The sequence below is a fragment of the Sciurus vulgaris genome, assembly GCF_902686455.1.
Source record: "Sciurus vulgaris genome assembly, chromosome: 15".
Lineage (NCBI taxonomy): Eukaryota > Metazoa > Chordata > Mammalia > Rodentia > Sciuridae > Sciurus > Sciurus vulgaris.
In genome coordinates this window covers 14,745,592-14,973,353 of record NC_136476.1, presented here as the reverse complement: position 1 = coordinate 14,973,353, position 227,762 = coordinate 14,745,592, and the positions used below count along the sequence as shown (strand labels likewise).

The following is a 227,762-nucleotide window of genomic DNA, read 5'->3' as shown; positions in this document are numbered from 1 at the left end:
CTGCATTAAATCTTGTAGGTTTACCAAGCTTACATACCCATGTAGGAAAAGATGTCAGTCTTTTACCATTATTTATGATGTCACTTCTACAGTTTATATATGTATACATATATGTGTGTATGTATATGTATATATGTATCACTTCCTGTTGTTTTTGTTTTCATTTATGGTTTTCTAAAACTAACATTTAATTTTTTTTTACCAAATTATTTTCTTTTATATTCTGAAATTCATCTGAAGTAGGATATTCAGGCATCGAGACTAAAGTGGGTCAGAATTCAGTCTAGAATTTTCAAACTAAAGAATTTAATACAGGAATTTGGTTACACTTAGGCAATTCTGTATTAAATATCTGCTGGGAACAACAACACCTCTCTAAGTAACGGAGTAGATGGAGGTGAAGGGGTCACTAGAGTTCAGAATTATGGAGAAGGTGACTACCTGAACCAGTTCTCAAACTACAAAGAAAATTCCACCTAAAATAGATGCTAGGATTACTAGAGGGCTACTCAGCTGGTGATGGGGCTCCCTGCTGTGGGTGCTAGAAATGTTGGAAGAAGTTTGGAATGCTAGCTGCCCCTTGCCGCTAGAAAATGTCAGTGGAAATCAGGAACAGGAAACGAGTCCCTTCTCTACCGTCCTACCTTCCAAATTCCCACCAGTACTTACCATTGGTAGAAACTAACGGGAAGCCAGTTTACAAGAAAAAGGAATATACACTGTCCTTGACTCTTTAAAATACATGGCAGAATGTAGCAGGGTAGCAGGTAGCCCTGCTGCCCTTTGATCTTTTGGGGTTGGTTTATTTCTACAGTTTACGTATCTCCACCAGGTGGAGTCAGAGGCCAGTTTATTAAAGGGTTAAACTTAAGATGTGAGTTTGATTAAGGGTTTCAGTTTCAGATTGGAGGATGAAATAAAAGCACTGCTACTGACGGGGACCCCTTTCCTCAGATCTTGCTGAAATGTTACCTTGTTATTATCATATTTGCTTTGCCTTTTATGTCAGTGTGCCCCCATTCTCTGGCTAGGACTTAGGATGCTTTTGTTGCAAGGAGCAGACTCATTCCAGCTGGCTCAAGAAAAAAGAATTTTATTATAAATATACAACAGGAATATCACAGACATTTCTGAAGGAGAAATGAAATACAGCCAGGGCTTACTGGGAGCAAGGGTTCTCTTTGCTTCTCTTCAGGAGCACTTGGTTACTCTTATTTCTGTTTCTGTTTATTCATTATTCATTCATTAAATATACATAGAGTCTCCACCATGGTTCTGGGGCCTGGATATACAGGGGAAGATAAAGCATGAAGAGTCGAATTAAGCAAATAAGCTCATACTCATATGATTATGAATTTCTATAAATGTTATGAATAAAATGTATTGCTTTTAAGAGAGATTGTAATGTGGGAAATTAATTATAAGTAAGAAGTGAGGAAATAAACATTTGTCAAGTTATATTTAAGTATAGACCTAAAAGAGATGAGCAGTGGTTTGCCAAATTGAGAATGGGTCAGAAAGTTTGATCAGTTCTAAAGGGTTTGAAACAAAGAATGGATCCATTTCCTAGGCCTGAATGAGCACTCAGTTTATTATTTAAATAGCTTATTGTTTTAATAATGGATAAACAATTTGTGGTGAATGGTGAAATCCTATCAGAATTACTGAAAAACCTGTGTTGTAGAAATTTGTGAAATATGTATATAGTTCATTACTTTCAGATGGTTTATTTTATATTTGTTTCATGTAGTAATTGCGGGTAGAAATTGTAAATTTTTATGAGTTCAATGTTTCCCAATACTTATTATTAATGTAATTTCCAAGTGAATGAAAATAATTGGCCTTGTGTTTGAAGTTGACCAATCTCCCTGTTTCTTGTGGGAGGTTTCTTATCTTAACTAGCAGATCTGGCTCCCTCTCTACTTAACTGGTACAAAGGTAAGCTTGACCCAGGCTTGTAAAAAGTGTCCAATTGGGGGCTGGGGTTGTGGCTCAGCAGAAGAGCACTCACCTAGCGCTGGGTTCCATCCTCAGCACCACATAAAAACAAATACATAAAAATAAAAGTGTCCACCTACAACTAAAAAGGTGTTTTGTTTTGTTTTTTTTAACTGTCCAATTTACAAATGATTTTTGTTTTAAATCAAGTCATGGAGACCACAACATACCACCTGGTATGCATGATACCGCCGTTTACTGGTGACGAGTTCTGCTCCTTCTAATGTTGAAGATTGAACACTAGAGAAGCACGCCAAGGCAAGCATAGTAAGCAGGTTTTATTTAAAGGTAATAATACAGACTTGTCTCGGCAGGAAGAAGGGGGCTATGGCTGATGTTCTAAAGTCCCAAGAAGTGAGCGCACCCTACATCTTTTATAGGTTAAAGTCTCTTTTGTTCTCCAGTTCTCTCCCTGCTTATCTCTCCTTCCTGCCTATGAGACTAGGCCTGGTTTTGCATTAAGTGAGAAGCCATGGGCAGGGGGAGGGCCAAGGTGGTTCAGGCAGGCAAGGGCCGAGGGGGCATTAATTAGCAGCTCCTGGCTTGCAGTCCTTGATAAAGGCAGGTAAATTTGGTAATCAATGGGCTCCGGAGATCCTTGACATTCCTTTCTTCCAGGAACAATCTCCAGCTTCCAGAGGCAGATGGCTTCATGGCTTCATTTTGTCGATTTGACCCGATCCCCTATTTCTACACTAACTACCTGTCCTTAATTCTGGCTTCATGCATATGGGGTATAACTATGCACACTGCTACATAACTGACTGTCAGGAGGTCTGACATACCCGTCTTATTCTCTCTGACCCACTCATATAAACCAGGCTACTTATGAATTAGTGTGCCAGCGGCCCTGATTCACAGTGTAGCTGGCTGTTTCCTCCCACCCCGGTCCTGATCTCACAGACAACAATCCACAGTGAAATCCATTGATTTAACAGGGTGTCAGTGACAATTCTGGTTCCCATGTTGATATTCATGTACTTACTGGATTTGGGATAATGCACCATATATAAAAGAGATTTAATCACAAGGAGCAGAAACTAAAGGCCTACTGGAGTAAAAAAATAATGATTATTTATCTTAGCTATCTAAGTTCAGGCAGGCAATGCACTACTTAAAAACCCTATCTATAAAGGCAATGTTCCACTTAAAATCTTCTGAATAAATGATAGAGTTAGTAATTTAAATGAAAACTTTCTCCTAATCCTTAAATCCCTTGCAATTTATTAAAGGGGAAAGACATCCCAGATTTTTTTTAAAATCTCTTATTATGACACTAAAATAGAAATAACTGACTGAATTTTGTCTTAGCCAATAGCATTTTATTATCTTTAACTTTTTTTTTTTTATGTGTGCCCACACAGAGAGCAATTGGATTGCCCCTAAATAAATCAAGTTACAAAAATTTTCCACTCCTAGACTAACGTTTCTCTGGATATATGGGTAAGACTCACAACCAAATCATCCAAAATTAACTAGATTAATTAGGTCCAGGATGGACAAGAGAATATTCACAAAAGGAGAACACTACAAATAAAATAACATTTTCGTTCTCTTCTGCTGATGGTTTTAGATTTAGTCTTTGTGCATATAACGAAAACAAGGGAGCCTAGCAACATTTTTAAAAATGCTTTTCATATCTTAGGGCACTGATTAAAATGACAGGCCAGGATTCAAATGCCAGCTCTACCAGTAACTGTTGCATAACTCTCTGTCAACTCTTTGTGCCTCAGTGCCCCAGCCTATGAAATGGGTATCATTCCAGTTTATATAGACCATGAGATTACTATGAGAATGGAATAAGATCAGGTTTCTAAAGTAATCGGTGTGTAAATAATCCCTTATTACAATCTTGTATCATTATTAACACCCTGTGGTTTTGTTTCATTGCTTATCTCAGCGATGGTATGTCTCTGGAGCAGAGATTCTCAGCTGGGGGTGACCTTGCTCCCCACCCCCAGGGGACATTTGGCAATGAATGTCTGAAGACATTTTAGGTTGTCACAAGTGCAGGAAGGGTGTTACCTGCATCTAGTGAGTAGAATTCAGAGATGCTGAAACATCCCACAATGCCCAGGCAGCCTCCACAACAAGACTTAATACAGCCCCAAATGTCAATCGTGCAAGGTTGGGGAGCCCTGCTCTAGGAGTTCCTGGGCCTCTTTGTTACTGAATGCCTGTTGTATAAGTGTGTGGCTTTGTGCTGTGTTGTCTACTCTACTCTCTGCCCCTCCCCACACTGTCCTGGTCTATGAGCTTTTGCGTGGGGAGCAAATTCTGGGTCACCTGACTCGTAGTCATGCCTGCAGAGTTCAGTCCAAGGCCTGTCCTGAGAAGCCCTCAGATATGCTCGTTTGGTGTTTTAAAACTGCCTTTCGGAACTGTACAGTAAAAGGCTAAATTTTCATAGTAGACAACGCACAGGGTCTGTATACACTGGACCAACGCTCAGGACATATATCCTAACAAGGTGCAAGCGTGTTTGTGGTAAAGAAGGCAGAACACATGTTTTGAAGTTAGAGCTCAGTTCGACTTCTGCCCTGAATTTACCACTAAGCCTGTCTCAAAAATTATAACAACACTGATAATAATGCATTTATTCTGGGATGCTGTAAAGGATTCACAAGAGAGCATGAAGTTTGTAGTTTAAAAAACAGTTCCAACAACTAGGACATCCCATGAATGTGTATGGGTTCCTATTCCTCCACTTCCCTCTCCACCCACAGTCCTCTCTGTGAAGTGGAATGCTGAACTTTTACATGAAACTGCGATGTGCTAAATGGAATTTGATAAATGTTGACTATTATTATTACAGTCTCTTCATCTCAGTGCAAAGAACACAGGAAAAGAAATAGTTCTCTCCCTTGAAGTTTTCACTACTCCATCTTCTTCATTCATTGTTCCTGAGAGCAGTAGGAAGAGACAAATAAGAAAGCCAAAGAGAAGCATTTTCAAATATTTTTCTCATAGTCCAAAGCAGTGAGATGAAGGGAAAGCTTTACTTCAAAAGAAGACTTGGACATCCTTGTTTTATCACCCTGTTGGTAGAAAAAGTCATTAATAACCTTTTCTTGTATTTCTGAGCCAAGCTTCAAAATATTGAATTATCCCAAGAAATATTTTTTTTCCTTTTCATGTGACAAGGAAAAATAAATTGTGATGTTACTGTCACTGCCTACTCCTGTCCCTTTTTAAAAATTTATAGATGAAGCTGCTTAAACATTGAAAAGTGATATATGTCAAATATACAGGGAGGAAATGGGAGCTTTGGACTCTAGAGGTGCATATACAGAATATAAGAATATTTCCTGTGTGTGTGTGTGTGTGTGTGTGTATGACACTTACACAGAGAGAGAGAGAGAGAGAGAAAGAGAGAGACAGACAGACAGACAGACAGACACAGATAAATAGAGAGAAGTTAGGGTCAGAGATACGATTTAAAAGGCAACTCAGTTGACCCGCTTGCCTCTACTTTAGCATGGACTTGGGCTAAATTGAATTCTGTGTCCAAATCTGAGGAAAACATTGAGTAAAAAGAATGGGAGATGGTTTTTATTTCTGCAGAAGACTGGAGTTCATCACTGTTTCCAGGGAATCCTTATACACTGTTAATGGGAATGTCAATTAGTATTGCCACTACAAAAATCATTATGGAGATTCCTCAAAAAATTGAAAGTGATCCATCTCTACCACTCCTAGGGAGCTATTTAAAAAAATCAAAGATAGAATACTTTAAAGACACACGCACTGGCATGTTTAATAGCAACACATTCACAATAGATAAATTATGGAACCAGTCTAGATGTCTATCAACAGATAAATTTTTAAAAAAGGAGAATATATGCACATGGAGTTTTATTTAGCTATAAAGAATAATGGATTATGTCATTTGTAGGAAAATGGCTGAAACTGGAGAATATACGTTAAGTGAAATAAGTCATCCTTAGACAGTGTTGTATGTTCTCCCTCAAATATGGAAGAAAGAGAGAGAAAAGAAAAAGGGAAAAAGAAAAGGGGATTTCAAGAAAATAGAAGGGAGCCCACTGGGATAATGAAAGAGGATCAAAGAGAGGGAGTAGGGGAGGGCAAGCGGAGGCACTAGAGAGTGAGACTGACCAAGTCATGTTATGTTCATGCACAAATATGCCGCAGTGAAACACACTCTTCTATTCAATTAATATGCACCAATAACATTTTTAAAAAGAAAACAATTTCTTTCTTTCTGGAGCTTACACAGAATAAATAATAAGCTTTAAAGCAAATAACATTAACAAATTAAATAATTTATAAAGTATCAGTTAGTCAACTTACACCACCATGACAAAATTCCTGAGACAATCAACTTAAAAGGAGGAATGGTTTATTTTGGATCATGATTTCAAAGGTTTTAGCCTATGGTCACTTGGCCCCTTGCTTTGGGTCAGTGGCAGCACAGTACCTCATGGCAGGAACACGTGGTGGAGGAAACTGCTTACCTTATGTTGGCCAGGAAGCAAAGAGGGGAAGAGAAGGAGGCAGGAATTCAAAATTCCCTTTAAGGGCATGCCCCCAAGGGCCTACCTTTCTTCTACTAGGCTCCACCTATTAAAATTTCTACCACCTCCCACTAGAGCCATAGGCTGGGGACTGTCCTTTAATACAAAAGGATCCAAATCATGGTGAGTACAGTAAAAGGTGATAAATCCCATGAAAGCAACTCTGAGTAGGGGAAAGGGTAGCCTAAGAACCTGGGGGTGACTTTACAATTTTATTTGGGTTGTCAGAACAGGAATGATTGAGATTGTGACATTTATACAGTCTTGAAGGAAATGAAGGAGGTCAGCCATCAAAATTTAGGGAAGAGTGATCAAGAAAAAGTGATTCATGCAAAGGCCCTGGGGTGGATTTGTTGCAAAAGAGGAATGAGGCCCTTGTGACTGGAGCAGAGTGGCAGGGAAAGCAGTGTAATAAGGACCTTGGTTTTTACCGAGGTGATAACTTAAGAGGGTTTTGAGGAAAAGAGCAACATGACCAAGTTTTCATTTTAATGAGATCACTTCAGTTGCTGAATTGAGGATTACCTGGGTTGGGGAAAAAGATGGAATAGAAATTCTAGTTAGGAGGCTACTGCAATTATGCAAGTCACAGGTGAAGGTAACTTGGACCAAAATGCACATGCTATTCAATGTGTGATAGGGTTATATCCTGATAAACACATTAGAAGTTGAAAATGCATTTAATATTCTTAACCCACCAAACATCAAGCTTAGCAACACTGCACACTGTAGAGCATGGATTTCTTCCCCTTTGTGGTTGCATGGCTGACTGGGAGCTACAGCTTGCTGCTACTGCCACCAAGCATTGCAAGCAAGCATCCTACCACATGTAGCTAGTCTGGGAAAAGATCAGAATTCAATATTCCAAGCACAGTTTTTATTGGATGCATATTATTTTTGCATCATCATAAAGTAAAAAAAAAATCTAAAGTGAATCATTGTAAGTAGGGGGTCATCTGTAATAATGATAGAGGTTGTAAGAAGTAGTTAGATTCTGAAAGTACTTTGGAAGTATAGCAAATCAGATTTTCTTTTAGAAATCCAAGCCACAAGAGAAAGGGAAGATATGAAAATTATTGTAGGCCAAATGTGTTTAGAGTTGAGGGTAGAAATATAAAATTGAGTTGAGCTATCTGAAGATGTTGGAGATGCTCATTAGGTCTATAGAGAGTCTGAGGGAGCATTCTAAAGTTTAGGGACGTGGCATGGGTGAGATCTATTTTAAGATCTCTATTTGACCAATAGACAGTATCTTGAGTTCTAGGATCATCTTTGCTGTGATGTCTTCCCTGAGTGCTTCTTCCCACTGGTTTAAGTCTGAGGTAAGTAGCACTCCTCTGTGACTTTCAAAGAACTTGCTTTTCTGTGTTATAAAAACAGAATGATAATATTCAGTTTAACCCATCTGTTGTGAGTTGAATTGTGTCCTCTCCCAAAACTCATATGTTGAAGTCCTAATCCCTAGTACTTGAGAATGTGACCTTACTTGGAAATAGGGTCATTACAAATATGTTTGGTTAAATGACGTCATTAGGGTGGGTCCTGATTCAATTTGACTGTGTCCTTAGATGAAAGCAGAGATCAGGGTGATGAATCTACAATTCAAGGAAAACAAAAGATTGTGAATAAGCTACCAGAAACTAGGAGAAGGGTCTGGAACAAGGTCTCCCTTGTAGTTGTTGGAAGGAACCAAACATGCCAACACTTGGATTTTGGATTTCCGGCCTCTAAAATTGTGACATGATAAATTTCTGTTGTTTGAACCATCAGGTTTATGGTACTTTGTTACTGAACCCCTAACAGAGAAATACAGGGTCAGATGATCAAAGACAATGACAGTATCCTGAGCTAGAAAGGAATAGGGACATGGAGCATCTTGGGGGTGATTGTGACTGAAGTTATATATGGGGGTGGTGAGTAGAATAAATGTATGATGAGCAAATATCTTGTTATGTACATAAAAAAGTCTCTTGATAATAAAAATTTTTCTGAGGCAACCCTCACAATAGGCGCTAGTCTGTCTGGGTGTGGTACCAACCTCCAGTTTCCTCTGTATGGCCTGAGTTAATCTTCCCTGGTTGATAAAATTTCAAAGAGAGGATTCATGACAAATGAATTCTTTTTGGAGGATCCATCTGATGTAGGACAGAAGAGGCTGAATACCCCAGCAATTTTCAGGAAGTAGGTTTATTGACTGCAGGGTCCAGAGGAGCTTTCAACAAAAAAATTCTTTGGACCAGAGTCTGGAAATTATTTGAACTTAATACCCAGTGGGAGGAGTGGTATGAAGGTTTACATGTCAAGTGCTTTTTGTCCCATTTTTTAGATTAGTCAGAGGTTTTACAAGTCTTACTACAAGAGCAGAAGTAACATCATCAAGTCTGAGCCCAAACTTGGCTTTTGCAAAACAGAGCAATTTAGTCCTCACAAAAAATAGGAAGTCCTATTCCACATTAAGTTTTCTGCAGAAATTTTTGCTGATACTCTGTCATGAAGCTTTCTGACAAGAGAAGGAAATATGGTGGGAGTTTCTGCTTAATTATGGTAAGGGTCTTCTGAGTGGGGTTAAGGGTCTTCTGGATGGGGATCTCTGGTCTGCTTCACACCCTTAGGCAATAAGGGGAACTCAGAGAACACTTCTGCTTATGCTGTGGTTTGCACAAGTATCCCCCAAAGTTCCCTATGATAAAGGCTTGATCCCAGGATGGCGCTATTGAGAGGTAAGGCCCTGTAGGAGGTTCTTAGGTCATTGGCATGTACCCCTGAAAGGGACTGTGGGACCCCAGTCTTTTCCTACCACTCTCTTCTGCTTCCTCACTCATGGTTTGAGTCAATCCCTCCACCATGTTCTTCTACCATGATGTGCTGCTTCACCAGAGGCCCACAGTGAAGGAGTCATTTAATCTTGAATTGAAACCTCCAGAACCATGAGCCAAAATAACTCGTTAGAAGTTAATTGTCTCAAGTATTTTGTTATAGTGGTGGAAAGTTGATTAACACAGTTTGTATTTGCTGTTACCCAAGTCCTCTAGATAGTTTGGGGTACACAGCATACCAAAGCATCATCTTTTGTTGTGGCTTCCCCTGAACTTTTTCACATTTCTGAGTGCTCTTCCTTATACCTAGAAGGTGCTTTTAAAGAGGCTTTAGAATAAATAATAGTTTGGATAAATATATAATAGTTTAGAATAAATAATAATAATTTAGAATAAAAATAGTTTATTCTAATAGTTTTAGAATACATAATAGTTTGCATTCAATGAAGATAATAATGTTTTATTTGGAAACAAAGGGAAGATTCCACTCCCTAATGGGCTCCATATTTGGATTGGTGCAGAACAGAGAGAAGAAAACAACAAAAGATAGGGTGGGATGAATGAGATCAAGAGTTTGGTAGAAGTAATAATAAGATGAAACAGACCATGGTTTTCTTATCTCTGAAAAAAAAAATTGGTAACTCAAATTGAGATTCAGTGATGATAATAGTGATTATAACAGTACCATTAGTAATATGAAAAACCTCTTTGAAGTCCAGTGAAGAAAACAAGGAATTGTTCTGGCTGTTGATTTCCTTAAAAAAACTTCATGAGGAAAATTTGAATCTATGAAAAACTTAGTCATGAAAGTAAACTTGATTGTGGTCACCACTGAACCCTAAAAGGGTGCCATAATTTGTATCAGAAGGAAATTAAATCTCTTACTATTGCTTTTACTATACCTAGAGAAAAATGAGAAAAAGAGAGACAGACAAACAGAAAAAAGAAAATTTAAAGGGATTATAAATTCTTCACTGCTAGATATAAACTGGAGAGTTATTTTCTAAAAAGAACATACTCATGAGACTCTAAGACAGGACATGTTAAGATGGAAACAGGGAAGGAGTGAAAGATGAATTGCTCTATAAATACTGTTTGTGGGATTGTATTTGGGTTGATAATGAAAGGAGAAAGGAACAAATAAATGAACTTGACCAGGTGAGAATCTTGGAGTGGGCCAGGGTTCAACAATCACCATAGTAAAAAGACGGTATTTATGTAAAGAAGAAATAAGATATTCCTGATGGATGGGTTATCAAGGGACATTTAGTTATTTCCATTCAATTTTCCTCTGATAAGTAAAACATGTAAAAGTTAAGGTCTATATTATTTGTTAGTAGAAAATTAATGTCTTATGAGACCTTGGTCAATTTTTGTAACACCAATAAACCTTGGTTTCATTAGCTTAAAAAAAAAAAAAAAAAAAAGAAAGAAAATGAATGTCTTCTATCATCAGTCTCCCACTCCCAACTTCTAAAAGATAAGCATCACATTGGTGTATATTTTAGGAACAATTATATTCTATATATAAATTTCTGTATGTTGTTAGGTTCATTTTTTTTGTGGGACTTTAAATACAGTAATGGTTGGTATTCAATTTTGAGTCATTAATATTACTCCAAAATTTAGTGAAATCTTTTATACATGCTCCAGTGATTGCTTTCTTTGGAAACAAAGAACCTCCTCCCCATCCTGCTCCATGTAGATTTAAACCATGATTTTCTTATTTCAGAAGACTGACAAAAAAAAATATATCAAAGGAGACAGTCCTTCAGCTGACATCTGTCCTTCACTTAGGGTCATGAAAGATGGACAAGATTGAGATGAAAAGAAAATGTGCAATTTCTGGGAAAGACTGTAATGACATGACAAAATTTCTAGCAGGAACTGAATTAAATCTTTTATAAGACCAGCACATAGCTATCAAAACCATCTTTCCTAACTTCTTCTCTTTAAAGCAAGACTTCTCAATCTTGGCACTATTGAAATTTGGGGCCAGATGATTCTTAAAAGTTGGTGGCTATCCAGTGCATTTGAGGATGTTTTGAAAATTTCCTGGTCTCAATTCACTAAATACCAATAGCATTACTCATTTGGTTGTGGAGACCAAAAATGCTTTCAGACATTATCAATTTCTCAACCAGGACAATTGAGACTCTTGCCTTAGCAATAGGGATTTGAGAGAAGAGGACATTCCACTGGTACACTGAGGACTACTCAACATTAACATTTACCTATGTTGAGAGGATAGGCAGAAATCAGGAGAAGGTCATGTGCTTCTCTGTGCCTTATTAGCTCTGTTAAGCTGCTCCTCTGTGCTCTCTTCCTCTCTCCCTCCCCACCTCTCATTTCCCTCTCTCTCTCTCTCTCTCTCTCTCTCTCTCTCTCTCTCTCTCTCTCTCTCTCTCTCTCTTTCCTTAACCCTTCCATTGGGCCTATTCTTTGAAATGAATGGGGGATTTTAAAATCTCATAATCTGTTGATAGATGTGTGAAATGTCTGCTAACTACATTTACTGAATGTTGTTAGCAAGGTAGAAATTAGTGACACTGAAGGTTTTTCAGAATATAATGTATGGAGCACACCTCACGAACTCAGGGATTCAGAGGCAGACATAAGACTCATAAAGCCTTCTGGGGAATACTTTTTTGGAAGTCTTGGAGGCCCAGATCTGGTCCCTGAAGACCAGAATTAAGACATTCACAGAAAAGGAAAAGAGGGAAGATCTATATTATTCGGCCTTGTTTGGCGAAGGTTCAGAGGTGTCTTCTCATGATTAGATTCATCTGTGCATAATATAATAATCATCTACTGAATGAAGAAAAATGGGTTGAAGACAAATCCATGGTTCTGACTTGAGATGAAGAGTTGGTCTGTGAAGGATCCTGAATAATGCTGAGTCATACCACTGGGTTAGGCATACTTTATGGGGCAACTGGCCTAGTGAGAAGTGTTCAATTTTTTTTATAACCTCTTTTCAACTAAAAACCTGTTGTTAAATCACAATGTGTAAATAAATAAAGAAGGAGTTGTTCTGGTTGGAGCTGGAGGGAGGGAGAGAGGCTCACCTCAGCAGGGCATGCATGGCTTGCCTGGCTTTACAACCAACCCTGCTCTGCTCCATCCAGAGGGGCATGTGAGGCAATTGGAACAAACTAAGACAAGAGCACTAAAAAAAATGTTGTTACTCTATATGTGTAGGCTTCCATCCTGCTAAGTCCAAGAGTGAAAATCTTTTAAAATATCAAAATTGAGTTGAAAGAACCATCACGCTAAAAGGGAAAAGTATACTAATAACTCACCTACTATCTTCTGGGTCATTGTGGCCTGAGCTATCACTTTAGTGTGACCCATATTAAACAGGTTGTTGGTGCTGGTGATCATGCAGTGGAGAAGGAACTGAGCCACCAAGTACCAGAAGTAGGCTCATATGGTTACAGGTTGCCTCATGAAGGCAAAGGAAGAATATGAGCCCAGGCATTTGAGGATGAATTTGATGGCTGAATGCATCTGTCATGGTGCCCCCCATACAAGAAGAAAATGAGGAAAGAGATTATGGGGTGTTTTCTTAGTATACGACAACTTTGTGAGTTGCCACAAATCAGGGTTGGAAGGGCACAAGAAATCCATGGGAACAGGTGCCAAATACTTCTTTTTTACCATGGATATTTTTATTGTAAACAAATGGGATACATGTTGTTTCTCTGTTTGTACATGGAGCCAAGGCATACCATTTGTGTAATCATAAATTTACAGAGGGCAATGTTGTTTGATTCATTCTGTTATTTTTTCCCTTTCCCCCACCCCTCCCACCCCTCTTTTCCCTCCATACAGTCCTTCCTTCCTCCATTCTTACCACCCTCCTTATCCCTAACCCTTAACCTAACACTAACCCTAACGCTAACCCTCCCACCCCCCATTAGATGTCCTCATCCGCTTATCAGCGAGATCATTCGTCCTTTAGTTTTCTGAGATTGTTTTATCTCACTTAGCATGATATTCTCCAATTTCATCCATTTGCCTGCAAATGCCATAATTTTATTATTCTTCATGGCAGAGAAATATTCCATTGTATATATATGCCACAGTTTCTTTATCCATTCATCAACTGAAGGGCATCTAGGTTGCTTCCACAATCTGGCTATGGTGAATTGAGCAGCAATGAACATTGATGTGGCTGTATCTCAGTAGTATGCTGATTTTAAGTCCTTTGGGTATAGGCCGAGGAGTAGGGTAGCTAGGTCAAATGGTGGTTCCATTCCAAGTTTTCTAAGGAATCTCCACACTGCTTTCCAGAGTGGCTGCACTAATTTGTAACCCACCAGCAATGTGAGTGTACCTTTTCCCCCACATCCTCGCCAACACCTATTGTTGCTTGTGTTCTTGATAATCGCCATTCTAATTGGGGTGAGATGGAATCTTAGGGTAGTTTTGATTTGCATTTCTCTTATTACTAGAGATGTTGAACATTTTTTCATATATCTGTTGATTGCTTATACATCTTCTTCTGTGAAGTGTCTGTTCATTTCCTTAGCCCATTTGTTGATTGGATTATTTGTATTCTTGGTGTAGCATTTTTTGAGTTCTTTATAGATTCTGGAGATTAGTGCTCTATCTGAAGTATGAATGGCAAAGATATTCTCCCACTCTGTAGGCTCTCTCTTCACATTACTGATAGTTTCCTTTGCTGAGAGAAAGCTTTTTAGTTTGAATCTATCCCAGTTGTTGATTCTTGCTTTTATTTCTTGTGCTATGGGAGTCCTCTTAAGGAAGTCTGATCCTAAGCCAACAAGTTGAAGGTTTGGACCTACTTTTTCTTCTATAAGATGCAGGGTCTCTGGTCTGATTCTGAGGTCCTTGATCCATTTTGAGTTGAGTTTTGTACAGGGTGAGAGATAGGGGTTTAATTTCATTCTGTTGCATATGGTTTTCCAGTTTTCCCAGCACCATTTGTTGAAGAGGCTATCTTTTCTCCATTGCATATTTTTGGCACCTTTGTCTAGCATGGGAAAATTGTATTTATTTGGGTTTGTGTCCATGTCCTCTATTCTGTACCATTGATCTACCTGTCTATTTTGGTACCAATACCATGCCGTTTTTGTTACTATTGCTTTGTAATAGAGTTGAAGATCTGGTATTGCGATACCCCCTGCTTCGCTCTTTCTACTGAGGATTGCTTTAGCTATTCTGGGTTTTTTATTCTTCCAGATGAATTTCATAATTGCTTGCTCTAGTTCTGTAAGGTATATCATTGGGATTTTAATTGGAATTGCATTGAATCTGTATAGCCCTTTAGGTAGTATGGCCATTTTGACAATATTAATTCTGCCTATCCAAGAACATGGGAGATCTTTCCATCTTCCAAGATTTTCTTTAACTTCTTTCTTTAGTGTTCTGTAGTTCTCATTGTAGAGGTCTTTCACCTCTTTTGTGAGATTGATTCCCAAGTATTTTATTTTTTTCCATGCTATTGTGAATGGGGTAGTTTTCCTGATTTCTCTTCCTGAAGATTCATCACTTATGTATAAAAATGCATTGGATTTATGAGCATTGATCTTGTAACCTGCTACTTCACTGAATTCACTTATGAGTTCTAAAAGTTTTCTGGTGGAATTTCCAGGTTCCTCTAAATATATAATCATGTCATCAGCGAACAGGGATAGTTTGAGTTCTTCTTTTCCAATTCGTATCCCTTTAATTTCTTTGGTTTATCTAATTACTCTGGCCAGAGTTTCAAGGATGATGTTGAATAGCAGTGGTGAAAGAGGGCATCCCTGCCTTGTTCCAGTTTGTAGGAGGAATGCTTTCAGTTTTTCACCATTTAGAATAATATTGGCCTTGGGCTTAGCATAGATGGCCTTTACAAAGTTAAGGAATGTTCCTACTACCCCATTTTTTCCTAGTGTTTTGAGCATGAAGGGATGCTGTATTTTATTGAATGCTTTTTCTGCATCTATTGAAATAATCATGTGATCCTTAACTTTAAGTCTATTGATATGGTGAATGATATTTATTGTTTTCCAGATGTTGAACCAACCTTGCATCCCTGGGATAATACCCACTTGATCATGGTGCACTATCTTTTTAATATATTTTTGTATGTGATTTGCTAAAATTTTGCTGAGAATTTTTGCGTTGATGTTCATTAAGGATATTGGTCTGATATTTTCTTTCCTCGATGTGTCTCTGTCTGGTTTAGGTATCAGGGTGATATTGGCTTCATAGAATGAGTTTGGGAGGGTTCCCTCCTCTTCTATCTCATGGAATACTTTGAGGAGTATTGGACTGAGCTCTTCTTTAAAGGTTTTGTAGAACTCGGCTGAGAACCCATCTGGTCCCAGACTGTTCTTTGTTGGTAGGCTTTTGATGACCTCTTCTATTTCATTGCTTGAAATTGATTTAAGTTGTGTATGTCCTCCTCGTTCAGTTTAGGTAATTCATATGTCTCTAGAAACTTGTTGATGTCTTCGAGGTTTTCTGTTTTGTTGGAGTATAGGTTTTCAAAATAGCTTCTAATTATGTTTTGTATTTCATTCGTGTCTGTTGTGATATTTCCTTGTTCATTCCGAATTTTAGTAATTTGAGTTTTCTCCCTCTTTCTCTTTGTTAGTGTGGCTAAGGGTTTATCAATTTTGTTTATATTTTCGAAGAACCAACTATTTATTTTGTTATTTTTTCCGATTGTTTCTTTTGTTTCAATTTTGTTGATTTCGGCTCTGATTGTAACTATTTCCTGTCTTCTACTACTTTTGGTATTGGTCTACTCTTCTTTTTCTAGGGCTTTGAGCTGTAGTGTTAAGTCATTTATTTGTTGATTTCTACTTCTTTTGTTGAATGTGTGCCATGAAATAAATCTTCCTCTAAGTACTGCTTTCATTGTGTCCCAGAGATTTTGATATGAATGTGTCTTTGTTCTCATTTACTTCTAAGAATTTTTTTATTTCCCTCCTGATGTCTTCTGTTATCCATTCATCATATAATAGTGTATTATTTAATCTCCAGGTATTGGAGAAGTTTCTGTTTTTTATTCTGTCATTTATTTCTAATTTCAATCCTTTATGATCTGATAGAGTACAAGGTAGTATCTCTATCTTCTTGTATTTGCTAACTGTAACTTTGTGGCATAAAATATGGTCTATTTTAGAGAAGAATCCATGTGCTGCTGAGAAGAAAGTGTATTCATTCTTTGTTGCATGGTATATTCTATATATGTCAGTTAAGTCTAAATTGTTGATTGTGTTATTGAGATCTATGGGTTTCTTTATTCAATTTTGGTTTGGAAGATCTATCCAGCGGTGAGAGAGGTGTGTTAAAACTGCCTAGTATTATTGTGTTGTGGTCTATTTGATTTCTGGAATTGAGAAGGATTTGTTTGACGGACATGGATGAGTCAATGTTCAGGGCATAGATATTTATGATTGTTATGTCTTGCTGATTTATGCTTCCCTTAAGCAGTATGTAATGTCCTTCTTTATCCCTTCTGACTAGTTTTGGCTTGAAGTCCACATTATCTGATACGAGGATGGATACTCTAGCTTTTTTGCTGTGTCCGTGTGCATGGTATGTTTTTTCCCATCCTTTCACCTTTAGTCTATGGGTATCTCTTTCTATGAGATGAGTCTCTTGCAGGCAGCGTATTGTTGGATTTTTCTTTTTAATCCAATCTGCCAGTCTATGTCTTCTGATTGATGAGTTCAGGCCATTAACATTCAGGGTTATTATTGTGATATGATTTGTATTCCCAGTCATTGGACTCATTTTTGTTTTTTGACATGATTTGGTTTCCCAAATCATTTCCCAAATCGTGGCAAATGTTGTTCCAGGCCCTTCTAGCTTTTAGGGTCTGGATTGAAAAATCTGCTGATATTCTTATTGGTTTCCCCCGAATGTAATTTGATTCTTTTCTCTCACGGCCTTTAAAATTCTGTCTTTATTTTGTATGTTAGGTATTTCATAATAATGTGCCTTGGTGTAGGTCTGTTGTTGTTTTGTATATTTGGAGTCCTATAAACCTCTTGTACTTGGTTTTCTATTTCATTCTTCAGATTTGGGAAATTTTCTGGTATTATTTCATTAAATAGATTGTTCATTCCTTTGGTTTTTTCTCTAAGCCTTCCTCAATCCCAATAATTCTTAAATTTGGCCTTTTCATGGTATCCCATAATTCTTGTAGATTCTGTTCATGATTTCTTACCATCTTTTCTGTTTGGTCATCTTTGTTTTCAAGATTTAATATTGTGTCTTCAATATGTGAGGTTCTGTCTTCCAGGTGTTCTATCCTATTGGTTATGCTTTCTATGAATTTTTTAACTTGGTTTATTGTTTCCTTCATTTCAATGATTTCTGTTTGTTTGTTTTTTTTTTTTTTCAGTATTTCTAACTCTTTATTGAAATGATATCTTGCTTCCTGTATTTGGTCTTTTAACTGTTGATTGGTGCGTTCATTTAATGCCTGTATTTGCTCTTTCTTCTCCTCCTTCAATGCCTGCGTTTGCTCTTTCATCTCGTTGTTTGCTTCCCTGATTGTTTAAATTATGTACATTCTGAACTCCCTTTCTGACATTTCTTCTGCTGTGCTGTCATTGGGTTTTATTGATATAGTATCTAGGTTTGTTTGGGACATTTTCTTCCCTTGTTTTCTCATATTGGTAAGATGTCAGTGGGATTCTGAGATATTGCAGATTTCCTCTATTGGTTTATATTGTCCCTGTACATTTCCAGTGTATCACCTCCCAGCCTTCAGCAGCCTGAAGTGTTGGAGGAACTTGATAATGCAGTGCTTCTGAAGAAAGCTGCCCCTAGCCCACTACTGGTTCCAGGGCTTGGAGCTGGCTGTGTGCGGAAAGGCTCTCACTGGGCGGTCTGCTCTTAGAAGCTGACCGTGAAAGGAGCCTGCCGCCAGAGGTCTAGGGCTGCTTGGGGAAGTCCCTGGCTGCCCTGTCCTGGTCCCTGAAGCTGCCTGCAGGTCGGAGCTCACCACTGGCTCCGGAACTTCGAGCTGGTTGTGTGCGGAAAGGCTCTCACTGGGGGGCCTGCTCCAAGAAGCTGGAGAAGCTGGCTGTGTGGGAGGAGCCCACCGCTGGAGTGAGCAGGGCTTCTTGGGGAAGACTCTAGCTGCCCTGCCCTGCTCTGATAAGCCGCCCCTATCCGGGCCTGCCTCCCAGTCTGAGCTTCACCCAGTGGGGGAGACTCACCCCATGGCTCTATTTTAGTCCGAGTCTCTCAGTGCCTCCCCTTCTTGAATCCTGGGTTCTGGAGCAACAGGAGATGCAGTAACACTCTAGTCTGCCATCTTGGATCGCCCCGTGGAAAGCTACGACGGACATTGATGTCAGGTGCTTCTGGAATCTTTCCAGCAAGAATAGGTCCCTTTAGGGTGAAACCCAAGTTCACTATCATTATTCAATGATTACAGACCCAGGAGAGTCACTTTCCCAAATGGCGTGAAAGGCTGTATTAGTTCAAGTTTATTATAAGAAGTAGCCTTTAATGTCTACAATGAGAAAAAAGTTCATGGATATGAAGCCTTCAAGACTCTAGCCCCTTCCATGAGGAAAGTGCTTCATGTTCTGCAGGCTGATCAATATGGATAAAAGAGTGAGTATGATCAGAAATGAATAGAACAAAAATACCCAGACAGACAAATTCATGGATGTTAATAAGTCTTCTTTGTATAAGAAGAAAGGAGCAAGCAGGGATTGACACAGACTTTCATTTTATGATTAAGATTTTGAATTTCTTTCCTTTACAACAAGACAGTCAGTTTGGGGCATGCACGATTAGAGTTGAGTTTACAAGTAAGTTAGAAGCAGCATACAGGTAGTGGGTATATTAGCCATTGCCTTGCTCCACTTCTCTGATGAAATCCAGAATACTTTATCCCAAAATTTGACACCCTGGCAGATTAAATACTTTAAGATGAAGAAATCAGAGGAACTGTACATTCAGGAAGGTATCTCTGAGCTTCCCTGCCCTTTTCTCTTGATGCAGGTGATAAGATCCTCACATGGGAGGAACCATTCCTATGTGTGGAAGAAAGAACATCCTTAGTTCCTAGACCAGAAACACTAAGAGGAAGGTGACTAACAGGTTTTTTCCCCCAGTTAATTACCCTTGGCTCCCACTTCTTTCTTTTCTCCCTTTTTCACACTTGTTTATTCTTTATCACACCTACTATTAAGACACCCAGTTTTAACTATTTCTTAGTCTCCATTTACTAATGAAAACCCCTAAGACACATGAAACTTAAATAAAATTAGGTGATTTTTCTCTCGTCAATCTGTCTCTTGCTACTGGGGCCCAAGATAATGAATCTAAGGTGGCAGAAGGAAAAGATCAGTTTCTTTCCCTGCATTTCCTCAAGAGTAACCCAATTGTTCAATAGCTACTCTTAACTATTTATACTACTTTCAGTTTCTTCCTAGGCTTTATTCCCAGTCAAAATATTATATACCTGTCTATTCCCTTATCTCCACCACACTCATTTGAGCATGCTCTGTAAGAGCATGAAGTTTTCCAGTTTTCTTCTTTACTGTGTCTCCTGCACTTAGAACAGTGACAGGCATGTGCCTTGTGATGTGTTCTGTGTGTTTTATATGATCCTGTTGAACTTCCTTAGGCTATGTATTGGGTACCATCTTTATCCCCACATTATATGTGACAAACTTGGACTTAAATAACTTGATCCAGAAGGCACAATGAAAACTGGTAGAACCAGGATTTGTACTGAAGCCTACTTTCCCATCTTTAAAGTTCCAATTGAAATGTTACCAATCTCTTATTAAGGAAAATTTCAAGTGCTGTTTTGCCGGTTGGTTTCATTCAGTTGTTCTGTTATAAAACTGGTAGTGGTTACAGTATCTGGAGATCAGGGTGTGGTAGTGTGGGTCCAGAGCCTCATTACTTAGAGGGCTGGACACAAATTCTATTGAATGTAGTCCCTCTGGGTGTGGAGGTTTGACTAAGGAGGGGATAACCAGAAGAACATTCAGAAATCAGGAAAACAATGAGAAAAGAAAGCAGAGTAAATAAATGAATGAATAAACAAACCCATGAATGAATAAAGGCATGAATTATTTGGTAGAGTGAAGGTACACAAGGGCAGAAATAATACTTTATGTCATCATTAGTAACCTGCTTTCTTGTTCAGGTTTTGAAGAAAACAGAAAAAAGTCCAAAGATCTTTCCCCAATTCTCTTTGTTTATTTTGACCACATATTATCTGGTACAGATAGAACAGAGTCAGACCTACCTATCTATCTATCTATACCTACCTACCTACCTATATGTATCTATGTTATACATATTTGTATAATATGATAAATATATGTGTATTATACATGTGTGCATGATATACGATATATAAATGTTTTAACAGGTGTGGAGGAGGTCTTGTGCAAACTCTGAAATCTGGTGAAGGGAGCTCCCTTTGAAGTTGCTTCTGGTTTGAATGTCAGTTTCCCAATTTACACAGTTAGTGAACTTGAAGGAATGATTTGCCTTTCTTGAACTTCAGTTTCCTCCATTATATAAGAGAGATTCTTCACTCCCTTGTAATGTTACCAAAATAATTAGAAATTTTATAGACTATATACTTATATATGTACACACACACACACACACATACAGCATAGTGCCATGCCTATTTGTTAATAAACATAGTTGTCATTCACTATGAAAAAGGAACAAAGGAAGGATATATATAGATATAGGTATCCCTTTAGAATCATCAGCGTTAATGTAGGTAAATAATTTTCAATTTTCAGGGAAACAGCTTCCTCTTTCACTTATATTCTGATAAGACAGTTTTCCAACATCCTGTATTTTCTTATTAAAGAGGACCATTTATGCCTTCTTCCACTACCCTCTCTCTTCTTGGTTTTTTTATAGTGTCCTTTTGTGATTACTGTCCACACAGGATGTTAATTTCAATACCATTCCTAGATTGCTTTGGAGGATAGACTTATTATTTTGATGTGTAGATGCTGGACATGAAGCTGGTTATTCACGGATATATGTGTCATATTTGGTGTCAAGGTATCAGAAACACATAAATCTCTCTTTTCCTTTCCACAGCTTTTTAAAATCGTTGGATCACAGTTGTACATGATGATGGGATCTGTCATTACATATTCATACATGCACTGTTATCACATCTTCATACATGCACTGTCATCACATATTCATACATGCACTGTTATCACATCTTCATACATGCACTGTTATCACATCTTCATACATGCACTGTTATCACATCTTCATACATGCGCACCATATAACAGTGTGATTTGGTCACTATCACTCCCTAGTACTTCTCCATCCCTCCCATCCTCCCACCCCCTGGTCCCTCTCTTCTACCCATTCCCCTTGATTTTCATGTGGAAATTAGTAGAAGATCCCTTTCGTGAGAGCTCTATTCCCCCACCTTTCTTTTCCCTTTCGTTCTGTAGCTTGCACATATGAGAGATCTCAGTTTGGCTTATTTCACTTAACACAATGGTCTCTAGTTCCATCCATTTTCCCGCAAATGACACGATTTCTTTTTTCTTTATGACTGGATAAAAACTCCTTTATGCATAGAAGCCACATTTTATTTACCCATTCATTTGTTGCTGGACACATAGTTTGTTTCCATGGTTTGGCTATTGTAAACTGTGCTGCTATAAACATGCATATGCATGTATCATTGTAGTATGATGATTTTCATTCTTTAGGATGAATGTCGAGGAGTGTCATAGCCGGATCACATGGGGAAACATATATCTCTCTTGAGTTAACTGTAGATACTATACATCATGAGGAGGCAAGTGCTCACAATAAGAAGTGAACACCAAATGAACCCTAAATTAGAGTCACTGAAAGATTTCTTCTAATTCTTTTGATAATTATATCTGTATTTTGTAAGATGTTGTCACTATGGAATGGGAGGATTGAAAAATAATATACAAAAAAATGGCTGAGTTTATATAATATTTAGCAAACTATACTCCTCTGATCTGGTTTTTAAATATCATGCATTTTCCTGCAATGGTAGCAAAGATTACATACCTGATAGATTTCTTAAGGTTCTATTAGGCAGATTGTATATGTAGTGCATTTCTTCTGGGCTGGTACAAGCTATTGTGTCTCTTTCCTTTCTCTCCCTATCCCCTGGCAGTTCCTACCTTGAAGGCCACAGATTGCATTTGACACAGCTATAAGATGCAGGAAAGCTGCAATATTCACTTGAGATTTTATGTCAAAGAGAAGCAAATTTTCACTGTGCAAACCACCAAAATTTAGAGGTTTGTCTTTGATGCCAGCACAATATGTTCTTTTCTGACTAGTTCAACTAATTCAGGGAGATTAGAGAAATGCTCATGAGACAAAAATCTGCGGAAGAAAAGGGGGTGCCCAAAGAAATGCTGTGTAATGTTATCCTTGAGAGATTGACCTGATTTTGAGTCTGTATATAATGCTACTGAACCTGCTCTCTCATCTGTAATATGGGAATAAAAACAGTATGTACTTCGGAAGTGTGGTAGGAATCAATGAGATAATTAATGTAAATTCATGTAAAATCAAAGTGTTTTGCATAATTCCTGACATATAATAAGCACTTAACAAAAGTTTGATAACATCTTTAGATTTAGAAATATAAAATAATAGAGAAACTCATCTGTCCTTCTCAGGATGTCAGTTAAAGTCAGTTGGTCCAATCTACAAAGTTCTTAGCTTTTATGGTCTATAAGTGGATTTCAGAAGTGAGTAACTCCCTTCAAATTATATGCAAAATTGTACTTCCAAAGCTGAACAGGAATAGTGTTGTGCCAATGTTTTCTTTGGACTTCATGTTAGTTTCTAGGTCTACCATAATAGAGTCAAAAAGGACAGTTCCAGATGCTGGAAGTCAATGTCTGCAGGTTTGTTTTTTTCAGAAGCCCCTCTCCAAGGCTTACAGATGGCTATTTTCTGCTCAGTCCTCCGAAGGTCTTTCCTCTGTGCGCACACTTTATTTTTATTTTTTTTTGTCCTATTTTATTTTTTTTTTGTCCTATTCTCTTCTAATAAGGGAACCAATTGTATTGAATTAGGACTCACCCATAAGACCTCGTTTTATCTCAATACTTTTTTAAAGACCTAATCTCTGTGAATTTGAGGAGGTCGGACATAATCTGGCCCTTAGCAGACTATGAGAGCTGTCAGGGTAGCTATCCTTTCTGTTACTAGAAAGACTTCAATTACAGATGTCTGTGGTAGAGCTACCTTTCCAGGCATACGAAATAAATATTTGTTTGGGTGAGGGCATGGATGGTATAAGAAACCAACACTGAAGGACCCCAAAGAACCCATGGAAACGCCCACAAAAGAAAGTCAAAGTGCAGAAGGCCAGACCACAACACCAATCAAATAAGAGTTATTGTGCCATGACTCTTCTTTCTCCACCCAATCCAACCTGCAGCTCAGATTTGAAAAGTGAAAAATCAGCTTTGCCAGTGGGACAGATGCAAAGGCATGTGCTGGAGGAAAAAAAAATAAGAAGAAAAGGCCTATTATCACTCTTACAGTCTATGTTTTTACCTTATATAGTTCTGGTTCTATGACAAATTGTGTTTTTACACTGAAAAACAGAAGAGAACTTCTCCCACTAGATACAGTCATTTCCCATAGGTAACAAATCTGCCAATGCCTTGGATCCTTATATAAAATAATATTGTACTGGAGTAAAACTTGCAAACATAGCCTTGTATACTTTAAAACATCTCTAGATTACTTATGATCATTGTTGAATTGTACTGTTTAGGTGATAACAACAAGAAAAATGTATGTGTTTAGTACAGATGCATTTTTTATTTCTGAATGTTTTCAGTTTATAGTTGGTCAGATTCATGGACGTAGAACCCATGAACATGAAGAACTGACATAGGAGACAAAAATAAAGTCACATACTATTTAGATAATTTAAGTCTTATTGATTTTTCTACATTAGATTCATTACGTTTCCAGAAACTCTCTTGGGTAGTGTTTCTGATTGGCTTAGCTGGGCCATGTGCCTAACTAACCGTATACCAATTCTCAAGCCCAGAGAGGAAAGAATTCTGAACAGATCTGGATTACATACCCATCCCTGAAGTTAGAGGAGAGTTCTGACTTTCCCAAACCATATGGACTGAGAACAGAAAAGCTGGCTCTTCAAATACAGGTTAATCTGACAAAACAACCAATTACCAAATAATGTGTGCCAGGATTGCTCTGGTCACTTCCAACCTGGAGCAGCAAATATTTTATGTTTAGGAAAGTGACAAGTGTTGTGATACCAGGAAAGTCTCAGTCCACAAATCAGTAATCCTGGATCCTAGCCATGGCAGTAGCCATCCCACTTAACCTCTCAGAGCCTTAATATCTACATAAAGATAGGGCCAAAATGTACACTAAATTCCTTCCCATTGATAACACAATGGCTAGCACAGAAAGCCTTTGTGTGCTTCTAGAGGAAGGAGTTTGACTTCAGAGTCGTTTTGTTCTGACTTCCTCCTTAAATCTATGGCAAACAACCTGTCATAACCAAAAGCCCTGGAAAGTTAATTGAAATGAAGGTGATTTATTGAAATGTAATTTCAGAGCTTTCCTTTTACCTGCTGGGTATAATCATGTCATAGCTGCCTACATGATTTTGCTTCTAAAAATGCTTCTACATGAGGAAAGGATCAGGCGGGACTTTCATAAACCCAGCAAAACCTCTCTTTCTTTAAATTGCACCGGCTGTGGGGAAATCATACCTAGTTTCCCGCCCTCCAGAATGTGACTCAAATGATTGGGGAAAATAACATTGGTAATAATACCACTAGTTAAAGCAACTATGAAGAGAATAATCTACAATCCCTTAATATTCTCTGCATAGCTATTTTCTGCCTATTCTTGCAAAATGAGATCATAGGATTCATGACAACCTAATAGCACTTCATGCCAATAAAGTCAGGACTGTCTTTTTGTTTGATGTTGTTTGGAACATGCAATTATTCCACAGGCAGCTTGTAACTAAACATTTTCGTCTGTCCACAGTCCTTTCTGCCTGGGGGTACAATGTGACAGACTTCTGGTTTTCAGTTGTATTCAAAGGTCCCCAGATCCTCAAGTCTGCTGCTTTTACCATCAGTATGCTCAAAGTCATAAATCTTGTTTTTGGGAGGCTCTGTGGTTCTTTAATGGTGATTATTTTGTTTCCAGTATTTGTTTGGATGATAGATCCAGTATTGTCTGTAGTGGTCCACCTGATTCACTATTCATATTTTTTTTTTTTTTTTTTTTGGCACTGGGGATTGAATTCAGGGGCACTCAACTGAGCCACCTCCCCAGCATTTGCCATCCTCCTGTTTCAGCATCCCGAGCTGCTGCGATTACAGGCATGCACCACTGTGCACAGCTCTTATGTTCTTTTGACATTTTTGTCCATTTGTTAGGTAGAAAAGAATTTGGGATCAGATTCTCAGGCTGCATGCAGGGAGTGCTCTGAGTGATGTACACGCTGTACTCCCCCTTCTACTCCTTCCATTCTTGCATTATCTCCTCACCCTGTTCCCCGCTCTGGTTAGTACTGACATTGTAACAGAGTAAATCAGCATTAGGAAGTCAAACCATAGACTATTTTTTTTTTTCCTAACTATGAGCTTCTGAATGGAAAACAGAATACATGAAAATACAGTACTCTTTGGAAATGATGTTACATGATCGTCATTCCAGAAGCAGTGAGCTTGCAGCCTTCCTTTGAAATGTCACCCTTGCTTTTTCCTGAAGCAGTACCTTCTTTCTTCCTTTACTGCAGCCTCCCATCCTCCTCTTCTTCCACATGAACCACTATTCTTTGCTATAGATGCTTCTCTGGTACACTTTCATTTTAAAATTTAATTGAGAAATGTGAGGGCACTGGCTAGTAGCCTGGAATAATAAATCAGATTTCAGCCTGATCTTTATACTATCATTTCATTCCTGTGTACAAGTCAGTCTCTTAGAAGCGTTCTCATTCATCCAATGGAATAACAAGACTGTCCCAGGTCAACCTGAACTGCTGCAAGTTTCAAATGTAAGAAAGAGTGTCATTCAGAGTGCAACAATAATGTTAGCTATAATGAATGATTGGCAGCTGATGAAGCAGCAAACTTTTATGACTTGTCTACTATGGATGAATTAGCCATATGCTGAGTTAGTTACATTGGCTAAATATGTACATGGAGATAAATTCGTATAACCCTTTGAAGTCTTCACTGTTGTACCATTATCTCACTGATGAGATGAAGAAAGGGAAAGGGAAACAATTGCTATTTTACCTAAGTAGTGCCAGTTGTTCATAGCAGGGTAAGAGCCTGCCTGCAGAAGACATGTTTGGGTAACCCTAAGATGGTGGCTGGCGTTGAGCCAAAAGGTGGCGCATAGTTAGTGTTAACACGGTGTGATCTACTTTTGCCTGATTAGTTAATGTCTTCTCTGCGCTAGTGGTCAACAGATATTCCTCATTCTTTCTTGATTGGTACCGAGGGGCGTGCCTCAATTGTGCTAATCCTAAACTGATTGGCTGCCTTAGGTATATAAGACACCCACCTATAGGAAGCACCTCGGATAAGCATGGATAGGCAGCACCTCAGGTTGCAGATCTCACAAGGAAGGATAAGCCACACCTCTAGATCGCTGGGCGGGGGATAAGCAGCACTTCTGATAGATGGCTGGGCGGAGGACTAAGCAGACACCTCTAGGTTGTGGGTTGATGATGGCAGATTGCAGAATGCAGGTTGCAGCTCACAGAATGAAGATCGCAGGATGCAGGACGCACCTCTAAGAAGAAGAAGCAGAACTCTAAGAAGTAGCATCTCTGAAAGTGTAGCCTCTCGGATAAGCAAAGATTCTCCTTTAAGCAAAGCCTTTTCTTCCTCTCTCTCTCTTTTTCTAAAACTTCCTCTATAAGCTAGGGAACAAGCAAACAAGCAAGAAAGCAGCCCACTAAAAGAAAGATAGTAGAAGTAGTTCGTTTCCAGTCCACCTCCGATAAATACCCACGCAATTGTTGCTGCAGGTGGTAACAATATCTGGCCACTGTTGCCGTGGGCGGCTACACCTGCCTGTGCATCAAGATTGGGTGGTGCCACAGTTAGCTCTCCAATGCAGCGTCCCTAAGGCATTTCTTTGAATGATCAACTTGCCTTCCTATGTTGAGAGGGTGTATGTAAGATCTACATAGAGTATTCTTGTCCACCTGTAGCCTGTGAAATGATGAGAAAAATAAGTCACAAAGCCAATGGATCTGCTTGCTCTTCCTTAGCTGTTATTCCCTGATGACTGGCAGCCATACATTTACCTTATCCCTGGGATTAGAGGTTGGAAGGACTCAATGGCAAAAGTCATTTGTGTTTGACATGTAAAATATCTTTTTCAAGTGTAACCAAGTACTTGGAGAAGAAACCAGGATATAAGATATATAAACTTATTCTATAATTTTTATTTGAATACCTAATAAGTGCTAAGCCTCAAGTCTCATGTTGTCAGTTTTAGTCCAGCATATGAGGCAGGCAGGTAAATGGAGCAATAAAATCTAGGTGAGAAATACACTGAGTGAGCTATGGACATGTAAGAGAGCCAACCATTTGAAAGAAGGTCGAGAAAACAGGATGGTAGGGGAGTCTTTAGGACCAAGGTCACTGCTGAATTGAACCTAAAAGAAGCAACACTAATGTTACCACTACCATTAAATACATTACTTTCTCCCTTTTTATCTGTGCTTGCAATCACCTTAGGACTTCCCCAAACTCTGGACTGATTTTTCTCCCTTAGTAATAATTTAACTATAAGAAAACTCTTAAATCTATGGACTTTCTTTGGTTCCCTTTTCCTCCAGACTTGATCTGCTTAAAAACTTGCATTATACTGGCTGTTGAATAAGCCCCAAATAAAATCCCTTTGAAAATCAGCAGAGAATAGCTTAAAGGCTTTGAAATGTTCAGAAACACCATAAATGTTTCAGTGGTGAGGACTTTCCAAACTGCAAGAGAGATGCACAAGGAGTTGGAAGTGACTGCTCACATTGCAGAGTAATACTTGGGTCTGTTTTTGGCTGGTAGAGCTAATGCATACAACAAATGACAGCTTCCCCTATAACCCCTTTGTGGAAATGGGCACTAAAGAGACAGGAAAAGTCTTCTCCAGTGGTTCTGTTTTTTAAGGATTTACCTTCCTTCAAGGCTGCTGGCTATGAATCTTTTTGCCTGCAGAAGTCAGTAAGAACAGAACAGACTTATCTGGGACAACTGGATTTAAACATAAAGAAGAGGAGAAAAATAAAATATTTGAAATCTGAAAAATCAAAATGACTTTTCATGAAACATTAATGCAAAACAACAAAATTAAGTTTTGCTGAAAATATTCTATGGTTTGATTGCTCCATTAGGCCTGATGGCCAGTATGAAATTTGTCAGAATTTAAAAAAAAATGAAGCTACTTATCCCAAACACTAACAAAATAGATAAATCAATAATCATAAATAATACGTGCTTATGATAAAAACTATCATAAAGACTCTCTGAAGGACATTTGCATATTTAGACCGCTTATCTTCTAAAAATTTTATTAACTTGTTCAAGTTCATTTTATTAACAAGTTCAAGTTCACTGCTTTCAAGGACTTTCCAAACTGCAGCATGCTACATGAGTCACAAGGAGGCTAGCCAGATATGCTGGAACACTGTCTTCATATAGGCATTAACTTTCTATGATAAACCACTAAACTACTGTTTTGTTTCAAAAAGAAAAAATTACCTATGTGTCTCCTTTTGACCTTGAAAAGTTTCCCATTGTGTCAACCTCTCCAGATATGCCTCTGGTCCTCCCTAGCCTCTATACCTGAATTATAAGCCTTCCTTTTATTCCTAAATAAACTCATTTTCTTTGGAGAATCTGTTTTTATGGTTCAATGTTTAAGAATGGGAGAGATTATGTAGTGAGTCTTCCTGGCTTTGAATCTCCAAGATACAACTTATTAGTTGTGTGACTCTGTCAGGTTAGATAAATTTTCTGAGTCACAGTTTTCTTGCCTATCAAATGGAGAATGTACCAGTCTTCCATGGCCATGAGAGAAGAAAATGAAATAATGCACTCAGCATACATAGAATAATGCTTGTCATGTGTTCGTGTGGGTCATGGAAGCTTCTGTTCTGGATTTCCAGAGTGACTGTGACTTCTGCTCTATAGCAAAGGGACCTGGAGTGCTCCGAATGCTGGGGCAGTCTTAGCCGGATTCACCAGCAGGATGAGTGGAGACAGAGCCAGGTTCTTGTGGGAAAACCTACTTTCCTCTGGCTGAAAATGTTGAAGGGGACCAGTCTGTTTGGGAGGGTAAGAATCCCTATGTCAAAAGGCCCCTGGGGAAAAGCCACATGCTTCCTGCCTCAGGCTTTTTTTAGAAACACAGAGGGTGATAATCTCCAGATCCATCTGTGCTGGTAAGAACACAAGGCACACTCTCTGTCTGACATGGGCCCTGCACCATGTCAGCCATTCAAGACTTCATCATTTCATTTCTAACATGGATGCTGGAAGAACTCTCTTCTGTTTTTCCATTTCTAGCTCAAAACTTCAGAAGAGATCCATTACACCTCCAGAAGAAATGGAGCCTTCCATGTTTTGCCAACAGACTCTCCTCCTGCCGGCCTGCCTCTGCATTGTCATTCTGTATTGTACTTGGCTAGGCATGGTAAGGCATTTCAACTCTATCCAGAAGTTATTAAAAAAAAAAAAAAAATGAAACTGCTCTCTAAAGATATCTGTTTTTGAACCCACAAGACAATTTACATTGCAAGTAGTAAAAGACAATCATGTGGCTTTATATTATGGTTTGAAATATATGACAACTTGAATGAATCTCTAGGGAAATATGCTGAGCAGAAAAACAAAACAAAACAAAACCCCACCAATCCTGAAAGGTTATGTACTGTATCACTGATTCTTAAAATGACAAAATTAGAAATTGAGGACGATCATCAAAGGTTAATGGGGTAGTGGCGTGAGAGAGATGAGTGTGGCAATAAAGAGCAACATCAAGGAATCCACATGATGCTAGGAATGTTCTTATCTTGGCTGTAAGGACATTACCATTCTGTTGATATTCTACTAGAGTTTTGCATGAAGCTTCCTTTGGGGGAACTGGGTAAAATGTATATAGGATCATTTTTAAATTATTACTAATCACTACATATGAATCTGTAATCGTCTAAAAGTAAAAATTTAGTAAAAGATCAACCTTAATAAATGTATCACTAATTTCAAGATTCCTCTGTATCTGATTAAGTAAGTTTTTATGGTTTGACATTGAATTCAAGATTTCCATGATCTTACCCCAAACTGCCTGTTTGGTCTTGTATTCCAACCAAATAGAACCTTCATCACCTAAACTTGGGGCTTTCCCACTTTTACTCCTCATCTGCAGGTGGCAACATCCTTCCTGCTTCACCTGCACATGTTCAGGTCCTTCTTGACACTAAAGGCTAGGCCAATGCTGACCTGTGCCTTAAAATCACTCCAGTTCATTTTCCTCCTCCAAACACAAATTTTGTTACTATCAAACTTATTACACTCTGCACATTCTGTCTTTTATTTCTACAAATTTCATATGTACTTCTCGCCTTGTGAGAAGATTTAGGCATTCTGAGAGCAGTACCTTTTATTTCTATGTGAAGTGATTTACCACTGAACAACATCTCCTACAATTATGCTTGTGCAGAATGAGGACTTGATACTCATTATTTCTTTTGTAGTCCTCAGTATTCTGTCCACAGTGTTTTGACTCTTCACTGATTATGAAATAAATATAGTGGATTTTTATTTTTTTAACTAAATTACCAAGACATGGCTTTGTAAATGATCAAAGTTAATTTGCATTATTGAGGGTTTGTATTAGCTATAATTTAAGCTTTTCAGTTTTTAGCAAAATAAATAAATCCAAAGAAATAAAATACCTAAAAATGAAATACAAAAATGGGAATTAGATCGCTTTCCTTTTTTTTTTTTTTTTTTTTTGGACAAAGTGACTAAAATATAGCAAATAAAATATATACTAATAAAATGCAATAATGAATGTTATATATTTAATCAAATATAAATGAAATATCTGCAGTGTCACATGGGACAAAGGCAAACAGCACAGAACTGAGTTGGGAAACAAAGGGTGTTAGCCAGACTCTGCCACTGATAATTTAGTAATCATTCAAGTGTCTCTTGACTTCTCTATGCCTCTGCAAAATGAAGTTATTGGACTAGAAGAATATCAGGTTCTTTTTAAGCTCTGACATTTTGTGGTTACAGGGTGACTGCACAGTGAGCACAAACGCTAAGCCATGTGCCTTTCAGTCCTCTAATCCTCCCCATTGAATTTTTGTGGGCCCGGTCTCTGAATCAATCAGCGGGTGACCAGCACCATTGTGGGCTCCTTTGCTGCATTTGAAACTGGCCTCTTCTGTTTGGTGTTCATTTAGTCCTGCTGTCTCTGACTATTAGCCTAAAGATTAATTGTGATGACTGGTAACTTAGGTGAAAGGCAGTTGGTTTCATTTAATTACAACAAACTCTACTTTGGTATTATAGGTATTTGAATCTCTAATCTCAAGTTTAAGCCAAGTTTTAGGCTCCCATTCTTGTCCACCCTGTTCTTCCTTTGATAGCAAATTTTAACCTTTATCTGAAGAGAATGACTAAACAAAAAATATTTAAAAAATGGCAAAACACTGTAATTATGATGTGGATCTGACATTAGCCTAACAAGTAAAAGGAAAAATGAAAAAAAGAGAATACAGAAAGAAGATACAAAAGCAAGGTCGAGAGGAAGACCTAATGTCTATAAGAAATTATTAGTTTTGTTGAAATAATTATTAGTGCCAAGATAATTATTTAGATCAGTAACATCTATCGGACACTTGTTATATCCTAGGAACATTGCTAAACATTCCACAAAATTTATTTAATCTAATGGGATGACCTAATTAGATAGCTATCATTATCCTTTCCTTTTTACAGATAAATAAATTGGATCTTAGAAAGGTAGAGTCATTTGTCCCAAATCCCAAAGGCCAGTGAGTACAGAACAGGGATTTAAAACCAGATTGCTGAGCTCCAAGGGCCCATGTGATTGTGCTTCCCAAATATCAGCCACCATGATTTGTTGAATGATTTATACTATGAGAAAAGTTTAGGAATCAAGCTAAGATCGTATCACTAGTGAATGGTGGAAATGGGATTTAACAACTGTTTGACTCCAAAAGTCAGGACATTTCCAGCATAATTGTACTTTAAAGGAAAGTACAATTTCTATGTGACTAAAGGATTCGAAATTAATTGATTCCACGGTGCCTCCCCAGATGTCATCAGAATACGGGAAACCTGTTATTAAAGGAAGTATTCAAATAAGTAAACTAGAAAATAAAATGATAAAGGACATAGTTTGATAATAGTCACAAGGAATAGGCACAATATTCTCAAGAGAACAAAACTATTTCCCCCCCACCATAATGTCCAAGGAGAAGGCACATTTTTCACTGTACATGAAATTCTTGTCTGAAGGAAATTCACAAAATTATGTTATGTGAATATATAAATATGTAGCAAATATTCCACTATTATGTATAATTATACTGCACCAATAAAAATCAATATTCTTTTCTGTTTTATCAAGAAGGATAGTAGTTGATAATTCACATTAAAATGAAGCATTTTTTTCTTTGAAACCACCAGCCCCCTTTGGCTGATTATTGTTAGCTCACTACCTTTGAGTTTGGTGTGTTTCCTGTTTCCCTCCCACATTAAGACAGTGTAACCAACCTGGCTAAATACTAAGTGTGCTTACAAGTTGTTATCCCTATTGTCAAGACATAGCAAGACAAAAGGAAACCATGATATTGCAAAGCATGGTTCAGTGTTAATTTTCGGATCAGGGGGGAAAGTGTCATAAAGAAGATTTAGTAGAACAATTAGAGAAAATCATAAATAGATCCTGTGCTAGATACTAGTGTTTTGTCATTATTAAACTTCCCAGATTAGATGATCTAACTGTGGTCTTAAGAAAGTATGACTATTTCTAGGAAACCATGTTGCTAACAGGACAGGAAGTCCAAAAAAATGTGTCTCAGTGGCAAAAAATGTGTCTATATAGAGAATGGAGGAAGGAAAATAATAAAGGAGGAAAATAATAAAGATTAGTAAATAAAAGATATGTGGGAGTTCTTTGTATTCCTGTAACATCTCCTTTGAAAGTTTGAAACTTTTTTTGTTTTTGGTACCGGGATAGACCCCAGCCCCCTGGGGTCTTAACCACTGAGCCACTTTCCCTGGCCTTTTTTGTATTTTATTTAGAGACAGGTCTCATTAAGTTGCTTAGGGCCTAGCTAAGTTGCTGAGGCTGGCTTCAAACTCATAATTCTCCTGCCTCAGCTTCCCAAGCTGTGGGGATTACAGGCATGCCCCACCATGCCCAGTTAAAATTTGAAATAATTTAAAAATAAAGATCTAAATAAATTAACTTCCAGTTTAATTCAGTTTTATGTTTTAATGTTTAGCATCTTTTTTCTAGGATTAATAAACCTGTAAATAAATGATGACAAAAAACAGACAAAAATCCTAAAACCTTTTCAAATCACTATAGAGTAGCACTATGTCAGCCTTCTATGAACATTTCTATAAATCAGAAATGTGCTTTAAATAAACCTAAATTTATGTGAAAGTATTCAACACATGGAAGTAAAGTAAACATTCAAAAATCATTGCTATTCCCTCAGTGTATGTATTTCATGAAGTGATAAAGCTGACTTTCTAAAGATCAGAGAATTATTCTAAATATTTATGGATAAGCCTATTTTTCTCTGGGAAATACTCATCACCCAGAATCTAGAGTCAATTAAGGGTCATGATCTAGAGCTATCTCAAGCCCTGCAGAGAATTCTGTGGTCTTGTCTTCAAAGAGGGCTTTTCAACACTTCCAGAATGTCAGAATGAAAAGTGACCTGTTTTTCCCTTTTTTGTGTCTGAACTCGGCATACTATTTTTCAGAATGTCACAGTCCTGGTATTTTAACAGGAACTTTTAACACCCTCCTAGTAGTCACTGAATTAGATTTTCTGGGGAATTCAGCCATCATCTCTAATTCTCCTTCTTATATATTCTTGCACCTTTAATGGGAAGATAGAAATGTGTCTCCAGAGAAGAAAATTCCAGGGTACATTAGCAAATGAAACTAATGAAGAATTTGTATTTCGCACGAAGAAATAACCTACTAATTCAATATGCCCTGAGAAAGTCCCTAGAATGTGTTTCATTGATGATACTCATATACAATAACATTTCAAAGATCCAGGTGAATTTAGACACTAAAAAATTAAGCACATGGTCCAGGGAAGAAGCCTTTAAGTTTATTATTCTCTCTTGAATTTTGGGAAGAAAAGCCTAAAATTCTCTGCCTTGAGTTTATTCCATTTTAAGTTGAAGATAACTTATTTACTTATATTCTTTCTCTCCTATTTCTCCTTGGCTATTTCAAAATAAATTCAGAAGAAGAAGGGAAGGAAAGAAGGAAGGAAGGAAGGAAGGAAGGAAGGAAGGAAGGAAGGAAGGATGGAAGGAAGGAAGGGAGGGAGGGAGAGAGGAAAGGAGGGAAGGAGGGAAGGAGGGAGGGAAAGGAAAGGAAAGGAAAAAATGAAAAAGAAAAGCCCACTGACATTTAGGAATCTGTGATCTGTCCTTTCTGAACAACGAGTGAATTCCAACTTCTGTCACTTGGTTTAGTATTCCCAGAGATGATAATATTTTCTATCATGTGGACATTGAGAACAATGAGATCATGTTTATTACCACAGAACTGAATTTTTCATAAATATTCCTTATACATGAACTAATAAGATATCCTTTAACTTTTCAACATTTTAAGAATTATTGCTGGTTTGGCTTTTATACAAATAGTGAAATACAAATAATGTCCAGAGGCTCAGGATAAGCCAATATAAAACAGATATTTTCTGTTTAATCCTGTAATGTCTTATTTATACAATGAAGATTTAATTTTCAAATATTTAAACTCGCTTCTGGCTTTTGTTATGCTCTGTGTTCAACCCTCTTTGTTATACATTTTAAAATGTTCTGGTAGGATGCCATTTCAATATTAACTTGTCTGCTTATTAATTTATTTGCACATGGTTTCAAACACATCTTTTAAAAATGCAGGCATTATCTGGTTTTAGAAAAATGTAATCCTGCTCTGAATTTGGATATTTTTCCTTCTTAGTGTTCAAAAACTTTCAGTTCTCCCTAAGACTTTGGTTTCTTCAGTTTTCAAAATGGTAATTATGACTCAAATCATATAAGGTTGTCCAAATTGCAAATCTTACATGCCCACACAAGTCTGAGAAACTCTTGAAATTGAAGTTGAAGCTATTTCAGGTCTAAGAAGCTATTGGTTTTCATTCATTCTTGCATTGTTATACTGACGATGGTAGCTATAACAATGTCACTAGCATATCTGTTAATGTAAAATGATAAAGTAAATTATTTATATGTAACATAAATTTGTAAAACCAAACCATCCTACAGATCATTAAACTTATTTTAAGTTAATGAACTAGAATATTTTAGAATATGTAGAGTAATACATATTCTCTTGATTTTCCATGAACCGTAAGTCGCTTCCCATTGGGAGCACAGCAGAAGAAGGAGAAGGTCCTTGTTATCAGGGTGTAATTGAAGCATGGTGCAGGTAGCTTCACATGGAGGACATTTTCCCAGATGCTCCATGTGATCTTTGGAACCCTAAAACCTACCTCATTGCACAGAACAGCATCTCCCAACAAGGATTTCTTAATGTATCAGTGTTAGATGAAGCTGGGAGGAAGGCAAGCTCTCTGATAAAATAAATTTGGAGAGCATTCATATTAAAACAAAACTAAACAGGTTGCAGGACTTCTCAGAACTTAGAATATGCAGCAAATGTGCAATTTGAAACTCTAAGAGGAAAACATTTTGCATAGACCGTCTCCAAATTTTCTTTAGTGAAATGTATCTGAGAGATTATGTGTAGAATATTTTCCCCTTTCATTTGCTGCCAATCTGCTCAAGATTAATAGACTAATTTCTTCATGAAGCCATTCCCAGTTAACTCAATTAGACTTCATCATTACCCCATACTACACTTTAGGGTTTCAGACTATTCATTTCTATTTTACATTTTCTCCTTTTTGGGGGTGGCAGGGATTGTCTTTGTTCACTAAATTAAAGCACCTTAAGATAATGGAGCACTCACCATTCACCTGTTTTGTACAACACCTTTACCTAGTGTTTGTAGGAACTTAATAAATTCTATGGAAGTCTGATCCCATCTATCTTGAATGTGTACTACTTTTTCCAGGATTCTACTGGGAGGGTAAACTATGTTTCTTACCCTTTGAGAATGTGTAAATTCATCTTTATTCTTAATTTAACACTGTTTTTGATGGTAGGGATAGTAAATCACCATAACCCAAACTTACACCTAAAAGAATCGCAAACTAAACAAGATTCATGCAAGGTTATTTTATTAAGCGTTATATTAGATTACACCTACATATTTCATTTGACAAGCAAACATAGCAATCTAGAAAATACAAGTGACTTCATAACCTACCAGGAACAGAGCAACTTACTCTGCAGTGAACATGTATATTAAGGACTTCAAGGAGTCACTAGGGGAACGAGGGCTATATGAGTACTGCTCCTCTTCTGTAAAATGATTATTCTGGACAAGTAGCTACAAAGAAAACTACATGACTACCACAGTTAGAGAGAAAGGATGGAGAAATCCATCCTTTTCATCTAGGATAGGACTTGGGAGTCACATAACAAAAATCATGTTATTCTTTCAGAATAGCTACATGTCAAGTTTTCTATGTGTAGTATTAATACTAATGTGATTAGCTTATTTAAAAAAAAAATCAGAAAAAGAACAATTTTGTATTTAGATCCCATGTAGTGACTATAGGAGATGCTTAATTGGATGAAGAGCGTTGTCTCCACTCTGTGGTGTCTTTATGAGTTCTTCTGAGAGAGTTTCATGGTGACTGTCTTAACTTCTGTATATTCATGGAGACCATATTCTCCCCTAGAGAGAGAGGAGGGGAAATACTCATAAACACCCATTGAGGATAGCAGCATAAATGTATAAGTAGAGTCCCCGATATGATACAAGTCACTCTTGCTTATCTGAGGAGGAAAAGCAGAAAACTATTTCTGTGCAGAGAATATTCCATATAGTAGCTGTTGACCGTAAGTTGTCTGGCTATTCAAAAAACACCCTTGTGGAGAAAATGTCTTAAAAATGTCTTTCATTTTTTGAAAACATAAAAAATGATGCAAAATGTCTTTCATTTTAAATCATCATTGATATGCATAGAAATCATTCATCTTCGACATTTTTTACTTGACGTTAAAGCTCTAACTGCTCAAAAGATAATTCAACCCTGTAAGAAATTTTCTCATTCTGTTTAGATTCAAATAAATAAGATTATATGTGTATAATAATGTGTGTGTGTGGTGTGTGGAGTACGAGAGGAGACGTAGCGATAGGCACACCGGTGTAACCCAGTAAATTTATGCATTTACCAGGTGCAGTTGGCACAGCAGTGGTGAGGGGTGGAAAATGGCCCTGTTCCATCTGCATTCTAAGGTGTTCTGATCTTAGGCAAATGTAGTTTCAACAATACCTTTGATTGATAGCAAATAAATAACCTGATCCTCATAGTTGGATTTTTTTCCTTTTGATTGTATGTTTTTCTTTTTAGGAGGAAGCAGGTAGAGATTGGCCTAAATTCCAGGCCTTTGGGCTTTTGCAGATGTTGGTTTCTCCCTTGGTACAATTTTCTCTTCCCCGCATGTGCTTTGTTGCTCCCAAGTCTGTCCAAATGACCAGCAATGAACACGAGTCGATCTATTTGTACCCTGGTTTCTTGTTATCAGTTCTCTACTCCACAAGGTTTAGAAACTATGATTTACCCTTTGTGAAGAGAACTAAAGCATTGGCTCAGTTATTCTTTGTATTGTTTGATGAGATTGAATTGCATGTATATGAAACTATTTTTAAACCATTACACCTATGCACATGTAGCTTACTGAGGAATAAGATCTTGATCCTTTCCTAAGCCTCCCCTCTTGTGATCTAGATAGGGTATGCAAAAGACATCTTTTGCTCCTGAAAACCTAATCCTTTTACTTATTATTTTCTGGGCAATTAAGCTTTTAAAAATACCTTCTAAAAGCTTCAATGAGCATGTTTCTTCAAAGTAATTGAAGGTTTAGACTCCGCTGTCTGAAACCCATTAAAAGACAGTATTTTAATAAGCATTTTACCTCACAGAAGTAGATAAATTAACCCACGATTTTCACCCACAGGCTTTTTACTGTATTTGGGTTACGAGGGAACTTGGAACTCTCAGGAGAATAATGAGTGTGATTGTCACACTCAGTTGGAACAGGCATGCTTCCTTGGGAACACATACATTATGATATAACACAAAAACATCTGCTTACATTTCTCTTTATTTTAAGTCTATGAGCTACCAGTTCCGTGCTTCAAAAATTTTCAATATCAAAGCACTGGACCTTATTCAAATGCTGATTATGATTCAATAGGTCTGGAGTGAGATCTGAGACCCATTTCTAATAACTTCCACATTGATATTCTGCTTCTCATCCATGGGTTTCATACCTTAGGGGAAAAGGGTGCTACTAATAAAAATATGTCCATTTTTTCCGTTGTACCCAGAAATGAGCTTTATATTATTAAGAAGGCCGGAGGAAATGTTTGCTAAACTGAACTGGCAATTTAATCAAGGCAAAAAAAAAAAAAAAAAGGTTCATTTGAGTTCGTACTATCAGCCCAGTTATAACACACTCTCCTTTGTTGAAAGAAACAGGAAGAGAAGAAATACCTTTGTGAGGGTACTGAGAACTAATTAAATTTGAAATGTCCTACTAACTGAGTCTCAAGTAACCTATGTTAACCGTGTGAAAATGAGTGTGATTTCACAAAGGGAGGGATTCTGCCATTAACCTATTCCAGTGCCGACACTAGAGCAGAGATTTAAAAACCAAGGGCACTGTGTTACTGTCTAACACACTGAGAAGTACATACCACTATTTTTGGCTCTTTGAAGACTTTGTTTTCAACTGATCAATTCTACTTTTCTACCTTTGAGGGAAAACTTTATAAGTTAACTCTTGCGAGTCACTTGGGGTTAAAGATTCAGTAATTCTTTTTAAACATCTTACAGTATTACTTGTTTATTAAGTCTGCCAAGTTTTTTAGATAGACTTTTACAGTAGCATTCTCAGCTGGAATTTTTTTTGAAGCGAAAAACATCGTCTAACTTTTTTATTTATATTTTAAAGAAGGAAATTATCTAGACTTACATTATGAATTTTAAGGAAATTATGGATTGTCAATTCTGGCTTTCAGTCCTTCTATTTCATTTCCTTATGTTTCAGCTTTAAAGTTTGACCAAATTGTATTCAACAAAGTTGACACATTTTGTCCACTTCAGTTACTTCATCCCTTTTCACTGTTTTGCCAATGTATTAGATAGCTAGGCCAGCAACGAACTATCCTTCAGAGTAATCTAACTTTGTAATATCTTTTTATGCAAAGTAATTAGTTTGGCCAAGAAATTTTCTAGTAGCAGACATTATAAGGAGAGGAAACTAGGAAAGAAAACAAAACAAAACATATTTATGGCTTTTCACTACTCCACTGATAAGATTTAAGCTGAGTTCCTTGGATTCAGGACTTCTTCATCTAGATCAAATTTGTCTTTGAAATCATACTTCTCATCCCCATAAATTCATAGCAACCACCTATACTCACCAACCTCTCAACATGCCCTATGTCCATTCCATTCAGGAAACACTCTTCTCTACTTATTGATGCCCTAAATAGGCTTCATTCCCTAGATGAAGTCCTGTCTTTACAGTTAGATCTTTTAGTGTATTAATATCAATTAAATTTTTATACACTACATTCTCACTGGGTTACAACCCAGAATCTGAAGTGGAAAGTATCTCAAAGACCTACTTCCTTCTCCCACTCCCATTCTCAAGCACAACCCTTGACCATTGTTCAACAGATGAAAATATTGAAATCTGTATTAAATGTTACGCTCTGTTGGTACTCAGATTTTATGTCCTTCAATATTTTTCTCTGGAACTCTCAACTACTTTTCCTGACTTCCTGAGGCCTAAAACTCCCACTTTATTAATAGTCTAGTAATACTGTTTCATACTATATGTAGTTATCTAGCACTATTTGTCTTTTAACATCTTCTTCCTGCCACTGCAAGTTATTTGGAGAATGGAACACAGAGTCATGTCTCTGGGACTGTTAGGACTTTATCAACAGCAAGTACATAATGGACATGTATTGAGAAAGTGCATACATCATTTTAACCGTTCTCATACCTCCCCAAAGATGTTTGCTTCAATGCATTTTGCTGATCAGTTAGACAAATAAAGTTTATATCTATTTCATGCATTCATGACCTTCAGATATGAGACTCATTTTATCTGCTATTAACAAAAATAGGAAGCTTTTTTCTATGTTTGATACCACACAATTCGTATGTGCATTTCTTTCTTAATGAATTTTATTTGTTTATTTTCTTAATGAATTTTTATTTTTCTTAATGAATATTTTATTTTTATTTGTAAAAAACATTTAGAAAATAAAATGGTTTAAAGCTTTTGAGTCAAATTAATCAATATAGCACATATATATATTTATGTATCTGTATATTTAAAAAGTCTATATGTTCTTGGTTTAAAAAGCAATGGAGGCTCATAAGCATTATGTATATATTCTCAGTCTAGTCATATAAAGCATGTTTTCTGTAGTCAAATTTCCCTCTGGGTTTATATTTTAGTACTCAAAATAACTCATTCAGTTTAATTTAAAATTTAGAGTCTGAATCAATAATATTCAAACAAATGAGAAAGTGTTCATCTCAACACCGAAGTTTTTGGGATAAGTGACCTAATTATTTATCTAAGAGGTATTTTCAAATAACTAAATGTTCTTATATTTGTATACTTCTTACAAACACCAATTTAGAATTCCTACCATTCTTTCTGAGAATGGTTTTGCAAGTGGATTACATTCATAACTACAACTAATAATTCTACAAGTCGGCAACAATATAATCACCTGTGTAAAGTGCTTAACAGGGTCTCTTATGAATAGTAGGGCTTAATAAATTATATTTCCCTTCTGCTGTTGCCTTTGTAAGCTCATGAAGTATATAGCATTCAATAAGCTATTTGGTGGTATGGATCTCCAAGAAAGAACAAACAGCAGGTTTTCTGTAAGGTGGTGAACATGGATTAGTTCCCTGGAAGTGACAACCACCTAGATCAATATTTATCTGAATAGAAAGTTATTCTTACAGTTCTCGTCCATTTCCAGACATCTTGAATCCACCAAAGGGGCACTGGGCAGATACCACACTATAACATTTACCCTGAAGGAAAAAAAAAATGACATTATAGGTATTACTTAACCTATGAAATAATTCCTAAACTGGGAATTTTAGAAATTCAAAGAGCTCTTTAATAACTCCATTCATTTCAATTTAATACATTCATTGAGCTTTTTTTAAAAGCAGCACTATAATTAGAATCCAGAAAAGTATATGGGTATAGAGACTACCTAGAAATAAATAGAAAGGTACAACTATGTATGTGAATAGGTCATTTGGGTAGTATATCATCGTCCCTAAGAAGTGGGAGTTTGAAGTACAAAGTAGAATGGCAAATATACTCTAGAAGGAAAAGATATGGCTTACTAGAGACTGAGAATTCATTATATGCATGTTCTTTACTGCTTATATTAAATAAGTTTTGTGATTTTCTTGAGGTCTATATACTTATCAGGTTAGAATCAGTTTTAGTTTGCAATTGCAATGTGTATCACAATACTTCATTATTTTCATCAATTAGTTCAATAAGTTGCTTAAACAAAGGCCTTATCAGGAATTGGATTTAATTACAAATTTGTTTATAAGATCTCACCAAGTGTTTAAAGATGCTTATATGAATCTATGTAATCACAAGAAAGTGAGTAGAATTAAAGAAAAAATTACAGTGGAAGATGGAGCAGGGTGGGGACAATTAGAATGCAATTTTGCAGGTCATGAACAATGCTTATCTTCGAATTTCCTGCATGCTAAAGTTAACAGCAAAATCTCATTACCTATATGATTCTCATTACACCACACATAAAAACAATTAAAGAAGAAAACAATGTTCCAAATCAGTTTTAATGTTTTTCCCTGCTTTCATGCTATTATAAAGGTGGACAACAAGATGAGATGACCTCCAAATAAGAATATTGTACTTAGGAGAGTTTGATTATTATTTGATTTTGAGATAAACATTTAGATGTTTTTTCTAACTAAAACCTTTTATTCCCAATTCCTAGAGTTTTACATTCTCACCGTGCCACAGAGACATTCTAATGTCTCCCTTACCAGAGGGATAGTTTTTTTAGATAAATTTACACTTTTAAAGGAATCTTGTCTTTGCTTAGTTTAATTATTGTTTAACTTGGAAACTTAAACCCTTAGTTTGAAATTAAGGATAGAATACCAGCAACTCTGAATTCAACCACTATCCTCTAAACACCAATCAGCTATGAGATCTGAAACAATGCCAGAACATTATTATGCTCTGTGATAGAAAGCAATAAGAATAAGATCTACTCTGTTTTAATAATAAAGAAATTCCTGATTGGATTCCCAAGGCCTTCAGTGGTATGATGTTAAGTTTCTCCATCATACATCGGTGTAACATTCTGTTTTTTTTTTTTTTTTTTTTTTTTAGCGGTACTGGGGATCGAACCCAGGGTCTTGTGCTTGCAAGGCAAGCACTCTACCAACTGAGCTATCTCCCCAGCCCTGGTGTAACACTCTGTTATTTCAAAATTTAAAAATTCTTAAGCTTATCTTTGTTAAAATGAAAAAGAAAAACAAATTTCGCTCTTTGTACACCAAAATGGAAACTGTTTTAAATTATGTTAAGAGAAAACTGAGGGATGTTTACTTAGAGAAAACTGAATCCAAATGCCTCCCTACACGTTTTTTCATCTGTAAAGTGTAGATGATAATATTTAATAAGGTTGTTTCTTGACCTATATAGATGAATGCATAGACTGTGTTTGCTGGAGTACACAGCAAATTTTTAGAAAATGGAGATAATGTACATATGTTACAATTAGTAATAATGAAATTTATTAGCACTTTTATCATAGGAAAATTTTAGGGTCAATCATCAGCCATTCAGATTGAGAGGTGCTTGATTTCTTTCAGCATTTCTGAAAGAAAACAATTCATTATAAAAATAAAACAAAACAAACTAAAACAAAACAAACAAACAAAAATCCACTTAGGCTTTTGGGCTGTGAGTCTTTGTGCTAGTTGAGCATTAGCATTATTTGGGGGAGTTTTAAAAAAACTACTTTCTAGCAGGCCATGCAATTGAAATGAAAAGTTCAAGAGGTGGCTAATATTGGAAAGGCATATATAACTTAGTTTGACTTACCATACTGTCCCTGCCCTGCGAGCAGAGGAGACAGTTATGGCTTATTAAGATCTTGGTAAGATTCCCTGCTGATAAGCCATAAGAGAGTATTGTTTGCTCTCTTGATCACATCATCTAAAGATTTTAAACTTCATGATTTGTTGCACGAGGTCCCGAATATCTGTAAGCACAGGGAAATTAGTAAAATAATAAAGATAATAGGTTAAAATTAAGTCGTTTAAATGACATTGTAGATTTTCCCCCTCCAAACTATTCTAAATGGATAGATTTTCTCATCTCAGACCTACACAATTTTGTTGGTTGTTTTTGTTTTTTTGTTTCTCTTTGTTTTTGTTTTTGGTATCAGGAATTGAACCCAGGGGTGCTTGCCACTGAGTAACATCCCCAGCCCGTTTTTATATTTTATTTAGAGACAGAGTCTCACTGAGTTGCTGAGGCTGACTTTGAACTCCTGATTCTTCTGCCTTAGCCTCCCAAGCTGCTGAGATTATAGGTGTGAGCCACTGCACCCTGTTCTCAGACATATAAGAATCAAAATGGATAATGTAGAAGTGGAAGGTGAAAACAGGTGATGATCATGTCTTAAATTCTCTTTGGAACACCATAGGCACAAATAAGTAAAGCATTATTAATTTTCTAGATGTTGAAATTAAGCTCCCAAGAATTTAATATTATGCATTAAATCATTAATTTCTTTGAAAATATTTTAAATTCTTTCCATAGTTTTCTTCATCTTCTGAATTACTGCATGTAACAGCAAGCCCAATAAAGCAATGCTTGCTCTACAGGATAAACAAATAGGTAACAATTCATAATAATAATGTTTTTAAATATCAGTGTGCCATTGACTAAAATATCAATTATTCTGTATTTGGATCTTTTTATAATTAGTCAAGTTAGGCAAAACAACATGGGTTTTATTCAATGTCTAACTCTAACATAGCTTAAATATGCCGAACAGAACTCATTATTGTAAGAGTTTAAATTCTGAACTACCCTATACTAACCAAAGATTGAGTTCACTGGCAATTGATTAAAAATAACAGGACTGGAAAAAAAAAAAAATCACAATCTCTTATTCCAGTCTAAACCACTCTTGCTAGACTTTTCTTAGCAAAGGCCACACTCAATTCATTCTAGATCTCAGCTCCAGGTAGGAGAAAAAACAGCTGGATTTTCTCTGAAAAATTAAGCTTGCAATAAAAAAGACTCCTCTGAGTGTTATCATATTTTTCTGGGAAATATGAATGAGGATGGGTAAAAATCAGAATGTCAAATGATTTTCTGGTGTCTACCATTGATTTAAGTGATATAGGGGATATGGGCTACCACTTCGGTAAAGACTGAGTGCAAATCCTAAGGTTGTAAATCAAATCATGACATTGTAACCTAGAAACTAGATAGATGGAGAACAGCTACAAATTTTACACAATTTGAACTGAACACAGGACATGGCTTCAGGCTTCCACTTTGAAATGGTCAGCTAGCTATTCTATCACAACATTATAGGAACACAACAAATACCCCCTCATTGAAGATATTCCCCCAGTCCTCTCCTCTAATAAGATAAAAATTTATCAATAAATGCAAAAATTATAATTCAGTTTGAGGACTGAATTGATGTGGAGAAACTAAATAGATTTGATTATCCACGTTTGCTTTTATTTTTGTTTTTCCTATTTATTTCCTGTTTACAAGTCTAATTATGTCCTTTTCCCCTTGGCTTGATGAAATTTTAGGGGTTAAAGAAAATAACCTTCTCAGATTCTCCATCATATCATGGACATGAAGCACAAATTTACAGAATGAAGGGATTATAATTTAGTACCTTTGAGTTGTCAATGACTTATTATTGTAGTGTATAACATGACACCTTTGTCATCCAAAGCCCGTGAACCTTCTCTGCATTTAATAAAAACCCTCATTGTCCATGAAGTAGGTTATTTACCTTCCTAAATGCAAACTACTTCTTCCTATTTATACATTGCCTTTAGATTACATTTTTCTTGATGCTATTTGGTTTGTACTCACCAAATATTTTAACTGTAATGTGTAATATATTATGCCATATAATGTTATATATATGTTATACACTAAATATATAATAAGCAAATATTATATACCCCCTATATCTCCTCACCTTTCATGTACTCTTGGCTCCAGATTTTTCAGGTATTATTCTTTTTATTTTTATGATTAAATATTCGGCAAGTGTATTATATTATAAACCAATTAATATATTTGCATATATATATTTATATTTGTATATATGCGCACACACACGACACCACACACAAATTTGGGAAGTCTGACCACTAGTAAATACAGGGGGAAGAATACATGGAGGGTAGGGAGTGATGAATGTGGATGGTTGTTCTTAGGTAGGAAAAGGCCATAGGGCAAATATGGCACCAGTTGGTAGGGCATAAGTAATTGCTGTTTAAAGGTAAAAGCACTGAAATTTACTCTCGCAGCAATTTTCAAGTATACAACACGTTATTGATGGAAGTAGTCAGGTTGTACGATGGATCTCTTGAACTTATTCCTCCTGTGTGACTGAGATTGTGTGTCCTTTGACCAGCATCTCCCCAATCCTCTTCTCCACTTCCCCCATAAAGTCTCTGTAACCAGCATCCCATTCTCTGTTTCTGAGTTGGACTTTTTCAACTTCTGCCTATAGTTGGGATCTTTCAGGATTTGTCTTTCTGGGCCTGGCATATTTTACTTAGCAGAATGTCCTCAAGTTTATTCACGTTGTCAGGCAAAAGCTGTCATGGAAGCACCTAAGGATTGTGACAATCCTGGTCAGTTTGGCTGCAAGTTCTTCCCAGGCTCAGTAGATTCCTTACTATTTTTATTCTTGATCTTTAATAATGTCAACCTTTATCAACAGCAGAAACAAAGAGTACCATTTACTGAGAAAAGTGTTCAAAGAACTGAGAAATTTAAAGGCACAGATAGTTCGCACACCTGCAGACAAAGCACAGCAATAAAGGGAACAGGACAGAGTGAAACCATTTACCTCCTCTTTGGCGATGCGCATCTCATCTGTAACATTAGAGAAAACCGTGGGCTGGATAAAGTAGCCTTTATTCCCCCAGGGGCCTCCTCCACATTCCAGTTTGGCTCCTTCTTTCTTCCCACTCTCAATGAGGTCAAGTATTTTATCATACTGCTCTTTGTCAATCTATTTGAAAAATATCACATGGAAAGAAAAAAATATTAGCAACTTATAAAGCTATGGGCCTGTTGATGAGGGCTTCGGAGAGCTAGGATATTTCCATTAAATCTCATGTTGCATTTAAAAAGCTGACAAAAGTTCAGATTCATTCTCTGGGCACATTTATTTCTCATGAAATTTTAGGAAAGAAACCTTGAAGATACCTAGGTTTAGGATCTACAGTTAGGTAAAAATAAATAAATAAATGAAGCAAGCATATTGGCACTGCAAACACATCTGAGCCCTTCCAGAACTGTCATTCTGGATTGAGTGCATTTATCTGGAAACTGTAGTCCTAATTGAAGTAAAAGGAGTGAAGAGAGAAAGAGAGCTTTGGTTTAACTAGGCAGGGCATTTAGGAAGCAGATGCATTTGGATTTTGAGAAGACTCCTATATTTCTGTGGGAATTTTCCATCCTGGACCATCCCTTCTGGTCTAGTCCATGACCTTGGATACCACACTCTGACCACAGCTTGGGCATCCTCTCCAGTTCAGGTCAGTAAGTTTGATTTCGGTTTCTGGCCCAGTCTCAATTGTCACCTTCCTGCTTTATTAAATGAGACACATCTAAATATATGACAAGTATTACAGAAGTTAAAATTTTTGAATAATATATTAGTAAGGGGAGAAAAGAGAAGTTCTGGTTGTGAACACCACATGCATTAAGGATTAAGGGGAAAACAGGAGATTCAGGAGCTAAGAAAGTGGTCGAGGGCTCTTGTTAGTTTAACTTGTCTCTTGTTTCCACTTAAAAAGTGGTATTCTTTTTTTTTTTTTTCCTCTATACAGTCCCTCCTTCCTCCATTCTTGCCCCCTCCCACCCCCCATTATGTGTCATCATCCGCTTATCAGTGAGATCATTCGTCTTTTCGGATTTTTGAGATTGGCTTATCTCACTTAGAATGATATTCTCCAATTTCATCTATTTGCCTGCAAATGCCAAAAAAAAAAAAAAAAAGTGGTATTCTTTATCTCTTTTGACTCTGCAAATATTTCTCATCTTCCAAGACCCAGAAAAAGCTTTCATGAAGTTATTTCTAACTGTACACAACTCAGCTCTCCTATCTAAGTAGATTAAATGCTATCTGCAATCAGAAACTATTTTTACAAAATTTGGCACAATATTTGGTACAGTGTTGCTGCAGGCTCTCCACTGCACAATATTCTATCGTGTATACCCACAAAGAAAATCTCTTCATTCTCATTAGATCAGGATTGGTCTAGAAGAGGTATTTATATTACTGAATACTAACTAATACAACTAAATTAAGGGTGGTGTTAGATATTCTTTCTGTTTAAGATATTCTTGTGTCTCAGTAAATACTCAAGGATCCACACATCTCCATGCAAAGTATCTCTGGCCTATTTCAGTATGTTAATTGGACTATGAACTCAAAATCATAATTTTTCAGTTTTTTTCAAGACGTTGTTATCAAGTCATAGGTTCCCTCTCTGTGACCAGAGTGGTTCCCTGGTAACAATCTAATCCATGCATATGCACAGCTGAAAGGGACTGAAAGGATTTATTTGTTGGAAAATGTGATCTCTGACTTCTAAAAAATACAGGTTGGCATATTCCAGTGACTTTCTACTGCAGTGTGCTGCTGTAGTCAGTAGCTCTGGCATCGCTTGGAAGCAATCTGTGCTTCTCAAGACTTTCCCTAGATCTACTGAATCCTTGGGTGATTCAGATGCACAAGAAAGACTGAGAAGCACCATGCCAGAGCTTGAGACTAGTGACAGAAAATTTCAGCTCTTCTTTGGGACACATTCAGTTTGGCCTGATTAATTTTGACTTACTATAAATACAAACCATCTTCAGAAGGTTTTGGATTGATCAATGATGAACACTGTTCAATAATGTTTAGGCACTGTTCAATAATGCTTGCATATAGCAGAATTCTTTACCATGAGATGAATCAGGAGCCATGGGTTAGTCTATGAAATATAACAGGTTATGGCATTATTGTGATTGTCTTAAAGTATATATTTTAATGTGTTTGAATGCTCAAACTCTTTGATTACATTGGCTTAGTGGGTTGAAAAAGAAGATAAATTGAAAAAACATAGACACATTCCTCAAATTCTTTGGGAACTATAGATCAACAAGAGCAATGAGAGTAGATGTCTAAAATATTGATCTACACAATTATGTCAGGTATAAATAGAGCATGTGATTTTCATTTACTTAACAGCCATCTGAGCACACACAGTGAATCGAGCACTGTGATGGAGACTTTATATAGATTATCTCATATCACTGCAAGACGATCCTTTAAGATTAATATTACTAACCCCATCTTACGGATGATGAAATAGAGTCTGAAGGAGGTTAAAGTTACATTCAGTCTATAATTTAAAGGCTCATCTCTTCATACCATGGTAAGGTGCTGCTCTGATGCTTTTAACACATTTTATATGGATATCATCCCTTTTTTTTTTTTTTCCAAATGAAACTGCTTATTTTCCAAGTTTTAAAGAAGTATACATTTTGTTCTCTGAAACCAAATAGGAAGATCACTTTTATAAAGGAAGAAACAAATTTACACATATGAACACACACATATAATAAAATATAAATAATGCACACTATATTGCAATTGCTGTAACATTCAGATATTTTAAATTCATAATCTTCAAAATAAGAAAAATCAAATTTCTTTTAGAAACTATTTTCCCTAAATAAATATTTTTGATGATTATATTTCTATAACAGTTTTTTTGTGGTATTTAATCAAGAAGATTATATAATTACATTTTTAAAGCCTCAATTCACTCAAGCACCCAGGGATGAGACTTTACGCTAAAGCTTAATGAAGAGAGGATGAAGCCTCTTTTTTGTACACTCTTCTTATAATCACAGATGAGAAATTTTTAGGGTAGAGAAGCCCTGGGGACTTTCCTATGTTTTTTTCTCAAAGTTCCAACATACCTACTTATCCTACTTACTTAGCACAACCTGTGATAAAAATCTATTTATTTATAGAGATTAAAGCCATATAGATCAGTTAGATCATTGTATTACTTAAGGATCCTATTTACAAGAATTTCTAAAACTCTGTTTTAACTTCTTCCTCTTAGAAATAATGAGCTATTTCAGCTCAGTTTTTGAGCCTACATTTGAAATAAACATTTTCCTCCCTAGTTGTATTATCCAACCAATATTCTACATTAAATATCTTAGATATTCTCCTTATCTCTCTTTTCTGTTTCTCCCTCTCTCTCTAATGGGAAAACTGCTTTATATTTATAAAGATAACCAGACATAATCACAAAAGAAAATTAAGAATCCCATTCCTTTTTGAATTAGGAGACTAATTTAAATTAGAATTGATCATATTTCTTGGCCTCCATTTGAGAAGTTACCAAATATGTTACAAATTGTTAACTCTATGATAAAAATTGTCAACTCCTTCTATGTAGTCATCAAACTCAAAAGACAAATGCAAAATATAATGAGATTAAGATAAAACAAATTATTACTTTATTTGCCAGTTTTTTCAGGGCTTTTAGGTGTCAGCACTTGGTACTGCTGAAGTCCTAAGATTTTCCTACCTACCTTCTTGGAATGAAAATCCAAGACAGTCTTTTAAGTTACCCAGATCATTAACTCCACCAGGTCAGGGAGCATGCTCTCCTTGTTCCTCTTGGCATCGCCAGGTACCAATCTCAGGGTTTTGCTGATAGTAAAACCAATAAAATTCACTAAATTTTATTTATTTATTCATAGTAAAAAGTCACTAAATTTAGGTTATTTGAGTTTATTTTTGGCTTAGTGAGCACGTCAAGAATAGAGTTTGATTTCAGATCTACAGTGTAGAACAGTGTATAATACTTAGTGTGGGATTAAAGCCTTCAAGCTTAATGTCTAGTCTCTAGAGAATAACCTCTTGCTATTGGTCTTGTGGACATTTTGGGCTAGTTGATTTCTGTTGTGAGGTTTTCTTGTACATCTTAGATTGTTTAGCAGCTTGCCTGCTCTGTACTCACTAGATGAAAGTAGAACCATATTTCCCCACCTTGGGACAACTAAAATGTCACCAGACATGATCAAGTGTCCCCTAGCAGAAGGGAGCAAAATTCTCCCTAATGGAGAATGATTCCTCTAGAACAGGTCCCCAAGGAAGAGGAGAAAACCCAGAACTGAAGGTTCAGGAATCTGAATCACAAACCATGAGCAAAGAACTGGGTGACCTCTGATTGAGAGAGGCAAAGGCACTCTTACTGATAATGATTAGGAGTAAACAGGAGAAAACTGGGAACCTGGGGCATTGCTTGGACTTTAACAACCAAGTTGAAAAATTTGTGGGAAACCAGCAATCTGGGAGCTTTGAGGATGTGTAATAATCATTAGGTCAGAGTAACCAAGGACTTTGCAGAGGACTTAGGGCTGTGCTAGGTGTCTGTATCTGTGGAATGGCAGCTGCGATGGGTGTTGTGTCTGAGAGAGAGCAATGTATATGAACTTCCAAGTGGACAAAGGACTGTGCATACGAATCAAAAGGTGTGCAGGTTGAGGAAAGCAAGAAATTGACAGTGTTTGTTAATTTTCCTTCCATCTTTAATTCCCAGGATGACTCCTAATGTGTTTTAAGGTATAATAAAACCAGAAACACACAAAAAAGAATAATTTCTGAACCTTTGAGAATTAGATTTTTTTCAAAACCACAGAATTGATAAAGTCTCATTACCTAGGATGAGGCACAGATGAGAAGTAATCAATCAAAAGTAGGCCAAGAAGGACACTCTATTCTTGTCCCTTGAAATGCTACTCTTTATATTTTATGCTCACCTGAGGGCCTTGATTTACTCCTGGGGTCAAAGGATTTCCAAGTACATATTTCTTAGCCCGCTCAACACTCCTTTTAACAAACTCATCATATATTGATTCTTCCACAAAAAGGCGGGATGCAGCTACACAGCACTGGCCCTGGTGGTAGAATAAGCCTTGGTGTGCAAATTCAACAGCATTGGCCACTGCAAAAGAAAGCATTCACATTAAAGAAGAAATATTGTCTAAAGATGACATGTTTTTATGCATATTTGTCAGATTATGTATATTTATGTATCTCAGTGTGGTGATACAGAAAAAAATTATGAGTTGTATGGTCAGACATGAGCTCAACATATTCCACTTCTTAAAAACCAGGTGAAAAATTAATTTTCATGATCCTTTACTATGGAAATAATAGCAAAAAATGGCAGTCTGAAAAAATGATTGTTATTATAACAACTTTCATATGACATGACCAAGAATGTGAGTTTGATTGTAAGATCAAACATCATTGCAAATGATTTTTATAAATACTTAAGTTTATACTTAGATAATTGTGCATATTTCTTTTAGGACTCAGGTTTTAACTAAATAACAAAGAAAATCTGAACTGTCCATTGCCTTAAATAACTTCAAAACAATCTTAAACACTGTGATTGATAGAAAGAGTAATCTTTCTGATAAAACAACTATAACAACAACTAAAGCAACCAAAAAACAGCACCCAAACCCACTACTATTTAGAATTATTCACCTCATGTGAATATTTCTAGGAAAGACATTTTCATAATCTATCTAAAGTATATTATTCATATATGCCTACAAACATTTATTTTAGATGGTAGAATATGCCAATAGGTTCCTTCATTGGTAGATCCTAAACCACAAGAATAAATTCTTCTTTACATTTTATTTTTCTAAAGGCCAAAGATTCAATTCCACATTAAAGCAATTAGGTATGAGTTTGTGAGCTAATCATACCTGCTTAAGTTGTGGTGGAAATAGCTTACAGTCTTGGCAAATTAGTAATCATGTCATGGTTGTAGAATGTTTAATAAGGCAGTGTGTTCTAAAAAACTTTGATTAAGATCGCAAGAGCAACAAAGGCCAATTCCGTAAATCATTAGTTTTTACAAACCTCATAACAATAATGCAACTGTTTAAGAAAGAGCTGAAGGAATATTTGACCATCTATTTCTACTAATTAGTACCTATTTAGTAAGTAATTTTGGGATTCTATATGGCAATGTATTCAGAATGAACCTAGACTATTATATAGTGGGGTCATATCATAATTGTAGATTTAACACAGGTACTCAACTATTCTTGATAATCAGAAAAAAAAAAAAGAGATACTACTTAAATTGGTTTAATTTTCTTCTCCCAACTCATTTCTGATTATATGACCCAGAGTTAAGGGAGATGGTGAACTCCAATTACAGTTTCCCCAGTTGCTCTCAAGTCCAAATAGCTGAGGAATTTCATTTTGCTTAACACAATAATTGAAGATATGGAATTATTAAAAAGAATATGTCATGGCCTCTAAATGCAAAACATTTATGTTATCTAGGGTTCAGCTGAGGAAATAGCAACTTATTCCAAACCAGGAAGAAACTGTGTCTTTGTTAAGCTTATCTATGTGTTCTAACTTCAGGACAATTTACAAGATTTCCAAGAGTAATTCTGGACTCTCATTAATTCCTTACACTTTGAAGCAAACTCATCTGTGAGATTCAAGTTCACTATATGGTGTTATCAGACACCAGAAAGGATGAAGGGCGAAGAGCGAACAATGAGCTTCATACTCACGGTCGGCATCGGCGAACACAATACAAGGGCTCTTTCCCCCCAGTTCCAGGGTGACCCTCTTCAGATTGCTTTTCCCTGCAGCTTCTTTGATCATCTTGCCAACCTGAAATGGAGCGTTGCAAAGAGGAGGCTTAATCTGCTCTCAGGAAGACAGGAGTATTTAATATTTAAAATTTATACGATGTTTGTGCCATTGTTAAGTTTCATTAGGAAGAAACACCAAATGGCATTTTTTCAAGATTTGTCACCTTCAGATACAAAAGACTTTCCGATTCCAACATGCAGATGTGAGATGAATCAGAAAATGTTCATGGTTGAGAGAGCAAATATACAGAACGCGATGGCAGCTCTTGACATGCATGGTTAGTTAGGAGGTTGTTTTTCCTTTATACCAGAGTCATATCTCTGTGTATTAATCAGACATATCATGATCCAACCACAACTTATCTAGTGGACCTTTTATCCTTCTACTGACAGTCAGAGGGCTCTGTCCAGATAAACTGTCTTACTCTCAGTATTTTCTATCATACACTTCATGTTTACAAAGAAGCCTGCACCATGAACTTTTCATCTGTTCTGTCTCTCAATCAAGAATAATCTTTAATTCAGAAAGTATAATGTTGACTGGCTCAAGACAATGTTTTCTGTGTAAGAACTATAAATATTACTTTAATCTGGGTAATTATATAAATTTTTATGTACCTCTAACAATATATAAAATAAGTCAAAAATAATGAAACTAAACTAATTAAAATGAACTAAACTAATTAAAATATATGAAACTAATGAAACTATTATTTTCACTAAGTTAAATCTAATAATAATAATGGATTTTATAATAAATATTTTCTATCATAAATTTAACTAGTCATATAGTACAGTCTCAGGGGCTATATTTCTCATAAGAGGAGGTAATGAGCACACCAACAGCAGTTTCTTTTACCTTGTGAGTTTGTAACAGGCATTTAATTTCATCCAAACTATATCTGCTAATGTTGTATAAATATATTTGAAGGCCAGAATAACGAGCAAATCATTAAGAAGTACTTTTGTTTTAAGGAAGTGTCAGCTTAAAAATAGTTACATAAAACATGCTTCTAATAGGTAGAGATTACAGTCTCTTTGCTGCTGGCCTGAATAAATGGTATTACCTCTGTTGATCCTGTGAAGGCCACTTTGTCGATATCCATGTGAGAAGAGATGGCTGCCCCTGCTGTAGGCCCATAACCAGGGACGATATTCACTACTCCCGGAGGAAACCCTGCCTGAAAGGCAAAAAGCAAAACAGTTACAACACAACTCAGAAATTAATTCAAAGGAGAGGAGAGTACAGGATCGAGGCTTCTTCTTTATGTTAGTGGTGGTGTTGTGATTGCTCTCCCAAGAAAAATTCACCTCAGTGGCTTCATTCTTGATTCCTTGTTATTATTATTTCATTTCTTAGCCCACCTGAAAATAATCAGATGGACTGCATTATTGAAGGATGCTTTCTTCCTGGGGTGACTCCAGAGTTTATGGACCACTGCTCTTATGATGGCTCTCTCAAATTTCATAATAGTAATTCAGAAAGGTAGGGTATATAAGAGTGTTTAGTGAATTACTTACATGGAAGGAAAGCAACATGTTTTATTAACTCCATCAGTACAAATAAGAAGCTAAAGGGATCTCATATTTCTAGTTTGTAGCTGTTGATTGCTCAGGGCATACCAGCTGAGCTGCAAATCCCCAATGACATGAGTTAGTCAGTAAAATGTTAGGTAAGCCGGTCAGACCCCTTAGAATGGAACTTCACAGACCCATGTCAATCCCATCTGAAGAATTCAAGGAAGAAGCACTGTGGCCACTGAGTTGGGCACGTTAAAATTTCATGTTATTTGCATCAAATTGCCCCATTTTCACATCTCTTTTGCCTATTGTTTCATTTTAAATAAAGAATATTTTAAAGATGTGGGTTCAGATTTTCTAAATTTTAAGTGTCTAGTAACTAACACTTGTATACGTTTGGGTGAGATTTGCGGGTCAAAGTACAATGACTTGTTCTCAAGAAAAGAACATGTTCACACAATTCAGGTAGTTGATGAAAATAAGTTCTGTGTGCTCTTTGCCATTCCTGAAGAAGGAAGAAAGTGTTCAGGAAACCCATAAAAGTGAATATAAACATATCCACTCACGGACATGTGTTTGAAAATAATGTGGCCTAATACCATAAACAAGCATGTGGGCACAGTGGTCTCCAACCTCCAGATAGATAAAAACTAAAAACATGTTTAAGTTTAAATAAATTTGCAGGACCATCAGTAAAAGTTACAAACTAGTTTAGCATTTCAACATGTGAAAGGATACTCTATTAATTTCAACATGAATTTATGTCCATTGATTTGGACCAAAGAAAAAAAAATCTGGTCACAAGGTGACTGACTCCAGGCCCTGGAGTCTGGCTTTCTGTCTGCATTTGGGTTGACTCCAGGAATTCCAGCCAGCAGTCATGACAGGAGCCATTTGTAAATCAGGCAGATTACAGTAGCACAGAATGGGACCTTCCTGTTATAAATTAGGATGACTGAATTCTTGTGCATGTTTTGATTTAGGAAACTTACCTCTTTTATTAAAGATGCCACATGAAGAGCAGTAAGGGGAGTTTGTTCTGCTGGTTTGACAATCACCGTGTTTCCACAGCTAAGGGCAGGCCCTATCTTCCAAATGAGCATGACCAACGGGAAATTCCACTAGAAAGCAATATTTAACAATAGAGTCTTTGTATTGCCCAAAGGCACATTTGCTAATGCAACTTCTACATTATAAACCTGTGTTCCCCACAGATGTTAAATAATAACTGAAGTAGTCTTATGTAATCATGTAGTGGATTCTATTTATGTGAACAGCAACTAGTAAATAATAAAAAACTCTAAATAAACCAGATAGAAGAAGGGAGCAGGAGAGATCCCCAAAATTTAATTGAGCACTGTTACTTTGAATTCTTATTTTACCAGGAACAAAAACTTCATTACATGGTTTTGCATACAATTAAATATATTATAAGTTATTTGTGCTTAAAAAGTATGACTCGTCTCCTTTTTCTATAGGTCATTTGTTATATTCACTGAAAATTATTTGGTGGTACTTATCTCTAAGAGAAATAATCGTGTGTGTGTGTGCGTGTATTGCCAGGGATCTAACCCAAAGACTGGCACATGTTAAGCATGTGCTCTACCACGGAGCAATATCCTCAGCCCAGGACAAATAATCTTGTTGAAGACAAAGATGTGTAACATTCAGAGAACAAGTGATTGGGTTTAGATCTCAGCAAAATCAGTGACCAGTCATGTGAACTCAGATAAGTTACTTATTTTCTGTTTATAGTAGCATCATTTGCAAAATTGTCCTGAGGATTAATCAAGAAAGTGGGCCAAATACTTAAAACATATCACTAGTATTTAGAATTATGTAGATTTTACAGATTTTGTTGGGCTTTTGAACTAATGAGCAATTTCATTAGTTGAAATGTCAGTATAATTTTACTTTAACCTTAATGGGGCAAAAGATAAGTCATTGACGATTTCCTCATCTAAGAACTTCAGGACAGTTCGACATCTTTTTATTTGGCCTTTTGAAGTATGTCAGCTCTGTTTAGACAGTTCATCGGGCTTCAAAGGAAATACTCATGATTAAATTTAAAAATTACTATTTTCTTTCAGAGGAATTTGGACCATCAGAGCCTCTTATGTAAGAGTATAATATATTTCCTGCAGCACTTCAAATGCCTTTATTTTCATTTCTTCCATTTTAATTAAAAGGTAGCTCTCTTGATTTGAGCACTCTTGGCTACTATTGTGCATGATTAGAAGTCTAAACAGGAGACCAGGAGTGTTGGAGTATAGTGGGTCAGACTACATTGCATTGGTGTCCTCTCATAGTGGACATACCCACAATGAATACTTGTTATTCACTTGTAAATCACAGCCATGAAGAATAGTATGTAATACAGTGTTCTGAAAACAGCCTGTTGGGTAAAAGACTATATTTATTAATGTGGTAAATACTAAGAAACCCTCAGGAAACATGCTAGGATATGGACAGGCTTCTGAATTACCCAGATCATATCCAAGATTTTAGTCACAGAGAGACCAGATTCAACAAGTCCCATTTGAAATTTTACATCACATCTAACACATAAGCATCCATTTATGTGGGAGTTAGTTCCATCACCAAACTGAATAGAATTAGAGCCCCCCCACCCCCACCCATTGGAGATTCTCTAAGAAAACAACTTACAGGAATGATTTGGCCACATACACCAATAGGTTCGTGTCTTGTGTAAGTGAAAAAGTCTCCATCTAGAAAACAAAGCACAGACCCAATCGAATGGAAGCAAATGTATTTGCCATGGAGTGGTGGGGTTTGAAGATAATATGAGAGAAAGATGTCAGCAGTCATTTAAAAAAAAAAGTGGGGTGGGTAATTCACACCAGCAATCCCAGCTACTCAGGAGGCTGTGGCAGAAGGATTACAGGTTTGAGAACAGACTGTGCAATATAATGAGACCCTATCTCAAAATAAAAATGGCCAGGGGTGTAACTCAATGGTACGTGTTTGCTGACTATGTTTGAGGCTCTGATTTCAAGCCCCAGCACTGGAAAAACAACAACAACAACAACAACAACAATAAAAAGCCTTTTCTCCAACAATTTATTAAATAAAAAAATCAAGACTTTGGAACAATAAACCATAAAATTGAGTTAGTTCAAACCAAAGACACAAAATTGGAAAAGATCTGGGTCATAATTAATTCTTCATCTCATCATCTAAGAGAACTGTTTTCTATATATATCACTCAAAATTTTATAGAAGAAATGAAAGGAGGTTGGTTCATTTTTAGCTAAGAGAAAAACTGTGTTCAAATGTGTTTTCAGCAGCTTAAAGTTCAACCAGTAAGATAATCAGTTTTTTAAAAGGTATACAATTTTAAAGAATAGTAAAATTAGAAAGTACATCTCCCTATTAGTAATAAGCCTTTCTACTGACTTTTTATAATATGTTGTTTTGCCTTTTGCCTACCAAACAAAAATAAATTCTGTTAATCCATGAAGAAAATGTCCATAGTAAAAGACATTTCTTTTCCATGTATATTTGACTAACTCACATGCCTTGGAGTTTGACAAGGTCACCCTGAGAATTTCATGGTTCTCTGGGTTCTGTTCTGGTCTGGTTCCTGCAGGAGCCTCCTGACCATCAGAAAAGAACTCTCCTGAAGAAGTACATGTACATTAAGTGGCTTTTCCATTTTGTCTGAGGATAAAGTAAAACAGTTTCCAGAACAGTCACATTTCTTGGGAGAACTATGGTCTCATTCTCCTGCTTTAATTTCCTGGCTATCACTTCTAACCTACTGAATGCTCCAATTAGGTTGGAAATGCATATCAGGGCCAATCCTGGAGACATGCTGAATTTCTAACGTCAATGTTTATATGAGTTAAATTCTATCCTTAATGTTTTCCAAATTCATGCTTTTTTTCTACTGAAATATTTTTTCATATTTCTATTTTGCTATGTGCATACCCCACTAAAATAATATCTACATAAATATGTATAATACACATATTCTTAAGTCAGACTATAAATGGTCTCATCTTACTTTGAAGCTACTTGAAACAAATCAATAAATTAGTTTGTTTAATTAACCTGGCCTAACTGTACTGAGTTTAAACAGGCACAGATGACCATCACTAATTCATACTGGAACATGCAAAGAGACTTAAATAATTACATTACAGACAGGGTATAAAGGTTACTATGGGAATGAAACCCAAATAAATAATTTGAGGTCAGCTCTAAAAAGTTTGGGCCCTTAAAGGGACAGATGCCTCAAATCAGTAATTGGGTCCAAAAGAATGTTCTTATTTAATATTTTCTAAAATATCCATAGTGTTATCTTCTGTATGACTATGCTGAAGCAACTTTAAAAGTCATTTGTTGAATCTTCACAGAATTTCTAAGTTCAGAACTTTTTTGGCTCAAAGTCAAGGGGAAAATAATTTTGCCTTATTTGGTTGACATCTTTAAAAGCGAGAGTTTGAAATTACTCAGCTCTATAGTAATCACTTCCCCCCTATGCACACCCTTGGTGGTTTCCCAAATTACTCACCAATTGGTATGGTACGGCCCTGGACCTTGTCAGCCCAGCCTGCACAGTAGCGTAATGTTTTTATGCAGCCTCCCAGATCCATGAGATATGCATTAGAAAATAGTTTTCCAGCATTCATTGACTCCATTGTCTGAAAAACAGATCAGTCCCCAAATATAAAATTCCACAAAATTTTAGATTAACAATATATGACCAACATTTTGAGTAGTCATGTGCTAGGGAATTTCGGAAACAGAAGAAATTTTAACTCAACTTCTCTTACCTTCTCTTTTTATTAAAATTTATTTATTTTGATTCATTGCACACAGATGAGATACAACTGTGATTACACAAATGGTGCGACTCTACTTCGTGTACAACCTGAGAAACAACAGTAGTACCATCTCTTTTTAAAAAGAAGACTTTAAAATTTTTAAATAATTTGTTCTTGTTTGTGGGGAAAGAACTGGATAGAATGGGTAGTGAGATTCTGGTTGTTAACCCTAGTGCTGTTTCTATCACATTCTGGATGTCTTCCAACTCACTAACATTTCAGGAGTTGGTCACAATTTGATACTTACCCAGCTGTTGAGAATTGTACCTAGTCTCCTTGGTCAGATCTGAGTTCTGAAAAGATTTCATTTATAATCCAACTAAGTGACAATTTAGTGTTAGTAACTCAATTCTATCTCAGTAACCATTTTTAATTTTTGTGTTCCATCTGGATATAACCAATTTATTCACATAAACCTAACATCTGGATATTTCATTCAAGGATTTTCTTCAGCAGAATTTTCAATTACAACACTCCTGGTTTGGGTATTCTTATTATAATTATCATTTGAATGGTCAGGCTTATGTGAAATGCAACTTCTTCTGGTCTAGTAATAAACCCCTGTCTCTTCCCTCATTTGTTAGGCAGAACTTTCAAGTGCTCTTTGGGGTCTATTGTTCTGCTGAGATGGTTCTCTGGCAGGAATGTACAGATGCCTAACTTCTAAAGCTGTTCTGTCTCTGTACTGTACTTTCCACCATCCCAAATTTAAGCAAACATGAATTTTTCATATCTGCTCTTTTTCCCGCATCGGATCTCATGGTGACAGAAGTGACTGGTCAACACTCAACCCAAAAAGCAGACAGATGACAGGAGCCAAGTTTTAGTAACCTCTGCTTTCTTCCTATAGGACAAGTGATCAATACAGTTTTATTTAATATAGCTTCTCGTTCTATACGTTGCATGTTTTGAAAAACATTTCAAAAGAACCCTACATTTTGTTAAAAAAATAAAGTCAATTATAGTTAATCAAAGGGCTATTTGCAGGACTCTTTGTTATTATCATATTAAGACTTTAAAAGTAATAAAATTGATTCTGAAATCTCATCTGGGTATTAGTTTGTATGAAATTGTCTTTACTAAAAGGCCTGACTGGGAAGACAAGGAAGTGCCCTCTGCTACCTGTAATGTGCTGACTCATCTGCCAGCTAAATTTAAGGAAACTAATGCAGCACACACAAAAACACAACTTTTATGAACATATTAACAATAGATTTTCATTATTCTTTGCCTATTTCATAAGTGAAAATGATGACATTATTTAACTATTAAACACATCATTTAATTATGAGCATTGTTAATAGACACATTTCAGGAAGGGAAAAAGTGGCTGTGTATTAAATATTTGGGTGGGCTAGACTAACAGGAAATAAGCTTTATTTTAGGAAAATAATTTCACACTTTTAACAAAGTCTATGAAATTTTCCACTGTAAGAGTTTAGTGGTCAATTAAATTTAAGAAACCAAGTGTATCACTCCAGCAGATTCTTACTGCATGTGACTTTGTCAAGGGCAATGAGAAGGTCTAGAGTAAAGGAAAGAAATTTAATTTGGCTTAACCCAGGATTTGCCAAAGTTTAGACTGTAGAAACTATTATGGGAGCAGATGTCATCATCTGGAATTGGCATGCAGATTACCACTTGAGAATAATCTCAAATCTTACGCCTCATCTGGAGATGAAGTCTTTTCATTTTTGATTTTAGATTCCATGTAGTGCTCACTAAATCCAAATCAACTTGCCAGTTCACACAGTGAATGCTTTTGAGAGCTCTCACTAGACATCCGGTTTGGTTAATACTCACTGCCAGCAGCAGATGATCTCTTTCAATTAAGTCGGCCAACTTGTATAGCAGGCGCCCCCTCTCTGAAGCATCCATGGTGCGCCATGGAGAGCCAATCTGAAAAGCCTGTCTTGCAGCCTTCACAGCTTTGTCAACGTCCGCCTGTAAGTCACAGGGTATTTAGTACAATAGACTCAACACATTGGACGAATAAATCTAATGGTAATAACCCTATAAAATAGACTGTAGCTTCTCATGAACAAATACTGTGTCTCCATTAGACTGACATCTAGCACATTCTATGCACTCATGCGCAGGGTGACACCTGAAGGGTAATCTTGAGAATGATAAGTTCCATACACCTGGCACATGCTTGAATTCCTGGAATACAAATACTATGATATTCTAATAGTAGCCCTCATTTGAGTGTTGCCCATATTTTAAGTAATGTTCTGGTAACTTTATACATATTAGCTCATATTATTCTCAATAATCTTCGAGACAAATATGTTCCCCATTTTACAGATGAAGAAACTGAAGCAAATAGAGACAAGAGAACCCCAGCCTGCTCCCTCTTGCTCCCTCTAGGTAGTACCAGCTCAGTAGGCACTTGCTGGCCAGGAACTACTGGAAAAGTAGGAGGCCAGAAGAGGAGCAGGTTTGTGGGACCTGGAGTCTTGGCTGTGCCCCTGGTGGCAACAATGAGGAGAAGAAGATGGCAAGGAGTGATCCAGGAGTAATGGAGTCCAAAGAGAAACATGCATTAAAAAATATCAGCATGCCAGGCATGCAGTGGTGCAGGCCTATAATCCCAGTGGTTTGGGAGGCTGAGGCAAGAGGATTGCAAGTTCAAGGGAAGCCTCAGCAATTTAACGAGGCCCTAAGCAACTTAGTGTTACAAAATAAAATAAATAAAAAGGGCTGGAAATGTGGTTCAATGATAATGCACCCCTGGGTTCAAGTCCCAGGTTAAAAAAAAAAAAAATCTCAGCATGAAAAATTCTCAGTATTAAAAAGAAGGAGGGGAGCAGGCTCTGCGAAGAATGAAATAGAATCCTGCCATTTGGGAGGAGGAAGGCCAGAAACCTGGAGGAAATGTCAAGCAGGGGCAAGTAAGGGGGCTTGTCTCTAATTTTTGAGGGACATACCTAATAGGCATATTGATCACAATGAAGTAGGAGACGGTGTAGAAAGTTTTGTGGGGCAGATGATGGACATCAAGAGAAAGACTAGAAAGCAACAGATGAGATGTTACATGTGCTTCCAAACCCCTGAAACTGACACCCAGTGTGACTTTTGATTCATACCTTGACTTCAAAGGTTTTATACGATGGCCACTGCTTTACAATCTTGTATCTTTGTGTTTTACTTTTGGCATTTCCACTTTTCAGTTTCTGACTAAATATTGGTTTGTCTTAGTGTAAAAGTTTCTGTCAGCATGACAATTTTACCAGTTTTTGGAAAAGAAAATCTGTTTTACAATATGAAATTAATAAAGTAGTTTAAAAAGCAAAGCGGGGGCGGGACGAGAAAAAGAGAGAGATGAAGGAGACGTGGCCAAGGTCAATAACTCGAAGTGAAGTGGCTGAACTGAGTTTTAAGGAGAGCCTCTCTGACTGTAAGTCCCCTTACACTTGACACATTCTAATTCTTCAATGATTGTTCTACCAAAGTTTCTGGCAAAGCTTAAATCCCAAATAGTGAATATCTTCTGTGGTCTCTGGGGCCTCTGCAGCCTGTCCACTCTCATGAATAGCCCATCAGAGACTGTTGAAGAGTAGATATTATAAATATGTGCTCATTTCTTTTGTGCAAAAATAGCATAGAGGTAATGGAACTATTTTACAGAGGTGTCTACCTGTGATAAGCCCTCATCTCCCAGTTGGGTACAAAAAATCCTTCAGGTAAGAGTAATTTCTTTTTATTAATAACATACCGCTTGAAACTACATTGATTCAAGCAAACATTGAGTGATAGATTGCATTCACACTCAGTCAGCAGGTCTGGCCTCTTGTCTTTGCTCATACTCTTCTCATTTTGTTTTTCTTGACCAGGTACACTCCTCTAGTTTCCTAATCCACCTCAGTTACAAACTTGGCCTATACAACCCCATGCAGACCTCTTCTCATCTCCTACAGAATAAACCTACTACAAATATCACCATTTCTTTTACTACTTTATGTGAGTGTTCACCCCATCAAATCAGTTGCAAACACCTTAAAAGCATACATCGTTCCAACATTTTTTTTGGTATGCAGGTCAGTAGGTTGCAACATTTTGCAGAAGATATGATTTCCTTTGAGAGTTAGAACAGTAGGAAAGAAACTGCTCTTTCTGTGTTGTTGTTGATGCTCCACAATTAATCTGAATTAATGACGCCTCCCCCTTGGTGAGGTATGGATCTCATATTAATACTCTCCTCTGCAGATTGTACTCAAGAAGCCCCAATCTTGCAATTCTGCAAATTAATATGCAAATAAATAAACTATTTTCACAGTGCAGATGCTCTCAGATTAATCACAGAGTTACATCCTAATAAACCTGCAGTAGGTTGAAAATAGCATAAATTCAAAATGCATTTAATACACCTGACCTACCACATGTCAATGACTATCTTATAATAAAGTGCTGATTATGTCATTTTAATTTTTTGCCTACGGTACACTGTTGCAATGTGCGGTACAGTATTGGTTGTTTACCCTCCTGTTGTGTGGCTGTGTAGGAGCATTATCCAGTATTGCACAGAGACTATCATACTGGATATTGCCAGCCTGGGAAAAGATCAAAACTGATCATTCAAAGTATAGTTTCTATTTAATGTGTATTGCTTTTGCATCTTTGTAAAGTTGAAAAATTATGTTGAAACACTGTAAATCAGGGAACATCTTTATTCATCACCAAATTAAGATGAACTGAGGCAAGAACAGTGTCTTAGAAGTATAATCTTTCCTGATTAAGTGATAACATTTACTGACTACAAGCAAAGACTCTTTTATTATTATATATCATGCACTGGTATATCTCACTGTCAAACTTCTGGAAGAAAAATGAGTACATATATTAAAATCTATGCATTTATTGCCTGCTTGCCTAAGAAGTACATATACAATGCATATTTGGGGGCATTCAGTTAATCACATTGATTGCTTATTTTGTTTTATGCCATAAATTCTGAACTTTTTAAAAATAAATTCAGAGAGCACTGTTTGCAGGTCAAAAAAATAAGGCAAACCACAAGAATCTGAAATTGCTGGCATGATCTGTGGATACCAAGACATATAAACATACACAGTTCTGTGTTTAAAATCTGTGTGACGGCTTTCATTTGGATGCTTCTTCTCACGTTCTGTCATTGGCCTAGCCAAATATGGGCTATCATAGGCATTACTGGCCTCCCAAGGGATGTGGACGACAGACACTGGCTTCAAGACAAGTAGCTCTGCTATCGGAACACATCCCGGAGAATGCTGCTCTAAGCAAACATGCTCTGAGGTTATGTCTTTGCATCATTTCTCACCTCTCCTCTTTTCACATATTATAATCTTGCAGGAGTAAAACAGAGTAATGGCCGAGTTTAATTGTTTTTGAAGAAAACAACCCAGATTTTAATTTGGATTTCTCCTTATTAGCTATGTAAGTTTTGATGGTGCCCGATGGTCTATCCATCCACCTAAAGATTCCCACACCCTCCACTCTGTAGCATTCCTATCATTAGTCGCTAATGACTTCACCGTTCAGTGAAGGAAAGAGATTGCCCTTTTGAAATAGTCAATCAAATGAAAAGGACATAAACCAATTTATCCTACCATATTATAAACCATGGAAACCACAGTAATCCCTCAGAACTCAAGAGAAATTAGTCCCAGAACACATACCCCTGTAGATCAATAAATTCCACAATGCGGAGGACTTTTATACACAGTGACATGGTATTTGCATATAACCTATGCCCATTCTCCCATATACTTTAAATCACCTTGGATACTATAATGGCTACTACAATGTAAATGCTGTATAAATAACTTGTTATGCTGTATTGCTTAGGAAATGACGATGAGAGGAAGAAATTGCTATGCATTCAGCATAGACACAACCATCACACAACATAAGCATGGTGGGGTGAATCCACACATGTGGAATTGTGCATCTGGAGGGCCTACTGTACTCCAAAGTAAAATATGTTGTGCCACAATTTCTTTGAGATTCAGTTTTCTTATCTTTAAAGTCAAGGGTAAGTACTTTCATAGGGTTGTATTGAAGATTAAATATAGGTAACCCCTGATACACAGTTCCCATGTGACAGGCATTAAATGTTCACTAGATGGAAATGATTGGTTACTGTAGTCCTAGAAGTCAAACCAGCATGAAAATGACTCTCCTACATTTCAGTATATTTTAATAAATACTTCCTTTTAGTTCACTCCCCTCGACCACTGTAGGCACTTACTGTTTCCTTATCAACAGCCTCTCCAAGTTCATTGTCTTCCCTCCCCAGCTGTCTTGCCTATGACTACCAGAATAATCTTTCCTCATATAGCTTTATCTTATCCTTTTCCATTTCAATGTTCGCAACGGTTACCCTTTTATCTACAGTCCCAAGGACAAACTCCTCTGCCTGGTTTTCAAAGTCCAGCCTTTTGGGGCCGCCCCTCACTTCCTCAAAGCCCTTTTATCTACAGTCCCAAGGACAAACTCCTCTGCCTGGTTTTCAAAGTCCAGCCTTTTGGGGTCCCCCCTCACTTCCTCAAAGTTGGCATTCATATTTTTTGTTTCTATCTGACCCGCTCCTTTTCATCTTTGCTCCCATAATTCTCTTTTCCAAGAATCTCCTACCAGCATGTCTCTTTACTTTCAAAATCCTACACATTTTTCAGGACTCTGCTTAAATATCCCAACCTACTTTAGTCATTGGCAGTCTAATCCAGCTGGATGACAGCTACTAGTTGAGAGCTCACCATGCTGTGGGCCCTAAGATAAGTCCTTTGTAGCCCCCAAGTTATCATGCAGGCAAGTATCAGAGGCCTTACCTTACAGGTGAGTAGACTTTGTGGACTTGAAATCTAGCAGATAATAGAACGAAAAGTTTGATCCTATATCTGGCCTCCAAATCTCAAGCTCTGTCTGACAGTCCTAATAACATCTTCTTTGAAATGAGTATTTACTGCTATCTGTATTACAAATATACTATTTCTTATTATTCAAATCTATAATATGTATTTAATAAATATTTCATAATTTGGTTAACTACCTTACCAATCTATCATGTTATACTGATGTTATAAAAGGGTGTGCCTTATATAATTTACTTACTCTTATAATTATATAATAATCATATTTTAATTGATTCTATTATATAACAAATGCTTGATATTATTCAAAACTATTAAGCAGAAAATAATTTTTTTTAAAATTTCAAAACCAGGATTCTTTTGGATTTTTATTTCAGAACTTGCATTTCCAGGGATATGAGTTTTTAATTAACCAGAAAATAATTTGGTGCATTGACTCAGATTCACAACCATCAATAACACTGTTGCCTATGGCATTGAAATGTTTCCCAGGCTGAGTACAGAAAGACGGTTTGAATGATGAAGAGATATCAAATGTCTCTTCAGCCTACTTAAGGAAGGACTAAACTTCTCAGTCACTCCCAGATGGTACATTTCCATGTTAAATTAATTCAGAGATGGAGAAAATAGTTATCAGACCAGTTTTACTTTTACACCTGCCATAAGCACTTACTTTAATGGACTTTTACTTTTATCTCCACCAATTATTTGTTAGGTCATGCTTTAATATTAAAAGCAGATTTAAGGATTAGTCCATACAGCCTCAAAGAGCCACTGAAGTGAAAAGAAAACAGTTCCCACCCACATGTGCACTTTGCTTTATAACCTCCACTTGTTCTTAGCCCTCCTCCTTTCTTTATGATACCATTGAAAGGCAGGAAACTGCCCATTGTTTGCTCCATTCTACTCAAATTAAATCCCTAAAGACTTTTGGCTAATTATCTAAAGAGTCAATTCCAGAATATTAGGTTTACTGTGACCATGTAATTGGCTAGATTTGTGCCTTTAACTACACAATGTTACTATACATATATACACTTGCTGACAAAATTGTTTTGAACGATAATAACTCTTTTAGAAACAAAAGTGTTGGAAAAGTTCCGAAAAGAACACTATTCTAGAAATGCTGAATGCTAAGCAAACATTGCTTACTATAAAGAGTTTGTATCACCAATTTAGCTGGGGTGATCAAATGTCCAATCAATTAGCTTATTAGCATTTTGACTTGAAGCTTTGCTGATGTATTAAGTGGTTTTGGTCTATTCTATGGGCAGGAATAATGGTCAGTAAGCACAGAGCAGATCAGTGGCAAACGTCTCTACAGTTTCTGGTGTGATCATCAGTTTTCCTTCACTGTACTGTAGGAAGAAGGTAAATTCCACAAACAGTGCCAAGAAAAATCTCAGACTGCCCGACAAGGTTTCTTCTGGAATCTAGGCACAGAGACTTGTTTTCCTGGTGAAACTAATCTCAGTGGCAAAGCAAGATGTTCTGCTAGTAATCCAGTGGCAAAGATGAATGTTCAAAGCTTCAGGGCTAAAACATCAAACATATTACATATTTTTTTCTTTGGTTAATTGCAAACTACAGTCAGATCTGCAGTCTTCCAGTTGAGTGGCATTTATACCTATGTAATAAAGTAGGAGGCAACTGTCAGGGACTCAGTCTGTGTACACCTAGGCCTCAATTGCTTTATTTTACCTCCTCAGGCTTGCTGGAGTCACTCAAGCAACCACAGGGTCATTTGAAATAAAGTAATGTGTGCATCTCTGAAGTCTCTGATAAAAGATATTCATTTCTTCTTCTTCCTCTTCTTTTTTTTTTGTAATGTGAAGAATACCACAGACTTCTGAGTATCCTACAGCACTTTGCTAGGGTGGGTCCGTATTTCTGTCTAAGCTCTGTCTTGAAGTGTAGAGTTCATGAAGTGTAGAGTGACTGTCACAGCAAAGTTTTCAATCATCAACTTTTTTATCTGCCAAAATCCATGCCCCCGCCATATGTCTATTATCAGTTGACTTTCAACAAAGGCACCAAGCATGCATTGAAGAAAAGAGGTTCAATAAATGGAGCTGGGAAAACTGATACTCACACACAGAAGAATAAAACTGAACTCCTACCTCTCACTACAAATACAATCAAGTCAAAATGGATCAAAGACTGAAATGAAAGGACAGAAACTAAGAATACTGGAAGAACACATAGGGAAACCCTTTACAACATTAGTCTAGGCAATGCTTTTTTGGATAGGACCCAAAAGCCCAAGCACCAAAGGCAAAAATTAACAGAAGGGTTTGTTTCAAACTAAAAATTTTCTGCCCAGAAAATGAACAAACTACAAAATGGGAGAAAAAAATTGCAAGCTATTTATGTGACAGGAATTAATATCTAGAATATATAATTAATTTAAACAAGCCAAAAAAACCACCCACACATAATCTGATTAAAAATTGGCAAATGATTGGAACAGACATTTCTCTAAAGAAAATGTGAAACTGTTTGACGTCACTACTCATCAGAGAAATGCAAATCAAAACTACATTTGATTGGTACCATCATCCAGTAATCAGAACGGATATTAATAAAAACAAACAAACAAAAAATAGATGTTAGTGAGGATGTGGCAGTGGGGAAAGAACCCTTATACTCTTTTGGTGGGAATATAAATTAGGCTAATCATTATGGAAAACAGAATGAAGTTTCCTCAAAAAACTAAAAATTGAACCATCATATGATCCAGGAATTTCATTTCTGAGTGTATATATACTCAGAAAGTGAAACCAGTTGATCAAAGAGGTGCCTGCACTCTCATGTTTATTGCAGAACTATTTACATTAGACAAGATATGGATTCTACATATCAGCAGATGGATGGATAAGGAAAATTTGGTTTATATGGACAATAGAACATTATTCGACCTTGAAAAGAATGAAATCCTGTTATTTGTGACAAAATGGATGGAGCCAAAGGACATTATGTGAAGTAAAATAAGGCAGGCACAGAAGACAAATGCTGCATGAGTTCACTCATAGATGGAAACAAAAAATAAAAAGCTGATCACAAAGAAAAGAGTACAATAGAGATTACTAGAGACCAAGAAGAGGAAGTAGAAAAAGCAGCAGAGGGATAATGAATAATGGGTTCAAAGTATTGCTAGGAGGAAGTTTTAGTGCTTTGCAGCACAACAGGGTGACTACAGTTTACAACAATCTAATATATATTTTATAAAGAACTAGAAGAGAGAAGTTCATAGGCTCTAAAGATAACTGTTTAATGTGTGAGGTGGTGGAAATGGTAATTACCCTGATTTGATCATTGTGTGTATGCATTGAGTTATCACATTTGACCCCATAAATATGTGCAAATATCATGTCTATTAAACAAATGTATGCCCCTTATTAAATGCTAACCCTTGAAAGGGTTACAATTTGTGGTTTAATACTTTAATTTGATGGTTTGCAAAAATGTATTCTCCTACTTCCTTCCCAAAGAACAATATCAGCAATGCCTGAGGATTTATTAGAAAGGCAAATTCTCAGGCTCCATTCTAGTACTATGGAAACAAATTGTAGGGAAGAGTGTGGATCTGCCATCTTAAGACACCTTCCAGGAAGTTCCGAGGTACACCAAATTTTTCAGCATTACTGCCTTGGCAATGATCGTCAAAACTATTAGAACTTGATGGAAGAGAAAGTTTTTGCATTCACATATTCAGTTGCATTGAAACATTGCCAGAAGCAGAGAATATGAACGTAAGACATAATGCTGATCTCCCCAAGAGTACATTGTCTCAGACTAAGCAATCAATACCTATATGACACCAGGATTATCATCAGCAAATACAATATTCTATAATGACACAGAAGAGAGAAATTCTACCCGGGAAGGTTCAAGACAGCTTGAAAGAAATATAAAACACTGTAATGACGGAGGTTTTATGTGCCTGGAACTTTTGAAAAGCTTTGTATGTATCATTTAACCCTCCATGTATTTCCTAGTTCCTTATTTTAAACAAAAGGAACAGGAACTCTTAAGTCGAAGTATGGAAACTCTGTACTCTTACTATAGATGGTGATTTCAACTATTTCTGAGGACTGAGCTCTCGACATGCAGAGGCAGTGACCAGTAAGCAATGTTTGGGGAGTGACACTGGGCATGGTGAAGTTGGAACTTGTAGGTCAATGTAGTGGCCTTGGACAGAAGCCATAGGTAAGTGTTGAGCAATATTATAAAGGATCTTTGTGTGTAGGGAAACTTCCCCTAAGGCAAGAGAAGCAGAGTGAAGAACTCATGCATGGTTAACTCCTTAGGATGTAAAGAAAGTGAAATCTGAAAGCAAGTGACAAGTGTCCATTCTGTTCTGTTTCTACTTCTCACATTGTTGACTCCTTTTCTGAAACTCCTTTGCTCTTCAAGGTCTGAGTTTCACTTTGTTCTGATAATATTGCAGTCTGAATCCAGGGCCTCCTAGAAAATCCAAACAGGTCTCTCGGGTTTCTTGCTATGTTGGAATAGGCCTGTGTGACTCAGTCAGTACTTTGACATTTGTGATCTCACGGTTTGAGGCTAAGGGAATGAAAAAGTGGAAACTGGGCAGAAACCTGTGATAGTTCCAGTGAATACTATGAGCTTACCTTCATAATAATTTCAAGGTAAAGCAGTAACCATACTACTCACAGGTTCTGGGGGCAGGACAGCACTAGAATACTGATTTCATTGCTTATTAGCAGTGTCACCTGGAGTAAATCATATCCCCTCTATTCTGCCATTTATCATCATTTGTAAAACAAACTAAAAGTAAGTGTATGTTTCTTCATAAAGTTGCTCTAAGTAATAAATTAAAACAGCTTTTAGAATTTAAAAAACTGTCACTCAATAAGTTTGTGTTTTTGCTTTTGTTACTAAAATAACACTATAATTATTCAATTAAAGTCATTTTAAAATTCAACTTTTAAATGTATTTATTAATATTAATTAGATAATTTTTAATGAAATAACTTGGCAATATATAGTTTCTATGTTATTTTATTTTAGTTTCATGTAGCAACTTAATGATTCCATATGATTAAGGTTTTTCTCTTTTTTAGACCTATGAACAAGGCCTCTTTATGTAGTCTGTGTGCATAATAAATCTAGACATTATTCCAGTTGCAAAATAATCAAGGAAAAATAATATGAAAATAATCATCATAACACCATAGGCTCATTATCATTACAGGTCCATCAAGTACCCTTCATGTACCAAGGACAACCTAGAAATTTCCCAAATTGCCCTAGGAGCCACATTTTGATGACATTTGTTAAGCTTGCAATGGGGTTCGAGAGCTCAGAATGGTGAGAAACAAAGAAACCCTGCATGAAATGGAACCAGTATTTGGAAACTCACCTTATCCCCTTCTTCTATCTCACAGATTTTCTCTTCAGTCGCAGGATTAAAGACAGGGAATTTCTTGCCACTCACTGAATCATGCCATTCATTGTTTATGAAGATCTGTAAGGATGTGGAGAAACTAGATTAATTAAAAAAATATGTAGTGAATTTTGGATATTTTTATAAACTTAAGTGGAAGCATGATATGATATTTAAGTTTTGTTTTTTCTCCTCCCCCTTGAAAAATGTTTGGTTGTTTCTGACATTTTACATATAAACACACATACATACACACAAATATGTGTGCACAATAAATAAAGTAGTATTTTAAGTTTCATGAAAGTATATGGTCATGTCAATATTAGAGATTATAGACTGGAGAAAATGATTTAGAAAATGATGCTTTTACCTGAAATTGCCCTGAACTGGAGGTAGGAGCAGAAGTTTTGGTGGGCTTAATCTGTCAATCATTGCTCCTATTTTCTACTTCAGATTGTGAACATGCTCATTTGGGACTACTGGTGATTTGGTATCACAAGTGATAATTTTCTGATGCTTCATTTTACTGTTATAAAGCTAGCTTTTGAGTGGGTTTTAAAAAGAAGTTTGCTTCAAAAAAGTTGGCTAATGGTGTGTTTTTCATCAACTTTTTAAAGACATAGGGGATTTGTTCTTTTAGAACGAGTTATCTTATAATTTATTCATATTCGGATGAGATCAGGTGCTAGATTTTTAAAGATATCTATAAGACAGAGACATGAATGTAAAGAAAGAGTGGTCCAGAGAATTTGGAATTTTATTCTACAAGCACTGTAATGGGAAAAAAAAAATTGTTAAAGTATCAAAAAACATCTAATCGTTCTTAACTCTTAACTCTAATCGTTCTTAAGTCTTAACTTTTGCAGCCTTGAATTTGCACTTCCTCTAAAACTCAGCTTTAATATTCATTTACTTGTACAGAAGAAGAATATTTGATAGAGCCAAATTAAGGAATAACCCCTTCATGACAACTACAGCTATTCTGTTTCTGACATATACTAGAGAAATCTTTTTTCATCAGTTTGTTTCTCATTTATTCTCCTTTTTTTCTTATTACTGAAATAGGAAAACAATCATGATAAGTATTGTATGGCATATATTGCAACTTTTTGTGAGGCTATGACAACATGAGTTAGTTCATTTAATTTTGATTCATAGAAAATTGATATATCCAGTCTTAAAAGAGATGTCTTACGCATTGGGTTTGTAACATACATCTTAATTGAGGCACCTCTTCTGACCTGTTACCTACAAATAAAGTATTAATAGTTCAATCCAGCATGTACTAAAATACCACTGCCCAAGGTTTAAATCAGCTGGTATGTTAAGTGAAAATCACTTAGTTATTAAACATTTACCAGCAATGGCTGTCAAGGTCATACATTCTGCACATGAGGACACTATGCTATTTGTGACTTGCTACAAAATGAGGCGGAGGACAAGCCTTTTTGTTTGCCTGTCTGCACCAATACAATTGTACCTAGAACAAAATGACATTATCCTATACATGCTGAAGAGTTCAAAAGAATTTTAGTGCTAGCTGGAATCAATAGGGAAAAAAAATGTGAGCATGAATAAATAAAGGACAATGGGACCCAAAGCAGTTCAGATGCAGAGACCAGCGATGTGGAAAGATAGGTACATGAGGACGATCGAGTACCAAGAAAATCCTTGCTACTGTGATAGGGTAATCAAATACAGAGGGAGACCATGAAATTCATCAAACCATACTCAAAAAAGAAAAAAAAAAATAGCAGCTTAGGTCAACTCAATGAAAAATAAATTCAGATTAAAGTACTGAGTTGCCCAACGTCTCTTAAAGTGACTCAGAACACTAGCTACCAGGAACACACTTTATAGAACCCCATAATTACTCTGAGGGAGTATTTTCTTTTATGCATCCCAGGCCTTTACTGCTTAGTATTTTTCTTCCCAAGGGAAGGCTGGGAAACACTTTAATCAACCCCCACTCCCTCTCTTTCTCTGGCTCTCTCTCTCTCTCTCTCTCTCTCTCTCTCTCTCTCTCTCTCACACACACACACACACACACACACACACACCCTTTCCTTCTTCAGTTACTGATATATGAAATCCCTAGTCACTTTTTCACTTCTCCTTGTTTCTTCCTACTATCCAACTCCTCTCCCTGTCTTCCCTGCCCTCTACCTTTGCCTAATTAAAATTTAATTTTCACTCAGTTACTAGAATCTTCCTCAACCAACCAAGTTCAGCTTTTTATCTAAATCGGAATACTTCAGTGGCTTCCCTTGTCAAGCCTCTTAGCATGGAAGCAGTTTATGATCGGGCCTCAGCATGCTTTTCTAGCCTTTGCCCTTGGGGTACCCCAGTTTGGGCCTCCCTCTTCGGCCTCTAACACTACGACCTTCTTTGTACCCCACCTCTACTCATGTTCCTTCTCAGATTGTAGTTTCATTATTTCCTTCTTGTACTTGAAACTAGCTAAATACATCATCTCCTCATGAAGATTTTATTAGTGTGCTTCCATTGGATGTAAACTTTTTCCCAAATAGCATGCAAATATTCATGCAATTAGTTGTTAGGTTTTGCTTTGTGTTAAAGTTAGATATCCACATATCAGCCCATGAAATTTCAAACGAATCACAGTACCTGCCCTAGGTTTTTAATCAGCCTTTCAAAACTTGCATCAGATTCACTCACACTTGCTAATTCTGTCTCCCTCTGCCCTAAAGATTGTGTTACCTCCTCAGACTTTATATCTTTAAACTGAGAGAGCCTAAGTCTCATCCTGCAGAGATACACTCAGAATTTCATCCTTTTATGGTATAAATTCACACACACACACACACACACACACACACACACACACACACACAATCAAATGCAAACAACATGCAGATGTCAGTCTGTTAGGCTTCTGGTGAGACTTCCCAGCTCCTGCCTGGGTCCTCTTACCCTTAGGTCTGTGATAATTTGTGGTTTTCAAGTTTTCAATAATACACCCTCAATACAATATATTTTGCTCCCTCTGTATAATTTATTTTGGTGCAAGAATCATTATAATATATATAGACCATCTTGCTTTATTATCAGAGTTGTGCATCTTAACTGTATCTAACCCTTACCCCATCCCTGCACCCAGATAAAAGTCAGCGAATGTTTTGTCAATGAACATTAACCTAATGTAATAACACAAGTTCATCTGGCAGCCGTCGGGCAACTGAAAAGATCCGTTCTAGATAATTTCAATGCCATTACTCTGCATCATTCAGTTTTAACTTTTAACAGAGGAGAACATTGTTTGAACTTGTGCTCATTTTTACAGAATCCTAGATGGTCACTTTTGATTTGCAGGAGACATTTTTGCCAAGTAATGAGCAAACACTGGAGACATCATCTGGGAGGTACTGTGGGAAAATGCAGATGAATTGGCTATGGGCCTTATCTCCAGAGGTTTATAGTCTAAGAGGAGATGGCTGGCTGACCCACTAAGGTAAGTCAGTGAGAACCAAAGATGTACAATTAAATGGCCAAAGCAGTGATTCACAGAAGAGAGTCATGGGCTGGAAGAAAGTGCTGAAGGAAGGGAAGGGATTGGTGGACGGGTGGAAACCAGCAAGGGGATGGGCAAATCTTGTCTTGCTGCAAGACAAGTGAAGAGATCAGCCCCAAACTGAGAGTGTCAGTGGAAAGAAAGTCAGGGATAAGATCTGACGATGAAAATCAAGTTCATTTGTGGTTGATCTTAATCCCCAGGATGAAAAGCTTGAACTCCCTCCTGGATCAAATAAATGCTTTAGGAATACTGATTTTAAAGTGCTCCAAATGAACTTGAAGTACAGTAACCAGAGTCTAGGAGATTAAATCAGAGACTAAGTTAACAAGCCAAGAATGAGATAGGTCCTAAGGCTTTAGAGCAGGTGGTAATACCTACCACAGTAGGTGATCTGAAGTCTGCAAATTAAAAATTTTATACCTTCTTCTATACACAGAGCTTTCAGCATTAAGAAAGACTTCAGTGTAGGTTATATGACCTTCAAGAGCCCTGAGGGTCAGGTGTTGACCCACCCTCTTCTTCCCCTTAGCTGTGGAGAAATTATTGGTGGGAACTACCTTAGTTATCTTTTTACTGTTTTAATTTAATTAGCTTTACATTTGGCATTTGTCTGCTACCTAACTGTGTGACCCAATGGATGTGAATAATCACACTTCCATTACATTAAATGGTCATATGGAGATGTCCAGGCCAAATGAATGTTTATTATAATAGTTGTAACACTTTATTTTAGTCCAGTTGAAATGATCTGTCGTAGGGACAACCTCATTTTCCATGTGTGATTGGTCTTAAGCAATTTAAGGGAAAAGGGGATGTTGCTATACAAGTAAAATATTCTTGGGTACTATTTAACCATTATATTCACTATATTCCATTTATGAATTTTAGACTGAGGATGCTTTTGAATATTGATGTACAGCTGACATCAACTTAAAGTTTACAGTATTGGTTGGAAATGTTTATGTATACTCATGGAAATCATAGAAGGAAATACTCAGAAAGAATATTGAGGCAACTTAGAAATTGCTTTCTACTCTACATTTAGATATGTCAAATTTAAATAGATGTATCATATTACCTTTGATAAATAAGTAGCTGTTTCCTGGTTGCAGTTTAGTATCTAAGTCATAATTTTGGGATAGTATTGCTATAGGAAAAGTTGCTATTATCATTTCTGTTGTTATTGTCATTATTAATCTATTTGGTGTAAAACTACAATTCTAAATAAATAAGCAATTTTATCAAAATATTTCTGATTTAGGTTCAATTGAATTTTACCAATGGGAAAATAAAGCTCTACTAGCCTTATCTACCCATAGAAGATTTTGGAGACTGTTGGTTAAAGTGGAGAAGTACTGACTCCCTCCAACATGGTACCCTAAGTCACATTACCTTTGTAGGATAGCAACTGAGCCACCAACCCTAGGGTCTTACTGAGAAAGCCAAGACTTTGTTGGTGGCCAATCACATTTTTAATGCACAAAGGATTTCTTTTAAGATAGTCCAAGGTGGTGATGAGAGTTCCATTTTATGTTACCTGCATGAATTTCCAATCCTGAAAGCCAGGGTCACAGCAGGGAAGTGGTGGGTGGGAACACAGACTTGCAGGGAGTGAAATGTGCTGCAAGTGTATAAGTGTTCTCCCGCCCTAGGAACCTGACCAAGTACCAAAGACCACAGGGAGTGTGATATGAAAGAAAGGGATGATGAACAGTAAGTTAGGTGGGGTGTGAAACATTTAAAAGAATTGAAGGAAGATCTCTGGCAACTACTTTCAACCCAAACCCTGAGGCAGCAAAGCAAAATGTTGAAACTCAAAGTAGAAAAATGTAAAAGGAAATTAAGGAGGAAATAACAGATGGAAGGAAAATATTTACAGTCAAAGGACTAAAAACAAATGAGAGAATGAACGAAACAAAAATAGGAGAAATAAAAGTTCTCTTCCATTTCTGTTTTATATTATAGCCTGACTTCTGTAATCTGACTACATACTTTTTAATTTTTTTTTTTTCTGATTGTTTAAAAAAGTCATTCAGACTTTTCTTGTCAGGGAAAAAGAAAAGATACTGCAACATTTATTTTCAACCACACTAATGGTCTTTCCTAAAGATAATAAAAATACTTGCCAGCAACTTCTGTATATCATACATGTCCTGTATTCAAGAGAGAAGCTTCAGAAGCACTAGAAAGTTCTTTGTATACTTCATATTTAACAGTATCAACACTCAATTTCACCATTGCTTACATGGAAGTCCTCTCCCTTCTAATGAAAATGCCAAATACAGAGCACAATTCAGTCGTTTCTTATTTGTACTTTTTTGACCTCTAAAAAAGTCTTTGGAGATCAGTGGAGAGAGCCTGATAGAGACTTAGGACAGAGGAGGTATCAGTCAAAGCAAAGTTTTCAGAGCAGTAATATCTATGTAAATTTGCAGGGAGTAAATGCCTTTAACAATTGCAACATTATAATAAATCATGTAGAGATATTGCAATGCCAGAAAACCAAATATCAGCAACACTTTACATCCCTTCCAGAGGAGGCTGATAAGTTTGTGGGAACTTTTGATACACACGTATGCACACATACAAACACTCAAAACATAGTAGTCATGAAATTCAGGTTTATGCAAATACACTAGTACCTCTTATCTGTAGGGAAATATTGTAAGATCTTCTGTAGACATCTGAAGTCACTGGTAGTATCAAATTCTATATATGCTATGTTTATTCCTATATGCATATATCTATAATATAGTTCAATTCATAAATTAAGCCAAGTAAGAGATTAATATCAGTAAAATAGAATAAACAATATGCAGCAATAAAAATTATGTGAATATGGTATCTTGCTCTTGCTCTGAAATATCTTTTTTTTTTTTTTTTGGTGCCAGGTATTGAACCCAGGGGTGCTTAACCACTGAGCCACATCCCTGGCCCATTTTTATATTTTATTTGGAGACAGAGTCTTGCTAAGTTGCTTAGGGCCTTGCTAAATTGCTGAGGCTGGCTTTGAACTCATGATCCTCCTGCCTCAGCCTCTCCAGCTACTAGGATTACTGGTGTTATGCCACTGTGCCTGGCCAAAAATATCTTATTATACTTTTCACTTGTTCACTGAAAGCAAACACTTTATGATATCGCTTTTGTATATAGAAATTGCCAGCATCACTACATATACATTTTGGGGCCATTATTAAGTAAAAAAAAAGTTACTTGAACACAAGCACTATGAGATAGACATAGTAGATTTCATAATTTAGATGGCTCCTAAGGGACTAACGAGGGGGTAGTGTACATAGTGTGGTACTTTGGACAACATCTGATTCACTTCCCAGGTGGGACATGGTACAATGGTGCAAGACTTCTTTATACTACTCAGAATAGTACACAATTGAAGATTTATGAATTGTTTATTTTTGGCATTTCCTATTTAATATTTTCTGACTTAGGTGATGATCACAGGTAATCAAAACTACAGAAAGTAGAATTGGATAAACGGGGACCACTGTACTGTCTTTCCTGATTTGTTTATTAGATTTTAATTAGATATTCAACTATAAAACAATCATCGCTCAAGTTCTTTTGAACATGGCTATATGTTGTCACTTATATCTGGTCAACATGTAATGTATCCCCTGACCGCAGTCATGATAGTGTCATGAAAACCCAACCCCCCTCCTCTACCGTCTGACACTAGATCAGTGCTATGTAGGACAAACATATCTCCTCATTATCTATCTGCATTCACATGAAAGGCTGCTCTTTTTGTTGTTGTTTTTATTTTGACCTGTTCTACAGATTACCTGTGACATTTCACTTCAGAGGCGCTACCTCAACATGGGGTTGCTCTTCAAATGAATTATTTCTCATAAAGTTTGTGAGTGCTTCTCACCCAGTTCTATCAATTCAATTGGTAGTTAGTGAAAAATTCCATAAGCGAAATCCACATTTAAAAAGTCATGTGATTTATGATGCTTTCTAAGTCTTTTCAGTCAGGCTGATTAATCTTCAGGGAGAAGTTATGTAAAACAGTATGGGAGAATAAATAATATGTCCAACATAAGAAAAAGTCATGAACACTTGTAATACTGAGAGTCATTCTGAAATGGAGATAAATCCCTGTCTTAGGATATGTGCTATTTACTTTGAGATTTCTATTGATTAGGTTTTCTTAAGTGAGATTGGAGTACTACTGTCTTTTCTAGTTAATGGATAAGTAATATGTGGGAAAGCATCAGATATGAAATGACAGGACTCAGAAAGCAGTACAGTCTTGTATTTGCAACTTAGGATCTGGGTGACCTTGAGAAAATCAGTCACACCATCTGAGCTTAGGTTTCTGAACTTTAAAATAGGACCCTGATAACATCTTTTTTAACTCCTTCCCATGGGTTAATTCTGAGCTGATCTTAAGATAAATAGATGGAATCAGTTTTGAATCATGACAGCAACATAATTATAAATTTCGACAACACCAAGTACCGAACAATTAAGAATTCTAGGCATCCTCTTAGGAAGGAGAGGTCAAAAAGAGATCAAATGGTAAGTATTGGCATTTTCCACAAACCACTTAGTTCTCTCAGATACATTCCAAGGAAGCCATTTTTATTCCCAATTCACAGACAGGGAAACTGAAGCTCAAGGAGATTGGAAGATTGGCAAAGGTCACATTTACTAAGTTTAGAAGATGAAAATAGAAGCCAGGCTGAACTTGTTAAACCACGGTACCTTATAGTCACTTGGCTATTCGTTCAGTTACTTCCAAGCCTCAAGCAAATAAAATATTGCTTCAGTAAGAAGTTAGGAAAAAAAATCAACTGGAGTGGTGGTACACATCTGTATTCCCAGGGATTTGGTAGCCTGAGGCAGGAAGGTTGCAAGTTCAAGGCTAGCCTGGGCAACTTAGTGAGAACCTGTCTCAAAAATCAATAATAAAAAAAAGTGGGGGGGCGAGGGGCAGGAAATCCAGGCGCAATGGTGCCTGCCTGTAATACTAGTGACTCAGGGTGACCTGGGAAGCTGAGGGAGGAGGACTGAGAGGTCAAACCCAGCCTCAGTAACTTAGCAAGGCCCTAAGCAGCTCAGTGAAGACACTGTTTCTAATAAAAATACTTTTAAAAAAAGGCTGGGGATGCATCTCAGTGGTTAAATATCCCTGGGTTCAATCCCTGGTACAAGAAAAAAAAAAAAAAAAGTTTCTCAAGTGAAAGTAGTGCTAGTGCTACTATACAATCATCTTTGTGTTGAACATCTTTCTAGTTTAGTCCTGTTGTAAGCAACCCTCAGTGGTTTCCCTTCCCCCCAAAATCAGTCAATGCAACCGCAGTCTGCATCTCTATTCTAATCTCACACATTCTTTTCCTTACTCTATGCCAGCCATATTAGGCTTTGGACAGTTCTTTCAACATAAAAAGTTTTTGTCTGTAGGGTCTCTCACTGTTATGGCTGCTAAACCTTGGTTCTTTCCCACTTTTCTAGGCCACCCTATTCTCTGTATCCCTCAAAATGACCTCAAATGTCCCTTCCTTAAAGGGGTTCTTCCAAACAAACTCCTCAAAAGTACACTCTTGCCCCTCATCCCCTCTCAACTTTCAGGATTCTTTCTTTTAGGACTTATCATAATTTGTGATTAAAATATTCTTATTTGCATGTTTTCAACCCCACACATGCTCTAGGAATATAATCTCCATGAGACAAGAATCACACTAGTCTTTTTATATTATGAGACCTAACAGAGCAATCTCACAATCACCTTATTTGATGAAAAAAAAAAAAAAAAAAAAAAAAAAGGGAAATAAGAGGAAGCATAGGAAAAAGGGAAAGATAAGGGAAGGGATGGTATTTGGAAATATATGTGACCTGAATTTGGCTATTATAGAAATTTAAAGAAGAGATAATGTGGAGGGAAAAAACAGAATCACTTCAAATTGTGCCTGCCACACAATATTCAAAGATTAATGACTCTTTCCTATCAAAAATATTTTTAATACAGAAAGTTTAAACCAACTAGAAATCAAGAGAAATAATTGACAAAATTTAATCCAGAGGAGCTGAAGAAATGCAGTTCATACAGAGCTCATGCTCCTATGTCAAAGCTTCTGCCTCACAGCCTCTCCCAACCCAAACTCCACCCTTGCATTCAAAGCAGGAAACCTCTTTCCTTTTGACTGTCCCTATAGTTCTCTTATTTTTCTAAGTTGGTGGCAAATGTCTTCTTCCTGGCCTGGGAACAGCTGAGTAGCAGCTGGAAAGTCTCATGGTCATGCATCCTCCAGTAATCAGGAATAGAAAAATGAAGGTCAGAATAAAAATGGATAAAGCATTGCAATTCCACCTCCCCCAAGTAGTGGTATTGGCCTCAGATAAGTCACTTGTTAGCGCCAGGCCTCAGTCAGCCAGTGTTAGCTTTGTCACTCACCAGCTGTGTAGATTTAGGGAAGGTACTTAGCCACTCTGTTCTTTAGTTCCCTTAGGTGTAAAAAGGACATAGTAGTCTCCTCTTAGGGTTATTGTGGTGGGGTCAGTGAAATTGTTACATAGAACTAAAACAGTCAGTGGCAGAGTAAACCAAATGAATTTTAGCTCTAATTTTTCCTGTATGTAAATATATGTGTATAAAATGTCATTAGCTGACGAAAAAAATTTCACACATGAACAAACTATTGTTTAATGAGCTAAATTTAATAATGAAGTTAAACATTTGGGGGTTTGAACCGTATCTGAGAAAACTTGTCTTCTTGAATTTTCCATTTGTCTTTTTTTTTCCCCCCAAGGTAAAAACAGGCTTAGGAAAGGAGAATGGGAAACCGAGTTACCAAATCCCATAAGAGAAAAGTCTTGATCCCTGAAATCCTGGATAAACCTTAGGAACTTCGCTCCAATGCAACCTTTGTCAGGTGGACATGACTGTGCAAGACAGAGTGACAGGAAAAACTAAGGGAAGAAAATGAGACGAGAAGAGTACCTGTGGGAAGCAGTCCAGGAAAGGTCAGGTGAGAGAGAAATTTCTGGAAAAACTGGGAGGAATTCAGAAAAATAAATGTTAACTAGAATAGTTAGTCTTAAACATTTCCCACGTGCCAGCCAGTGTTTCAAGTGCTTTGCATCCGTGAATACATTTAATGCAATCACCTACCTTAGGAAAGAGGTACCCTCATAATTCCCATTTTATGTGTGAGGAAATGGAGGCTGAGGGAGGTATGCCCAATGATCATATAACTTTCAAAGATGCTCCATTCAAGGGATGGGTTGGCAAATGTAGAATTTACTTATAATTGCAAGGGGGAATAATGAGGGTAGGGATGAGATCCAAGTTCATGTGGATTTATGATGTTATTGAGGTTTAAAATTTCCAAAAGCTTTTGTTTCATCTTTGGAAATATTTCTTAAACTCTAATCTCTGTTCCATCTACCCCAACAAAGAAATAATCAGGCTGTACTGAAAAAAAGTTATAAAAGATATGCATCAATGAATTCTTTTGTTTGGATGAAAATCAGCCTAAGTGTAAGAGTATGTAGCTCTTCTACTGAAGTTATATATGTACAGGTAGATAGATCTATAAGGATATAGATACACAAACTCTGTTGTTATTGTTCAACCCTGCTGGTCCCTTCCCTCTCCTTTGCCCCAACAACCTATATACTTCTAGCATAATGAAGAAAGACATGAAAATAGTAGAGAAAAATAGTACAGAAGTTTAGGGGCTGATCAGGGAAGCTCACTCCTCAACATCACACAATCCTCACTTTCTCAGTTTGCAACTGGAAAATTTATTTCCTAACCATCATTTGCCCAAGTCCTCTTGTAAGTGCAAATCCAATACAATTCTGCAGTGGGACACAGTAAAAAGAAAACGCAAAGGCATTTGAAAAAGCTCACCCATTTAGATTTAATTACATACATAACTGGTGTCCTCCCAAGTGTGAAAACGTTGTAACCAATAAGTCAAATAATAAAGTGCTTTCTGAGCAGACCAGATTCATAATAGAAGATGCATGAGAAATCAAAATTCACCCAATTGCTTCATGTATTTGTGCCCAGAGAAATACTAACCATGGAGCAAATGCTTATTCTTTGGATCTTATTGTCTTCTGAACACTTAGGTCACTCATTTTCCCTCAAAGGGTATTCTTGTGCAGTGACATTGAAGTGAGCAGATTTAAATTTTAAAACTATCTTTCTGTGTTAAGGGATCACTGGTTCTGTGCTTGTGTGTTAGATTTTAAGGAACATCCTATTGGTCTAGTACTATAACTTACATGCTTTATTGATAACTGCTAAGTGAAGCTTAATTCAGTAGAAAGCTTAATTCATGTTAGAGCTAAAACACACAAGGAAGATTTGCAAACTTCTGCAAAGTCAAATTAAAGAAAGGGTGAGGGAGCATCCACACTATTAATGTATCTTCTGGGGTAGTGTAATAGAAAAATAAATCTTTCCAACAATTGCAGTGACGTAATCTAAACTCATAATTTTGATCTTCATGGCATGCATTTTTAAAAGGACCTATTAGTACTTATTTTGAATTGAAATTTCTGTGAATGACATAGCTGATAAGAAAGTCAAGAGTCTTGTGATGTTTTGAACCTACCTTTGCCAAAAGTAATTGTTAGAGAATATGGATTCACCAAAATTTTCATGTTTCCATTTGCAATAAATTTAAATGGAAAAGTATGTTCCCTCTAATAAACCCTTGTGAAATAATACTTTCATGTACTTATAGCTGCTGGTCAACCCTATTAAAGGCACAGGCTCATGTCTGCTGACATTTTCCTAAGGAAAAGAGCCAATCAGCTGAGTAGCTTCCTCATTTGCTGTGCCTATGAAAATGAATATGCAACAGACCTCAGGTCTGCAAAAACCATCCAGGGTTACAAGTAAGGAATCAATACATAATAGTGGAACTTCATCAAGTTTAAGGCTCTTGCTTTTTTGCTGGTTAATTCACAAAGCAAAATGGCTCTCCTCTGAGTTGCAATAGTTTGTTTCTTACCTGACTTTCTGCATCAGACCATAAAGCTAACTCTGATTTTGGTTAGACTGCTTTGTTTATTTGTTTGTTCGTTTGTTTATGTCTTTATTTGGAGGCCTAGGATCTGACAGGAAAGGCGACTTGTAAATGTGAAATAGGCAAAGTTCAGAGTTACTCTCACAACAACTTCAGCAGGATTCATTTCCTAGTTCTCTGTGGCTGTGGATTTTGAAGTCTGGGTCTGGCTCTTGCTCTTGTTTCTCTAAATATTTATCAGTTAACAATGACACATCTGCTCCAATAACAATAAACTTGGTCGGAGAAATAGATAAGCACGTTTTCTTTCCCAAAATATGCAAAATAATACAAATTCATTTGAAGGTTTTAAAACAGCTTTCAGCCAGTTGTCAGAATTAAGTCCTCTGAGTCTAACACTCATTTTATTAAACACATAGAAAAGTCATATTATTGTAGTAGGCTTTGTTTCTCCTTTAAAAATACATTTCCCACTTGTTTGGCTCCTTCTAGTAAATTCCTTTAGTGAATATTTGCCTTTTTTTAATCACCCTTGCCGGTTGTACTCAAGTTAATACAACTGCTTACTAAATTCCACTGAATTCTGGTATAAGAACCTTTCACACAACAGAGAATTCTTTTCATTTGGAAAGATTTTAAGAAATAAAATTATGAAAAACTGTCTGATCTGATTTAGACTCCACCATTCGATCAGGACACTAAACCCAGACCTGCATTTGGCAAGCCCTTTATTCTTGTATTTGCAAAGGGCTCTTGAACACAAGTTTACTTAAATTGACCTTTTATGCTTTAAATACATGTACTTTTTACAGACCCGAGGCAAAGCAGCACATACAAGTTGTACTAACCTTAGTATACTGAATCTTCAAATTGGTGAGTGGAACAGGTAACTCTGGCACTGCTGAGGACAACATTTCTGGTTCGGCTCCTGGAACACAGGTGACACGCTCAGCAATTTGGTTCTGATAGAGCACTTGGCTTTATTTGTTCCTTTTTATCTGCACGGGCTAAGGTTTATTTGCATATTGGGATATGATTGGATGAACAGACCGGGAGCAGAAAAGAAAGGACACTACTTATTTGTAACACCTAGGGCAGGAAGCCTTCGACTTTAGACTTAAATCCTTAAGATACCAGCCGTCCAGCACCAAAGTTGCATCTGGAGACAGTGTACTATTTGCAGATGAATTAATTTACAAAGCCGAAATCTGTGATAAGGGTTTGCGGTGCAGCTGCTCTGGCCACTAAAGCCAGTTATTATTTTTTTTGGCTTTTTGTGCTTTTTATGCTACTATGTAACTTTTCGTCCTCTGACAGACTGGGAATCAGAGAATTTGAGAATTCTCAAATCGAAAGAGTCTCTAAAAGGGCACTTGTTCTCAGGAGAAGCTGGGAAGGAGAGGACCCTAGTCAGGTACCTTCAGGAGAAAGTTGTCATCACTTAGTCCATCTCCCAGAAAATCAGGGTGCTCTTGGGGAAAGAAAGCCTTTTGTCTAGACCCTACTGGAACCTGGCTTAAAAAAAATCAATCAGATATATTTTCAGTGCCTCACAGTAAGGTAAGTAGATTTCCTACGATTTCAGAAGCTCTAAAATATCTGTATTTTCTATATGGGAATAGAAAAGTCAGCAGGACATTTTGGGAACTCAGAGGACTGTTGTACATAGTCACCACAATTGGCAACATAGCAATGCCATCCATCTGTAAAACTTCATGTAAAACTTAAGTGACCTAACTCAGTGGAGGGGCACAGGTCTGTAGTCCCAACAACTCAGGAAGCGAAGTCAGGAGGACCACAAGTTCAAGGGCAGCCAGGGCAACTAAGTGAGAACCTGTCTCAAATTTTTTTTTAAAATGGGAAGGAGAGGTGGTACTGGGGATGTGGCGCAGTGGTAGAGCACCTCTCAGTTCAATCCCCAGTACAACAAAAATAAATAAATAAATAAACAAACTAAAATAACCTCTGGTTTTAGGTGTTTATATCTACCGATCATTGCTATATGCAATTGATAAAGAGAGAATTTAAACAGGACTCCCAAATCAAGTTCTTAACATTTCAAGCTGGAAACTTTCAAAAAGTACAATTTTTAACTGCAGTACTCCCATTTTAAGTACAATGCTTTACTGCACTGGAGCTCCAGAAAAAGTTAAAATAAGTACAAAATAAAATTCTTTGGATACTCTGATTGCTAAGAATTTACAACAACCATTTCTTTCTAGTGACATTGCGTGCTCCCCTGAATATGAGATTTAGATAAGGAAACTAAGTTATTGAATAGTTTTTTTTTTTTTTTTTTCCAAATCAGGTGTTGGATCCTCAGTTTCTCTCCATCCTCACTTGGTATCCCCATTTGACAGACAGAGGGAGGATAACTACCTTGTTTATGAACAGATCTAATAAGTACAAGGCGAAATTTCATTTCAGGCCAGTCTGACTCCAAAACTAGAGCTCTTATTTCTACCGTATTTCACCAAATAATCGTCACCACCATATTAACCTATATTCACGAGTATTCTGTGCATCTTAATCTTGTACCAAAGACAGTTTAGAAATAAATAACTTTTTCAAGTAACATCAGCACAAGTTTTTAAAAAGCTTGACACAATGGTCATGACCTACATTTTTGGTAAAGAAATTTTTTAAAAAATTTCACATAAAATGTGACGACTATGCAGTGAAATATGGTATTTCTTCTCCCTGCCCCAGAATCAGCTGGTTTGGTTCTCCAGCTGAATGTCACCCTCTGGGACACCTAGCCTTTATTCATCCACGCAGGAATTGACAAACTTCTGTAAAGAAGTATTTTCAGCTCTTTGGGCCAGTTTCTGTTTTAACTTACTTGGTTTAAAAGACTCTATAGATAATAGGTAATGAATGTAAGTGTTTTTAATAAAATTATATTTGTAGAAACAGGAGATGGGCCAGTTTGGGGCATCAGCTAGTCACTAGACTCTAAGGCAACACCATTCTGAAGTCCTAGTCTACCCTGCCTCTCTTGCTTGAAGACCAAATGGAAGATTCCGTATTCTTTCAACATTTCTTTCTCTCAGTTTCCCCTCACCCATTTTTTAAAAGTTGAATTGTTTTGTCTTTCAAAAATGTGTTTTGAATTAAATGCACAATTACACAACAGCTGTTACATAATATGCAGAATGGTACTCCGCCAAGCCCAAACAGCTGTGTTTTGCTGCTTTCTTCTGCTCCCAGTTCACAGTTGTTTGTGGATTCAAACATTGACTTGTTTGATGTCCAGACATTGAAAGCACAGGCTTCATGACACACTTGGCATATCATCTCATTCTCTGGTTGAGCACATCCCTGATTGTACTTGGTTGGGTAATTATATAAGAACCGTCTCTTTAAGTCAGAAGTTTCTGAAGGGAGGTAAAAGCAGCAGCTTTGGAGACAGGTTACCACACCTGCCCATTTAATGTCAACAAATATTTACTAAGCATCATTTACTCATCAGTCATTCTTCAACCTTAAACTCATTTGAAGAGCAGATCTTTCCTGCCCAGAAACCACAAGGCCTGAGATCTGTATATGGAGTATGAAGGCTTCTTTTGTAGAAGAGTATATTTCTGGGAATGATTACATGGGTGAGAGATTTTTTCTACTCTCTCTCTTCTTATAGAGGGAAAAATGGCTTTGGTGAGAAAAAAAGTGGCCACAGAGGCACGCTTTAAATTTGGATCCAGGGCTTTGTATTTTAACTTGGCTTCCTTGTATTTTAACAGAGGAGTTGGTACTTTAACTTGGCTTCCTTGACCAAGGATGTTCATCTTTTCTTATACAGGGACAAGATAATTCCCTCTCTCTCTCTCTCTCTCTCTCTCTCTCTCTCACATACACACACACATACACACACACACAGAAATTAGAAATGTAAGATAATAGTTTATTCATCTTTTGTATGTGACTTCTTCCAACTCTTTGTGAACGCTGTCATTACACCAAAAAAAAAAAAAAAAAAAAGCGAATAGACCATGACTCTCCAAGTTACCAAAACCACTCCCTCATTTCACAAGGAGCCTCTCCTGAACTCCTTTCAGGCCTCAGTCACCAAGGACAAGATGGAAGGAACCTAATCTATCTGCCTGAGTAACTGAAACTTTTAAAAATTCACATATGTTAACAAACCTTAAGTGGACAGTAAAACAAAAAATTGCTTCTGCAATGGACCGGATGTTTGCATCTCCTTAAGATGCATATGCTGAAGTCCTAACCTCCACTGTGATGGTGGGGCCTTTGGGACCTAATTAGGTCATGGGGTGAAGCCCTTGTGAATAAGATTAGTAACCTTTTAGAAGGAATGCTAGAAAAACCTCCTGCCAATTTCTGCCAAGTGAAGACACAAGAAGTACAATCCAGAAGAGGCCCTCACAGAACCTGACCCTGCTGGCACTCTGATGTTGAGTTTCTAGTCCCAGAACTGTGAGAAATAAATTTCTGCTGTTTATAAGCCATCCAACTTCTGGGTATTTTTGTTTTAGCAGCATGAAAGGACTAAGACAGCTTCTTGGCAGTTTTGAATTTCAAAATCCTAGAATATAGCTCACTTTCTTTTGCTCAGTCACGTGCCCCATTCCTAGGCTCCTTACCTTAGGCATGGCTGGATGGGTCAACCTGTGGTTAATACCACAATGGGTCTTTTCCTACATTTTTTGAAGACTATAATTTTATCAAACACCACATCATTCTTAGTCCTGTTTGGGTTTTAAAACTGACTCTTGGGTTTTAATATTTGGGAAAAAGCAGACCTTTTTTATGGTGAGAAAATCTGCTTGACTGGCAGTTGATGCTATAAAAGGAATTTAAGTGAACATATGGGTTGGTGGGCTTCTGTTCATCTGCTATTCTTCTCTACCCAGAAAAATTTCCCTATCTCTGATTTCTCCTGCTCCTCAGATATCCTATCTCTTCATCCCATGTTACTGAGATAGGGTAGATGCCCTTTATCTCATATAATCAGGACTTGCACAGATTAATAAGGTCTCTAAAAGAAATAGCAGATTAAAACTTCCATACAATAATTATTTTTGTTTACGTAGGTTTTGCTATACCTTATGAACGTAGGCTATATTTTGAAACAGGGTGTGCTCGGAATTTGAGATAATCATGCATAAGCAGCAATTAGTATTTTTATACAGTTTTTGCTTCTGTAAAGCAGAGAAATTAAAGGCACTAAAAACTTAAGTGAGGTGATTTGAACATAAACTATTTTAAGATTTTAATAATTTTCTCATTTTTTATAGTTGTCTTGTACACAGATTATACATGTTTAGCAGTTTGACAGTATTGTTTGCATTCAGTAGTTTTCATAGAAGTAACTCTTCTTTCCCCACCAATAAATCAATAAATATTTATATAAGTCAAATTGTGGGTTCAAATGAATAGCTATTTCTGGAGCAAAGAGATTTGACTATTGGTGAATAGTGCAGATTGTTCCCTACATGGAGTATTCAAAGACATAAGTGTCAATTATAAAGGTTTTTTCTTTTTATTTTGTGTTTATTTTTTAATTTTAAAATGTCAAATGTGCTGTTTATAGAAAATTGCAAGATAATTAAGTGAACAACTCAATAATAGTTATCAGATGAACTAAACAAAATAATCATGATTGGATCAAGAAATAGAATAATATTGAAACTTCACAGACTCCTTGGTGCATATTTTTGATCACTACCCACTGCAAATAAATTAGCAGTATCCTAACTTTAAATGCATCATATTCTCTCTCCTTCAACACCCGCCCCTCCAATTTTGAACCTGACATTGAGAAAGCATACAGTCAGAATATTTTTTACAAAGGAAATCTGGGAGTGCAAATAAATCTGACAAGTTAGTCAAACCATAGCTCTGGGTAAAGAAAGTTTCTCAAGGAATATTCCCCACCCCAGTATACCCAGATAGGTGGTTCATTATGTTCAATAAACACAAAATAACAAATGCAAAATAGGCCACAATTGCTGAGTGCAGAGGTGTACACCTGTAATCCCAGGGACTTGGGATGGGGAGGCTGAGACACGAGGACTATGAGTTCAAAGCCAGCCTCAGCAACTCCGTGAGGTCATAAGCAATTTAGCAGACCTCTATCTCAAAATAAAAACTAAAAAGGGCTGGGGATGTGGCTCAGTGGTGAAGTTCTCCTAGGTTCAATCCCCAGTAACAAAAAAAAAAAAAAAAAAATATATATATATATATATAGGCAACAATGAATTAGCATTTTTATCAACAAAGGGAATGTTTTCATCCCAATTAGAGTACATGAAAGAGTGTAAAGAAATGGCCCTTTTCCTACAGCATTTGTCAGAGAGTAATAATAACACTTAGAAAATAGTGCCAAAATATTAAAAATATTCACACCCTTGGTCAAGTTATTCTACTTCTAGAAATTTATTTTAAGAAAAAATAAGTTAGGTTATGAACAAGTACTTTCTTGAAGTGTTTTATATATATATATGTTATATGTTATGTATATATGTTATATGTTATATATATGTTATATGTTACATATAATTTATTTTAAGAAAAAATAAGTTAGGTTATGAACAAGTACTTTCTTGAAGTGTTTTATATATATTATATATGTTATATGTTATATGTTATATATATGTTATATATATACATAGAGCACTCATAGACATGAATGGCAATTACAATGGCTTTTGCTTTTTATTTTATTTTTATTTAAATTTTTTTAAAAAGTCAAATATGGTCTCTATAGAAAACTGCAAAATTATTAAGTGCACAACTCAATAAGTAGTTATATATGTTGAAAACACTTTAATGTATTAATATTCATATATATATATATAGAGAGAGAGAGAGAGAGAGAGAGAGAGAGAAAGGGAGTCAAGTGTTGTGTCACTGAGCTGTATCTATCTCCATTCCTGTATTTTTTTTCTTTAATTACAAGCAGTTTATAAACTTGTATGCGTGTATAGAGATGCCAAGAAAGTGTGTTTCTTCCTTTGTATTTGACCAAAATCTGCAACTTGCCTTTGATCCCAACCTCAGCATTTGGAAAGATAAATGTATTACTGAACTAGGCCATTTTGCCTGCTACACAGTATGCCAATCACTGACACAAGTTTTGCAAAAGAGAAAAAAAATTTATTCAAAGAGTAGTCAGTGTGAAAGGGGAGACCCAAGGCTCAAATTCATCTCCCCAAGAATAGGATTGGGGGATATTTATGGAAAAAAGGGGCAGGTGATTTAAGTCATGGGAACAGGTGACCGGAGATGAAGTAATCAGTAGTCTGTACACGTATAACCAAACTTCATCTCTTTATCAGATGCAGGTTGAGGAAATGGCATCATTAGCATGATATGGGATGAAGTTTTCATTCTCCTGATATCAAAAGGTCATCTGTCACACACACATTCCCAAGAGTCAGTGGTTTTAACAAAAGTAGTCTTCAAGTCCCTCAAAAGAAACTTAGACAAACCTTATGGTCATGATTCACACACCAGAGATGGCTTCTACAGCAAAGCTGGCAGGGGACCAATAACATATTACTCAGTTGTGTGACCTCCAGAATTAGTGATTTTTAAAGTTAGCCAAAAGCAAGTGCAGTTGGAGGTTTTATGTAGGTTTTCTCTTGGCTTCAAACAGCAGAAATTCTACTTCAGTATCATATCTGGCATCCTGAATTGATGCATGATAAGAAATGGTGTGATTGCCCTGGTTAAGTTCTATAGAACTGTCCTATGCTGAACACAAGCCCCAAAGACATCCCAAGAAAATAAATTTTATATGGAAAAGGAAAGTGTGCAGATGTAATTTAAGTAAGAGTCTTGAGATGATTTTCCTGGATGTTCAGGGTGGCCCTGCATGCAATTATGTGTGTTCTTAATAACAGGGAGGCAAAGGACATTTGTCTACAGAAGCTGAAGGCAATGTGAACACTGAAACAAGATGCTCTGTGACTGCCTTTGAGGTTGGTGGATGAGGCTAGAAGCTAAGGAATGCCAAGAATGACACTCTATAAATTGGAAAAAGCAAGAAAATGGATTCTCTCCTATATACGGCCTCTGGAGGAAGCAGGTCCAGCCCTGCTCTGATATCAGCCAGGGAAGCTGATTCAGATCTCTGGTTTCCAAAATTATAAAAGAATATGTGTTTGTTTAAATTCCCACATTTATAGCAATTGTTACAACAGCCCTGGGAAACTAATGCACTAATCAATGAAAATTCAAGTTCAGAGATGCCAAAGTGAACGTTCTGTTATTGACCATGTACCTATCATTCTACATATTCAGGCTTATTGTTAACATCTAAATATTATGTTCAAATAAAGGTAAGTGTCCTATCTGTACCGTAGAATGAAAACTCCTCAGGTGCTTTCCATCTTGAAAATCTTTCAGTTTCAGTAGCAGTATAAATGAATTTTTATTTTAGATGTATTTATTGCAAAAACAAAATACAATAATGATATTTGTGGAAGCTCTTAGTTTTTTAAAACACTTTGGACAATTTCAAAATTTTGGTTTGCTTGAATTTGTTCAGATGTTTTAAAGTTTACTTGCATACCCATATTTGTGACCAGCAAACAAATTTCTCTTCCAGGCTTGTTGGGACCCTAAACTAAATGTCACCCCTTATCATATAGCTGGGTTTGCAAACTTGAGAGCAGCATATTTATTTTGTTGAAGAATTAGAAGTATTTGCAAGACCTGAGCAGTGATTTCTGCCTGTTTGTCCATTTGAATCATCCAGGGAATTAAAAATAAAACAGATTCTGATTTAACAGGTGTGGTGTGAGGCAGGTGTGGGCATGCATCTAAAGCTCCTCAGGGAATCCCAATGTGTGGTCAACTGTTGGAACCACTGAAGTGGAGTTGGGTTCCATTTCCTTGTGGTGCAATCGACTGAGGTTCTCAAAGTTGGAGCAACATCCAGGTCACCTGGAAACCTTTTAGAAATGCAAAGTCTCAGGTTCCATCTCAGACCCATTGAATCAGAAACTCGAGGGTGGCATCCAGTCACCTGCAAGCCCTCTGGGTGACTCTGATTCAAGTTTAAGTTTGAGAACCCCTGTACTGACTGCCCTTCAGACCCCCCACCCATATTATTTATTCTAGTCTGCTCTCACTCAATTAAGTTACTTACCTTGTCCTTTATATTTCAAGACTCACTAAATGAGCTCATAATCATGTTCCCAAGTCTAATCTTTTTCTTGAATTTCCTATTTCTGAAAACGTCAACACAAAGCTCACCAAGCTTCAGGTATTGGTTTTTCTGTAAAACTATTAATTTTACTTAATCAAATAATAGTTACTTTCAATCTTTCAGGGTCCATATAACTGCTTTTTAATTAAATCTAAGTGTTTCTGCCTTTAATATACTTGCGTTTAATGTTTGTGTTTAATCTGTATTTAATATATGTATGCTTTCATCTTTTGTATCTACTTCTATTTATTGAGATTACTGATGTACTTTGTGCTTTCTGTTTGTCTTCAGATCAGTTAGGATTAGAATTGGCTGCCCATAGTTGAAAACCCAAAATAAATACTCCAGGTGGCAATGGATTCCTCCCTCACATAAACAGGGATTTTAAGTGAGTCATTCAGAGCAGACAAAGCAGCAGAGTGGAAAGATACAGAGGTTCCTTCCAGCTCATTGCTCCAGCATTTCTGAAGTACTACTCTTTGTCTCTTAACAAGATAAAGCTGCTACCACTCCAACCATCACATTCAAGTTCCAGGATCCAGAATGGAAAAAAGAGAAGGAAAATGACAAGAACTAAATTTTGAGGTTTCCCTGAAACTTAAAGCTGGTTGATCAGCACTGAGTCAGATGTTCCCACCTTTATAAAATAAAGATTATAAACTATTTCTAAGCATCTAGGCTCATACATCATAATCAGTCATTGTGTTTCCAAGGAGGGCAGGAAGAATAATTACTGCAGAGGTAACTAGTAGTCTCTGCCCCACACTCTTCTTTCTACAACCTATCTTCTATTGTATTGGTGATCATTTATTTACCCCTTCTTTTTTACCTCTGTTCTTATTTGAAATAAATGCTATTTTTACTCATTGACCTACACTCCTGAACATGTTTACATTTTATCACTATTTCTCTTTCTCACAAAGAATTCAAGGACTTGCGCGCCCTTAGGCATCTACTCCTGTTCTGCCTGTGATAGTTGTCTGTTACAAATTTTTGTTCCTCTTTGACTGATAAATCCAAATTTCTCATAATTGTCTCCTTATTGTGTTCAGTGGATTTCTATTTTACTTCACCTGTTTTTTAGATATGTCTTTGCCTATTATTCACTCTTTTTCCCCGGCCCTTCCTGCTGGATTTTATTTTTTTGTTTGAGAATCTTTAGAAGTTCACATTCTTACCAGAATTGTCAGGACTCCTTTAATTCTGTTAGTTTTTTAGAGAACTTTTGGTTTTGTGTATGCTTTCTACTGTGTTTTGTTCATTTCTTTCTTTTCATTCATTTCTCTTGTAATTTCCTTTATTCTGTTTACTTCAGCTTTCCCTTCTCCAACTTCTGTAGTCTTAGATCTTTCGATTTTCAACCTTCTGTCATTTCATATGAAGCTCTAAATTTCCATCCGAGCACATCTTTAGCAGCACCTAGAAATTGGGATATAATATTCTATTTTTATTAATTCAAAATGCTTTCTAATTTTGATTGATATTTCCTCCTTGATTCTTGGGTTATTTTGATGTGTATTTTCGACTTTCTATATTGGTTAGCATTTTAAAAAAAAACAAATATTTGCAGCTTATAGCAGTATTCCTATTTTATATATATTCTGTAGGAACATGATGTATATATATATATAATATATATATTCTATTTGTTTCTCCTTTAATTTTTCTCAATGTTTTTAGACTTTTATATTTGGCCTTAGTGATATAAATGATTTTCCTTTTGTCCTCTTTCAGCTTTATTGAGGAATAATTGATGAACAAAAATCACATATATTTAGGCTACATAGCATTTTATTTTTATACATGTATGCCTTGTGAAATTACTACAATGAAAGTAATTAACATATTCATGACCTCACATTGTTAGACTTTTTAACTCTTTGTTCTATTAGCTTGAGAATTATGTTATTCTTCCTATTATTTCAGTGGGTTAGTTTAGAACTTACATGTATTTTTTCACTATTTTACTCTTCTCCTCGGCTAATCCAAACACCTTTCTGTTTTCCATTCCAGCTCCATTTCACCCATGTGGTTTGTTTGTTTGTTTGTTTTTTGTGGTGATAATACTTAAAAATCAACGTTCTTGGCAAATTTTAAGTATGAGATGCAATATTATTAGCTGTAATCACCATGCTGTATGTTAGCTCTCCAGAACTTATTCATATTGCACAAGTGAATCTCTGTACTCTTTATTCGAGTATCACCACTTCTCCAAATACCCAGCCTCTAGCAACCAATACTCTCTTTGAATTTAGGCATTGAATGCCTTTTTAGATTCCACATATGAATGAGATCAGATGCTATTTGTCCTTCCTTGTCTGGCTTATTGCACTTTGAATAGTGTCTTTCCAATTCATCGTTGTTTTCACAAATGGCAGGATTACTTTCTCCTGAAAGACTGATTGATTGATATGCCATTGTATATCTATCCCATGTTTTTTATGCAGTCGTGGATAGACACTTAGGTTGTTTCCATATCTTGGTTATTGTGAATAGTCTGCAATGAATGTGGGAGCATAAGTGTCTTCCTCTGAATATGTGCTCAGAGGTGGGACTGCTGGATCACTTGGTAGCTGTAGGAATGTTTTGTATAGGTGAACATCTTTGTCCTGTTCCTGATTATAGGAAAAAGGGTTTAATCTTTCACTATTTGTAATATTGGTCATAGATTTTTTCTTGGTTATTCAATTTAACAGGTAGAGCTTTTGAAAACCGGGGATAGATGAAGTTTATGAAACGATTCTTCTTCATGTATTGAGGTAATCACACGGTGAATTATACTATTTGATTTTCAAAAGTAAAGCCAACATTTCATCTCTGGAATAAATTCCGCTTGGTCATAAAGTAGTATAGATTGTTAACATTTTGCTCAGAATTTTTGCATCTTGGTTAAGAAGGGTAGTAGTCTGCAATTTCTTTTCCTGTAATGTCTTTCTCCAAATTTTTTAAAAATAAGAATAATCCTGGTTTCATATCATGATTTTAAAATATCCGTTTTTCTTCAGGATTCTAGAGGAATTTGTGTAGAATTAATTGGTTGTTACAGGCTTGCTATAATTTGTATCTGAAATGTCTTTTAAAGACTCATATATTGAAAGCTTAGATCCCAGTTTGGCACAATTGGGAGGTTGTGGAAACTTTGAGAAGTGAAACCTGGTGGGAGGTTTTGGTCACTGGGGGCTCAAAGAGGATTGTGGGATTCTGACCTCTTTTTCTTCCTGTCTCCCTTTCACTTCCCACCACCATTAAGTGAGCATCTTCCTCTCCCACAGACTTCCACCGTGATGTACTGTACCACCATAGCAATGGAACCAACTGTCCATGAACTTCCATGTTCTAAAACTGTGAGCCTAAATATCCCTTTCCTATTTTTCAATTGATTTTCTCAAGTACTTTTCTATAGTAACTGAAGATTAAAACAGGCAGGAAGGAAAATCTAGTTTTTTTTTTTTTATTTCATTTTGGCTGGAAGCAGAAATCTATTCTTTTACTTCAATTTAAATGTTTCTTTTTAATCATGCATACATACACATTACCTAAAAATTCCAGTATATTTTAAGCAGATATTTCAAATACAAGACATTATAATGGTTATGCTTTGTACATCATTCAGTAACACTTCTTCAGATATATTGACATATTTTTTCCTTTGTATTGTTTGTTCTTCATTCCTCCATCTTCAAACTGATACTTGGAATAATTCTACCTATACCTGAAATACCCAGTAGTGATTTTTTTTTTTCATTTATTTTATAAGAATTTCTTGGTGTCAGATTTTTTTGGTCTGAAGATATATTTATCTTGCCTTCACTCTTAATTATTCATTAAGAATTTTTAATTAATGTAATATGGTACAATATGATGTGCTGTAACACGGTAATTCCTGATGAGGACTCCAACTTGGCAGTTATTTTAGCACTTTGACGGCTCCATCTCAGTGCCATCTTAATTGGCTTCTGTTGTACCATCAACTGTCAATCTAATGATCGTGCTTTCACCTGACGCTCTTTTTTGTTGTTACTCCTGCTAAGTGTTTTCTTCTCTTTGTATTTTGTTTTCTTCAGCTTTACTGAGATGTCCTTACCATTAGGATCCTTTTGATTTATCCTGCTTCAAGTTCACAGGGCTTCTTGAACCTGAGTCATTATGTCTTTCATAAGTCTGGGAAAGTTCCCAGATAGATCTTTCTGGGACTCCAGTTTTATCTTATTAGATTGTTTCACTATATCATTTAGTCATTTATCTTTTATTTTTTATTCTTTTCTCTCTGTGCTTCCTTATGGAATTTTCTCCTACCTCAGTCAATTTATCAATTTTTTCTTCAATTGTGTCCACTTCCTATCAAGTGAACACTTGATATGGATCATTTTAGTTCAAGAAGCATCTTTCTGTTGTTCATTTTTGATCCCACTTCTCTCCTCTTTTTTTTTTTTTTTTTTTTTTTTTGCGATGCTGGGGATCGAACCCAGGGCCTGTGCATGCGAGTCTCCTGACTCTTTCACGTTTGTCTTTCTAACATTCACCAATTGAAGTCTGCCTGATAATTCCAACGATTTCTCTTTACATTGTTTGTGGTTTCTTCAGGATTATGTTCATGTTTTCTTTTCCTCTGACTTTGCTAGACATCGTGTGCTAGGTATTTAATATAAACTTTTGTTTCTAAAAATAATCATAGACCTGCGAAAATGTGATGGTCTTCCAAAGAGTGTGTGAATTTGCTGCTACAAAGGTCCTACCATCTTCTCTCCTCCGAAACTGTCACCCCAGGATTCTGGCATCAAATAAAGAGGCTGTCTTCAGGACTACCCTGCCCTTCTCTGCAAGCTCTGGACCAAGTACAGCAAGGTTGTAAATAGTGCAACTCAGCATCTCAGACACTCATTATGCTTTCCACGATTCTAAAATGCCCATGGTAAAGGTAGCCCATTCACTGGGATCCCTTTTCAGGGCTCCTTCTGCCTCACTGAACTTTACTATCTTGTTAGCAAGTTTTATGTTTCTAAGAGGTTTGTTTATAAATATTTTTGTCCATTTATTCCAGTTATCCTTCCATGGAGGCTGCAGTCCAAATTATTTGTTCTGCCATTACCAGAACTTGAGAACATTCTCCTTTTTTGTTTTGAAATTATCTTGATTAAAAATTTAGGGGCTGGGGTTGTGGCTCAGTGGTAGAGCACTTGGCTAGCATGTGTGAGGCACTGGGTTTAATCCTCAGCACCCATAAAAAATAAAATAAAAAAATACAATAACATTATTTTTAAAAATTAGGTTAAGTGACAATGCTATGCTATCAACTTGGGTTTTTTTTCCCTCAGTCATTTATAAATATTGTCTTCTCAGCCTTTTTCATGGTATTCTAATTTTTACTATGTATGTCTAAATGTATGTTTTATTTTCATTTGTTTTGTGGTTCACTGTGATACTTAGATCTGGGTTTCATGATCTTCATTGTTTTTCAGATTTCTTATCCCTTATTTACTTTAGACATGTATGGGACCTTGTCACTGTAATCTCTGTGTTCTTGTATCCGACTTCTAAATTCCCATATCTTGCTCTCACTTTGCAACATCAAAAATAAGTTTCTTAAATCTGTACTCTAGTTTACTTGTGTCTGATTCAGCCATTTTTAATTTGTTACTTAGATCATTCATTGTTATTTTAATTTCAATGACTTTTTTTCCTAGAGCTTATTCAATCTTTCAAAATCGTTATTATGTTCTATTTGTCTTTGTCTTGTGTTTATTTAAATAAGACAAATAGTCTCAAATCACTGTATAACTAAGGGATTGGAGAGAATTATTAGTTATATTCTATCTTTATACATAATTGATAAAGAAGAGAGTCTAAAGTTCTTCTCTGGACTACCTAATGATGTCTCAAATTAACTTATCGGTTTGAATAACATTACTTGGCAGAACACATAAGAGTTCATTTGGAGGATGACACATTTCACAAAACACAGCAACCAGCTCGGAAGTCAGAATGTCTTAAAAGGCTCATTTGTTTAAATAACACGTCCAAGAATGTGTTGGGAATAGAGGAAGATTGCAGACTTTATATGAATCTCCATATGGGAGAGAGAATCATATTGAGATTTTTGTGAATGCTCTCAATTTATCACTTTATCATCACTAAATGTAAGATATGAAATTATATCTGTTACTCAGTTACTTTAGAGGAAGAAGATATTTTATTCTTGTCTTTCTGCCGCCCCTTTCATCAACATTGGGGAGGGATGGTAGTTGTCTAAGGACTGGATCCCTAACAATGAGTGTTAGCCTTTGTTTATGAAATCTCAGGGAAGGAAGAATTCTTTCTCCACCCACAGACTAGGCTAAGGGGCTAGGACTACATTCCATCTCCGTCCGGTCATGCAGAAAACTTATTTTCCTACTGCATTCCTTTTTGAGTGCAAGTCCTTCAAAGATGTGATCTCAGTTCCTACCTCCTCTTCATTCAACGCTGACTCTCTTCTGAGCTGCCTCTTCAACCCTTTGTCTCTCAAGGCTGAAAATTCTCAGGGGCAGGACCAGTTTGTTTTTCTCCCAATTTTCAGTTTCTTTGTTTTCTTTTGACTTCTGGAGATTTCCTTTCTTATTGGGCAAAGTATGCATTTGATAGCTACTTATGATATTTTTACCTTGCATTTCCGGCTATATTTTAGAAGGAGAATTCTCATGTTGTCTACCTAGTATACTGAGCAAAAAGGAAACTACTTTCTCAATCAGAAAAGAAAGAGTACAGTCATTTAGAAAAACTGGTTTAGTTCACAATATGTCTAGAGTTTCATGGTTTGTTCATTTTTAATATGTGCATATTTTTATAAAGGTTTTTCTTATGAATAGCAACCAACATCTGAAGATGTTCTTACATTATGGATTTTTTTTCATTTTATTACTTACATGCATAGATTTATATGTGTTGAAACATGCTTCCTGATTTGGGTCTGCTCCCTTTAGCTCTTCCTTTTTATAGACACTCTTGGTTGATTTTGTGTTGAAAGTTACAAAAGCATCTCAGTTTGTTATTGCTCCAGTATGCAGTTTTATACTTGTATTTAAAGTTTCAGGTTGAGCCTAAATTCAAGCTGAACTTTAGTAGTGTTCAGCCATTTTCGGATATGCCTGGAGACAGTTATTTGTTGCCTATCAGAATCATTTTTAAGCAAAGGTGAAGATCCTCCATAGAATAACACCTTCTAAGCAAAGATAGCAGTGGTCAGGTAAACACGGGTCTCTAATGATGCCATGGTTATCAGGGATGAGAGTTGAATCTAATCACAACTGGCCAATTGCTAATGAGATTCGCTTCTGATCCAGTGCCCCTTCTCCCAATCACGGTCTCTGATCATAATGGTAGGGACTGAATAAGCTGAAATTCATTAATGGAAAACGCCTTAATTAATGAGAAGTCCCTTTCATCCTACACTGGGAAATTTGAAGAATATGCAATTTATCCCTGTTCCCCATATTCTAGAGACACAAAGGAGAAGAAATAGACACAGTCTCCCCACAATGGCTTAGGGGTATTAATAAACTCCCACTGGTGTATCTGAAGATTCCTATAGATCACTCATGGCAGCAAAGATGTAGGGACACAGCCATGCGCGGGAGATCAGATAGCCAGGGACAGAAGATAGCAGCCAGGCAGCAGAGGGATGTCAGTAGCTTAATGACCACTAAGAGAGAGTGTGCCCTTATCTGCAGTATCCATTTTGTTAAGTTCTAAATGGCATCAGGAAGACGCTGCCTGATGATTTTATGGACAACAAAAGCCTTGATATGAACTCTTACTAAAAGGAATGGGGGGAGAAAGGTGAAGCAGATGAGACACTGTGAATTGATAGTTGCCAGGGACTGGGGAAGGGGAGACTGAGAAAGACCATTTTATGAGTAAAGAGTTTCACTTTGAGTGATGGAAATGATCTAGAATTAGATAAATGTACAAAATGCCACTGAACTGTTCACTTTAAAATAGTTTCATAATTTTAATTATAGTTTTGTGCAATGTGAATGTCACCTATGTGAATGAACTCTTTTAAAAATATAACGGGATAGCAGAGAGCAGCTCATTTGTGACCATGTGTGACAACCCAAGCCTACCCCTAATAAAGAACAATCCTTTGATGGGGGCTGCAGACCTTGCAACACCATGGATATTAAAAGTCTGAGAAACATAGTTTTTATTACTTTCAAACTGACCCAGGAATGAATGCCCTGGGGAAGTATGAATTTCACAATATTTACAATATTTTGCTCCCATGTCCCATTGTTTCAGTTGCAATTCTTAGATGCTGTGACAACATAAATAGTGATTAGCATGTATTGGATGGCACTTCAGAAATATTCTAAAAGGGCATCATTGCTCTGTATTTTTATTGGTTGTTTCTGATCATTTTCTGAAGGGCAAGAGATGATTTCCCTCCCATTGCCCCTCCCTCAAAGACTAAAACAAAATTAGGCACGAATCCAGAATCATTAGTAAGCAGTCCTGATTGGCTTTCAGAAGGACAACATCCTGGGAATCAGGAACTCGTTTCTCTCTGAAGTCAGACTACTATAGCGTTAAAGCTTGAAACCATAGTTTAGCATGGAGAGTTGAGACATTTCGGAAACAAATGGTGTGTGAATGTAGGAAATAGTTTCTTTCGGGAGATGGTATCGTGGTTTATCCTGGACCCACATTTCAAAGGCTCTCTTTAAACCATTTGGACATGCTTCTATTAGGATGTCACTTTCTTGGTGAAAAAAGCAATAGCACATTTCTAGCCCTATGTTCCTGTCATGAGGACCAGTTTCTCACACACATGGATCATAAACTCCATAAACACACAGAATCTCCCAAACTGCCTCTTCCAAACTGTTTCCCCAAGAAATTGGACTTCAACAGTTTAAAGTCCTGGAAGGACTCTGGGGAGTCCATTGAGCATTAACCAGTTGATTTTCCATGATATGTTTTTTCAAATATAAAATTACTCAGGCAATTCAATCCCTCCAGACTGCAAGATTCTAGGAAGCACTAGGCTAATGCTGAACATACTCTTTTTTTTTTTATTTTATTTTAAGAAGCACTGTGCACATAGATTCCACTCTGCTCCTTAGAATTGTGAATTATTCATTCCTGCACTTGACAGGAGTACACCTCTTCAGGGAATTGAAATCGACATTACGTAGTTATTCTTGTTGCTACTAACATTTGAATCAGTCCCCAAACTAACTTTATTAGAAGTGGGTTTTTTTCTTTGTTGTATTGTTTTTATGAATGTCTCTTCCTGAGCTGCCATTGACAATGTGCAGGGAAAAATTATTTTACTCTAATCAGTATATAGAAAGATGTTCTTGGAGTTTTGCCTCCAAAGACAAAATTCAAAAAACAGGGGAAATAAACTCATGGTTTCTAAATATAAAATAGTAGTGGAATAAACCTTGAAGGATCAGAATCCCTTTTAGGCTTCTTGATTAGAAAGGGCATTTCACCTAATAAATCCTAAATCCTGCTGCATTCTGGATTCTCACCCTTGGAGCATCTAGCCGCCGCTGATTCGAATCCCGTGCCCGGCATTCCACACCTCATCTATTTGAGTGGTTGGATTATTGTTCCAGGTTCAAAACCGGACTTTAAAAAATCACAAGGACTACCATAAAGCACCAGCAATGACAAAGACAGTTATTGCTACCTATTAAGAGCGTGGCTCTGCCCTAAAGGCTTCATAAAGTTAGGTAGGAGGTGTGACTTGTTTCCTGCATTATACAGACAAAAGCGCTAAGCTGTCAGTCAGATTCTCAGAGTCCTGCTTTCTTCCTCACCTTTCCTCCCATTCCAAGTCAATTTAGTTCTTACTTTAACTGACTTGCCGCCTGCTATAGAAAGTTGTTAATTTTTAAAAAATTAATTGCTTTAAATTTTTATTAGTACATTATAATTGTACATGATAATAGGATTTATTTCAATCATTTTGCACATAATATAATTTAATCAACTTCAATCTTAATGCAGTTACCACATATACATTTGCTCATTCTTCCAGCTGCCTATGAATTCAGGGAATAATCTACCTTGACTCAGCTTTGACCGAATGTGATGCAGAGAGAAGTACATTGCATTTGGTAGACACTTCTGTAATTATTTTAGAATTTTGGAAATTGTTAACAATGATGTCATAGAGGAGTGCGTAGGTTTTTGGTATAGACCACACAGTAGCTGTTCAATGAAGAACTAATAGTTTGCAACTTCCAGGTCTCCTCAACCTGAGTTGCCACAGATCGAATGGTCACATCACAGTAAGAATCAGGGTCTCCAAGTAGCATGCCTGGCTCAGAGAATGTTTAAAAAGTCATTAATTAGCATCAAGATTCCCTATTCCTAGAACTATGGATAACCTGCCCGACAAAACAAGAGACTTGATGTTTCCTTTTGGTTAATATACAAAGTTACTTAACACAAAACTCTTTGCTTATTGACAATGACCATGTTGCCTTGCTAGTATTCTCAATTTGTGACAATTACACATTGATAATGTAATTTTTGCCATGCAAGATTGAGATTAATCTGTTGTATGACCACATTGTCATTCAGTCACATTTGTTTTTATATTCTGAATTACTCAATATATAGACGTTCCAGAGACTGGAAAGATAGTATGTTTCCTCCCCTCATCTTACTGTCTCTGCACATCTTCCTAAGTCTGTTTAAAAGTTGAAAGCCCTGAAGAATTTTTATGGACTTGTCTTCTAAGCACATCTTTAAAATGTTACTTTATCTTCTCCACATTTGGAATCATATTCTTTACATCTCTGGTTGAGCGAGGATTGGGCTGCATTGTTCTGCTAGGTAGAAAACCATTACTCCATGAGGTAGAGACTACTACTTTTCCACCAAAATCAACTGCCAACAATGTTGCAGATGGCCCATGACTGCTTAGCATAGTTCCCAGAAGTTTACTGTTTCTCTTCTGGGTCCTGATCCACACCCTACCTGCACCTTTTGCATAAACTCTTTCCTTTCTCCACCAGCAGGAAGCTAGATGAGGTGAGAAGTCAGCTCTGACTGCATCAGTAGGGAACGGAAGGACAGTGATAAGGAAGAAACCTGTCTTCGGTGACCTCGAAGAGCAAGGCTTTCCTGCAAACGTGGAGTGGCAAGTTCTATCATTAGCACACTGGGTTCTTGGACAACATTTACAGAAGCTTAGTCTTACCCTGACAAGTACATCTTGTCTGTTAATAGGTGCCATGTTGTAGACCATTGTCATAACTGCAGGAATCATAAAAGGCAATAGAGGGGTTGGGGCTTTAGCTCAGTGGCAGAGTGCTTGCCTAATTTGTGCGAGACTCTGAGTTTGTCCTTGGCCCTGAAACATCAACAACAACAAAGACAACAGAATGACCAGAGAACCTAGCAAAACTCAACCTCTCAACATCCTCTTAAATCTCTTTAACTGGATTAATTATACCTACATGCTGTGGACCTTGTCGATTCATGGGGAATATGTGACCTGCTATTCCAGCTTTTCCACTATGCTTACTAGATTTCAAAAAGTCTTCAAGATTGAGTCACATCTTGGTAGATAATGGGAGAAAATGAATAACTCTTTCTCCAAAGGAGTTGCATCAATTTGCACTTCAGTAAGCAGTGAGTGAGAGTTCCATTATTTCGAAACCACACTGAGACTTGCCATTACACACTTTTGAATTTCTGCCAGTGAAAAAGGACCAATGCATTGCCCAACTTCTAGGGATGCCATTTTTTTTTTCAAATTTCCAATTGTACATTTATTCAAATTAGGATCCTGATAAGGTCTTTTCTTTTTCTTTTTTTTTAAAAATTTATGTTTGTTGTAAACAAATGGGATACATGTTGTTTCTGTTTCTACATGGAGTAATGGCATACCATTTATGTAATCATACATTTACATAGGGTAATGGTGTTTGATTCATTCTGTTATTTTTTCCTTTCCCCCACTCCTCCCAACCCTCTTTTCCCTCTATACAGTCCCTCCTTCCTCCATTCTTGTCCCCCTCCCACCCCCCATTATGTGTCAGCATCCGCTTATCAGCGAGATCATTCATCCTTTGGTTTTTTGAGATTGGCTTATCTCACTTAGCATGATATCCTCCAATTTCATCCATTTGCCTGCAAATGCCATAATTTTATTATTCTTTATAGCTGAGTAATATTCCATTGTATATATATACCACAGTTTCTTTATCCATTCATCAACTGAAGGACATCTAGGTTGGTTCCACAATCTGGCTATTGTGAATTGAGCAGCTATGAACATTGATGTGGCTGTATCTCTGAAGTATGCTGATTTAACTCCTTTGGGTATAGGCCCAGTAGTGGGATAGCTGGGTCAAATGGTGGGTCCGTTCCAAGTTTTCTAAGGAATCTCCACACTGCTTTCCAGAGTGGCTGCAATAATTTGCAACCCCACCAGCAATGGATGGGCATACCTTTCTCCCCACGTCCTCTCCAACACCTATTGTTGCTTGCATTCTTGATAATTGCCATTCTAATTGGGGTGAGATGGAATCTTAGTGTAGTTTTGATTTGCATTTCTCTTATTACTAGAGATGTTGAACATTTTTTCATATATCTGTTGATTGCTTGTACATCTTCTGTGAAGTATCTGTTCATTTCCTTAGCCCATTTGTTGATTTGGTTATTTGTAATTCTTGATGTAGAGTTTTCTGAGTTCTTTATATATTCTGGAAATTAGTACTCTATCTGAAGTATGAGTGGCAAAGATATTCTCCCACTCTGTAGGTTCCCTTTTCACATTGCTGATAGTTTCCTTTGCTGAGAGAAAGCTTTTTAGTTTGAATCTATCCAAGTTATTGATTCTTGCTCTTATTTCTTGCGCTATGGGAGTCCTGTTAAGGAAGTCTAATCCTAAGCCAACAAGTTGAAGATTTGGACCTACTTTTTCTTCTATAAGATGCAGGGTCTCTGGTCTGATTCCGAGGTCCATGGTCCATTTTGAGTTGAGTTTTGTGCAGTGTGAGAGATAGGGGTTTAATTTCATTCTGTTGCATATGGATTTCCAGTTTTCCCAGCACCATTTGTTGAAGAGGCTATCTTTTCTCCATTGCATATTTTTGGCACCTTTGTCTAGTATGAGAAAATTGTATTTATTTGGGTTTGTGTCCATGTCCTCTATTCTGTACCATTGATCTACCTTTCTATTTTGGTACCAATACCATGCCGTTTTTGTTACTATTTCTTTGTAATATAGTTGAAGTTCGGGTATTGCAATACCCCCTGTTTCACTCTTCCTGCTAAGGATTGCTTTAGCTATTCTGGGTTTCTTATTCTTCCAGATGAATTTCATGAGTGCTTGCTCTATTTCTGTAAGGTACATCATTGGGATTTTAATTGGAATTGCATTGAATCTGTATAGCACTTTTGGTAGTATGGCCATTTTGACAATATTAATTCTGCCTATCCAGGAACATGGGGGGTGGGGGGACCTTTCCATCTTCTAAGGTCTTCGTCAATTTCTTTCTTCAATGTTTTGTAGTTTTCATTGTAGAGATCTTTTACCTCTTCAGTTACATTGATTCTCTAGTATTTTTTTTTTTTTTTTGAGGCTATTGCTAATGGAGTTGTTTTCCTCATTTCCCTTTCAGCTGTTTCATCGCTTGCGTATAAAAATGCTTTAGATTTATGCATGTTGATTTTATAGCCTGCTATTTTGTTGAATTCATTGATGAGGTCTAGAAGTTTTCTGGAGGAGGTTTTTGGATCCTCTAAATATATAAACATGTCATCAGCAAATAGTGACAGTTTAAGTTCCTCTTTTCCTATTCGTATCCCTTAAATTTCTTTGGTTTGTCTAATTGCTCTGGCTAGAGTTTTGAGGACAATGTTGAATAGAAGTGGTGAAAGAGGACATCCCTGTCTTGTTCCAGTTTTTAGAGGGAATGGTTTCAGTTTTTCTCCATTAAGTATGATGTTGACCATGGGCTTAGCATAAACAACCTTAACAGGTTCAGGTATGTTCCTACTATCCCTATTTTTTCTAGTATTTTGAGCATGAAGGGGTCTTGTATTTTGTCGAACGCTTTTTCTGTGTCAATTGAAATAACCATATGATTCTTATCCTTAAGTCTATTGACATGATGGATTACGTTTATTGACTTATGGATATTGCCATTTTTATTATATGCATATGAATGGTGCTCCCTAGAGTTGAGCAGTGTACAACTCATGGAGCTGTACATGGCAACCCTGTTATGAAACATATCTGTGTGACTTTAATTAAAATTGCTTGGTTATTCATGAGTCTGAGAATTTTATCACTTCCTTAATGGTTATTTATATTTCTTAATTTGTAAAGTATATATTTGTGCCTTTTGCTAACTTTTCAAATCTTTGTATAACTTGCATATAATACTTTGTCAGTTTTATGTGTTACAAATAACTTCCTAATTTGTGACTTGAACTTCTTAGGGTGCCTTAATGAACAGAAGTTCTTTATTTGTATAAGATCAGTTATATCACTTTTCTTTTGTGGGAAATGTTTTTATTATATTTTTAAAGGCATTATTCCTTGTCCTGAGGTCAGAAAAACTTAATCCTAGGTAATTTTCTTTAAAAAAATGAATTTTATCTTTCATTTTTAGCTTTCTTTTTTATTTGCCTAGAATTGAGCTTGTCTTTCTGTCATTCAAACACTAGTCATGAATAATGTTCCTTTTTCATTCTCAGTCATAAACTATTCAATACGTGCATTACTTTCTGTTTTCTTATTTGATTCAACTTATAGTCTTTGTCCAAATGTATGCATTTAGACCACATAATACTAAGACTTTTTTGGATATTTCTTCTTTCTTTCAAAAGTTGCCATAACTACTTTCATAGTTCCACACTGGTTTTAGTGCATATCTATGCAGTGTTTTGTTCTGTTTGCCTGTTGCCATTGAGCAAACCTTTCCTCAATATATTAGATGTTACATGGAATACTTAAATAGTGAACCTTTCATGCATGTAACTTTTTCTTCCACTAAATAACATCCTTAAGATATTATCCCAGGAAAAGTGAATATTGGTTAAGGGTAAGGCTATTTTGTGATTTTTTTTAATTACCATAAAGTAAGTGTCATAATTCCAAAATGATGCTTTCACTCTAACCTCTCATTTGCCAGCTCCAAGTTATTGGTGATGAAATGATACTTCAGCTTAGTTTTAGCTTAGACTCATTGGACTGCCTGTGAGGCTGACCACAGGACCTTGAGCCGTAGGTCTTGCGTGTCTCTTCCCGCATGGGCCTCACGCTTTCTCTCTCCATGCTGATGTCTCAGGGTCCACACGTAGATGGAACCAGCTCTTCGCGGCTTGCAGACTTATACCAGTACGGAGGACTACTATCTGTCTGGAGCTGGCCTAGCCCATTTTTTCCCTATTCCATCCTCAGAGACAAATCAGCCTGGTTGATCCCGAGCATCTGAATAGGGCAGTGGAGTCCCTCTGCAGCCCGGTGCTGGCGCAGACGTGGCACTGCCTCCTGAAACCCCCATCACCTACGCCTCTGGGTTTGGAGGATGAATCACTGCCCTGCCTGGAGTTATCTGCAAGGAGAGGCAGCAAAGATGAGGGTTCAAGCTTCTGTCCCATTCACAGTGGTGGGGGCAGGGAAGCCGAGCCAGGCATTCACCCCCAGGCCGAGGCATTCACCCCCAGGCCGGTCACTGAGCTCAGCAGGCCCTTCTCCTCTGACCTGCCCAGTCTTTCCATGCAGGAGCCCAGCATTCCGCCGGCTGCTTACACTGAGCTTGGAATGGACTCTGGGAATCCAGGAGGAGATGCACACACAGCTGGTCTCTGCTCCTTCATCTTGGTTTCCCAACAGGGTGCCGCAGACTATAAAGGTTTGTTTGGACTGAACTCCACAGAGAACTGTCCCATATCTCCACTGTCTCATTTCACTTAAGAATGTGCCTCTTTCACTTGTCTAGATGTTACCGGTGGAGAGCACTTTACAGAAAGCCGTCATGACTCTTCTCCCTCCCTCTCCCCCTGACTCACACCTCTAAGAAGTCTGGCTCATTTGGGGTGTGTTCTCTCTTCCCATCTACAGCCTTGTAATTCTTCTTGCTTCAGCTCTCTGCTTCCATTCTTATCTGAATTCTATTCTCTGTGTCAGTGAGAATGTTTTCAACTACAAACACAGACTTGGCTCAAACTATTTATAAAATATTTTTTAATGGTAGATGGATATGATGCCTTTATTTTATTTATTCATTTATATGTGGTGCCGAGGATCGAACCCAGTGCCTCACTCATGCCAGGCAAACACTCTACCACTGAGTCACAACCCAGCCCTCAAACTATTTTAACCAAAGAAAATAAAACAAGAAGAGGTTAGGCTTCAGGCACAGCTGAATTCAGGAGTTCAAATTATGCCGTCAAGGTTCTGTTTCTCCTTCCTTATCTCTGCTTTTTTCAGCACTGGCCTAGAACTTTTGTTTATAATCTTAATCATGCTATTTTACAATTGTGATTAATGTCTGTTTCCTATCCTGGACTTTGAGCAGCTGGAGAACAGGAATAATTTCCCAGTCCTCTGACTCTCTCCCCTATGCCTTGTATTTCTCCTAGCTGATGCCTGAACACAGGTAGGCTGGCTGAATACATAAATGAAATAAGATTCCAGATTTTTGTCTTAAATGGTTATTGAAATTATGATGCTTCCAACCAAATGAATCTAGTTCCTCAAAAAAAAAAAAAAAAAACTAATGCAATGGGTATTCATCTAACAGTGTGACTCTCGATAGGGTGGCAGAAACGTTGGCATAGTCATTTATTTGCAATGCTGAAGACCTTCTGTGGTTTGGAAGCATTTTCAAATAGTGGAGCGAAACATTATATAACAATCCAAGAGATTAGAGACTTGAATAATGCAGTGTATTACAAGTATTTCCTTCTGGGACTTGGACTCATTGGCTGCTACCCAGGAAGAGTCTAGATTTCCACTTACTTATATGTGAACAGTTGCTTTAAGACTCACACATTATAGATAAAGTAGGATATTATATGTTCTTGAAATAATGTTTGAAATAACATTCTAATATCTTCAGTGATGTTCCCCTCTCATGAATATCTACAAAATGGCTATTAGTGAACAGAGGACAAGAATTTTCACAGGACGTGAAGTATTACTACCAGGCAGATTCAGACACATTTTACTTTGACTTTTTCCCTCAGGACAAGGTGTTCCCCGAGGGTTTGCTAACATGGTGATTGCCTTTAGACCAGGACACAGGAGTCACACAATGCTGGGTGGTATTGTGCCTATACAGAAGGCAGTCACATGTCACTGCATTTGCTGGATTTTGGTATTGACAAGTTCAGCAGGGATTGAAGTGTTGGTGCAAACAGCAACACCTACTGCAAAATTGCTCTTGTGGATACCACCACAGCAACCACAGACAAACAAGACTTCAGGTGTGTACACAAGGTGTATGCCCTGTTACACAAGTTTGTACATAAAGGCCCTTTGAGATACAAAGAGGCATAAGGTCATCAGAATGTCATGGGAAATGATAAAACTGCAGATTATATTTTTATGGGGTATATAATCGCAGGTGTGGAAATTCATTTATATTCTTTATTGGTATCAAATAATGCTGACTCACTGTGCAAGAAAATAAAGATCGAACTGTAATTGTGGGTTAAACTCAGAGAAAAGTGCACTACCTCAGATTAAAAATATGGCCTCCACCAATAGATGTGATGTGGAAGCATGTGACCACTGTGGCTTTTATGGAACATCTTAAATTGGCCGTCAGCATGGTTACAGCATTCAGAGCTCCTCAAGACCCTCCTAGTGATGCCATTTACCAGAAATGTCATAGTTCAGAGGCCTTCTCCACTGCCTGAGCAGCTTTCTTTTCATGTCAATGTCTTCTAAAGGAGTGACTATCCTTTCTGAAGGCTTTATGGTAGAAAGATGACAGCTGGGAAGTGCATTTGGGAATCATCTGATTTTAAATGTTTCATTTTACAAGTTAAAGCAATAATAACACAATATTCATTACTATGACAAACCACCCATTAAAAAAAATACCAAATACCAATTATCTGGGGTAAGTAGAAACTTCTTAATGGCTTCCTATTGAAACTAGTCTGCCTGATTATTGGATAATTTTCCAAAATTCCTCATTTCTTACTTAGCAACTTAAATTTTCTACAGTGGTTTTATAATTTTCAGAAACTTGGAACAAATAATTCGAAATTTGATGGTGGTGGTGGGAGTCATCAGTCTACTGGTATCCAAAGAGATACCATATTTTGGTACCCCACATTTCAAGGGGCCACTTTGAACTGCAAATGACTGGTTTCTCTTTCTTTCTTTCTTTTTTCTTCACTAGAAAGATATTTTTGCCCATTTTCCTTTGCTTCATATCCTGACTTAATCTGGAGGAAGATTCCGATCTACATTTTTGGCTCTTTAATGACTAGATTTCTTGATAGCATCTCAATTGTTAGTTCTTTGATCTTCTACCGAAGCCTGCTACTCACAGACGGGTTTATTGTGTATGCTGGGGTTTGGGGGAAAGTGTGCTTTGAATAACCAACCCTACTCCTGTTCTATGCTACTGCTCAGATCTGTATCTTCTGTCCCTTAGTATTTTATAAACGTGTTTCAGCTGTTGCCAGTATGACACTCTGGTAGCTTAAATACATGAAAGGGTATGTGTATTTACGAATAACGGAGTGTCTTTTATTCATCTTTGGCTTCTTCATGAAAACTGATTCTCTTCATAGCCCAAGGTGATTTGAAAAAGACATATGAAAATATCGTAATAAAGAATTAAGGGAATGACAAGTCCTTACAACAAAATCCGGAACCTCAAAAGGTTTATCACTGGAAGCGTTTTCCACAGACAAGTCCAGTTTGAATCAAGTAACTGATTTTTTTCTCTTGTTTCTCCTAGTGCTGGTGGTGGAGGAGGGTCTTTTTTTCCCTGACCTTATAAGTCCAAATAAACCAGTACAAATAAACCAGGCTAGGCTTTCAGAGAATTTTACATAGGAGGAGCAAATGTGAAATACAGAAAACACATGATGTGTGTTTGGGGGGCAAATATGATCTGTTTTCTTTCAGGGAAAAACGTGTGACTCTCCTTCAGGACCAGAAGTTAGCCCTCCATCTCTAAATCCCTGACACTTACCATGGTCTTGAACATAGTAATGACTTCATGCAACTTGGATGAATGAAAAAGCCGGTGACTAAAATTCCAGAACCATGTAGATCACAAAGTGCACGTGGTTGGCATACGAGTCGTTTCTATTTTGAAGTTTCTAAGCCCCAGTTCCCCAAATAACACTGATTTCATGATCTTCTTGCTTTACTTCCTCGTTTCCTAGGTCACATCTTTGCCAAGGTGGAGATCACAGTATCTTCAAGCTCTCACTATCCAGGTGCCTTCTGGACATGACAAGTGGGGGCTGGTCCCTGCTGCTGCCCAGTGAGGCACCAGGCCCCTGAGCAGGTGGGTGACACTCCAACAGACCCCCAAGCCACATTCCTTGGGTCAGGCAGGATAATCTTCTAAACTTTCAGAAGGATCACTCTGCTTCTTTACTTTAAGCTTTTTGGCCACTTTCTGTTACTTATAGGGCAAATGCCCAAATTCTTAAAAAGACATATTTTTAAGAGATTTTTAAAAAATAGTTTAATATGGCTTAAAACATCATTTTTTCAGTGGAAAAATCCAAATCAACTCTCCAACCAAAATGTAATGATAACAATTTAGATCAACATTTTAAAAGACAGAAGCCAGCAGAATATAATATGTAACTGTGTATTGCATGTAGTAGGGGTAGATATTATTTCAGAAAATGTTCTTTGATTATGTTTATATGGTAATACATGATTTTACACATATACACTGTGTTAAATATGACATGATAAATATCATGTCATTTCAATAAGTATTTGTTGTAAATAATGTAATACAAATAATTCAATAAGTAATGCCATAAATAGCTCAGTAAGTATTTGCTCTAAATAATGAAAGTTGCTGAAAGTAATTATCTCTGCAAAATAACTGTCAGGAGGATAGAAATCCTAGGTTTCTGAAAAAGAAACAGTATGACCCATTCAAAGGAACTTCTATTATCAGCAGGGAGCTCTGCCCAGGAATTTTTTTCAAAACCAGCAGTCATAGCCATGATTCGATAATGACCCATCAGGTCCACCAGTCTTACAGAGAGGACTCAATGAAGAGAATTCTCATCAATACTGTGATTTCTTAGTAATAGTCTCAGATGCAGAATCACAAGCCCTTTTCAATTATTTATCCCTACCCTCTTCATGGTGATATTATGGAATTTCTAGGCTTCTCTGTGATGCTAGGAGATCTACATTTTGCTCTATGATTTAGGAATCTGTGAAACATAAACTATTACCCCTGCTTACTGTGAACCAATTCAGCATATCCTAAAAAAAAAAAAAAAAAAAAAAAAAAAAAAAAAAAAATCTTTGAGAAGGAACAAAAAGTCATCCCTAATTTAGGTAATCTTCTGTGGGAAAGAAAATGGCATAATGGCTTAATAGAAAACTTTGGTTAATATGTCTTAAGAATACCAACTAATTGGGCTGGGGAGATAGCTCAGTTGGTAGAGTGCTCACCTTGCAAGCACAAAGCCCTGAGTTCAATCCCTAGCACCACAAAAAAAAAAAAAAAAAAAAAAAAAAAAAGTTAAACAATAATGTCTTAATGATTATATCAAGATAGTCAACGATTATGAATTATCCTCACACCTTTTCCAAAAAAACCCTCTTTGAGCTTATGTACCTACAAAGGAACACAAATTTACATATAAAATTCACATGCATTTGTGAAATTTTAGCTAAATATTGGCAGTGGGAAGCAAAGAGAGGATGATAAACTAAGATATTCTCCATAGAGGCCAGTGACTCCAATAGTTGATCAAGATGTAAATTAATTCTCAACTAATTTAGATGTAAATTAATTCTCAGCTAATTTTATTTTTTGTAACTATTGCACATGATTGCTTTATTTATTTTTCAGCAATTCTGTTATTTGTGTATAAAAGTGATACTTATTTTTGTATGCTAATTATTTATTTTGTAATCTTACTACATTTGTTTTTCAGTTGTAATTTTTTTTTTGGTGAAGTCTAGGTTTTTCTGTATATAAAAACATGTCATCTTCAAATGGTAATAATTTGATTTCCTCCTTTCCTATTTGGATACTTTTTTTTTTTTTCTCTTGTCTTGTTACTTTGGCCAAGATTTCAGTTCTGTATGGAATGAGAGTGGTAGTAGTAGATATCCTTTTCTTGTTCCTACCTTAGAGGAAACCACTTCAGCTTTCAGTCTGACATGGGCTATGGGTTTGCCATATGTAGCCTTTATTTTGTTGAGATAAATTAATTCTAATTTTTTGAGGGATTTTATCATAAAAGGATGTTGAATTGTATAAATTGAATTTTCTGGATCTATTGAGATAATCATGATTTTTTTCATTATTCTATTGATGTGGTATGCTTATTGATTTGCATATATTGACACATCATTGCAAGTGATTCTTTTCATAATATGTTAATGCTTCCAGTGTGGAAAATCCTAATATAAAATGAAGATAGTAGGTCAAGTGGATAGAATCCTGATATGAGTCAAGGGTTAGGGTCACAGGTCCATCCTCCAAAAGTCAACAATGCAGGGTTAGCTAAGGGAAGGACTTGAATTCTTAAGACCTCTGTGTTCCCAATCATGCAACAGTGCTTTAAGTTCAATAGGCTTGGCTTCCAAGCCTTTGAATGCATGATTCCATGTGCACTTTGCATTCTCAAACTACTTATTAGAATATAATCAAACTGCATTAGAATAAAATCATTCCACTCAAAGTATATACCCAGAAAGGGGCAAATTAAACATTAACATGATTTTTTCCATCTTAAAAACCTGAATTATTTTGCCCTAAAATGTTTAAAGAATAGTTGACTAAAATTTTCTGTATTAAATGAAATATGAATGGCAAACTAATTCCCATCCCCACACCAGTTTACAGATAAAATTGCTAATCATCTGCTTGCCTTGTTGAAAGCAACTGGGGCTAAGATACTTTCAGCTTTCCTGCAGCAATCTTTGTTTCAGAGTCGAGATTCATGCAGTCTCTTGATCTTTACCTGTTGGCATGTAGGCAGTAAATCTATTGACAAATGTTTTGGCAATCAAGTACCACATCAATGACACTGCATTTTGTGAGAGGCAGGGAGGAAAACTGATTACACAAATGTCGTAACAGATGATAACAAAATAATTGCTTTGCGGTGGAAAACCTTTGTCCTATATAACATTGAGAAAGGCCGTGTCCAAAGTGCTTTGCCTTTGTATAATGACTGAGGTCAAATTAGTTTGATGCTAAAGTTCAGAGGTAAGGTAAAAGTTATTTTCTAAAAGACTCCCTTCCCTGCTCTATGTGAATGCTTGATGACAAGTTATTTGTGATGTGACTGAGTTTCTGAAGCAATGAATACTTTTTAGCTTTTACAGAAGTCTAAAGAGATATTCAGAAATTTGTTAGAAGGAGTGTATTGTTTTCCTGCACTCACTCTAGACAATATAGTGCAAGAGGAAATTACTTTCAATAGTACTTTGTCGGTTATTTATTGAGCACCTATAATATTTCAGGCACTGTGCTTTAGAATTATTTATGAGGACAAGAAAATGCTATAATAGATCACCAAATATCCTTCCAGTCTTGATCCTTCCAATCTTCTCTCCAAAAATTCAGACAAATCCTTCTGACACAACAGTGATTTTTAGTCACCTCACTGCAAATGCTAAAGATTGCAGTGACTCCCTTATTGTTCTCTGGATGCTAAAATCCAAGCTCTTTAGCATGCTGTATCAAAACTGCTTTGTGCTGTAGGCCTTCTCTACCTCCCAGCCTCACCTCTCTGCCCACAGATGCTGAGCTTCATCATGTTATTCTAATTTCCTGAACAGAATTCTCTGTCTTGGTTATGTAGATTTTAATGTGCTGTTTGCTCCATCTGTAAAGATCTTTATTTATGTTCTTCCTTTTTTCCTCTTCATTTATTTATTTACTTAACCTGTTTTTATTTCCTTGTTTGTTTTTGCTTTCTTCACTTGGTTGATTACTGCTTTCAGTCTCAACCACAATGTTACTTTATTCTAGGGAACCTCCCCCAAACCGTTTAAATCTGGGGTCAGCGTGCTTCCTTCAAGCTCTTACAACATCTAATACATCTGATGACTTCCAGACATGGAACTCACCATATTATGGTGTCTGCGAATCTGTCATAGCCACTTAGCATTACAGAATTGTGTCTTGGTAGCATTGTATCCATAGAAGCTGAGAGTCAGTGTATTAAACAAATTGCTAAATATATGAATAATATATATCATGGTCCTACGGGGTGACACAACAAATCTCTGTGTACTAGATTCCTATTAAAAATTTGTTACGAAGGCAAGAACACACTAAATGGTTAATCACCATAATTTAGAAGCCTAAAGAGTGTTCCAAGAGAGCTCTGAGCAGTAAAATATGGAACGATTTAGAAACACTCTGGCAGTAGCATTGGAAGTGTGAAGAGATTGTTTAATATATTGTGTAGAGTAAATCCTTGTGAGGAGCTGGACTATAAAAAGTAACTGTGATTCCATTTTTAGGCACCTCCCTTCAGTCCAGCGTGGTGCCAGGTACATGCTGTCTCTTGCTCCCCAGACTAGGATAGAGTTACACTCTCTGCCTTGCATTTCATTCCCTTGACTACTTACATAATCCCTCTGGCTGTGCCTATCAATTTTCAGACCAAAAGGAATCCCATCATGAGCACACTAAGTCATATACTTGGCTGCATCACACAAATGTGTTTTACCTGGATTATGTCTGGCAGTGCCAGCCCTCAAGTGATGATAATTTCATTGTACTTGACACAAAATCTCCCTAGAGACAGGGGGAAGGGGATGCCTAATAGATAGGGAAATAAAACCTGTTAAGTATAATCGCTCGTGACAACTTGTCTTCTTTCAACAACTTGTGACTTTAGAAGTGCATTCTCATACAGGGTATTTAGAAACTATCTATTGCATAAAATGGTTTCAGCACCAACCTCCTTCGAACACTTCATATTTTTGCCAAAGTGTCCTACTGTGATCATGTGTGAAATAGTAACTTCCAGAGGAAAGATGGCTCGATTTTTTTTTTTTTTTAATATTTTAAGGAAGAAGAGACAGGCCACCATGACGACTTTAAAAAATGTGTCAAATTAAAATACATAGAAATTACCAGAAGCCAATTGAGAAAATTTATTCATGAGTCAAGGGACACAGAGTAAATCTTGGCTGCAAACGATAAAGCAATCATGATGTCCATAGCTCATTCTCGTGTGCACAAATTTATGAGCTAATAGAGAACAGAGTGCTAATGCATTAGATTGCCAGACAGTGCCAAGAGAACTGAAATACCATTTCTCAGTGTTCTTTAGATGCACATGCTGATAACCAAGATGAAGGAAAGTGTGGTTCAGTGCATCAAAGTCCTCCTTCAAGAGAATGTTATTTCTCCAACAGAAGCACTGAAACTACCCACGAAGATTTTATTGGGCACTTTTAGATATTCAGATGTGCTCATTTGTAAGAGCTTGCTTCTTGAAGTGGAGACTTCTGAGTATAATCAAAGCCCTTATCTCCAAGATGATCTTCAAAGTGAAGAAACATTTAACCAAAAATTATTCATCATTTATTATGTTCTCAGTTTTTGCAGTATTAAAATCTGAACATTCATGCCGTTACTGATTTATCCGATATAAGTAAAGTCCCAGAGAAATTCTGTTTAAAGTATTACCCAAACAAGTCTTAAGAAGTACACATATAAGAGGAACCTGATGTTCACAGAAATGTAGGGTCACGGGCAGTGGGATCTCAGTCGAGAACTGGCACATGCCTTCTAGGCTGGTTCTACCTCTGACTTCTGTCCCTTGGGGGCCATTATGTACTGCTTTTCACTATACAATAGTTCTCAAACTTAATCACCTGGTACACTTTTTAAAATACAAATTTCTGCTTTTCACCCTCTGGAGCTTCTCATTTGGCAGGTTAAAGTAGAGCCCGAGAATTTTGATTTTCTAAAACGTTCTGAAATTGCTCATGCTTCTGTTATGGGACATACTTTGAGAAATGGAGCAATATATGCATCTCCCAATCTGCTCCTTTTAACTGAAGAGGGAGGCAGAGGGTCCATGATGGATCTGAGCATAGCAGAAGGTGTTATGGTCTTGGACGGCTCTGTAGGAGTAATGCGCTTTTATGGGAATCTAATCAGGCAAGGAGGGAGGAAGGCATACCCACTTGGACACAGTTCCCAACATTCTCAGTTTATTTCAGCACAAAGGAGGTAGGAAATGAATTGCTACCTAGGCAAAACGCCCAGAGTAGTCTAGGGAAGAGTGAAGAATATGGAAACAAATTCCAACACATTCTTTAGTTCTTCTTCTCTGTCCTTACAGTTCAAAAATACAAAATGATACATACATGCAAAAGAGCAAAGCTGACTTACATTTTTGCTGCCTGTGGGAACATGAAGGGCCTTCCTTACGTACAAAGTGTACAAAGTGACAACTCCCGCAGCTTTATGTTCAGAGAATAACAAGTTTGGATATATTTTTTTAAATAAAAAAGGCAAAGAATTATTGTGCTTTAAACAGAAGATGCTTGAATTTAAGCATGTATTGATGTGTTCTTTATGATCCATATAAATAAATAGTCACATACATGTGGCTAAATCTGGCATTATACTTTTATGAAAAACATATTTTTCCAGTAGGTATACTAAAACATGAAAAAGATTAGTTAGCTCATAAACTTATAAGGAGTATCTAGAGGAAACTCCCTTTTTATATTCCGTACAGCAAATTCCATTGTAACTGTTGTCATTAAGTAAAAATATGTGAAACAATGTTTTTTCTATGCCTTAACTGATGTATTACTGATTATGAGCAGCATTATACACAATAAAATACCAGTATAAAAACTGTCAGGTGTATTTTAACAGACTTCCTGCGATGGGATTTGTCTTGTAAGAGCTATTTTCTTCCAAAGCAAGGAGATTACATGCTTTTCTTATTTGCACATCATTCTCTGCATAGAACAATCCTTTGTCACTGAAATTCACTGCCTCATCATGGAGTCACCAGACAGTTCAGCATATTTATAGTGGCATGAATTACATTGCTGGCGTAGATATTACAATGCCTCCCTATTCAGAGGACATCATAAATAGCAACATAACAAGGCATCTGCTTTTTCTGAAGGAAAATGCAGGAGCGCTCTGTGTAATTTTCAATGGAAGGGAGAACAATTTGTGAACCTAGAACTGGCTTATGCCATTTACTCATGAAGTCTTTTAAGTTCACCCCCAGTCCAGACACAAAGTTATCTGTGCAGCAGAACAGATTTTGCAAACCGAAGCAATTCAGTAAAGAAAGACCTTCAATTTTAATTATTAGTTGGTTTCAAGTCCTTCCGACACTTTTTCACTGACTGGTCTTGGGTAGGGGAATTCACATGAAATAGTCAGACAAAGAAGGTTTGTAGTCTGACTCTTTTCACTGCATACTTTTAAAATCATGTAATTTTTAAGGAAAATAATTTTCCAAAAATTGTCTTTTTTCATTTCATTAAGATGCCAAACACATGGAAGTAGCTTGAAGACATTTTTAGAAAAAAAATAAGGTAGGCAATTTCAGTGAACAAAAACATGAATAATGAAAATATTTAATTTCTGAAATTCTTATTAGGTGCTTAGATTTAACATATATTTTTACATGTGGAATTAGTAGAGACTTTAAGGTCAATTAAGTCCAAGCACATTACATCAAGAGTCTGATGCAATTTATCTGTTTACCTGGAGAAGGGAAGGTTATATTCAATTTTGCTTGTTTCTCAATGGCGACAAGGTAGTATAAAATAATATAATAGAACAAATCTCCCAGCTTTTTCCCCATCAAAATGATAAAACTTTCTCTAAAGGGTGAACATTCTCCAGAACATACAGGAAGAATATAAAACTAGAAAAAATAGTGCAATATAACTTATACTAAACATTGATTTTTTTTTTTAATGGTCGCTATAACTCTGCAAATTTTCTATTGTTCAAGGGACTAGGAAAATGAATGGTAGAGTGTGAGTATTCAGAATTGTGTTCATGATTTCATTTTCTAAGTTGTAACTTTAAAAAATATGTATACACACACATACATATAAAATACCCAACTTGTCTTCTCCAAATCCTTTCTATACATCAAAAAGCTACTCTTATAAACAGAGAAATCAACTGACTTTTCCCTTTCTTTCCTTGAAAGTAAAAGCATAATAAAATTCAGTAAAATTAAAAGGACATAAGAAATGTTTTAAATGAGGCAACATTTGAGTTATTTGTATTCTAAACAGAAAATTATAAATGCAAGTATTACAGATACGAGTCATTTTACGACAAAAAGATGACAAAGTTAATAAGCTAATAGCAGAAACTAATATGAAACAATGTAGACATCCATTACTCTATAAAGTCTATAAAACCTAGACATTTTGTCAAAATATTACTTTTTATATTTGATGACTAACTTCTTTATCTGAATATATTTTAAATGTTTGTTGTATTTTCAAATGTAATGCCTTTTAAAAATCCAAAAGCATATCTTTTGATTAATAAATACATATTTGAAATGATTATGATGGCTATCTAAACTAATTGTGCTGTTCAACACTGTAGCCTAAGGTAACTGGTGGCTACTGAGTGTGTAGGAACAGTGACTGCAGAGCTGATCTTTAATTTTACTTTAAAAAATGTTAAATATGCTTGGTACGATTTCCTCAACTGTAAATTTTATGAATCTAAATACAGATGAAATATTTCTGATAATAAGTTAGCCTTTAGATTGAGATTTGCTTTAAGTATAAAATACACACTGAACTTTGAGGATTTAGTTATTAAAAAATAGAAAAAAGGAGAGAGATTATATTAGTTTTCTATATTGTTTATATATTGGGTTAATATTTTGCATTATGTGGTATTAAATAAAATGTTACTAAAAATTACAAAATCACCTGTTTTAATTTTTAAATGACTATAAGCATATATAAAATTACATCAATTACACAATATTTTAATGAAAAACCCTGAATTATTACTTCATTGTAAATGGAAAATAAAACTCACCAATATTTACAGTTTATACAATCCATGACCAAATATCATTTTATATATTTTGTGAGCATATTCATTAAAATCAACCCCAAATCAAGGTTTTACCTAGCCATAGCAAATTAAGCACACAAGACAAACTTTCCTTCTTGCTTTTGAGACTATTTCAATTCTTAGCAAAGTGTTCTGAGCCCACATTAGAGTAGTATTCTTTAGTGAAAACCTGAGCTTATAACATTCAAAGATCTTCTTCTCAGGCCTGCAGTATATATTTGTAAAACCTGTCCTTTACACAAGGGTTCCTGACTAAAAGACTCAGCTTACTCTACTCACCAATTCCCCATCCTGGCAAGGGCCTGCATTTTTCTGGAAGGAAGGGGCTGCTTTTTCTACTAGATACAAAGACATAACATGATCTAGCTAACTATGCATATTTCCAACAACATGAAATATTACAACATTCAGTACTAAAATAGCATTCTCAGAACATTGTTTTCTGCTCTTATATCAAGACAGAATGTGTTAATCTTTCCAAGTGATATGCCGTGAGAATTCTGGTGTCACCTTACATGTCCCAGTGATTTTCAATCAGAATTTTCTTAAGGAGTGAGTTTCAAGATCTTTCTTCCTATGCAATGAATATTGTTGGTACCTAAGTGTAGGGGGAACAAAAATGCCTCTTTGCTAAACATCAATGACTCATTTATATTTATTATCTACAAAGGTTCCATTATTCTCCCAACTTTCACATATACTTTATCAATGTTCTCAGAGTAATACTAGGAGATAAGTGGAGCAGGTATTATTCTTATTTTACAGTCAAGAAACCTAGAGTGAATTTTCCCTTTGAATTCATATAGGATGTATTTACTCTTTCAAACAAAATTAAAACTCATAACTTGTTAGGTCGTCCCCTAGACATAAACATTGCATCAGAAAATAAATATAGTAGGCTAAGGACAGACCCAAACATATACCTCATTGAATTTTCATTTATAATTAAAAATGCTTATCATGTTTTAATATTTAATTTATATTTTAAAAGAGCCACAAAATACATGGATATATAGTATCTCCCCAAAGTATAATATATTTATTCAAATTATTCTGTATAACTTATCTAAATGAACCTATGAAAAAGTTCTATCTTGAAAATTTTCCTGAAAATACCACCCACTTTGAGAAGCAAATTTGCACCACAATCAATTAAAACCTATTTTTGATTAATGACATGCAATGCTTTCATGCTATATTTTATTTAAAGATAAAGAAAAACAACTTAGCTAGTGCTTTTATGAATCTAGTGGACTCTGAGGAGAATATCTCTCAGATAAGTCCTTAATATCCCTTTTGGAAGAGTATTAGTAGTTTCTTATTCAATGTAGATTTCTTAAGTAGCTGACATTTATTTTGTTTCCCACCACCTGATCTTGGTACCTTAAAATCTGTTTTTCATTTGTTTTACATTTATTCATGTTCTAATGGCTCCCAGTGATTTTCAATTAGAATTTTCTTAAGGAGTGAGTTTCAAGATCTTTCTTCCTACACAATGAATATTGCTGGTATCTAAGTGTTGGGGGAACAAAAACGCCTATTTGCTAAACGTCAATGACTCATTTATATTTATTATCTACTTAATAGTTACTAATTTTAACCATTAGATGGGAGTTTCACTTAAATACAGTAAGTGGCAATTATGTTTAATTTTATTGCATATTATGTTTCTTTTGATATTTTTATGAATTGTGTATTTGTGCATTGAAATTCAAAGCAGGCTTAAACTACATCGATTTTTAAAAATGCAATGGCTTATCTTTTTAAAAAAAGTCTTTGCAAATCTTTCATCAAAAGCAAAGCTTCCTTTAGGGCATTAAACCCCACCACACTGCCAGACTGTCAACATTTTGGATGTAATGGAGCCACAGAGGTTTTATATTTATTTCATTCTCACATTTATCAAATCATTGTGGTTGTCCAAAGAGATTATTCAGGCACGTACTTCATTCACATTGATTTGAAGGGAGATTTTAATAAAACATGACAAAAACGGAATTCAGTTTAGGAATAAAAACATGAGCTCACCCACAACTATCACCCACATGACTCATTTTGTAAATCATGTAATGGACTTTGTCATTTTGACACATAGAACATTTCTTTTCTTCCATCACCTTCGGATTAATCAGATTGTATGGTGGATATAAGGGGGAAAAGGGATGAAGTTTGGAACTCCCAATGGCTCCCATTGCTATTTGTATCAGTGGAACATTTTGAAGTCAGGTAGATGTTAACCTAATAAGGGAAGCCCCACTGGCTTTCTGTCTCCTCCAGACAATAAAATGGCATAATTGTGTCTGTGCCTCTCTCTTCAATTGTTCTTTTATAACACAGTCTGAGAAGTAACTATAGATTCTAATTAACTCAAATTAGACTAATGAGAGAGATGGTAAGTACTACAGTATGAAGATTAAGAAATTAATCCCAAGTTTAAGCCTCAAAGATGTTGAGGACAAAAGAAATAAATGTTAAAAGGGATAGATTGGGCCTCTGCTTCATAGATGTTGAAAGTAGCAATAGCCAATCAATGGCTTCAACCCATTTGAATGAATGGTCCTTATTTTCTACAAGGAAGAATTTCAATACCTAAAGGAAAGTAACCCAAGCTTCACAATAGCATTAAACCCTTTGTTGCACTTGATTCTGCATTTATTATTAGCTTGGAGATAGGATGGGTGCGGGTATTAGGACTAGGAAGATTATTTAAAAACCTGTGCTTGATAAGCTTTTGCTAAAATGCAGAAAAATTAGAAAGACGATTATAACATATTATTAAATATAGTATATAAAAATGTATTATAAGAACTTTTTTCTAATTTTATTGTTTGAACAAACCATCTTTTGATATTAAAAGGTTCACATTTTCCATTTTCCCACAATTTACTAAGCATTGAAGGTTGTTACAATGAGCCCTTTGCTTTTATACTGCTGCTTCTTATGTTCACAAACTTCTTGAATCCTCAATTATTTACTATGAAATTAAGCTTGTGGAGAAGAGGAAACCTTTAATGTTGCCAAATTCTCTTACTATTTAAAAACCATGTTATATGATAAATTCAGTTATAAATATATAAATGTTTGTATTTGCAATCCATTTGGTGGATAAAGGATTCAAGGTAGCAAATAAAATAAAAACTCAGTATAATAAAAATAGGGCAATTTGACTAAAATTCAAAAATTAAAACATAAAGGAAGAAAACTAAAATGAAAGCTGTTTGTATCAGCCCAGAGGACATAAAGTTGAACATCAAATAACTTGGGGTTTTCAGAAAGCCAGAATGAAAAGGGAGATAAAGCAGGCTGCATGATCCTTGTTATTAAAAAAGATGGAATCCCATTAGCTCTTCACAGGAAGCAATGCTTTCAAGAAATAGATTCTTTGAAGTCTTTGGAATAGGAGCTCATGCTATGGCACAACAAGTAATAATCTCCTCAACATACACAGTTTATAGTGGTTGCCTGGCACATTTCACAAGGGAAATATGAATTGCTTTCCCAAATAATGCTAAAAAGAGAAATGAATGGTGAAATGGTTATGGCAATTGGTCCAGTCACAATTATTAGGCTCTTGGAGTTGATTTCTATCTCCACCCTTCCCTCCTTCTCTCCCCACTTAGAGGTGGTCATGTGTTCCAGGTTCCCTCTTCCACACACCACATCGGGCATTATGTGAAAGCAAGTTCCAATCCAGCACACAGAGATTTTGTGCACAACAAGGATGCACAACATTCAAATTCCTGTTCTGTAAACTAGGTAAACTACCAGCTCTCCATTCATTGGACACTGACCAGTACCTTGCATAAAAACTGCTCTGGGGTCTGTGTGACAATAGTTTTGAAGGTGAATGAGCTAGTCTTCTAGTTATAATTAGGTAAGTCCTCTAATATGCTCTGGGCCATGGGCAAGAACTCCAGTCCTACAGGCAGGGCTCAGTTTTGAAGGATGGAAGGCATGGGTCCTCACATTCTCATATCACCTTTACAATGGGAAAAGGTATTTCTAATGTCTCTTTACTGCAGATGGAGAATGGTGTTAGAAGCCATTGGGATTTACAGGCCTGCCTGCTGGCACATGCCTGTAATCCCAACTACTCTGGAGGCTGAGGCAGGAGGATCCCCAAATTCAAGACCAGTCTCTCCAACTTAGTGAGACCCTGTTTCAAAATAAAAAATAAAAAGGAATGTAGGGATTTGGCTCAGCATGAAAAACACACTGGGTTTAGTCCCTGGTACCAAAAAAAAAGAAAAAGAAAAAAAAGTTATAGTTATTTAGTCATTACACTCAGAATTATAACTTTTGAGTTATAGAATACTGATTAGCACTTTTCAAATGCCCCAACTACCCTTGAGTAGTGGATTCCTCATTAGCATATTTCAAAAAATAAACCCACTCCGCATGTAAAGCCCAGTTAATTCATCCACCCACATATTACACTGTCTTTACTAAAGTATTTAAAATAAATTACAGATGACATAACAGGAGTTGCTATAATTTGCCCTCATGGAGACTTGAGGTTTCCTGAGATGTTCGTATGGACTCTTGCCCTCAATTATCTGCTAATAAAATATTATGTATTAATACATGCAAGATACTTAATTTGTTGTAAATTTAAACATTACCTTTTTATGTGGAGTATTTTATGTTTCAGATTATTTCTGGTATGCCATTTAACTCATTAACCAGAACACAGTGACTGTTCACCTATAATAGAACCCAAGTGCCTACCCTGGTAGAGCGGAACGTCCAGAGCCACACAGCCCGTCTCAGTGGAGTTGGCATTCTCAGTCTTGTGGTTTTCCATTGAGTAATTTTTCTAAGTGATGTTTTTGTTGTTTTTTTTTTTTTTTGTAAAGGTCTTCCTGTTGTTCTTCTAGGAAAATTTACAGGATAAATGCATTTATGTTCTTTTACTTGTTTCACGTTCTCTCATTATTCAATAAAATTATTTAAGACATTCTCTTTGGTTGGGTAAGTACAAATTTTTGCACACACGCACCGTAAAAAAAAAAAAAAAAGGTAAAAGACAAGTTCTAGGATAGAGTTTTACTATAATTGAGCACTATTTTTATTTAGCAAAATTTAAGTGGTAGCCTGTGCTTCACAGACATTCTTAAACATTCACCACATAATAAGCCTATTTTGAAATAAAAATGGAAAATGTCATCCATCTATTTTGTACTCTGGATTTAGAAAATTGGTGTACTTCAGGGAAAATTCTTACACTTTTGTTTGTTATCTGATGGCCCATCAGGTTGACGCTATCTATATGTATCATTTGGTTCTTCTCTACTCTCAATGCCTTCTTCAACATGGCACCCGATCCTCCTGAGGAAATAATGTCGCTTCCTGGAAATAGCACTAAACAGGAATCAGATAGGCTAAGTGCCTTGTCCCATTTCTGCCAGTTATTTGATAATTGCCTGCCTGTGTCCTATAACTGCACTGAACCTGGATTGAAACATCTGAAAAGAGGCAATGAGATGAATAAGAATCTCACAGGGTTTCTAGAAGTAGTAAAGAGGGGCAGAATGTCACGGTCTTTTGTGTCCTGTTTTCCTGGCAATGTCTTACTTCTGCAGGTTTCAGCTCAGGCTCTGCCTCCTCTGGGCACTCAGCCCTCACTAGTGCCCTCTCATGCTGTCTAATTGGGTCACTCTGCTACTCTTTGCTTCTCTGTCATTGCACTTACAATGTGTAGGATTTGCCCAAGTCTCTGCTTCTCTAATAAGAACATAGTTCAATATGTTGTCTTTAGTTCCACTCCAAAAGCAGGGCTAGATGGAGGAAGTGCTTGATATGGTCTGGATCTGGAATGTCTCCCACAAGTTCATGTGTTGAAAATATGGTCCCCAGTGCAGCAAGGTTCCAACATGGGGCTTTTGAGCTATAATTAGTCATTGCCTAAATGATTAATCCATTGATACTCAGATGGGTTATTGGGAGGTGGAACCTAGTCAGAGGAAGTATATCACTGGGGGAAAGTACTGGAAGGGTTTATCTTCTCTCTGGCCCCGTCCTCTTTCCTTTTGCTTCTGAGTTGCCGTGAGCAGAGCAGCTTTGCTCTGCCACGCTCTTTACCATGATGTTCTGCCTCGTCTCAGGCCCACAGGAATGGAACCAGCTGATGATGGACTGAATCCTCTGAAATGGAGCCAAAATAAATCTTTCATTTGAGTTGTTCTGGTTGGGTATTTTGGTCACAGTGACAAAAAGCCAACTAACACGATTCTCAAAAAAGTTTGCCAAATAATTGAATGAATAATAATTGAATAGATAGCAACAAAATGGAAGAAATATTTACTCTTCTCTCTTTCAGAGATGTTGTGAAGTCCAGAGCTGGTAATGTATGATAAAGTTGAATTAAACCTTTTAAACTGAAGTGCATGCACAAGTCCCCTCATCTTACATATCTTCAGTAAACTATTGAGGATTCGATTTAAACTAAAACTTTAAAAATTTATCATGAATTTAAGGCCAAACCATATGCAGTTTGTAAATACTGACCTTGTGCAGACTAAGTGTAAAAGCCCTGGAGTCAGGTCGCCTATCCTAGCACTCGCTCTCCGTGGTCTGGCTCTTGCTGAGGTTAATAAGAACTGTGGATATTGCAGACTGCCAAAACATAAGGAGATATGACAGGAAACCAAACGGGAAACTGCTGGCTGCCTTGGGCTCACTGAGATTTGAGTCTAACAAGGCAGACTTGTCGCTGGGCTCTTTGGAGGTGAAATGAAGCGATGGGATAATGCTGGGCACAGGAGGCGCCAGGTCCTGACAGGCCAAGGTGTGACCTGCGGAATCCTAACCACCCCAGACATCTTTCCAGGAGCAAGGGAGCTGGGCCATGGCCAAGGGCAGGCAAGGTTGTGAGGGTGGGGGGAAGGAGGTGTATGCAGAGCCCTCAGAGAGTAGGAAAAGAAAGGGCAAGTGAGATTACTGGTCATCTGGTGTCTTAGATCACAGGCAAAGCAAACGCCAAGCACAACAGCAAACACAACCTTTGAGCACTGTGTCTCCAAAGAGTATTTACAAAGTGCCGACGGCCTTGATCTCCCAGACTCCGTTAAATATGCATTTGTTAATGTTGTGCTTCTCACTTTCTCTTCTTCCCTTTTTTGTTATTGTTGTTGTTTCTATTTTTTTTTAAATTATTTAAATTCCTCGCTTGCTTTGATACTATCACTCTGAGGAAAGTGAGAAATAAGAGTGAGGACAGAGGAGGAAATTCCACACAGCATTTTCAAAAGAGGTTTTCAGCATAAAAATGTAGGCAATTATAATTATGCTATTAAATGTAGTGTATTATTATGTATAATATAGTAAATATGATGTATAGCTAATTCTTTAAATATATTATTAAATATGATACATACATATAATTAAGCATGTTATTCTCCATTTTCAAATAATAATATTTAGGAATGAGCTGATAATTTATTTAATTTATGCCATTTTTCTAAGCTACCTTTTAAAAATGAAACATGGTATCAGCAATAACATTTAAATTCATATCATTTGGTGACTAAGACATACAAGAATGTCAAACCATTTAAATGCATTATTTTATTTGATTATACTAAAGGGAACTGCAAAAATGGAAAGGTGAAATGAGGTGAGTGTTTTTATGTACCTTTCTTGAGATCATCCCATCACACTTTATCCCAATTCTTCATTTATGTGACCTTTGCTCCCATTGAAATAGGGACCGCTGTTTGCTCCTTCTTGAATTTTAGGCCCTAGCAGATGTTTGGACATAATTGCTTCATAATTGAAAATGTATAATGAATTTCAGAAATGGATAAAATTAAGACCTCATCCATATCACACTGTTGGAGCTCCATAGTTTTAGAACAGTAGTAATTTTTATTATTTTAACATACAGTGTGTCTCAATTTTACACACTGAAACTAGTCATTGAAGTATAAAAATATATATAAAAACAAGGTTTTTAAAAATAAATGAACTTTTTTAGAGCAGTTTTATATTGGTGGCAAAATTGAATGAGAAGTACAGAGTTCCCGTGTGCTCTCTTCCTCTCCAACCCGCAACATCTTGTGCAACAGTAACGCTTCTGTTATAATCGACACATCATTAGCACCCATGGTCTGTAGTTTACAGTAGGATTCACTCTTGGCATTGAACACTACATGGGTTTAGATGAATGTACAGTGAAATGTGTCCACCTTTGAAGTATCACACGAAACGCTTTCACTGTCTTAAAAATTCTCTGAGTAGCCTGGTGTGGTGGTGCACACCTATAATCCCAGCAACTCTGGAGGCTGGGGTAGGAGGATCCCAAGTTTGATGCCAGCTTCAACAACAGCGAGTCCCTAAGTAACTTAGTGAGACCCTGTTTCAAAATTAAAAATTAAAAAAGGGCTGGTGATGTAGTCCAGTGGTAAAGCATTCCTGGGGTCAATACATACACATATGTATATATGTATATGTATATACATGTATATGTGTATATATATGTATATATATATAAATATCTGTGTGTGTATATGTGTATATATATCTTCTTTGTGCTTTGACTATTCTTCTTTCTACCACCACCCCACCCCAGAAATCTCTACTGTCCTTTTACTGTCTCCATAATTTAGCCTTTTCCTGAAGTCATATCTTTAGAGTGATATAATATGCAACCTTTTCAGATTAGCTTCTTTCACTGAGTAATGTGTATTTAAACTTTTTCCATGTCTTTTCATGATTGATAGCACTTATTTTTAGCACTGATAATGTTTCATTCTCTGGATGCACCAAATTTATCTTTTTACCTGCTGAGGGATGTTTCGATGGCTTGCAAATGTTGGCAGTTATGAATAGAGCTGCCAAACACATCCATGTAGAAGTTTTTGTGTGGACAAGTTCTCAATTCACTTGAATAAATACCAAAGAATATGGTTGCAGGATCATTTGGTAAAAAAATATATTTAGTTTTATAAGAAAATGCCAAAATATCTTCCAAAGTGTCTCTACTGTTTTGCATTTCCACAAGCAATAGGTGAGAGTCTCTGCTGCTCTGTATCCTTGTCAGTGTTTTGGATTACGTCCATTGTAACAGATGTGTAGTGTCATTTCATTGTTGATAATTTGTAATTCCCTGATGACATAAAATGTTGAAAAAGTTTTCTTAGACTTAATGTCATCTGTGAATTTGTTTTGGTGAAGTGTCTCTTCAGTCTTTTGTCTTTTGTCTTTTTCCTTTTTGGTTCAGGGATTGAACCAAGGGTGCTTAACCACTGAGCTATAGCCCCAGCTCTGTGTGTTTTACTTTGAAGCACGGTTTTGCTAAGTTGCCCAGGCTGTTCTCAAACTTGAAATCCTCCTGTCTCAGACTCCTGAGCCACTGGAATTACTGGCATGGGCCAATGCACCCAGGCTTTTGTTCATTTTTTGGTGATTTGTTTGTTGTCATATTGTTGAGTTGTAAGAATTCCTTGTATATTTTGGACAATAATCCTACATGCCAGATGCATACTTGGGAGATATTTTGCCCCAATCTGTGGCGGGCCTTTTCATGTTCTTAGTATCACTTTCACAGAGTGGAAGGTTTTAGTTCTAATGCAATCCAGATTACCAGTTACTTATTTTATAATGCCTTTGGCATTGTGCGAAAAAAGACACTGCCACACCCATGGTCATCTACATTTTCCTTTCCATTATCTTTTCGGAGTCTTGTAGTTTTGCATTTTTACATTTAGGTTTATGGTTCATTTTCAGCTGTAACAGCTATCTATAAATTTGTGTATGCTTGTGTGTGTGTGTGTGTGTGTCCAGTTTTCCTGGCACTATTTATTTAAAAGACTATATTTGTTCTATTATATTGTGCCTATTCTTTTGTAAAATTACTTTCTTTTTAAATTTTTTTTTTATAATTCTTCTTTTTAATTTTTTTTATTTGTTCTAATTTGTTGTACAAGTAGAATGCACTTCTTAATGTCACTCCATTACTTGACTTGCTATAGTTCCATTTACCTGTTGGGTTTTTTTTTTTTTTTTTTTTTTTTTTTTTTCCCTAATACCACAGTTTTGTAGCTTTGTACTAAGTCTTTAAGTTAGATTGTGTCAGACATCCAATTTTGTTCCTGTCCTTCAATATGGAATTAACTATTCTGAGTCATTTTCCTCTCCATATAAACTTTAGAGTAAGTTTCTCAATACCCACAATATAACTTGTTGGAATTTTGTTTGAGATTGCATTCAATCTATAAGTCAATTTGAATGGAATTCTTATCTTGACACTATTGATTTTCCTATCTATAATCTTCTAAGTTCTCTCCATTTATTTAGTTCCTTGATATCTTTCACAAGAGTTTTGTAGCTTTATTCATACAGATCTTGTGCATATTTTGCTAGATTTATACATAAGTATATTACTTTTTCAGGGGATGCTAATTTAAATATTAGCATGTTCTCAAGTTGTATTTGTTGATGTATAAAAAAGCAATTGACTATTACTGTCTTTTAGTTCTAGGAGTTTTTTTTCTTGTTTTTCTTTTTTTAATGATTCTTGTAATACCTTTGTCTGGTTTGAGTTTGGGGTAATGCTGACTTCATAGAATGAGTTAGAAAGATTTCTTCTGCTTCTATCTTCTGGAAGAGATGTAGAAATTGGCATAATTTCTTCTTTAAATATTTGATAGAGAGCCCCAGAAAGTTCATCTAGATCTTGTGTTTTCTATTTTGGACGTTTTTTTTTTTTTTTTTTTTTTTTTTTAATTTATTCAATTTCTTTTGTAAGTATAGATTTTGTCATATTGTTATTTTTTCTCACATGAACTTTAGTAGATTGTGTTTTTCAAGAGGTAAGTCCATTTCATCTAGTTGTTCACATTTGCGGTTCATAAGATTGTTTTATCATCCTTTTAATGTCCATTGGATCTATAGTGATGTCCCATCTTTCACTTTTCATGTTAATAATTTGTGACTTTACTCTTCTCATTTAGTCTGGCTCAAAGTCTACCAAATTTATTTATCTTTTCAAAGAACCATTTTTGCTTTTGTTGATTTTCTGTTCTGATTTTCAATCTGATTCTTATTATTTATTTTATTGTACTTACTTTGGATTTAATTTACTCTTCTTTTTCTAGTTCTAAGCTGGAAGCTTAGATTATTGATTATAGGCCTTTTTTCTTTCTAATAATTTCATTTATCATTGCAAATCTTTCACTAAACACTACTTTCAATGTGTCCCACAAATTGTAAATAGTTCCATTTTCATGTTCATTCATTTAGTTCCAGATACTTAACATTATTTTGAGATTGCCCTTTGGACCTATGTGTTGTTTAGCAACGTGCTATTTCATCTCTTTAGTATTTGAGGATTTTTGGGGGGGCAATATTTCTATTATTAATTTCTAGTTTAAGGACATTGTGGTATTAGTTTAGACATTGTATGATTTTTATTCTTTTAAATTAACTTAAGTGTGTTTTTTGGCCCAGTATTTACTCTATCTTGGTGAATGATAGTTTCCATGTCAGCTTGAGAAGAATGTGCAACTTGCCGTTGCTAGACAAAGTAGTCTCTAAATGTCAGTTATGTTCAGTTTATTAATGGTGGTGATCAGTTCAGTAACACCGATACTGAATTTCTGTCTGCTGAATATGTCCATTTTTGAGATGGAGGGACCATGTTACAGGCTCCAACTATGTTAGTAGATTCATCTGATTCTCACTGAAGTTCTGTCAGATTTTGCTTCATAGATTTTGATGCTCTATTTTTGGGTACATACACATTAACCTTTGTTATGAGCTCTTGAGGTATTTGAACTCTTCTTTTCTTCATTATATTGAGTTTCTCTTTACCTTTGATAAATTTCCTTTCTCTGATGTCTGATATGCCCGCAATTAATATAGTTCCAATTTTTATTAGTGTTTATATCTTTCTCCATTATTATTTACTTTACTTTTTGTGGGGGGGGGGTGGGTACTGGGGATTGAACTCAGGAGCACTCAACCACTGAGCCACATCCCCAGTCCTATTTTGTGTTTTATTTAGAGACAGGGACTCACTGAGTTGCTTAGCACCTCTCAGTTGCTGAGACTGGCTTTGAACTTCTGATCCTCCTGCCTTAACCTTCAGAGCCACTGGGCTTACAGGCATGTGCCACCACACCCGGTCTAATCTGTTTTTTACTTTACTTTTAATCTGTTTCTCTAAATTTAAAGTGGGTCTCCTATAGAAGATTTGTTTTTTAGTGTATTCAAAGTTGTATCAATATCACAACTACCTAGGAGTATTAGAAGATTTTTATCACTCCAAAGAGAATCCCCACATGCATTAACACTCTCCATTCCTTCTCCCTCAAGGCCCTGGTGAATACATATCTATTTTCTGTCTGTATAGATTGCCCTATATTGGACATTTCATATAAATAAAATCATATATATGTGACTGTTTATTTCTGACTTCTTTCACATAATAATTTTAAGATTCCTTCTTTAGGCAGTGTATACATGAGTGTGTGTGTGTGTACTTTTACACTTCTTTTGTTGCTGAATAGTATTCTGTCGTGTGGATATATCACTTTCATTTATCCATACATCTGTTGGTATTATCTGATTAGGATTCAAATCCAGGTTTTTCTCTTCAATTCCATTGTAAACATACATGAGTTACAAGAAAATAAAGACTTTAATTCAGTTTCCTCAGCCCCAGTAAACTGGAATATATATATTACATATTATATATGCACATTTTATATAAATTACCTTGAATATTACATAGCTAAAATACTCGATAATCTATAAGCACTATAGATTTGACAGGGCTGTTATAAAGATTAATTAAAACAATGTGTGTAAAATTCACATCTGGCTGGTGTGATAAGTACTTATATCAGGCAGGAAATCATAGACCACACTAATTATCACAGAGAGAATTTAGTATGAGTGATGACTAAGAAGGTAAAAGAATGAACACTAAGGGAACAGAAATTAACTACAGGAAGCAGCTATGCCCACAGGGCTAGGAGAAAACATGAAGGTGTTGGGGTAAATCATCAGAGCCAGAAGCTGGGAAAGGGACCACAGAGGTGAGCTCCGTATTGCTGAGGGGTGTTTCGGTTTGTCTTTGAAGGAACTGTTTCTTCTCTTCCAGGCTGAAGGATATAGCTAGGGAGATGCTGAGGAGCAGTATCATATATTATGACATTAGAAAAGCAATTGATTTCTGTATATTAGTCTTGCATTCTGAAATATTTCTATAATTGCTTTTTAGTTCCGGCAGGTTTGTCAATTTTTGTAACATTTTTGTCTGCTTTTAGTATTGGAGTAATCCTGACCTCCAAATGAGTTAGAAAAATATTTTCTCTGTTCTGTCTTCTGACTTCCATTCTCCCTCTAGTACCTCCTATTGATAGAATTTAGAGACACAATCTGTCAAAGAGGAAATGTAGATTGCATTTTCAGTGAGCATAGAACAAGGAGTTTAGAATGAAAAACAATTAGTTTAACAAATTGGGTATAGTTCACCCTTTTACTATTCTGCACCTATACACATGCTTCCACATATTTTCTGAACTTCCATAAAGCAAAAGCTATGATTTTTGCATAGAAAGTTGTCATAGTTATTCTTTGTTCTCCCCTCTTTCTGAATAGGAGGGACCTATCTGTCTTTAGAGTCATGGTTTACATTTCTGGATGATGTTGATCACCCTTCAAATTTTTTACAGTCTCACCTGGAAATTTGTAATACGGCATATAAAAAAGAGCAAACCAATAAACCCTTATGTAATATAATAAGAGGAAAAGAAAAAGAGATAAGAATAATTAGCTAATGAGCTAACACATATTAATAAAAATACAGTCCTTCTTCAGTATTCACAGGAAATTGCTTCCAGGATCTCCTCCAAAGTTCATGACTGTTCAAGTCCCTTATATGAAGTGGCAAAGTATTTGCATGCAACCTATGCACATCCTTTTGTATAATTTAAATCCTCTCTAGATTACTTTCAATACCTAATAAAATGTAAATGCCACATAAACAGTCATTATACTTTATTGTTTGGGGAATCATGACAAAAGAGTTTGTGCATGTTCAGTGTAGATGCAACTTTTTCAGAATATTTTTGAACTGCAGCTGCTCGAATCTACTACTGTGGAATCTTCAGAAAGGGTCAAATCTGCTATATAAAGGCAGGTAAGAAGCATTGAAGAAAGCATGCATAGATGCTATAGTCCCTATTTCTGAAACTAATCTTAAGGTCATGGTTAACATTTGTAAACTTCTTCCTTTTGTACCCATTCCGTTTGCCCTCAGCTGAATATGTTTCTTTACTGGTGGTCTTATCTAAATCTTTGTTTCTTAGGATGTGAATCTCTAGGAAACTGCTTCTGTAGTTGCTGCAGTGTTCTATTAACTTTTATTTTTGAACAGAAAGTATGAATCTGTGCTCAGGGAATCCAGTCAACATACTCTTTACCTCTCTCACTGTTGTTTAAAATTACTCAAATGCCCTTTGATCATCAACATAGATTGCCCCAGAACATACAGACCTCTTCTGAGTGTAGGTTAGTATCAAGAGGAGTCCAAGTGGCCTGGTGATAGTTTTAACCTCGAGTTGAACTTTTGATTCTTATGAATGTGTTCCTTCATTGGGATCTAACCATCTATAAACTAAGCTCAAGGTTTTCTTCTCAGTCATAAGGAATTCCCTTGGATTGAGTGAGAGACCATGAAGCAGGAGCAGATGTCAAAGAACAACGCTGAGGACTCATGAATGTGTTGAGCATCTTGTGCATCTTTTGAAAGCATATTTACTTGGTGGTCAAATTTCTTGCCCAAACTTATGACTTGGTTCTGCATACCACACACACCTGGTTCATGAATAGAAGTTCAGATTTCAAGGTCACTATGAACATTCCTTGAGGAGCATTCTATCTCCATAGGATCAAAAACACTCTAGAACTATTTCTCAAAAACAAACACACAGGGCTGGGGTGGTGGCTCAGTGGTAGAACACTCACCTCACACCTGTGAGGCACTGGTTTCAATCCTCAGCACCACATAAAAATAAATGAAATAAAGGTATTTTTTCCATTAAAACGAAACAAAACAAAACAAAACAACACCATCAAAATTAACAGAAGAAAAAGAAGGGGAAGAGGAAGAGGAGGCACAGGAAGAAGAAATATTGAACAGAACATAGGTCTGTTACCAAACCCTACCAGTGTACACTGTGATCCTCCTACTAGGACTTTCCAGACTCCATGAGGTGAGAGCCAGGAGTCAGATCCATGGAGAAAGGGTCCTGCCCCCACTTTTTGCTAGCACTACCAAGGGCTATGGCAAGGCTTTCTCTGGAAGAACTGAAGGAAGCTGGTGAAGGAACTGAATGCTGCTGAGGGGTGGTGGGCCACTGCTGGGGTGAAATCCACAGAATCAGGAAACAAATAGGCTGTCTCCTGTGGTCTCCCTCCAGCTCTCCAGCTAGTAGAATCTAACAGGAAACAAGCTGGAAAGGAGAGATGGTTTGCAGGGTGGTGACCTCAGCCTCAGAAAATGAAGAACAGGGCTGGGGATATAGCTCACTTGGTAGGGTGCTTGCCTTAGAAGCTCAAGGCCTCGGGTTCAATCCCCAGCACCACACACCCGAAAACAAAAACAAACAAACAAACAAACAAAAAACAACAAAGAACAGAAGGATGAGATTGAAGATGGCATAGTAGCCTAGTAACTCACACAAGATGAAACAGGATAATCCACTTATCTTACCACCCAACATCTATAAAAGAATTTATTTGGTTTATTGTTTCCTTCATTTCAAGGATTTCTGTTTGGATTTTTTTCAAAATCTCTAGAATCACATGATTATTTCAATAGATGCAGAAAAAGCATTTGATAAAATACAGCACCCCTTCATGCTCAAAACACTAGAGAAAATAGGGATAGTGGGAACATTCCTTAACATTGTAAAGGCCATTTATGCTAAGCCCATGGCTAATATCATTCTAAATGGTGAAAAACTGAAAGCATTCCCCCTAAAAACTGGAACAAGACAGGGATGCCCTCTTTCACCACTTCTATTCAATATCGTCCTTGAGACTCTAGCCAGAGCAATTAGACAGGCCAAAGAAATTAAAGGGATACGAATAGGAAAAGAAGAACTCAAACTATCCCTATTTGCTGATGATATGATTATATACTTAGAGGAACCAGGAAATTCCACCAGAAAACCTTTAGAACTCATAAGTGAATTCAGTAAAGTAGCGGGAAATAAGATCAATGCACATAAATCTAATGCATTTTTATACATAAGTGATGAATCCTTGGAAAGAATTATCAGGAAAATTACCCCATTCACAATAACCTCAAAAAAAATAAAATACTTGGGAATCAATCTCACAAAAGAGGTGAAAGACCTCTACAATGAGAACTACAGTGCACTAAAGAAAGAAATTAAAGAAAACCTTAGAAGATGGAAAGATCTCCCATGTTCTTGGATAGGAAGAATTAATATTGTCAAAATGGCCATACTACCTAAAGTGCTATACAGATTCAATGCAATTCCAATTAAAATCCCAATGATGTACCTTACAGAAATAGAGCAAGCAATTATGAAATTCATCTGGAAGAATAAAAAACCCAGAATACCTAAAGCAATCCTTAGCAGGAAGAGTGAAACAGGGGGTATTGCAATACCAGATCTTCAACTCTACTACAAAGCAACAGTAACAAAAACGGCATGGTATTGGTACCAAAATAGACAGGTAGATTAATGGTACAGAATAGAGGACACGGACACAAACCCAAATACATACAATTTTCTCATACTAGACAAAGGTGCCAAAAATATGCAATGGAGAAAAGATAGCCTCTTCAACAAATGGTGCTGGGAAAACTGGAAAACCATATGCAACAGAATGAAACTAAACCCATATCTCTCACCATGCACGAAACTAAACTCAAAATGGATCAAGGACCTCGGAATCAGACCAGAGACCCTGCAAATTATAGAAGAAAAAGTAGGTCCAAATCTTCAACATGTTGGCTTAGGACCAGACTTCCTCAACAGGACTCCCATAGCACAAGAATTAAAAGCAAGAATCAATAACTGGGATAGATTCAAACTAAAAAGCTTTCTCTCAGCAAAGGAAACTATCAGTAATGTGAAGAGAGAGCCTACAGAGTGGGAGAAAATCTTTGCCAATCATACTTCAGATACAGCACTAATCTCCAGAATCTATAAAGAACTCAAAAAACTCTACACCAAGAATGCAAATAATCCAATCAACAAATGGGCTAAGGAAATGAATAGACACTTCACAGAAGAAGATCTACAAGCAATCAACAAACATATGGAAAAATGTTCAACATCTCTAGTAATAAGAGAAATGCAAATTAAAACCACCCTAAGATTCCATCTCACCCCAATTAGAATGGCGATTATCAAGAATACAAGCAATAACAGGTGTTGGTGAGGATGTGGGGAAAAAGGTATACTCATACATTGCTGGTGGGGCTACAAATTAGTGCAGGCACTCTGGAAAGCAGTATGGAGATTCCTTAGAAAACTTGGAATGGAACCACCATTTGACACAGCTATCCCACTCCTTGGCCTATACCCAAAGGACTTAAAATCAGCATACTACAGAGATACAGCCACATCAATGTTCATAGCTGCTCAATTCACAATAGCCAGATTGTGGAACCAAACTAGATGTCCTTCAATTGATGAATGGAAAAAGAAACTGTGGTATATATATATACAATGGAATATTACTCAGCCATAAAGAATGATAAAATTATGGCATTTGCAGGAAAATGGATGAAATTGAAGGATACCATGCTAAGTGAGATAAGCCAATCTCAAAAAACCAAAGGTCGAATGATATCGCTAATAAGTGGATGAGGACACATAATGGGGGGAGGGAGGGTTTAGTGTTAGGGTTAGAGTTAGGGTTAGGGAGGGGGGCAAGAAAGGAGATAGGAAGGACTGTATAGAGGGAAAAGAGGGGTGGGAGGGGTGGGGGGAAGGGAAAAAATAACAGAATGAATCAAACAACATTACCCTATGTAAATTTATGATTACACAAATGGTATGCCTTTACGCCATGTACAAACAGAGAAACAACATGTATCCCATTTGTTTACAATAAAAAAAAAACAAAAAACAAAACAAAAAAAAAGAATTTAAAAAATTTTTGAACTGAGTTATTTTCATACCACAGAAATAGTGCATTGTTTATTGTGAAATGTTAGAGAAATAATAAAATAAAAATCACCAAAAACCCACCACCTTTTATATTTTGTGGGTTCTACTGCCCTTGTCTCTCTCTCTCTCTCATACACACACACACACACACACACACCCCTTCACATTTGAAAATAAATGGTGTCTTCTTCTACACATAGCTTTTGTGACTGGTTTTGTATTTAATAGTCTAATATACTGTTAACATTTTGATTTATCATTAAATAATCCACAACAATAATGTTAATGTCCACATAGGATTACATCACACAGATATACTAATATGTTATCCATTAGTCCCTTATTTTGGAGAATTTTAAATGTTTTAAGTAATTTACATTAATAAATGATACTGTAATAAATGTCTTCATTGGAAATTATTTATAAACACTTGTTGATATGCTAAATTTGGGCGAAACATCTACTCTTAGGACATTGTGCTTGAATCTTCCAGATATTTACTATCTGAATCCTTTAAAAAAGTAGTATTTGACACACACAAAAAGCAAGTTCTTGAGCCAGGTGTGGTGCTCACGCATGTAATCCCAGTGACTCAGGAGGCTGAGACAGGAGGATCACAAGTTCGAAGCCAGCCTCAACAAAAAGTGAGGCATTAAGCGACTAAGTGAGACCCTGTCTCTAATAAAAATACAAAATAGGACTGGGTATGTGACTCAGTGGTTGAGTGATCCTGAGTTCAATTCCCAGTACCTCCCTCCAAAACAAGAAACTAAATTCTGCCCCCCTCTCTCATTGTGTTATGGTGTTAAGATGAGGACATTACTTGTCTTCCTGTATATTCTTAACTGAAGCAGAAATTATGACTAAAAATGTAGATGGGAAGAGAGATTTTGAGTGTGGGTAGTGCTGAGAACAGCTGGGATGAAGACTGAAGGAAATGGCAAAGACATTTAACGTAGATATAAATGGAATTGCTTAGCACAAAATCTTAGAATTTCTTGTGTTAGGAGAATAAATTTAAATTGAATATATTTTTTTCCTTACAGATAAAAAATGTTAAATCTTAAAACCATCTGGGCTCCTTCTGAAAGTTTGAAATTTGAATTTAGGTAAGTCAAAATGCAAAAGTCTAGGATGCTCTGGTGTTGCCAAGCAACATTGCTAATCTGAGATCCCATAATCAAATGCCATAAAAATGTTTTTTTTTGTCCACAATAAATGTGCCCCCAAAGCAAGTGAGTCAGCATCAGCTATTTCAGGAGAAGTTTGTAGGGAACTCAAAAAAAAGTCCCCAAGGAAGGTGAAATTATCATCAGGCTATTTTGCCTGTTTTTGAATGCAAACTCTTAAACCTTCATTCATTGGTCCCCAGATCACATACAGTCAAGAGATAAAATGTGTCCTGTTCTATCCTGTGAAGGTATTCACAATAAAATGAGAGCAATTTTCAGAGACTAGGGGTCCATACCCTCATGCACAGGACAGAAGCCCATGGTTAGAATCTGTGAAGTGGAAAGTAGATGTCTCATGAGGATCACTGAATCAGACTGAGGAGCAAGAAGAGGATAAGACAGCATGCCTATGCTCTTCTTCATGGAAATGTTCCACTTAAATTCCTTTTTTTTTTTTTTTTTTGCCCCCTCCAAACTGGTTTGAAATGGGATTTATTGAAGATGAAAACTTTTCACTATTTAGTGAGTCTGGTCAAAGTGCAACTTCTGAGAATTATAAGCAAATGACTCAAAATATGTAATTGGACTTCTTCCCCACCTATGAAGATATGTTTCTTTAAAAGCCAAAAAACTTTGACTTGATTTTCTATAGGGTTTAAGAAGGAGGATTGATGGCAACAAATGACACAGCAAAAAGTTCTCTTCTGTGATAAAGGACCTGGCAAGATTGAGAAGCTTAGCATGGATAATGATATTCACATCTGCACATTTTCTTTTAATTTGGGGGAATGCATAAACCTTTCTGAGCTATTCTTAAATGAAGATAGCAGAACTTGTTAATAATTGACCTGAGAGTTCTGATAGGATTTTAACCAAGTAGGGGAGGTCTGTTAAATATTGTAATTAAATTAACCATGGAATATACTTTTGGATTTTAGAGTTTAAGAAGGTAGGATCCTCTGATTTTTATTGTTCTCACTTTGTGAGGAAATTTATAATTGTGTCTGTGTTTGTATGTTATTTGGGTTAGTTATTAAAATATGGATGTGTACATTGCTTACATACATTAGAGCAATTTTGTTAACCTGTTACTGTTAGTTGTTATTGTTATAATGAATTACAGAAACAGTCTAGAATTGCAGTGATTCTTTAGTGGGACGTTGGAGCATAGTTGGTATAATATTTGAATTGCATAGAAACATTTCAGTAGAGATATTATTGAATAATAGTTTACAATATTGAAGGACTGAACCTTATTTAATACGAAATGGTCTACTAAACTTGGAAATATAAGGGTAAGGCTTGCAGGTTATTTAGAAGACATGTTTACTATTTAAAATTTCTAATCCTTTCAAATGACTATTCCCTCTGTTTTTGTAGAAGAATTTTGTAACATTTTGTAATGGTCAAAAGTATCAAATGATACTAGAAAATTTGAAAACATTAGAAATACTTATAAAAAATAAAAAGTTCTTCATGGCAAAAATGCAAATGGTTATTTTACTTCTAGTTTTTACTCGATCATTATAAAATATCCTCTAGTTACATTTTTTTACAATCCTTAAATGTTAGACTTTATATGTTCTTATGAAGGAACTATATATAAAGTACTATATGTAAAATATCATCTGTAAAATATATATTGTTATGTATTTATAAAGTCCTATATACTCAATACTACATGTTATATTAGAATAAGAAACTAACCTACTTATTTAAAGGCAATATTGATTCATTTTATTCCAATATTTCCCTAATAGATATGTTTGTGATGAGTAATATTTTAGTCTCATTCTGAATGGGTTCAAAAGCAGTTCTTAATTGTAGTTATTAATATTTTTCTTGAAAAATATCATTTTTGTTTCATAACATAATTATAGTCAAGAATATGGGCCCAATTTCAAGTTTTGCCTTGATGAAATTTACACTTAATCACCTCTTATTTTATTTTAGGATATGTAATTAATAATCAGTAAGAAGTTCAAGAATGTATAGGGGTTTATGAAATAATATATTTGAAGAAGAATCACAATCTTTTAAAATGCAATAGTCGTTTGTGGTATGGGAAGTTTGTTTTGGCAACTATGCTTTAAAAATATTAAATCTACCAAATTCTTGGCTATGTGAACTAGCGTCCAATATACACTGCATCAAAGGGAGAATAACTGAAAAACAATATTGAATAAGTGCAAAACGTTGCTATGATTCTTAAAAATTGTTAAAAATTTAACCTCAGTTAATTGATTGATGTTATCTCAGGGGAAATTATAGTCTCTGTGAGTTTTCTCAAATGTACTTCCTAATTACTCACTAATACCTAGGCTTTATTCTTATTTGATTTATCTAGGAGTATAAGCCTGGGACTTGAAGCAAATAGAGAAATCATTACTAGAATCATGTTAACCTTCAATGAAATGTGTGTGCCATTAGAGTCTTTATCAATCACAAGATCAATCATAGGCACGCGGAAAGTGGCAGGACATGTGGATGAAAGCATTGATCTTGGATCTGACTGACGGGTACAGACTCTGCCTTGGCCAGTTACAAGGTTTGTGACCTTAGGAAAGTTACTAAACCTCTTTGTGCTTTAATTTCTCATGTATGAAATGAGAATGATAAGACTACCTTCTGTTGTAGGAATTAAATGAGTCAATATATTTAAAACACAAAGAACAGTGTCCAGCACATAGTAAGTGCTATGCTAATATAAACTATTCTTATTACTATTAACTTAGAACCTTTCTGTACATTAAGAGGACTTTTAAAATGCCTTGAAAACCATTTTAAAAGCTCAAAATATGATGAGGGAGATAATAATTACATTTAAGACACGATAGAAATATAAAGTATTAAGTTAACATTATTCTTCTTTCAAGATGACATTTTTTGTACATATTTTCTGTATTCAATATGGTTATAGCAATCATAGCTTCTAATTTAATATTAACAAATCCTCACTAACTCTGTGCCTTTGTGAACATTAACTAAACCCATCATTTTACAGTTTCCTCACCTGTAAAAGGGAGAATTAGTAATGGTACCTATTACAGCATTAGTGTGAGGACTAAATGTTTGAGGACTATAAGTGTGTAGCCCTCAAAACAAAGCCTGGTGACAGTAATGCTCCCTAGCATTAGCTATCATCATCATCATCACTGTATTTTACATTTTATATACAGTTACAGTCTTCACAGTTTTCATACAATGGTAAGGAAGATTCACTGAGTGCATAAAATGAGGGAGATACTACAGAAAGAATGTTATAATAAAAAAGTAGCTTCAAATAACATTCATAATATTTATTAAGTATGTTCTACTACCCAATGTGTACAATTAGAGACTCTAATTATACCTGGAGAAAGAGAGCATGCATGAAAAATGTCATAAAGTCAAGTGTGTGTGTGTGTGTGTGTGTGTGTGTGTAGAGAGAGAGAGAGAAACAGAGAGAAGGAAGGATAGAGATCCTTTAGTAAAGGAACTTATGTCCCAGAGTGAAAAATCTAATCAATTATTAAACTAATAACCAAGAAGGTATCTGATTCTGATATTGAAAAACTTGAAAGGAATATAAGAAATGACTTAGATCATAGCACAGAAGTATCCACATGGGTTAGACAAATCCTTTCTAAGAAGGTGATGTTTTAAATGAGACCTACACACTAGAAGAAAATATGTCATCTAAAATATCAGAATTGCCAAAATTTAGCAAAAGAAATATACCACATAGGTATATAGTCAACATAATATAAAATAGTAGCACTCAGACAAAATGTATCAATCAAAGCAATATATAAATGGATGTTCTAACCTACTTAAGGCAAATATTTAGATTGATTCACAAAACGAAGATTCAACTCCTCATTGCATATATGAAATATATCTTTTAAAAAACGATTCAGGCCAGGTATGTTGGTATACACCTGTAATTCCATGACTCGGGAGACTGTGGTGGGAGGATTACAAGTTCAAAGCCAGTCTCAGCAACTTAACAAGGCTCTGAGCAACTTAGCCAGATTCTGTCTCAAAAATAAAAAAATAAAAAGGACTGGGGATGTGGCTCAGGGGTTAAATGCCTCTGGGTTCAATTTCCAGTAAACTCCTCACCCAAAAAAAGAAATTGATTCAGGAAATTTTAAATGAAAGGCTAGATTATATCTTTACAGGAAATTGTAGTAAAAAGTCAGATTGTTAATAACATGTAAGGTGTAATTTGATCTTGAAAGCATTAACAAGATTAAGAAGGGAATACTATAAACCAAAGGCCACAATTCATAATGAATAAGGATAGATACTAAAATAGTAATGAATACAAGGGTACATGAAAGCATTCACTCAAGTGGTCTGCTATTAAGTCACATAAAGCAGCTCCTTATATTGATAAACATAATACGATCAATATTCCATGTACACAATCCAATTAATTAAAAAGGGCCAACATCTTTTCCAATTGGAAATAAGAATTTTGTTAGGTAATTATTGAGTCAAAGGGGAAATATGAACAAAACTGCAGACTGCTGAGGTCAATGATAATTAAGACATTGTGTTTATCAGAATATAGGAGATCCAGCTAGAGCAATACTTACAGGAAAATTTCTCTAACCCTGAGGAAATGACAACACCAGTTATATCTAAATAGTTTTAGAGCATAGTAAAGAAATGAAAGTTCCAATTTGTTCTATAAAACAAGAATAAGTTTAAATTTAATGAATAAACAGAAATTAATACTATAGGATAATATCACACATGTATATTGATGTAAAAATCTTAAATTATTAACAAATAGAATTCTACAGTACATATTTGAAAGTAAAAGTAGTGTATTACAATCAGATGAGGTCTATTCTTGGAATTCAAGGGTACTTCAATTTTTAAGTCAAATATTAACAAATGTAAGAAAAAGACTCATATAATAATTTCTAAAGGCATTTGACAAAATTAAACACCCATTCCTGACTAAACGGAGGCTCTCAATTATATATATTTAAATATATATATATATGTGTGTGTGTGTGTGTGTGTATATATGTCTGTGTGCTGTATGTACATCATACCAAAAGAGAGCATGACATTGTCTATATTATTTTATAGCACTCAAATGATTAACCTAAGATCCGTCAAGTCTAGTTATAGTTTCTTGTGTACAAGATGTTCTAGACTGAATTGAGCCCCTTCAAAATTTATAGGCTAGGCCCAGCATGGTGGCACACCCCTGCAATCCCAGCAGCTCAGAAGGTTGAGACAGGAGAATCACGAGTTCAAAGCCAGCCTCAACAACAGTGAGGTGCTTAAGCAACTCAGTGAAACCCTATTTCTAAATAAAATACAAAATATGTCTGGGGATATGGCTCAGTGGTTGAGTGCCCCTGAGTTCAGTCCCTGGTACCCTTTTCTCAAAAAGAAAATATATAGGTTAAAGTCTTAATTCCTAGTGTGACTGTATGCAGAGTCTTTGAGGGGATGACAGATAAAATGAGATCATATAGAATATGATATGTTGGAATAGTCCTCCTAATTCCAACAGGAGGACTGTCTTTAGAGGAAGAGGAAGAGACACTAGGAGGGAATAGGCCCAAAGAGAAGGACATGAGAGAACATAGCAAGAAGGCTGTCCATGAAGAGAGATACCTAACCAAAAATCAATCCTGCTGACACCTTCATCTTGGATTTCCACTCTTCCGAACTGTTTGTCATTTGATCTGAGGTGGTTTACTATGGCAGCTATAGCAGACTAATGTAGGATAAGAGCAACAAGCTGTCAGGGTGGTGGTGCACACCTGTAATTCCAGCAGCAATTCCAGCAGCTCAGGAGGCTGAGGCAGAAGGATCACAAGTTCAAAGCCAGCCTCAGCGACTTAGCAAGGCCCCCAGCAACTTAAAGAGACCCTGTCTCAAAATATACCATAGAGGAAAGGGCTGGGGCTGAGGCTCAGTAATTTTTAAGTTCCCTTGGTTCAATATCTGGTACCAAAAAAAAAGAAAAGAAAAAGAGCAACAAATTAAATAGAATCACAGGAAAGTGATAGACAAATCCAGAATATGGATATTTTACAGAAAGAGCCTCCAGGTTCCTTCAGCAGGCAATTGCCATGCAAAGAAAATAATACAGATAAAAAGCAATGTGTGGCCCTTATTGTGGCCCTAATTAGGATCCTGGTTTAGGCAAGAGTGCTAAGGGTCATTCTGGGGACAACTGAGGAAACTTGACTATGAACTGAGGATTAGATAACATTAAGAATATTTTATTAATTTTGTTTGGTGTGGAAAAAAATTGCGTGTAGGAAATGTTTACCTAAGGTGAACTTAAGGTACTTATATTTGGAGTTTCATGTCATCTAATTTACTTGAAATATTTGCAGGCATAGAAATCAGGAAAGAATAAAAAGATTCCAGAACTTCTAAAAGGTCTTAAACTATTTGTGAGTACACTTATATTAGGAGAAAATGTTCACAAAACGTGGCCAGTTGTTTCCCTCCCACTATAGCTCTCTCTCCTTCCAGCTTGGTCCCTTCTGAGCTTGTTCCATGAAAGAAGAGGTCAGAAGACTTTGTCAATCCATAATCAGTAGTGAGTTTTGGATTTTGGAAATGAAAAGGGAAATTACGTACTATATAACTTCAGACGCCAGGAATGACAAAGAATCCCTTCACTCAAGTTGACCTGAGATTGACCAACAAGGAATCCTCAAGCACTCTCTTCCCCCATGTCCCTCCCCTTTCATACCCCAGATGAGTTCTCCTCCCTGTAAGGAAGAATAACCTTTAAAAAATAGAAAGGAAATGATGGACCCCATTTGTTTACGATGAATCAAAATGTAGTCTGTTACAAAATAAAAATAAATAAAATGATTTTAAAAAATGGATCTTCTTACACATAATAGCTACAAACTGGAGAAAAAAAAAAAAAAACAAAAAAACAAAAAAACAAAACACAGAAGCAGTTGTCAGAGTAATAGAGGAAATGGAGAACACCAAGCAGTTCTGGAGGGAAGTCAAATCACGGATACAATCGACATGGGTGAGTTTCCCACGTACTATATGCAGCCGTAGGTGCACAGGCTAGTTAAAGCACTGTGGTTTCCTTCCTAGAGCAGTGAGGCGGAGACCCACCGTTGCTAGAGAATAAAAAGGGAACTCCAGGAAAACAGCTGGAGAAGGTGAGCTCCAAATTCTGTATGAAAACTCCGCCCAACTCTCTCACTGATCCCTGCATCTGGAATGTACGGGGCAGGCTGACACACACGCTGCCGCCCAACACAGTCAAGAGAGAGTTTTTCATGGTATTTTCAACAAATTTATTTCCTAATAGAACATAAGCAGTTCCTTAAGAGGAACAGAACAGGAAAGGAACTGATGAAGAGAGGAGGAGAAGAAAGGAGAAGACAGCAGAGGAGAAAAAAAGAGAGGAGTTAGAAGGCAAAAAAAAAAAAAAAAAAAAAAAAATACAATTCAAGTTGGCAATGCTATATTTTTCTTTTAAAATGTTGAATCCAGGTCTCGGTTTCTCAGATCTTTTGTATATTTTCAAAGGGGAAATTCAATATTAGGATATCTGGTTAGTTTACACTTTGCTATCCAAGATGTTTTGGAAGAGACTTTTAATGTTACAGGGATTCTTGTCATCCTTTCCTTATCACAAGTTTGGTTGCTGCTATTTTTTTGAGCATAGAAAGCTGAGTTTTGCCCAGCAAAACCAAACTAAAACATTGACTTCATTCAAGTGGTCTATAAAGTTGTAATACTGTTTTTTTCCTCGATTTATTCTTCTTTAAAGGAAATCTGCCTTTATCACTAAGTGGTTGTGACATCCTTTTATGTGTGGTAAAATCTCAACTAGCAAAGAATAAACACAATTAACACTGCACTAGGTTCTCTCTGTAGAAGAACTGATTACCTAGAACATGTGCGCCTGCTTTTAAAAACTATTTTCAATTTCAAGTCGGGTATTTTGTTAATCAATTGACTTGTAAGATTTGAGAGCATAATTTATGTTTATTCTAATAAATGTGTTTTTTTGTGCTTTTATTTTGGAAATTTTTATATCATTGAAGAAACCAGCGTTATTCAGCAGAATTACCATGACATTTGCACTGATTTGTGATAGAAAGAGAACCTAGGACTCCTGCTATCTGGTCATGTCCTTTTCTCTCTAGTATGCTGCCTTCTCTAATGATTTGGGTGGCACTAAGTTAAAGTTATCTTTGTTTTCTAAATGTATTGATTTCTGAAGTAAAATCAAATGAAATGAAAATAATAAGCTAAGACATTCACTAATATCCCTTGCCTGATACCTAATGCTAAAAGGAAATGTCTAGAGTCTGACATTTATTCTAGACAGTGAGATAGGTCCTGATGGGGGCAAGTTCTGGCCACTAAAAGAGAAACACAAAATGTTGGAGATCTTTTTGTTAGCTTTTCCTAAAACATGCCCCGTCATTCCAAACCCCAACGTTTATTTATCCATTTCATGAACTTTTATGATCCACCACGGTGGAGATACTGCGCTAGGTTTGAAGTTAATAAGTGTTGATGTTTCCTGTCTCCAGTCCAGCTGAATTTGAAGCCCGGAGAGCAGTAGTCCAGAGGGGAGGGAGCAGGGAAGGAAGAACAACAGATATTATTGGACAATGTGTTTTCTCCTTCCAATGTTCCAAAAATCAATACAGACTGTTTATTTGCTCCACTTGGTTTAAATTGTTACACTTTGCCTTGATTTATGCCTCCCTTTATTTTCACTCTGTCCAGTCTCATTCCCTTGAAAAGTACTTAGAACTCTAGTACATATAATTGGACTTGAAGTTACCAATACGATTTTTTTTTAGATAGAAATTCTTTTCTGTTTCATTGTCATGTATTTTAAACACCAAAGTGCCAATAAATTTGGTAATTTGCCCTTTAGATTTACTACCACAAAGGTCTCAATTTGATCAAATGTGTAGTTTTTCTATGCCAGAGCTTGTTGCTTTGTGTATTTGTTTTTTAACATGCTAGATTTGGGGGAGAGGTAGGGGTTATAGCCAAACAAACTTTATTGCTAATATCTGCCCTTCAGAGATTTAGAGGAGGAAAAAATGAGGATCTCCTATCTAAGAGGAGTTGTCTCTTCTCCACTCCAGGAAGGATTTGGCAATTAAATCTGATGACAGAGATGGGCAAGCAGATATATTCAAATAACCTACAAATCCTCAAGGAAGCACTTTTTAAATTTAAAAGAGAATTTAAATTCTCTTTTAAAATTTAATTTTAAAAATTGACAAATAATTGTATGTATTTATGGGCTATCATGTGATGTCTTGATATAAGTATACATTGTGGAATGATTACATCTCAATAAACAACAGATCCATCATCTCACAAATTTACATTTTTTGTGCTGAGAACATCAAAATATATTATTTAACAATTTAGAAGTATACAGTACATTTTATTTGCCGTGGTCAACTTGCTGTGCAATGGATCTTGAAAACTTACTTCTTGGATCTAGTTGAAACTTTGTATCCTTTGGCCAACTTCTCCCCATGCCCCTTTACCAGCCTTTGGCAACCAGCATTCTGCTCTCTACTTTTAGACATTTTTAGTTTCCACATCTGAGTGAAATCATGCAGCATATGTCTTTCTGTGCCTGGCTTGTTTCCCTTAGCCTGAGGTCCTCCAAGTTTATTCACGATGTCGCAAATGACAGAATTTTCATCTTTTTTAAGGATGAATAGTATTCCTTTGGGGCTATCTACAGCATTTTTAAAAATTCATCTGTGGGTGAATGTTAACTTAGATGCTTCCATATCTTGAATATTGTGAATATCACTCTAATAAACATAGCAGTGCAGATTATCTCTTTAACAAAACTAATTCCAATACTTATAATATATACCACCCGAGGTGGTATTATTGGATCATATTTTTAGTTTTGGATCATATTTTTAGTTTTTTGAGGGAGCTCCATGCTTTTCTGCATATGGATATACAAGTTTATATTCTAACATACTATTATCACAGAATTTTACTTACTCTTCAATTCTGCCCTTCCTTTTTAGGGTAATAAGCCATTTGGAATGTTGAATATTAGATTTTTCTTGAAAATTGTTTTGATGATTTTTTTCTATTTCAAAACAAATTTATTATACATGTTTTTTTTTACATGATGCTATAGGATACATATAGATAATAAAATACTTAGTGAAGCAAATTAACATCTATCATCTCACTTTTTTCTTTTACAAGAGCAATTAAAATCCACTTATTTAACAAAAAATCCCTAATCCAATACAGCTTTATTACGATGATATTCTTAGAATCCAAATAAGTTACAAAATTAAACCAAAAATAGGTAACAAATTATGAAGATTTGAATTCAAGTTTTGGGTAAGCTTCATGTTGGACACTAATTTCTTTTTTAAGTGGTGCATTGCAATTATACAAAATAGTGGGATTCATTGTGACATGTCTGAATGTGCACATAGTAAAATTCTAATTCTTTGAGGAAAGAAAAATTAGATAACATATATTAGGTTCTAAAGGAAAATATTCAAAGTTAATATGTCCAATAGGCAAAATTCTTGGACTATCTGAAGAAGTTCTAGGTACTTTCTAGCAAAAGAAAATGGAAAAATCCAGAGAACTAATAAAATGTTCAAAATATCTAAGAATTTCAGATGCAGTATAAATTAGTCTAATTAGTGAGTGCACTTTGGGCAAAATATATAGCTTGAGAAGGAATATGATAAAGATACATATTTATTTAGGTTATAAAGTTTCAACACAAATGTGTTTACTAGATTTCAGATTTGGAGAAATGTGAAATTTTCCTTCTAGCACTGAGTAAAAGAGAAAGGCTGTACGTGTCAATGGTAAGCATGTATAACTTTTACTCAGAAACATGAAGTAGAGTAAATGTATGAATGGATCTGGAGTCTGATGGGCAAAAACTGGTAATATCATCAAGTTACACTCAATTCTAATCTTTCAAAAGGACCTCGTGTGGCTTTGGTTATGGTCTGAACATTTGTGTTGCTCCAAAATGCATATTGAGAACCCACCCAACAAGGTGATAGTTTTAAGAGATGGGGCCTGAGGAGCTGATCTGCTCCTTTCATACATGAGGAAAGGACATTTGTCTTTTACCATGTGAGGATAAAGCAAGAAAGACAAACAAGCCCTCACCAAACATTAAATCTGACAGTACCTTGATCTTGGACTTCCCAGCCCCCAGAATTCTGAGAAATACATTTCTGTTGCTTATAAATTACTAAGTTTAAGCTATTTTGTTGTAGCAGCAGACACAGACCTAATACAACTTCAATGGGAAATAAATATACTGGACTTTCCAAGCATTTGATATTAAGAAGTTCTCCACTGTTCTGTTTTATAGAACATAATACATATAGGAAGTAGAGTGATATAAATAAGAGAGGGCCTGTGATTTCCAATCAATAGAAATGATGCTATGTGACTTCAAGGCTAGATCATCAGAACGTCCTCGTAGTTCTCTCAGGATGCTTGCCTTTCTTGAGTTGTGAAAAACCCAGGTCAAAAGAAAAATGTTCCATCTGAGATCTCCAGTTTGGGTCTCAACTCTTAGCCAACATCAACTCCCTACATGTAGGTGAACAAGACTTTAAGTGATTCCAAAGCCCAGCATCCAAGTGTTCCCACAGGCACTCCAGATCCTGGGGAAAGGAGACCAAACATCCCCATTGTGCCCTAACCTACTTTATGAAAAACAAAAACCAAGACAGATAAGAAATTACTGCTGTTATTTTAAGCCACTGAATTTTGAAGTTGTTTACTTTAAAAATTGCAAACCAGACCCAGGATGGGATTCACCTAGTTGGTGAATCTGGGGGAAGACATTTTCCTGGGTATAAATGGAAGAGGAGAAAAATTCCATCAGACTGAGGAGTAAATGAAAGTTTGACAGGAGGAGCAGTAAGTTTATGTAACTCTTTCAATAAATTTGTTTTTGAAGAGAGAAGGTATTTACCTTTCTCATTTCCTGAATAGAGAATAGCCAGTAAGGAATGTAAATCTTGAAAGGCATTTTTTTTTTTTTCAATAGGAGAATATTGACTATGTTGAAATAAAAGGTGACAGAGAGGTGGAAATGTTGAATGTTTATGTAAGAGAGAGAGAAAAAAAGAGAGAGAACTGAGTGAAAAGTTCCCCTGAGAAGGTGGAGAAGTGGGGAGTTCATTGCAGAGAAGAAGAACTAACCACAGATAAAAGAGGATCCCTCACTAGACAGGGCTAATGTTTTCTAGTCACAGATCTGCTGGTTAGTCCCTGAGTTGAGTAGTCATCCCTGGTGGTTCCGTTTTCTCTTCAATACAAAGGTGGCAAATTTGCTGCTAACAAAAAGAAAGTTACAGAACACCATAAAAGTGGTAAATATCTGTAGGAGTGAGAAAAGGAACTTGTTAGGGACAGGTAAAAAAAAAAAAAAATAAAGGCAGTACTGAAGGTTAGAGAGCCTCTATATTCCTGAAGTCTCATTTTAAATAGTTTTATTTCTGAGTGCTTTCCCCTTAGGACCCACTTCACCAGTGTTCTCTATCTAGGTAAATATGCATGCACTAATTTTTACATGCCTGTGCCTTATTTTATTTAATTAAGCTATTAAAGTCATGCTATTATGAAAACTCATAAATATGTGGTTTGAAATTTAAAGTTGCTTCAAATACAACACCATGTCCCCAGTTGATACACTGTTCATTCAATGGCTTAGTGATTAATTTTTGCTCAGCCTTGAACTAATGAGGTCTTCTGCACAGCTTCAAGTCTTCTGGAATTAGGTACTGAATAGGGTTCTGGAAACCTCCATTACGTGCATTGCACTGATCTCAGAGGAATTTGGGCAAATTGGGCTGCATTCCAGTGGCCAGTGCAACCAGAATTGGCCAATGCAAGTTTACGTAACTCCTATTATCACTGAACCATCTGAAGTTAACAGGAAGCCTCAAACTGTTCAGAGGGAATAGATCTATCCTTATCACAGTTCCCAGATTGCAACTGATGCATGGCTTCTTCTCATAAATCCTTTTACATATCACGCCCAGCAGCAATGGTTACAAGGAATAATTAATTCTGCTAGATTGACTCTTTTCCAAAATCCAGTTGTTTTCTTAGTTGTTAATGTGTAGACAATCTTGGGAAAATTATTTCAAACACCATGTTTTTGGCTGGTATGCTTTCGAAATCTCTGTGATTATTATAGTGAACATGGACAATGAATGCCACACATTTTTCACTAAGTAAGGAATTTTATTTATCTAACTTCATAACTTAATGTGACTTTGCAAGTATGACAAAACAAAAAAAATGATAAACAAAAGTGTTCTTTCATGACATTTTATTACATGCTAGCCAAAATCTGCTGGCTCAGAAACAGACTGCCAGATACAGAATTAGGCACAGAGGGCTTTCATGTGGACACCCTTTATATGGCACCCACCCTTTGCTGGAAGGAGTCACTGTGAGGAGAAGGAAAGCTGTTTCTGAAATCCAGGAACCACCTGGCACTATTACAAGGCTTTTCTACTGCTGGAAACTGGCGTGCCAATCTCAGCTAGGCCATTGCTTTCCCCTACTGAACATGTTATCAGAGAATGGCAAAATCAGAGAAGGCCACTGCGTGACTTTGATGGAGGAAAACAAAAAACAACAACCTTCTGTAATAATGTCTTCACATAAAAAAGCGAAAACATTGTCCAGACCACAAAAAAGGCCAAATAATATAAGGAACCACTACCTTTCACTAATTACAGCTTTTACTCTGCTCCATTCTTTTCTACTGCCTAGATCATAATGATTAAGTTTCCTAATCATAGAATTATCCCTACTTCCTGGTAGCAGCAGCCAATCCAGAACAAAAGAACTTGAAATCACCCCAAAATTACTAAACCTAACTCTAAATCTTCAAAGTACTTTCTTGCACTCTTCTACAGAGTTACCTCAGGGTTTCCCATGGTGCATGGTCTCCCTCATTGCAACAAGTCAATTAAGTCAATTGTGTTCTACTACATGCTTCTAGAGGGCTAGGAGTATGACTCAGTGATAGAGTGCTTGTCTAGCAGGTGCAAGACCCTTGGTTTGATCCCCAGTAAAATACACACACACACACACACACACACACACACACACACACAGAGTGTTCCTAGAGATCTTTGGCTGAAGAAATTTGACACATCTGTGGAATAAGCTAAGCATTTATGGGCCAAAGGAAAAGATGAATACTCACTAGAAGAGACAGACATTTTAAAGAACAGAGAAGTGAATTAGCAGTAATAGAAATTCCTCCAAGCACACAAAGGAAGAGTGAGATTTATATATATATATATATATATATATATATATATATACCACAATGGGATATTGTAAACTGGTGGGAATAGGGATAATCACCCATGCATTCATTCACTTATTCAGTCAGTCAATAAGAATTTACTGAGTGCCAACTATGTGCTGGACTTTTGATCCTGGGAATGCAAAGATCCTTCCTGGATCACAGAGTTTAAAGGCATCAAGTAGCCAGAATGAACATTAACCAAATAATTACAGAGTTAAGAATTGTCACTCTGACTGGTGCTCTGGAGAAAGGGTCCACCAAAGTGTACTAAAGAGGGAAGGTAACAGATGACCTTTCTGAGTAAGGGGGGCAAAGTTTAAAATCTGAAGAATGTGGAAGCGCTAACCAGTTAAAGGGAAGAACTGAGAGCATCCCAGGCAGAAAGAAAGACATTTGTGAAGGTAAAGACCGTGGTGGGAAAGAATGTAATAAGTACGAAAGTATGAGGTAGATGTCATTTTGATGGCAATGGCAGTGTGGCAGTGAGGATGCTCTGAAGTTGAGAATGGAGAGATAAGGAGGACTATGATATGTGTGCAATGCTGTAGGACAGGAATTGGCAAAGTACAGTCCATGAGTCAAAACCAGCTCATTGTTTGTACTTATAGATAAAGTTTTTTTGAAAAACAGAGATGTTGGTTAGGTTTTCATCACTGTGACCAAAATACCTGACCAGAACAACTTGGACTAGGAAAATTTTATTTTGAGCTCACAGTTTTAAGAGTTCAGTCCATGGTCAACCAGTTTCATTGCTTTGGGCCCAAGGTAACGGCAGAATATCATGGCTGAAGGATGTAGAGAAGGAAAGCTTCTCACTTCATGGTAACCAGGAAGCAGAGAGAGAGAGAGAGAGAGAGAGAGAGAGAGAGAGAGAGAGAGAGAGAGAGAGAGAGAGAGAGAAGGAGAAATCAGCTGTCAGGATGATTCCCAAGGGATGCCCTTAGTGACCCACCCTCTTCAGCCATGTCCCACCTTCTTTAGTCATGTCCCACTTGCCCACAGTTACCACCCAGTAACCCATTCAAACGATCAATTCATCAAATGGTGTAATCCACTAATTAGGTGTATGATTCTCAGAATCTAATCATTACACTCCAGCATTAATGCAGGGGGACACCTGCATGTCCAAACCATAACAAAAGCCATCTACTTGCTTACACCTTGCTTAAGACTGATTTTCCACCATAGCACCTGAACAGTTGCAAAAAAGACTGTCTGACCCTCAAAACCTAATATTTTTATAGGAAACATTTGCTGAGCTAATTATATGTTTTGCTAGGAGTTTTGTCTTAAATCAGTAATAGAATGCCATCAATAGAGAAGATGCCTCTGGCTATCGCATGGTGAACTCATTGAACAGGGGCCAGAGAATATGTGGGTTATGAGACACGGAGGCAGTACATCAGGTGAGAGATGAAGCTGTTTTAGGTAGTAATTTATTGTGGTTATGATCTGCATTTCCCTAATGGTTAGTGACATGGAGCGTATTTTATGTGATTGTTGATCATTGGTATATATTCTTTGGAGAAATACCCACTCAAGTATTTGGCCCATTTATAGAATTGGCTTGCTTTTCAATGTTTCTCTGTAGGAGTTCTTTACACATTGTGAATATTAACCCCCTATCAAATTTTTTATCTCATTCTTCAGGTTACAGTTTTACTTAATAATGATTTGCAAATATTTTTTCTCATTTTTCAGGTTAAAGTTTCACTCAATAATGTCTTTTGATGCCCAGAGATTAAACTTGATATAATCTAACTTATCTATTTTATCTCTTGTTGTACCCTGAACTTTTGGCTTCATAGGAAAAAAAAATCATAGCCAAATCCAATCTCATGAAGTTTTTCTCCTGTTTTATTCTAAGAATTTTATAGTTTTAATTGTTAGACTTAGGTCCTGGGCCTATTTAGAATTGATTTTTGCATATGGTCTAATGTAAAGAGCCAACTTCATAGTTTTGCACGTGGATATCTAGTTTTTCCATTAGCAGTTGTTGAAACAAACATTCTATGCTCTTCATGGTCTTGGCATATTTACTTAAAATCATTCACTATTTCTATAAGGGCTTAATTATGTACTCACCATTCTATTCCATGGGTTTATGTGCTTGGTTTATGCCAGCACCACACAGTTTTGATTATTATACCTTTGTAATGAGTTTTAAGGCGGTAATTGTGAGATCTACCACTTTGTTCTTTTTTCAATATTGTTTCTCTACTGTGTCCCTTGAGATCCCAAATGAATTTCAGGATGAATTTTTCTATTTCTGAAAATAGTACCATTGGGGTTTTGATAGAGATTGCTTTAAATCAGTATTGATATCTTAGCCATATCAGATCTTTAATCCATGAACACAGCTATCTTTCCTTTTACTTTATTTCCTTCACTTTCTTTCAATGACATTAATACAAACATCTTTTGTTGGTTAACTTTATTCCTACGTATTTTATTATTTTTGATAGCATTGTAAATGGAATTGTTTTCACGATATTCTTTTCATATTGTTCTTTGTTACTGTGTAGAAACAAAACTTATTTGTGTTTTGATTTTTTTATCCTGCAACAAGTGGAATTCACTTATTAGTTCTAATAGTTTTTGTATGTAAACTTTCAGATGGTCTATGTGCAAGGTACTATCAACGTGATGATAGAAATGATTTTACTTCTTTCTAATTTATATGCTTTTTCTTTTTTCTCTCTCTTTTTTTTTTCTTTTCTTCCTTTTTTTCGTAATTATTCTGGCTAGAACTTCCAATATCATGTTAGGCAAATGTGACAAAAGTAGGCATTCTTGTTTTATCTTGGAAGAAAAGTGTTCAGTCTGTTAGTAGTGAGTGTAATATTAGTTAAGTGCTTTTCATATACAATATTTATTATGTTTTAGTGGTTTCCTTGTAGTTCTAGTTTGTTGAGAGTTTTTAACATGAAAGAATATTGAATGTTTTCAAATGCTTTTTTTCATACCAGTTGAGGTGATCGTGAAAGTTTCATCCTTTTCAATGCAGTGTGTTCCATGGATTGCTTTCTGTGTGTTGAATCATCCTTGCATTCCAGGGATAAATCCTAATTAATAATAGTACATAAACCTTAGAAAATGTTATAGAATTCAGTTTGCCAATATTTTGCTGAAGATTTTTTTGCATCAATATTTATTGGGGGATATTGTTCTATAGTTAACTTTTAGTATCTTTGTCTCACTTTGATATCTGGATAATCCTGCCCTAATAGATCAGATAAGGAAGTGTGTCCTCATTCTTAGTTTTTGGAAGATCATGAGAATTGATATTAACACCCTTTAAATGTTTGGTAGAATTAATTGATAATGTCATCTTACCCTGAAATCTTCCATTTTGGAAGATATATTTTTCTATGAATCTAAATTCTTTTATAAATCTGTTCAGATTATTTTGTTTCTTCATGATTCATTCTTGGAAAATTGTATTTGTAGAATTTTCTTTTTTCTTTTCAGCTAGGTTACAGATTTTTTGATATAAAAGTCACATTTGTCATTTTGCTGTACTTTTATCTCAAGGTCTTGACCTTTGTTCTTTAAAGTCTTTATCTCTGTGTTGTCCAGTTTTTTGTGCAACATGTCCAGGACATTGACTCCTTACCAGCAAAACTGTGCTGGATTTACCTCAATTACTGTTTCACATCCACACCCAATACCTGGGCTTCTTCTTGAGCTGCTGTGCCTGCTACCTTGAAATTAATAATAGGGAGTTTGGGGTAAAGATGGAGAGTAGTAGTTGGTTAGCTGTATCCTCAAGAGGCAAAATAAGAGTGTTCCATGATGATTTGGATATGCGAAATAATAGAAAAAAGATCAGAGAAAACTTCTGGTTTCTACCTTGCATTACCAGAGAGAATGTATGCCATTCACCAAGGCAGGGGATGCTAGATAGAGGGCCAATGTTTTGTTTGTTTACTTTTACCCAAGGGAAAAGATGATGAGTAAAGTTTGTGTGTGTTAATTTCAAAGCTACTTTGAACAGCCCAAGAGAAGATACATAATAGACATTTGGATATACTGTTTGGGAGCTTAAAAATGAATTCAAATTACATATAAATTTGCTTCCATGGGTTAGAAATAATAGAAGCAACCCAAGGTGATAAATTAAGATCCAAGTCCAGATCAGGATTATTCTGAAGGAACTAGATAAGAGTACCTTACAGAACCTTGTCTCACTGGAATATGATTTCCCCAACTAAAGGTGGGGAAACTAGAGAATGACATGTATTTCCTACAGGCAGTTAGCAAATGGACACCAAAGAGCAGGAGGAGGGAAATATGTCCCACTTGAAGACAGACTATTTATTCTAAGATGTAAAGAAATAGTCAAGTTGCAGGACCATTCGTGGATAAGAATTTCAATAGCAATCATCTCACCCACTCCAGGTCCTGGGATGACTCAAGGTTCTCAACAAACTTACCAATCAGATAAAGTGCTTCTTTATCCAAGGGAGAAAAGTCCAGGTAGAGAGGGGACAGGAAGTGTATTTCTAATGTGGTTCTCTGTTGGGGAATGGAGACTGAAGTACCATACATTTCCTTTCGGGCAGTGTGAGGTCAACAGGTGAGGTGTGGTGGGGTGGGTAAAGGCTACCCTTTAATAAAAGATAACAAAATCATAAGCAGATATTTGGGTTCAAAATTATTTTTGTTATATGCTGATTTTGGAAAGGAGAAACTAAGGAACGAAAGTTAAATACAAGAAAAATATCTATGCAATTAAATTTTAAGAAGCAAAGTTGGCAGGGAGGGATATATTTTAAGAAGATTGCCTAGAAGTAATTTCCCAGGGCTCAGCTATTCTTGTTTTCTAAGCTGGTGGAAGGGAAAACTTTCTGAGCCTGAGCTTTATGGTCAATAATAAAGTTTTGGATGCTTTTATCTTGTTCAGACATTCACTGAGGTTAATAGATTTTATGTAATTAATGTACTCAGAAATATGGCATAAAACTATTTTTTATCACTCCTGCAAAACAAATGCATTCTTCGCTAGTCATTGTGCAGTATGGAGTTATTCTTAGAGCTCAGTTTTGAACTCTTATTATTATGCTGGTTAATCACCTATTGATTATATTTCCAGAGGAAAAAATAATGGATTTCTTTGTTATAAAGTCCAATGGCCTTTTGTAAAAGTAACATTTTCTTTCCATAGTAATGCTAATATGGATTCTCATTTATTTATAGCTTTGGAGAGCTTCATACTTGCATTGATATAAATATGTAAATTTATATAAATATATATATATATGCAAGAGGTTTTTACATAAATTAAACTTCTACTATATAGTATTATCATTGTTATCCTTTCTATGTTATTATTATTTAACTTGTTTCCTTCACTCAGTGCAGAGTCTTCTTATGAGAACAGAGAAATCTACTTGGTTAACTTTAACAACTGCAAACTAATGGTACTGTTTTTGGATTTATGGTTCTTTTTAGTAATTAGAACCCAGCACAACATTTTTTAAATAATTCTTAGCACAGTATTTGTAGACTTGTGAAAAAAACATTTTAGCTCTATGTTTAAGTTTTTAATATTAAGATCATAAGAGAAAATGGAACATCATATGAAGAGTATTGGACTAGAACAAAACCACAAATTTTTATACTAGGAGATTATGGCCTACATTATTTCAAATATCCTAACTTTAAAATTGTATAAATGTACATTTTCGGAACTCCTGCTCTTTGTTAAAAATGCATCCTGCTTGGCAAGTAGTGAATATCCAACTACGTTGAACTCTACAGGAAAACTGAAGGACAAAAATAAATGTTACCTCCTGCATGTGTCAGAATTTCATTGTAGGGTCATTTCTGGTTTCCCTTTGAAATATGATTTTCAACAATAAATATTTTCCAAAAAATACTGATACCATTTAAGAGATCCATTTCATTGAAATTCGGAGTTAAGAATCTAGGTGAGAATTAATTTGGGAAACACACATAGAAGAAAAAATGACAAACATAGAAAAATTCATGAGAACAAGTATGGGTGAGAATCAAATATCTGGGTGGGTGCGGTAGGAGAATTGAACTATGGAGTGATTCTGGTTCCTGGCAAAGAACTGCTGCTCCCCCTTGTGGTGAGTGTGAAAAATGGACATCCCGCTAAAACATTTCATCCTAGACAGAAAATGATACCCAATCTATTTGGATTACCATAATACACTGCTTTCATAAAATAAAAGGCAACCACACACTACCCAAGGGATGGTTCTATCTATGGTATAGTCACCAAGAGAAAAGAGCAGATGATGCTACGTCATTCTTGCCTCATGTCTCTTGTCTTTTGTGGTAGACAGAGCCCAAAAAGCTGACTATGGTCAACTCTTTTTAGTGGTCAGTCAACACATATTTAACAAAAATAAGCTTGTTTGCAACCATTTTGTAAGATTGAATAGAATGCAAACTGATTTAAGATAGTCTTCTCTTGAAATAGTGCCATTCAATTGGGAAGGTTAAATGCAACCACAGTTTTAAGATGGTATATTCTGTGTCATACTGGATGACTTACAGAGGGAAGATGTAGTGATTAGAAAAGAGTCAACATAGGTGAAAGGCTTTTGCCCTGGAACCTGAAAGGGAAGGGTAGGTCAGGTAGGGATGGAATCAATCAAGTAGAAAAGCATAAAGAACTGGAAGTTAACCAATACCGCTACAGTGCAGTATAGTCTTAAGGCAAGAAAGAACACTTGAAGCCAGATTTAGCAACCCTGAGCTAAGTGCTTTAGAGTTTATTCCATTTATTTTATAGATGAATAATTGTTCAATGTGTTGAATAGACAAATAGCATATGGTGAATAGTTCAGGAAGTTTGATCTGGAAAATTGTATGTAAGGCAATTCCCTTAAGTGCATGTAAATTTAAATGTTAAGAGTTGTAATTATGTAAAACAAATTTGTGCCTCTCCAATCCATTATTCATTGTTGTCTTACTCTGCTTTTTTTCTTGTAATATATCATTGCCTGACATTACATTATTAGGTATCTGTTTGTTTCTTTGCTTGTATCACTCACTGACTACAAATTCCATGGATAGACTCTGATACTTTTGTTTACTGTTGTTTCCCTCTAACTCTTAAGACATTTGAGAAGCAACTGGTGAACACTTGATAAATGTTTGTTAGTATTATAAATAATCTAAATCAAAAGACAAGAGACACGAGGCAAGAATGACCTAATGTTCAGCTGTTCACATGATACATCTTGTCCTGGGGTAGAAGGAGAGCAAATAAAGGGACACTGATATTTTGAATAATGAAGAAACTAGACTTGATAACACACTGAATATTTCTGGAAAGAAAAGGAGCAATGTAAAAATGCAAAGCCTTCAAAATTACGCACCTGGAGAATAGTGGTAGCATTTTAAAACAATGCACATTGGCTAGATGACAGATTATGCTCCTGACACAAAGATTCTGAGTTGAGGGACATTTAGAGATCTGAGAGTAGAATTCGAGAGGCAGGTCAGAGCTGGATATTTTGCAGCATGGTAGAGATGATAGCTAAGACCTTGAGCTGAGATAAGATCTCAGTGTGCTAACGTCTTGATAAAATGAGGAAGAGGACAGGGAACTGAACCTTTAGCTATAGAAGCCATTTTCAAAACTGATTTTCAAAAATGCCTATTCCTTTTTTCCAGATTATTTCTTTGATATTTTATTATTTGAATTTTCTTCAGAAATTCTGGATAATAACCCTTGTCCAATGTGTAATTTGCAAATATTTTCTCCCAGTCTGCATTTTTACTCAGTTGTTTGTTTCCATTGCTGAGCAGTTTTGTTTTGTTTTGTTTTGTTTTTTGTGGGGATTACCAGGAATTGAACTCAGGGGCACTCAACCACTGAGCCACATCCTCAGCCCTATTTTGTGTTTTATTTAGAGACAGGATCTCACTGAGTCGCTTAGCCCTTCACTGTTGCTGAAGCTGGCTTTGAACTCACAATCCTCCTGCCTCAGCCTCCAGAGCTGCTGGGATTATAGGTGTGGGCCACTGTACCTCGCAGTTGTTTAAAAAATTGATGTCATCTCATTGGTTTATTTTTGTTCTTTTTGTCTGTGCTTTTGAGATTTTATCTAAAATGTCATTAACCAGAAGAATGTCATATAGTATTTCCTTATGTTTTCTTTTAACAGTTTTATAATTTCAGGTCTTAAATTTGTCTTTAATCCACTTTGAATTATTTTTATGTGTATGGTGAGAGATAGGGACTTAGTTTCATTCTACTGCATTTGGATATTTAATTTTCCAACCATCATTTATTAGACTCTTCTTTCTCCATTGTGTTTTTGGTGACTTTATCAAAACTCGGTTGGCTGGAAATGTCTGGGTTTAGTTCCGGACTCTATTCTAATATGTTGTTCTATGTGTTTGCCCTTGTGCCAACATCAAGTGGGTTTAGTTATGATAGCTTTATGGCATATTTTAAAGTCAGGAAATAAAACCTCTACTTGTATATATTTCGCTCAAGATGAATTTGGTTATTTGAGGTCCTTTATGGTTTCATATATATTTTTTTCTCTGTTTCTGTAGAGAATGACACTGGAAATGGGTGAATAGCAATGAATCTGCAAATCATTTGGGGTAGATGTTGGTCACCTTTCCATCACCATGAAAAATACCTAAGATAATCAACTTAAAAGAAAGAAAGATTTATTTTTTTTTGCTCATGGTTCCAAGGTCTCAGTCTATGATTGGCCCAGCAGCTTCTGGCCCCATGGAGAGGAGGGACATCATGGCAGTGGGAGTATGTGGCAGAGGGGGCTGTTCATCTCATGTTGTCCAGGAAGCAAAGACAGAGAGGAGCCAGGGTCACAATATTACCTTCAAGGGCATGGTGCCAGTGACCTCAATTCTTTCCACTAGGCCTGACTTCCTACAAATTTCACCACACACCACACCTGATAGTGCCAAAGGATGGTGACCAAACCGTTAACGTGAATCTTCAAGGGGCATTCAAACCACAGCACAAAGGACAGACATTTTAATAATATTCATTATTTCCATCCATTAGTGTGGATATCTTTTTATTTATTTGTATCCTCTTCAATTTCCTTAGTCATTTCCCCCAAAATATAAAAAAAAAAATCAAATACATGATATAGATGCTCAACACCACTGTCAGAGAAATCAAATCAAAACCATCATGCAATATACCTTATTCCAGTTAGCAACACTATTATCAAAAAGACAAAGGATATCAGAAGTCAGTGAAAATGCAAAGAAGGAAAACTGTTATGCCCCGCTGGGAAAGTAAATTAGTAAGTTATAGACAATAGTATGGAGTTTCCCCCCAAAATTAAAAATAAACTGTAACAAGATTCCATAATTCCACTCCTGGGTATATATCTAAAGGAAATGGAATCAGTATGTTAAAGAGGTATCTGCACTTCTGTGCTTATGGCAGCTCTATTCACAATAACCGAGACATAGAATGTACCTAGGTGTCCATCAAACAATGAATGAATAAAGAAAACATGGTACATATACCCAATAGAGTACTATGAAGACTTAAAAGAATGAAATCCTGTCATTTGCAGCAACATGGATGAGCCTGGAGGATATTAGGTTCAGTGAAATAAGCCAGGCACAGAAGGAGAAATTCTGAATGACCTTACTCATGTGGAGTCTAAAATAGCTGAGCACAGAGGAGTGGTTACCAGAGAGAAGGGAGAGCAGAGAGGCATGTAGAAGTTGTGCAATAGGTACTATGTTACTATTGGTGAGAAGAAATAAGTTCTGGTGTTTTAATGCACACGAGGGTGACTATAGCTAATAATAATGCATTGTGAATTTTAAAACAGTAATGCACTGTATATTTTAAAAGAGTTAGAGGAGAGAGTTTTGCATGTTTTCACAACAAAGAAACATTAAATGTTTAAGGTGATAGGTATGGTGATTACCCTGATTTTCTCATTTTATAATGCATTCGTACATGGAAGCATCACATTGTACCACATAAACATGTACAACTACATGTCAAAAAAATAAGAATGAAATAAGAAAAATGACTGACCTTGGGTATTGTGGTCCATTCAGAATTTTTTATTTGTCTCAAACATACATCTTGCATTCTGAATAATATACATGATATGAGGATTATGAAGAACTCACAATCTAGTAGGGAGATAGAACAAAAGAAAAATATTTACACATATGAGCCATCTAAATGAATAAGCCACTCAACCTTCAGTTAAATGTAAACCTCAAGTTGCCAGATCTTACAATCTTTCAGGAAAAGCTGAGTTTTTATATAAGAATTGCTAATTCCTAAATATAGGGCATTGATTAAAATGTGTGAGCCAAACTAAACATGTTTGCTTGCCAGATTTAATTTGAAGTCTGTCCTATTATAATCTCAATCAAGAAGAAATTTTATATACTTCTTAAACCTTAAATTGTACAATCTCAGGGGGAAATTGATTTTAGTCCTATGAGAATCAGATCAAACAATTTCTTAGGAAGGAGTGTTTTTGAAAAGTTACTGTATACTGGTAGGATACTCTTTTAGTAAGACCTTAATCATTTATTTATTTTTCAAATAATTAGAGAATTCAATATATAATGGTGTGCAAACTAGACAAATCAATATTTTAAGGGAACTTTTTATCAAGTAGGAAAGGTGCAAGATTCTTACCTATTGAAGGAAAACCTTATATAGTTAAAATAAATAAATAACTGGTATATTGACTGAAACTGCTTTTATTATTAATGAAAAAGTAAGTGGTATGGGAGACAATTTTTAGTGTAGCATTTATCTGTATGTATTACTTGGGAAGGGGGAATAGACATGACAAAAATGGCCCCAGAATATCTACTATGAGTGTAGAAAAAAGCAAACAAATGAAGAATATAACATATAACATTTTTATCTGTAGGAAAAAATAGTGAAAAACAAATTTGAAACAAAGACTGCTTAAACCAATAGCTTTCAAGATTTCTTGATTATGTGACAATAAACTATTTTCCTTTTCCATACTGTATAGAAAAAGGAAACTCACAATGATGTATGCACAAACACACACACTGACAAAAGACAAAATTACAACTCTAATTTGGCAGGTCTTAATTGGTTGTATTTGCGATTCTATAATCAGAAGCAGTCTAAATGGTTCAGAATGCTGTGCTCCACCAAATAGGCAGGTTATATTTATAGTCAACACAAAGGAAATGACATACAACAAAAGTGAGCTACAGAGACAGCTCTACCAGTTACAACTGTCACCTGACTGACTTGGACATGGTATGTACAGGTAGCCACTTACGGCTGGTTACAGAAGTAGCATGCAGCCTGCACATCAAGTTAGATTACCATTTGCTACATGTAGAGAAACCTTTAGGTCCAACTTCAGATAGGCACAGAGGTATCTTTAAAATAACCTAATTACACATACAGCAAAACTAAAATTTCACATTAATATTTACATTGACTATGACATCTTGAAATATTTTCTCATCTTGCTTCATTTCATTTTTTAAAGTACTGACCATGACTTGCTAATGAGCTAAACCCACATCTTTGAAAACGGTGGGCTGAATAAAATAACCATGTGGTCACTTGCTCCTTACTTCTTCTCAGCAGGCCATAGGTTTTCCAGGCCTTGGTATTGAAAATGTACAGTAATATATGAGATATGCATATTTCTTATGTTACTTAGTTGACAAAATTGAATCATTTCATTATATATTTATTCTTTTCAATTTGATATCACTTTGTATTTAAGAACTTATCTTTATTTCCAGGACTTCTTAATTTTATCCATACAAATCAAGCTAATCATGATTTTGAAAAAGAATAAACTGAAAATTTAAAGTACAGTGGATTCCATATAAATTAATGTTACTATTTATATAACTTATGTTTGCATTTATGCAGTGTACTCATGACCAAACGATAACTTATAGTATTAAAAGCACGTGGTAATAGTGATTTTAGAAATTATTAGCCTAATGTATATTGAGTTTTGAAAATACATAGGTTATTTTTTAGGGTTTTTATTATTACTATTGATTCATGGTACTATTTATTTTTCAAAATACTCTTTAGTTGGATTTTAAAATAATTAGGAGAATAGATTATTATACAGAATCACTTTCTGTGTGCAAAGCTTTCAGGAGTTAAATTTCTGGAATGTAGGGGAGTTTGATTATAAAGTTTATATTATATTCTTTAGAAAATTGCTTGTGTAAATTGAAATATTATGGAATAAAGCTGGGCACAGTGGCACACGGCTGTACTTCCAGCAGCTCAGAGGGCTGAGGGAGAAGGATGAAAAGTTCAAAGCCAGCTTCAGCAAGGCCCTAAGCAACTAGGCAAAACCCTATCTCAAAATAAAATATAAAAAGGGTTGAGAATGTGGCTTGGGAATTAAGCAACCCTGGTGCCAAAAAAAAAAAAAAAAAAAGAAAGAAAGAAAGTATAGAATAAAAATGATAATTTCATATAATGTGATAAATTGTTAGGGGGGAAAAAAAGGAGTTTTTTAAAAAAATCAAGTGAATAATCCAAGGCATACAAAATATATTGATAAAATTTTCCATTAATCCAAATCATTGAGTTGCATTTTCCACATAATAAATAAGAGACATACATTTTCTATAATAGGCTATTTGATTTTCCACCTTCACATTTCAATATATGGTAGAGACTAGAGTAAATCTTGAGTTATATTTATATACCTCATTAATCTTAATCTTTGTTAAAGATACCATATGATAAAATTTGCTATTCATTTTGATGCCATGAATGAAATTGTGAATATAGCCTCTGGGATTCCTGCTAAAATTGAAAACATGGCCCAAATTTTAAATAGCTGTGCAATTTTATTGAGGCCTTGTACTGTCATTGGCCCTTTATGACAAAAATGCCTTGAACTAACCATGAGGAAACATCAGGTAAACCCATATTTAATGACAAACTAAACCTGTACTCTTCTGAAGTACTAAAGTTATGAAGACAAAGGAAAACGCTAACTCTTCTAGGTTGTAGGAGCTTAGAGAAATGTGATAACTAAATGAACTGCATTTTTCTCCTATAAAAAATTATTGGAGAATTTAAGAAAGACCCTTATTCTTTCAATGTCAATTTCTTGATTTTTTTAATAATTATGCTGTAGTTATATGAGAGAGTGTCTGATATTTGGAAATGTACTCAAATAGAGCAGGATAGCATTCTAAAACTTACTCGTAAAAGTTTGAAGAAAGAATGATAAAGCTAATGTGATTAAAAATGTTAATGTTTGGGGAAACTGTTCTAAGAATACATGGGAGTTCTTTTCAGTATTCTTACAAAAAAAAAAAAACACTGGACTACAATTGACTCTTAAAAAATTCGGTGTAATTATAATGAGCTAGGAAAAGTTTGTAGTCAGAAATAAATGAAATAATTTGTGCAAAACTGAGAATCCTCCTTGAAAATTGTGGTTATTAGATATTTCAGCAATTACACAGTATTCTGGAAAAGCCAACATTTTCAAAAAAGCACAAACAAAAAAAACATACAACACACACATAGAGACACATACAAAAGCGTGCCAACAGGGCTTGTAGGAAAAGCAAGTCTAGAGGCAGACCACACAAAACACATTTTTCTTTCTAACTATGGAACTAACAAAAATAATTAAAATCCCAATAAAAATTTTAACACATCTAAATCTCCAGTGGCAGTTCCACTCTTGGCAGTCTTAATCCCTGATTGCTAAGGCTGCTGAACATTTTTATTCATATATTTATTTGCCATTTGTATTTCTTCTTTTGAGAAATATCTTCTTTCTGAGAGATATGTTAGAAAGCCTCCAGTGTCGCCCAGCATCGCTTTGACTATTCTGGATCTTTTATTTCTTCGATAAGAATTTTAGGATTGTTTTTTCTATTTCCGTGAAGAATTATCATTGATATTTTGATGGGGATTGCTTTGAATTTTATAACACTTTTGGTAGAATATCCATTTTGACAACATAAATTCTGCCTATCCAAGAATGTGGGAGGTCTTTCCATCTTCTAACATCTTCTTCCATTTCTTTCTTCAGTATTCTATAGTTTTCCCTGTAGAGGTTATTTCTCCTCCTTGGTTAGATTACTCCTAAGTATTTTATTTTTTGAGGTTATTGTGAATGGAATAGTTTTCCTGATTTCTTGTTCAGCAGGTTCATTATTGTAGTGAAAGAATTATATTGATTGTTGTATATTGAACTTGAGTCCTGCTACTTTGTTGAATTTATGAGCTCTAGACATCTGCTTACAGAGTTTTGGGTCTTCTAGATAGAGGAGCACATCACCAGCAGAGGTAATTTGACTTCCTATTTGTATCCCTTTAATTTCCTCTTCTTGCCTGATTGTTATGGCTAGAGTTTTAAGAACTATATTGAATACAAGTGGTGAGAGTGGGCATAACTTTCTCATTCCTGATTTTAAGGGAAGTGCTTTCAGTTTTTGTTCATTCAGTTTTTTGTTGGCTTTGGGTTTATCATGTACAGCCTTTATAATGTTAAGATAAGTTCCTTTTCTCCCTAGTTTCTCCAGTGCTTTTAGCATTAATGGGTGTCCGTCTTTTTTTGCTGTAGTCAGATGATCATGTGATTGTTTCCTTAATTCTATTTAGGTGGTGCATTACATTTATTGGTTGGTGTATGTTGAGGCTATCTTGAATTCCTGGGATAAAACTCACATGATTATAGTGTACTATCTCCTAAATGTTTTTAAATGATTCTCTTAAACAGTATAAAGTTACCTTTTTTTTTTTTTCTGTCTTCTGATTAATTTTGGTTCAAAATCTACTTATCAGGTATGAGAGTATCTCTCCTGCTTTCTTTCCATCTCCATTCACGTGATATATTTTAAAGATTTTTGCGTCTGTTTTCGTTGGTCATATTGGTGTGTAGTTTTCTTTCCTTGTGTCTTTGTCTGAGTTGGGTGTCAGGGTGATACTGGCTTCATAGAATGAATTTGGGACTGTTTCCTCCATCTCTTTCATCTAATAACTTCAGGAAGATTGGTATTAGTTCCTTCTTTACATATCCAATAGATTCAGCTCCATCTGAATCCAGACTTTTCTTTGTTTGAAGACTTTTAATTGTTGCTTTAATCTTATTTCTTGATATTAGCCTGTTTGGTTTTTTTTTTATCCTCATGGTTCAGTTTGGGTAGGTTACATGTGTCTGTGAATTAATGTCTTTCCAGTTTATTGGAGTATAAATTTTCATAATAGTTCCTAATGATTCTCTGGATTTCACAAGGGTCTGTGGTGATATCATATTTTTCATCATTATTTTTATTGATTAGGTTCTCTTTCTTTGGTTTGGCTAAGGGCTTATCAATCTTGTTATATTGTTTGTATTTTTGAAGAACCAACTCTTTGTTGCATTGGTATTTGTATTGTGTCTTTTCTCCATTTCATTAATTTCAGTTCTGATCCTAATTATTTCCTGTATTCTACTGAATTTGGAATTAGTTGCTCTTGCTTTTCCAGGGCCTTGAGGTGTAACATTAGATTATTTATTTGAATTATTTATAGTAGTCACTTAATACTCTTAGGACTGCCTTCATATTGTCCCAGAGATTTTGATACATTGTGTCTCTGTTCTCCTTTGTTTCTAAGAACTTTTTGATCTCTCCCCTGGTTTCTATGACCTATTTATCTTTCAAAATTGTATTATTTAAGCTCCAGGTGTTAAAAGATTTCTGCTCTTTATCTTGTTAAGAATTCTAATTTATTCCATTATGATCTGGTAGAATACAAGGAATTATCTCTAATTTATTTTCTGTGTTTAGGACTTGCTATTTGTCCTAAAATGTGGTCTATTTAATTAATTAATTAATTTATTTATTTATTTATCGATCTACTTATTGGTACTGGGGATTAAACTCATTGGTACTTAACCACTCAGCTACATTTCCAGTCCTTTTTGTATTTTATGTAGAGACAGGATCTCACTGAGTTGCTGAGGGCCTTGATAAATTACTGAGGCTGGCTTTGAACTCAAGATCCTCCTGCCTCAGCCTCCCAAGCTGCTGGCATTATAGGCATGCACCATTGCACTCCACAAATGTAGTCTATTTTAGAGAAGTTTCCATGTACAGCTGAAAAAATATTGAATTCAGTTTTTGATCGATGAACTATTCTAAAGATGTCTGATAAGTCCATTTGATTAACAGTATTTTTCTGTTCTGAAGAGTCTTTACTAATTATGTCTAGATGACCTATGTATTGATGAGAGAAGTATGTTGAAATCACCCAGTATTATTGTATTGAGTCTATTTGATTCTTTCTATTGAGTAGGGTTTGCTTTCTGTACATAGGAGCACCAATGTTAGCGGTATAAATATTTACAATCATTATATTTTGTTTTTAAATGGTTCTCTTCAACAGTATGAAGTTACCCTATTTTTTTTTCTATCTTCTGATTAATTTTGGTTCAAAGTCTACTTGTCAGGTATGAGAGTATCTCTCCTGCTTTCTTTCTGTCTCCATTCACATGATGTGTTTTTTCCATCCTTTCACCTTTAACCTGTGGATATCTTTGCCAATAAAGTGAGTCTTGTAAATAACATATGGTTAGGTCTTACTTTTAAATTTTTTGTGCCAATGTAATTCTTTTGATTGGAGAGTTGAGACCATTTATGTTCAGTCTTATTATAGAGAGATGGTTTTTATTTCCTGCCATTTTGACGTTTTTTTCTGATGTTTAATTCAGAATTGATTCTCCTTTAATTGAAGACTGCTCTAGTAAGATTCATTCATATGCTGGTTTTTAAAAACATTTCTTCTGCATGAAATATTTCATCCAGTATGTTTTGTATTGCTTGCTTGGTGGTTGTGAATTCTTTTAGTTTATGCTTATAATGGAAAATTTTTATTTTATCTTTGTTTTAGTCAGCTTGTTCACTATTGTGACCAAAGGACCTTATAAAAACAATTTTAAAGATGAAAAGTTTATTTGGGAGTTCATAGTATCAGAGATCTCAGTTTGATATAAGGCTGACTCCATTCCTTAGGGCCTGAGGTGAAGTAGAATATCATGATGGAAGAGTGTGGTAGGGGGAAGCAACTCTAGACATCACACCAGGAAAAGAGAGAGAGAGAGAGAGAGAGAGAGAGAGAGAGAGAGAGAGAGAGAGAGAGAGAGAGAGAGAGAGAGACTACACATGCCAGGGATAAAATACACACCCCAAAGGTACACTCCCAATGATCAAACTCCTCCAGCCATGCCCCACCTACCCATAGTTACTACTCAGTTAATCACTATCAGAGGATTAATGCTGATTAGGTTAAAGGTCTTATAACTCAATCATTTCACCTCTAAACTTTCTTGCATTGTCTCACACATGAGCTTTTGGGAGACATCTAGTATCTAAAGTATAACAAAATAATTTTGCTTAATATAGCAGTCTTGGTTGACACCCATTTTCTTTCAAGACTTGGAATATATCACTCCATGTCCTTCTGGCCTTTGTGGTCTGGGCAGAGAAACCAGAATAAAATCTAATTGGCTTACCTCTAAATGTGACCTGCTGTTTTTCTCTTGTGTCTTTTAAAATTTTATCTGTGTTCTGTATATTAGGTAATTTAAATATTGGAGAGGATTTCTTTTGATCTTGTCTCTTTGGGGTTTTAAGTACTTCTTGTATTTGAACTTTCACCTCATTCCATTTTCTGATATTGTTTTATTGAAAAGGCTTGTGCATTTCTTTAGTTTGTTTCTCAGTACCTTTATCTACACCATGGTTCCTACCTTTGGTCTCTAAATGTTATTCCAGATTTCTTGAATACTCTGGTCATGATCTCTTAACATATTTTCTTTATCATTAACTTGGTTTTTAAGATTATTTGCTTTGTCTTTGAGACCTGAGAATCTGTCTTCTGTGTGGTCTAATCTATTGGTGATGCTTTTTAATTTGATTTGTTGAGTTTTTTTATTTCCAGGATTTATGTTTGGTTATTTCTCAGGAGCTCTCTTTATTAAAATGATCTTTCATGTCTTGTATTTCCTCTCTTAATTCATTCTTTACATCTTTTAGTACATTGAGTCTTTTAACTCTGAACTTTCTGAATTCTTTATCCAATATTTCCTTGGTGTCAATGGATCAGTTGTTGATGTGTGTGTTGTTTGCAGTGGCTTGTTCCCTGGCTTTTTCATGTTGTTCATATGTCTACTCGTTTGCTGAGATGATTATCTCTGTTGCTTTTATGCAAAATCTATTTAGTGGGTTTTTTTTGTCTTAAGTGCCCCACACTGGATGAATACCCAAATATCGATACTCCCACTCAATGTGCATCCTTTGCAATGTTCAATATCCAGCACCAGTTTGAGAGAAGACACCAGATCCTATTATCTATAATCACTTTAGAGCAAAGACATGTATTGGTCAACCTTATGCAGGGAAATGTATTGATAACTTTCTCCACAGTGCCTCGAAACCAAGTATAAAATTATAATAATGTTCTTGAATAGGTTGAGAAATCAGTTATTCAGGATAGTAAAATTACTATTACACTATCTAGGGTCTTGAAAAGGGAGAAGAGAAAAAATGGTTAGGCAAAGAAAAAAATAGAGAAAAGATAGATAAATGATACAAAAGAAGATAAAAGAACCATCAGTAATAAATTGTATCAACAATAGAAATTTATTTCTGATGGTTCTAGAGGCTGGAATTCTGAGGTCTGGGTGCTAGGATGATCAGGTTCTGGCAAGGACACCATTTTTGATGGTAGACAGTTACGTATCTTCCCACGGCAGGGGTCATAGAGAAGGAAGGTCTCACTTCTCTTGTAAGGGCATGATTCCATTCCTGAGGACTCACATTCTTGACCTAATTACCTTCCCAAAGTCCCGTTTTCAAGTACCATCACATCAGGAATTAGATCTTTCTTTTTTTTTTTCTTTTGCAGTGCTGGGGATAAATCCCAGAGTGTCCTGCATGTGAGGTAAGTGCTCTACTACTGAGCACATTCCCAGTCTACCCTGGCTAGATTTTAAGAAAATTAATTTTCAGAGGGACACAAACATTCAATCAATGACAAATATTATGAATGCTATGTTATTAAATACGTAGAGATTCCTTAAAATCAAGTTATTGTAAGTAGGGAGCTCAAAGCTCCAGTTAAGAAATGATAAGGAAATTGAAATGTTAATCACTCTGATTTGATCAGTACATGCTGTATATATGTTGAAATATTACACTGTGGCTCATAAAAATGTGCTAGTGATACTCATTAAAAATAACAATATATATTTTTCCTGTTCCCAAATGAAATTGATGTGTACTTACTAAAAGAATAAAAAATTTTAAAAAAAGAAGATAAAAGAATAAAAATGGGTGGGGTTCAAGGCAGGAGCAGGTAATACAAGAGGGGAAAAAAGGAACTAACAGGAGCAAGTGGAAACTTGAGCTATGAAAGCAAATTTAGAAAGAATAATTCTAGGTCATGGTTTAAAACATTGGAAGAAATATGATCAATTGATTTGAGGACCTCAATATCAAATAATAAGGGAACATGTATATAAATTCAATATGAAAAGTAATATCTGAAATATTGAAACTGACAGAGTTTTTTATGATATTCCATGCCAAGTTGGGGAGATTTTTTTTAAGTCTTCCTGATTTGGATTTCATCAGGATTTGGGACCTTTTGAAGATACTCAGCACTCCTTGGCTTTACCTGTAAGTTTCCCTGGGTGTGATCACCCCAGCTCACCTCTGTTACAATTCTAGGATACTCCCTCCAATCTTTAGTATGTCCAGGTACCTACTAGCTTTCTGGTGGGTCAGAGGAGATGACCCTTAATTGTCTGTGACTTAGCAGCCTCCATGTTGGGAGGGGTGCAGTCTTGTGTACCTTGCTGAAGAAAAGCTTCATGTGTCTAATGCTGTCAAAAGCAGTGTGGGATCCCAATGTATATTTTGGAGTTTGCAGAGTGTAATGGTCTAAGGTAGAGGTATTGTAGTCTATTCAATGTGGCAGTGGGTGACCCATGTCAGGGAGATGTTCTGGAACTGCAGCCCCTCTGGAGTGCACGTCATGGGTTGTGGGCTTGTGTCTGGGCACACTGGGGTGGTAGCTGGTGTCTGTGGGGTGTTCCTTGGTAAGCCCCTATGTAAGTTGTACTGCCATTGTGTATATAGAACATTCTCCATTGGCTGCTTTCATTTATTCTCAGGAAAGCTCTTCTGTGGTTCATGCATCTGAGGATCAAGCTGTCTGACAAGTATGGTGCTGACAGCTGTGGATCCTCCTAGACGTGCTGGGGCACAGGAGCTACTTCTCTGGTTGCTATGGTGCTTATTTGTTAGCCCAGATGCTCAAGACTGTGTGTTTGGAGCTTGTCGTGTCTGCTGGATGCTTCTGTTCAGTGTCGGGGCCCAGGGTGCAGAAGTCTCAGGGCTACTGCTGACTGCCGTGGAATGCTGAACATGGTTTTCCCTCTGTTGGGAATTGTTTGTAGTGGTCCTGTCTAAGGGCATGGCGGCTATCTGAAGTGGTGGGGCTCGTGAATGCAGGCTCTCTGTGGGTGGCCTGTACCGTACAAGTCTCTACCTTGGCTGCTCTCGATCCCTGGGGTACTGTCCTATGACTAGGGTAGTGGTTAGTTGGCCTACCTTTATCTGAAGTCCTATGATTGGTGGCTATGAAACCCTGAGCACCTGCTTCCCTCCACTAGGGCTTCCTTGTAGTTACCAGCCCTATCTCTGCATTTGGGGGCTGTCTGCAGCTGAGAGGCCTGTGAATGCAGGTTCTCTGTGTCTTTTGTGGCACAGAACCTCCATCCTGGCTGGTGCAGCTCACTGGATTTTTCCACATAACCCTGGGGTAGGTATAGCGTCCGTTGGCTGTCAGTTGGCCTGAGCTCCTGCAGAGGCTGTGGAGAGTGCTGGGTGTGGTTAGCACTTCCCAAAAGTGATTTACTCTTGGGTCAATTTCAGCCCACTTTCCTTATCTGAAATAAGGGGGAGGGGATTTTAGTAACTCTCAGTAGTAATCCCTCTACAAGTTCTGTCTGGATGAATTACTGAGACAATCCACTGCAGAATCATTCCCTATGGCTTTATTTGCTATTATCTGTAGGTGGAGAGAAGCTGTATTGATTTAATTTCTTCTAGGGAGATTGACTAGTTGGTACTCTACAAAATGGCTGCCCTGGTGGCACAGCTTTCTGAGCACAATTGAGGCTGAACCGTGTGACCTCTTCCACTGTCTTTGTTATTCCTGTCACATTTTAACTTGGTCTGATTTTGTTTTTTTTCCAGCAATTGTTAGGGAAGTAAGTTTCTGGGCTCTTTCTCTCCCTCTTCTTCTCTGTTACTCCTCTTCACTGACTCCATCATGATCAGGGTTTGAGGTCAAATGTCCTTTCCTTATTTTCTGATCCAGTAACCAAACTTCAAGTCCCTCCTAGTCTCAAGCTGTCCAATATTGAGTTTTAGAGTGTTTACTCTGTCACTTATCTCTCTAATCATCTGTTCTTTGACTTTCTTTTTTGGGTGGTGGGGAAGTTGAGGGTAGCTACCTACATTAGCTCCATCATCTTTAAGATCAAGTATAGACCTTTTGTTCAATACTTTTTAAATTTGCAAACCTTGAGACCAAATGTTCTGGGGAATTCCTCATTCATATTCTTAGTTTCCAAAATTAACTGTGTGAAAAAGAGTCATTAATTAGCCATCAAATATTCTTCAGGATTTAATCTATCTATCTTTCTTTCTTTCTTCCTTCCTTTCTTTCTTTCTTTCTTTCTTTTCTTTCCTTTCTTTTCTCCCTCTCTCTCTCTCTCTCTCTCTCTCTCTCTCTCTCTCTCTCTCTCTCTCTCTCTCTTCCCTCCCTTCCTTCCTTCCTTTTAGGTCTTGCCATATTGATGATTCTGAGAGAAATTTTAAGCTTGTTTACTTCAAAACATTAATATGTCAGGCAACACTATAAGTTGAATGAACTTGACTTCTTAAAAGAAAAAAAAGCGTAATTCCTCTAACAAACATGAACAAATGTTGGGGGCGGTGCCATGTTGACCGCGCCAGGGCGGCACCTGATCACATCAGCAGCAAGGAGGTTAACTGACATAAGCACACTCAGGTGATTTATCGTCCACGCACACAGTGTATGCTCATGTGTTCTCCAGCACTCCTAATTGTGCCTGCTCGGAGCATCTGTCCTAATCTTTGCGTAAGAGGCGTGGCCCTGCTCTCCGCCTCCTGGAGGTGATATAAGCATAGGCCAGCGAGACGGAAGAATCACACAGAAGGGGCTAGCCCATAGAAGCAGCGAGTAGGGGCAGCAGCATAAGGCAGATCGCAGAGCAGAGAACTGAGACACATCACTGAAGCACCTTAGGTAGACGCACCCTCAGTTCACAGGATGCAGGACGCACCAGTAAGAAGCAGTAGACCTTAAGCAAGGCGTAGCAAGTCTCTCTTCCTCTAAGCTCTAAGCAAAGCCTGTCCTCTCAAAGTCTCTCTTAAGCAAAGTCTCTCTTTCTCTCTGATAAACAAAGTCTCTCTCTCTCCTCTCAAAGCAAGTAAACCTCATTTCCTCTATCCTCTATAAACAAACAAGCAAGAAAGCAGTGCACTAAAGAGAAAGATAGAAGTGCCTCAGTTTCCAGTCCACCACCCATAAGACCTGTGCAAATTGTTGCTGCAGGCAGTGACAAATATCCATGGATTTTGTACCGCAAAGAGCCAGCAACAAACAAATATTATGGGAACATTTAAGAGTATATGGGTAAGTATGGGCAACTTGAAGAAGAAATAATATTTTTAAAAAATATAATAAATTCTCTCTCTTGAAAGTCTTAGAACAGTAAATAGGGCCATCTTCTGGAAATAGATGAGTCCTTCTTAGAAAGGAAGAACGAGATGCCTTCTTGAGTTGGTCTCCAACCCTCTAAACAGATTCACTCCATTCTCGAGTCAAGTCCAGAACTATTAGTACAGTCACAGTAATTACTCCTAGGGTCTAGTACTTCTTAAAATTGTTTTTATAAATGAAGAGTGGCTTTTATATTCATTTAAGAAAATTTCAGATATTCAAATGCTGCAGTAAGACAAGGCTAAAAAAAAGAAATCCATATTATACAGCTCTAAAATATTTAGAACCAATACATAAATAAAAGATTAACTTTAAAAAGTGTTTTGAGGGCTGGGGGGGGTATAGCTCAGTTGGTAGAGTGCTTGTCTTGCAAGCACAAAGCCCTGGGTTCAATCCTCAGGACCAAAAAAAAAAAAAAAAAAAAAAAAAAAAAAAAAAAAAAAAAATTGAAACTTACAAATGGAGAAAACTTGGGAAAGAATTTTGACCATATATTCATATTTTTTTCTAGTTACAGTGACCTTGAGGTAACTGAGGAACACATAATAATAAGTTGGAACTACATTAGAATTTTAAGAACTAAAGATTCCCAATTATTTTTTGACTAAAGAATTTTGGTCATGTTTTATTGTGGTAACACATAAAACAAAAGTTACATTTTAAACTCCTTTTTTTGACTGTACTGAGAACAGAACCCAGAAGTGCTTTACCAATGAGCTATATTGCTAGCCTTTTTATATAGGGTCTCACTTTTGAGGTTGACCTCAAACTTGCAATCCTCCTGCCTCAGCCTCTTGAGTCTCTATGAGTACAGGTGTGTGACAACATGCCCGGTCATTTTAACCATTTTTAAGTGTACAGTTAAGTGACATTAAGTACATTCATGTTGTGCAAAAATTACCACCACCCATCTCCTGAACATTTTTCACCTGCACATGCAATTATGATGTATTTGATAAGCCCAAACACAGATGCATGAGAAATTAAAGAGAAATTCATTTATGCTGCCTTCACTTAATATTTAACATTTTCCTCTTATTATTTGTGATGTAAATTAATATTTAATGAATTCACTGAATTTTTTGTTTTTGTTTTTGTTTTTCTGCCTTCACTTTTAATGTGTTCATTAATAACTTTTCACATTAATGTGAAATTTGTTGCCATACAACTATACAGCATTTGAAAGAAAATGCTTGCACTTTTTGGAAATTGAGCCTGAGTGAAAAGTTTGACACAAAGCAGCATATGCCACATAGCAAATATTGTTCATCTGAAGGTAAAATTAATTGTATGGTTTCTACAATGGAAAATTGGAATCTCTATGAATGAAAATAAGTCAGATGCTCTTAAAGTAAAATTTGTATTTTATCACATCCAACTGAAAGAAGAAAATGTTCTTCCTTTCAACTTGAATTTTTATGAATAAAGAAAAATTGTGAAACTCTGGCAATGCTTTGTAATTTTGAGAAAAACACAAAAATTTTTTTTTGTCCTGTGGAGTAGATATACTTTTTTTTTTCCTTTCATGAATTATCTATTTTGAAAGGCCTCATTAAATTCATCATGGGGCTTTCAATATCACACTTCCTGTTATAACAACAGCACAATATTAGTTATAATAGCAATCACAACTACCATTATTTGAAAGCCTATTATAAGTAAGAATTTGATATATTTGTGTAGTCATCAGAATCCTGCAAATGAGAGAAACTGAGCTCAGAAAGGACAGGTGATTTACCCAAAGTCACTCCCTAGGATCATGCTGTATTTCATTTTGTATACCCTTTGGCAGTAGGAATTTCATATTTCCTCTTGAAACTAGCATGCCTATCATGTAAACATGACTGGACAGGCTTGTCAGTTCCTCTTGTAATTTCCTTTGGTTTGTAAATTCAAGGGCAAGGGCCATATTTCTGCCATATTTTCACTCTTCCCACAGTGACTAGTCAAGTCAGATTATTCTAAAGCATCAGTTCCTTCTCTTGGGGAGGTTTCCACCTCACTAAGTTTGTATCTTCAAATAACCTTAAGGTTTTATCATCAACTATGGGAACACAAGGAATACTATAATAAAGACAAATAATTGAATGATTATAGAAAGTAGGGAAATGGGCATACTGATAAAAACTTTGATTTATAAAATCATGATTAAAAAATTCCAGTAGGTTAATTTTTTGTTAATGCTCACTGTAAAAAATTAAATCAATATGGTAAAGTATGAAGAAGAAAGTAGATATCTTCCTAAACCCTCACAAACAGATGACAACTTGCTTCCAGATATTATCTCTTTATGAATATATGAATATATGTATGTTTGGGTGCATGTGTAATTTTATATAGATTAGTTCTTCCCATGCATGTGGTGTGGTGTCTACTTTTCTATTTAGCAATATGGCAGGGACATCTTCCATGGTTATAAATATTGAGCTGCCACTATCATTTTAAAAGGATGCAAAGTATTCCTTGTATAAAGTGCTATTGAAGAAAATTAGGAGGTTTCAAAATTCTGTCATAAACAATGCTACAATTAGCATTTTTGTGCATACATTTTTATTCCCTTGGCTGATTATCTCTTCAAGATAAATTCCAAAAAGTTTGTTGCCTTGGTACAAGGGCAGAAGCATGATATTGCAGTATAAAATAGTAAGCTACACTATTTAGAAAGGTAGAAACACATTATTGATTGAAAACTTGTATTGCTTCATCAACATTTATATACAAAAGGTTATATTAAGTAATATGTAAATCCATTTATATTTTTAAATATTATTAAATAATTATTGAGTTGTAATGAACAGAAGATTTTCCCAAGGCTTTGTGGTCCTTTTGTACTGTTAACACACTGATAACACAGGCATCAATTGCAACTGCCACTATTGCCAACCGTTCTGAGGTCCCAGATCTGCCATCAAACTGTAAATCTCACACCTGCTCAATTCAGACACCTCAGACACTAAGAAGATGGTGGGCTAAAAGAGTGATTCATAGAATCAGTAGCTGCTGATCCCAGATTCAGATAGCAAGATAGGAATACCTTCCAGAGATCTCTGTGAGCAATATCATACACATAACGCTCTAGCAAGATATCAATCCAAAGCAAGACATAACAATCATAAATATCTATGCCCCGAACAGTGGCTCATCCATGTACGTCAAACAAATCCTTCTCAATTCCAGAAATCAAATAGACCACAACACAATAATACTAGGCGATTTTAACACACTTCTCTCACCACTGGATAGCTCTTCCAAACAAAAATTGAATAAAGAAACCATAGATCTCAATAACACAATCAACAATTTAGACTTAACCGACATACATAGAATATACCATCCAAAAAAGAATGAATATACCATCCAACAAAGAATGAGTACACTTTCTTCTCAGCAGCACATGGATCCTTCTCTAAAATAGACCATATTTTATGCCACAAAGCTACTGTTAGCAAATACAAGAAGATAGAGATACTACCTTGTACTCTATCAGATCATAATGGATTGAAATTAGAAATAAATGACAGAATAAAAAACAGAAACTTCTCCAATACCTGGAGATTAAATAATACACTATTATATGATGAATGGATAACAGAAGATGTCAGGAGGGAAATAAAAAAATTCTTAGAAGTAAATGAGAACAAAGACACATCATATCAAAATCTCTGAGACACTATGAAAGCAGTACTTAGAGGAAGATTTATTTCATGGCACACATTCAACAAAAGAAGTAGAAATCAACAAATAAACGACTTAACAATACAGCTCAAAGCCCTAGAAAAAGAAGAGCAGACCAACACCAAAAGTAGCAGAAGACAAGAAATAGTTAAACTCAGAGCTGAAATCAACAAAATTGAAACAAAAGAAAGAATTGGAAAAATTAACAAAATAAATAGTTGGTTCTTTGAAAAAATAATCAAAATTGATAAACCCTTAGCCACACTAACAAAGAGGGAGAAAACTCAAATTACTAAAATTCAGAATTAACAAGGAAATATCACAACAGACACAAGTGAAATACAAAACATAATTAGAAGCTATTTTGAAAAATCTATGCTCCAACAAAACAGAAAACTTCAAAAATATCAAGAAGTTTCTAGAGACATATGAAATTACCTAAACTGAACGAGGAGGACATACACAACTTAAATAAATCAATTTCAAGGAATGAAATAGAAGAGGTCATCAAAAGCCTACCAACAAAGAAAAGTCCGGGACCAGATGGGTTCTCAGCCGAGTTCTACAAAACCTTTAAAGAAGAGCTCATTCCAATACTTCTCAAAGTATTCCATAAAATAGAAGAGGAGGGAACCCTCCCAAACTCATTCTATGAAGCCAATATCACCCTGATACCTAAACCAGACAGAGACACATCAAGGAAAGAAAATTTCAGACCAATATCCTTAATGAACATCGATGCAAAAATTCTCAACAAAATTTTAGCAAATCGCATGCAAAAACATACAAAAAAGATAGTGCACCACGATCAAGTGGGTTTTATCCCAGGGATGCAAGGTTGGTTCAACATCCGGAAATCAATAAATGTCATTCATCATATCAACAAAATAAGTTAAGAATCACATGATTATTTCAATACAAGCTGAAAAAGCATTTGATAAAATACAGCATCCCTTCATGCTCAAAACACTAGAGAAAATTGGGGTAGTGGGAACATTCCTTAACATTGTAAAGGCCATCTATGCTAAGCCCATGGCCAATATCATTCTAAATGGTGAAAAACTGAAAGCATTCCCCCTAAAAACTGGAACAAGTCAGGGATGCCCTCTTTCATCACTTCTATTCATCATCGTCCTTGAAACTCTAGCTAGAGCAATTAGACAAACCAAAGAAATTAAAGGGATACGAATTGGAAAAGAAGAACTCAAACTATCCCTGTTCGCTGATGACATGATTATATATTTAGAGGAACCTGGAAATTCCACCAGAAAACTTTTAGAACTCATAAGTGAATTCAGTAAAGTAGCAGGTTATAAGATCAATGCTCATAAATCCAATGCATTTTTATACATAAGTGATGAATCTTCAGGAAGAGAAATCAGGAAAACTACCCCATTCACAATAGCATGGAAAAAAATAAAATACTTGGGAATCAATCTCACAAAAGAGTTGAAAGACCTCTACAATGAGAACTATAGAACACTAAAGAAAGAAATTAAAGAAAACCTTAGAAGATGGAAAGATCTCCCATGTTCTTGGAGAGGCAGAATTAATATTGTCAAAATGGCCATACTACCTAAAGTGGTATACAGATTCAATGCAATTCCAATTAAAATCCCAATGATGTACCTTACAGAAATAGAGCAAGCAATTATGAAATTCATCTGGAAGAATAAAAAACCCAGAATGGCTAAAACAATCCTCAGTAGAAAGAGCGAAGCAGGGGGTATCGCAATACCAGATCTTCAACTCTATTACAAAGCAATAGTAACAAAAACGGCATGGTATTGGTACCAAAATAGACAGGTAGATCAATGGTACAGAATAGAGGACATGGACACAAACCCAAATAAATACAATTTTCTCATACTAGAAGAGGGGCCAAAAATATGCAATGGAGAACAGATAGCCTCTTCAACAAATGGTGCTTGGAAAACCATATGCAACAGAATGAAATTAAACCCCTATCTCCCACCCTGCACAAAACTCAACTCTAAATGGATCAAGGACCTCGGAATCAGACCAGAGACCCTGCATCTTATAGAAGAAAAAGTAGGTCCAAATCTTCAACTTGTTGGCTTAGGACCAGACTTCCTTAACAGGACTCCCATAGCCCAAGAAATAAAAGCAAGAATCAACAACTGGGATAGATTCAAACTAAAAAGCTTTCTCTCAGCAAAGGAAACTATCAGTAATGTGAAGAGAGAGCCTACAGAGTGGGAGAATATCCTTGCCACTCATACTTCAGATAGAGCGCTAATTTCCAGAATCTATAAAGAACTCAAAAAACTCAACACCAAGAATACAAATAATCCAATCAACAAATGGGCTAAGGAAATGAACAGACACTTCACAGAAGATGTAGTACAAGCAATCAACAGATAAATGAAAAAATGTTCAACATCTCTAGTAATAAGAGAAATGCAAATCAAAACTACCCTAAGATTCCATCTCACCCCAATTAGAATGGCGATTATCAAGAACACAAGCAACAATAGGTGTTGGCGAGGATGTGGGAAAAAGGTACACTCATGCATTGCTGGTGGGACTGCAAATTAGTGCAGCCACTCTGGGAAAGCAGTATGGAGATTCCTCAGAAAGCTTGGAATGGACCCACCATTTGACCCAGCTATCCCACTCCTTGGCCTATACCCAAAGGACTTAAAATCAGCATACTACAGAGATACAGCCATATCAATGTTCATTGCTGCTCAATTCACCATAGCCAGATTGTGGAACCAACCTAGATGCCCTTCAGTTGATGAATGGATAAAGAAACTGTGGTATATATATACAATGGAATATTACTCAGCCATAAAGAATGATAAAATTATGGCATTTGCAGGCAAATGGATGAAATTGGAGAATATCATGCTAAGTGAGATAAGCCAATCTCCAAAAACTAAAGGACAAATGATTGTTGGGGTATGCCATGCGGACTCACCAAGATGGCGCCTGGCAGCCAGCCAGAAGTTGTTTTGATCACATTGGTGGTACGTGTACACAGGTGTTCCTGAGTGCTCCTGCTCATGCCTGCTGGTGATTGGACAGCTGGCTCCTGGCCTGATTTCAACTGGCGTGGCCCTGCCCTCCACCTCCTGGAGGGAATATAAGCAGGCAAATGGTGGCCTGTATGGGGAAAGGGTATTTAAGGGGGAAAGGGAATTTAAGGGGAAAAAAGGGAAATCTGCCCGGTGGGGAAACTGAGGAACCTCGCAGGAAAAGGGCAAGGGAAAATTCAAGATCCACCTCCGGGAATAGGTATGGCAGGGAAAGTAGGAACCTTGCAGGAGTCTCTGGCCAGAGCAATTTAACAGGGAGGGATAGTAAATAGTGTCAGTCAAAAACTAAAGATTACAAAGGACACGAAGCTGAGTCCCTGTCTCTGTCTGAGGCAGTTAGGTGCTCAGGATAGCAGGCCAGGAAAGCTAAGCCCCTTTCTCTCTCTGGGGCAGTTTGGTGCTCAGGTATGCTGAGACCCTGTCTCTAGGGCAGTTAATCCCTGTTCCTGGGGCAGTTAGGAACTCATGTAAGCTGAGACCCTGTCTTTTTAAGGCAGTTAGGCACTCAGGATAGCTGGCCCAGGTGATGAATGATAAAGGAGCTCCGGAACGTGTGCATTTTGTATTGTTTGTGTGTTTGTACGACTAGTGTGGCCTTTGTACAGTAAAATATGGGTTCAGAAATATCACGAAATCAGTCTGAAAGGATAAAAGGAAGTTAGCTGGGGTCGCCAAAAACAGGAAAGTTCTAGGGAGGAAGAAAACACTGGGGAAGAATTAGAAAATAAGGAAACCACTGTATGATCATACGTTCAAACTCTAGCAGAAATAAACCCAGGGTTTATAGAGGAAAAGTTGCTCAATGTGCCACAAGGGGATCTTCATAAACAGGATCTAATAGCAACAGAAAAGAACTGTTAAAGAAAACAAAGTGAGGGATAATTGTGTGGTAGTGACTTAGAAAACAATTACTCAGAAAGTTTAAGAACAAGGGAAAAATGTAGGAGAAAGCTAAACCTAATACAAAGAACCCCAAAAAGGAATAACTAAGTGGTAGTGAAAACTTAAGAGCAAGGGAAAAAGGTAGGAGAGAGCTGATCTAATACAAAGAACTTTAAAGAGGCAGTTAAGACTGAAACAGCTATGCAGAGCAGCGTTATCTGGAGGACAATGTCTAATTGGAGAGCTCAGTGGCAAGAAATAGCTGTTGAAACTGCTTGCAGAAACACAGTAGCAAGGTAGAAATGTTGATATGCTAATAGAAGGCTAATACGCTTCAATAGATACTTAAAATCAGTATGATCCTGGAGTGTATGCACATATATACAGCGGCAAAGAGACACTGCCCTGCCCTAACAAAAGACAAGTGATGACTACAGTAAAATCTATTACACCTCATGCCCCAGGTCTTTGCCCAAAGCGCAGAAAAGGAAAACATTGGGCTAACAAGTGCAAATAAGTTACTGATGTTGAGGGCAAGATGTTACCAAATGATTTAAGAAACAGGGCACAGGGCTCTTCGACTCAAGGCTCACAAATGTACAGAGCTTTGGAGGGGAACAATGTCAAATCACATATTCAGATTGTTCCTCGTAATAATAAACAATCCTTTCCTAAAGCCCTGAATGTTTCTCCTAGTGGTGCTGCTGCAGTAGTTTTTCACCAAGAAACTATTATTCAGATTACATTTCAAACATCGGCTCAGTTAGTGGAAATGGAAGCAGCTGTCATAGCCCTTGTAGAGTTTGGGGAGTAACAGATCTTTTTGCTGATAATGATTGCATCACTCTGGCAATTCCCAAATTGGAATTGGTTGGACCCATAGCCCTTCATAAGCTGATTTAGCTGCTCAGATTGTTTTCATCTTTTTCTCAGTAAAGCAAGCTGCTTATTTTCATCCTGTGTAACTCACTTTCTAATCCCTTATGTTGATGCCTCACCTTTAAGGAGGGTCTATAAGTAAAGAAAAGTGCACTGATCAAAGGGTTAATGGAATTGGTGCTGAAATATGTAGAGAGGGTGAAACAATTATTTCTTCATATACTCCTGTGTGCCTAGCTCTTCCTTTTCTTTTTGTGACTTGTAGTGGGATCCTCTTTAGACAGTTATCTTCACAGATGGTACAACAATGGATAGATAGATTTGACGAGCTTAGTAGCAAGGCTTTGACAACAAATCCTCACCATAAATGCCACTAAGGTGGAAGTCAATCCGGGAGGACTTATCACAGGAGCATTAAATGGGTTAGCACAATTTGGTACTAAATTTTGGGGACTCTTAAGTTTCATATTAATAAGCTTGGGTATGCTTGTGTTAATTCTATTCTACATCTACAAACGCCTCAAAGCCAGTCAACAGGCTCGTAATGTGATCATGAGACAGGCTGTGGCCACCCTTGAAGCAGGACAATTTCCCAGTACATGGCTCGGTATGCTGGATCGGTAGTCAAAGACGGGTCACCACGGGATGGCACTGTACCAACTTAGGACAGAGGGGCCAACCCTGCTTTGGTATCCTTTGATGACGGGTGAGGACAGGATGTTGATTCCCGGGACCTAGGACAGGCACAATCCCTACCAGCTTCCTTTTCATTTCATATAAGGAAGGGGTAATTGTTGGGGGCTATGCCATGTGGACTCGCCAAGATTGGTGCCTGGCAGCCAGCCAGAAGTTGTTTTGATCACATCGTCCATACGCGTGCACAGGTGTTCCTGAGTGCTCCTGCTCATGATTGGACAGCTGGCTCCTCACCTGATCTCAACTGGCGTGGCCCCGCCCTCTTCCTCCTGGAGGGAATATAAGCAGGCAGTGGGTAGAGGGCAAAGAGCAGCAGCTAGCAGAAAGAAGCAGCTCCCAGAGAGAAGCAGCTGGCAGCGGCAGAAGGCAGATCACAGAGGGGAGAATTGAGAACACACCTCTAGATCACAGATAGGCAGATCGCAGTACGTGGGACGCATCACGAATAAGCACCTCAGATGCACCCTTAATTCACAGGATGCAGGATGCACCTTTAAGAAGCTGCAGAAGCCTAAGAAGAAATAGATCTCTGATAAGTGTAGAAGCCTTTCTTTATCTTTCTCTCAGTCTCTCTCCCCTCACAGATTCTTTCTTATGCAAAGTCTCTCTCTCTCTCCCTAAGAAAAGCCTTTCTTCCTCTATAGCCCAGGGAACAAGCGAATAAGTGAGAAAGCAGCCCACTAAAGAAAGATAGTAAAAGTAGTTGTTTCCAGTCCACCACCCATAAAGACCCGCGCAAATTGTTGCTGCAGGTGTGACAAATATCCGTGGATTTGGTACCGCAAAGAGCCAGCGACAAATGATCTCGCTGATAAGCGGATGAGGACATATAATGGGGGGTGGGAGGGGTTAGTGTTAGGGTTTGGGTTAGGTTAAGGTTAGGGATAAGGAGGGTGGTAAGAATGGAGGAAGGAAGGACTGTATAGAGGGAAAAGAGGGGTGGGAGGGGTGGGGGGAAGGAAAAAAAAAAAAAACAGAATGAAACAAACAACATTACCCTATGTAAATTTATGATTACACAAATGGTATGCCTTGACTCCATGTACAAATAGAGAAACAACATGTATCCCATTTGTTTACAATAAAAAAAACATGTATACTGTATTTTTTTCACAATGATTTTAACTTTTGCACCAAATTTTATTTAATTTATCAGATTAGGTAGTGGAGTGCTTGCTTTCTATATGCAAAAGAATCTTAAGCTGCTTTTTTGAGAGGAGTCCAATGTCTTCACCTGAGCCCTCATGTCTGCATGCTGTTTGTACTATGGTGATAATGTATATGTATGGTGGTAATGGGGCGGTCCCAGGGTTGGAGGATGATCATAATGGAAATGCCATGTTCATAAACATTGAAAGTCCTCTGTGTTGATATAGACATTTGTGTTTGTAGAATTGTGGTTTTATGATAGTCATTTGGATAAGACAAAATGAAAAACATAAAATAAAGTTTCTACTGAAGAAGGCAGTTGCCAAATCTTCCTAATATCAACCTTCTCTAGAAAATCTTTCCTGCCATTTAAAACTGTAAATGCAAATTGAATAATATTGCTCTGGTATGGTAGGAATTCAGATTTGCATAGCTGGCTGACAACAGGAAGTAGTTTATCAAGATATTAAACATCCTCACAAGGCCAGCACTGGCCATAAGATCAGATCCAGTTTGTTACAAATGCCAATGCCAATAGAGCTGCTTTTCATTGAGTTTGCTTTTCACTGAAAACACTGTTTTCTACATAGATGTAGAAGTGATGTTTCTACATAGATGTTTTACTGAGGGGAACTCTCAGAAGTTATATTCATCAGTAAGTGGGGAAAGCAAACTTGAGCAGAGTGAACTTGATCCACAATGTAAATGTAATTCTAATTAAAGTGTTAACCATCCTCTGCAGATCTCTAGATTTAGAATGAGCCTTTCTGGCTATCCTGAATTGAGTTAAATCATCAGGACCTTTGCATCTGTGCATTAGCCAATCCCAGGCTGAGGGCCACTCCTAGAAAGGACATTATGAAGGAGCAAGTGTCCTGAAACCAAAGGAAGTATTTCCTAGGGGATATAGTAGAAAGTCATCAGCAGTAGAAATCCCCAACAACTGCTGAGATGTATGTGTTGACTCTGAAGCGCAGATCTGTGTGAGACAACCCAGTATCCAGTAGCCAAGGAAAAAACCAGGGAGCAAGCAATCAAGTTTCATAGAATCAAACATGTCTTGAAAATTAAATTGGCAGTTTTGGTTTTACAGTGTGGATTGTAAGTTTCTTGAGTGATGGAATTGTGCATGTGTGGTTTTCCCCCTTCTTTTCTTTCTAAACATGGATGTGATGGTTAGAGTTGCAGCATCCCAAAAGGGAAAGTCTTTAAAATGGGAGAAATATCATCTCAACTGTCACAGAGCTATGGAACCAGTCACTTACCTTTAGGCATTTTGTGATGTAAGAAATATAGACCCTATATATTTAAACCATTTTAATTTTGCTGTTGTTGTTCTTAATGGCTATTAAGTGCAGTTTTGATTACTTTAGAAAGCTGGTGAACTAGTTTAAGAAAAATTTGATGGGGACCAGATCTAGGTAATATAACTGGGAATAGATACCAAACCAGTGAGAAATATGTTAATGGTTGGATCCACAAGACCACATCACTTATTGTGGAATTCAAGAGAGAATGAAGATTCAGGAATGATTCTGAGGTTCTGGCTTATGAAGAGTTTTTCTAGTCTTACCCTCCCCCCTCATTTTTCACTTTATTTCTTGACCATGCCCAGTTCTTTTAAACCTGTCTACTTTTTCCTCTCCTTTTCTTTTCTCTTGCCTTTTCTTTTCATTTGTCTTGTTCTTTTTTTTTTTTTTTTTGGTACCCAGGATTGAACCCAAGGATGCTTAACCATTAAACCATGTCCCCAGTCCTTTTTTCTATTTTTTTTTTTTTTTTTTTTTTTTTTGAGACAGGGTCTCACTAATTTGCTGAGGCTGGTTTTGAACTTGCGATCCTCCTGCCTCAGCCCTCCAAGCCATGCCCCACCTTCTCTATTTCTTCAAGTGATTTTCTCTATTTAGTATCTCTTCATTCCTACTTTGTTTAGTAAGCTCCCATTTGTGCTTTAAAATTATTTTAAATATTACTTCCTCTATAAAGCATCACCTTTTCTTTGGAGAGAAGCTATAGGTTTTTGAATGATCGTTATATGCCCAGTATTAAGAGCTTTATAGATATTAAGTCCTTATTATTCTTATAACTAACTTAGGTAGGTACTGCTGAAGTCTTCATTTTACTCATGAATACTGAGGTATTTACTAAGTTTAAATTAGAGAGTATGGAATAACAGAGCTTACTTTTGAATGCAGGAAAACTTCAGAGATCCTGCTAAACCATTTTCCATAGAAAAATGGGTAACAATGTACATGAACTCACTTCCATTCATCAGTCATGGGGATATGGTAACAGTTGTTAACTCCCATCTGTAGGGGGTTGACTGGTAGTCTCCAAAAAACTATAACTACACCCCAGATCCTGTGACTATGACTTTATTTGGGAAAAGGATCTTTTCAGGTATAATTAAATTGAGGGTCTTGAGATGAGACCAGTCTGAATGACCTGGATGAACCCTGAATCTAGTGACAAGAGTCTTTACAATAGACACATAGAAGTGACTGGGAGAAGAGGAGGTCATGTGAGAACAGAGAGTTTGAAGTAAGGCAGTCATGAGTCACAGAACATCTGGAGCCACCACAAGCTGGAAGAAGCAAGGTAAAATTTATCCTTGCAGTCTGTGAAAGAGCATGACCCTTATAGTACCTTGATGACCTTTGAGTACCAGACTTCTAGCCTCTGGGCTGTAAGTTAATAAATCCCTTGCTGTAAGCCACCTCATTTTGTTGTACTTGGTGACAAACCCCTCTAAGAGCTAACATGCCACCCTTGGCCATGTGGCACATGGGTAGAACCCATGATCAATAACCCAGTTTGGAGGGTTGTCTCCATAGTTCTTACATACAGTGCTCTATGGAGAAGGATGGCTATTGCTAGCAGCAGAAGCTTCAGGTCTCGGTGGAAAAGTTCCCTCTAGAAAGTGATATCAGATGCTAAAGGCACAAGTACTGAACGATTTGGGTTCAAATCTTTTTTCAACAACTTACAGGTCATTACCCTGAACAAATTTTTTTACCTTCCCTGCCCTCAGCATCAGTCATATGCAAAACAGAGAAAAAAAAAAAATTCCTCAGAAGTTGGCTATGAGAAATAATTAAAATAATATAGAAAGTACTTTTAAAATGTCTATTCCTTGCAAGCACACTATAAACATTAGCCCCACGTTTATTATCATGGAATGGACTTTCCTTTTAACCAATGACAACATTCCTCTCCTAACAAACCTTTCAGATCATAAATTCTCAGGCAATTATCAGTGGTCTATGATAGGGTACTACTTGTATAAATTAATCAAATGTGGGTTCAGATATATCAGAGAAGGAGATACTTCATGGTAAAACATTAGATAAAACATTTTTTGGTAGCTAAATATGACATGATTATATGCCATTTAGCAAAACTTTTGCCCTTGGGTGAATGAATTTCTATGGTTTGTGGGCCTGTGACAGATTTTTTAGGATGCTTTTGGAGTTTAGATATTTAGAAATCCATGATATTTTCTTTTTTTTTTAAGTATAACACTGTAGCTCAGGTTCTGAGGGTGACCATCCAGGGGATAATTAGATTTATCACTTGCTTTGGAGGCTTACTTTCTTCTCTATGTGAGAAAGTTCTGGCTACCAATTTTGGGTGCTCTCACTAAAAGCTGACTTAGCAACCCCGAATACTTACCAAGTTCGAAACTCCAAAGTTTAAAATAGCAAACAACAAAGTCTGTTATGCAATAAGTCACAGCAACCCTGACAGGAAGAGGGTCAAAAATCATAGGTCATTTACCTAGCAACATAGAAAAAACGACTCCAAGTTTCCTTTACTTTTTCTTTCTATGCATCTTCCTGCACCTTAGCCTGCTGATATCCCAGAAGTGATAAGCCCTGTCCTGGTGTCAAAGTCAGCAGCACGTTGGTCAGAGGGAATTTGAAACTCCAAGCCACACACATCTCTACACTGCTCCCCCTTCCCCACTTCCCCTACCCAGACTCTTTTTCATTCCCTGCTCCTTTTGACCATCCTTCTGCTTAACACCAGCACTTTAAAAAGGATTTCACCTTTCCATCTCCCCTCTCCTGCCCTGTTTTACTCAAGGTCGGTTTCCAATTTCTTCCCTTCTCTGGAGCCCCTTGCCCCAGATGTCATACCTCTCAGTCCACTCACGCTGGAATTTCACAGCTCGCGCTGTGCTGGCTGCAGAAGCTTCGCTGTCCCTCTTTCTAGCTTCCAAATGTCCCTTCCAGTTCCAGACTCCTCCCCACACAAGTGGGAGGTCCAGCCCTCCTCCTGTCTTCAGGGCCGGATGTTCTGTCCTGGCCCTTCTCCGCAGGGAAGTTCTGGGCCCTGTTGCTGCTGTGGCAGGGATGGTTCTGGTTTCTTAGGACACACTCAGCTTTGCTGAAATCCTTCTTCATCTTTAGATCCCTCCTCCAGGTTCCTCATACTAACAGGCAAGATTTCTGAGCACAGGTGTGCCTTCGATGTTCTGTTGAAATTGGATGAGTGGATTTGACTGATTGGCCTTGTATGACTTTTTTTTTTTCTTTTAAAAAGACCCTCAACCTGGAATCCCTTAGTCACTTTGACAAGCTCTTAAAAATACATCTGTGCCTAGAGATTGTTATGTAATTGGCCCAGGTGGCCCTTGTTACTGTTTAAGAGTTCCTGAGGGAGCTCCAACATGACTAGGTTTGAGAATAAGTACCAAAATTTTCAACCTATGTTCTTCTCACCTGTTTTTTTTTTCTTAAATTTTCCTGAAAGCATTAGGATTCAGTGCGAATCTTGACTTTGAAGCCACCTGTCCTTAGGCATTCTTATAGCCCCTGTCCTCAACCCGAGTTCACCCTCCAAACAACAGGAACAGAATGTGCCTTCAGAATTTTCCAAGAAAGTTCCTGAGAAAGTTGGCAATGTGACTGGTAACCTGCCAAAGAGAATTTAATAAAAGAAACTGGAAGGGCTCAGATTGAACAGGAATCCAGAGTGACGACATGGTTACTTAGATTTGCTGAGGAACTGTTAACTGTTCTGGTGACTCTGGCAAAATAACCTGTTGTGGTATTTAACCTTGTGGATCACACACTGGCTCCTGCCCTGTTTTTCCTGTTGGTTTTGATTCCTGAAGGATGGAGCTAGCCTCTGAAACCTTCTAATCTGTTGTAATTATTACACAGATGAGAAATGGAGGTTAAGTGGGATCATAATTTAATAAAAGTTCTGCAGCTAAATAGAGGAAGAGGGAGGTGAGAAACTCTCATCTTTCTGAGAGCCCAACGTTCTTCTAAGACATGTACCTATAACCTACTCTACCCTGCTTTGGAAATGCTGTTGATTAGCACAGTTGTACAAACTGGCAATGTTTGGTGTATGTCCAAGACACATCAGATTTCATAAAAAAGCAAGAGCATGAGGCAGATCATTCATTATTATTAAGCTCAGAAAACACAGGGAAATTAATGGGGAAAAAAAACCTGACTTCATCTCTCAAACTTCTTCGTAACAGGGTGAGTTATAGCTCACAGGGTGTAAGTTGTAAAGACAGTGCCTAATTTGCTTAGTGCTGTATCTGTCACATGTTTAGAGTGCAGTAAATGGTTTTAACCACCACTGATGGGAGAGGTTTTGCAAAGTCAGCAGGCTGCAAAGACCTAAATGTGATGATGTCCTCACTGTGCTATCTTTTGGGACAGAGAAAAGAAAGAAAGTGTAAATTGTAGCTGCTGCATTGACTAGGTACTCAGTTTTTGGTTTTTGTGTTTATTTTATCTTTTATTTTTAGTTTAAATGCACATTTTAGGTCCCCCCACCCCCACCGAAGCTGATCTCTCAATTTTAACTCCAAAGTTCATTACTTAGAAAACAGTGCCAACCAAGTAGATGTAGCTTATTAATTTCATCTGTGAATTTAGAGAGGTGAAACAATCAGATAAATTAGTGTTTTCTTTCAGATAAGGTAGAATTGTTTTTGCTGCATAAGATTTCAAAGGTAAATGTTCCTTTGACCTTTAACTCTTGGCATTCTTTCATAGAGTCTATCATGCTCATCTAAACTGGAAGATATCTCTTTTCTATTGGCAAGAATGATTTTAGTTTACTAAGATAATTAAAAAAAAAAAAAAGTTTTCAGCAAATCAAGTGTCAGTCTACTAAACAACCAAAGAAAACTGGAAGTTTACAGTAGCCATGAAGTATACTGCCCACCAATGCTGTTTAACTCTTGAGTAATTCAAGTGTGACAGTTTAGCTCTGTTTTCTATTTTTCTCTATTTTTACCATAAAATACAATAGATAATGAAATTCTACAGATGTATAAGTATTTTTTATTTTTATTTTTTTTAGTTAGGACCCTCTTGGTTTCAAGCAACAGGAACAAATTTAGCTAGTTTAAGTGAGAAAGAATTCAACCTAAGGACAGTAATGCACCTTTGTTTCCAGAGCACACTTGAAACAATGAATGCAAGGTCACAAGGCCTCTCTTTATTTATTATTATTATTATTATTTTTTACTTTCTGCCTCATTTATTGTTCAGACATCCTTCCATGGTCTTTTAGGTCCACTTGGTGGGTCAGTGGCTTCAAAATCATATCTTCAGAACTCAGAGTTTACCCATCTAACTCCCTAAAGAAAGGATGATCTTTCTTAATCCTAAGGAAGATTCATCTTGGGCTAGAGGTCCATCGTTGGATCAGTCACTAATGTCTAGGTAGAACAGGTCATGCAGACATAGGAAAGCTTTAAAAGTCACCTTAGTAAACAGCCTGGGAAGTTTAAAGACAGGGTGGGAGGCAGACGACCAATTAGATATACACCAAATGGCTTGTGATTCACTAAGTGCTTTCTTTGGGTAATGATTTAATTTAATTCTCAAACAAAGGCAGATCACTTTGTATCAAATTCTCTCATAGCATTCCAACTTTGTGATCTTATTTTTGTTTATTTAGTTTCCTCCCAGTCTGTGAAATTTTGTTTTGCATTCTTTGAGTCTGACATTGAGTGGTTCAGTAGATATTTGTTGAAAGAATGTGTGACTAATTCTGCAAGGTAGAATGCTCAGATGAGGATACTGGGATGCACTGGGGTGAAGTGGCAGGGTTAAAGTGTCTCAGATAAGTGTAGCCGATAGCCTCAATCCCCTTCCAAACCACGAGGCTGCTGTCTACACTGAGTTTTCTTCTTCTGTTTGTTAGTGAATTACACAGTAGTATTTGGATCTGGTGGTGAGAAATGTGAAAAGAATTAAATTGGGGATAAAGATGTCAATCATTATACAACAATTTGGTTTTCCCTTCTTGGTGCATCAAGTAAGAACAGCTTTATATCAATTACTGTAGTCTTTCCTTATTCACTGGGGGATGCATTCCAAGATCTTCAGTGGATGCCTGAAACTGGAAACTGTATCTATCCCTGCTCTATATAGGTAATACTTCCTGGTGTAGCACATTGCCATCCATCAAAATAATTTTCTGCACAAGTCTTCCACTCACAAATTTAATGCCTCTTCACTTTTTAAAAATTTTGTATTTTTAAAGACTGCATTTTTATTCATTGTACACAAATGGGGTATAACTTTTCATTTCTGTGGTTGTACACAGTAGAGATTCATACCATTCATGTAATCATACAGAATGATGTCTGTCTCATTCCACCATTGTTCATACCCCCGTGCCTCCCTGCTCTCATTTCCCTCTGCATAATCCAAAGTTCCTCCATTCTTCTCTTACTCCTCACCCCCCCACCTCCATTATGTATCATCATCCCACTTATCAGGGAAAACATTTGACCTTTGGCTTTTTGGAATTGGTTTATTTCACTTAGCATGATATTCTCCAATTCCATTTATTTACCTGCAAATGACATAATTTTATTCTTTATGGCTGATTAATATTCCACTGTGTATATATACCACAGTTTCTTTATCCATTCATCTATTGAAGGGTATCTATGTTGGTTCCACAATCTCGCTATTGTGAATCGAGCTGCTATAAACATTGACGTGGCCGCATTACTGTACTTTGCTGATTTTAAGTCCTTTGGGTATAAATTGAGGAGTGGGATAACTGGGTCAAAGGTGGGTCCATTCCAAATTTTCTGAGGAATCTCCATACTGCTTTTCAGAGTAGCTGCACCAATTTGCAACTCCACCAGCAATGGACAAGTGTGCTTTTTTCCCCACATCCACACCAACACCTATTATTGCTTGTGTTCTTGATAATAGCCATTCTAATTGGAGTTAGATGAAGTCTTAGGGTGGTTTTAATTTGCATTTCTCTAATTTATAGAGATGATGAACACTTTTTCATACTGGACAAAGGAACCAAAAATATACAATGGAGAAAAGATAGCCTGTTCAACAAATGGTGCTGGGAAAACTGGAAATCCATATGTAGTAAAATGAAATGAAACCTCTATCTTTCACCCTGCACAAAACTCAACTCAAAATGGATCACAGACCTAGGAATTAGATCAGAGATCCTGCACCAAATAGAAGAAAAAGTAGGCCCAAATTTTGATCATGTTGGCTTCGGACCAGACTTTCTTAACAAGAATCCTAAAGAGCAAGAAATGAAAGCAAGTATCAATAAATGGGATGTTAGATGAAGTCTTAGGGTGGTTTTAATTTGCATTTCTCTAATTTATAGAGATGATGAACACTTTTTCATACTGGACAAAGGAACCAAAAATATACAATGGAGAAAAGATAGCCTGTTCAACAAATGGTGCTGGGAAAACTGGAAATCCATATGTAGTAAAATGAAATGAAACCTCTATCTTTCACCCTGCACAAAACTCAACTCAAAATGGATCACAGACCTAGGAATTAGATCAGAGATCCTGCACCAAATAGAAGAAAAAGTAGGCCCAAATTTTGATCATGTTGGCTTCGGACCAGACTTTCTTAACAAGAATCCTAAAGAGCAAGAAATGAAAGCAAGTATCAATAAATGGGATGGATTCAAACTAAAAAGGTTTTTTCCATCAAAAGATACAATGAATAATGTGAAAAGAGAGCCTTCAGAGTGGGAGAAAATATTTTCCACACACAGTTCAGATAGAGCACTAGTCTCCAAAATTTATAAAGAACTTAACAAAACTTTACAACAAAAATACAAAGAACCCAATCAATAAATGGGCTAAGGAACTGGGCAGACACTTTACAGAAGAAGATATGCAGGCTATTAACAAATATATGCCTTTCAATTTTAACCAAGCACTTATTACACACTGTGGCTATAACTTTTGCAGTTTGAGGTATAGCAGCAAAACTGGCATGAATGAATTTTTCCTTCTTCACAATTTCATAGATAGAAGATCCATTCTTACTGTAAATCTTAATCTCACCATGCACTTTCTTCCCTTTTAAATCAAAAACTTTCACTTTTCACTTAAAGAACTTTATAGTTTCCCATAAGAATATGTGACTTTAGTATTACTACTCCTGCTCTTTGGGACCGCTATTAAGGAGTGATTTGCAAGTACCATAATACCACACCAGTGACTCTAATAATCAAGATGGCAACTAGGTTACTAAGGGGAGGGTAGCAAGCACATGATTCATGGCACAGACAGATGGAGCTTCATGAAGTAAGATTTTTGTCATGATCCTCAAAATGGTGTGAAATTGGAAACTTATGAATTTTGTTTTTCTAGAATTTTCTGAGCATGGTTGACTGTGGATGACTGAAACTTTAGAAATCAAAAGCATGGATAAAAGGAGACCACATAAAGCCTGTGCATTTCTTCTACATGTTTAAATGGGGAAAGACTACTTATCCTATCATTAAAACTGCAAAAATAAAGCTTACATTTTTCTCTTTTAGGTGATTTATTTCTGAAAATGATATTTGACATAATAGTCACTCCAGAGAGGTGACTACTTATTTCATAATTGTAGTGATGATTTTGATTTTGTAAGAGTATTTGGAAGCAAGGACAGAAAGCAGATATCTTTTCCTGGCTCACGGTCTCTCTCCCTAACAGGAAATCTGCAGTTATAGACCATCCATATCTTACACTCATGAAGATGAGAAATAAACATGGAGATGTCTTTCTCCTCACACTGAGCATGGTGTCCATGTTGGTAGTGAATGGAATGGAAATAATGAGACAGGTTCTATTCAAGAATAGAGAGTATTTTGCATGCAGACATAACATGAACACATTTTCTTTCCTGGCAAAATAAAGAATTTTTATATTCAGTGAATTATGGAGAGAACTAAAAGTTTCATTAAAAAAAAAAAAAAAAAAAAAAAAAAAAAAAAACACTTCTATTGCCTATTCTAAATGCGGAAGCAAAATCCTTCACTGTTCTTGTTAGCTTGAGGAATCTCTCACCGAGGATGCAGCTAAGTCAATGAAAGTCTGGGTAGTGTTGACATCCAAGGGTGTCAACTTTGATCCCAGAATTGCAATCACCTGTGTAGTGGTCAATATTTCCTGTGCCCTCTCTTTGGCAGGAATTATGTGCACAGCGACAACAAGACTCTGGTAGTTAAAGCATCATGCGCTTACTCACGATTTCCAGCCATGCTCTCCGTGCTGCTACTTTCCACTGCTGTCTATAAATTCTCCCCAGCAGTTTGTCAGAAACTAAATTGGCTAATTGCACTACATTACTATATTATCTTGTTACATATGAAAAGGGAAGGATTTAAATTCATACCAGGAGAAAAGTTCCAGTGAGAAACAGAAGATAATGATGAGATGCACTGAGTACCCAGAAAGTTGTCATCTCTCTTGGTTCTTTTCATCAAGGTCTTCTTGCCACAACGAACACTTCTCATGTCATTAGCGAATTTCAAGTCCAGACAGTGAGATTACACGGTAGTTACATAGTTCTCATTCGAAAGTCCTCTGAAGAACTCTGAAGTCTTCAGCTCTCAATTTCCACAGAAACAGAAGTTTCCTGAGTTTGTGGATAGGGCACAGACTTGAATTATGGATCTGTGGTTGGTTGCTCAGTGACAACAAACATGTAGGTGAGGTCCCGGAAGAAAACGAGCAGTTATTTGGTTTTCCTCATTCACATCTGATACTCTGCCTTCTCAAACTGATGTGTCAAAAGTATCTGCATATTTTATCAGATCATATAAAGAATAATTATAAAGAATATAAGAAGTTTCCAATTGTCCCTCATTTGGCACTAGTGTGCCTTTTCTGTATAAAACTGAATTTCGAGATTATACTCATAAATATCTCCAGAGAAGACATTAAACCATGAAAAGATAGATAAACAAACACATGACAAGGGCAGAAGAGTTAAATTGTTGTTGGTAGAAAAAAAAAAAAAATGGACAGAAGACAGTTTTCTTTCAAGCTAGTTTGGGGAATCCTTAGAAAACTTATCATGGAACCACTATTTGACCCAGTTGTTATATACCCAGTGGACCTCCCGTCAGCATATTACTGTTAAACAGTCACATCAATGTTTATAGCAACTCAATTCACAATAGCTAGGCTAGGGAACCAATGTAGGTCCCCCCCTTTTTTTTTTTTTTTTTTTTTTTGCGGTACCGGGGATCGAACTCAGGGCCTTGTGCTTGCAAGGCAAGCACTGTACCAGCTGAGCTATCTCCCCAGCCCCTCGTAGGTCCCCTTCAACCAATGAATGGATAAAGAAAATGTGGTAAATATACACAATGGAGTATTACTCTGCCATAAAGAAGAATGAAATTATTACCAGCATTTTCTGGTACATGTGTGGAACTGGAGATTATCATGTGAGTGAAATAAGCCAATCTCAAAAAAATGTTTTCTCTGATATGTGGATGCTAACATACAATGAGGGGGAGAGATGAATAGAAGTTCATTGGATTAGATAAAGCAGAATGAAGGGAAGGGGGGAATGGGTGTAAGAAAGAGAGTTGACTGAATCGAACATAACTTTCCTATGTTCATATATGAATATACAACCAGTGAAATTCCACATCATGTACAACCACAAGAATGGAACAATATATTAGAATAAGTTCTACTCCATATTTGAATAATATGTCAAAATACACTCTACTGTCATGTATAAATCTAAAACAGAACAACAACAAAAAGAATTGATTCTAGTATGATCACACTGGATATAACAATGTTTAGGAACATAACCTTTGTGTGATGCTTTCTATTTGTTGAATAATATCACCTGTTTTACTGTTAAATGCATTTGCTTGGCTATAAGAATTGGTTCATTAAGAAGAAACTTGAGTTAAACAACAACAATAAAAAGTGTGCCTACACACATATTGATTGAAAGAAATTCTAAGGAGAATGAGTGTGGTGATTTAGTTTTCTATTCTACAGTCTTTTAAGATTAAGTATTGCCATTGACAACCAAAATGGATGCAAATTTTAAAACAATCTACTTACATTCCTTGTATTTCTAAATAGTGGATTTGTTTCAAGTTACACAGCAATATGGCTCTTTCTGCATGGACCAGGTACATGATGTGAAACGTAGACAGGAATGACTGCTCACACTGCATTCTGTCTCCTAAGAGACACTATCAATGCCCTGATGAATACCTGCCACAACAAACACTCTGCTACCAAGAGAGCCACATTAAATGATGACAAGAACGTCAGCACTGTGAGTGGCTTCTTTGGAAGTGATATGTGAAAGTTTTTGTCAATGTATAAGGTAAACACTTGACAAATACTCAGAAGATTGAGTGCCATATCTTGTTATCCACTGTTTCCAGTTTAGACTATTTCCCCTCTTCTTCCACAAGGGAATTTTGTATTGTTTATCTCATACTGCATAACCCATATAATATTGTGTCTTATACCAATGTCACTAAGAAAACTTTATTGTTATTTTATTTATTTTTATCTTATTTCTGCAGTGCTAGGGATTTGAACCCAGGAACATTCTACCTCTGAGCTACATCCTCAACCTTTATGTTTTAAAATGTATTTTGAGACAGAGTCTTACTAAGACGCCCAAGCTTTCCTTGAATTTGCAATCCTCCCACTATGCTCAGCTTTTTTTTTTTTTTTTTTTTGACTATAGGAGCAGAGGCGTGAGTTAACCATAGTTCTAAGTTCATGGTACAGTTACATCATTGTCCATGTCATGGCTGCTCTCGTTCATTCATTACTTTTCATCCTTACTCCCTATTTCTTCTCCCAACCCACTGATGTTTATTCTTAACCTGTTTACAATGTCATTTTTGTTTTATGCATTCTTATAAAATGGGCTTAATATTTTCACATATAACCATGCATTCTTGTATTACCATGTAATGTACACCTTAAGTCATTTTTTTTTTTTTCTTATGAAACCAAATGCTTTAAAGATCCCAATCCAGTTGCCAGGCATTTTTCTAATTTGCTGCTTCTCAGGGCTGCAAAATATTTCATGATGTACAACCCCACACACGTTTATCCCATCTCACAGGCATCCTGATTGTAACTTGTGACTTGCCAGAGAATGAAGACGTTAAATTTGTGCCAATGCTAAAGCAACCATGTTTTATTATGAGCTTTGCCTCCTTTTTGAAATACAACTTATGCTAAGTAGAATTTTTCTTGTATTAGTACTGTGGAGTTTTTATTGTCAGATTGCTTTTCAGAATAACTATACCAATTTATACTGTTACCGTATTACTCCCCTTAAATTTCATAGTTAGTCATTACTTAAAAATTATTTTTACCTATCAAATTTCTTAAAGTTCCTGAAAGGTGACAGATGGAGGAAGCAAAAGTTCTTGGTATAACAGAAAGCAAAATGCCAAAAATGTTGTAGAAGTTTTATTTTAGGTGAAGTATCTCTGAATTCATGTTTTCTTTCTTTTTATGTTCTCATTGGTAATTGGTTTCATTTGTTTTTTGGATTATATTGTGTTTCTGAAGTTTCTTTGTAATTATTATTATGTAAATTAAAGCTATGGTTATTATCACACTACTCTAGTCAAATTTTAAAGGTCCCCAAAGCTTAGTCTCCAGCTTGACACTATTGGAAGTGGTGGAACCTTGAAGAGAGGGCCCAGAGGAAGGTCTTTAGATCATTAAAAGTGTGCCCTTGTAGGTGATTGTGGGACCTCATTCCCTTCCTCTTTCTCTCCCTTGCTTCCTGACTTCCCATGAGGTTAACAGTTTTGCTCTATCTCATGCTCTGCCCCATGATCTGCCACCTTACTGTAGACCCAGAGGAAGGTCTAGCTGATCACGGATTGAAACATCTAAAATTGTAAGTTCAAATAAACCTTTTCCTTTTTCTCAGGTTATTTATTATAGTAACAAAAAGCTGACTAATACACACCAATAGTGTTTGCATATTTCAAAGTTTTCATTTTCTGTTTGAATAGTGAGTGAGGTTACAACTATATTTTTAAATCACCTTAACTTAAAATAATTATTTTTTGTGACTGTATTGATTTATGGTTATATTTAGACTTCTTTCCCCTTCATTTTTAGCATTCAAATATGAAGTAAATTTAGCATACCAATGTTACTAATACTTTTTTCCATGATACTTTGTCTCTTGTTTTATTTTCAGGATTTAAGCCAGTGTCAACATGTCTATATTGGAACTTTCTTTGTTTAATACAGTGTCCAGAAATTCAAATAAAAAATTCAAGAAGAAATGCGTAGCATGCTTTCAGATAAGAATTATGATTCTCATAATGATCATTTTTCTTATTAAATGAAAAAATACTTGTCTTTAAGATGGAAACATTGGACAGAAACCACCCAGATTTGAAGACAGAAAAAATTCACTCTACATAGGAGATTTCACAAATAAAATATTCAGAGTCACTTCCTTCTTTGTTAAAGTGTGTGATTCTTCTTTGAAACAGCGATGGATGATGGGATCTAGGAGTTAAGAAATATCAGACATTGGGGCACATGAAGTGATTTAAAATTTGCATTGTGTTACTTATTTTTCTAATACTTCATTTGACTTTGAAGCTTTCTAGTGAAATATTTTTTGTAGTGAAAAGGCTAAACTACCATAACATTAACTTTCTTAAATGAACTAGTCAAAGGTAGGGCGAGATAGAGATTCCAAATAATAGATAATCCAACGATAACATCCATTTTTCTCTAAAGCATCAGGGAACTAATGTTGTACCTTCTAGACTGATACTCAGAACTGTACACCTTTCCCCTTTACATCTCTGTAATTGTGCCTGATTCCATTAAATCAGTTCATGTTTCCATGTGGCACCTTCTGACTCACTAGATTACCCTCACACTCATTGCACTCCAGAGGATAGTTAGCAACATTTCGATTTGATGAGTTTTAGAGAAGGCACTGGGCCCATTTGGCTCAGCCTTCTAGGTGTTTCCTCAGGTCAGCTAACTTACAGTGAAGGTATATCTCATCTGCAATCACCAAACAAGTAGTTTTATGCTTCCAGAGGAAACTCGACATTGTCTGATTTAGCCAGAGATTGATTACAGAGCTATGTTTAATTTGGGTGAGAGCATTAGCAAGTATTTTTGGTCTAGCTCTAAGCCACCTGGTACAACCAGCTTTGATCATTTCATCATGAATATTCTAGTCTCTATCTGATTTATGTCTATCTTGCAGGTGGTACTAAACTTTGGTAAATATTATAGATATTATTCATTGGGTGCCCTCAATACTGAACAAAGGGGAAAGCCAAACAAGCAAAGGACCTAGGTTTTGGAAGGATTACCTTCTCCCATTCATAGCCTCTTGCCTGTATCAACATGTTCCTCTCCATACCCTTCTGTGGATCCAGCTGCCCAAATTTTCTCTAATTCTAGAAGATACTTAGAGATCATTTAACACAATCGACTCTCCATTCACAACCCTTAAATGGAATTAAAGTAGATGAAAGAGTTCCCAGCATCTCACTGAGAACAGTGTTTAGTGTTCAGATTTCTTTGTTTCTATTCTATTGTTCCTCCTACCAAGTACTTAAGATGTGATATTTTGTTTCCCTAAATTATTAGTAAAATTCAGAAACACACTGGATACACTGAAAGTACTTAATGATTTCCTTTATAGTTTACTGATATAATTTAGTCTGCTCACCATGGCCAATCTTGGCATAGAAATACTAAGAATTTTCCACAGAGATTTAGCTCATAGAAATGCTCTGAATATAGTAAGTGCACATGTTTAACACATATTCATTTAACAATATGTGGAAATTATTTCAATTTATGAAAGAATGGAAAGTTATAAAGATGTAGTATTGCTACAGTAAAAAACATAAAAATAGTCTGTGAGTTGTAGGAGAAGGTTTAGGGACAGGTCATTTAAATTTTCAGAATGTGCTATAATGCTATATTTTGCTTTCCTAGTATTACAGCAGACATTACTCTGCATGGTTATTCTGTTCTCAAGAAAATTTGCATTTTTTACTTTTATCAACTAAGTTGTGATAAGTTCTCAAAACTAATTTTGGGATAAAATTTGCTTAGTTGTTTATTTGCTATTATTAATCTGGTAAAGATTTACATTGTTTATAACCAAACTTCACTCTTATTCCTCCTGAAAGAAGTTCAGTTTTCTGCTTCCTTTGTAATGAGAAGGTTGTGATACCTGAATACAAATTCAGGGAAAAATCCAATTCAGGGTCACCAATTGGGCTTATTTTACTGTTTTGTGTTTCTATCACAACATAGCTGAGACTGGCTGCTTTAATGAAGAAAAGAGGTTTATTTAGTTCACACTTTTGAAGGTTGAAAGTCCAAGTTTGGGCATTCCTACTTGTCTGGTCTCTGGAGAGGGGCTTTTTCTATGTCACAACATGGTGGGGTATATTACAAAGCTGCAGCATTTTTGAGAGCAACATGTGGCATGTGTAGAGGGGATCAAACAAGTGAGATGGGTTTGCTTTAAAACCCACCTTCAGGACAATCAGTCTAGTCTTGTGAGACCTAACCAACTCCCATAGGATGCACACCAGTTCCTTCTGAAGGTGATGATCCTGCTCACCTCCCATGAGACTTTTCCTTAAAGGTTCTGCCACCTCTCAATACCGTTAGACTGGAGACCAAGTTTCCAGCACACAAACCTTTGTGGAGCTAATTATATCCAAACTACAGCAGAGCTCAATATTAGGGAGGTGTGGACCAAGAACATCATGGGCTCATCCATTGCATGGCTATCACCAGTTGATACTTCAAATGCAGCCTGAATTCTCCCACTGGAGTGTAAGCCACCAAATGGGTTTTTCTCCTCTCTTTTTGTTTGCTTTTTCCTCTACCCCATCACTGCCTGCTGCCTACTTAACATTTAATGAATATCTGATGACTAGAAGGAAGCTATAAAAGGGAGGACTGAGATGAAAGGCCCCCAAGCAGTGTGAGTAAGGATAATGACAATACCGTTGGTTGTGGTAAGAACACAGCTAATATTTGAAAACCACTACTGCGTGTCATGCACATAATCTTGAAACATCTCTCTTGAGCCTCAGTAACACTGCAGTGGTCCATCATGATCCAACTTATTGAAGTAGAAACTCTCAGCCTAGTGAAACCCATTGCCCAAGGTCTCAGGTTGAGAGGGCGGCAGAGGCTGGACTAAATCCAGATATGTAAATTTGTTTAATGGAAATCAGTTTCTCCTTGTGATCAGGACTTGATGCCCCCAATAATTTGGTAGGGACTACCACCTTATGCATATTCAAAGTATTGTAAATTTCTGCATTTTCACCCAAGTCCTTGACTAATATCGCAGGCTCTAGGTTGTTAGGGAGAGAGGGGATTCTCCTGTGTATCTATTGGCAACTTTACAATCTCTGTAACAAGCAAAATGACGGAAGACAGAGCATAGGATCTCCTTCCTCAAGACTTGTTGGTTACAGAGATTGATACTTCTATCCTCCGTACTGAGTGAGCCTGCTGAAGAGGACTAAACATTTTAAAGCCCATTGCAGGAAGAGATACAGTCTAGGTAAAATCAATCTCATTTTTCTCATTTAGTAAATGCTAAATGTTATGTATCTTAATAATTTACTATTATATTGAATATTGAGTAATGTTTGAAGAATCTCAGTTAAGACAAGTGCTACCAAAAATTCCCATTTGTATGGAGACAGTTGTTTGAGAAAAATATATATGTGATTCAAGATTGGAATTATTCATGTGTAATCTAAACCAGAGTCCCCATCTTAAGCACCTAATGAGCAACGGAAAACACCAAAAGTGAGCCAGGCACAATTGTACATGCTTTTAATTCCAGTGACTCAAACTCAGGAGGCTGAGGCAGGAGGATCACAAGTTCAAGACCAACCTTAGTAATTCTGTGAGGCCCCAAGCAATTTAGCAAAGACTCTGTCTCAAAATAATAATAATAATAATAAGGACTAGAGATGTTGCTCGTGAATTTAATCCCCAGTACAAAAAAAAGAGAAGAGGAGAAAGAAAGAAGGAAAGGAGGAAGGAAAGGAGGAAGGAAAGGAGGAAAGGAGGAGGGAGGGAGGAGGGAAGGAGGAGGGAGGAAGGCAGAAAGGAAGGAGGAAAGAAAGGAGGAAAGGAAGGAGGAAAAAGAAAATACCAAAATGATTGAATTGTGCTTGTGTTTGGTAAAGCATCAAATGGTGTGGGTCATCTCCATCAAACTTAGCCCAAAGAACTGATGAGAAGTAAAACGGTCCCAGACTTGTCAGCTCTTTCAGTTATAAAACAAAACAGAAATGAAGACTTGCTGGATGTTCTGGTGGTACCACTGGTTAGGGTACAGTCTTCCCGAGAAACTCAGATTTGTATGTGAAATCTGGTATTTAAACGTTAGCAACAATGAACTAATTTTAAAAGATGATGAAAGTGAAATAAAATTTATTGAAGGGTTGTGTATGAATAGTAGTCCTCTAGGTTTGTGACTTCCAATGAAGTTAGAAACCAAGTTTTTCTTCCCAGACAGAGGGTGACACCCACCAAGAGGCTAGGTTCTTAGTCAAGGCAAGTGAGTCCCTGATGAGTGGTTTAGAATGTCTTAGAAAACACACTTGCACTGTTGTCATAGACAAGCCAAATCTGGTGACCATAATAAAAGAGAGGCAGAAGAAAGAACCAGAAGTACTGTGATCTGGAACTGTGGGCAAGCCCTGGAGCAGAGATACTTTCTGGAGACCTGGCTCCTCCCTGTGATGAGAAGCCACGCCCTTTTCTTAAACATGGTAGGGTCAGAATGAGAAAGGTGACTGTCTCATGCTTCGCCTTCATTTTAAAAACACAGGAGATTGAAAATTTATTACTTTCTACTTATGCCACAATTTTGGAATATTCTTTTAAGAATTTTGTGGAACTCTTCACATAAAATAATTAAAACTGAAATAAAATTTTAAGAGTATTATGTAGCATTTAATGAATCAGAAGCCATTTTAGTGGAAATTAGATATACATTGAATCTTTATAAATAAATTTGTCAATATACAATTATATCTCCATAATTATATACATACACGTGTATATATATATATATATATATATATATATATATATACAGTGACACACACACACACACAAAGGATTTTACAAATTGAGCAAAAAAATTGGTGCAAAAAAATTACAAAATTATTGTGGAGCAATTGAGACAATGGCAATTGTTTAAATTAATTCTTCTTAAAATGCCATTTTATCCATTTTATGCAGAACTATCTGGGATAATCCCAATTTACTTACACCCAAGTACTTTCCAAATGAAAACTGGAGACTGAATAAATGTCTTATTAAGAAGGTTTTGATATTTTGAATGGGAATCCAGAAGCATCTGGGAAAAAATGTAGCACAAAGTGAATCATTTGTTTTCATATGCAGTGTTCTGCAGTAACCCAAGCTGAAAAAATACCCCAGATCTGAGCCTGACCTGACATCTAGGTGTGGCTTCGAAGTGACGGCCAAATGGTATCAATTCCAATCACAATTCCAGTACTCATCCAGTTTGTCTGCTTAGATTTGCAGACTAAGTGCAGGGTTTCTTATTTAATTCAGAAAAATTAGGTGACCCAAGTTTATTTAACAATCAATTTAAAGAGTACAGCCCTGAACTAGGCTATTGATTCCATTCTGTGTAATGTATTTCAAAGTGTATGGTCTGGCTTCAGTCACAAGATACTAAGGATATTTTAAGATGATCATGGAGAGGATGTGAATCAGGTTTAAATTTGTGTCCCATTAGGTGTCCCAGGTGTCTGTGTGTGTGAATGTGAGGGGAGGGGAGGGATGAGTGACTGATGGGGTGAGCAGGTGAGGGACGCTTTCCACCCTCCCTTTATGCATGCTGTAAGTAGAAAACGATATTCATGTTAGCTTTAAATATAGTGTTCAGGGAGATCCAAGATGGTGGACTAGAGGGAGGCTGTGCTCCTTGTCGTTCTGTAACTCTGGTTTCAAGCAGATGATATCTGTTCCCTGATTGCTCACTATCAGGCACCATTTACCTGCCTCTTGCCTATCCATCACCTGCCTTTCACCTACCCATCACCCCCACCTGAGGTTCATCTCCCGATCATTTCACAGCTGCCAGCAAACTGACCGCAGACTGCCAGTGCATTGCCAGCTGCCTGCTGTTGCCTGGAAGTTCACTGTTGCAGTATCTGCAGGTTTGATTACATGTGGCTGCCGCCATTTTGAGACAGCAGCCAGGCCCCATAGGACCCCTGGCTGGACTGACTGAGCTCCGTCTCCAGGATTTCTCAGCTCGAGCGATCACTTCCTGCCTCCGGGGCCCTCACATCTACTGACTGCTCCCTGCCGCCTCAGGACCCCCAGACCAACTGACTGCGCCCTATCACTTGGAACCCAGACCGACTGATTGCAGCCAGCTTCCAGGATCCCATAACCACACCAAACACACCCGACCTCCAGGACCCCTGACCAACCTGACCAACCACACCCTGCCTCCAGGACTCCAGCTGACCATGTCCACACCCCAAGCTGCAGCTCCTCATTTGCCAACACATTTGGAAGCCAGAGCGGCCATCTTAGATACCCCTGGAAGCCTTAGCTCTGATCTTTAGGTGGGGCAAATCCCATCCTGAGATGCCTGCTGGAGACCGGAAGCACACTGTCAGGTACCTCTCATACATCAGGCTACTGAAGACTGGGAGAATTGAATACTATATGACTGTTATAGTGTAGATTTTCTTTCTTCTCCTTATTGAACAATTTTAAGTTTTTATTTCTTTACTTTTCTTGCTCTCTTTTCCTTTTGTTTACCTGTTCCCTCAGAGTCTCTTTCTCCCTTTTCGCATGCTAACATCCAATTTCTTTTGATTACACTCTCACCCTTTCTATTATCTAGAACTTCTGTATATTCTTTTCTTATCCCATTAACAGCTACATCATACATCCCTCTGCATCCTCTTTGTCCTCCATTAGAAACTGCAGACCTTATTGCAAATCTGTTTGTTATACTGAAGATAATATTTGAACTCATTCTGTTTATTATGACAATTTTGTTTTTGTTCTTATAGGGGCTCTTTGGTCTAGGATTGCATAGTGTCTGAATTGGACACTGCTAATATTGATCTCCCCTTAAAGAAAAGGTTTTGGAAACCTATAGGGTCACTATAAGCCTATAGGGGGAAATCTGCAGTACCCCAGATCTGCACTGCTAGAGGGGAAGATACATGAACAACATGAAAAAACAAGGGAAGAAAATGATCCAAACAAATCTAGATTGTATAGTAATAGAATCCAATGACAGTATGGTAGAAGAAATGTCAGAAAGGACTTCAGATTATACGTGATTAAGATGATTCGCGAAGCAAAGGATGAGATGAGAGCAAATGCACGCAATGAATGATAATACCAATAAGCAGTTGAAAGAGCAACTGCAGGAAGCAAAAGATCATTTCAACAAAGGGATAGAGATTCTCAAAAAGAAAAGAAAAGAAAACAAAACAAAACAAAAAACAGAAATCCTTGAAATGAAGGAAACAATAAACCAAATAAAAAACTCAATGGAAAGCATCACCAAAAGACTATACCACTTGGAAGACAGAACCTCAGACAATGAAGATAAAATATTTAATCTTGAAAATAAAGTCACCCAAACAGAGAAGATGGTAAGAAATCATGAACAGAATCTCCAAGAACTATGGGACATCATGAAAAGACCAAATTTAAGAATTATTGGGATTGAGGACGGCACAGAGATACAAACCAAAGGAATGAACAACCTATTCAATGAAATAATAGCAGAAAATTTCCCAAACCTGAAGAATGAAATGGAAAATCAAATACAAGAGGCTTACAGAACACCAAATGCCCAAAATCACAACAGATCCACACGAAGTCACATTATAATGAAAATGCTTAACATTCAAAATAAAGATAGGATTTTGAAGACCGTGAGAGAAAAGCATCAGATTATATATAGGGGGAAACCGATACGGATAGCAGCAGACTTCTCAACCCAGACTCTAAAAGTTAGAGGGCCTGGAACAACATATTTCAAGGTCTGAAAGAACATGGTTGCCAACCAAGAACCTATACCCAGCAAAACTAACCTTCAGATTTGAAGATGAAATAAAATCCTTCCATGATAAACAAAAGTTAAAAGAAATATAGTGTTCAAAAGAGCCAGGTTCTGATGTTAACTGTATTTGTTTTCAGTGATGTAGGACCTAGGTGTTCAATAAAGCCACAAAAGGGAGCTAGGATGGCCTTACCCAGGAGACAACATTTCATAGATGAACTGAGCTAGGTTTAGAAAGGTAGGGAAAAGGACATGAAGGCAGATTTCTTCAAAATCTATTTTTGTACCATCACATATCTTCCATATAGAAATTTAATTTCAGGGCAAACTGGTATTTTTACAATATTACCAATTTCTTTTGGTAATTATACAAAATTAAGTGTGTGTGTGTGTGTGTGTGTGTGTGTGTGTGTGTGTGTGTGTGTGTGTTAGGACAGTTCTAATAATAAATATCAGAGACTAGGTGGCTTAAACAACAGAAATGTATTTCCTCACAGTTCTGGAGACTGGAAGCACAAGATCAAGGTCCAACTTTCTCCCGAGACCTTCTTGGCTTGCAGACAGACGGCTGCCTTCTTCCTTTGTCTCCATGGTGTCTTTTCTCTGTGCACATGTCACTGGTGGCTTTCTTTCTTCTTACAAGGACACCGGTCCTATTGAATTAGGATCCTCACTTTAACTTCATCACCTCTTTAAAAGCCTTAATTTCCAAGTACAGTACAATCACATTTTGAGATACTGGAGGTCAAGGATACACTACATAAATTTTGAGGGGGGGAAATTCTTTCCATAATTACATGTTATGTACACACACACACAAAATGCTAATTTTAATGTTTTTCAAATGTAGTACACAGTACTAAGTGTGTGCTTTAATTGAATGTGTTAGTGAGTGAAGGCACATAAAAGAACTTTAAATGGACAGTGATCAAACAAGTGTTTCAGATTGCAATTTTAAAGTGGAGTTGCCTTTTAAAGGACTTAGAACCAAGTAGGGAGACAGAGTATATAAGGAGTCTAGTCCAAGTGAAGGTAGCAGTTAGGGAGGTGTGGCCCCCAGATGAAGGTGATCCTGGTCAGGTTATGGCAAGGGAAGCAGAGAAATTATGCAATTCAGGGACACTGAGAATTAGTCACAACTTAGTCTTCTTTTCAAACATTCATAAATTTAGAACTTTCCTTGAGAATAAACCAATTAAACTATTTGTGATTTTCTATAAAAGCTTTTGAAGTTATTTATATTATCCCCATGGTAGTGTGTCAGTATAAAACCTTCTTACTTTTTTTTCCATAAGAGACTTGTCAATTTTTTTATATAATCAACAATAACGGGGATGACTAGAACAGCACAAAAATCTTGAAATCTGCTTATCTGATATTTTCTTTGAAAAGTTATATTTTTCTCACCACTCTTGTTAAGTAAGCAAAGTCATTGCTAAGCTTTTCATGTGAATTATAAAATGCTAATTTATACTTTTACTGTACTCCTAAGGCATAATTAAGTAATGAAATATTGGGCTTTTTATTTAATTCATGTTTGCATTTTATATATTTTTAGAAACAAGGATAAGAATAAAATTAGGAAAAGAAAGTATAAGCAAAATAGGAGTGAGTTGGTCTTTTATTATGTAAAAATGAGTTGATTTCAATTACACATACTTACTCATCCTGAAATAAATATTTTATGAAATATAATTAGAAGCAACATGTGTAACAAAATATTATATGAAAAAGCATATGAACATTAACAGTTGAAATACTCAACTGGAGACTATGTGCAGAATTCATTATTACTGTAGAGTGGCTGATAATGTATGTACATATTCATCAGTTGGTAATCCATGATGAGCAAAGTCCTTAAAGTTATCACATAATAAAGTTAAAGGCAGAGTTGTAGAAATGAAATATTCCTGCTACACACGAGAATACATAGAGGCTTTGATCTTTCTGCCCTTCTTGTAGCTATAGCTCCTCTGGTTTCTTCATAATATAAAGACAAAGACTTGTTGAAAACATTATCCACTCTCTGATGCAAGTGGGCACAGGATGTGTCTGGCCTGGAATGTTTTTCAAAGGAGAAAACTAGGGTACCCCAGTTGGAAAAGACCAGGGCCTTTTCTCATATTGCAATTCTCTAATTTCTTCCCAGTTAACCCTATAAATCATATATAGTATCAACCCATCTAATACAAGAAGAAAACAGAATCATTTATAAGAGATGCAGAGGGGGCCTTTTGGAATTTTACTTAGTAAACTGTTATTAATTAGGCTGTGAGATCTACAGATGTTTCCAGGACTCCAGATGTGTGCATATCCAATTGATGTTTGAGATTCACATAGCATCTCCCCACAAAATCCAAGAGATATGCTTTAAACAAACAAAGAAAACACTGTGCTATATATACCTTAAATCAGAAGTAGCTAAAGGGAGTTGTTTTATGGCTTAACAGGCTATAAAAACAAATTGCCTGTGAGGAATGCCTCTATTGGCTTCCTCTTTACACAAGCATAAAACACAGGATGCAGGCAACTGATGATCATGCAGATTTTTAACCCTGGAGAGACAAAATAAATAAAAATCATACAAGCATATAGGTCCTCTATCCTTCAAGTCGTTTACAGAGAATAGTTACTCAAATTCAATGTGACCATCAGGCCCCACCAAGAGTAAACTCTACATCCATACACACCACACGATGCTGTTGCCTTTATCAGTTACCCCTGGGTACTGAAGCATGCTACAGGGTGCATTTCCCAGCTAAGTGAGATGGCCAAGTTCCAAACTGTTCATTTTGATGGCTCATAATAAAAGTCTTTCTGAGTTCTGATGTTTTAAAATTCATTTATTAAACATAATTTTCTCTTTTCCAGACTTTACTGTGACATTTATTTCTATGAGGCACTGAGCGGGGCTATAATTGTTTGTTGCTCTCTCAATCTTATCCTCCATCCCTGCCCAAATATTGGCTTCATTCATTATTTTAATGACATTTTTCTCTACTACCCTGTAAACTCCATCAATACAGGAGCACATCTGCTTCTCTTCCCATTGTATGTCCATTGTCTATCACTGTAGACATATAGTAGATATTCCACAATGCAAACTTTAAACCATTCATCGGCAGCCTAATTAACAATTATGTAGATAGCAAAATCCACAGGAATGCAGATTAAATATTCAATGAATAATGGAATTAATTAGTGATTAAATTGGATCCATGGGAGGATGAGGAAAAACTTCAGTTAAAAGGAAGTATTTGAGATTCATATAGAAAGTGTTCAGTCTTCGCACACTCATTTGATCTGTAACATACGGGTCTTATCAAATAAGTCCTGAATTTTTTTTTAACTTACTTTGGTGGCACCAGACACACAATGTTATGGAATATGTTAATGGAAATTAGACACTTAGGTCTCTCTCCAAGACCACAATCAAAGTGACTCTTGGGTATCTAGGAAACTTTCCAAGGGTAACATCTCAAGCGTGTTCCAAAACATCACTGCCGCTGGCTCCCACTCTGACCTCTGGGGCTGGCCAATACCCAAGCCACAGCAGCTGCCCAGGCCATTGCTTCATCTCAAACATTTGTTGTTTGACGCATCTGTCACTTCTTCTGCTCACTCTGTGGAGAGAAAGGGTCACTACATTTTTCCTATACACTTTATACCCAATGATAAGTGTTGGGATTAACCTGTCAATGACATAGAGAGTTAGGTATAATTTTGAAAAACAGTTTGAAGATTTGGAGCTATTAGAAGAGAGAACAATGGGAAAACAAATACCAACCAAACAAAAAAGTCTACCTTGTCCTACTACCTACTACTTAAATCCAGACTGTCCCCAAGGCTTCATCCTGGACCAATTACCTGCTCTCCTGGATCTCTGTGATTAAGCACTCTCCCCACCTCCTATTCCCACCAATTCCCATTAGAACTGTCCACTCCACTTCATGAACAGCCAGAGGCCAACAAAACACACAAGCAAACTAGCTTCTCTCAGCCCTGAAGAGGTATATCTTCTGACCACTGTCACAGGCATAACTCCCGAGCTTTCGCTTCCTAACCAAGGATTACCTCAAGGACCTACAGAGGAAAAGGCAGGCCCTATAATCTCAGCAGATACTCAGGTTGTTCTCTTCTAAAACCTGGGATAGTCTCACTTATCATCATCTTGCTATGCTAAAAATAGACAAACAAATATTCACCTTGATTTATTCTAGTTCTCTCCAGCTATTGCTGTTTTCTTGGATTGATCATGATAAAATCCATACCAGTATTTGTGTCAACTAATGTAGACATTTCTAAACGATCAATTTGGGCACAGACTATGGACTTGGTATCAACGGTAACTTTTGCAGAAAAAGAGGCTCAGAAGTATTAAGTACTATGTCCAAGGTCACTCTGCTGATAAGGGTTTACTGAATGATTGAAATCCCTATCAGATGCAATTCAAAGTTTGTATGGTTTCCACGATGGCAGTGGTTTCAAGAGTACCTGACTTAATTTGAACAAAATTTCATCAGCATCCCAATATTTAAAACTGTATTTCATTCTAGTTTTCTGAATCTTTGAAATATTTTCAAACTGAAATATAAAGCTAATAAAGTACAATACTTGTATTGAAATCATGAATATTGCTGGTTATTTAAGTGTTGTTCATAAAAGTATATTTATTGGCAAGAAAGTATGATATATTCAAAATAAGTGTGAAATATTGCCTGTATACTTTCATTGATTTTGCTACAAATTTGTGTATACGTAATGGAAATAATAATATATGACAGTATGTTTTAAGCAGGCTGCTTAAAAAAAAACCTGATTTTTTCCATTGCAGTTTAAGCTTATGCTCTCTATATGGTACTGCACTTACTTGTGATTATAAATTTCCTCTACCTCTGTGAATGGAAATGAAGAGCAAAGCAAGGTTTAAGAATGGCAAAAATTCATAGATTTAAACTAGAGAGGAGGGGAATCCTCAGATGCTCAGAGTAGAGATAGGAACTATGAGTGAAACTTCCTGGTTAAAGAAGTTTTGTGTTAATTAAATTAAAACAAAATCTGACTGACAATAAAGAAAGACACAAAACTGTAGTATGAAACCATAGTTGTCTGGGATTATTCAGTGATCAGTAAAGAAGCTCCTTATACCTGTATAACATTTCATTTGGTGTTAATGATGTTAATGAGTGTTTTAAGGTGCCTACTCCAAGCAAGGCACTTTCTAATTGCAGAAAGCTCTTTAGAGAAAAATGTTAATAATTGCATATGCATATTTATGTGCATATGTATAAATCCATCTTTATATGTATACACAATATATCATATAAGTTAATATCTATATAGTTATATAGTTGTCTATATATATTTTATTATTCTTTATGAGATGGTCATAAAAATTCAAGCTTTCTTCTACTCTTCTCACACAAATAGAGTATACATTTAAAATTTCATTTGCAATAGTTTCTTTTCTTTCTTTTTTTTTTTTTTGTCAAAAGACCTTGACAAAATGACTGCCTTTTGTTGGTAAAGCATATTTGCATATTTGTCTATTTCTACCGACTTACTTTGGTCCACAGCTGGTCACTCTTTCAGAGTCTTCATTCTTTGATTCCTCTGTGTCAACTTGGACTCTCCAATTCTGTTTCCTAGCATTCCATACTTGGCAGTCCTCAATGGTTTTCAGCTGCCCCCTGCTATTCTTCTTGGCATTGTGACCTTCATCTGTCTGTTTAGCATGGCCATGGGTTTTTGCAATCTCAGAGTAGGTAAGAACAGGGTAGTTAGAAATCCATTATATTGCGAAGAGAGTTTAACACCTTTGGAAGGAAGAAACAAGTCACCTATTGTTTCAGCCAGTGCTTAGCTGTGTAAAGTGTACCATCATTCACGCGTGTACTCTAACTCATTCACATTTGAAGTACTTATTAGAAATTCACTTTGCTGGTCCTTTGTGAATTATAGAACAGTACTATGTGAAAAGGCTTCCCAAAATTAAAATTATGATGGGCAGCGAAGTGATTTACATGATTATCTCTCTCAAGTTAATAGTATTCTTTCTCTACATGTTTCAGATAATTGGGAAATAGAGTAAAGTGTGTGAAAACCTATCTCCAGAGCAGAAGCAACAGTGGCCTCTGGTTCTGAGATAAAAATCAAGCTGTTGTTTTTCCAGGTTATTAGACTGCCCCAGTCTGTACAGGATGCCATAGATGAATTTTTCTCTTCTTGATTTATATGTAAGGGAATCAAACAGCATATATTCTTTCACGCCTAACTTCTTCCACACCATGTTTGCAAGAGTTATCCATGTTTTTGCAGAATTTTCCATGTCGAATGTAGATGAATTTCATTCATTCTTATTGCTGGAGAGTGTTCCTTTAGGTAAATATTCCAAAATTTACTAATTTATTCTGCTGATAAAAGCCAGTTGGCAGTTTCCAGTGTGGGTCTGTTACGAAAAGTGCTGCTGTGAACATTTCTGAGCACATTCTTTGGTGAACATGCATACACAGTCCTGCTGACCATATAAACCTAGAATTGGAATCGCTGAGTTAGAAGAATTCATTCACACAACTTTAGAACTGCCAGTTAGATTTTCGCTATGGTTGTAACAATTTACACTTCACCAGATAAAATAATTCTCTGGCTGTTCCACATCTTTAACGTTTGGTACTTTCTGTTGTTTTCCCTTCTGTCATTCTGATAACAAACATAATTTGCAAAAGGGACAGATCATCAGAAATACCCCCTCACTTGTTACCTTAAGTGAACTTGATGTTGGCAATGTTAAATAGTTTATTTTCTTTTAATGAAATGCATCTGGGACAGAATGAGTGCCTTTATCCATTGAGGTCATTCAGTAGTGAATGATCTCCCTCCCTTCCCTCCCCCAAGTACAGATGATCTGAGCTCATAGTTACCATGGTCTCCGAGAAACAGTTTTGCTAAGATTTCTTTCTTCTGATTTCCTTTCATAGAGATGCTACAGGCTTTTATCCATCAATTAAAACACACTTTAGTTAAATAATGTATCTGTTCCTAGAATGTTTGTATTTTGTTCATGATTTAGGGGTCATCCAGAAGCGACCATTTACTTGTGGCATGGCTGTTTTGTATTTTTCAGAATCTAATTTCTCATTGCAGTGTTGAGGACTGAAAAACAGGGTGTTTCCTCTAATGACTTACATTTCTAGAATTCTTTCTTGGTTAAAAGTGTAAACCTGTTGACCCAAACTGTCTCTCTGAGAAAAAAAGAAAATCCGGTGGAAACATGTTGAGATCTTATTAACTATTTCCTACTGCCTTTATAGTTTTTTTTCTTTTAATTTTTTCCCTACTTCACATCTTATATTTTCCAATGAATGCCATTCTGTTTATTATTTATTTTAAAAATAAAGAATTGCAGTAATTTTTTATATTTTTCTGGAGCTATCATTTCATTAGAAAAGCATTTCTGAGTAATAGAAGCTCCAATTTTAACTCTGATATTCTTCCAGTAGTTTGAAAGGGTCTGAAATTTCTTTAAGTTGTATATACAGTGAGATGATCTATAAATTCCATAGCTTAATTGCACATGCAGTGTTCCTTCAACAACTAGTTTCAAGAAAAATGGAAGATTTTCCACACTTAATTTATAGATGTATCTTTGAATTTCTTCTTTTGTGTATAATATCTTTTGCCACGCATAACTATAACTTTAAAATAGACAAATGTATCTAGCCTTCTTTTTATGGTTTCTGAGATTCCTGTTATGCTTCCAAAGGTCCTCTCTGAAACTTTCTATGAATATCCTGGATTCTCCTCCAATATATTTCTTAAAAAAGGAAAAAAAAAGAAAGAAAGAAAGAAAGAAAGAATGAAGTTCCACCTCTATTTTTTCTAGATGGAAAGAAAAAGGAGGGATCCAATTCTTTTTCTTTCTACGGGGACAATTGGCCAAAACAATATTATTAATTAAATTAACAAGTCTTTTTCATTCATTTGATTAAAACCACATAAATACTAGATCTTTCTGTGGATGCCTGACCATATATAACTAATAAATTTATATATTCTTGGGTCAACATCATATACTTTTAATAGCAGTGACTTTATAGTTATCTGGAAGTCTCTTACTTTGCTCTCTTTTTATTATTCAGTGTTTATAAATTTCTTTGCTATTCTTGAGACTTAGTCTTCCACAACTTCGGATGTTGTTGTGGCTCTCCAGAGGAACAGAACTAATAGAATGTCGATATGAGAGGGAATTTATCAGATTGGTTCTCATGATCAGAGGCTGCATAGCCCCACAATAGCTGTCTGAAGGCTGGAGAGTCAGAGAAATTAGTAGTTGCTTAATCCAAGAAGCTGGAAGCCTCAGGGTAAGAGGGACCAATGATGCAGCCCCAGTCCAAGGCTGAAGGCCCTTGGAAGCTCCCTGGAGAGCTTTTGGTGCAAATCCATGTTTAAAGGCTAGAGAAAATTGAGTCTGTTGTCTGTGGTCAACAGGAACAGCATAAAACATACCTGCTCAAGAGAAGCCCAGCCTGAGAGCTCAAGTGAATCTCCTCTTTCTTCCAGTTTTTGTTCCAGTCAGATTCCTGGATTCCAATTTGTCTATTGGATGGTGCTGCTCACATTCAGGGTCGGTCTTTTCCCCCTCAGTTTGCTGACACACATGCCATGATCTCTGGAAACACTCACAGACACACCCAGAGCATGCTTTACCAATTTTCTAGGTGTCTTAATCTTATCGTGTTTACAACCAAGATTTATCATCACACATACACATTGCAGAATAATTTTAGATACTTCCATAGAAAACTATGTTTTGTTTATAATTTGGGTCATGCAACATTTTCATGTTATTTTTACTTATACTGACGTCTATGATAGTTCTTACCATTAAATCTATTTTATGTACCCCTTTTAGATTCATTAATTAACTTTCATTTATCTTATGTTACCTTTGCCATATTTTGGTCAAAGAATTGTTGTGTCTTGTCCCTGTTATAAATAGATGTTTTTCCACCTTACTTTCAACCTGGGTATGGCTAAGTCAGAGAAAAAGCTTTTTCACCTTACTTTCAACCTGGGTATGGCTAAGTCAGAGTAAAAGCTATTGATTTTCATAAACTGTCAATCAGAGCTAAGACAGGGCAACTAGGAAGAGACTTCTCCTGGAACTGAGATTTTTGTAAACTTATTGTTATGAGGAATCTGAAAACCACCTCAACATGAAGGAAAGAAGAATCTAGGCATAGAGACATGGTAGGTTCTGGAACTATTATTTGAACTCCTGGAACAAGTCATTTCTGAAGTCATTATCAGTTGTTCTTTTTAATTATTTGAGCCAATAATTCCCCCCTATTTTCATTTGACTTGAGAAAACAAGTCAGTCTAATTTTTCTTCATTTTTTGGAATGAGGGTGAGTATGGATATTTGAATTTGGCTTTCCCAGATTATTCTTCTGCTGATAATCTTCAGAAAAACATCAAGTTATTTTCTACTACTATCATCAGGATATAATGAAAAATAGTTTAATGGGATAGAGTTGAACATGAGAGAATTGTTGAAATGTTATCAAAAGTGTGTAGGATAAATCAGGTGCTGCTTCACTGAAGAGTTGAATTTTCAGAGATATTGATACAATAAATAGGATGAAGGGTTTCCAAATGCAAAACTGTAAAAATAAAATGAAGCAGCTGTGAGAAAGGATGATAGTCACCCACTTTATGCTGTGAGAGTATAAATTTGATGTATTAATAAATCCCTTCTAATGGAGAACTTATGAAGTCACTAGATAGTCATTATTTTATTCAAGATAATTCTGTTAATTAAGAGCATACACTAATTATAACATCAGTGGCATAATTGTGCTCTTTGACTCAAAGAAAATACAGCTTGAACCCACTATTACATTCTGGTTTATCTCCATCTTTGTTTATCCAGCTGACTTATTTCCTCATAAACGACTTCCTGAGAGATTATTGCACAACTCTCATTTTGTTTGTGTTTCAGTCACACTGAGACCAATCGACATCTTTCAAATAATTGATTGTGTTTGAGATTATATTTAGGGAACTCCTTCGGCTTCTGTTAAAAAATGGTTAGGACTCAATAGGATTAGGACTCATCATCTATCACTTAGGGTGCCAAAGCATAATTTCTGTATCATTTGTCAATTCATTTATTTGTTCTTTCATTTTACTCCACACAGATTTAATTGGATGTGATTAGGATGCAAGCATATTTTATAGACATAACCAGTATATCGCTGAAAGAAATGGATGCAGTTCTTGCTCTTATTAAACTTAGATCCCAAGGAGAAATGACAACTAAATCTATAAATGAATATGAGCATGCTGCAGGTATATACATAGGGTTGAGTGGTGGTAAAAACTATAATATGAAATAAAGTGAAGAGTGGTAGTGGCTCAGGATAAGGATGTCCTTTTATGTAAAGGACAGGAAAAAATCCCCTCTGACCAAGTGACATTTATGAAAGGAGGTGTGGTGAAAGAAGGAGCCAATGGATATCGAAGGAAGGTACACAAGAGTAAGTGAAAAGACACAGGGACAAGAATATGCTAAGTATATTCAAGGAGTGGCCAGAGACCCAAAGTGCTGGGGTAGAATGAGATCTGGGAGAGTCAGAAAACCAGTGGTAAGGGGCTAGATCATGGGGGATATGATATTTGTTTTAAAAGTTTGCTGTTTGCTTATGCAAATAGATGATAGAAGAGCCAGGGAAGAGCGCTCTTACCCACTTGCAAAATGACTACTAAGAGACAACATTTGTTTTAGTTTGTTGTCATCAATCATGGGTTACAAGGGTGGAGAATGAACCTGGGAAGACAAATGGAAGATATTCAGGATGATGTTACAGATTTGACTGAGCAGGTAGAACTACATGAAGACGCATGCATGTGTCTGTGTGCATGTGAGTGAGGAAGGATAGATTTAAGAAAAATCAAAACTAAATCTCAGGCAACACAAATTTAAGATAGGACCTTGATGACAAATGCAAATAAGAACAATGTACCCCAGTCAAGAGTATTAAGGAGAAGTTGAGACTGAGAAATAATCTAAAGGATTTTAAGCATACAGTTGATTTCGATTCCTTGGAACTGGATGAAATCTCCCCCACACTGAGCATCAATGGAGAATAGCTAATGAATGTAAGGAGAAATCAGCAAAGAGGACACTAAGGAATTTTTTTTTTTCCAGAAGGAGGAAGTCACTAGTTATGTAAATAGCTGTTAATAGTAAGAGCAAGATGATTGCTGGGGAATGACATTGAATTTGTCAGTGTAGACATCATTAATAACCTTAACAAGATTGAGACATTAATAAATGTAGTGTTTTGATAGAAAATCATACATTGTCTGATGATTCTTCTGGGTTATCAGATTTCGGCCTTGTTCATTCTCTTCGAGCTGTGCTATAACTCTTTATACATGGAAGATAAATCACAGACCTGTCTAGTAGTGGTTTTAATTAACTTTCTCTATCCAGTTTGGTAGTGATTTAACTGAGGTTGAAAATCAATTTTATCTCTATTGTCAAATCATTTTACTATTCCATTAATCTATCTAAATGTGTGCTGTTTGACATTTTCTTTGAACTGGTTATAATATCTGCCTGGTTCTCTTAAAGTAAAATAAATAACAGGTGTTCATTTTTGTATCTGTAAGAGAGTCATAATTTTACTTCTTTAAAAATTATATTTAAACATTAGTTTTGGTGTAATGGTAGGGGCAAAAGATTGGTTTATATGTGCTTTGTGGAAAATGCGGTCAAGAAAGCAGACATGATACACAGGAAAAACCTCAACACAATTTAACAACTTTGTGGAGTTTTTTAAGCACTGTGGGACGGTAAAGGAATCCAGAGGAGTGAATGAGCACTAGATCTACTGATCTGAAGGGTCATGAGCCCTAGGGACTAGAAGCAAATTATGGAGCAAGGACCCCCTAGCATGTTTCTGGGATTCATCAAAAGGCAGAATCTCCGGGGGGGCGGGGGGGGGGAACTCTGCCTTTCCTTTAAAATGAAGCTGTGTGAAATATTTTGCCTGCCCTGGGTTGAGCTGTAGGTAAGGCAGAATAATAGATGAAATATTACCTGCTGAGAATTCCCAACCACAGGACTGCACCCAGCTTGTTTGTTTAAAGAACTGAATTAAGACAGGTGTGGAAGGAACACAGTGAACTAAAGGAATTGTGGTGTGACTCAAGACAGGTCTTGTCCATCACCTCCTTGTTACCCTAATGTATAAAGGATAACTTCTTTATTTCATTGGGTCCTAACATAGGAAGGATAACTTCTTTATTTCATTGGGTAATTCAGCTGTAAGGCTGTCTCTTGATTCACATTATAAAAGCCCAAACCAGAGTCTTTTGCTGCAGTGCACACAAACAGGTATAAGGACAGATTCCACCCTTCTCTCATTTCCATCCGGTAAAAATTGGTTTATTATGTAACAACGAGAGTCGCTTGAGTTTTCATTTTATGCGAAATTAAAGAACTTAAAGAAATATAAATGTGAAATCAAAATCTCAGACATGATTTATTTTTTACATGAATTTAAATCTTTCTCTGAGCTCTAACCCCGTGATAGGTCAATCTGAATCTATTTTGGTGTCTTCTCACATCCATCTTATGGAAAATAAGTTGATTATGAAACCATTTGACCTTTTACCCCTTCCATTGCCATGGACATGCCTGGTCTAAACTTACAAGAATCACTGGAATCAGAGGGTCTTGGGTCTTCTGCCAAGAAGCCCAGGAGACTATGCAAAGATGATGGACCTGATTCCATACTCCAGTCCCTTAAACAATGGAAGCTGGACTGAGCTATGGTCCCAAGTGGGAATCCACAGATCTCCCTCTAAATGAGGCTTCCCACCTGCCTTTTCTATACAACAAGGCACTTGTCTTTTCTTCCCCTCTGTCATAATTCCTTCAATGGGTATCAGGATCACAAATCATCTGCTGGTCAGTTGGCCTTTCTGTCCAGATTGCAGAACAAATCTCCAATTAGCATAAAAGAAGAAAGGGAGCTGGGTGCACTGGCCTGCAATCCCAGTGGCTCCAGAAGCTGAGGCAGGAGGATTTCAAGTTCAAAGCCAGCCTCAACACTTAGCGAAGCCCTAAGTAACTTAGGAGACTCTGTCTCCAAATAAAAACACAAAAAGTGTTAGGGGAACATGGCTCAGTGGTTAAGTGCCTGTGAGTTCTATCCTTGGTCCCCCACCCCATCCCACAATAAAAGAAAAAGCACAAAGGGGTTGGTGATTTCCTTGAAGTGGGCATGAGGGGTCAGAAATGCAACAAGAACAGCACACAAATGGGTAGTTCAATCCATGATGCCGATTCACAATTTTAAGTGTGATGCTCTCACCTCATTCCCCAAATACATGATCAAGGAGGCAAACTCCATCACACACATGCTCTTCAATTTGTGGGTGACCACAGAAGTGCTGTAGGCCCCCACCAGCGGCCCAGAATTTACAATCTTACAATTACAATGTTTTATTACTGAAATCTGAAACCTGAAGGAGGAAGAAAAGTTAAATTACAAACATCCTTGATTATTGATTTACAAATTTTCCTGTTCTACATATTTGGATGCTTTCTATTTTCTTGCAGTTTCTCCCAACCTTTTTTACTTGCTGTACCTTCAGGACATTGAATCATTTCTTGACTCCCAAGTGGTAGATAAGACTGAGGAGGAAAGATATTGCCAGGAATAAGCAGATGAGTGTTGTTTTTGATAAGAAACCAATGGAGATACATATAATTTATATATGTCTTGTCAGTGGTTAATTTATAACTGAACCAATATATTGTTGGACTTAAAATTATGAGAATTCCAAAAAAGTCTATCTTGTATCTAGGGGCCACAAAGAGACCACACTTAGTTGAAAATGTGTTTGGGAAACTTGCTTAGGTGAGGAATAGAATGGCTTTGTTAGTTCTTGCAACTTAAATTTCTTTTGTATGTAAAACTATGAATTATTTGGTGGAGCATATATCAGTATATCCTTAACTAAAATCAAATTATATTGAAATTTTATTCTTTTTCCTCAATCTGAGAAAAAGCACTGAAAAGTCTATAAAATTCCTTTTACTTTTTACTTACTAAGTAGCCATGGGGGGGGGGGGGTTATCTTGTGAATATTGAAAAAAAAAACCCTTCATAAATGTTGAATGAAGGCTTTCGGCGGATGTTGTCTGCCAGCATATTTTCACATGACATTGCATTTTAGTTTCTCTTTTTTTCTATTCATAATGTGGCTGAAAGTATAATTTATTCTAGAGCTAACATCATTAAAAATGGATCAGTTGTGTCTCAAATTCCAATATTTGCTTGATTGAATGATTGTTGTGGTTGTTTGTTTGTTCACGTATCTGGATATTTGTTTTGTTTTGTTATTTGTTTTTGCAATTGGACAGGAAAAGACCAACTCAGTCTTTGGGGATGAAGGAATATATGTACTGTAGCACCACCTACTGGTACATAGTATGTAGTGCCTCAGATGGCAAGAAACTCAAACAGAATCTTGATTCTTTCTCCAAACCTTTTATAAATTTTTCTACCATTTTTCCTTCTCCATCCTTTCCTGTCTTGATGCTACTCTATTTTTAATTTCCATTTCCCTATTATAAATTATTTCTTTGTATAATTCTCATACACAACAGTCTAATGTACTGGGGATTAAAACCAGGGTGCTCTACCACTGAAATACATTGCCAGCCCCTTTTTTTTTTTAATCTTAAGACAGGTTCTCACTGATTTGTCCAGTTTGGCCTCGAACTTGCTATCCCCCTGCCTCAGTGTCAAAAGCAGCTGGAGTTACAGGCGGGCCTTACTACACCAGGCTAAAACTCCTACTTTCGTGGCTTGTGGACAGGTTGGAAATGAGAAAAACACAAATCCATGTTAGCCATAAATCTTTACCTATGACTCATTAATAGTAAACTCATAATTACATTATCTTCACATTAAGGATAAACATTTCTATTTAACGCCCCAAGCCTAGAACCCATTGAATTATGACTCTTTCACTGACTAGCTGTCTGGCTGTACGAATTCCCTAAGTCTCTGTTTTCTCACTTTTTTTTTTTTTTTTAAAGCAATGCTAATAATACATAACTCATAGGAATGTGGTGAGAACTGAACCGTGCACAAGGTATCAAACTCTGGCAGAGCACACTTTATGCAGTAAATGTGCAATAAGTGTTTTCTAGTATTATGACCTTTCTAAAGATGAAGTTTATGTTTTTATTCATCTCTATAGCTGTATAGTGGATAGCAGAGGGTTTATACTCTTATATCTTAATATATAACAAAAATGAATTGTGTGTAGTATAGTAAAGTACAGCATAGCAGAACAGAACATAGTATAGTACAGTGTTTAAAAAAAAAAAAAAAACATTACTACCATAGCCATGAGCCAGTCACTGTGCTAATCACTTTGTAGATATTATTTCATTTACTTGATCCAGAATCTTAATTTTTTTCCATTCTCATCTTTATTAATAATTTTCTAGGTAATATTTAAGGCCTGTCCCCTAGAATTTAGTTCTCCCAGGAGAGTGAACTGTACCACCTCCCAAATTTCTTTGGTTCTAATATCCTTACTGCAATTCTGCCAACCAAGTGAATTAGTTTTGAAATGAAATAATTTACATTTATAGTGGCTGTCACTATTTCTATGCATTTCACAATGAAAGGAACAAGTGATAGAACCACAGATAATCAGAGCAGTAAGGGTTCACTCGGTTAAACAAGCAAGCAGAGCAAGGGGAAGGTCAAATCATAAAGATAGATGAGCAATATTATGGGTTTAGTCCAGAACTCTTGGAAGATCTGGAAGATATGGAGTTGTATACCCACATTTCTCCAGGATAGGAACAAAACAGAAGGTAATGTGTGGGAGGGGCAGCTAAGCATTAGTCCTAAAAGCAGTTATGTATATTCTTAGATTAGCACTAGTGAACTGTAGACCTGAGGAAATCTAAAAAGAAAAAGGCTATCCATTTTATAACATGTATCTTCAGAAACATTATGAGGCATACTACCCTGAGATGATTTCTGAAA

The 227,762-nt window shown here is 36.4% G+C and overlaps 1 protein-coding gene and 1 long non-coding RNA gene across 2 annotated transcripts; one reads left to right on the top strand and one right to left on the bottom strand.

Moving 5' to 3' along the window:
- Positions 1-36,894: 36,894 nt before the first annotated feature.
- Positions 36,895-193,567, bottom strand: ALDH1A1 (aldehyde dehydrogenase 1 family member A1). Its single transcript, XM_079112055.1, is given in 21 exon segments — positions 36,895-37,474; positions 41,803-41,872; positions 41,875-41,876; positions 43,954-43,995; positions 43,997-44,034; positions 44,036-44,077; positions 44,079-44,099; positions 44,102-44,113; positions 46,976-47,140; positions 51,967-52,151; positions 53,758-53,860; positions 54,909-55,022; positions 56,355-56,483; positions 58,030-58,091; positions 59,900-60,029; positions 62,016-62,156; positions 72,450-72,554; positions 85,865-85,944; positions 127,185-127,326; positions 166,158-166,258; positions 193,423-193,567. Coding segments are annotated over 19 exon segments (1,590 nt in total). The 5' UTR covers positions 127,261-127,326; positions 166,158-166,258; positions 193,423-193,567; the 3' UTR covers positions 36,895-37,401.
- Positions 193,568-200,498: 6,931 nt separating this feature from the next.
- On the top strand, positions 200,499-204,030 carry LOC306645329. Its single transcript, XR_013759604.1, has 2 exons — positions 200,499-200,750; positions 200,866-204,030. It is a non-coding gene; the product is annotated as an uncharacterized lncRNA (long non-coding RNA).
- Positions 204,031-227,762: the final 23,732 nt, after the last annotated feature.